General features: G+C 40.7%; 2 protein-coding genes and 1 long non-coding RNA gene across 6 annotated transcripts; all 3 read left to right on the top strand.

The window, feature by feature from the left end:
* The first annotated feature begins 11,201 nt into the window (after nucleotides 1–11,201).
* On the top strand, nucleotides 11,202–15,809 carry LOC137096391 (uncharacterized). The gene is made up of 3 exons (XR_010909428.1): nucleotides 11,202–11,234; nucleotides 13,761–13,896; nucleotides 15,053–15,809. It is a non-coding gene; the product is annotated as an uncharacterized lncRNA (long non-coding RNA).
* Nucleotides 15,810–23,247: 7,438 nt separating this feature from the next.
* IP6K2 (inositol hexakisphosphate kinase 2) lies at nucleotides 23,248–49,103 on the top strand. The gene is made up of 6 exons (XM_060766155.2): nucleotides 23,248–23,353; nucleotides 40,424–40,721; nucleotides 42,796–43,021; nucleotides 43,581–43,756; nucleotides 45,699–45,874; nucleotides 48,311–49,103. The coding sequence occupies exons 2-6, from the start codon at nucleotides 40,520–40,522 to the stop codon at nucleotides 48,806–48,808; spliced, it is 1,278 nt and encodes a 425-aa protein (XP_060622138.1). The 5' UTR covers nucleotides 23,248–23,353; nucleotides 40,424–40,519; the 3' UTR covers nucleotides 48,809–49,103.
* Nucleotides 49,104–149,928: 100,825 nt separating this feature from the next.
* On the top strand, nucleotides 149,929–270,246 carry NCKIPSD (NCK interacting protein with SH3 domain). Of its 4 annotated transcripts, none has more exons than XM_060766157.2 (13): nucleotides 149,929–150,256; nucleotides 207,552–207,664; nucleotides 209,697–209,892; nucleotides 214,217–214,304; nucleotides 218,339–218,940; nucleotides 243,117–243,287; nucleotides 244,774–244,860; nucleotides 248,876–249,014; nucleotides 255,582–255,662; nucleotides 259,780–259,908; nucleotides 263,705–263,797; nucleotides 267,020–267,192; nucleotides 268,566–270,246. In XM_060766157.2, exons 1-13 carry the CDS (start codon nucleotides 150,086–150,088, stop codon nucleotides 268,767–268,769), a joined length of 2,247 nt encoding a protein of 748 aa, XP_060622140.2. In that variant the 5' UTR covers nucleotides 149,929–150,085; the 3' UTR covers nucleotides 268,770–270,246. The 4 variants fall into 4 exon arrangements, with proteins under 4 accessions (XP_060622140.2, XP_060622141.2, XP_060622139.2 ...); XM_060766158.2 differs by having other exon boundaries at nucleotides 209,697–209,895; nucleotides 267,020–267,138; XM_060766156.2 differs by having other exon boundaries at nucleotides 209,697–209,895.
* Nucleotides 270,247–288,358: the final 18,112 nt, after the last annotated feature.

Here is a 288,358-nt window from a genome sequence, read left to right as displayed (position 1 = left end):
CGACTTCATCTTAAAAACCTTTTTTAAAAGCCTGCCTGAATATAATGTGTGTGAAATGTGTATGAAAAGAAGCTGTACCCAAAAGAAACAAGAAGATCCAGGTTGGATCTAACCAAGGACCCATCTTGTTCAGTATTTTATTACCATCATAGTTAATCAGATCACAAGGAAGTTCACAAAGGAAGACAGTGTCAACAGAGTTGGAAGTATGTTCTCTTTGCTGTTCTTCCTGTGTTCCACTGCTTTCAAATTAAATTCAAATCCATGGCAAATAAATCCTGGCAAGAAAACTCTATGATAAGATTGCTATACCTAATAGTGGACTTGAAGGCTCACAATAACAAAACAAAGTGAATATGTCTTTAAGTATTTTCATCATTTTGCATCCAGGTCTCTTTGACTCAATTTGATTGACCACCTTGCCCGTGTAACCCATTTTTCCTTCTCCTTTTGTGCTATCCTTCAAATCCTTCAAATATTTCCCATGTTTAAAAAACTGCCAACTCATCATGCTTTCTCTATGGTGTTAACATGAGTCTTGTCTGAGCACTGGAAATTAACCAATAAAAGTCAGGATATCAAAGTTTTATTATTCAATTTCCAGTGGGCAAAAGTTAGTTTATATTTCCCCCTTTTTTCTGTTATGGCTAATCTGTGCAGTGTACACATACTTTATTTGCATAGCCATAAATCATGAGCATAACAACAACAACAACAATAATAACACCAATTGTATTTCTTATCTGCTTCTTCTTGTGGCTCGAGGTGGGTAACAACATCGCTAAAACACATAAACATATAAGGCATTATATAAAATACACATGTTAAAACATATTTCGGTAAAAGTATGATAGCTGGGACCCTGTCCTGGTAGAGCTACACTGGTTGCGTAACACTGCTCTGAATTAGAGAAGGGAACACATGCGCGAGACAGCATACTGAGTGAGAGACACAGCCGTGGCAAGATACCAGTGAAGTAATGTAATGCAAGTGGGACAGGGTTACAGTGAAGTAATGTTTCAGTTACTGGGTTTGATTCATTTTTCACCACTGCTCATATTCCCCCCTCCTTTTTATCCTACCTTCCAATGCAACTATGTTTTTTGAATGTGTTTGCATAGGATCTCCGGATGGGCTACAGGAGTATGCTTGGCTGTTTCCCCTCCCCCTTTCTCTCTCACTCTTTGCGGTCTCTCGCACATGTGTTTCCTTCTCTAATTCAGAGTGGCGTTACACAACCAGCATAGCGCTACCAGCACAGGGGCCCAGCTATCACACTTTTAACCATATTTCTACATATTAAAATACACAGAACAAAGATGAAAGACAAGGTGTAAGTTTAAAATTCATGATTAAAATTGTCTGGGTATGGTGCTCTAGTGTTACATCCACATACAGTACAGTTTCCAAGAGCAGAAAACTGTATCAGGATTCAAGGCAGAACATAATGTTTCAACAAAAAGGAATTCTAATATACTGGCTATTCCAAATAGTGTGAATTTTTTACATTTTGAAAAGAATAGTCTGTTCTACTGATTGTACTTGATGCAATAGTTGCCGCTGTGTTTTACTGTGTCTGTGTGTTTTATTGGGCTCTGCAATTTATGACAGAAAGAAAACAGAAATAATTGAAAAAGAGCTCCATCACAGACAAACATCTCAATCCCTATCGACTCTGGCTTCCACTTAAGTTTGCAACTCAAACAACAGGTGTAATCACTCTGTGATGTTGAGGTGAAATTTTAGAGTAGCGTACTTCATCGTGAGGTACTCCATTAGAAACTTCCCCTCAAATGTTTTCCCAGTTTTTAATCTTTATCAACATAGCAAAGGACTCCACCAAGTCTTTTTAAGAGAATGGAGCTTGCTCACTCAATAGTAAGACAAGGATAGCTCATAACAGTGCATTGTTGTTGGGCTCCAGGGAGATCTGTACCAGATCTTTGACATCGTGAACCCTGGCTCCACCATTCTGCAGGCCAGACATGTGAACATAGCCTAGTCCTTATCCCTGAAAAGGCTAGCATTCCAACCCACCCACCACTGTAGCTCTGAATACTGCATCATGTTGTGACTGTTATAATGGGATTTTTTGCTTGGGGATATAGGTGGGATGATAGTAGTCATGGTTAGTGGCCAGCCAGTGCTAGGCACAGCCAACGTCATCTGCAAACCATCACAATCATTCTGCACACCATCACAATCATTTTCTCAGATCTCAATTCTGAAAAAGAGCTTTCTTTTTGAAATGAACACTTGAATTGTTCCAATTGGCCCCAATCCTTTGAAAATGTCACATGTGCCATCATCTTTAATTCTATAAGAATGTAGTATTCTGTTGCTAGGAAGGAAGTAATTTATGCATATAAATTATTTTTGTCTGTGACTGGATGCTTTAACATGTTTATTGGTTTTTATTTGAATTGGTAATTTGAGATCTTTGTTGATTTCAGTAAAAGGGCATTTTAAGATGCTATTTTCATGGTTATTGTTATGTAAAACAATATTGTTATTATTATTTATATAAGTATTTAAAAAAACTTTTTAATGGATTTTGTAAGCTTGCTATAAGAATCTGCATTTTAGAAATAAAGACATTAAACTGTAAAAATGTCCGGATTAATAACGAAGGAGATTTGAGTTTGGCAATAGTTCAAAGACATTGGTGATATCTGCATTAATCCGATGCATAGCAGCCTGAAGTTGTGTATGAGTTTTGGGACAAAATATCACACTGGCACAGATTACTCAGAAAATAGACTATAAAATTCACATCATTATGTGCTTTGCAATTTACATAATTACATAATTTATCCTCTAATTTGGATTATACGAATATTTCAGGGGACAACCACAGGTTTGTCTTTTTAAAAAATCAGTAAAAAGAAATTGTTTTCCAAGTTGGGCTGAGTCAGAAGAACTGATGTTCCAGATATACCAAACTGCACTGCATCTCACCAGTCTGCTAAGGCAACCAATCATTGTGTCAATGACATCACCCAGAACATGCATTTCAAGCCTCTCTGCCTTTTTCTGGATTACAATTTACAAAATAAATGCCTCTTAAATTGCAAATTATAGATTAATTAGGGTTTTGCTGGATCTGATCAGCCAATTAAAAGGCGCTTAGGCTCAAGAAATGATTATCCATTAATGACAGCCTTAGGCAAGAAAAGTACAAATTCAACATTTGTGACTCATCCATCTCTGGTTCATTGGGAATGACTGCTGCCCTCTGCCCATCAACCCATTCAATCCACCTGAAGCTTTTGGGGGAGTCTCTATGCAGCCTTCCAGCTTTTGTAAATAACGATGCGGCACATCCAGACTTCAAAATCTCTACTTTTGGAGATTGCCTCAGGCATCAGCTGCTTTGAGTCTCATTATGAGAGGATATAAATAAATGTCGTCATTGGGATCACTATCATCTTTTGGATGTCATGTAAGGGCAGCAAATTGTCATTTTGTTATTCTTGTATTTTTTATGAAAAAAGAGAGAAGGCACCTGCAGTATGTTCTGAAATTATTGTCATCCTTGCATCCTATGGTAATCATAATTAACATGGTATGAAAGTAATATATTTATGTAATGGAGATTTAATATACATTGGGATTTGATACAGCGTAGTTTCAGTGTTGGACTACGATTTTGGAGCTCAGAGTTCAAATCCCTGCTTAGCCATGGAAAGATCTTGTGCACGTCATACTCTCTCAGCCTCAGAGGAAGTCAAAGGCAAACATCTTCTGAACAAATCTTGCCAGGAAAACCACATGATACAACCTCAGAGTCACCGTAAGTCAGAAATGTGTTGAAGGCACAGAACAAATTATTATTATTATTATTATTATTGTTGTTGTTGTTATTGTTATTATAAATTAATCTCAACAAAGGATTCCCTTAGGCAGTAACAAGCAACCCCTAAAAACTGTCAGGCCATCAAATGATAATCAAGGTGGCCAACTGAAACATTCACACCTAGCTCCAACAGACAAGAGTTCTTTCTCCCACCCTGGACTTTCCACAGATATATAAACTCAATTTCCCTAGTTTCCAACAGACCTCACAACCTCTAAGGATGCCTGCCATGGATGCAGGCGAAACATCAGGAGAGAATGCTTCTAGAACATGGCCATACAGCCCAAAAAACCTACAACAACCCAATAATAATAATATTTCTTACCCGCCTCTTCTCACAGTAAATGTACTGGAAGGTGTGGTCAATGGCAGTTAATAGTTCCTATATCAGTGGCACAGTGAAACTACTGCAGAATGTAGTCTGACTTGGAAGAAAGTTGTCAAAATGCAGAATCTATTCTAAGGGTAGCATTCAGAACCTTGGCTAGTTCCAAGTTCAGGCTAAAAGCAGGAATGGACGTCCCACTTCACTGACATTGGAGCCATGGGCTGCCACTGGGTTAAGGGCATTTGCCTCAGGCAACATAATATCTCGTGTTGGCCTACACATCGCAGTAAAGATGTTTGGCTGGCAACTGACCCTCCAAAGTGGCACATCACAGGGATACTGAAATGGCCAATAGTTCAACAGTCTTTCAGAAACTCTTGCTTTTCAAGTGCTTTCATAATAATTCTTATTTCATGTGTTTTTGATGGAAAGCGAAATGATATTATGGTGCATTTTTGCTACTATTCAATCCCAAAGTATCCTTTTCAGCAGATTCCTGTTGCCGGCACCTAGTATCCCTGAAATACATTAAATGAAGGCCACTTAACTCTTTTCTCACTCTAGTAAGCATTTTGAAAAGAAACACTACCATCAGTTCAAATTCTCTCCTAGAACCACAGCCTATTATGCACTTTGCATTGACTGGGAAAAAAAAGAATTATAAAGAACTTATATTACCACAGGGTATTAAGTGACAGAGCAGTGTAGGTTGGCATGTGAGCACTTTAAAAAAGAATTAGAGCTTGTGTTCAATGTCATTTCAAAGGCAAACATCATTGTAACTCCATGGTGACAAAAGATGACCTTAAAATAGCAAACCTAATCCACTGCGGGATGCACAAGGTGTGTTTTGAGATTAACTATGCCAGTACTTTGTGATCATGCCAAAGGGAGAATTTTGCAAGTGCCCTGTCTTCCATCACTTCACTACATCAGCTGAAATTATTCCTTTGGCATAGCTATGAAAAGCACAGGAGCCACAAGTGAACAAGAACCGCCAGTGCCTCGAGGCCTTGATGTCAGATCCTGGTTCAGTTATGAACTGGCTTAGGAAAGCCCCTCTGTATAACACAGAAAATATAGGCTCACTCTGAGGGCCCTTCCACACAGCCCTATATCCCAGAATATCAAGGCAGGAAATCCCACATTATCTGAGTGTGGACTCAGATAACCCAGTTCAAAGCGGATATTGTGGGATTTTCTGCCTTGATATTCTGGGTTATAGGGTTGGGTGCAAGGGTCCTCAGGATCCTTCTTAAGAACCATAACTCGGGAAAGGGATTACTTTAGGGGCTATAATACCCCTGATTTAAGATACAAGATACACCTCCCGACCAGTAGCTTTGATAAACCTTAAGTTTACTTGGTTGTCCATGGTGAAAAAGATTTCCACACAGTTGATGGAAATGGCCTGACAAAAAAGGGTGGATAGTTCTGTCATTCTATTAGTCTGCTGCTATAGGAAGGGAAAGCTTTTCCCGTCTAGGCAGCCATCTGGTAAAAGACCAAAAATAAATAAATAAATAAATGCTCCCAAAAGCTAGTCTGCTAGGAGGCATGTTGTTTGTTTCTCCATGCTAGTTGCAGAAAGGTGCCATGATCCTTTATTTGGGAGACAAAGTGTATGTCTATACCAGGGGTCCACAAACTTTTTAAACAGAGGGCCAGGTCACAGTCCCTCAAACTGTTGGAGGGCCGGATTATAATTTGAAAAAAAATGAATGAATTCCTACGCACATTGCACATATCTTATTTGTAGTGCAAAAATCACTTAAAAACAATACAATAATTAAAATGAAGAACAATTTTAACAAATATAAACTTATTAGTATTTCAATGGGAAGTGTGGGCCTGCTTTTGGCTGATGAGGCAGGATGGTTGTTTTTGTGTGCTTTCAAGTCGTTTCAGACTTAGGTTGACCCTGAGTGAGGGCCGGGTAAATGACCTTGGGGGGCCATATCCGGCCCCTGGGCCTTAGTTTGAGGACCCCTGGTCTATACTGTTGAATTAATGATGTTTGAGACCAGTTTAACTGCCGTGGCTCAATGTTATGGAATTATGGGAATTGTAGTTTTACAAGGTCTTTAACCCTTCTTTGCCAATGAGTGCTTGTGCTTCATCAAACCACAAATCCCAAGGTTTGTGACATAGAGTCATGGCAGTTAAAGTGGTGTCAAACTGAATTACTTCTGCTTTGTTGATGCACCCTTAGTCATTTGATGCCCTTCCTCAGGCAGCTTGATACAAGATACAATTGTGACAATCTTCGGTTCAAACTTCTCTCCCCAAAGATCCCCTGGAGATTCCTACGGATGTCTGCCATTGTATGCCCCGCTTCACAAAAAAAATAGTTAGAGGCCTCTCTGCTGCTCTTTCCGCGGGAGGTGAATTTGTCTGCTGATCCCCCTAAGAATTGAGATTTTGGTCACTGAACAATTCATTGTGAATTCCAACCTCTGCAAGGATCAAAAAACTGACTTGCAATGGTGTTGCACTGACTGAAGTCATCAACATTTACCAATAGAGTGCCAGTATGGGTTTAAAAAAAGATTTGCTGCCTGCAGGAATGCTCCATCAGACTTCACCCCTGGTCAAAAGTGACTGTATCAATAAGTCTTATCTTCTTTACAGAGATTATTTATTTATTTACTATATTTCTCACCCCAAAGGGGACTCAAAGCGGTCTTACAATAGGCAAAATTTGATGCCTTATCAAACAAACAATAATAAAATAAACATACCAGTATACATAATTCATTAATTGCCCTTTCAGTAACAAATTTATCTATTTATTCTTCCTGTCTCAACAAACTTAAGTGCCACAATGGCACCTCCCACCCCCGGTATGTCCTGGTGTAGTTTGTCAAACTATTTGTAAGAAAAAGCTACAGAGCTTGTACAGCTACAGCTCCCACAATTCCATAGCATTGAGCCATGGCAGTTAAAGTGGTGTCAAACTGCATTCATTCTTCAGTGTAGGAGCATGCTTAGATGCAGCATGCTATGCCAATTCCAGAAACAAAATAACATATATCCTCATATTCATAAATAAAGTCATATGTGCAAGACCATCTCTAAAATATACTTTCTGGACTACAACTCCCAGAATCTTCCAGACAGTATGATCACTGGTCAAGTTTGCTGGGTAACAATGGAAGATATATCAATGATATAACTAAAAAATAACATTACCACATTGTGTGTGTGTGTCTATGGTGAACAAACATTTTGCTTGCTTTAATACTTTTCCTTGGGGAGAAAAATCTGGCTCCCCAGTTTCCGTATTTTTGGCAGAGCTAATGTACCTCACATTCATTGACAAACTGAAGTGAGGAAAAGGGCTAAAACTGAGGGCGCACTCACACTGTAAAATAAATACAGTTTGACACCACTGTCATGGTTCAATGCTATGGAGTCGTGGGAGTTATAATTGGATCAGGCACCCAGAGTCCTTGGCAGAGAAGACTTGTAAAAATACACCCTCTATGATTTCATAGTATTGAGCCATGGCAGTCAAACTGGTGTCAAACTTCAATTTTTCTACAATGTAGATGCACTTTGGAGAGGGAGGGAGGGAGCTGTGTGACCAAGGTATCAGCCTACAGTCTTGGTCTCAGATGAAATCAGACATTGAGTATTGAGTCATAGCAGTTAAACTGGTGTAAAACTACAATTATTCTACAATGTAGATGCACTTTGGAGAGGGAAGAAGGGGGAGGGAGAGCATGTGAGCTTTGTGTCCAAGGTATCAGCCTACAATCTTGATCTCAGATGAAATCAGACATCGAATATTGAGTCATAGCAGTTAAACTGGTGTAAAACCACAATTATTCTACAATGTAGATGCACTTTGGAGAGGGAGGGGGGAGGGAAAGCATGTGAGCTTTGTGTCCAAGGTATCAGCCTACAATCTTGGTCTCCGATGAAATCAGACATAGAATTGCTAAGTAATGACAGAGTCATGGATCCTTGGGGAAAAAGAGCAATTGTTCAGAAAGAGAGATGTCTGTGAGGTCAGAAGGGTGAGTGCTGAGAGCTAAGAGATGAAAACAGAGAGGTGAGCCAGAACAGCACACCTGGCACACAGGCCTGATCTCAGCCTCTCATTATAGTCCTCAGGTTGAGCCGCTGTAAGCTGATCATCTGTAAGCTTGGGAGGTCAAACCATCGAAATGGCCTGCATGAGCTGGAACTGAACCCCACCTCACTAATTAGGAAAGGGACGGAGCGGGAAGCTCTGAAGAAACCTGATACAGCTGTAATGATGGGATCATTATCCCAAACCATATGGGAGTGTAAGACGATCCCACATCTTTCAATAATGGCTTCAGAGTGCTGTACTGTTCAGCACTCGCCCCTCCACTAATTGTGGAACACAAGCAAAATGAGAAGGTTGAGAGCAATTACATAATTTATAGTTTCTGAAGAAAGCTTTATAGATTGGGACGGAGGTCTGATCCTGCTCATCATTTGAATTAATGTTTTCCGAGGTTTCAGCTTTTGCACACTCATCTCACTACTCCAAATTCAAAAAGGACTGAAGTAGAGCAGCAAATGCAGCCCTAACCCACTTACGGAAATTAAAGTGCATTGTAACCAAAGTCAGCTTGGCACATGAGGCAAGAAACCCTGCAAGTATCTCACTCAGACTCTGGAAGAAATAATACAGTAAGAATTTAAAATAAAACCATTACTAGAATATGATAAATTCTTAGCATCATAATATTCTAAGTTCCATTAAACTCAAATTGACACACGGATCGGAATTGCCCACTGTTTACTATCATTATCGTTATCACCACTATCATTACCATTTTCATAATCTTCCTTTCCACTAATTATATGGTAATTATTAGCACTGGTATTATTTTGAGAATGAGAGAGGACTCCACAACCTAAAACTGCAAAAGAACAACTAAGTCGCTGATAAGACCCACTCGTTAAAATCATCATTTGACAAACTTTCTTTTTTGCTCGCTAGTTTCTTTAGTTGGACAACAACTCTGGTTGTATTTACAGTTTGATACCACTTTAACGGCCATGACTCAATACTAAGGAATCATGGGATTTGCAGGTTTGGTGAGGCACCGGCACTCTTTGGCAGAGTAGGCTATAGACCATGAAAAACTACTACTGCCATGATTCTGTAGCATTGAGTCATGGAAATTAAACTGGTGTCAAACTGCATGACTTCTACAGTGTTGATTCACCCCATGGTAGCTTATTAACAGCAACACTTTTTGCAGTGATATTTTCCAGCTTTAGACTTTTCTCTTATCAGTCTTAAAGTTCTTCCCATCCTTCCAAAAGTAAAAGAAAGCAATTACGGCAACAAATAACAAAATGAGTTTTATATTTAAGAATTCTAATGAGTAACTTCATATAATTTCGAAGACTTTCATGGCTGGAATCACTGGATTGTTATAGGTTTTTTGGGCTATATGACCAGGTTCTAGAAGCATTCTCTCCTGACATTTCACCTGCTTCTATGGCAGGCATCCTCAAAGGTTGTGACAACCTCTGCAGATGCCTGCCATAGATGTAGGTGAAATGTCAGGAGAGAATGCTTCTAGAACATGGCCGTATCACCTGAAAAATCTACAACCCAGTAACTTCATATACATGTGTTATGTTATAAAAACTGAAATGAGTAATGGAATGTACTTTTGAAAAGTCATTTTCCAAACTCTGCTCCCAGTCCTGCCACACAGCGTGGCTCACTTTTATGCAACAAACCCTGTATTCTTCCACATTATAATGTACTATGTTTTAAAGTCTTCATTCTTCCAGAGCTGAAATATGAAATAAATGTTGGGTTTTTCATCTATCTTGTTTTTTAAGCCAAGCCTATATGTGAAATAAACATTCCAGGTTGAGCTCCCAAGATAATGATAAGCTTCATTTTGTAAAATCATATGGTAGCTGAGTAGCCTCATGAAACAGCCAGATGGTGACAATCTAACAAGGTTTTTCTAGGCTTATGTCCCATTGGGAGGAGATAAATGGATGGAGAAAAGGGCAAGGGTTAAAGAAAAATGTAAGTGCCATGTTTCAAGGGGAAGGATAAATTGTATGCACAGCAACATGACACAACGTTCGCAACAAAAGTGCCACCTGAGAGAAGCTCTCTCCCTACATACACACACACATACAGACTACTAGTAACTCACTATTTGTTATGCAAAAGAAAAACATGTAGGCAATGTTCACTGAAGAACAGTAGCCAACATTACAAATTAGCAGTCTCATGCTGAGCTATGTTTGTCTCTCACACCACAAGATCTATGCTAAAAGAACACAAAGATCTTAAAAGCTTTTTTGAACTGTGATGGATTATGAGTAAAGGACAGATGGAGAGATGGGGGAGGAGGCTATGAATACCAGAGTCTCTTGTGGAAAATAATCTGATTGGCAAACAGATTCATCTGAGAATCTGGGAGAACAAGACTCTGGTTTGTCTTACTGTAACAAGTGGGGAAAATAAAATGCTTGGCTCAATTCCTGCATGTTACCATTTCAAACTGATACAATTGCAAATAGTTTCAGAACCATACTTATGCAGGTTAAGGGCATATCCAGACAGCACCTAACATGCGAGCCTCTCGCGTTTTTCCCTGGGGTATCCAAATGAAGCCTCGGGTAAAACGAATTCATTCAAGAAAAAGCAGGAAAACCCTGCTTTGTCCCAAAGTAATTTGACAGCTGGAAAGACCCTGGTCTTTCAGAAGACTCGAGTCTTTCCAGCTGTGGGCGATGTGTGGATGGGGACAGGGGATTCCACCATTATCTCGGGTTTCTTTGGCTCCTGGATCCCAAGAAACCCAAGACACTCCCCACACCCTCCCAAAACCCCTTTAAAAGCAATTATAAAATAAAATAACTTACCTGGCTGCCATTATTCTGCTGCTGGCCCTCTCCTGGCATGTAGAAATGACATGCCAGGATATGGGGGGGAGGGGGGGGGAGAGAAAATTGCTCCTGGCCCTCCTTCTCCTGGCATGTTATTTCTATGCGCCAGGAGAGCTCCAGCAGCACAGTAATGGCAGCTGTGTAAGTTCTTTTATTTTTAAAATGCTTTTCTGGGGGGTTTAGTTTTGTGTCCAGGTGCACAATTGCATTTAAGAAACCTGATTGCGTCCGAGTTAAAGCCCTGTGTGGAACTGGCCTAAGAATTCCATATGCAAAATGCTGAGGACCAGATGTGTTTTGCATTGTAGAATACTGGTATTTGCACATACACACATAATGAGATATCTTGGAGAGTAAACATGAAATTCATTTATTGTTTCATGCAGACAGCCTTGTCTCATCTTTTTGACATCCCTTTAAAATATCTGAAAACTGTCCACCTTTCTAATCTCTCCCATTCCATTTATTCCTGCTCTTTTTAAAGTAAACATATCCCTGCTGTTCCCTTGACAACCTTCGGAGTCTTTTAAAGCCTCTTTCTCCTGCTGTTTTTCTATGAATCATTTCCAATTTATTAGTAACATTCTTAAGTGTGGTTTCTAGTATTTATGGCTGCTGCTAAGCCAATACAGGCAGTCCTCAAGTTATGAACAAGATAGGTTCTCTAGGTTTGTTCTTAAGTAGAATTTGTTTGTGTTGGAACAGCTACATTTTTCAGTGTAACAGCAGCCAAAATATACATATATTAGCTTTACATAGCAAACAGAAGGGTCAACATGTCTGTGGTGTGTGTTTTGCTGTCTATGCCCCTTTTCAGAAAGATTTGCCTCACTTTCCATCTCTGTGATAATTGGATCTTGGCATGTTGTGGAAACAGGGATTGGTAATAAAGCTTCAGTGCCCCATTGCCCCATTATAACTCTTCTGAGTGGTAGATTTCCCTCCTGAGGGGTAGATTTCCCTCAATTCCTGTTGCCTCACCCCCGTTTTTAACTATGAGTTGTTTTTAAAGTTGGATGTTTGTAACTCGGATACTGGCTGTATTAATAATATACAGTAGGCCTGTGCTATCTGTCAAGGTTTGGTTCCAGTACTCCATGTGGATACCAGAATTTGTGGGTGCTCAAGTTCCATTACATTCAATTGTGTAGTAAAATGGCGTTGATTATATAAAAAAGGAAAATCAATGCTCATTTTCTAGATCTTTAAAAAACATTTTCAAGACATGGATGGTGGAATCTATGTATAGGGAGGACCTTTTCTGGTCTTGAGTCTTGCTATTAAAGTAACTGAAATGTGCTAAAGCAGAATCTCTTTGGACGCATCTACACTGTAGAGCTAATGCAGATTGATACCACTTGAATGGCCATGGTCCAATGCTATGGAATCCTGATGTTTGTAGTTTGGTGAGGTGCCAGCAGTCTTTGGCAGAAAAGGCTAAAGACTTTGTAAAACTACAACTCCCATGATTCCATAGCATTGAGCCATGGCAGCTAATGTGATGTCAAACTGCATTCATTTTACAGCAGCATTTCTCAACCTGGGGGTCGGGACCCCTGGAGGGGTCGCGAGGGGGTGTCAGAGGGGTCACCAAAGACCATCAGAAAATACTGTATTTTCTGTTGGTCATGGGGGTTCTGTGTGGGAAGTTTGGCCCAATTCTATAGTTGTTGGGGTTCAGAATGTTCTTTGATTGTAGGTGAACTATGAATCCCTGCAACTACAACTCCCAAATGTCAAGTCTATTTTTCCCAAACTCAACCAGTGTGGGCATATTGAGTATTCAAACCAAGTTTGGTCCAAATCCATCACTGTATGAATCTGCAGTGCTCTCTAGATGTAGGTGAACTACAGCTCTAAAACTCAAGGTCAATGCCCACCAAACGCTTCCAGTATTTTCTGTTGGTCATGAGGGTTCTGTGTGCCAAGTTTGATTCAATTTCATTGTTGGTGGAGTTCAGAATGCTCTTTGATTGTGGGTGAACTATAAATCATAGAATCATAGAATCAAAGAGTTGGAAGAGACCTCATGGGCCATCCAGTCCAACCCCCTGCCAAGAAGCAGGAATATTGCATTCAAATCACCCCTGACAGATGGCCATCCAGCCTCTGTTTAAAAGCTTCTAAAGAAGGAGCCTCCACCACACTCCAGGGCAGTGAGTTCCACTGCTGAACAGCTCTCAGAGTCAGGAAATCCCAGCAACTACAACTCCCAAATGACAAAATCAATCCCCTCCAATGCCACCAGTATTCAAATTTGGGCAAATTTGCTTGTGCCAAATTTGGTCCAGTGAATGAAAATATATCCTGCATATCGGATATTTATATTACAATTCACAACAGTAGTAAAATTACAGTTATGAAATAGCAACGAAAATAATGTTATGGATGGGGGTCATCACAACATGAGGAACTGTATTAAGGGGTCTCGGCATTAGGAAGGTTGAGAAACACTTTTTTACAGTGTAGATGCACCTGTAGTTTATTCTCACTTTTCTCTAAGGAATGCACAAAATAGTCTGAGTACTGCTGTGCAGTATGCATCTTTCTTTATTGTATATGTGATACAGGAGAAATATCTTTGCTTTGTCCTTATTGACCTTTAAGATGTTTAATATTAGCACAAAAATGTTAGCAATTCAAGCCTTAGCAACTTTTTCATTCCAGGACTGTGATTAATTGACTGGCAGAGCCTGACTACGTTAATTGTCTCATCTTTTGGGGAACACACCAGCAACAATTCTACAGCTGTTATTCTTTGCAGCTGCCATTTGTCTTTCAGGAATTATAGTGGCAACTTCAGGTAAGTTCAATGCAGGCATTGTTTTTAACACTTTCATAAAGAGCACTCATGGGCCAAAGTATTGGTTGCAATATAAATTCAGCTACAATACTTTATAACAAAAGATAAAGTATATAACATTTTTAAAAAGATAAATGATTGTACAAGTTAGTGAATGTGAGTGCTAGGGGAGGAGGGAATGCTCTCATCACAGTTAATTCCAATATAAACAGAGAGAGTAAAGAGTGTATGACACTTTAATATATTTAGGGTCTGAGAGGATACAGGACAAGAACAGCCATTACAAGGCATGAAATCCAACAATAGAATATCTCAGCATTTATGATGGACTCAGCTGGAGCAGATCAATGCTCCTCTTGTCCTGATTATATTTCTCATCACTAAATACAGCTTTTTACTCCTTACCTAAATACTACACTATTTCTTGTCCAGATATACTGTGAAACCATTTGCATTCTAAATCAATGTCTCAATTTCTGTGGTATTCATTTATTTGGGGATTTTTATTTATGTGCAGTGATATGTACTGTGGATGTTAATTGTTCTTGCTTTTACACTCCATGTGAGAATGTGTTGTTTCCTGACTTCTAAAACCAGTTTCCCCATTTTCTCAGTTTTTCTCCCTGTGCTGTTAGCCCTGTGCACAAAATTGCTGGGCTTAGCGCAGCAGGCTAAACCACTGTGCTGCAGAAAAATCCTGCCGATCAGAAGGTCAGCAGCTTGAGTCCGGATCGGGATGAGCACTCACCGTTAGCCCCAGCTCACCTGCCCAGCTAGCAGGTTGAAAGCATAAATGTGACTAGATAAAATAGGCGTCGTTTTTAGCTGAGAGACATCTATCAGAGGAGAATTCCTCGGCATGGAAGATAGAGTGACAGCACTCCCCCCTTGTGGCCGGAGTCGAGCACAGCCTCTAAGATGCTGGAAATAAGATGGGAAAATGGCCTTTACCTCTGTTTGTGTTGTCTGTCCTTGTGAATTGTATAATCGGCACTGAATGTTTGTTGTATGTATGTTCTGTAAGTCACTCTGAGTCTCCTTTGGGGTGAGAAGGGCAGGGTATAAATACTGTAAATAAATAAATGTTTTAAAAATGGATTCATCTTGTGCTAAAGCATCCAAACTTTATATATATAAAAAATCTTCATATTTGCAGATACGGAGTTTGGAAGCAAAGGACATCAGAAGAGGTCAAGAAGGAAAAATTCTGGTCTTGGCTCTCTAAAACAAAGGCTACATCTAGCAAGTATTTGATAAGCTCTTGGAAGAAGATGCCAGAACAATTGCAAAAGCCCATCAAAAGCAGAGGGAAAGTAGCTCATAGCCTCACAGAACAACAACAAAATAATCCCAATGAACCATGAAGCAAAAGCTTTCTTAGTTACTTAATGCATTCACACAACAAATGGCTTATGACTATAAGACAGTCCCTGCCCATAGGCTCATAAACTAAAAGACATGAAACAGAACAACGTGATATCTAAGTGACGCAGACTGGGAAGAAGCACTGACATTATTATGTTTGAATGAAAACAAATGGAGATAATTGGATGCATTTACAGGACAAAGGAGAAAGCAAACAAGAATACTTTCCAACCAAGACAGTTTGGATAAGCTGAATAAAAACAATAATTGTCAGGGCAAATGCTTTTTCCTATGTGAAATGAACACCTTCCTGAAATAAACATTATGGGTAAAAAAGGATTGTCTTACAGATGGGCTTATGCAAGCCATATGAAAGTCAAGAGTAATGGAAAATTAATTATCAATGCACCGTCTTAAATGACAGAGGTATTTTTGTGAGATAAGAATGAAGGGTGGAATAAGTAAGTAATCAATTACCCTGCAAGATCACTAGCACTCTCCAGTTAATTTTTTTTAAAAAACAATCTTTTAACCAGTCAGTTATGCTTTGGAACAATAATACTTTTTTATATCGTAATAAAAAAAACCTATTTCCTATTACTTAAAAAAAGATATTTCAGAGTTAAAGGTATTTTAATGGTTTTGTGCATTGAATTATCTGGTGATTATAAATTCTAAGTGGATTCTCTAACCAGACACAACATAAAGGCAATTGTTATTGTATGAATTGTCCACAAACTGATTTTGACTTATGGTGACCCTGTGAATGAGAGGGCTCCAGGTCACTCTATTCTCATTAGTTCTGCTCAGATTTTGCAGATTCAGGGCAATTCCTTCCCTGTATTGTCGAAGGTTTCCATGGCTGGAATCACTGACATGGTGGTTGTTGGTGTGGTCCAAACACGAATCAAGGAACATGAAAGGCACTGCAGACTACTTCAACCAGAGAAGTCAGCCATAGCAGAGCACCTGATGAACCAGCCTGGACACAGCATATTATCTGAGAACACAGAAATGCTGGACCACACCAACAACCACCATGTCAGACTACACAGAGAAGCCATTGAAATCCACAAGCATGTGGACAATTTCAACAGAAAGGAAGAGACCATGAAAATGAACAAAATCTGGCTACCAGTATTTAAAAAACTCTAAAATTACAACAGCAAAACAGCAGAGAGGAAACAACCAGGCACATCTTAACACCTCTCAACAAAACATTTTCCCAGGCTCAGCCAGGCCTTCAAATGCTAATGAAGGTGGTCAGTTGAAACATTCACACCTAGCTCCAGCAGAGAAGATCTCTTCGCCCCACCCCAGCCATTCCACAGATATATAAACCCATTGTCCTAATTCCAATAGACCTCACTACCTCTGAGGATGCTTGCCATAGATGCAGGCGAAACGTCAGGAAAAAATGCCTCTAGAACATGGCCCTATAGCCCGAAAAAACCCCACAAGAACCTAATTCCTTCCCTGATTGAGTGTACTGATTAATGATTGAACCAAGGTAGGGAAAATATTGAAATATTTCACTGTATTCATCATCTACTTTAAAATAATGTAAGTTGCCTATGGGCATTATATGTGTTTTCATAATGTTCAGCTGTAAACCTGCCTACGCATTTTCTGCCCTGACTTTCTTCAATCATTGTTCCAAGTCTTGCTATTTTGTGCTAGTAGTATGGGGTCATCTGCACATCTTAGATAGCCAATATTCCTTCCTCCAATTTTCATGTCTCTCTCTTCTGAGTCTAATCCTGCTTTATATATGATCTGTTTAGTGCATAAATTAAACAGATAGGGGTGCATTTACACTAGAATTAATGCAGTTTAAGTGTCATGGCTCAATGCTATGGAAGACCTTTTAACAAGGTCTTTAGTCTTCCAGAGTTGAGTGCTGGTACCTCAACAAACAAAATTCCCAGGGCTCCATAGCACTGTGCCATGGCAGTTAACATGATGTCAAACTGCATTAGTTCTGCAGTGTAGATGCACCCAGATAAAGTGTATCTTTGCCTGACCCCTGTGCCAATTAGGAACCGTGCTGTTTCTCCATATCCTTTCCTAATAGTAGTGTTCTGGTCCTGAGAGTAGGTTCCATATCAGGATAAACAAATATTCTGGCACTAAGAGTGATCTATGATTTTTCATGATCTATGTAATCAAAGCCTTGCTGTTGTACCGACTGAATTTCTTTCTAAATTGTTTGGTGCACTTCCAATATTCAGTGTATGTTTGTGATATGATCCCCAGTGTCTCTTCCTTTTCTGAGCCAAGCTTGGACATCTTGCATCTCTCTCTCCATGTATGGTGAAATACTTGTTATAAAATTTTAACCATCACTTCACTTGCGTAGGAAGTCAATGGTCCTGTGATTTCTAAAATTCCAGGTCTCCCCTTTCTTGGAAATTGGAATTTAAATTGAGCATTTCTAATATGTGGGCCACATCATGAGAAGAAAGGAAAGCTTAGAGAGGACAATTATGATGGGGAAAATGGAAGGAAAAAGGAAGAGGGGCTGACCAAGGGCAAGATGGATGGGATCATTGAAGTGACTGGAATGACCTTGAAGGAGCTAGGGATGGTGACGGCCAACAGGGTGCTCTGGCGTGGGCTGGTCCATGAGGTCATGAAGAATCGGAAACGACTGAACGAATGAACAACAACAACAATCTGTGGGCAATTTTTTGTTTTCTATATTTGTTGACAGATTTTACTTAGAACTAGAAGCTGCACTCAGAGTACTTTAGAGAAGAGGGTGGAACATAAAAAACCTAGATTCTGTCTCTGTAGATTAAAGCAACTGTATTGATATGCCATCTGTTCCTGGTTACTTATTCCTCTCATTTCCTCTGAGTGCAGCTTCTATTTAACCTTTAAAAATCGGAGGTTTGTCTTTGTATGGTGACTCTGACATCCTTTCATCTTTTTTATATAGTTCTTCCATGTATTATTTCCATCTTCTTTTTTTCCTACTTGTACATGTAATGAAGGGACTGGGGCCTGGAGATGGAAAAATACCAGCTAAGACTAAGGGGGCTTGGAGTGGAAATTTACTAGCAAATTCAAAACCCCTCTTTTTTTAAGATGGCAGGAAATATTTTTAGCCTCTTGGGATCGAAGGGACCTGGCAGTGCATGCCAACAGTAATGCATTTTCCTACTGGTTGTAGAACATCTCCACTTTTGTCTATTTTTTTTCTTTGATGTTTTGGATCTTTTTGGAGAGATCTGTTTTTTTTTTCCCCCTTTCATTCTCTTTCCTTTCCTTTCCTTTCCTTTCCCTTTCCCTTTCCCTTTCCTCTCTCTCTCTGCTGTCATCTGCTATTTCCCCCGCATTTATTACACCAGTTTTCCTTATCTCTGTGAACAAATCAGTGAACAGTTGCATTGAGGGTTCTGGTTGCATTTCTGTCATTCACTTTTGCTTCTGTTCTCTTCTTGATTGTTTGAAAAGTTTAATCCAGGGGCCCTCAAACTAAGGCTTGGGGGTCGGATACGGCCCTCCAAAGTCATTTACCTGCCCCTCGCTCAGACTCAACCTAAGTCTGAAATGACTTTAAAGCACACAACAACAACAACAACAACAACAACAATCCTATCTCATCAACCAAAATGGGAAGCGTGGGCCTCCACACTTATATGGCAGTATAGATCCCAAGACATATTAGTTACATACATGCAAAACCAGATTTTTCAATATCCCCAAAACTCCAAAATATCAAAACTTCTGCTCCCAAGAATTTTGGATAAAGGCTACTCAGACTGTAGTACCAGCCCTGAACAGGAACACATGCAAATAAATATAAAGCATTTTGGATCAAGGATACTGAATTTATAATACGATCCAGAAACAGAACACACAGCTGGAGCCAGAAGCTGCTTCCTGGTGCAGCCGGCCTAATGCAATCCCAGCCGCAAGAAGAAACTGTTCCCAGATGAGTGAATGTTGTTTTTGTTGATGGCGATCATGCTGCTGGAGAAGAGATCCCCCCAGGCGCACATCACGCTTGCCACACACATCCTTTCCACATTAACATTAAGGACAACTACTGCCTGGGGCTGCGATTGTCAGATCAACATTTCCACAAACCCAGGGCAGAGCTGGGATGTTTTGAAGTGAGACATTCTGCATGCTAATACTCTACTATTATCGATGCATGTTTTATAAGAGGCAGTAAACAGTGGCATGCACTGCCTACATAAACACAGTCATATTCCCATACAGGTTATCCTATGGATCAGGCCCGTAGCCAGGATTTTGTTTCGGGGGGGGGGGGGCTGAGTTTGGTTCGGGGGGGCAGAGTCTGAGTGAAAGAGGGTCTGCCCTAGCAAACCTTTTGTATCGTTACCCCAATACCCCCATGCATATGGGATATATTGAGCATGGTCATCAGATCATGATATGAATAAACATAACAGTTTAAATAATGTACCAGTAAGGCCTTCTCGCGGACCACCATGAGAATTTCGGGGTGGGGGGCTGAAGCCCCCCGAGCCCCCTCCCTAGCTACATGCCTGATACGGATACCAACAAAAAGCAGTTTCTGCCACATCAAATTCAGTGGGCAATTCACCATCCATCTAATCCAACCCCCTGCCATGCAGGAAAAGCACAATCAAAGTACCCCTGGCAGATGGCCATCCAGCCTCTATTTAAAAGTTTCCAAGGAAGTAGCTTTCATCACACTCTGAGGCAGAGAATTCCACTGCTGAACAGCTCTGTCTTAATGTTTAAGTGGAATCTCCTTTCCTGTAATTTGAACCCATCACTACAAGTCCTAGTTTCCAGGGCAGCAGAAAACAAGCTTAATCACTCTTCCTTATGACATTCTTTCACATATTTATACATAGCTATCATGTCTCCTCTCAACCTTCTCTTTTGCAGGGTAAACATATCTAGTTCTTTAAGACGATCCTCATAGGGCATGGTCTTCAGACCTTTGATCATTTTAGTTGCCCTCCTCTGAATAGTGAAGAGTAGAGACATCACACTGGCAACGAAGATCCGCATAGTTAAAGCAATGGTATTCCCCATAGTCAACTATGGATATGAGAGCTGGATCATAGGGAAGGCTGAGTGAAGGAAGAAAGATGCTTTTGAACTGTGGTGCTGGAGGAAAGTTCTGAGAGTGCCTTGGACAGAGAGAAAATCCAACCAGTCCATACCTCAGCCCGACTGCTCATTGGAGGGAAGGATAGTAGAGACAAAGTTGAAGTACTTTGGCCACACCATGAGGAGACAGGAAAGCTTAGAGAAGACAATTATGCTGGGGAAAATGGAAGGAAAAAAGAAGAGGGGCCGACCAAAGGCAAAATGGATGGATGGCATCCTTGAAGTGGCTTGACTCTGAAGGAGCTGGGGGAGGTGACGGCTGACAGGGAGCTCTGGCGTGGGCTGGTCCATGAGGTCACGAAGAATCAGAAACGACTGAATGAATGAACAACAACCTCTGGACACCTTGCAGCTTGTCAACATCTCTTTTGAACTGTGCCCAGATTTATCAGATAAATTAATGCAACACATTCCTTTGAATTCCTGACATCCCGATTATGCCTAGGGATGCTCTTACACTGGCAAATTAATACAGTTTGACACTACTTTCACTACATGCCTCAATGCTATGGAATCATAGCAGTTGCAGTTTGGTGAAACAGCACTCTTTGGCAGAGAAGACTAAAGACCTTGAACACCTACAGCTCCCAGGATTCTATAGCATTGAGTCAGAGCATTAAAGTGCTCTCAAACTGCATTCATTCAACAGTGTAGATGCACCCTTGGTAGCAGATAAGTCTATAGGTGCCTAATTCTCTAAAGGGGCCTAGAGCATGGTTTCAGCAGGGTTTTCCTCTCATTTACCATCTCACATTTACCAGGTTTCTAACTGGAGCTAATCAAAGGGAGCACACAACACCCCTTTTTAAAGCAGCTCCACTAAATTTGGAATTGACACTAAATTTGAACACAAGATACCTAACAACCCAATGTATATCCTCCACTATATAATTTTGATTTTGTCATTTTGGAGTTGTAGTTGCTGGGATTTATAGTTCACATATAATCAAACAGCATTCTGAACTCCACCAATGATGGACTTGTACCAACCTTGGCACACAGTTCTCCCATGACCAACAGAAAATACTGGAAGGGTTTGGTGGGCAGTGTCCTTTGGTTTTGGAGTTGTAGTTCACCTACATCCAGAGATCACTGTGGACTCAAACAATGATGGATGGGACGGCGCGAGTGGCATCACTTATGTATAGAACTGTTAGTTGTAAGATTTAAACTGTTGTATCATGCTTAATCCTGCCTCTTTTTACCCTGCTTATGTATAGTTGTATGGATTGGTTGCTTGTAGCTGTCAATCAGTAGTGTTTGGCTCCACCTCTTCCTGCAAGAGGGGAGAACTTCCTTTTTCTTCTTCATTCGGCCATCACAGTTCATACCAAATGGATGTGAGTAAGGGACTTGATTCTAAAGGGCCCTGATTTAAGTTACCTCTTAGCACCAGTTCTGAGGTTTTTTTTTTACCCCTGGGACTCATGCTTTATGTCCAGATCGTCCTGGACAATTATTGAGGAGACCCAGGCGCCTTCAAGCCGGTTCTTTTGGCACCAAAGGAAGATCCTGAGTCTTCAAAACATAGGCCATCTGAACTGGGGTTGTGGTTTGCTCCGGCATTCACAGCCATTGAGGAAAGAGGAAACTCGGTGAGGCTTCTCAGCTTCAAACCCCTTGGACCCAGGACTAATTGAGACTGTAAAGTATGTTTTCCTTCACCCCTCTAAAGTTTTCCAGCTCATTGCTTTGAAGAAATGACTTTGTGATAAATAAAACTTATTTTGAGCTATTTACAGCGTTTTGGGTTTTTGGGAGTTCCAGTTTCTTATAGGAGGGCAAGAAGCAATCCCCTGGGGGAAAGGTGCCACGTCCATCCCTCCTTTATTGAGAATAATAGCCCCCAGGCGTGACGGCACAATGGATTTGGACCAAACTCTACACAAATACTCAATATGCCCAAATGTGAACATTGGTGGAGTTTGGGAAAAATAGAATCTTGACATTTGGGAGTTGTAGTTGCTGGGATTTATAGTTCACCTACAATCACAGAGCATTCTGAACCCCACCAATGATAGAATTGGGCCAAATCTCCCACACAGAACCCCCATGAGGACCACAGCAAGGCGTGGCAGGGGACGGCTAGTATTTTATAAATGCTAAGGAGCCCCCCGGTAGCGCAGTGGGTTAAAGCACTGAGCTTCTGAGCTTGTTGATCGAAAGGTCGCAGGTTCGATTCTGGGGAGCGGTGTGAGCTTCCGCTGTCAGCCCTAGCTTCTGCCAACCTAGCAGTTCGAAAACATGCAAATGTGAGTAGATCAATAGGTACCGCTCCAGCGGGAAGGTAACGGCGCTCCATGCAGTCATGCCGGCCACATGACCTTGGAGGTGTCTACGGACAACGCTGGCTCTTCGGCTTAGAAATGGAGATGAGCACCACACCCCAGAGTCAGACATGACTGGACTTAATGTCAGGGGATTACCTTTACCTTTACCTTTAAGATTTATTTTTCCTATTTTTACATTATACACACACACACACATATAATTATTGATTCTATATTTTGTATATTTTTTTTCATATTTCATATACAGTATTATATTGTGTCCATCTGTCTGTCTGTCTGTCTGTCTGTCTGTCTGTCTGTCTGTCTGTCTATCTATCTATCTATCTATCTATCTATCTATCTATCTATCTATCTATCTATCTATCTATCTATCTCTTGGTATTTTTCACCCTCTATTGTGTCCCCTCCCTCCTTCCATCCCCCCTCCCTGTGTTCTTCCCTTCCCAGCCCCCTCCCTCACGTGGCGCACGAAGCCTCTCCGCCGGCCGCGGCTCCCTTAGCAACAGACCCTCGCTGCTTTATCACCCAATCAGGAGAAACATGCTCCGTCAGAACCAATGGAGGCGCAGGGGGCGGGGCCAACGCGCTACCCGCGGGGGAAGGAAGGCGGTCCAAGCTTGGGCCGCCATTTTGCCTGGTGAGAAACAAAAGAGTCGAAGGCGCTTCTGAGTCGGACGCGGTTGGTAGGTGAACTTATGCCGCTTCTTTCTTCCCGCGAGGGGTTCAGGTGTATGGTGGGATTACCAGGGGGAAGGGGGTGGCCTTAGCCTGCCCCGAGGGTGCTGAGGGCTCAAAGCACAGGAGTGTCCGACGGGGAGGCGCTGAAGTAGCTTTTTGCGGCCTCACCGTGAGGCCATTATTACCCTTATGCTACTGTCCTTTGCGGGAGGGTGGTGGTTCCTCAGGGAAGGCCTGTTCTCTCCCTATTTGTCCCCATCATGTCTTGGTATCTATGTGGGCCCAAATCCCTGCTTTTTGGATAAGCTATTCTCTATCTACCCGTCTCGTTTGTGCCTCTCACCCTTCAGTCAGAATTAAAATAGCCGAGAGCATTGTTCTTTGTGGTAAGAAAACTCAGGGTTTAGGCCTAGCACGTCACAAAAGGGCGAGATAATTAAAACATCTTTCTGTGTGTGAGTGTGTTCCCTTTCAGAGCTTTTATTGTGATGGGAAATACATGAGTCATTGGGTCTTTCCAGACAGGATCTGATCCCGTGTTTTCTATTTATCCCAGATTATCTGGCAGGTCCCTTCCACACAGCTGAATAAAACCCCACATTGTCTGCTTTGAACTGGAATATATGGCAGTATGGACTCAGATAACCCAGTCCAAAGCTAATACTGTGAGATTTTCTGCCTTGATATTCTGGGTTATATGTCTGTGAGGAAGGGCCCTCATCCAGGGTCCTTCCACACAGCCCTATATCCCAGAATATCAAGGCAGAAATCTCCACAATATCTGTTTTGAATTGGGTTATCTGAGTCCATACTCAGATATTGTGGGATTTTCTGCCTTGATATTCTGGGATATAGGGCTGTGTGAAAGGGCCCCCAGTTTAAAGCAGTAAACCTGGGATATAGGGCCTGTCTAGAAGAATCCATGGTTATTTGACAGTTTTGACACTGCACTGGCTGGCTTTTCAATGTCTTTCTTCACTACCTCCCCCCCCCCCCCACACACTACCACTATGTTTATGTGAGATTTATATCACAAATTCTGGGATATAGGGCTTGTCTAGAAGGACCCATTGTTATTTGACAGTTCTGACACTGCATTGGTTGGCTTTTCAATGTCTTTCTTCACTACCCCCCCCCCCCCCCACCACCACCACTGTTTATGTGAGATTTATACCACAAATTCTGGAACATCTTGATCTTTCTTTCTGAGAGCTATTATTTCTTGAGCTGGACTTCCAAATAGCAAATTCCTAGGTTGCATTCTGTCTTCATGAAGTACTCTGATCTCATGAAACAAACAGAAATAAGTACTTTGGATCCTTTTCATGGATTCCCAAATTGTGACCCTCCAGATGTTTTGGACTTCCCCTCCCAGAAGCTTCATGATCCTTGACCAGTGATCAGGGATTTTGGGAGTTGGAGTTAAAAACACCTGGAAGACCAGTGTTTGGGAAATTCTGCCCAAGATGCAATAGCTGTCAACAGTGTTGCATATTTCTGCTGTAATTTTTATTAACAGTATTTTTTTATTTTATAGACCATTCTCCCCCTACAGATTTGCTGTGGATAATGCACCACTAATATAGCAGAAAACAAGTAATCACTGTGAATCACATCCCCAGCATATTAATAAGAACTGGATTTTTGGGGGATGGGGTATACATTCTGATAATAATCACAATTCTTAAGACATACTCTTAACAGGCACCCAGTGAAATACAAAACTCTATGGAGTAGCACTGGAACTCTTTCCTATGTGACATATTTGCATAAAATGTTGATAGCAGGACCAACATCTTGACTCTATTTAGGTATAGTGCTTATCTACTGTGTTTTCAGAGCAAGTTGTTCAGTGCAATGAATGAAAGTATACAATGTAAGTACAATAAAATGAATAATAATAAAAATCATGTACTGACCACACAACGAGATGAGTGGCTGCACTGAAAGTCAGGTAAAAGCTTTGGTAAATAAAGCTTGTAAAAAGAAAGTGGAGAGTAAACAGTGAAATGACCAAACAGGAGATTGCAGCAGATTCTGCAATGTTGGTAAATATTCTTCTGATCTTTCACCACTCTGAACGGTTGATGTGAACTTTACTGCACCATCTCCATTAAAATAGGTTTTAATGACATCACATTCTGCAGTACATTCCTGCTGAAATATGACAGAGGCATGAAGATGACTACCAAGGTGCAATGAGCAAGATATCAAATCCCTTTCACCAGATCGAGGTAGTTAAAATCACTATTGCAACCTGATGCTACAGGAAAACGACAAGGTTCTATTACAATGAGCAGGGCTGACTTTGCTACTAAAAACGAGCCACTCCTATCAGTCTCTAGACTGCAGGTTTATATCCTGTGACTTTTACGTCTTTTTTATCGTCCACTGGTACTCTCTGTGACAAACTGTAACATAAAAACACATTGGTCTGAATGATTCATTTATCCAGGGCTTACAAATTAAATTGAAATACAGATACATCATTTAAACCTGAGTATTTACATCAATGATGTTAATTGTGCATTCTCCAAATGTTGAATTACAGTACAAAACATTCTTCATAAGTGACTATGCTGGTTGGGATTTTTGAGAGTTGCAGTTCATCAAATTGTTGGATATGCATAATTCTCACCCCAATTTTACACCATATCTATTAAGTTATATTTTGTTGCTGCTTGGTGAACTGCTCATGTCAGGGATGGGTGTCATGGAGTCTGATGGCCATAAACACATTTTTGAGACTTCTTTCGTTTTAAAAAAATAGGGGATGGGAATGGAGACATCCCATTTGAAGCTGCTGGAAGGGGTGTGATTCTGTCCTAAGTCAAAATGTATTTCCCTTGTGGCTTTTGTTTTACTAGATACCTGATTTTGGAGGTAAAAGACAGAAGCAACCTGGTTTCCCTAGTATAGGCAAGAGCAGTGCTCTTGGGGGGGGGGGGGGGGGGGTCAAAGGTCTAGCAGTAAATCCTATTTCATTCTGAATTTTCAGCATCAGTTTATAGCTGAATAAGGCCCTTTCCACACAGCTGTATAAAATCCACATTGAACTGGATTATATGACAGTGTGGACTCAGATAATCCAGGTCAAAGCAGACTGTGAATCATCTGCCTTGATATTATGGGTTATATGGCTGTGTGGAAGGGCCCTAAGAGATGTAGTGATGCCCATGAACTGGGAAACAACCAGAAGTAGAATGTTGGGGAAGGAGAGGGAAAATACTGGGCCCTTCCACACAGCCCTATATCCCAGAATTTCAAAGCACAAAATCCCACAATATCTGCTTTGAACTGGATTATCTGAGTCCACACTCGGATAATGTGGGATTTTCTGCCTTGATATTCTGGGATATAGGGCTTTGTGGAAGGGCTTTTTGACTGAAGGAATCCAGACAATAAATCTGGCCTATGCCCATAAAACAGGATTTTTGTGTTAAATAAAAAGTTCTTGTATCTTTTTTTTGTATCTTTTGACTTGAATATCATAGTGATATCTAAATTGCAAGCACAGTAGATTTCATCATTTATTGTTATATCTGAACTGGGATGATACATATAGCAGCTGGATAATATAAATTGTGAAGTGGGTTATAATGTCAGCAGTATTCTAAATATATTCAACTTGTCTGTTCATTGTTAACAGTTCTAGATTTATTTTATTCCAATCCAAGCCATTTAGAGAGGTTCATAGAGCCTCCAGAAGAGCTGAGAAACTGATTTAAATGCTTAGTGTAGGTCTATTCCTTTTTTGCTTCATGCTGAAGGATGATGTTAGGATATTATTGCCACATTCCACAGCCATGTTCTTGTGTTTTGTCTTGTATAATAGCCTATATCAGATGTAAAAATACTTGAGTGTGGTAGGTATCTCAAATTCACAGCAAAATACATCTTTCAAGACCTCTGTTCTCAAAAACGCACCATGGTTTGCCCCTAGATACGGAAGATGATTTTAAGGGCCCTTCCACACAACCCTATATCCCTGAATATCAAGGCAGAAAATCCCACAATATCTTATTTGAACTGGGTTATCTGAGTCCACACTTCCATATATCCAGTTCAAAGCAGATAATGTGGGATTTTCTGCCTTGATATTCTGGGATATAGGGCTCCGTGGAAGGGCCCCCAATGTCTTCTCTTATAACACTGGAGCTCCTCCTGCCTGATATATGTAACAGCTCACATCATTTATTGTTATATCTGAACTGGGATGATACATATAGCAGCTGGATAATATAAATTGTGAAGTGGGTTATAATGTCAGCAGTATTCTAAATATATTCAACTTCATTAATGTCTTGTATAAAACTGTATATTCAGATGCATGTCCCAAAAATTCAGTGGCTCTGACTACCAGGTACATACATTTGCAGCTTAGAGTCACCAAAACAGATTTTAAAGCTTGGGAAGGTTCATATGGGTGAACGTTTCTCAGATTGTTGTTGGATTTAAGGGTTAATAATACTGAATTAATGCCAGATATACATAGGTAAAAATTCAGCGAATACAGCAGATATTGATTGAACTTGTAATTTTAGAGGCCCTGGATGGTCCTGAAATAATATTTCATCATCATGAATGGGACAGTAGTTTCTTTAACACAGCTGGTACAGATTATGAGATGACTCCTGAGTTCAGCCTGACCTCTGGATGTTCAGATACACGAGTTGCCTTTTTATCGTGTAATAAGTTATACACCACCTACAACCTATTTTGGAGGTCAAAGTCGTTATGATTACCACCTATGCTTTGATAGTAGGAATGGGGAACTGATTTCTTTTGCGTCATACTATTTATTACTTTAGCCCAGTACTGTTTCCTTGCAGTGGTTCTGCAGGGTATAGGGCAGAAGTCTTCTGCATCTTGCGGTAAACATGTTTTGTAGTTGTTGTTAAAACTATGAATGCCAGGGATTGGTTCAGATCTGTAGTCACAATATGGGCTTTACAGCTCCCATTGCCCAACAAAGATTGTTTGCTGTAATGGGCTGCCTTTGAAGACTGCTTGCAGAAAACAGTTTAAAGTATTTACATTGTTTAACAATACTTTGTCAGCAGTCTTTATAACAGATCTGTAAAGTGGATTAGCTTTATTAGCTCAGTGTTGTAGATGAATGAGGTTGAGAGTAATTTGTTTAAGGCTCTCTAGTAAGTTCAAACTGGCACAATTTGAACTTGAAAGCAATTCATTACAGCAGAATCTCCACTGAACACAGCTATTGTGGAATGCTATTGCTTCATCTAAACACAACTGACTTATTTTCTCCACTGAATTCACTACGTTTCTGTAATTGCTAAACATGGCTCTAGGTACTTGTGAATATATTCCTTGCAAGCTAGGCCTATATATCTCCTTTCTAAAATTCCCTTCATGTTGAGATAAGCAGGTGATGGGGTTGCTTTGCATCTCATCTAGCTCAAAGCTAAACTGGAATAATGTATTATAATACAATTAAAAGTCATGGAGGTGGTTGAGGGGAGGCAGAACATACTAGACCAGAGGTTCACAAAATTTGTTGCTCCAGCTGTTTTGAACTTCAATTCCCAGAAACCCCAGCCAGCTTTGCCAATGGCCAGGAATTATGGTAGCTTTGTAGAAGTCTACCTTAATCCATCATGTTCTCCCTAATGGTTTTCTCCTAGCATTGATAGAGGATGATGTCCCCCTAATGTGGTGCCATCCAGCCAGCCAACATTACCTTTCCCTTCCATCTTTGTTCTGCTCTTCAGAATGAAAAGAATACTTCAACTGGACTATAAGCTCTCCTGTGTCATTGAATTAGGCATTGTTTTTAGTCTGGATACAAAGGAAGTTTGGCCAGTTGTTTTGTCTATATTGATAAATCTTTATGTAAGTCATTTGTATGTTACTTTGATAGTAGGTTGGGAATTCAATAATAGGAAGCCACGTTGGAATAAGGGTATATGCGTCTTACTAATATGTGGTCATTTTGTTCTCTGAGGTTAAAAGTAGTGATGAGGGTAGGGATAATCTGTTAGTAACTGAGGTGTGGGTGAAATGTGTCTGGCTCCTCTGTGAATGATATTCTACCAAATGTCATTAAAAACACGAAAGTCCTATAGTTTCATATTTGAAATAGATTGTGCTTCTCATTTTTGGTGGCATAATTTTAGATGCTATTTTCATCAGGGCAAAGATAACAGTAAAAAGAGTGGATGGATGGTATGGATGAAATTGACTGGCTACCCCTTGTGTGCCTGTTTTCAAAAATAATTGTGTATGGCCTAATCTATACCATATCTTTCCCCCCCCCCCCCCAAACCCCTATATACTCCAAAAACATCTTGGAATAAGCTCTGATCAAGTGGTGGATTGGTATAAGAGGGAAAACAGATGTTGGCAGTGGGAGCCTATTTTATTTAAGTAGACACCTTTTTGTGCATTTGTTGTTTTAATAAATCTGGAATTTTAGATAACACAGGGGATAGCATATTTTAAACATGTTTCTACTAAAATTTCGATTCCTCATAGTTCATTTGTTTCCATCTACTGTTTGCCATCATTACTGGTAATTACTAAAAAAATGTCTTTTGGTTGTTGGTGCAAGATACAAAGAAGTATATATGCAGCACTCATGTTTGAAAGTTCAGTATCCCTCCTTAGATCAGAGTTCTGTGCACCTGCTGAACAGATGGCTGACCATCCGCTTTGACAGCTCTCATCACCTGTTAGAAGCACTGAATCCAGCACCCTTATCTCCCCCCTTACCATGCCACAGAAATAATTGGCAGTAATACAATGTTGGCCATCTGTTCTCCTGGGAGTTCCATGCCTGTAGCAGTATGTGAATGGTCCACTACTGCGGGTAGGGATTTGTGATCTTTCAAACTGATTGTGAGGGTGGGTGAGCTGCTGTTGTCCTACAGAGGACAGAGCTTGCACTCAATGTTTAATATGTGTAATAATATGAAATAATAGGACAAACAAGAATGCTAACTGGATCTGTTTAGCTATTGCTTGATATCACAATAGTTAAAAGCTATTGTAACCTTGGTATAGATGTACAGATGATAACAGCAAGGGACCAGGAAATGGCAAACAAAGGGTTTCGATGTTTCATTTGTGTGGTCTTACTTGTGAAGACAGCTCATAGCAAGTACCTTGCTGGAATCTTTTAAAGGAAGAGTTTTATGTTGCTGGAATAATTCTGCAAAAACCTTAATCCTCTTTTAGTATCTCCAATCCAGGCTGGGTATGTTAGAATCAGAGATCTGGAAGAGACCACAGGGGCCCTACAATCCTACCCCCTCCCATGAAGAATTCTTAGAACTTTGACTATTGGTATTGAATATATATGTGAATAATAGGGAAACAAATTTTTGAAGATGATACTTTTCGTGTACAAATAAATTCTAAAACTGTCAAAATGTTTCTAAATAGAATTTAGTATTGCATATTTTAATGTGCATTATTTATTCAAAATCAAAGAGGTCTCATAAACTATACTTTTTGAGAATTCAAAATAAGAACCTTTTGAAAAAAACAAAAGTCAAAGCAAATTTGGAAACAGTGGAAAAACCCTCACTCTGTAATGGAAAATTTTGATCTCTTTAAGCAAGTTTCAGAGATGGTAAACTGGATCCGAAGCAGCTAAATACAATATTGTGGGGCTGACCAAAAAGAAGTATTAGAATGAAAAGCAATTAAGAAATTGGCTAAATCTTAGAAGGGTCATTACTTTGTTTTTTCTTGATTCTGAACAGGCAATTTAATCACTACAGCACACAGATATGTATGCAATTTAGATAAATTTGTGACATAGCGCTGTGAAATTCAATGGAGTTATGGAAACTTGCTGCATTTACAATTTTAAAAGCCATAGGAACAGAACTGAGGATTCCTATCTCCCCCCCCCCCCCCGATCCCCCTGAGTCCTCCTTCTCTGGTAAGGGCAATGAGGAAAGGCAATTCAGATACATCAGAAGATGCCACCTCAAAGTGCTGCACATTAAAAGCAAAGGCTCTGTTCATCCCTTAGTTTTCTCAGTGGAAAAGGCTAGAGGTCCGTTGAAGCCATTTCTGTTGCCTGGAACATGTTGCCAGGGAGTCCTTGAGGCTACTCTTGTAGATGAGAGATGAAGGTACAGATGTAGAGGGAGGTGGCCATGTTCCATGATTAATATCCAGCTCTGACATATTTCCTGTATGCTAGTGTGACCCTTTGGACAAAGAGAATTCCTCCTGCTGCTCTAGAATACACTGTAGTTTAGGATTGGCTTTTGTTGTAGTAGTATTATTTTCCTGATAGCTTTGTAGATTCAGGTCTAATAATTCTTGACATATTCACCTCTTAGCAATATAGATAGTTGCTTAGCAGTATAGCTTAGCTGTCTACCTTATTACCTTTGGTAATACTAGAGCATGAGGATCAGCTGTTCTTCTGTGGTAGCTCACAAAGGTAATGGAAATGTTGCCAATGCTGTAAGGCTACAAATGTTTTACTGTGGCTGAACAGTAAGCTAGAATTTTAGCAAAAATTCACTGAGTGTGTATTGTTAAATTGCACATCATTGTTGAATTGGATTGTATTTATTTAAATTAATGTCTCAAATAATCCTGACTTTGAAATGTATTTTCTTACTTTGTCTGGAAAACTTAGTATGTAGGGCAGGCATCTCCAAACTGTGGCCCTCCAGCTGTTTGGGCCTTCAACTCCCAGAATTCCTGACACTTGAACAAGCTTGTTAGGGTGTCTGGGAGTTGGAGGCCCAAACAGCTGCAGGGCCACAGTTTGAGGTTGCCCGATGTAGGGTGTAACCAACTGCCAATCAATTTTGGTAGAATTGCATTAATGTAAAAATTATTAGCCATATAGGTTGCTGCTTGGCTGGTGTTCTTTGTCACCATTAGGCAAGCAATCATATGTAGGCTCATTTGAATTTAGCTTGAACTAAACCTCTATGTAGAAGTGCCGCCTCATAAAACAAATATTTTAGAGCAAGGGTTCTCAAAACTTTTAAAGCCGAAGAACCCTTTTTGAAGGAAAAGTTTCTCGTGGAGCCCCAAGAAACTTTTGGATACAGGGGCCACTTTGCATTTTAAAATTTGACAGATGGCCAGACCAGTGGCAGATGGATGGAGAATGTTTGCGTGAACTAAGTAAAAACAAAATGAACGAATTCCTATGCACACCTCACATGTCTTGATAATGTAGTGCAAAAGAAAGAAAAGGGTGGAAGAGAGAAAAGAAGGAGTGGAAGAGGGAAGCAAGGAAGTTTGGAAAGAAGGAAGGGAAGAAAGAGGGAAGGAAGGAAGGGAGGAAGAAAAAAGTGGGAAGAAAGAAAAAGTGAAGGAAAGAGAAATCCCCCCTCCACTGAGCCCCTGACTGTGCTTTGCTGAGCTCCGCGGAACACAATTTGACTGCTTTAGAGATTGGCAACCTGGCTACTTAATCTATTCAGCCAATCTGTATAAACTTGGAAGTGACCAAAATGTCATTCCCAATTTATAGGGGGGTGTTCAGTGGACAATGGACTTATCAGTTACTTTTTGTGCTTGTAGGAACATAGGATTGCTCACCTTATTATGACATATTCATGTGAATGGTTATATACATGTTCTAGTGAAGAATAACTACTTTTGAGTGTTTACAAGTACAAGAGTTTTCACTTTTGAGCAAAAACAGTTGGGGTGGGGAGTTATCCTGAGGGTTTGATGGTTCATATGCAGTCTTTATAGGCTTTGTGGTCCCCACATTGATCTGCTTCATGATCACTTTAGAAGATTGGTTCCTCAAGAAAATAAATACATGCAAATTAGTTTTCGTGTGAATATTGCATAAATTTGTTTTCAATTTTAATAAAATTAATCTATAAAATTAATCAAAGTGATTGTTGACATCTATTTAAATTGGAAAAATATATGTAGTATTTAAATGTGGCTTCAGCTAATAGATATTAGAAGGACAATGCCCCTTTATACCCGTTGTGAGATCTATGTTGTTTGTTGCCCTTTGCTGACTGAAGCCCTCCCATTAGTGCACAATGGAAATATGAGCTCAGCTACGTAATCATGATATAGTCATAGATCTTCTGAAAATACTTTTAGAGTTCCATTGTGGAAAATATGTGGCTGCTTTTGTTAGTATTCTTCTTAAATAATTCATTTATCTTGCTTTATACAATAGGGAATAGCTTTACAGTTAAAAGCATGTATATTGCCATCAGAGGTTAGAGGAAGCATGAAGAAGAAATTCCTTTTTTTTTTTCTGTCTCCTGTTCACCCCCGCGCCCCCAAATTCCTTTCCCTCATTACTTGGTGACAGTACACATGCAGACTTTATTAATCTTGCTTAAAATGAGCCTGTTACTGCCATATTTATGTATACTTCACCTCTCTGCTTTTTTTGCTTCTGATTTGAATGATGTTGTATTACCATATTGTTTTGATTGATATAAATCTTAAATAGGTTAGTTAAATGGGCATTGCTGACTAGTTTGGTTGATGAAGCAATTCCATTTTTGAGGAAATTAAGTCAGGTGTAAATTACATAATTGAAATAAAAAGCTCTTTCACACATTAAATTAGACAGTGATTAATTTGTTTAACAATTAGGTTGATTAAGAATAGAATCCAGATTTTTCTCTTTATTTAGAAATATTTATAGAAATGTGTAAGTCTGAAACCTTTCCTCAATTTTCAATAAATTGAAGTGCATTTATGTTTGAGAAATATATATAGTGTTTCCTATACTACAGATAATGGGCATCCTTGCTTGAGATTCTTTGAAACCACAGTAACATGTAGATAATTAATAACATTATTTAAAAAGGGGGAGATGTGAAACAAAATGAAGGAACGTGATATGCCATGGACCTTAATGGTTGAAACTACAGGAGTGGCAAGAATGAGATAATGGAAACGTTAGGGATAGTAGTCAGAAGAATATGGTAAAGAAAGAAATGGACAAAAGTACTAATGATCGCAATACCTGCATTCCCAAACATCTCTATGTAATTATTTGTTGGTGCCTTGGGACCTGGCTTAGCTGTCTTGGTTAAGAAAGGCCTGGGCATAGAGTGATTTTTGTTCAGGCTTACAATATGAGCACAGCACCTCTGAAGGCACTCTGTAATAAATACTAAAATAAAAGGTATTTCCACTCATTATCTCATAAGTAATATGGTTACAGTCTTCACTTGATCAGAAGCATTGTCATGTTTACTTCAAAGATTCCTGACACTGAAAATAAGGTCTCAGGTTGTTTTCCAGAAAGCCTTGATTCAAATTTGAATCTTGGCATGATATGGCAAGAATAAGTAGAAGTAGCACTTTAGGAAAAAATGTATCAGCAGTTTATACTGTGTAGTACTTCAAAAATCAATACAGTAAGCAACATTAAAAAAAAATCCTAATATTCTGAATGTGTTGCAAACTCCATGTAATTTTCAATGCTGTTATATTATTTTATTCAATTTATATATTAATTGATCAACTGTAAAATGTCATTTGTTTGCACCAGTAAAGTCTAGGTAGGTATAAAGAGGCAGCTTAGTGGTTTGAGCATTTCAATACAACTCTTGAGACCAGTAATCAGATTCCCAATTTATCATGGTAACCCACTGGGTGAGGGTCTCGACCTCAGAAGAAGGCAAACACCCTCAGAACAAATCTTGGCAAGAAAGCACAGTGATAGATTCGCCTTAGGATTTCCCATTTGTCAGAAACTACTTGAAGGCACAAAACAACAATAGGGTTTTAAATTTACCTTTGTCAAGAGAATTTAACCATTTGTTTTGCAACTGTTGAAGCAATATGTTTACTTCCTGCAAGTAAAACAAGCTTTAAATATACTGTGTTTTCTGATCACTGCCCTCTTTTGTCCACTATTCCATGTTGTTCTTGTGCTCTCCTTTTACATGCTTGGATTTCGTAGAATCATAGGAAGGAACTACATTAGTCCTCTAGTCCAACTCCCTGCTGAAGAAGAAAAGTCCATTTGGCTCCTCTCTCCCCAAAAGTCAGACGTAGTCTTGGTTCTATTATTGACATTGCTGCTGTGAAATCTTATAAGACATTCTCTGTATTAACCCGGAAAATTTCAATTTATAGCTACTGCTTTTCTATTGCTGACATATTGGCTTTAGTCATTTTTGCAACTATAACTTTGAAGTAGGGTTCTCATCCAGTTTTCAAAGCCAGCATTGGCATTCTGTTTACACATAGCAGGCACTGTGATTTCAATTACTGACATTTTTGAAGAGCTAAAATTGCTGAAACAACCTAGACCTAGACTGTTTGGCCCCATATTGTCTGATGGATTTTGTAAAGTTTGAAATGGAGAGACTGTGATGTCTTCCATTAATTGATATCTTGTTGCACATGTCTAGAGATATGTTATCTGGACTAAGGCTGAGATTATCTGCTTTTATCCTGTGGAATAAACATCCCCCTATAGTAAGTGAAATGATAATTCTGTTTGTTTTGAGGCTAGTCAGAGGTTTTTATATCAAGTAGGAAGATATTTGGTGAATGACTCCATCTTCAACATAGATTCCTAGTGTAGAGATTAATCCAGAATATGCTAGGCTAATAAAGCGAACTAAATAGATATATAAATAGGTAATCATTAGTGTGTTGTCAAAGGCTTTCGTGGCCGGAATCACTGGGTTGCTGTGAGTTTTCAAGAATGTATGGCATTTGACAACTGATTGAATTCTTTGTCCACATGAAAGGAGGATGATGAATGGGATTGTGATGGTGTTGGACAATTTGGCTCTTTTAACTGTGATGATTATGTTTTAATGTGTATGGTGCTGATATTTTAATCGTGTAATAAAGTGGCATTGTGTTGTTATTGTATATTCTTTGTATGTTAACACATGTTGTGAACCGGTCCGAATCCCTCTTTGAAGGTGAGAGGGTCGGTATATAAAACCTCGAAATAAATAAATAAATAAATAAATAAATAAATAAATTCTCTCCTGGCATTTCGCCCACATCTATGGCATGAAATAACTACAGGATGTATATACCTAAGGGAATTGAATGGCCTTTGAAGCCAATAAAAGTGTTGACGCTCAAAGTTGCATATTCATCTACTTTGGAACTTTTTGAAGAAAGCTTGGATTTGTATAGAAATGAGGTAGGAGAGAGTGGAACATAAGTAGAAGAGCCAATCACTGAAAAATGTAGTCTTTAAAAAAGATTATTAGCAGTACAAAAGCACTTCCTGTAATTTACTAGTTAAACTCTTTGTTTCCAGACATGTGGATCATTTTTATACATTTACTTGATATTTAAGAAGGATATTCTGTTCTTGGGAAAGTTTGTTAATAATCAAAACGCTTTTCTTTTTATACTCAGGAGATTTAGTAGGAGTTAAAACTCTTTCTTTTAGAGTTACATAAATGGTCTTACGAGGAAGATAGAAGACCTTGTATGGGGCGGAACTAGGAAGAATAAAGACACCATTGTTATTAAGAGCTATAGCACCAAAGGGTCAAGTGTTGTTTTAAAAGCTGTACCGAACAAAAAACCGCAACAAAACTTTTTCTAGGGAAATCTCGTGGCTTAGAGTGACCTGTGCCGCTTCTGGGCAGGCTTTCAGGATGTCATGTATACAGGCACCTGCACAGCACACGGGGACTGTGACGATACCCATGCTGATCCATCTTAATCCAAACAACAAACTGGCAGGATAATGTACAAACGAGTACAACTTAAGAAGAAACCTACAGAACCTATCTTGCCCCATAAGTTAGGGACTACCTTAGTACAGTTGGATTTTCAAAATCCAACTCTCACAAGGACAGAAAGTGAGGCAACATCTTATGAACAGGGGCACATACATCTAAACAGGCACCACAGGGGTATTAACCCTTCCCTTTGTCCAAAACTAAAAGATCATATTTGTCTGGAGTTTCACATAAAATGTGCCTGTTCCAACTTACAAATTCAACATAAGAACAAACCTACAGAACCTGTCTTTTTCATAACTTGGGGACTGCCTGTAATACGTTGTCCATTTACCTCTTAATATTAAAGCTATACGAAAGGACAAATAAATTTCATGCAGTTGTACAATGATTTGCACCATCTTAAAGTTGAATACAATTTTAGACTTGACTACTTGTAGTAATTCTCTTTTAGCATTTTGTATATCCTAAACACTCAACAATTGGAAGTGCATGCATTGACAAAATCAAGAAAAAATTCTTTGATTGTATTTTCCTACATGACAACAGATTAGACTAGATGTTCCCTGTGGTTACTTCCATCTCTAGGGATTTATAATAAGCAAGTGTAAAATAGCACTTAATATCAAGCATATTAATCCATTCTTTACTATCACTAAGTTGTCCCCCATTTATTTGACAGGTTAGTGTCAAGAGCACTTAGGTTTTGGATTTCTATGATTTACACTATTTGAGAGTGCCTTGAGCCTTAACTTGTCGAATAAGCTGGAGCAGCAATTTACTGGGAAGCCTGTAAATTAATGCACCCTCTACAATATTGATACAAATGTTTTTATATGAGCAATCTGCAATCCTAAACACTTATAATGAAATGTAATTTCCTGAGCAAGAAATCAGATGAGAAGTTAGCAAGTATATATACAGTATATAAGAAAATTGGTGTTCTTTAGTGCATTCAGAATTGAAAAATAAAACCAGAGATGGTACTGTGAATTGGGCTTTGAAGTTAAGAGGCAACTCAAGGCAATCATTTTGGTCTTTGAGTAATGTAATTGTTTTAATAGACTCCTGCCAATGGGTATCTTCAGCAGTCTGAGTAAATGGAAATTTTCAAACCTTTTCCAAGTTTGAATGTTCCAAACCATTTTCAGACAAAGTGTTAATATGAGTAAGTTCTTCACGAATAAGGAACAAAATGGAATATTCTTTTTATTAATTTAAAAATACGTTTTTACCCTGATACAGAGTACAGTTTTAATTCTTTGTGTATGTGGGGGTGAGGGCTTGTTGGTTCATGTTTTTTCATAATACCCAGGGGGCTTTGGTTATGTAAATACATAAGGTTCAAAATTCCCTGTGGTCTGCTTTGAACATGTATGAAAGTAAACAAGTTGTGAAAGTGCTAGAAAAAAATTAATGAGGTCACTGGGGATGATAGAGTGGGAAGCTGTGTGCTTTTGTGTAGATTGTGAAATCTGTTTTGTTGCAGATCCTCATTTCTGTAAGGACTAGAAAATAAAAGAGTGATTTTGACAGAACTCTTGGTTTACATGTTGTTTTTTGTTTTTGTTTTAGAGATTGATCAAAATAGTTTGAATGTTTTCATGGTATGGTTTAAATTAAAATCCTATGCAGATTTGTTTACTTTGAATCACGGTATTTTTAGCTTGTCCAACCCAAAATTATATTTGTACCCTTATGTGTGAGAATAACTTGGAAAATAGTAAGGATGCCCTCTTCTGGATAAAATGATGTTACAGAAATGAATTGAATGCAGTACTATTATGAAGCTGGAATGTGGTTTGCAAAGTAACCCATTAAGATACTAAACATTCCAGGTTCTTGTTTATCTTTGCAATGAGTGTTTTTGAGGGACTGAATCTAAAGGTCTTGAGCTCCCAATATTTCTGTAACTTGAATAGTATTGTACTTGGCATTAGGTACTATTTAGGATCTTGTAATCAGACTAAAATACTTGGTTAGCTTTATCTAACGTCTTTACCCCAGTCATACTTCTGTAAACTTGCCAGTTCTGATATTTAAAAAACCTTTTGTTTCTATAATCCCTGGAATTTAGTTTGAAGATAAAGGGCTGTATTTTTGTACTCACTAGTAAAAGTAAGCATCATTTAACTCTGTAGCATTTAATGCTGACTCAACCTGTTTTGGACAACTTTAAGCTGTTACCCTATACTTGAGTATACCTAAAAATAGATGTGTGACCTAGAACTCTTTGGTTCCCAGAATTAGGTGCATTATTATTAATTTAATACTCTTTAAAGGAAAGGTAGGTGTCATGCTATATTTAGATATAAAAGCTGAAGCTCAGATTGTATCAGACTTTGCATTTGCTAATAAGATTTTGGCCATCTTATCATCTGCTTTACTGTTCCAGTAGGCTCTTTTGAATAGTATAATGGGTCATTCAGCTACTAAATTTACTAAATGTAATTCTAGTTAATGTTTGTCCTATGTAGAGAAAATAGTTATAGAATAAATGTTTAAGTTTATTCTCCTGTATATGTTTTCAGGTGGTTCTGTTGGTAGTAGAACAAGAAAAGTAAACCACATTCCGAAAATATGCAAAGCAATTTTTGAGAAATTTTTAAAATGTCAGAAATTTGTTTTTTGTATCTTACTGTGATATGTGGCCACACAATAGTGTGGGTATTTTTTCCCATTTTTGTCTCAGAAACTGCTCCCACAGAAGTTCACAAAACATAGTCCAAAATCAGGTTGATATTGGGAGTTTAAAATGAGAGTATTTAGAAATATAAATGCCTATGAATGTTGAATACTGTCTACTGGCATCCTTATTTTAAAAGATCAAGAGACTAAACTGCTAAACATAGGGAGGGATACAGCTAAAGCATTTTTAAAAGACAAGTTTTCTGCATCTAAAAGGAAGCTAAAATACATATGCTAAAAGAAAGAGCATCAAATGGAAATGCTGCTTTCTTTTATAGGTTAAATGTTATGTATGCTAGCCTAGTTCAGTATCTTGCAATGAGTGATAATGCATAATTTATCCAGTTGTTCCCTATGGTCTGTTGTGTTGATAAAAAATACTGCAAGGGTTAGCAAATATCCAGAGCTGGGAAAAGCAGTGTTAGTGCTTTGCCCTCTCGTCCACTTTCTGCATTGCCAGCCTTCCTCCTCCTTCTTAATAGAGATATCTTCTGCTAATTCCCATTGGCTAAGACAGGAATAGGCGGGGCCTGCAGACTTTTTTGCATGACCTCACTCCTGTTTGTCTCAGCACTGTGAGCTGGTCGGCTCTTTTCAGTTTCAGCTTCTGTGAGGAGAGTTTCGCTTCTGCTTGTCGTGCTGGAGCTTACAAAGGAATCTGTTAGTGTTGCTGTTTCTGATCCACTTTGGTAAATGAAAAGGGATTTTCTTCTCTTTCCATAGACGTTCTGAACTGGACTAAAGATCTTCTGGGGGAACAAAGCTCTGGAAGAGCTGATTTCACAACTGCCACATTGGTGTGTCTAATGTGCTACAAGGATGAGCCCGGCATTTGGAGCTATGGAAGTGGAGCATTATTCCAAAGGCGTCCTGCTGGAGCCTTTTGTTCACCAGGTTGGGGGTCACTCCTGTGTCCTCCGGTTTAATGACAAGACCATCTGTAAGCCCCTTATCCAGCGTGAACACCAGTTCTATGAAACTCTTCCTGCAGAAATGCATAAATTCACTCCTCAGTATGAAGGTATGTTACCAACTTTAGAAGAGGGCTGGGCATTTTATTTCCGTCATCAATTCAAATGTGCTCTTCTGTTTTGTCTCTAAAATCTCTTACACTGAAAAGATTTTAGGGAGCTTCTTTTCATGTATTTTGATGTTGTCTGAGCCAGGCTGTGCAGATGCAGGGTGGAGATGCTTGCCAGTGGGTCTTTGGGCTGACTAACAGCATTAGAGTAGAACAACTCTGCTGATGATAGCCTGTAGATCAACTTTAGGCACAGGTAGGTAAGTATATTGATAACAGCTTGTAAATGTTTTCAGTAATACTGTGCTCTTCACTCTGATCTTTTTTGTTGTGTGCACTTTTAAAATTATTACTTTTGAACAGTGTAAGATTTGCTTCTCTTGTGGAATTTCAGTGTGGATTTTTAGATTGTTTTTATCTTTTACATTTTGATCACACTGGATATTTCAATCAAATGTCATTATAGCAGTGAAAACAGCAGTGCTTGTACTTTCCCTTAAGGAAATGGAAAAAAACTACGGCTGTTAGTTAGGCAAAAGGTGAATTACACTTGAAAAAACTATTTCAGATGGTATGTAGAAGTGGATATTCCAGTTCTCAGCATTGCACTAGACAACACAAAGTACACTTAAGGGATTTAATTAATGATAATCCAATTTTTTAAAATTCTGATTAAATCATTAAAAATTTTCACTAATAATACAACAACTTGTTTCCCAGTTGTATATATGAATTGAAGGACAGGCTGAGGGGAAATGTCTCTTAGCTATATTGCTGTTTGATGTGCACACTTACTGAAACATTTGAAAATTTCTCCTTACAAGCTCTTAGCATGAAATGTTTTTAAAAAATATTTAACATAATGTAACAAATTGTATTAGCATATGTGGTTTTTCTCTTTGGTGTATGTGGGAGGGACTGAGGGGTGGGGGGCTGATTTGGTCCGTTTCTGTTGTTTTTTCCAGGAGAAAGCCAAAGGCCACTTTCTAGCTGGCTTCCCCCTATCCTGTAGCTCTTTCCTGTGTGGACAGCAGGACTGTCAGTCAGAGCTTCCGCACTCCCCGCCCTTGCTACTGTAGGTCCCAGAGCCGCCTGCCCTGCTCAGAAGTGCCAGTCTCCCGCCAAGAACTCTAGTGATGAGCGGCAAGAATGTGCAGATTGGTTGATTTCAGGATAAAGAGAGAGGACTGAGAAAAAAACCATTCAGCCAGTTGTTACAACTTCTGCCGTAACATTTCTATATGGCACAGGGAAGCACCCCTGTCAGAACTTTCCTCTAAGACTCTCAAACCATTACACAGTGCTCTAGAGACTTTTGAGATGAGGAGGCAAAATGCTTTCAAGGTTCACCATGTTTTGATGTATCTCAGTCAAATTTGTTTTGTACTTCATTTTGTTATTTCTTTTTTACATAACTGAAACCAATAAAATATATTCCCCAAAATAAAATAATAATAAAAAAAGAATTGTGAACTTAAACGTGGTGATTCTATATGGAAGCCTTCAAATTAGTTGTCTGTTGTAATGTGTTTTGTTGTTCTTGTTTTGCTCTGCTCTTGAAAGCCTTTCCTTTCCCTGGATTCTCTTAACCCTCCTTTGTTTGGATAAATGCTTTTTGCTTTGCTGTTGAGCAAAACTTAAAGCTTGTGGTGTTTCTGTGCAGGGCATATTCCATTGCAAGATGTAAATATTCAATGTTTTACATCATTCTTAGGGACAGATAAGTCAGATTTTTAAAAAATAATAAAAATTTTCAATAATGGAAAACGTCTCCTGTTATTATTTGATTCTTATGTGATTCTGCTCAGGAAAAAGGGAAGAATCTCCTGTATCATTAATGTGTTGTCTTCATGATAACTTGTCTTCTCTGTGAGGTGTCACTTTGTCTAGATGTTTTGATATTTGTTAGGTTGACAGATGAGTTTTGGCCTGTGGCAAGATAAAAAACTAAGGACTGGGGTAAGAGAAAAACCAAAGTTGCTATATTCTTAGTGTAAAATTATGTTGTGTTCTAAGATTTATTAGCATCTTATTTCTCTGGTTCTTAACTGGATGTGTCATTTCTCCTTTCAAGGTGTGGTATCTGTAAGTTTTGAAGAGGATGAAGATGGAAACCTCTGCCTAATAGCATATCCGCTAAATGGGGACCATGATAATTTAGAAAGCCTAGATAATTCTGACTGTGAACCTAAAAGTAAATTGCTACGATGGACTAATAAAAAGACTGTATTGCTAGAAAATGAAAAGCTAACGAAGGAATGGGTCCGACAACACCGAAAAGAAGAAAAAATGATGAAAAGGTAACTTGGAGGAAAAGTAAACAAAGCACATATACATTCAAGTCTAATGGATTACAAAACAACATCCTAAGAACATTAACTCAGGAGTCTGAATTTCAGTGCTCTTTTACCAAATAATTAAGTTTCCTGTTTCATGACTAATTTGCAGCATATTTGACATGAGAAGGAATCTCTGGAAGATTTTCTGATTTGCAGATGACTAATCTTGAAAGATACTTTAGTGCTAGTTACCCTATGTCAGTCTGTAGGTGCAAAATACAAAGGGGATTGTGGCCTCTTTACTGTTAGGCCACAATAAGTGCTACAGATACCTTAGGCTAGAATCTATTCCATGAAATGCAAACCCTTTAAAATGGGGTAGAAGGTTTGTGAGGAAGTTGCACAGATTCCTCAGATTATAATAAAATAGCTAGTGAATGCCTCCTATTAGTTGTAACATGTTTGAAAGCAGTGCACAGGTAAACCTTATCAGAACACAACTCAATTTTTCATACTGTTTTTAAAAGTGTATCATACTGCTGTTTGGTCACAGATATTAATGCTTTTTCTTATTTTTCAGTCATAAATTAGAAGAAGAATTTGAATTGCTGAAGAAATCTGAAGTGTCGTATTACAGTGTTGAGAAAAAGGGGAATGTCAGTTCACAGTTTAAACATCATAATCCTTGGAGTATGAAATGCCATCAACAACAGCTACAGCGAATGAAGGAAAATGCAAAACATCGAAATCAGTACAGTATCCTTTGTCCAAATGTATCATGTTTGCAAATAGAACAAGGTCCGTACTGTCTTAGGAGCACTGCAAGATTAAATACCATCATACAAATTTAAATACTGGGTGACTATTGATGCTGATTCAGGGTTTCTTGTCAATCATTGTGACTATAAAGGATTATTTTCTGTTGCTGAAATTGAGGTTCTGATATAGTGCTTAGCTGTTTCTGTGCTGGCATAAATCTGTAGGTCAGTTGTCTGCAGCAGCTTGCAATTTCTATGCACTCTCTACAGCTGATAAATCCTATTGGTTGTAACGTGTTTGTAATGGGAATGGAGCTATGTTACCCATATCGCAGTCCTAGGCCAAACCTCTCTTTAAACCAGTGTTGTGAGATTCTATTTAGCAATTGTGCTACAATTGCAAACATCTTTAAACCAAGAATATATTTTCGTATGATGCTAAGACTGCTTACATCATAATTAGTGAATTCTTGCAAGCAAAATTAAGTTCTGCGTCTTTGTATGGCTCTTAAAGTTGTTACCCCTTTCAAAGACATCAGAATGGCTTGATTTCTAGCTTGCATCCTTTCAAGATCCTTTAAAAAAAACTACGAGGTACCTTGCTTTTTGTCTGGAGGTGGAGAAAAACATCTATTTCTAAAGTGATAGTAATTTGTCACCAATTTTTCCACTGTTCTGCATTTCCAAAGAAATGTCTGCTACGTTCATTTCACACTTACCACCCATTTTTATTTATATTAAATAAATAAACACCACCTTTCTCTCATAACCTGTAAGTGCAAACACTGTCCCGTCCCCCCCCCCCCCCCGATACATAAAGTGTGACTTGAAGCCTTTATAGTCTATTAGTGCTAGATGTACATTGTTAAGTGAGTTTGGATTAATGTAGTTCTAATTGAGTTAAAGTAGTTTTTTCCCAAAAGATGAAAAGTCTATTGTACAACTACAGTAATTGCTTAATTACTGGACTAGTTACCAGATTCCACTGATTGCCATTTGAATTAGACATTTGTGAGAAAATAAAGGTAGAAATGACTGTAGCCATGATACTGATATATTGGCTCCATGTATCAGAGGTCTCGCAGCAAGAATTGTTGGGGATCATGAGTGTTGATGTGCTTTTGAATTTAAATATTGCTTCTGAATTTCTCATAAGCATCGATTTGGCCACTGTGGGAACAGAATGCACAGTTTTGGTCTGAACCAGCAGAACTGCTTTTAGGTTCTTAATGAGACATGAGGTGAATGTTTAGTTGTATTTTGTTGATTAATAGGCTATTTGCTATATGCTTGTACAAATGGACCTCCTGCATACTAAACGCTAATGGTTTTCAGATGAGTGTTAAGCCTTCACAGCACTGAAGAAATTACATACAATGGGCATTTGTTATCTGTTGGAGTTGAGTTCCAGGGCCCCTTGCGGATACCAGTGATATAGTAAAATGGTGCTCCTTTTGTAAAGTGCGAAAATCAAAGTTTGCCTTGTCAAATTTTGTTTAAATACTTTTAAGTCCTGGATGATTGAATCTATGGATACACAGTGCTGGCTGTAGTTGTTAAATGAACTTCATATAAACAAATTTACTCATGAATTTGTGTTAATGTGGAATATCTTTATTAATTTGAGAAGGACAGTTGACAAAAGGCATACCAGAAATATGTGACGTATTATAAGACTGAATCCAAATTGCTGACTCTTAAATGCCTGCCATCTTACAGGACTGTGTGTCACTGATGTCTTTGGAAACAAGGCATTTTGCAGATGGCTCAAGTGCAGCCAATAAAAGTTGAAAATAACTATTCTTTTCTTAAATCAGTTCACACGAGTTCTAATTCATCTGGAGCAGGAGCATCCTTAGGAATTCTTACAATTGGGTAGAACATTGCAAGTAAAATAAGAATATAGTCACAGTTCTTTCAGAGTTTCCTTAACTAAACAGAATTTATCTTACTGGAAAATCTAACCTCACGATACGAGGTGCCTTGTGTGTTGGATCTCAAGATGGGAACCCGACAGCACGGAGATGATGCCTCTGAAGAAAAGAAGGCCAATCAGATCCGGAAGTGTCAGCAAAGTACTTCAGCTGTGATTGGTGTCCGGGTGTGTGGAATGCAGGTGAGTCTAAAAATGCCTAGGAGGGTTCCTGCTAAAAAAAAGACTATGTGTGAAACCAATTTCTACTTTCATTCTGTTGCAGTAGGAAAACTCCAGCTTTCTCCTGAATCAAAACTGGAACTGTTTTGAATAAAAGAAAATACTAGGTTCTCATTACAGTTGTCACTGAATTATAGTCCTAGATGTGCTGGGGTGGGGTGTAATTGAGCATTGCCAGGTAGTTTAAAATGACATGCCTGGTAAGTTTCCTCAGTGCAAAGTAATTCGGTATTGTCATTAACTTTCAACAATTCTGTAACTCTACTACTTCATACTTTTCTAGCTGAGAGATTTTACATTTTATTCACCAACTTGCTGAAGAAAGCTCCAGAACGTGGCAGTATCACTGTAATCAGGCGGACGGGCCACTTCAGAGCAATTGCTCTTATCAGGAGCGGAGAAAGTGAGCCACTGTGCCCATCTCTAACTATGCATGGAATTCGCTATTTAACCATCAGGCTGCCCTTAATTTGATTAGCAAGTTCTTCATAGGAGATAGAGGAAGTTTGTTTCCACATGCATGTGCATGGAGTGAAGCATGGAAACACAAGTCTTTGATATTAAAGGATTGAAACCAACTGCAAAACGTGCAAAATCTTCTACAGATTCTGCCATGGACCATTGATAGGTTATATTTGGATGTAAGAGTTTGATTTATCATTAAAATACCTGATCGGCTATACCTACTCACATTCAATTTCGCATCTGAAATCATTTGGCACTGGGACCTCTGATAAGCGGTGTGCTGGCTCATTTCAGTTGGAGTGAGAAAAGGGTTTTGTAAAGTCAGAAAAAGAATTTCATTTATATTTTGTTAGAATTGAGACTAGAATAGTATTTTCCCCATTATAGTGTTCCTATACCTGTAGAGTGGTCATATCCTAGAGCAACCAAGGCAATGCCCCTTCCACAAAGAATGTGATCTTAATTCAAAGGCAAGCCACAATTTCTTGATATGATATCTGTCATGCCCTTCATTGTGGAAGGATTCCCAGGGCAGCTTAACTTTTAAAGATCAAACAGTTACTATTATTTTGGGACTGCTTCTAGGCATTCTCTGGACGCAGTACGTCCATCTCCAAAACCCAGTTCTCATTTGGTCATTGTGATCAGCTTTCATTCCATCATGTATTTTTCTGAGTGCTGAAAGCTTGGCTGTGTGTTCTCTAATCTGCTTCATTCAGAACTTGAAGTGAGGGTTGGGAGCTTTCATTGCCCAAAAGACAGAGGGAGAAGCACCAAGGGCCGCAGTTGTGTGCTGCTGATGTAATGTTTCATTGTTTGGGTATGTGGTCCCAACTCCCTGTAAGTGAGGGAAACCTCACTTCACAAGCTTTCTTTTTAATATAATCTGAATGCAGAGCTTCAAAGATGATTTTAAATGCCTGTCACAGAGTAGCTCTTTTTCATAGTTTTTCTGCACTGCTATTAGATGAAATATGTTTGCCCTACTGCAAGATTTAAAAAAAAAAGAAACTTCTCTCTCCTTCCATGTCCATAGTAACACTTCATAGCAAGTAGCACCTGTTAAGAAGCATACTGTTCATAACAGCTTGTCTTATTTCAAATGACAGTTTTTTTCCTGAGGTGATTGTCAATTCATGGTTTGTGATTATGGAAAGTAGTTTTTACCGGCATGCTTTATAGTAGAAACATGTGAAATGTTCCTTTTTAAGTATCAGGTGGCTACGGTCATTTTAGTTTGATTTTCATTATACTTCTAGCAGATACCTACATGCTCTGTAAGAGAATGCTAGAGAATAGTTTCACAAATGTATTAATTTGCTTCAAACAATATAGACCAGTGGTTCTCAACCTGTGGGTCCGCAGATGTTTTGGCCTTCAACTCCCAGAAATCCTAACAGCTGGTAGACTGGCTGGGATTTCTGGGAGTTGTAGGTCAAAACACCTGGGGACCCACAGGTTGAGAACTACTGATATAGACCAACACAGTAGCTCCTTTTTTAAAAAAGTATTTTTTCATCATGACCAGATCACGGGATACCACAGGCAGCCACTTCAATTGGCATTAGTTTTTCACATAGAGTTAACAAGTGTAAGCATGATACTGGAGTTAATGAGCTGAATTAGAGACTAGTGCAGCTATGCATGTCATAACCTGACCATGGAAATGGTGGCCAAATAATTTTAATCCTAAATTCTTCAATCTTACTTCCTAAATGGAAGAAAACAATGTAAATTTGAACAGTTTTCTTGGAAACTAAAATGCATTCATTGCAGAATTATAATTGCAAAAAAAAAAAAAAAATGCCATCCCTCCTTTACGCCAGAGGAGCTTTTCCAAGATTTTCTTTCCTGAATCAGTTCATTTCCTCAGTTTTGATTGTGATATATTGTTGCATCTGGCACTAATCATTTTTTATTGTTTTTCTATAGGTTTACCAGCCAGGTTCTGGCCAGTTAATGTTCATGAATAAATACCATGGAAGAAAGCTATCTGTCCAAGGATTTAAAGAAGCACTTTACCAGTTCTTTCATAATGGCAAATATTTGCGAAGAGAACTCTTTGAACCTGTACTCAAAAAACTGACTGAATTAAAATCAGTCTTAGAGAAACAGGAATCATACCGTTTCTACTCCAGCTCTTTGCTCATTCTTTATGACGGAAAGGAATTACAAGATGTACCTGTGGACTCTGACCCAGAAGACCTTGAAGGTCTTTCAGAGGAGTCATCTGATGAATCTGCAGGGGCATATGCCTACAAGCCCACTGCTAGTTCTGTTGATGTTCGAATGATAGACTTTGCCCACACAACCTGCAGGTATTATGGAGAAGATAGCGTGGTACATGAGGGCCAAGATACGGGTTATGTTTTTGGACTCCAAAACCTAATAGCTATTATTAAAGAAATAAGGGACGAAAACAGCGAATAAACATTTAGAATGCAAAATCGTAGAAATCACTATAGTGACTCTTTGTATTCCAGAAATATTGACCACTTTCTGGTGGTAGCAGACTGTACAGACTGTGTTGTGGCAGCTCTGTCAGTGATGGACCTGTTCAAAAGAGGGCATTTCCTTTTAGTGGTGCTAGAGGTAGCACTGATGCATCTGGGTATCTTTATTATTTATTTTAACTCTCTCGTAAACATTCCATTTTTGATTATTCGAATACCTCTGTTATTCCTGTGTGTATATGTATCAATAAAATTCTTTTTGTTCATTATAAGTGATAATGTCTTTCTCATACCAGTCATTTCTTTCTGCATGAGTATAGTGGTTACCAAATTTTGGTCCTCTGGGTGTTTTGAAGTCCATCTCCTAAAACTAGCCAGCTTGGCTGATATTCGGGGATTCTGGGAATCTTCAGGTTTTATTCCTCATAAAATCAATGTTTATTAACAAGAAGCTATTATAGCATATTTTTGGTATTCTGCTTGTCCAAAAACAGTATGATAAGAACGAGTGTGTGCGTTCCTCTTTTTAATAATATGTTGGAGGAAAGCTTATGATCAATGAGCCAAAAAAATTGCATTGTTCATTCCAAAAGTGGCGTAGGACCTTTTAAGGAGAGCCATTAAGCAGCTCTCCAAGGAGTCTAAACAGGCCAGTGGACAGATCCTAGAGAGATCATCCCACCAATCATAAGCTGTGTGGGGTGTCTCCCTCCCTTTTACAATGCCTAAGGAACAGTATGCCTCTTTCTGACTATGGCTACTGCTTTACCATCTTATCTTGCAAGACAGATTTTAAGGTGCCTGTATCTATATTGGGCTTTCCAGTCACCTCTTGCTGGGCAGCACATTTGGTATTTTGAGGCAACCTTGTTTTGTTTTGTTTTGTCACTGGATTTAGATCTTAGACAAACAACACTCAACTCTCAATATTATATTTCCCTACCTTGGAATATCATACAGCAGGGGTCCTCAAACACAGCCCTCGAAGGTCATTTACCCGGCCCTCTCTCAGAGTCAACCTAAGTCTGAAACGACTTGAAAACAACAACAACAATCCTATTTCATCAGCCAAAAGCAGACCCACACTCCCATTGAAATACTAATACGTTTATATTTGTTAACGTTGCTCTTCATTTTAATTATTGTATAGTTTATAAGATATGTGCAGTGTGCATAGGAATTCATTCATTTTTTTTTTCAAATCATAATCCAGCCCTCCAACAGTTTGAGGGACTGTGACCTGGCCCTCTGTTTAAAAAGTTTGCGGACCCCTGGCATACAGAATTTTCAGTGGGCCTGCTCAAAATTTACACATCTTGTCCTGAGTGGGATCTTTTGTCATCTTGAGTATGTGTTTTTTCCACCTGCATGTTTTTTGATGATAAAGTTTTGTATAAGGCCCTAATGAAGTCAGTGTGACTGCTGCTTTGATGAATATGCATATACAAATTACCATGCCTATAAGTAGAAGAGAACTAATGTTTAGTTTTAAACTTAACTCCAAAAGACTGTCTAGATAATCGAATACTAAGAAAGGTGAACACTGTATTGTATGCACTCAGTATTTGTCTATGTGGACAACATCACCAAATATTTGTTTCTGCATAATGGATGAGTGCTTAGTCCAATCACAATAACTAAAATTAGGAAAATATCAAAGAGGCTCTGTAGGCAAATGTATGGAGCCTGTGGTGTGTATTAAAGGAAACCTACATGGTGATCACCCAGGTCCTCTCCCATTTTTATGTCCTACTGATTTTCTTCAAAGTGTTTTGTCCCGCTATAGTGATGCTACTGAGATTTCCCCTTCTTTCTATGATTATTTTTTGGGTGCTTGCCTTTACAATGGTTTTCATAATTCTTTCTTCACTTCTTGCTAGATTGTATTTTAAGTACTAAATGCTAAGTACTAAATGCTCTAATATGAATCACTGGTCCATAAGCAGTACAACAAGGTGTTTTCTCCAATTCAGCAATTCCCAAATGTTGGTCCTCCAGGTGTTTTCAACTTCCAAATCCCTGAATGTCAGCCAAGTTGGCTAGGACTACTGGGAGCTGAACTTCAAAACACCTGGAGGACCAATATTAACCATTGCTCTAGTGCTCTTAGAATAAACACACAAGATAAAAAATGGATGACAACCAGGGTCCTTTCCATAGACAGACCAGTTTATATATTAGTTGCTTCCATTTCACCCATCCATTTATTCAGTGTTAATGTCAACTCTGGATTCCTGGGATGAGTGTATTTCCCACCAAAGAGTTTTTTTATCAGTACTTAGGCCAAGTACTTATATCTCTACCTTGTCTTTAAGACATGCTTAAAATAATATGTTTTGACTATAATAGATTGAGTAACTCAGGATTCTTTTGAGAAGGATTTTGAGCAGAATTATGTTGTCCGAGGCTGCTGAAATGTCTAGTAAAACTAAGAAGGCAGTGCTTATCTACACATGAAGTTTGTCAAACAAGGGTAGTAAAACCATCTTGAGCAAAAGCCCAATCTGCCCACTTTACTCCAAAGCTTAAGATTGGAAAGACCAGGAAATTAAACTTGAAATTTTAAATGGGATATACCTTGTTCTTTCTCGATTCACTGGAGCAAATAGTTCCAGTTAAATTAACTGTGGGAACCATGCAAATAAATACTGTGGGCCATTTTACACCTCCATCTATTCATCATTTGATCTTAATGTCCAATTGTTCAACATTTGAGGTAGCTGGCTGCATCGAAATGCTTCTATTGAGAATGCATGCATTTCTTAAAGGGATACATGAAAACGGGGCCTAAGGTGTCTGATACCTGATGACTCTGAGTTTCACACAACTGATTATTCTCTTAATGCATGTATCAGATGGAAAGAGGGCTTGAAAGCAAAGCGCTATTGGGCATCTTGCAAAGCACCACTGTATTTTAAAAACACAGCTCTGTACATTTAGGAATGTTGATGTATTGATGGCTCTCAAATGGAGATAATCCTTTTCTCCACCTGGGTGGTGTTGCTTTTTTGTTTGTTTTTACTGAAGAGTATGCAAGTTTTCTTCTGGAATCTTTTGGATATGCCTAACTCTATATCTGATCTTACTGTGATATACGCTATATCTCTCATTTGTCACTGATCAGGTGGAAAGATAGAAACATAACATTACCATGTAGAATGCTGAGTTAGTCTTGAAGACCACAGTTTATTATCATGGCTAATAGTCCTTGATAGGACTGCCATTTTAGAACCAACTCCACGAACATGCTTCAAAAAGTTATCTAAAGTCAGATAAACTCACAATTGGTGACAAAGTTCTGTAGGCAAATTTCATATCAGATCAGTTCATATCAGATCAGTCATCTATGGCTGTATGACTTGGAAACAACAGCTTGAACCTAAATGAAATTTGTTGAACATAGGCCAAGGGAACAGTTTGGCATGACTTAAATTTCAATTATTTCAATGGGTAGAAAGCTGCCAAGGTAGTATCTGTGGAGGTCTTCCACCTCACCGCTAGTTTCATTGGCTCACCTTTTTCTTGTGCCCTTGAGATGGAAGACAAAAGGGAAGCCCTGTTTACAAGGAAATCCCATAACATCTACACAAAAGTCAGCCTTGTGGAGTTTGATGAGATTACACCAAAGTGAGTATAAAATGGCACCCTTACTTCAGAAACATGCTGAGTAAGAGCATCATGTAGTATTAGTCAACACTAAGTTTATCTTTCCGACACAGTGTAGAAAGGGCCAAGAAGAAAGAAGGGATCAGGTGCAATGCGTGATCTGGGGCAATCAGGAGAGCTTAATTTAATATTCATGCAGATACCTGCACCAAAGGTTCTCACAAGTTGTTTTGGACCTCAGGACTCAGAATCCATGGCTGTTGGCTATGTTGGCTATGGCTTCTGGCCATTGAAATCCATAACCAAGGATTAAGAACTACTGTTCTATGCTAAAGATTCTAATGTAACTGTCATGGCTACATTTTACAGAATTCTGGAATTTGTAGTTTGATTACGTAGTTAGGATGCTCTCCTAGAAAGCTCTTCCCCCCCTCCCCTGAACTATGACAGCAGGGCTCTGTTCTTAATTCCCCTTCACCAGGTATGTTACAGCCAATTAACTTCTGTGTGCTGAAAAGATAATACAGCCTGGTCTTCTAGGTCTTAGTCCTATTATGCTGCATTGTCTCTTCATCACGGAGATGAGTGCCGCTGTGGGCAGAGAGAGGTTACAATAACTTTTGAGCTTGATGAAACTCCAGTTGCACTCTTAACATGTCAGATAGAGTAAGACTTCTATATCTGCAGGAGATAGGTTCCAAGACACACACAAACATCTATGTGTATTTGAAAACAGAGATAATAGCAAACCCTGTTATTTTCTGCTATACCTGGGCTGGAAGCATACCATAAAATCACACTGAAGGATCCAGAGAGGCCCACAAACACTTCAAGGAGGAGGGAATAGTTTTTGGAATTAGAAGATGAGACTATGGATATCAAATCCATGGATAAAGGGGGTCATACTGTTTGCACAACATAACAAAAAGGATGCAGTGAATCTTTTTCTTAATATACAAAGCCAGTTGGTGGGGGTGGAGAACGGCTTTCTTTGTTTAATACCTGCACATAATCACTCAAGAATTTAAAATGGGGAGGCAGGATTCAAAGCACTCGAATAGGTCTTGGAGAGCGTTGAATGACATGACGGAATGGCTATTGTGAGAGCAAACCTTGTTTTCCCTTCTCCACTCCTTGTCCTGCCCTTCTTTCTGGGAGCTCTTCTGTTTGGAGAATGCCAGTTACATAACGGCTTCTTCTGAGTCTGCCAGTGTTAAGTCTGTGGGTGGAAGTACAGAGTGTAATTGTTTAAGCAAAGTCTGGCTCAGATTGCACAAGGACCCAGGTGGTGCAGATTGTCTCTAGGACCGGCACTTGTTATTGGAAAAGCTTGGCAGGAGGTTGGCATGAACCATAAAAGCCAGCTTCCCACTAGCTCCCAGTGTGGTTGTGGTACTGGGAAGCAAAGAGAACAGGATGATATCTTTGGGATTCTGGAAATAACTCCGTGATTTGGCAAGCATTCTGCCTTCAAGCCCCCCCCCCCCCCCCCCAATGCTTTGTAGTACATGGATGTCAAGCAGAAGATGGAAATACTTATACAAGAGAAACATTGAACTCAGTGTGCAGCATCCCAGGGAGGGTTTAGTTCAAGATAGGAGAAACACCTTTACCTTGCAAATCAGGACACACCTTTGTTTTCTTTTGAGCTTTATTATTCCCAGTTCTAGCCCAGTGGCCTGAGGTGGCAAGAACGCCTCTCCAGCAGATGCCTGGGTCACGTTTTGCGCCAGCGAGACACACTATGTTTTGAGAACATCAGGGGATGAGGTCATAGCAGCTCATGAAGCAGCCGCCCAGAGCCTTGTTTGCCCAGGCAGCAATCAAAGCTAGAAAGGAGGGGGGATGATGGTGGGAAACCTAACACACAAAGAAGCCCTTGGGCCCTAGTGTCCTTTGGGGTGAGAGACTCTCTCTGGAAATCCGTTGACACCCCCCTCCCCCTCATAGCAACATCAAATGCAGGTTTCAATTTCCATTTTCCCTTTGATAATTCATGAGACAGTTGAGTCTGCAGTGAGTGAGGATCAGCTGTCAGCACGTGGGTGGCTGAGAACAGGATGGGAAATTCCACTTCGGGGAGCAGCTCATGTATAAGCAGCGGCTGCAAAGGTGGGGGAGGGGATCAGAGGAAGGCTATAAACAAAGTAAGTTGAGGCTGGAGCTGTAGCCTGGAAGGTGGGTCAGCATTGTTATTTTCTTGCATCTATCCCCAGCCAGGGAGAGATCAAGGCTGGCAGGGCTTCAATGAGAGATGGAGTCCACTCCATTTGAAAGCCACAAGGTTGGTAGAGTCTGCCGATGATGCAAAGTGGGTGAGAAGCAAGAACATTCTGTTTCCAAATACTTCCCCAGGCTTAAAGGACTTGTATTTCTGGGGTCCTCTTTCTGCTGAACTCTTTTTCTGCAAGAAGTCCGAGGGACTGGGAGGAACATTAAGGAGAAACTGCCATGTAAGGGACAGGGGTGAAATCAGGCAACTACCTCAACAACAGCCTGCAAACCTGCTGCCCATTGATAAGGCTGTCTAGGAGCCGAGGGATTGCTGAGGGACTTTGGAATGCAAAGAAACAGAAAAGGCGAAGGCTCTGTTTCTGATGCCCACTGGAACTGTTTAGCTTGGGGGCCTTTCATATTACATCAGGCATCCTCAAACTGTGGCCCTCCAGCTGCTTTGGCCTCCAACTCCCAAAAGCCCAAGCCAGCTTGTTCAATGATCAGGAATTCTGGGAGTTTAAGGCCCAAAGAGCTGGAGGATCACAGTTTGAGAATGCCTGTATCACACAATTATAGCACTATGGTTCCATTTTAAAACCTCACAATCTCTGAGGATGCTTGCCACAGACGCAGGTGAAAAGTCAGGAGAGAATGCTTCTAGAACATGGCCATACAGCCCGAAAAACCTACAATAACCCAGTGATTCCAGCCATGAAAGCCTTCAACAATACATTGATTCTATTTTAATTGCCATGGCTTTAGAATCCAAGGGCTTGAAATTTTGGAGTAGTGGTTCTCAACCTTTATTATTTCAGAGATTTGGAGTTTCATTCCCAGAATCCCCAGCCAAGAAGATCAATAGTTGGGCATTTTTTGATTGGAGGTTGAAAACAAAGGTGGAGAACCACAACATTTGAACTGATTTGGAATTCAAAATGCTCTCCAAAACAGAAACGCCAAAGATTCCACAGGATGGAATCATGGCAACTAAAGCAGAATTATAGTGATATAACTCCAATGTGAACAGGCTCTTGGAGTTCTCTTCTTGATTCCATCACTGTTCATTCTTTCATTCTTCTATTGATAATATTTGGACTGCAATTTAGTTCCTTCATGGGTTCGTGTGGCCTTCTAGACACTGTTGGACTGCAACTCCTAGCAGTGTCAGTCAGCAAAGGCAGTGGTGAAGGATGCTGGGAGATGTGTTCTAACAATATCTGAAGAGCTAGATAATTTCCATCCCTGCTTTAGGCAAAGCATTGAGCCTGCTGTAAATATTCTGACTAATTGGATAAAGTCCTACCTATCCAACCTGATCTGCATTGGTATTATTACAAAGGTGAGTTATCTAAATGTTGTTGGATTGCAGCTCTCATCAGCCTTAGTCAGCAAAGCAAGTGCTGTGACATAAATGCAGTTAACATAATCTAGACAGACACTACTACTACTACTACTATTACTACTACTACTACTATTATTATTATTATTATTATTATTATTATTATTATTATTATTTGATACACAACAAAATTAATACACAGCAAACAAGATCACTATGCTAGCTTTTGTATTTGAACACACGTCGGACACTTATTATTATTATTACTTTACTGACACAAAAACACAGTATGTCACAACAAACGAGATCTATATGCTGGATTTCGTATCACAAAATCACAAGTCAAACACTTCCCAAGTGTCTAGGACTGTGTGATGAATTTTCGAATGATGCATGCAGATCTACTAAGGTGGCCTTTTGCAGTTGACAGATCGTGATTTTGTCAATGTTTATTATTTCCAAATGCCGGCTGAGATCTTTTGGCACGGCACCCAGTGTGCCAATGACCACTGGGACCACCTGGACTGGTTTGTGCCAGAGCCTTTGCAGTTTAAATTTTGAGGTCTTGATAGTGGCTGAGTTTTTCCTGTTGTTTTTCCTCAATGCAACTGTCACCTGGTATGGCGACATCAATAATCCAGACTTTTTTCTTTTCCACAATTGTGATGTCTGGTGTATTGTGTTCCAAAACTTTGTCGGTCTGGATTCAAAAGTCCCACACTATTTTTGCATGTTCATTTTCCATGATCTTTGCGGGTTTATGATCCCACCAATTCCTTACTCCTGGCAGGTAGTACTTGTGACATAAGTTCTAGTGAATCATTTGGACCACAGAGTTGTGCCTTTGTTTGTAGTCCGTCTGTGCGATTTTCTTGCAACAACTGAGGATATGGTCCATGGTTTCATCATCTTCCTTGCACAGTCTGCATTATTATTATTATTATTATTATTATTATTATTATATACATAATAAGATTAGTACACAATAAACAAGATCACTATGCTGGCTTTTGTATTTGATCACATGTTAGACTCTTCCCAAGTATTAATAATAATAATAATAATAATAAGTTTTTTTCTCCACAAGGAGACTCAAAGTGGCTTGCATTAAAAGTGTTTCAAAATAATTTAAACTCTACAAATATTCAAACATTAAAATAGAATTAAACATCAGTAGTATTAAAAGATTAACATTTAAAATCCATAAAAACATATCCAAAGCTTAAAAACTGTCCACAAGCTGCCTACTCTTAGTGGATCAATCCACATGTGGTGGTGGTGGGAACTATTGGTAAGTTCCAACTAGAGTAAATCCACTGAACAGTAAGGCAACAGGCAGGTTAACTCAATAAATAGGAATGCTCGAGCTGGGACTACCAATAGGATCGGGATTATTTTTTTCTTTAGCATGATGGCTCCTGACTCCCAGCCAGATTTCCTTTTCCACCCAATTTTCTATTAAATACCACACCCCCTCCAAAGGAAAAGAAATAAAGAGAAAGAATTGTAATTAAACAAATAAGGGTGGTCTGCCACAAAAAAGTGGGCCTGTTTTTTAAGTTGCTGGCTAGGGATAAAGTCACATGTCTGAAAAGGTTAAAAATAACTACACTTACAACTTTTTCTTGTACATATTGTTAGGGTGATAGAAAACATCATCAACGAAGCCAAATGGAAGAAATTTCCTCACAAACGAAAGCTCTGCCCTCGTGTTGTTCACCTGGCAATTGTTAGATGGTGGTGCCAGGACTTTTCAGCCTTTGGTTCCTTGTACTACAAAGCAATTACTCATAACCTTTGCTCTTAGCATAAGTTGGCATCAGCCTCAGCAGTTTTAAGTCCAGAGCTGATGGGAATATGAGTTGTCTCTTTTGTGTGCAGGAGCTATTTTGCGTTGTTGTCTGCCAGATGCTTGTCCATTTAAAATATTTAACAGCTCCATCAGTGTTTGGGATGTTGGCATCTGAATGTTTGTTTCTCTCAGTGTGGGGCCCAAGGAGGCTTTCTTTATGCTCGCTAACTGTCCGACCTCACAAGCTTGTTGTGATCATAAAGCGTGGAAGAAAAGAGCCATGAATGCCATCTTGACCCCATTGGAGGAAATGCAGGAACAAAATGGGACAAAACAACTAGTAACAGTAATGAAACTAATACCATGCAGAAGATTTTGCTTCCTGCATAAAGGGCTATCCTGTGAATTTCAAATCCTTTGCAGAACTGTTGGCAATATTGTTGAAGCCTATTAACCTGCTAGTAGTGCTTCATTGGAACAATCTATTCATGAGAGCAGTGTGATTCTGAAAGGGATTAAGGAGTCCAAATTATGCCTCATCTTTTGTGAGCAAGGCAATCATTTTGTGATTCTGTCACCATGGTGTATACAAACAAGCAAATAATTTGCTGTTCCAGTTTCTGGTGTGGCTTTCACATACACTTCTCTTGCAAATAGTGTTATGAATTCCAGAGTATGGCATAAATACTTATGGTCCAGTTAAATGACCTTCATGATGTATAGGGGTGGGTTTATCTGCTTGCTTACCTAAAACCAAAAATCTGTGAAAAGATAAAGAAATAATACTTGAAGGTCTACTCATTTTATCCTTATAAAAATCTTGGTGTTTAGTTTAGGTATTGAAAGAACTGCCAGTTTCTAGTAACCTATCTCACCAACTTTGTAGATACTGGACCATTGGGTACCAAGTCTTTCTGGTCTAAGTTCATTGATTACATCACATGGCCTTTGAGGGCTTAGAAGTGTTATTTAAACCTTTTGGAGGAAATGAATCCAGGGAGCAGCATGAGCTTCTGCTGTCAGCCCCAGCTTCTGCCAACCTAGCAGTTCGAAAACATTCAAATGTGAGTAGATCAATAGGTACCGCTCCGGTGGGAAGTTAACGACACTCCATGTAGTCATGATGGCCACATGCCCTTGGAGGTGTCTACAGACAACATCGGCTCTTCGGCTTAGAAATTGAGATGAGCACCAAACCCTGTAGTCAGACACAATTGGACTTAATGGCAGGGAGGGGAAAAACCTTTACCTTTACTTACTCTTGCCACTAAAGAATCTTCATAGCAAGGGTGGGGAATCCTGGCTCACCAGATGTTTTGGATGACAACTTCCCTAATTCCTTACCATGATAAGACCGGAGGGGGGGGGGATCCATTTCTGTGGAGGCAGCTGATGTGATAATATACCCTGAATATAGATATCCAGGGTAGCTTTCTCCAATTGGCCCGTATCCAGAGGACTGTGACTAGATCAAGGCTTTGGAAAGCATGCCCTATGAGGAGCAAACTTAAAGAGTTCAGTATGTTTGGTCTGCAGAAGAGAAGATTGAGAGGAGACATGATAACCATGCAGACGCGTAGCCAGGATTTCGTTTTGGGGGGGGGCTGAATTTTTTTTCAGGGGGGGTTTCGGGGGGGGGGCTGAGTCTGAGTGAAAGAGGGTCTAGCCTAGCAAACCTTTTGTATCATTACCCCAATACCCCCATGCATATGGGATATAATGAGTATGGTGATCAGATCATGATATGAATAAACATAACAGTTTAAGTAATGCACCAATAAGGCCTTTTCGCGAACCACCATGAAAATTTCGGGGGGGGGGGGGGGCTGAAGCCCCCCGAGGCCCCCCCCCCCCCGGCTACATGCCTGTAACCATGTTTATATATTTTAAAGGATATCATAAGGAAGAGGGAACAGGCTTATTTTCTGCTATCCTGGAGACTAGAACTTGGAGCGATGGGTTTCAAATTACAGGAAAGGAGATTCCACTTGAACAGAGAACTTCCTGACTGTAAGAGTTCTTCTGGTCGCTTCTGGAGTGAGAGAATCAGCCCACAGAAAATTGGGTGACTTGGAAGGCGCTGAACAGACTGCACTCTGGCACCATGAGATGCAGAGCCAACCTTAAGAAATGGGGCTGAAAAGTTGAGTCCACGACATGCAAGTGTGGAGAAGAGCTCACCACAGACTAACTATTACAATGCAACCTGAGCCCTGCCACATGCACAATGGCGAACCTTCTTACAGTGACACCAGAGGCACTCCAAGTGGCCAGCTACTATCAAAGGACATTTAATAGAATGCCAAGTTTGCAAACTTTGTAGGTTTTTGTTTTGTTTTTAGTTTTTAAATATAATGCAACTGTTTGGTTTAAATTAATTAGAGCTCTTCAACAGTGGAACTGTTTGCTGCTGAGTGTGGTGAAGGCTCCTTCTTTGGAGGTTTTTAAGGAGAGGCTGGATGGCCATCTGTTGGGGGTGCTTTGATTGTCCTTTTCCTGCATGGCAATTAGTTATAACTTTTACTCTTAGCATAAGTTGGCATCACCAGGGGGTGGGACTGGATGGCCCGTGTGGTCTCTCCAACTCTATGATTCTAGCTCAGGCATGGACAAATGTCAGTCCTCCTGGTGTTTTGGACATCCACAATTCCTAACAGATGATAATCTGGCTTGGATTTCTGGGAGTTGAAGTCCAAAACATCTGGAGGGCCGAAGCTTGCCTATGCCTCTTCTAGCTAGGCCCTTAAAATGTTTGGGACTACAACCTCCACTGTCCTTGGATAACCCATGCTGGCTAGAGTTCCCGGGAGTTAAATACTTCTATAATACTAACAATACTTTCATTGACAAGAGTAGTGATTACTACCAGCATAACCTGCTGCACCGTACTGTAGTTGACCTGTGAGACACTTCATTATTTTACTTGTTTAGCCCAATGCCACACTCAGTAAACTTCAAGCTAAGTTTCTGTCCTTGGTTTTGTATGTTTGGTTTTTCCTGTGTTTGAGTAGGGAAAAATAGACGAAATGTTTGGCTACAACATTTAAAAAAATAGACAGATATGACCCCTCTGACTAGGCTGTGTTGGAAACCTGTTTCTGTGATAAGAAGTGCTAGTCATAAGGCAATGTTAATATTTGCAAATAAAGCTGCCCTTGCCTTTTGTGATCTTCATGATAGTATACTAAACTGAAAGCCTGTGTTTGTATATATACAAAATTGGTCTTGGTTCTTTTATATCTTAGTATTGCTTAAAATTATCAATTTCTGTTTCCTACATATGCTAAATATTGCATAAGTTTAGGTGTCAATGTGCTGGAAGCTTCAGACAATCCTAATTTGGAAGGAGGGCGAGAGGGAAACCTGAGAATGAATAAAATAGAAATGCTTTATCTTCTGGCTTTGAGTAATAGTTTTCCTGCCTCCCAGAAAATAGATGACCAAATGCCACATTTCGTTTCCTTTCTGTGTTGATATACACTCTGCAAAGCTATGTTTACATTGTGAGTTTTCTTAGGAGAGGATGACATGAAAGACAAGGCTGCCGCTAATCCTGCTCTGTGTGGCGCGACAGTTCTTTCTAAAAGAAACATGTTTCAGAGAGGACACATGCCCACATCAGCCACAGTGCAAAACAGAAGGGGCAGGGATGATAGGGCTGTCTGTCGCTGTGATGAGAGACACTGAAATAATTGGAACCTCCCCATTCTTGACTTTCACTCCCTGCATTTAGACCAGTGGTTCCCAACCTTTGGGCCTCCAAGTGTTTTGGATTTTAACTCCCACCATTCCTAACAGCTGGTAAAATGGCTGGGATTTCTGGGAGTCCAAAACACCTAGAGGCCCCAAAGGTTGGGAATCACTGATTTAGAGCAAGAAACTCTGACTCTCCTTCAGTTTATGCCTCATTTTGTTTGCTTGTTTATTTATATTGAACTAAGTGACTTGGGTGAGATTTCCAAACATGGTTCCAACTATCTTATTCTTTCCATTCCCATGTGTGGCACCAGAAGATCAGGGAAGAGAGCGCTTGAGAGATACTAACCAGCCATGGGAATTTGATCCCACCAATGTCCCAATAGATATGGCCAAGGATAGAGCATTAGTGGCAACAGTCCCCTTTGCTTCATTTGCTATTGGGGAACAGGACATGGGTGGGTGGTAAATGTTACCAACCAATTTGGGGAGAGAAGGCCTTTGCTCCTTGACAGAATTACTGAATAAGGCGGCTGTGCATTTATGTAGTCTGGGTGTTGGACTAGAATTCCAAAAGACAAAGGTTCAAATCTCTGATCACCCATAGAAAACCATTACATAGTCTTGGGCATGTCATACTTTCTCACCCTGAGATGAAGGCAATGACAAATCTTTTATGAAGAAATCTTGCAAATAAAATCTTAGGATAGGGTGAACATAAGATTAAACTGAATTGATGTGTACTGCACGAGCAGGATAAAAGTCCCAGCTCCTGAAGGCCCTGGGATATATGTTCCAATTGCAGCACTGATAATTCAGCCTTGCAAATACTCATGTTGTTAGGCTATTTGGATTGGTTGTGACTGGCTTGGCAGTTTTCATTCCTGTGTATGATGTAAATATAAGGTATGCTGATTTAGCACACTTGCAGCATCTTTTTTCTAGAAATGTCCTTTGTGACATTCTTGCTGAACCAGATCAAATACCTATCGTTCAAGTATTCTGTTTCCTCAATGGCCAACCAGAGGCCTAGGAGACCTACAAGCAGGGCATGTCATGAACTTAGACCGGTGTGAAAATCCAAACCATAGATATGAAGCTAGTGCAACAAAAATCCTTTCTCTATTGATGACATCCATCCTGTACTCAATGGAGCAACGTGTTCTATGCATTCAAAAATTCCCAGTTTCACTCCCTTACAATTCCAAGGAGTGCTAGAAAAGAATCTTGCCTGTAAACATGGATACCTGCTGCCGGTCAGTGTGGTTGTTGCCAATACCAAGCTGGGCTAGATGGACCAATGTTCTGACTCTGTAAACACAGCCTTCCTCCCGACTTCTGAATTCTAACTTTAGCATATTGTGAAATAGGGTAGTATACATTAGAATCACTTCTTCTAGAGCAGGGATGAGAATCAGAGAGCCTTCCAGATGTTATATGACAAATCCTGTCTGCTGTGGCCAGCATACCAACAACATCTGGAGAGCCCCATGATTCTCACCCCTTTTCTACATCATAGCTATTGCAGTGGTTATCACATCTTAACAAACATTTGAGCCAAGCTATCTCTCACACAAACCAAGATACTTTCCATTGTTCCATCCTACCTGATTTCAGATCAGGGTGAATATGTCTAATACTGAGCTGCTTTTAAGGCTATCAAGAGTAACAGTTACAGAGTAAGGGTTATAGATCAAAAGAAACAAAATAATACCAAATATTCTGTTAAAATGGAGAGTCATTAATAAGTGCAAATGGGTTTACCTTCAAAATAATTTCATGGGTAGTGTAGCTTGTTCCTGACCCTACCGCTTTCTCCTAATGTGTTTTTCCTTCTAGATGTGTAATTAGTGTGTGTGACAAGTTCCTTAGGACTATTGACCAAGCTAGATTAAGATGTAGAATAATATGAGTATTAGACTAGAATTGGGCTTGAATCCCCACTTGCTCAAAGAAGCCCATTGGGGCCCCTTCTACACTGCCACATAAAATCCAAATCCTCTGCTTTGAATTGGATTAGATGGCAGTATAGACTCATATAATCTAGTTCAAAGCAGATAATGTGTTGACAATCTGGATTATATGGCAGGATAGAGGGGGCCTAAGTGACCAAGCAAGTCACGCTTTGTCATCCTCGGAGGAAGACAAGGGCAAACCTCTTCTGAACACATCTTGTCAAGAAAATCTTGTGATAGGGTTGCCTTAAGGTCTCTATAAGCCAGAAATGACTTAAAGGAGCACAAAATCATGAGATTTTACTTATAGTTTCGGTACATTAGTGTTAGGATTACAAATCCCAGACTCTCCCATATAGCATAGCAGTTCAGGGAGATATAGTCCCTCCAAAATCAACTTTCTTTAAACTATGACTTCATCCCTTTATCCAGACACCCATGATTAAATCTGTGTATGTGTGTGTGAGAGAGAGAGCTAATCATAGGCATTAGTTTGGCAAATGCTGCTTGTTTTAAGCTTTGAGCTCTTGAGACTGTGTGGACTGGCAAGGAGCCACAATCTCTCATCTGCCATGGTTACTTACCTTTCTGGGGACAGAAGCAGCAGAAATTTCCTCTTGGCTCGTACAGTCTGCCTTTTCATGTGAAGCTGGCAAGCCTCTCTTTCTGGTAGGGTAGCTTTTTCTTATCTGACATTGGTAATGGCAGCCACCTGTGTTTTCCCAGTAGAAATGGTTGGGGTCTTGAGACCCCATCTGGGTCATAATTAGCATTAAGTTAATTGATCATCGTCTCAGCCCCACAGGAGGGTGATTATATACCAGCGTGCACATTCCGGGCTTATATCGGTTGAGATACAGCACTTTATGATGAGAGCACTTTAAGGCGCCTGCCTGTGCCGCCAACCGCATTAGCACTTTCGCCCCTTCCTAGCCCTCCGTGCCGCACCTTAGCTACTGCACTTTAGCTACTGCACTTTAGCTACTATAGCGATTGCACTTTAGATCTAGCTCTTTATTGTGCACTTTATGAACTATTCTAGTGGTGTGGCGAGAACATCCAACACCGCCTTGTGTCGCTGTTATCTATGTGGTCCCCCATCCCCCTCTGTGTGTTATCCTTGTTACTATTGTATAGTGTGAGGGACAGGGGAGGAGGTGGGTTGGACCCTATAAATAAAAATGAGGTGGGGAGGGGGGTAGTGGGGAAGAAAGTCGATTGGCTAAGACCGGAAAGTCAAACAACGAATAAAGCTGGAAGTAAGACCTTGGCGTTAGACTGCGGCATGGAGGGGGGGAGGTGTTCCATGAGCCGAGGGGCCCCCATAGAGGTCGTGGTGGGAAGGAGGAGATGCGGGAAAAGGAGACCTCGAATTCGGCCTAATTCGGACCGCTTATCCATATTAACAACCCCCAACCGGTCTCCTAAGGTAAATTGGTGTAACCAGGTGAGCGGTCCCTCTGGTTTGAAGGTGGTGTTGTTGAACGCCAGATCTGTCAACGGAAAAACAACTTGGATCCAGGATTTAATCCTGGAGGAGCGGGCAGATCTGGCGTGCATCACGGAGACCTGGCTGGATGAAGCGGGGGGCGTAAACCTCTCCCAGCTTTGTCCTCCAGGCTTCTCCGTGCAACACCAACCAAGAGCCGGAGGACGGGGAGGCGGGGTCGCAGTGGTCTATAGAGATTCCATCCATCTGACCAGGAGCCCCATCCCGCAGACCACAAATTTCGAATGCGTCCACCTGAGGGTGGGTGACCGGGACAGAATAGGGATTCTTGTAGTGTACCGTCCACCTCGCTGCACTACAGTCTCCCTGCCTGAGCTAGCGGGGGTGGTCTCGAGCCTGGTGGTGGAGTCCCAACGGCTCCTTGTGCTGGGGGACTTCAACATCCATGCCGAGGCGACCCTCACAGGAGCGGCTCAGGACTTCATGTCTGCCATGGCAACCATGGGGCTGTCCCAACAAATAACTGGCCCCACCCACTGTGCTGGACACACATTGGACTTGGTTTTCTGCCAGGGATGGGAGCAAGGTGGCGGTGTGGAGGAGTTGTCCATCTCTCCGTTGCCATGGACCGACCACTTCCTGATCAGATTTAGGCTCACTGCGCCCCCTAACCTCCGCAAAGGTGGAGGACCCATTAAGATGGTCCGCCCCAGGAGGCTTATGGATCCGAACGGATTCCTGATGGCTCTTGGGGATTTTCCCGCCACCTCGGTAGGTGACCATGTCGAGGCCTTGGTCGCTCTCTGGAATGGGGAGATGACCAGGGCAATTGACAGGATCGCTCCGGAACGTCCCCTCTCAAGTAACCGAGCTAAACCAGTTCCTTGGTTCACTGAGGAGCTGGCAGCGATGAAGCGAAGGAAGAGGGAACTAGAGAGCGTGTGGCGCTCGGACCCAAGCGAGCCAAATCGAGCACGGTTTGTGTCCTTTTTAAGGGCATATGCCGCGGCAATAAAAGCCGCAAAGAAAACTTTCTTTGCGGCCACTATTGCGTCTGCAAAAAACCGTCCGGCGGAGTTGTTTCGGATTGTCAGAGGTCTTTTAACTCCCCCTACCTCAGGTGGGAGCCCTGACAACTCGGACACGCGCTGTGAAGCATTTGCTCGGTTCTTTGCAGACAAAGTCGCTTTGATCCGTTCTGGGCTGGACGCCACATTAAATGCAGTCTCTGTGGATGTGACACAAGCACCTGCTTGTCCTATTTTGATGGATTCTTTTCAGTTTGTGAAACCCGAGGATGTGGACAAGATACTTGGAGGAATGAGGCCTACCACGTCCATCCTAGACCCCTGCCCATCCTGGCTTCTGAAGGAGGCCAGAGGGGGATTGGCTGAGTGGGTAACGGTGGTGGTTAATGCCTCCCTTCGGGAAGGCACGATTCCAGCGAGCCTAAAACAGGCTATTATAAAGCCGCTGTTGAAGAAACCATCACTGGACCCCACTAAATTTGACAACTTTCGGCCTGTTTCCAATCTTCCCTTCTTGGGCAAAGTCATGGAAAGCGTGGTGGCCTCACAACTCCAGGTATTCTTGAGAGACACGGATTATCTGGATCCGGCACAGTCTGGCTTCAGACCGGGACATGGTACCGAGACGGTCTTGGTCGCCTTAGTGGATGATCTCCGCCGGGAGCTAGACAGGGGGAGTGTGTCCCTGTTGGTGCTTCTGGACCTCTCAGCGGCCTTCGATACCGTCGACCACGGTATCCTTCTGGGGCGCCTTGCAGAGATGGGTCTTGGGGGCACTGCTTTGCAGTGGCTCCGGTCATTTCTGGAGGGTCGCACTCAGAAGGTGTTATTGGGGGACTCCTGTTCAACACCACAGCCTTTGACCTGTGGGGTTCCTCAGGGCTCCATACTGTCCCCCATGCTGTTTAACATCTACATGAAGCCGCTGGGTGAGATCATCCGGAGTTTCGGGGTGCGGTGTCACCTGTACGCAGATGATGTCCAACTCTGTCACTCCTTCCCACCTGCTACTAAGGAGGCTGTCGAAGTCCTGAACCGGTGCCTGGCCGCTGTGACGGTCTGGATGAGGGCGAACAAACTGAAATTAAATCCAGACAAGACAGAGGTACTCCTGGTCAGTCGCAAGGCCGAACAGGGTATAGGGTTACAGCCTGTGCTGGACGGGGTCGCACTCCCCTTGAAGGCGCAGGTTCGCAGCTTGGGTGTGACCCTGGACTCATCGCTGAGCCTGGATCCCCAGGTTTCGGCGGTGACCAGGGGAGCATTTGCACAGCTTCGGCTCGTGCGCCAGCTGCGCCCGTATCTTGGGAAGTCTGACTTGGCCACGGTGGTACACGCTTTGGTCACATCCCGCCTCGACTACTGCAACGCTCTCTACGTGGGGCTGCCCTTGAAGACGGCCCGGAAGCTCCAGCTAGTCCAGCGCGCGGCAGCCATGTTGTTAACCGGAGCGGGACGCAGGGAGCGCACAACGCCCTTGCTGTCCCAGCTCCACTGGCTGCCGATCAGCTACCGGGCCCAATTCAAGGTGCTGGTGCTAACCTACAAAGCCCTAAACGGTTCCGGCCCAAAATACCTTGAGTACCGCATCTCGGCCTATCAGCCCACGGGGACCTTGAGATCATCCGGTGAGGCCCTTCTCTCGGTCCCGCCTGCCTCACAGGCACGCTTGGCGGGGACTAGAGAGCGGGCCTTCTCGGTGGTGGCCCCCCGGCTGTGGAACTCCCTCCCTGCTGAAATTAGACAGGCGCCCTCCCTCATGGCCTTCCGTAAGGGCCTGAAAACCTGGCTCTTCGAAAAGGCCTTCAATTAAGTGCTATGTTTTGGAATGACCACCGGAATGGACTATGACGACGAGACTGATTATGACCCAAACAAGACGAAGCGGATTTTTAGTTTAATTAGCTGTGTGTTAGTAAGATGTGTGTTATGATCCTGATTTACTGTAACTGTTGTCTTTATGTTCTATGTTCTGTACACCGCCACGAGTCGCCTTCGGGCTGAGAGTGGCGGTTAACAAATGCAAATAATAAATAAATAATAAATAAATAAATTGAACTTGCTGGGTGCGGGGAGAGCATGGAAGACAGCATGGTTCCTCACAACAGCCATTCTGCTACAAGCCAATGGACTGCCAAAGATTTCAGAGTGGACTGAGAAGATCCTTTGAAACCTCCCATTGTGGACTCTATTGCCCAGTTGCCTGGTGATTTTTTGGAGTTTGACTCCCGAAAAGGAACTATGCAAAGCTTGGCTCGTTGCATTTGCACTGGGTTTTCTTCAAATGCTGCTGATATATTTCCAATATGCTTCTATTTTATTTATTTCCTTATTCCTCCTATCCCAAATTACCTGGAGCACTTACTATATGGTTTCAAGGGGTTTTTCTATCCCACCAGAATGGCAACTGTCCAAATCTAGCCACCTGAGTCCAATGTGGATTCTGCCAGAGCTGCTGACGCAGAGACTCAACATTTCCCCTTCATATTCACTTTCCCTCTGTGTTGCGGATGGGGCTTTTGCTAATGAGACATAATTCGATTTGAATTTTCTAGGCCCAGCTGTAAGGAGGACATTGGGTAAGGAACATCCATTCCCCATGGGAAAGAACTGAAGCAGAGCTAATGCAAACAGGATGCAGAGAATGAACAAGCAAAGTGCTCACGAAGGTCAGGGCTGGCTGCAAGGGTTATTGCTCACCATTCTGCAGTGCTCATTGCAAACTCCCCTCTGGCTTTGAGGCTGGGGAAGAGGCTGCTTCTCCCCATATTTTAAATCTGGACAACTGAAAAACATCTCTCTGCTCCCATCTGGAGGTCAACAGCCACCAGAACAAATCACATCGTGCCCCATGACCCTTGAGTTTTTTCACATCTAAATGTGAACAGATTTATTTGCTTTTTGGGGTGATACATAAGACACTGCCTCATCCAAGGTGAGACCTACCTCACTCCTTAAAGTCACTATTGCCTACCCAATACTCTCTTTGACCTCAGGCAGAGTGAGCTGTTCCCCAACTCCAGAGTTTTCCCAAGATCAGAGCTTTTTTCAGATCATGGTTATTTAATGTGGGGGCCAGCAAGAAACCCCTCCAAGTCTGCCAGGGACCGGGCCCATAGTTGTGCCCACAGACTACAACTCTTTCTTTCTTTCCTAGCAACCCCTTCAAGTAGCACTGTTTTTGATATCACTGTCCAAAATCCCTCAACTTCAAACTTGTTCCAAAGAGGAACTCTTCCAAGATCTGCTCCAGATGTATGTGGAGTCAAACTCCCAGTTATACTAACCATCATAACACATGGTGAAGGATCATGAGAGTTGCAGTTCAAAATCAGGAGGGATCACACTTTCCACAAGCTTTTTAAACAAGAGGAGCAGGGATTTGGCATCAGATAGAGCCTCACTATTTATGGGACTGTAAACTGGATTTACCATTAGTTGGGATTTGTGTTTACAATTGTTAATGACCAAAATGATCCTCAAAAGTCAAATGGTTTCTGAGGCACTACAGATTGAGGCAGTGGGAAATGATGCACCTACTTCTAGTTGCAGGGTGCATTGAAACAAGCAATTGTGATTTGTCTCAACACATCTTAAGGGGCATCTCATGCCCTGTGGCAAGGAGAGCACTCCAGTCATAATGCCCCCAGCACACTGATTTGAAACACCCCAGAAACCTTTTTGATGGGGCATTGCCTGGCTCATGGGGTATTGCCCTAGCTCCATCTGCCAATGCAGGATCTTGGCCACTGTGACTCATTCTGCTACATGTATTTTCCACAAAGCAGTGTCCCCCATCCCTCCACTTTCCCTTTAAGGAGTATTGCTCAGTAGGTATAATAAACACAGACATAATACCTTTTCATATTTGTTTATATATGGGAAAAGACTGTTGGGCATAAAGAGGAGATCCTGTGAATATCAAATGGTACAATGAGTGAAGATGCCACTACCCTAACAGTAGTGCTTGTTATTCAGGTTTATTTAGATGTGCTCTGAAAGAACATCTCTGATCAGAAAAATAATCATAATCATGAACCATTTAGCTTTGATGAAGGGAAGAGACATCTTGCTTATGTCTCCAGGTGGACCCATACTAGTCATTTATCAGAGGCCCTTTCTACACTGCCATACCATCCAGATTATCAAATCACATAATCCACATTATCTTTTTTGAACTGGATCATATGAGTCTACACTTTGATATGATCCAGTTCAAAGCAGGTAATCTGGATTTGTCCAGGGTCCCTGCTTCCTTTTATTAGCAGGTTTGGGTCAAATAAATACTTTAGCAGAGAAAACTGAAAGTAGCACTATCCCAACAAAATCTTCCTGGTGCCTTTTAGAAATGAATTCATAGAGTGATGCTATGTAAGATCACTCAAAGACTTCTTTAGGACTATGAGAAATGTCTCTCATTTCATGTAACCTTTTTTTCCATATGGCAGGAAGAAAGGTAGTAGGGGGAAATAACAGTTGCATTGGATTATTATAATCCATTAGAATGTGTTCATTGATACTGAGAATGCAGCTGCTGGTTTGTTCACTATAGCCAGACTTTTGGAGCATTTCCATGATTGTACCAATTTTACAATTGCTGCATTGGTCTTAAAGAATCCAAACAGCATTTTCCCCAGCTAGCATTCTCCAGATTATTTAGACTACTGTTTCCACCATTAGCCATACTGACTTAGAATGATCAGCTTTGTTCTTCAGAATATTAGGAAGGCTTCAGTTGCGGGGAAGATTATCTTAAATGACAGATAAATGCATGCTTTCAATTTAAGTCTATACAGGTGAGATTAAAATACCCCTTGAAGTTTCTGCTTTTCTCCCCCACACATAAGGATGGAGACATCTCTGTAGTGACACCAATGTTGTCAAACTCCTCCTTGTTCCCCAAGCATCTTGCTTCTTCCCTGTTGTCTTCTAGGCAACTGAGTAGATAGTTTTGTTTTAGTGGGATAAAAAATGAGTTGGATCTATTTGCTGCTAGTAATTTTTATTTTGGGGAGGGGTAGTTTGATATAGGTAATTTTAATATTTTTATTGTACTGATGCATGGGTAATATTTGGATCAATGATTGTCTTAAGAAGCTGAGTCAGAGACAAGCTGAACTTCTGTACAGTTTATTGCCCTACAGTTTCTACACATGAATAAATTTCTGCATAGTGCTGGGGGGATAACCTGACTGCAAACCCATTGGCAATTCCATATTAATGACCTGACATTTTATGCTGTTGTCTGATCAAGAATTGGCAGCCTCTACAAAGGACATTTTCTCATGTCTTCTTTGTAGAATCCTAGAATCTAAGAGTTGGAAGAGGCTATAAGAACCATGTAATTCATTCTCTTACAGAAATACACAATGAAATCACTCCCAAAAGATTCTTATCCAACTTCTATTTAAAGACCACAAAAGAAAGGAAGTTCATAATCCTCCAAGGCAGTCCATCCAACTCTCAAATAGCTTTTATCATCAAAAAGTTTTTCTTAAGTTTAGATGAATGGCTATCATATCACTTTTCAGTCATCTCTCCTCCAAGCTAAACTTATCTATAGCCAACCTAAGCCATTCCTCATAGGGCTTGTTTTCAGATCTTTAACCATCTTATTTCCCCTCCTCTGAATACATTCCAGCTTATCAACATCCTTTCTGAATGGTGATGCCAAAATTGGACACAGTATTCCAGGTGAGGGCTGACCAATTCAGAATAAAGTGGATCTATTATTTTCATCAATCTGGACACTATACTTCTATTCATACACTGAAATGCTAAGGGGCTGGAACCAGACAGATGGGTTGACATAGCATTTAGTGTAATGGCACATGTCTGTCAGTTTCTGAAATCTGAAGAATGATCTCATTGTTTGTTATGGGAAGTCAGGAGTGGATGTACAGTTTGGGTAGGAAAGGCATCATTCATCTCATTCCGATGTGCCTATCATTCACTGAAGGTAGGACAAGTTATATGTAGTGCTTGCTGATCCTTCCTTCTGTTCCATAAATCCTGGTGGACATCCACTGTCACTGGAAGAAGGCATAGCATATCTTCAAAAGATTTAGGCGGGTAGTGGAACAGCATGAGCTAAAACTTGAAACTGTATCAAACTTTTCTCACTCAATCATTTCTACAGCCAGTATAATGAGTAGTATGATTGTATTTCCCCCCAGAAATGAATCCTGACATGTCCTATAAACAATGAAATGACGTTGAGTTTCTTTTCTCTTCTTATTTACTGAATGAGTAATCATTTTCTACATGCTGTTCCTTTTAGGTGGGGTGAGGGAAAAGTTCCTTATTAGCATATATATGAGGTGGCCAAAGGCTTTTCGTCCCTAGGGCTCTGCAATTAATTTGGTCAAGTTCCAAATAACAAAGCCTGATTCAGACCAATCTGTATGAGACCTGGGTCTGAATAGATTGGACCAATTTCCTTCCAGAGTGCAAGCAATACAGTGCAAAGTGCTTCTGAATAATCTGGATATATGACCATCAGAAGTAAAAAGGAAAAAAAATCTGGGCAAGGTGTCTCCGGTATGACTATATAAGGAACTCCAAGGTGGTGTGATATAGCGGGGTAGATTGTAACAGGACTTGACTCACCGACAGCTCTGTTGTGCAATCTGAGTGCAAATCTTTCTTGAAAACAGTGTGCAGCAGTTTGTATGGCTTCTTGCCATCACTTCCTGTAAGTGACTAAAGAGATATATTGTGTCACAACTTTGGGATATACTGGGAGCAGCCCTACGTTTTGTACCACGTCATTCTTGATAAGAGGTATCACTCCATTACTTATTCTTCCAATTTAAGTGGTTCTGAGTAATTTGGAAATTACTCAGAAGCACATAACATACCAGCAACAAATCATACATGAGCTGTTTAATAAAAGTATTCTAAAGAAACACGAATACTAACATTAAAAAATGACAGTTCAACTCTAGATTCAACCTAATGGCTATAGCCCAAACTCTGATAGCCATGGTTTAGAGCAATCTGAGGGCCCTTCCATACAGTCATATAATCCAGAATATCAAGGCAGAAAATCCCACAATATCTGACCACAAGATACCTATCTGACCGCATCTCGGCCTATGAGCCCACGAGGACTTTGAGATCGTCCAGGGAGGCCCTGCTCTCGATCCCGCCTGCCTCACAGGCATGCCTGGCGGGGACGAGAGACAGGGCCTTCTCGGTGGTGGCGCCTCAGCTGTGGAACACCCTTCCCGTGGACATCAGACTGGCTCCTTCCCTGATGATATTCCGCAGGAAATTAAAGACGTGGCTGTTCAAGAAGGCATTTGAACAAGAAGTGCAATAATTGGTAATGACGACAGGAATGGAACAACGGAAAATGATACTGGATTGTGGTTTAACGATGAGACAATGCGAATGGCTTTTTGTATTATTGATATTGATATTGTTGATGTTGTTGATGACGATGCTTTTGTTATTGCTAGAGTGATTTTAGATTGTGTCTTGTAATTTGCACCCTGTCCTCTCTATGTTGTACACTGCTGTGAGTCGCCCCCGGGCTGAGAACAGCGGTATATAAGCACAGTAAATAAACAAATAAATAAATAAATCTGCTTTGAACTAGGTTATCTGAGTCCACACTGCCATATATTACAGTTCAAAGTGGAAAATTTGGGATTTTTTTTCAGCTGTGTGGCCTGAGTTTTAAAGACATAAAGTGCATTAAAGTAATTATGTTCCCTTCTGAAATATGTTAGTTAATGAGTAATGAAGACAAGTTACCAACCATCCTTTAAAAAAGGACAACCTGTTAAGTTATGGGATCATCATCAGAATTTTTATTTGTATCCTGCCTTTCTCCCAAAACTTTATCACCCGCCCCCCACCAAAACCCTAGAATTTATTCTTTCCCAATGAAATTTCCTTCTGTCCCCAAATTTTATCTTTGTAGAGAATGAGACATTAGAAAATAATTCATGGTTAGAACTCTTCAAAGGAATCTTATTACTCTTTAGAGACAGAGAGCCCTTCCACACAGCCATATAACCCAGAATATCAAGGCAGAAAATCCCATAGTATCTGGTTTGAAATGGAATATATGGCAGTGTAACCTCAGATAACCCTGTTCAAAGCAGATAATGTGGGATTTCCTGCCTTGATATTTTGGGTTATATGGCTGTGTGGATGAGCTCTTAGAGAACCAAGCTGGTATCATAAAATATGGCTATATCCACAATGCAGAATTATAACAATTCAATACAACTTTAACTTCCATGTCTCAGTATTGATATTTGTAGTTTTGTGAGATATTTATCCATATCTGTCAGAGAGTTATGGTTCCACAACAAACTACAAATCCCAGGATTTAATAGGAAGAAGCTATGGCAGCTAAAATAGTGACAAAAGCTATAGTTTAACAGTGTGGACAAGTGGTCTACTTATGTATGCTACCAACTGCTTTCTCTCAGTTTATAAGATGTTACAAGATCCTTTTGCACACTGATATTCTAGGCTAGCATGACTATATTTTTCAATTATATTTGTTTTGTTTGCATTTTCTTGGTAACTTTAACTTTGCCTAAGCTATATTTCTAAATGATCAACTAAAGTTTTAGATTATTACAATAATAGGAATGTAGGGATAGGAGGAAAATCTTATTGGAGGGGCAGATTTCTTATTTGAGATCAATGCCTTTAACACCGCTCCCTCCCACTGCCTCATATCTGTATCATAAAACATGTTTGATGAAGTGTTGATCTGAGGAAGTCTTGTCCTTAAATCACTGCATTCACTTCTCATCACACAATTGCTTCTTTATGCACGACTTGCATCTTGAAATATAATCACAAAAGCAATTTCCAAGCTGCTGACGCGCTGACTTAATATGAAGGGAGCTATCCCATCAGAACTTGCTTTAGGGAAATTGGCCATGACTTGAAACCTTATGCACTAGGATTTCTTCAGAACAGCAGTCATTGTCTGAGTCATGGAGTTGTGACTCCAATGAGAATGCGAATGTATTGAGGGGCATAACAATGTTGCATGTGTAAAGAGCTGGAATCCTGCTAATGAAATATGTCTGTTTGAGGTTTATATTTTATGCTAGATATAATTTATTTGATAGGTTTGTTTTATTTAACTTTAGATGTTATGTTATAACTTGCTTTTATATGTTGGGTTATCTTGCGTTATTGTGTTTGTATTTGTTGTTATATTGAGGCATTGAATGTTTGCCTTTTTTGTTTCTTGGAATCCACCCTGAGTCCCCTTGGGGAGATAGGTAGGAAAATAAATAATAATAATAATAATAATAATAATAATTATTACTATTATTATTATTATTACTATTACTATTATTTGCATGTATATCCTGTTTTGACCATTTTCTCTGGCTCCTTGTGCCCTACCCCAAATTGGGAAAAGTGTTGGACTAGGACTCTGGGAGACATGTTTTGGGTGCATTTTATTAAGGACAGAGACCAAAGAATAAGGTTTGTCTTCTTCCTTCTCTCACTCTAGCAAACTGCAGCTGGAGCAGTTGTGATGTTAAGGAATGTTCATAAATACCCTATACACTCATGTTTCGAAATTTTAGAACAACGTCAGTTGTAAAAGTCAGTTGGTGAGTGTGTTAACTGAAAAACACAAAGCTGATTGGTTGGGCTACACCCGGGATGCTAGCGGAGCCTGGGAGTATTGGCAACAGAGACCAGAAGAAAACTTAGGTAGAGACAGGAGTGGGATGATGAGATCTAAGGAACAGAAACAAGTCTGTTATATTAAATGAAGCTATCTTGAATATTACTTCTGCATATGTCCAAAGGTTGAAGCTCACAGGCTATGGTGTCCTTTATTCGTGAATACAAGTTTAAATTATTTTCATCTTTCCTTTGCTCTCTTTGAACTCATGTCACAAACCGTTGGTATAGTAATCACACTCACTCTGTAATTAGGAGCCAGTTAACAAAATATTCAAAATAAGGTTATTGAACAGCCTTTGAGCACTTTCAGAAAGGGTTTGGAAATAATTAAATCTCACAATGTGTTGTCATGCCATTTTACCTTTGAAAATAATTTCCCATGCATCATGCAGAATTAGTACAGAATAGAGTGATCTTAATGCCCTGGTGTCATTAGACGCCTCCGTCATTGATAAGCTCTGCCAAACAAGCAAATTGTGAAGAGTAAAGTGTTTTAGTAACCTATGATTCAGTCACCTTTGAAGAGAAAAGATCAAATTCTTGTTAATCAGCCAGAGTCAATTAAACCTGCAATTACATTTCTTTTGAAATGTCCAAAGCTTGCCTGAAAACTGGTTCCTGATTCCCCCAGGATTGTTCACAGCTTGTGCCACCCACAAAGCTTTTGCTACTAGAGACAAATGATGGTACGTAAGATAGAAAGGTTAAAAGGGTGTCAACAGCAAGCCAATCCAACCTGTAAGGTTCACCTGTCTTAGGTATTGAATGGATTTGCTTTTGTTTTCAAAATGGAAGTTATTTTCAAGTGTGAGATATGAAACAATATTCTGCTTATTGGTAAAAGTTGTTCGGTGTCAAGTACTTACCCTCACTAAAGTGCTCACTGTGTATGTGCACAAAATTATTCAGGACTAAATCCTTTACTGCTGCATGCTTTCCTGCTATGTCCATCTCATGGCAGCCCTAAGATTTACTTGGCAAGATTTGTTTGGTGGGGTTTTCCCCCTTGCCTTCGTCTGAGATTGAGATCATGCAACTTGCTCAAGTTACCCCAGTGGGTTTCTATGGCTGAACAGGGATTCAAACCCTGGTCTGCAGAGTTATAGTCCAGTACTCAAACTACTACACCACATTGGCTATCTTCATCAAAACACTTAGGGACCTTCCACACAGCCCTGTATCCTAGGATATCAGGGCAGAAAATCCCACAGTGTGGACTCAGATAACCCAGTTCAAAGCAGATATTGTGTGATTTTCTGTGTGGAAGGGCCCCCAGTGAGAAGGAAGGGATTTTTCATTTTAAGACCTTGTCACTTATCTGACCACTCAACTCAATGGCCTCTGTTTGTGAATTTCTTCTCTGTTTAGTACAAGCATCTCAATTTGCTTCTTCTAAATATTTTAAGATGAGCCAGTGTGGGGTTGTGGTTTGAGCATTGGACTATGGGCCCTTCCACACTGCCCTATATCCCAGAATATCAAGGCAGAAAATCCCACATTATCTGAATGTGGACTCTGATAACGCAACTCAAAGCAGATATTGCGGGATTTTTAGTCTTGATATTCTGGAATATAAGGCTGTGTGGAAAGGCCCCTAGTTTCTGTAAACCAGGGTCTGAAAACCAGCCCTAGAAATTTATTGGTTGACCTTCAGCATGTCACACTCTCTCAGCCCCAGAGAAAGGTGAAGACTGCTCTACTCTGAACAAATTTTGCCAAGATAGGTTTGCCTAATTAGGACTTCATCACATGATGAAGCATCGATCCACTTCATATTAAGTTTCTGCCTCCTGCAGAATTCTGGGGCTTGTACTTTAGGGAGGAGCCTTTCAACTGCTTAGCCAGAGAGGTCCTGGGCCTCACTAAACAACAAACCCCAGGATTCTTCAGGAGGCAGAAACTGGATTTAAAGTGGATCCACGCTCTACTGTGATGAGGTTGTTATTAGTGTCACTATATGTTCAAAAAATGTGAAGGTACACAATAACAACAAAATGTTTTAAAAGGTGGTTGTTCCTATCCTAATGTTATTTCCTAATGGTCTAATTGTGAGGATGGCACTGATGCATCTCAAAAATTTCAAATTGGGCTCTAGATTGTTAGCCCACCACTGAGTTTGTTAAGGCAATTTGCCCATCATCAGTGGGCAGAGACTTGTTTCTTTAGTTAGTGTAGTGATGGTCAATACGTTGAGCCCCGCAGCTCACATCCAAATGTTGAGATACTACAAGTTACACAGTACAGCACTAATGCCTTGGAATGATTGTTTTCCTATGGAACAGTGGAAGAAGTGGCCACATGTTGAGATAGGGCAGGATGGGGAAAACCTGAGCTGGGGCTACATTCAGATCTCCAAGTCTTCCTACCCCTAAAATATACCACCCCCCCCCCCCAATCACCATCACTATTTCCTGAGATTTCTAGTAAACATGGGGGAAAATTTCCTGTTGCTGTTTTTTCTAAAGCCCTGTGAAAACCAGAAGTTTTCTATTTTGGAAAAAAAGTCCCCAGCCAAAATTGAAATGAAATTACTCCCATATCTCATAGAATGCACAAAGGGCATGTTGAAATATTGTTGTGTGGGTCCCCAGGGCACAAAGGGTTGCCATTTTTTGACATCTGGGATGAAGTGACCCTGAATCAGTGTGTTGATGAATTTGCTCCAAGCTTTGTATGGTTTTCATAGAGCTATCCAAGGTACTGAATGTCTTTGGGGGCTAGAATTCAGCACTTTAATTCAATAAAGCCCGGATTAAATCTTGGAGTGGATTCTCTGTCCTACTGACACGAGCACCACCAGTCATCACTGTGTGGATTTTCACTATGTAGGAATCATAAAAAGTATGTGAGGACAGGCAGAGATGCAGTGAAGTGGGGAAGGTGGAAGGAAGAGACAATATGTGTGAGGGGGAATAATTTCACATAATCTATATATATAAATTTGTTAGGGGCATCCAACGAGGAAACAAAACTCAAAAACCCCCCAACGAAACTTAACCAAAATTCCCATGCCCATAACACAACCCACAAGGTACAAACATATCTACTCAAAATGAAAAACAACACAACAACACACTCACAAAACGGCAAAACAACAAAACTCAAAAAAACCCAACAAAACTTAACCAAAATTGCCATGCCCATAACACAACCCACAAGGTACAAACGTATCTACTCAAAATGAAAAACAACACAACAACACACTCACAAAACGGCAAAACAACAAAACTCAAAAAAAACCAACGAAACTTAACCAAAATTGCCATGCCCATAACACAACCCACAAGGTACAAACATATCTACTCAAAATGAAAAACAACACAACAACACACTTACAAAACGGCAAAACAACAAAACTCAAAAAAACCCAACAAAACTTAACCAAAATTGCCATGCCCATAACACAACCTACAAGGTACAAACATATCTACTCAAAATGAAAAACAACACAACAACACACTCACAAAACGGCAAAACAACAAAACTCAAAAAAACCCAACGAAACTTAACCAAAATTGCCATGTCCATAACACAACCCACAAGGTACAAACATATCTACTCAAAATGAAAAACAACACAACAACACACTCACAAAACGGCAAAACAACAAAACTCAAAAATCCCCCAACGAAACTTAACCAAAATCCCCATGCCCATAACACAACCCACAAGGTACAAACATACCTACTCAAAATGAAAAACAACACAACAACACACTCACAAAACGGCAAAACAACAAAACTCAGAAATACCCCAACGAAACTTAACCAAAATCCCCGTGCCCATACCACAACCCACAAGGTACAAACATATCTACTCAAAATGAAAAACAACACAGCAACACACTCACAAAACGGCAAAAGAACAAAACTCAAAAAAACCCCAACGAAACTTAACCAAAATTCCCATGCCCATAACACAACCCACAAGGTACAAACATATCTACTCAAAATGAAAAACAACACAACAACACACTCACAAAACGGCAAAACAACTGAGCATGCGCATTGGCGCCCAGCCGCAAGTTCCCTGGCGCGCGCACATGGCCTTCCGGCCAACGTTCCCTCTGCGGAAACCATGCCCACTCCAAGCCCCGCCGCGCCGCTTCCCGCACACACACACACCCTGCCGCACACACACACGCAACCCCACGCTCCATCACTCCCCCCGCTGCCGCATATACACACGCAACCCCACTCCCCCCGCCGCCACACACACACACACAACCCCACGCTCCATCACTCCCCCCACCGCTGCACACACACGCAACCCCACTCCCCCCGCCGCCGCACACACACACGCAACCCCACGCTCCATCACTCCCCCGCCCCAATCTTACCTCCTTTTACTTCACGCCACCTCCAAACCCCACCCCGCCCCTTCCCGCCCTGTCAAAATCTAGGAAAGACAGGAAGGAAGGAAAGAAGGAAGAAAGAGAAAGGGAGGTAAAGAAAAAGGGGGAAGGAAGGAAAGTTACAGGAAGAAGAAAATGAAAGAAAAGGAAAGATGGAAGGAAAGAAAAGAGAGACAGCAGAAGAGAAAGAAAAAGGGGGAAGGAAGGAAAGAGATAGAGAAAGAAGAGGAGAAGGAAAGATGGGAAGGAAGGAAGGAAGGAAGGAAGGAAGGAAGGAAGGAAGGAAGGAGGGAGGGAGGGAGGGAGGGAGGGAGGGAGGGAGGGAGGGAGGGAAAGAAGGAGAGAAAGAGGGAAGATTGGCCACAGCAACACGTGGCGGGTAAAGGTTGTTATTTCTATGATTATTATGATGCTATTATTATTCCTCTGAGACCCTTTTAGGGGGAATGGGAGAGGTGTCAGGTCCCAGAGGCAATGCACTGCATTATTGTTATTGTTATGATGGTGGTAAAATAAAAGGAAATAAAAAGTGAAAGAAGGAAGCAAACAGGGAGGGAAGAAAGGCAAAGGAAGAAAGGGAGAGGGAGTGAAGGAAAGAGAGAAGGATGAAACCAAGTAGTGAAAGAAGGAAAGAAAGAAAGAGGTAGAGAAGGAAGAAAGGAGAGAAAGGGGGAGGAAAAGGGGGAAGGAATAGGTAGGTACCTCTCTTTCATAATAGTCCAGATATCTACCTCAACTTTGATAAGTTTTACTATAGGCCACAGCAACGCGTGGCAGGGCACAGCTAGTTTTGTATAAAAGGCCATATTTAGGATTGCTGGTCTTTAAAACAACGTCTGAAAGCACATTGCTTTCATGAATGGATGAGATCAATGCCCTTGTGATCATTTGTATACTTCTTGCCTCCCATTACTCTCTCAGACCTTTCACCTGAAAAATATCAAGCAAAATGAAAAATAGTTGCTTTTGGAATTACAGTTTCTGCCAGAAATCTCAATTCTACAGTTGTGCCCACATCTTGCTAATTCCATGGGTATTGTTATTTTTGTCTGCCTCACATCAGTTTTGGGAGACTGATACATTTCTTAATGGATGAGAAGAAGTAATTGGCTCTCAGACCAGCAGAATTTGCAAACTCCTGCCCTAAGGACATAATTACTATTTAGTGGAGAATTCTTTATTGTTACAGGCTCCAGGTGCACACATATTCATACATACCCACATGTGTCTGCCTTCATGATTACATCTGGTAATAGAAAGACACATCATGACATCATCTACATGCTCAGAACACCTATAAGCAGAACTCCATAAAGGAGACTGAATATGCCAGATGCTTCTGCATTAATAGATAAATGAGCTTTACAAATAGCTAACCTTGCTTGAGGACTTCCCCAGAGATTGCAGTTGATAGAGTGGTTAGCCTCTGACCACAGTGATGTCATTCCCATTATGGTCACATGTTTTTTATATGCGTCAGTAACCATGATGGCTATTGATTCTGCTAAAATTTTGTGCAACATAACCTTCATTTGTATATCACTGCAGAAAATTGCCCAAACCCCCACAACTATCTTTTTTGGAGGTCGGGATTTTTTTCCTGTAAGATTGTGATATCAAAATATCAATTCTATGTTGGAGATCACTTGCAACCTCATCACATGATATCTTGGCTCAGTCCTAGAATGCTTCATGAACAGAGCCAGGATGGAGCTCATCACATGATGCAGGGCTACTTCCAGCAAGGCTCCATCCTGGTTCCACTCAGAAAGCATCCTAGGATGGAGCACAGAGAACACGGGAAGCTTCCTGTTTTGTAATTGCTTAGAATGGGACCAGCATGGAGATAAACTGGGTGGTGACGCTTTCCTCCATTGGATGGGGAAAATGGCAATGCAGGCAATGTGGGGCATGGGACGACAGTTTCCCTCACTGTCCGCCGGATTCGCACACTGCCTGGCAAATCCCCCGCTGTCGCCCTCTTTGTGATGAGACTCTAAATGCAGTAAAAGGAATTTTCTAGGTCATTGCTAGCTTGTGGCTGAGATCACAAATAAGAAAGCCAGCCTTCATTAATTGTGTAGGTTTTTAATCTGCACATTCCAAAGCATATTGGCATATTCCCTCCTTCTCCCATTTCCCTCTTTGTGCTTACTTGGTTGAGTTGCTACAAACTCAGAGGGAATCAAAATGGAGCTTGCACTCCGTTAGCTCAGCTGTGGAGAGAAGAAAGGAGAGAGGTGTTGAAAAAGGAGGGAATGGGGTTTTCCCTCTTCCTAGATGGCTTAGGACAGTGGTTCTTAACCTGTGTTTTGGCCTACAACTTCCAGAAATTCCAGCCATTTAACCAGCTGGTAGGATTTCTGGATGTTGAAGGCCACAACATCTGAGGACCCATGGGTTGAGAACCACTGGCTGAGGGAAAGGCAAACTGCTGCAGCTTCTCCTAACTTGTCTATTCTTTTTCATTAACATTTGTCCTTTTGACTACAATCTAAGGCTGCTTGCCACACATGTCCCAGTTTACCTTAGTAAAAGGTTGGAGGGCTGCCAATGCACTGAATTGCATCTCCTGTTATCTCCATGTTCTCTATGGACTACCTTCCCTATCAGGTGTGTTGGATTACAGCTCCCACCATCTCCAGCTAGTGTGAAATTGACTGAGGCCGCACTACAGGGACTAGATTTTCAGTGGGGTTTTTTAAAGGATTTTTTTTTTTTTAGAAAAACTAGGATTCTACTGCTAGGTTACGTTACGCAGTTTGAGTTATGCAGGCTGAGTAATGGGATCTTAGTGAGATCACCCAATGAGCACCAGGAGTGATGTGGTACTAAATGCACATTATGTGCAATGGCTCTGCACATGTAGTAACATAACAGCAGCCATCTATTGGATACAGATACTCCACAACTACACAATTCTAATTCTTGCAGTCACAAGTCCAATGACAAAGACAGGATTCTGGACACCATGTTTCTAAACCAGAGGAATGTTCCAGCTGGTCTTTTTTTTTTTTTTTTTGTAAAGCAGACAAATATAGCCTTTTCTTTTTATAGATTATATGGTAAGAATGTTCACCATTTGCTTTCCTTTTGTACTACATCACTTGGAATGTATAGTCTAGGCCAGGCATCCTCAAACTGTGGCCCCCAGCTGTTTGGGCCTTCAACTCCCAGAATTCCTGACAATTGAACAAGCTTGTTAGGGCATCTGGGAGTTGGAGGCCCAAACAGCTGGAGGGCCGCAGTTTGAGGATGCCTGGTCTAGGCCCTTCAAATATGTCCAGTTACTGGAGCTTGTCGTGGTTAGTGTTTGAGGAATTCTCCCTATTGGTTTTCACTTCCAGTTCTTTCTTGCGTACAAGAGTAATAGAAACCTGGCTAATCTTCCCCAGAAACCAAGAAGACCATCCCTGTCCCTGCTTCTGAGGCCCAGCGAGAGGACAGTGTCCCCTCATCATGCCTGCAGATGCCTTTTTGGTCTTTACCCTGAGACAGTGGAAACTGCTGGATTCAGCAGGAACGTGTAGTCCTTATTGTTTTAGAATTTAAGGCTTTCTCTTATTATGCCAAGCCCCCGTGAAACATTAACCTGTTTGTCTGGCACAAGCTACTTTTACACCTTTGCAAGGGGAAAACATGTTTATTCAGGCAGCTTCTCAAAGGGAACCTAAGGTGACCCCTGACTCGCTATTTGCAAGCTTACCCTTAAGAACCACAACCATTTCACAATAGGTCACTGCTTTATGACTGGGTATAACTGGATAGGGAATTGTCAGTTGTACACTTGCATGCATTCCAACATGAAAACCATATATTTGGTGACAGTGGATAAACTGTCTGAGGGACACATCCCCTAGCAGGACACACCACTTTTTTTTTACCAGCTGTGACACTGTTGTAGTTACCAACCACACCTTAGCTAATTGGATGCAATGGATGAGTGGCTGCCCAGCTACAAGACTTGCTGCCATTGCTGGGTAAGATCATCTGACAGAGGCTCGCTATCCCTTAGCTGCTGATTAGCCCGGACGAGAAGAAGCATACACATGTTACCAGAGACCCCAAATAGAAGTGATAATTCCTGGGCAAATGATATTGAGGGCCCCTTCTGGCATGTATAGGTCTTGGCAGATGCCCTACTGTGGTAGTTGTTTGTCTCAGGCCTAGTTCTTGTTCTGCTTATGCAATAAATACACAGTGCATTACTAAGTAACTTTGTTGCAGTTTATTGCTGTCAAAACTTCAATGTGTGTGGACCTGATGAATTGTGTCCAATTCTGGGCACTGCAATTCAAGAAGGATATCGACAAGCTGGAATTTGTCCAGAGAAGGGTGACCAAAATGGTCAAAGGTTTGAAAGCCAAGAATCCCTGTGAAAAATGGTTGAAGGAGCTGGGTACATTTAGCCTAGAGCAGTGGTTCTCAACCTGTAGGTCCCCAGATGTTTTGGCCTTCAACTCCCAAAAATTCTAACAACTAGTAAACTGGCTGGGATTTCTGGGAGTTGTAGGCCAAAACATCTGGGAACCCACAGGTTGAAAATCACTGGCTTAAAGGAAAGAAGGATGAGAGGGGATACGAGAGCCATGTTTACATATGTGAAAGGATGTCACATTGAGGAGGAAGCAATAGATTCAAATGACAGGAAAGGAGATTCCACTTGAACATTAGGAAGAACTTCCTGAGCTGTTCAACAGTGGAACTCATTGCCTCAGAGTGTGGTGGAGGCTTCTTCTCTGGAAATTTTTAAGCAGAGGTTGGGTGGCCACTTGTTACAGGTGGATTAATTGTGTTCCTACATGACAGGGGATTGTATTGGATGGCCCGGGGGGGGGGGGTCTCTTCCCAAATCTATGATTTTATGAGAGACCTCCAGGTTATCAACAACTCTGCTCAGATCTTTCAAACGCAGGACTGTGGCTTTCTTGATTGAATCTATCGACCTGGAATGCAGTCTTCCTCTTTTCCAAGTATTACTGTTATATTTTCTCATGATATGGCTAAAGTACGACATTCTCAGTTTATTTTCTCCTAAGGAGGAAATACCTCTAGAACATGGCCATATAGCCCGGAAAAACCTACAACAACCCAGTGATTCCGGCCATGAAAGCCTTCGACAATATATTCTCAGTTTAGTCATACTCAGAAGAAAATCCTGCTGGGTTTAACGGCCCTGTCTAATATATAATATATATATATGCACAGGACTACGGTCTGCATTTTTATAGACATTCTACTAATGCTGAGATATTTTATTGAAATATACTAGAAAAAAATAAGGTGACATGCTATTCATGTCTTGCACACACCTAGTTCTTTCACATATGCAATTGATAATGACACTCTTCAGCTGAAGGTTAGGGCTCTACAGTCACCTATGGATCCACTGCCAAGACACTACACTTGCAAAGCCATCATACTTGGATAACGAAGGATCACCTAAGTAAGTAAATAAGCATTGCAAGTTGTGCCCCATGGCACTCTATACACAGATTGCATGATTGCACATTGTACTTTGTGTACATTTGGTTTGCAACATTACAATTCTGTAATGAGATAATATAGTGAAACGTCATGACCATAAAGTTATAATATAATATTTTGATGCAGGATCTCAGTCAAAATTGTCATTCATGATAAATTTCAATAAGCATTAGAAGCTGAACTTTATGGAATGAGATTAAACACAAAAACAAGTAATTAAGTTATCAATGGCTACTATATCTCGATATTAACTTCAGGATAATTGGGAAATACCAGTGGAAGGAGGAAAGGAAAATATAATATAGAGATTATAATTGTTTTTAATGAATTAAGGCAACATCTTCTACACATGAGAGATAATTCTTATCTAACTCAGTGGGACTGCCTGTTGGATAAACATGGTTGGATTATGATGTAGATCTCCAAATGGTTCCTAGGCAAGCAAATGATGCAATAGGTAATGCTATTATGGAAAACTGTCAGTGTAAATAACTAAGTTGTTTTACAATTTTCAGTGCCAAGTGTCTTCTCCAAACTATTGGGATTTTTATCTCTCCTCACTTTCCTTGAAAGGAATTGTTCTGATCTGGGGAAAGAGGTAGATACTTTTTAGTAAGCAGGAACATGTAACCTTTCAGATGCACTGCAGCTCCCATCAGCTGTTGAAAGTATGGCCAATGATGAGAAAGGATGGGAAATGCAATCCAACAATATATGGAAATGCACACATTCCCCGGGTTGCTGCTTCCAACTGGTTGGTGAAAGTTGGCAAGAAAATTATAGCAGGCTGGAGTGACTTGGTTTAGAAACAAGTACAACCAGTCTCCATGCATGCTTTATTATCATGTGCTCATAAGCTGATATTTTGGAAACATCATGTGTCGCCAGTACTCTGATTCTCTCTTTCCTCAGAAGGAAACAAATTCTATAATGCTACAAAATAATCGACTTGCTTTTGTTGTTGTTGTTGTTGTTGTTGTTGTTGTTGTTGTTGTTGAGTGACTTCGTTTCTGCCCTATGGCAATCCTAAAGTGAACCAGCCACAGGGTTTTCTTGGCAAGATTGGTTCAGAAGAAATTTGCCACTGACTTCCTCTGAGGCTAAGAGTATGAGACTTGCCCAAGTTCACCCAGTGGGTCTCCGCAACTGAGCAGGGATTCAAACCCTGGTTCTCGAGTCATAGTCTAATGCTCAAACCACTACACCATGCTGCTTCTCCCCAGAATCTACTATCCCTTGACAGTAGAGGTACTTGATATATAAAACAAAACATTCAGTATGCACACACCACCAGCTATTAAAAAATGGTTATTACATTGTCATATAATACACTGAACTATTTTAGTTTAGTTTTTGGAAATACAGGAACAAATTCCAATAGAAAATGAAATGCAGTTTGACAAGTTGTGCAAGTCTGAGCTAGTTTGCAAAGGTTAAAGGAAGTTCCAATACCAATGAGAGCAGATAACCGCGACTGGAAATAGATGAGGATAGCATAACAGATACATCCTTTGCTGAGATGTCCTACTTGTTTCTTTCAACCTAATGTTGTCTTCTCAAAGAGATTTTGCACTTTTTGAAGCATGCTATAAGCCAAGAGCAGTCAAAGGAAATACTAAAGGTGACCTTGTACACCCCATAATCCCTACTATAAGGGACACGGTGTGAGGTTAGGATTTTAGAGGCCTTTGCCACTAGCCATGCTGGGAAGGAAATGTGAGGCCTACCGTCCAAAAAGTAATCTTTTACAAGCTCTGCGTCTTATCTGCTGATCTATATAAGCAATAAGACTTTTCAGATTTCTCCATTCTTGAATCCAGAATTATTTTAAGCACAAAAAGGTATTGCTAAAAGCCACTTCCTGTGTAGATGAGCCCACTCCTTACAACCGACATTATATCAGCTGAGAGACAGTATGGTGAAATAATTCTTTTGATTGTGACTTGGGAAATCCAGGTTCAATTTCCAATTGAGATGTGAATCTCAGGCTGGATGTACACCACCATATAATCCAGATTATCAAAGTAGATAATCCAGATTATCTGCTTTGAATTGGATTATATGAGTCTCCACTGCCATAAAATCCAGTTAAAAGCAAATCTGGATTTTATATGGCAGTGAAGATCCATTCTTACTGAATGGCACAGCATCAGCACCAGCACTCAGCCTAACCATTGGTTGCCTCCTTGGAGGAAAACTGAGATGTATGTGAGATGAACATTATTGTTTTCCAAAGTGTTGTCACTTTGACAAGTGCTGGTGGTGGTCCATGGATCAGCGTGATATATATCTTTGACTGGCACCACCACTACAATTTCTTTGACCTACTTTCCCCCCTCTGCCATAACATGACAGATGGTAGAGTAATAAATAGGACATCAAGAAAAACAGCATGCTGTATATCATTTAAAACAGATGAATGGATTCAGTTGAGTATCAAAAAGTGGCGAGGCTGAGTGGTCTGAGCAACAGGTGTTCAAGAGGCACAGGAATAGGTAGCTCAAATAGAAGCACGGGACTGTGTAGCTCAGGAAATAGATAGGAAGCTATGAAAGGCTGTTAATTATTTTTAATGTGCTTCCCTTGTGAACCTTGCCAACTGGTGGTAAGCCAAGGCAGTGGGAACATGACCCAAGAACAAGGAGATAGCCAGACACAGCAAAAGAGATTTCTGAGGAATCTAGAGAGCAACTGGTCAGTCAAGCAAAGCAGAACCTTGTATGTAGTTGATTATACTGAATCCATGGGGACAGACAAAATGAACAACTAAATAAGTCTGTAATAGCATCACTTTATGGTTTTTATGCATAGTGCATCACTCCACAAAAGTCACATCCTGGCATTCTAATGCAGTTGAGGCTGACAGTGTTATTTTGCTTATGGTTTTATTTATTTATCATATCAGAAATGAACCAAGGGTACAGTTGTAATGTATTTAAAAAACACAAAGTTTAGAAAGTTGGCATTAGATTAAATGTCCTTTGACCAGTAGTTGGCCACTTGGAGTGCCTCTGGTGTTGGCCCTCCATTGTGCATGGGGCAGGGCTCAGACTGCAGGTCCTCCATTGAAGACAGCTGGTCCTCCATTAAAAAGATCCTCCATTGTGCATGTGGCAGGGCTCAGGCTGCATTGTAATAGGTGGTTTGTGGTTTGCTCTTCTCCAAACTCGTATGTTGTGGACTCTACTTTGTGGTCCCATTTCTTAAGGTTGGCTCTACATCTCGTGGTGCCATGAGAGAAGCATCTCTGCATGATTGCAAAAACATCCAGGAGTCCCCTGGGCAACGACTTTGTAGATGATTGATTCTCTCACACCAGAAGCAACCAGATTTGCTTATGGTAATAATCTGTATCCAAATCCTGTATAGTCTGCATATCTCCTCTGTTTTCAGAATAAGTTTCTAGGGGACTCAATAATACTAATTTTCCTGCAGCAATTGTTATAATCCTTTGAGGTGGAAGGAAGGAGGGTGGAATATAATTCTACACATCTGTAATTCTGAAATATTGTGATTGCGGCAAAATTGTAAATTTGCATGGTGTCTAGCAAACTTATGCATCCCTTTAAAAACAGCTCACCAAATGCCTGAATACAGGTGGTTCATCTCATCCAATGGGAAGGACATGTGAGTGAAGAATTGGGCGCTGAAGGTCAGGGAGAGTTATGGCAATCTAAAGACTCTCTGTTTGTGTGAGACAGTGCTGGTTTCATGTTACCCAGAAAGCATTGCAAACTATGCAATTATAGCACCATGATACCACTTTTAGTGTCATGGCAACATCCTATGGGATTCTGTGTTTTGCAGTTTGGTGGGGTTCTAGAGTTCTGTGGAGTAGGACCCAGAGCTACATAATAATACATTTTTCTTCATTTCCAGAGGTGTCCATAGAAATTAATAGAGAAATCAAGGATAGCCTGTAATTAGGAAGCAGTATTTCCAGCCAGACACCTTACGATAGGAGACTGGGTTTTAAAAGTTCTTCTATACTGTACAAAAAACAAAACAAAATCATCTGTGAAAGAAAACATCCTGTTTAGATTGACTCATGAGTAGAGTCATAATGCAGTATAAATACCTGTAAAATTTTGAAAAGATGCAGGGTAAACTGCAACATAAGAGACCCATCTGGAAGCACCCTCATTGTCACCCAGCCACGAGATACTACTTCTTCTTCTTCTCTCTCTCTCTCTCTCTCTCTCTCCTCCCCCCCCCCCCCCCTTCTCTTGTGTCTCCTTCCAGGCTGTTCATGAGACAAGGTCATTGAAGCAAAGAGGGATGGGTGCTGTGCTGGGATCATGTGGAGATGCATGCTCTTTCTTATCCCAGAGATTAGTTGAGGCTGTTATGGATTGCGAGATACGGTGCTGCCCGCAAGCTCCCTTGCCTTCTTATTCGCTGGCGCCCACAAATCAGCTTTATATTTTGCTGGGCTGCAAGCCATCTGACTTCAGCTGGTTCAAAAGCATCAGGGCATTTTAATTAATAAAAAGGGATCAAGATTTTTCCAGTGAAAAGTACTTAATTAGTTTCCTCCAGTGACATGCTGGTGACATGAAAGCACATAACGTGCTGTGGATTATACAACGGTACCTCTAGGAAGTCGGCGTGGAAAATTCCTCTTAGCTTTGCTGTTTTCTCTCCCACTTTGGTTACTGAGGCATTGCTTGCCCATGAAAACTGTAAGGTGACACTAGTGTCCAAATGTGGGCTGGTGAAGATGTGAGTTTCTGTCACTCAGGAACATACACCAACATACACACTCATGGCTCCAACTTGTGTGTAGTATGTAAAGCTGCCTATTAGTTTTGAGTAATTTTGTTTTGCTAATTTCAGTTTGCCATTGGCCTAATTGGGACATTTGTCATTAAAAAATAAAATAAATATAGATGTAAATAAAACCAAGTGGATTATTTGGTTAAGGAGATGCTCTACCTGCAGTTGCAACTTTCAGGATCACATTTCCTTCAAAAACAAAAAAAACCCCTTAAAAACAGTGTGCTTGTTGAGCAGCAGGCAAAGCTGTACTGTGGCTCTTGAGGTTGGAATATCCTGGCAGTTGTGTGGTTTACAGTGGATTTTTGAACTTTTTGAATTGTTAAAATTAATTTTGTCCAATGCCCTGGTTAGAGAGTGGCCTGGGACTCTGAAGATTCAGGTTTGTTTCCCTCAGATCTGTGAAATTCCCTGGGTGATCTTTATCTGTCCCGCACTCTACCTTACAGGGTTGTTGTGAGGATAAAATGGAGAGTAGGACAGCCACGAATGCAACGTTGAGCCCATAGGAGAAAAGTCAGAAGAGATATTTCACTAATAAATAAATACATTTAAAGCCAACCCATATATGGTATTAAACACACCGTATGGCATATGTTGTTTTTTAAAATGATAGGCACACTGGAAAGGACACAATCAGAACCATGGTACACGAGGAGAGCATTTTACTCCAGTGCTATGCTCCTGATGAAAATCCTATTCCTCTTAAAGCCTAAGTGAAGTCTAAGTGGAGATCATAATTCTGATGCTGCTAGAGAGGGAGGAAATTTTCAAAGGAGAGATTTATGATGGGAGATTTTGGCTGGAATTTCCCTTTGGCTTTATGCTAGCATAACCAGTATTGATCAAGGAGGTATCCAGTACCTCCTTCCATAGCAGTTTTTCCAGGTTGCATAATGGCTACTGTGTGGCTGCCAAGTACAGCTTCACCCTTCTCCATCCAGATGGCCACTGCTTAGTCAAGAGTGTGCCAGGAAAACTTATCCATGTGCTGCCTGGATGGTGCTATTAAGCTCTCAGGTAAGTACATGAGTTGGCCTAAATACCCAAAAGGAATCGGATTGGTGAGGTCCTGGAAACGAAACAGGGTCAACCCCAGTCAGTATGTGAATGAGAGAAAACCAGGCTCTATTTCAGAGAAAACAACCGACAAATCCACCTCAGAAGCATTTCTCTTTTTGGACTTCAATGCTCCCAGTCCCCTAACTAGCATGGATTCTAGCAACAGTAATCCAAAAGCGATTTTGAAAAAAGTCTGATGAGATCAAACTGCAGTTTTGAACATGATGTGTGTAGGAGGTCCTGATTCGTTTGCAGAGTACATACAAACGGCTGAAGGCTGTATTTGTCTTGAAGTCTTTGGAAGCCAGGCAAAGTTGTTGCAGAGGTCAAAGAGCCTGTCAAAGCCAGAACAGTTGCATAATACAGACAAGAGAAAGAGAAGTCCCTGCAACCTAACCAATTTCTAATACACACTTGATGAACAGAAACAGTAAAGGCCAGCAAGCATATCCTGATCCTTGGCTGCTAAGAGATTTCCTGGCTCCTCTTTAGTCCTGGATTTAACAAACAAAGTCATAACAAAAGGCAGTTGTGATGAGGTCAGCTTTGGAAGTACCCAGGGACTCATTGTTGAGATGGAGGAGATATTCATGTTTCAGACAGGAAGAGGGCCAGGGAGGGTGGGCATCAGGATTATTTGAAGTCTGCACAACAAAGAGTCTTGCGGCACTAACCTATTTTGTTTGGCAGCAGCTTCCATGGATGGCAGCCCATTTCATCGGCTGTGGGCCTGCGAAAGCGTATGCCTAATAAAACTTGTTGGTCTTTAAGGTGCCATGAGGGTCTTTGTTGTTTTTTTGGCTGCAGCTCATTTACATGGTTACCCCATCTCCCTGGCCCTAGAAATATTTGCTATCCTTGTTGAGTGCCAGTTGGCTAGGCCGGCATAGTTAGTCCTGGGCTGATGTTTGTGTGTGTGTGTTGAACATGCACACATAGACTCATAGAGTTGGAAGAAATCACAAGGGCCATCCAGTCCAATCCCCTGCCACACAGGAATACACAATCAATGTGAACTATCTGCCAATAATTTGTTTATTGTAATGTGCAACTGGAAATACTGATAATGTGCAATTGGAAAAATGAGTAGGAAACTAGACTAAATTCTTTTGTAGACCCAACATGTTAATTGGATTTACCCACATTCAAAAAATCAATTCAATATGTCTACACTGATTGGGACAAAGCTATAGGTTTCTAGTTCACATGTTCACTGAGCACTTAAATGACAGTGTTAATTAGGCAATTCTGGTGGAAGCATAAGAAAGCCAATTTTGGGAAAGTTCTGGCTATAGAAATCTGCCAAGGCTTCAGAAGGGGCTCGTGCACTCCTGTGCCCATTTTTAAAATGTGTACTGTGATTATGTTTTTCTGTTGTTGTTGTAGATTTTATTTTGTTTCATTTCATTTTATTGTGTGTGTGTTTAATCTGTATTTTCAGGCTTGTTGTAAGCTGCCCTGAGTCCCTTTGGGGAGATGGTGGTAGGGTATAAAATATTATTATTATTATTATTATTATTATTATTATTATTATTTACACATGGGCCATTAACCAATTGGGGTATCAAATGCATTAAAGCAGGTTCATAAACGAATTGTTGATTTCTGTAATACAGAAAAGATCCTGATTCCTGTGGAGGGATTTCCACTTATGCAGGGAGTAAACAAGAAGCGAAGAATTATTTGTGTTTGTAAAAATAGGTTTGCCTTACAGTTGCCTTACATCAGAAATGTCTTGAAGGTATAATAACAACAATTTTAATATGTGTGAGAATTTGTGCAGCTGAAGTATCTGCTTTATAACCTCCCAATTACTTGTTTCTCTTTTGACAAATTTTATTTCATTTGAATAAGTATAACATGCAACTGCCCATTAAATGGATTCTCAATATGTGAAGACATAGCACTGAAGAATTTAAGAAGGCATGAAACAAAACAGGTATTTGGAAAACTCTGTGTAACAATCATTATTATTTGATTCATTTACATCTTGCTCTTCTTTGCTCCTCTTATATGTAATACTCAGTTGTCCTTAACAAAATCTCAAATGCAACCACTGAATGTCTACCTGTCAGGCTGCAATTCAGATATTGTGTCTCCACTATACATAAGACTGCCCTCTAGTTGAAAGCATACTCTGCTCTAAGGACTACCAGGTATGATGTCAGTTTAAGATAAAGAGCCATAAAGAAGGAAAGCAAAGGCCTGGTTGCTCTTCAGAAGGCAGCAGCACATGGACTGCCACCTGAGCACATATACAGGCTGTATTCTTTCCTGTTATGGTGTGATGAACTGCATTTTTATTCAGTCAGAGTAATAAAGTTTAAGTTTGGAGGTATATGAACTAGCACATGTTCCCTAATGATGATGGATCACTTTAATTCACTTATTTTCCTTCCTGGTGGAGCTCTGCCTAGAACAGTGGTTCTCAACCTGTGGGTCACCAGGTGTTTTGGCCTACAAGTCCCAGAAATCCCAGCCAGTTTACCAGCTGTTACAATTTCTGGGAGTTGAATGCCAAAACATCTGGTGACCCACAGGTTGAGAACCACTGGCCTAGAAGATCAAACAAGAAAAGACAACAGTGGGAGACTAGGGTGCTGCCTTAGCCCCCGAGGGAATCTTTGAGAACATATCCCCCTTCAACACACTCACAAAGCGAAAGGAAAAAATGACATTGCACAAAATTGACCCCCAACCCCCCTCAAGGTTTTTCTTTTGCCAGATTTTTTTTGCCATACATGATTTTACATCCAAGCCAGCTTCTCCTCCTGATTTAAAGGAGGGTGGAACTTTTTTTCCCAACCCTTGAGTACTCTAGAGATCACAAAACAGTTCTGTGGTGCTCCATGTGGCCAGTGGGCAACACTTGGCCCATTTCTGAATTACAGGATGTTTCAAAACGATAAACCCAATTTCAAAGCCTTGTGCTCTTCCGCTTACATAAGCAGCCTGGTTCCGCAAATTGTTGGTACCAACAAAAATGTTATTTGTCACTGGCAGATCAATGCCAAAATGCCACTGAAACACACACTGTACCACAATTCCTGCTGATCTGCAGAACACAAAACACCTTATGTTGGGGGGCTACCACCTTGCGAATGACTGAGGCTAAGGGCTGTTTGTGCAATGAGAGAAGCATAAAGGCAGTAATCATTTGTTATCGAAGACCTCTGACACTACCACTAATAAATGATACACATGGATTGAACTGGGTGATTTATAGTTTTACCAAGGATGGAGGGCCTGATGTGCTGGAAATGCCTTCTGCCCTCATGGCCCCCTCTAGCCCTCCCCAGGCCAGCAGCAGCCCACCCACAGGACCCACAGACCCTCACGTAAATCCCTTTGTCAGTCTTTTCATCTTCAGAATAATTACTTAGATGTGTGTGTGGGGGGTCTATGCATGTCCACATGTTGCCAGTTAGGATCTGTCCTCCTTGGCAGATGGTAGTATTCTATTTGAAATACTGACAGATATCAGTCCTCTACAAGGTGATTGGTATCTGGCAACTTTTCTCTTTTTTTCACATGGAATCATTGTTATTTTGTAAGCTAACTCTTTTGTCCAACTTTTCCATATCCTAGTAGGCACAGAGCTATAATTGAAACTCTGAATCAATCTGAAAAGAAACAACACATATAAACACATATTGAACAGAAGGCCAAATCCCCCCTCAGGCTACATAGTTTCCGAATTAGTGAAACATGTTTTTTGGTGTCACACAGACTTTACTTAACCATCGTAAACAAGACGTTAGAATATTCCATAGTCAGCTATTGTGTCCAAAACCTACATAACAAGACTTAGTGCACATTTCCTAACTGATCCTTATGACTGGTTACTTCAGGACCCAGCCAAAGCCAGTTCGGGCAGACTTTGTGACTACGTGCTTGACTTAACTAACAGTTCAGAAAACAGCCACAAACAGCATGAAATGATAACAAAATAAAGGCACTTTGGTTCTTCACAAACAACATTTTGAGACCAGCACTTCCTGGGGAATAATCTACTTTTGTGAGCTGCTGGATGAGGCTGCAAGACAGCCACCCCCTTCCAAGGCCCTTTCCCCCCTGGGCTGGCTAATTTGCAGAACCATGGATCTGACACTTGGCCTGCAAATCATTTCTTGTTTCTTAGCTCCTTCTTCACTCGCACGCTCATGTAAATAGGTCAGTTCTTGGTAAATCTGGAACAGGAAGAGAGGCCCCTGAAAGCCATCACCAGTTGCCCTACAGGAGCTGGCCAAACATAAGACACATTCCTGAGAGGTTATGGTGCCATTTCCCCATGAACTTAGCCCAGCTTTGATCACAGCTTACATGCTGGTTGCCCGTGGTCTCTTGCAAAACACCTCACAACAAAGCATGTGGGAGCTCAATGAGTTGTAATGGTAATGTCCTTGTTTCAGGAGGGAAGGTGGGTGAATGTGTGTGATTTGTTCTGTTATGCACCACTGGTAGCTGTCCCAGGTTGTACTCCATATCGTGTTGCAATTTGTGCTTTACCTCCATGTTTATTTGCATGTAACTTGTGCCTAAAAATAGCAAACAGTCTTACCACATTGTCCCTTGGCACATAATCTGGACAAATATTTCACAAGTTGTTTCTTCTCAACTATTGCCCTGTTCTTGTCCCCCTCCCTCCTTTTCCTGACTTTATCATAAAAATCAGTTTTATGACTTACCTAAAATAGCTCAAACCATAACAGCAGATATTTTCATCCACAGTGCTCAGCTAGATGCTGTTAAACCAATCCTAGCACATCTGTGTTCACTAGTTGCTAATTTGCATGTCTGACTAAATCAGTGGTTCCCAACCAGTGGTCCGTGGACCACCAGTGGTCCACAAGAATGAAAATATGGTCCACAGCCTCACTATTATTACACCATTGCCTCGAAACCACACAGCAATGAGAGTGACTGGTCTCATGAAACCCTCTTATAGTGCCGAGGCAACCTGGATGTTGGGAGGGGAGAGACTGACTACCCACAACAGATTACTACTGTCACATCAGCTCTGGATTATTAAATAAGCTTTTCTGAAGTCAAGCAGATGGCAACTACTGAATGGCATATGTTCTGTATCAGAAACTAGAACTGATGTGGTCTATCCAATGCAATTTTCTGAATCAGCACCACAAAAAACCAAATCAAATCTAAAGTTGACCAAAAATTGATTCGTAACCCTTTTGGTACTAATGTTGGAGAGTGGTCCTCGGTCAAAGTGGTTTTTGGTCAAGTGATCCCTGGTCATAAAAACGTTGGGAACCACTGGTCTAAATGTTTAAGCATCACATGTATCAATGTAATTTTCTGTCTTAAGACCACATTCTGATTCCTTTCATCTGTAAGTTTGCAGTTAGTTTGAATCTATCCAGAGGCCATTTTGTGTACATCTTTCTTTTCTCCATATTTGAAGAGCTTATTTTTGCAGTATTTCTTGGTATGAAATGATATATAACCATTTATGCCAAGTTACCAAAATTAGTTTGTTATGTTTTTATTAAGAAGACTAATGTCTTGTCTACATGGAACTAAAATTCAGTCCCTTTCTAGCAGGCCAGACACTGGATTGGGCCCAACTGGAGTCTGCACAGGGACTCCCTCAGTCACATGGAGATATTTTGTGCATCCTGATATCCCTTGGAAAGGCTTTAATGATGATGATGATGATGATGATGATGATGATGATGATGATGATGTCTGGTGGTTTCCTCGTTAAGGTGCTCTTCCCTGGGTTACCCCGATTATCACACTGCAGCATTTAGCTGCCATGTAGCTAATCTAAATCTATACCAACCTAAGTGCTCAGTGTAGATGTGTCTTAAGCCTGTGTTATTTTTCTACTAGACCCTATGCAGAGTGGCAGTGATATGGGACCGGTTTTTGTTTACATTCTGCTTGCAAATACAAATTATCTTACAGCCCCTAACAGATATTATTTGTTAAATTGGTTTAGATGAATGAAGAAAAATGAATTAACAGGAGAGAAACATCTTACAAAAGATAGGCATGGGTTTGCCTTTACAACTTGCCACAAAATAACATGGTGCAATAAGACACCTTTTCCCTTTTCTTCCAGATAATGTCTTGCATTATGCTTTCTTGTCTATTGGGATCACAAGTAAGACAGACAGAGGTTGAAATCAGGAATGGATTTTTTTCAGATGATATTTTTATGAGAACTTCATTAATTTCTAAAACATTATACAAAATGAAACAGAAAATAAGCATCCTTTCTTATTTTCACTTTCTGAATTTTTGATGCTATTATTCAGTTTAGAAATATGTACAGAAATCCATAGCAGGTAAAACCACCAGCTGCAGTAAATCTTGTCAGTCAAAAGGCTGCCAGTTCAAAGGGTCAGGGTGAGCTCTTGGCCTTTAGCTCAGCTTCTGTCTACCTAGCAGTTCGAAAGCAAATATGAGTAGATAAATAGGCATTGCATAAAAGCAGGGAGGTATTCTGAGGTACCCATAAGAAATGCCAGCAATTCGATCAAAAGGAGGAAGTTATGAACAAAGCCCTTCAGCAAGGAGATGGAGCGACAGCAGTCCCCATAGCCAGAATCGAGCGCAAAGCTTCCAAGATGCTGAAGATGGGAAAGCCGATATATACCTCTGTCTATGTATAATTGTCTTGTTTGTGTATAAAATGGCATTGAATGTTTGCTGCATATATATGTTCTGTGATCCGTCCTGAATCCCCTTCAGGGTTGAGAAGTGCGGAATATAAATCTGACTTGGCCACGGTGGTCCATGCTCTGGTTACATCCCGACTAGACTACTGCAACGCTCTCTATGTGGGGTTGCCTTTGAGGATGGCTCGGAAGCTCCAATTGGTCCAACAATCAGCAGCCATGATTCTAACAGGAGCGGAGCACAGGGAGCATACAACCCCCCTGTTGCGCCAGCTCCACTGGCTACCAATTTGCTACCGGGCTCAATTCAAAGTGCTGGCGTTGGCCTTTAAAGCCCTAAACGGTTCCGGCCCAACTTACCTATTTGATCGCATCTCTGCCTATAAACCCACTAGGGCTTTGAGATCATCCGGGGAGGCCCTGCTCTCAATCCCACCTGTTTCACAAGCATGGCTGGCGGGGACGAGAGATAGGGCCTTCTCGGTGGTGGCCCCTCAGCTGTGGAACGCCCTTCCCACAGACATTAGATTGGCTCCATCATTAATGGTATTTCGGAAAAAGTTGAAAACCTGGTTATTTGAACAGGCGTTTGAATAGACAGTGCAATGATTGTAATGAACATAGGAATGGAACAATGGATGATGAATCTGGATCATGTTTTTAGTTATGAGACATCAGTGGATGGTTATTGTTGTTAACTGTTAATGTGTTTATGATGTTAATTGCTTTTTATATACCGTGTTGTTGTAGTATTGCTGTTCTTGTTGTTAACCGCTGTGAGTCACCTAAGGGCTGAGAACAGCGGTATACAAATAAAGTAAATAATAAATAAATAAATAAATAAATAAATACTGTAAATAAATAAATAATAGTCCCATGGTATCCACTGGGATTTGGTTCCCAAACCTTCTGTCTGTACCAAAACCCATGGATGCTTAAGTCCCATGATACACAATGGTGTAGTAAAATGATGTTTATATGAAATGACAAAATTAAAATTTGCCTCTTTGCTTTTTCAATATATATATATATACTAGCTTGGGGACCCGGCGTTGCCCGGGTTATTAGAGAAAGTGGGTAATGGCGGTTTTGTATGCTAAGTTTGGTCTTTATTGGTCTTTGGATAATGGCTGCATTATTTTCAGGAAGTGAGTGAAGGTACTTGAAGTCCCATCATCCATGGGCCATCCTCCTACAAACAGCAGCAGGATATTGTGTGGGTCATGGGGGCTCTGTGTGCCAAGTTTGGTCTTTATCAGTCATTAGATGAGGGTGGCAATGGTGTCAGTAAGTGAGTGAAGGTACTGCAAGTCTCATCATCCAAAGTCCATCCCCTTTCAAACTGCAGCAGGATGTAGAATGGATCATGGGGGCTCTGTGTGCCAAGTGTGGTCTTGATTGGTCATTAAAAGAGGGTTGCAGCAATCTTCGGAAGGGAGTGGAGGTACTTGAAGTCCCATCATCCATGGTCTGTCCTCCTCCAAACTGCACCAGGATGTAGAGTGGGTCATTGGATCTCCATGTGCCAAGTGTAGTCTTGATTAGTCATTGGCGAGGGTCTCAGTGGTCTCAGGAAGTGAGCAAAGGTACTGAAGGTCCCATCATCCATCTCCAAAGTTTTCCAAACAACACCAGGACGTAACGTGGGTCATGAGAGGTCTATGTGCCAAGTTTGGTGTTGATCTGTCATTGGATGAGGTTTGCAGAGGTCTCAGAATGTGAGTGAAGGTACTGGAAGTTCCATCATCCATGTTCCACCCTTCTCCAAAACTGCAGCAGGATGTAGAGTGGGTCATGGGGGCTCTGTGTGCCAACTTTGGTCTTGATTGGTCATTAGATGAGTTTTGCAGCAGTCTTGGGTAGTGGAGGTACTTGAAGTCCCATCATCCATGGTCTGTCATCCTCCAAACTGCTCCAGGATGTAGAGTGGGTCATTGAAGCTCCATGTGCCAAGTTTAGTCTTGATGAGTCATTGGCAAGGGTCTCAGTGGTCTCAGGAAGTGAGTGAAGTGACTGCAAGTCCCATCATCCATTGTTAAATTCTTCCAAACTGCACCAGGATGTAGAGTGGGTCATGCTGGGTCTCTGTGTTAATTGTGTTCCTGATCCATCATCGTTGGCAGTTGTAATGGTCTTAGGAAGGGAGTGCAGGTATTGCAAGTCCCATCGTCCATGGTGCATCCTCCTTCAAACTGCACCTGGATGTAGAGTGCGTCATGGAGACTCAGTGTGCCAAGTTTGGTATTTATTGGTAATTGGATGAGGGTTGCAGTGGTCTGAAGAATTGAGCAATCGTACTGCAAGTCCCATAATCCACGGTCCATCCCCGGCCAAACCACACCAGGACGTAAAGTGGGTCATGAGAGGTCTATGTGCGAAGTTTGGTCCTGATCAGTCATTGGATAAGGTTAACAGCGGTCTCAGAATGTGAGTGGTGGTACTGCAAGTCCCATCATCCATGGTTCATCCTCCTCCAAACTGCAGTAGGATGTAGAGTGGGTGATGGGGGCTCTGTGTGCCTATTTCGGTCTGTATTGGTAGTGTTCTGACCCAGCCCCCGGCCTTTCCTTTCCTCTCTTTCTCATCTCGGAATCTTGGATTTGAGGCTGGCCAATCATAGACCATATGCAAATTTCCCTCTCTCATGTCTCCGTTTCTGTCATGAACCCTTTTCTCCACCAGGGGCTCCTATTGAAGCTGGCCAATCAGAGACCATATGCAAATAGCAGCATAGTGGCAGCCAATCAGAAAGCTAGCACAAACTCTTCTGCCCTACGTCCTCCCTACGTCCTCCCTCCATCCTACCTCCGTCCTCCCTCTGTCCTCCCACACATACAAACTTTGACTTTTATTATATACTAGCTTGGGGACCCGGCGCTGCCCGGGTTATTAGAAAAGGAATTGTGTATCAAGGTTGGTCTTTATCAGTTATTTATATGGCTCGCAGTGGTCTCAGGAAGTTAGTGAAGGTACTGCGAATCCCATCATCTGTGGTCCATCCTCCTCCAAATTGCATCAGAATGGAGAGTGGGTCGTGGGGGCTCTGTGTGCCAAGTTTTGTTCTTGATCAATCATTGGATGAGGGTCACAGTGGTCTCAGAAAGTGAGTTTAGGTACTGCAAGTCCCATCATCCATAGTCTGTTCTCCCCCAAACCTCAGTCATTGGATGAGGTTAACAGCGGTCTCAGAATGTGAGTGATGGTACTGCAAGTCCCATCATCCATGGTTCATCCTCCTCCAAACGACAGTAGGATGTAGAGTGGGTCATGGGGGCACTGTGTGCCAAGTGTGGTCTGTATTGGTAATTTTCTGACGCAGCTCCTGGCCTTTTCCTTTCCTCTCTTTGTCATCTCGGAATCTTGGAATTGTGGTGGGCCAATCAGAGACCATATGCAAATTTCCTCTCATGTCTCCGTTTCTGTTATGAACCCTTTTCTCCACCAGGGGCTCCTCTTGAAGCTGGCCAATCAGAGACCATATGCAAATAGCACCACAGTGGCAGCCAATCAGAAAGCTGCCACATATCCCTCCGCCCTACGTCCGCCGCACTTCCAACGCATACAAACTTTGACTTTTATTATATACTAGCTTGGGGACCCGGCGTTGCCCGGGTTATTAGAGAAAGTGGGTAATGGCGGTTCTGTATGGCAAGTTTGGTCTTTATTGGTCTTTGGATAACGGCTGCATTATTTTCAGGAAGTGAGTGAAGGTACTTGAAGTCCCATCATCCATGGCCCATCCTCCTACAAACAGCAGCAGGATATAGAGTGGGTCATGGGGGCTCTGTGTGCCAAGTTTGGTATGTATCAGTCATTAGATGAGGGTGGCAGTGGTGTCAGTAAGTGAGTGAAGGTACTGCAAGTCCCATCATCCAAAGTCCATCCTCTTTCAAAGAGCAGCAGAATGTAGAGTGGATCATGGGGGCTCTATGTGCCAAGTTTGGTCTTGATTGGTCATTAGAAGAGGGTTGCAGCAATCTTTGGAAGGGAATGGAGGTACTTGAAGTCCCATCATCCATGGTCTGTCCTCCTCCAAACTGCACCAGGATGTAGAGTGGGTCATTGGAGCTCCATGTGCCAAGTTTAGTCTTGATTAGTCATTGGCGAGGGTCTCAGTCGTCTCAGGAAGTGAGTGAAGTGACTGCAAGTCCCATCATCCATTGTCAAATTCTTCCAAACTGCACCAGGATGTAGAGTGGGTCATGCCGGGTCTCTGTGTAAATTGTGTTCCTGATCCGTCATTGTTGGCAGTTGTAATGGTCTTAGGAAGGGAGTGCAGGTATTGCAAGTCCCATCGTCCATGGTGCATCCTCCTTCAAACTGCACCTGGATGTAGAGTGCGTCATGGAGACTCAGTGTGCCAAGTTTGGTCTTTATCGGTAACTGGATGAGTGTTGCTGTGGTCTCAGGAATTGCGCAAAAGTACTGCAAGTCCCATAATCCATGGTCTATCCCCAGCCAAACACACACCAGGATGTTAAGTGGGTCATGAGAGGTCTATGTGCCAAGTTTGGTCCTGATCAGACATTGGATGAGGTTAACAGCGGTCTCAGAATGTGAGTGATGGTACTGCAAGTCCCATCATCCAAAGTCGATCCTCCTTCAAACTGCAGCAGGATGCAGAGTGGGTCATGGGGGCTCTGTGTGCCAAGTTTGATCTTGATCAGACATTAGATGAGGGTTGCAGCCGTCTTGGGAAGAGAGTGGAGGTACTTCAAGTCCCATCATCCATGGTCTGTCCTCCTCAAAAGTGCACCAGGATGTAGAGTGGGTCATGGGGACTCTGTGTGCCAAGTTTGGTCATGATCAGTCATTGGATGAGGTTATCAGCGGTCTCAGAATGTGAGTGATGGTACTGCAAGTCCCATCATCCATGGTTCATCCTCCTCCAAACTGCAGTAGGATGTCAAGTGGGTCATGGGGGCTCTGTATGCCAAGTCTGGTATGTATTGGTAATGTTCTGACTCAGCCCCCTCTGGCCTTTTCCTTTCCTCTCTTTGTCATCTCGGAATCATGGAATTGAGGCTGGTCAATCAGAGACCATATGCAAATTTCCTTCTCATGTCCCCGTTTCTTCCATTCACTGTTTTCTCCACCAGGGGCTCCTATTGAAGCTGGCCAATCAGAGACCATATGCAAATTTCCTTCTCATGTCCCCGTTTCTGCCATGAACTGTTTTCTCCACCAGGGGCTCCTATTGAAGCTGGCCAATCAGAGACCATATGCAAATAGCACCACTGCGGCAGCCAATCCGAATGTTGGAACTTTCAGGCTGGCCAATCAGAATGCTGGCACATACACCGCCCTTCCGCCCTCCACAATTCCTTTGTCCGATACAAACACTCTTCTTTATTATATACTAGCTTGGGGACCCGGCGTTGCCTGGGTTATTAGAGAAAGTGGGTAATGGCGGTTCTGTATGGCAAGTTTGGTCTTTATTGGTCTTTGGATAACGGCTGCATTATTTTCAGGAAGTGAGTGAAGGTACTTGAAGTCCCATCATCCATGGCCCATCCTCCTACAAACAGCAGCAGGATATAGAGTGGGTCATGGGGGCTCTGTGTGCCAAGTTTGGTATGTATCAGTCATTAGATGAGGGTGGCAGTGGTGTCAGTAAGTGAGTGAAGGTACTGCAAGTCCCATCATCCAAAGTCCATCCTCTTTCAAAGAGCAGCAGAATGTAGAGTGGATCATGGGGGCTCTATGTGCCAAGTTTGGTCTTGATTGGTCATTAGAAGAGGGTTGCAGCAATCTTTGGAAGGGAATGGAGGTACTTGAAGTCCCATCATCCATGGTCTGTCCTCCTCCAAACTGCACCAGGATGTAGAGTGGGTCATTGGAGCTCCATGTGCCAAGTTTAGTCTTGATTAGTCATTGGCGAGGGTCTCAGTCGTCTCAGGAAGTGAGTGAAGTGACTGCAAGTCCCATCATCCATTGTCAAATTCTTCCAAACTGCACCAGGATGTAGAGTGGGTCATGCCGGGTCTCTGTGTAAATTGTGTTCCTGATCCGTCATTGTTGGCAGTTGTAATGGTCTTAGGAAGGGAGTGCAGGTATTGCAAGTCCCATCGTCCATGGTGCATCCTCCTTCAAACTGCACCTGGATGTAGAGTGCGTCATGGAGACTCAGTGTGCCAAGTTTGGTCTTTATCGGTAACTGGATGAGTGTTGCTGTGGTCTCAGGAATTGCGCAAAAGTACTGCAAGTCCCATAATCCATGGTCTATCCCCAGCCAAACACACACCAGGATGTTAAGTGGGTCATGAGAGGTCTATGTGCCAAGTTTGGTCCTGATCAGACATTGGATGAGGTTAACAGCGGTCTCAGAATGTGAGTGATGGTACTGCAAGTCCCATCATCCAAAGTCGATCCTCCTTCAAACTGCAGCAGGATGCAGAGTGGGTCATGGGGGCTCTGTGTGCCAAGTTTGATCTTGATCAGACATTAGATGAGGGTTGCAGCCGTCTTGGGAAGAGAGTGGAGGTACTTCAAGTCCCATCATCCATGGTCTGTCCTCCTCAAAAGTGCACCAGGATGTAGAGTGGGTCATGGGGACTCTGTGTGCCAAGTTTGGTCATGATCAGTCATTGGATGAGGTTATCAGCGGTCTCAGAATGTGAGTGATGGTACTGCAAGTCCCATCATCCATGGTTCATCCTCCTCCAAACTGCAGTAGGATGTCAAGTGGGTCATGGGGGCTCTGTATGCCAAGTCTGGTATGTATTGGTAATGTTCTGACTCAGCCCCCTCTGGCCTTTTCCTTTCCTCTCTTTGTCATCTCGGAATCATGGAATTGAGGCTGGTCAATCAGAGACCATATGCAAATTTCCTTCTCATGTCCCCGTTTCTTCCATTCACTGTTTTCTCCACCAGGGGCTCCTATTGAAGCTGGCCAATCAGAGACCATATGCAAATTTCCTTCTCATGTCCCCGTTTCTGCCATGAACTGTTTTCTCCACCAGGGGCTCCTATTGAAGCTGGCCAATCAGAGACCATATGCAAATAGCACCACTGCGGCAGCCAATCCGAATGTTGGAACTTTCAGGCTGGCCAATCAGAATGCTGGCACATACACCGCCCTTCCGCCCTCCACAATTCCTTTGTCCGATACAAACACTCTTCTTTATTATATATATAGATATAGACTAGCTTGGGGACCCGGCGTTGCCCGGGTTATTAGAGAAAGTGGGTAATGGCGGTTCTGTATGCCAAGTTTGGTCTTTATTGGTCTTTGGATAATGGCAGCATTATTTTCAGGAAGTGAGTGAAGGTACTTGAAGTCCCATCATCCATGGGCCATCCTCCTACAAACAGCAGCAGGATATAGAGTGGGTCATGGGGGCTCTGTGTGCCAAGTTTGGTCTTTATCAGTCATTAGATGAGGGTGGCAGTGGTGTCAGTAAGTGAGTGAAGGTACTGCAAGTCCCATCATCCAAAGTCCATCCCCTGTCAAACTGCAGCAGGATGTAGAGTGGATCATGGGGACTCTGTGTGCCAAGTGTCGTCTTGATTGGTCATTAGAAGAGGGTTGCAGCAATCTTTGGAAGGGAGTGGAGGTACTTGAAGTCCCATCATCCATGGTCTGTCCTCCTCCAAACTGCAGCAGGATGTAGAGTGGGTCATTGGAGCTCTATGTGGCAAGTTTAATCTTGATTAGTCATTGGCGAGGGTCTCAGTGGTCTCAGGAAGTGAGCAAAGGTACTGCAAGTCCCATCATCCATCTCCAAATTTTTCTAAACAACACCAGGATGTAAAGTGGGTCATGAGAGGTCTGTGTGCCAAGTTTGGTCTTGATCCGTCATTGGATGAGGTTTGCAGAGGTCTCAGAATGTGAGTGAAGGTACTGGAAGTTCCATCATCCATGGTCCACCCTTCTCCAAAACTGCAGCAGGATGTAGAGTGGGTCATGGGGGCTCTGTGTGCCAATGTTGGTCTTGATTGGTCACTGGATGTAGAGTGTGTCATGGAGACTCAGTGTGCCAAGTTTGGTATTTATTGGTAATTGGATGAGGGTTGCAGCGGTATGAAGAATTGAGCAATGGTACTGCAAGTCCCATAATCCACGGTCCATTCCCAGCCAAACCACACCAGGATGTAAAGTGGGTCATGAGAGGTCTATGTGTGAAGTTTGGTCCTGATCAGTCATTGGATGAGGTTAACAGCAGTCTCAGAATGTGAGTGATGGTACCACAAGTCCCATCATCCATGGTTCATACTCCTCCAAACTGCAGTAGGATGTAGAGTGGGTGATGGGGGCTCTGTGTGCCTATTTCGGTCTGTATTGGGAGTGTTCTGACTCAGCCCCCGGCCTTTCCTTTCCTCTCTTTGTCATCTCGAAATGTTGGATTTGAGGCTGGCCAATCAGAGTCAACATGCAAATTTCCTTCTGTCATGCCCCGTTTCTGCCATGAACCCTCTTCTCCACCAGGGGCTCCTACTGAAGCTGGCCAATCAGAGACCTTATGCAAATAGCACCACAGCGGCAGCCAATCAGAACGCTGGCACATACACCTTCCGCCCTCCGCACCTCTGTCCTTCCCATACAAACACTCTTCTTTATTATAGTTATAGATAGATATAGATATAGATATAGATATAGATATAGATATAGATATATATATATATATATATATATATATATATATAGAGAGAGAGAGAGAGAGAGAGAGAGAGAGAAAACCATGAATGGTTGAATTCAGGGATATGGAATCCATGGATATGGAAGGGCAACTGTATAGGGAAAGAATCTGTAAAAAAAACCTTATTTCTTAATAGAAATAATATACAAAATACATTTACTGAAATCCTGTTGGCACTCATGTATTTTATCCTACATATGTAGTTGTACTTTTTAAATAGACATAAACAGAATTCCACAAGTGTAACCATTTCAAATAAGCCTCAACCCTGCTCCTATTATCAACTAGTTATTGGGTGCCTTGGATTTATTTACCTATTAGTCAATTTATTGATCAGCTTTCCATTGATCAGTCAATGATTCTGCTCTAAGACTAATCAAGAGAATTCCTGTCACATGTTTGCAAATTCTTAGATAGTTCTTAACTACAGTATTTGTCAATGGTTTCAGTGTACAAATGAAACAAATGCTAACATTTTAGGTATGAGCAATTTTCAGGGTCTTACTCTCTGCAATGCTATAAAGTTGGAGACTGGAAGATAATGTCATAGGAGGAGGCAATATTTGGGGGGGGGGGCAATGCTCTAATTCCCCTTTTGCTTAGATAACTTAAAGTACTTTATTTTAAGTAATGCAGAAACAAGATAATCACAGTCTGAAGCTGAATAGGAACAAAATATTTCCTATTTTACCATATGGAGATGTCACAGTGGAAAGTGGGTGTTCTAACCCCATCTGGTTTGGTGCTTCCTGATATCCCTTGGAGAACAAGAGAAAGGCTTGCAGAAATACCAGCACAAAAACAGTTTAAATGGATGAGAACAGAAATGGGATGTCACAACAATCTCTGATGGGCCTAATCTATCTTTGGCCACCTGCCTCTCACCAATATCGAAGATAAGGACTTTGGCTCCTTGCCACCTAGGAGAAGGGTGTGCTGTGGTTGCAACTTTTCAGCCAGAACGATTGGATAACATGCAAAGCAGTCTGTGCTGTTCAGGCTCTGGGTGGGGTGCCCTGTCCTTCGTGCCCTGACATGAACTGTTTCTCAGTACTTTATATATGTTTACTCAATCTCTCTCTCTCTCTCTCTCTCTCTCTCTCTCTCTCTCTCTCTCTCTCTGTGTGACTATTACTAATAGTCCTGAAAAAGCAACTTTCCCAAGCCCCGTTTCCTTCCCTACATGCTCAACATTAATACATTCACCCCTTCCATGAGTCACTCTTTTTGCTCCATGCTTCTGCCTCTACAGAAAAGGCTGATTTTGAGGGGAAACTCTGAACATAATATGCTCCATGATTTCATTTGCTTGGGGATATTCATTCATTCAGGTATGTGCAGATTAAAAATGTCCCTTTACGCAGCATGGATAAATTGTGCATAAATCACTGGAGTGTGTCATATTTTATTATATAATTTAACTAAACAGCAAGAAACATGGAAATCAATCCACCACAACCACAAAACTAAGACTAGGGCTGGCTTTGGTCCCAACCATAGTTACTTCATAATAAATCCCCTTCAAGTTAATTAAGCTTCCTCATGAGTAAGTGTGCTCACTGGATAAAACTTTGAAGAGATCTTCACTGGTATCATGGTTGCCAACTGCCCTATAATGGAACAAGGCTGAGGCCATCCAGTGAAAGCCTCAGAGGACATCTTCAGGCTTTCTGCTGCAGGACAGTTCTAAAGCTATGATATAACATACTTATGTCCACGTCACACCACAGATTTATAGCAGTATGATTCTACTTTAATTGCATCCGATGGAATCAAGGAACTCTTAGTTTGGAGAGACTCTATAGCAGTGTTTTTTGAACTTTAGTCCCCCGGGTGTTTTGGCATTCAACCTTCAAAGGCCTCGGCCATCTTGGCTAAAGATCATAGATTCTGGAGCTAAAGTCCAAAAGAAGTGGAGAATGTAAGCCTGAGAACCACTGCAGTAGAGCTCTCTGGTAGAAAATCCTAAATATCCCTTTCTTAATGGCAAATCTCAGGATTCCATCATATGTTGCTATGGTAGTTAAAGAGAAGCCTCCCACAAGGATGGTAAAAATATATATTTTTAAAACCATCCAGGTGTCCCCTGGGCGAAGTCGTCGTCATCATCATCATCATCATCATCATCATCATCATCATCATCATCATTTAATTACTTATTAATCGCCCTCCATCCGAGAATGCTCTAGGCGATTTACAGCTAAATTGTAAAAGATAAAATACATACATACAAAAATGCTCTAGTAAAAAGCCAGTTCACTCACACCAGAAGCGACTTGCAATTTCTCAAGTTGCTCCTGACACAAAAAAAGATAGTTAAAGGAGATTCCAATGCTATAATTACAAATCATCACTTTGTGTTTCTTTTAAGAGAGAAAAAGTGGCATATAAATACATAAAATAATAACACAAATAAATATAATGATGCATTGTTGAAGGTTTTCATGGCCGGAATCACTGGGTTGTTGTAAGTTTTTTCGGGCTATATGGCCATGTTCTAGAGGCATTCCCTCCTGACGTTTCGCCTGCATCTATGGCAAGCATCCTCAGAGGTAGTGAGGTCCTCTGGAGGATGCTTGCCATAGATGCAGGTGAAGCATCAGGAGAGAATGCCTCTAGAACATGGCCATATAGCCTGAAAAAACCTACAACAACCCAAATATAATGATAATGTAATAGGACCACAGGTGTTTTCACCATTGTGGAGCTTTATCTCTATGGGTTGGGTAGTGGCTGCCTTGTTTTTGTTTTTGTTTTTTGGAGTCCTAATCCATCACATTCTGGAGGCAAACCTAGGGCAGGAAGAAGCCTTGGCTTATTCATGCCTGCGGTTCAATGGCTTCAAATATGACAAGCCTCCAGTGAGCTGAGGCTTTATTTGTTCCTCCTTTGTTGCTCTCTTCTTTCCTCTTGGCCAGATGCCATTTGCTCTGGCTTCCTGGCTGCTGTGGTGTCCTTTGCTGGCTCAGCAGAATAGCCCAACTGGCCACTGACTCTACAGGCAAAGACAAAAAAAGTGGCCTTTGAGCAGGAAAGAGGGAAGGCTGTGCTGCCCAGAATCGCAGGACACCTCCCGGTCTCCACGGACTAAGTGCCCAGCTAATGACGCAGGCTGAGTTGAGCTACAATACTGGGATTTGTAAGGCACATAATAGGAAGGGGAAACAGCCAAGGCAAGAAGGGCTTTGTGGAACAAAGCAAGGCAGGGAAAACTGACCCACCAGAAGAGATCAAGGGGCTGCTGCTTGGAAGGTTACGGTTCAGGCCTTGCTTCTTCCTTGGCATGTTACCTGTTTTCTGATTGGAATCATTCTTTTTGGATTGTCGCTCTCAGCAGATCATCACAAAACATTGTGTTTTCTGTGATCCTTAGTCTGGAAAAGAATCTTGAAACACTCCATTTTACTGTATTTCTTAAACTTTTTCCTATATAAACATCTCTAAAAATGGTGTGTGTGTTAGAATCGCACGAGTATCTTACGTGGTGGTGCTATTGAAACTAGGGTCCATCTTACAATAAATGATGTCTTACAATGTAAGAAATACAATATATCAAGCAACATCTTCGCAGATTCCACTCAGCAATCTTCTTCCAGCCTATGCCCATGAGTGGCATTCAGTTCCGATTTGGACTGTTAGCCAGAATTTATTCAATGTTATGTATTCACTTTCTTGAACAGAGGAAATGGCATTTCCTGCCTGGGGGTATTTTCATAGTTAAAACACATGGAGGAAAATGGAAGTATTGTATCCCTAAGTCATGTCCATACTGACAGGGTGCTTTGGGAGTTGTAACCTCCTCCCACCCCCTACAAGCAATTTCCCTATAACCTGGTCTAAAACCTGGGGTTGCTTCAAAAGGGGTGGGGGCAGGAGTGAACATTGGTCCACATAGCTTCCACGTTTGCCCATCCCTAATACAGAGTTTCAATTACAGCTGTCTCTGTCATTCAAATGGGAGGTATGGCCCCTCTTGTCCCCCCTCTCCCACCACAGCAGGAAGCATAATAGGAAGGGGCCATATAGCCCCTCCCATTCTACATTTCTCATCTGTTTCAGGGGACTCACATGGTGAGATAAACTTTAATCATAAATAATAAACTTTATTTATATCCTGCCCCCTCTCCCCAAAGGGACTTGGGGTGGCTCACAAGACAAACACAATATATATAATATCAAAGAAAAGGCGAGAAATAAAAAACAAACACAATAAATTAAGGAGGGGGACCATACACTTAAAAGCTGAACGATGCCATTGAAGTCAAGTATTATTTCAGCTTGATGTCAAAGCTTGGGAATGTTCCTTTTTAAACATCAATTTTCAGCATTCATCAACCAGTATGGCCATTCTGTTGTGAAGAGGTGTGTGCAAATAGTATATAATAATAATAATAATAATAATAATAATAATAATAATAATAATTTTCAAGCTCATCTTACAACAGTAACGTTCTGTCTTCTTGCCTATTGCTCTGTCAGAACTTTAATTCTGCTACAGTAAGAAATGGTCCAAATTGGCCAAAACCTTGGGATTTGTTTGAACCTATGCAGATCAGGATTTTGAAAAATACACCATATTTTCTGAACCTGTCGACATTTCTACGTTCTCCAGTTGAACTCTACTGTTAACTTTTGCTGAATGTTGATCAGAGTCACACTGGAGATTCTTATAGATTCTTATAGATTCTTATAGAGAATATAAGATTTTTAGAGAGGTGTTCTCTTATGTAATTTTTTTTTGCAATTTTTCACTTTTATTTTAACCCTGATCCAGCAAATGTGGAAGCTGAGTATATTTCATGTGGATGACAGAGATGATAGTAAAGCCAACCCACATCTCAAGTAAGAAAAAATGGACTTAATCCCAGTATATTTAGGGCATGACTAGATACAGAATGGGGAACAGCTATTAAGAAGTAGTAAAAGGCGTGAAATTTACTGGAATCGTTGCCCAGCCTGAATGTCTGACTGAGCCCCAGACTGGTGTGCTTCAAAGCTGCTGCCTTGCCTTCAGTACCAATCAAGTGCTTAGTTTTGGGGGAAGTTTGTGAGCATCACGGCCCATTTAGCAGGCATGAGTTTAAAAATGTGACTCCCAAGCAAGTTTGTACTTTGTTTTCAGAAACTAAGGGAGAGCCCAGGGAGCTGAGCCACTAGGGCTGCAAAGAGGAAATAAATCACCAGCTCTCTGTTTTTGTGTATGTTCTCTCCTGCCAAGCCATTTCTCTTCATGTTGTTTCCTCTGTCATTGGACCTTTCTTTTGCCTGAGACATCTGCCATTTAGTCATATTGTTGTTATAGAAGTCTGGCATTTTTCATTATCAGAAGGAACAAGGCAAAGAAGTACTAGGTGTCAAGCACCTACCTCTCGATCCTTTGGCTATGCATAGAATTGCCCTGTGCTATCCTATGATGTAATTTGATCATTTTCCCAGATTTTTTTCCTCAGTTGTGCTGTACAATCCACATGCTTAATCCCACATAGTCATCAAACTTGGGTCAGCAAGTAACATATGCCAGCATGATTCACCTTACACTTGCATATGTATTTTTAATTATTTCAGAAGTTGGTATTCCCTTTCTTTTTCTGCAATGTTCAAATCACTTCTCTTCCCCCAGACCCATTGAGTTGTTAATATAGCTGCTTCCTATGGCCCTGCCATTGCTGGGTGGGAACAGAGGAGATGGCTATGTCCCATGCAAATTGATGATATAATCCTCTGAGACCTCTGGAGAACTTGGTGGATGATGTCTTTAGTTTGTCTCTGGTTATGAGCACATAGCAGATGATTTTGCAGCCCGCCTGCTCTCTACTAGCAATAAAATGAACAGATTGAGGGAGGCCATCACAATGACATGAGGAGTGCTGAGGTGGTCACTATATCACACTACATAAGGTCTTGGTCTTTGCGTGTTATTTAATGGTTGTCCAAGTTAAAGAAACTCCACGGGTCAACTACTGTGGGTGTTTCTTACACAAACACATCAGATTTATTTGTCATTTTGCTCTAGAATGCACATTTATAAACCAGTTTGTGTCATACTGGATGTTAAGACTGAGGCTGACATCCTTAATATATTTTTTTTGCAAGTTCAGATCCTATGGGCAAACTGCAGCCTTTTGCTAAAAGTTGTTGGTGTTTGATCCATTTTATATGGAACTCAATGTAAAATTAGTTTTATAAATTCTAATCAACTCTGCATATTTCGTGCTTAAGAAAACAATATAAAAGTTGGAAAATTACCATAAGTTGCCAAGTGACTTGTAGGCATACACACACCACACAAATGGGCACTGCCACTCAACCTTTTGTTTCAATCTGCTCTTTAAAAAGTCATCAACCTGCAGAATATTAGGTACATTACCTAGCAAAGATATAAAAGAATATAAGCTGTGTGAGTTTCAAATAAAAATTCTACACTTTGTGGTCAGGAAACTTTTTAATGAGGAACACCCAACTATATGCAAAGTTGTGAGCAATTTCATGTGGCTCCCTAAAGAGGTGACTCATACAACAGGGAGGGCACAGAAGAGAGATACAGAGAGGCAACACGGCAATTTACATAGTTTTAAAGGAGGAAGGGAGGGGGTAAAAGGGAATGTGGTGGCGTCATTAAGTTTTACTAGTTTTTATTTCAGCATGAGCTTTTGAAGAAAAAACCCAATTTCTTCAGATGCAGGACAAGGTGACAGAGTGACAGAGTTTTAGCCTGAGCTTATCAGGCATATTATAGGAAGTCTCACTGCTTTTAAAGTATGTTTATTCATTTTGCAGTTCATTTGACATAGACATATTTAGATGACAACATGTATTTCCTCATTTACTTAAAAAACATCCTATGTCAACTGTGCTTCATTGAGAGATGCAGTAGGAAACTCTGGGCATCTGCCTCTCAGTCTGGCCCTGACTGCAACATGCTGCACAGAGGATATGTCTGTGCTGTGCACTGACTTCTTGATCGTCATGTTATTTGCCAGCAAGAGCCTAAATGCTGCTATCACAAAAGATTTATTGAGATGGTTTACTTGCTTGAATGCCTACAGAGGCTGTGTGCTCAGTTATATGTGATATAAAGATAAAGTCTGGGGAGGGGAGCTGTATCCTTCAGCCTACAGGGTCACGGGAAACTAAAGCTGTATTGTGAAACTTTCAGAGGGAAAAATAGTGAGTATCTGTCTTTGTCCCGGTCACAATGAGGGGTGCAAATTGTACATTATTGTTATTGCTGTGTGCTTCAAGTCAACTTCAACTTATGGTGACCTTAAGGTGATTTTTTTTTCTGGGAATGAGAGATTTTGACTTGCCCATGGTCATCCAGTGGATTCCATGGCCAACCAGGAAATTGAGCTCCGGTCTCCAGAATCATAGTTCAATGCTCAAACCATTATACCCTGCTGACTCCCTAAATTATAAATAGCAGGGGAAAACTACAATTCATCCCAAGGATCAGAATGGAGATCACCTAGCCATTTCCTCCGAAAGCCTCAACTTTACGACTGTGTTCCATAGCTACCCATCTCACCCTAGATCTCTCAGTGTAGCCAAGGGGCTGGGAAGCAATTTTGTGCCCTAGGACTCTGATGCTTACTTCCAATTCTCAAAAATGTATTTGCTGATGTTAAGTAGTACAGGGAGACTTTGAAACCTGTTTAAAAGTAAATTGCTATTCCCCGAGGCTGTATCCGGAAGCAGCAACTCGTTCTTCTTTTAGTAGACCAGAAAAAGGGCAGTCTGGGAAGACTGGAAGTATTAAGGGCCACAAAAACTTCACAGGGAACATAGTTTGTAGCAGATAAAAACAGACATGTGTCTAAGCAGCATCCAAATGTGGTCAGGAGGGTGAAAGGTTTTAATGATGAATAACACACGAGCTAAGAGAAGCTGCAGCAGTTTGCTTTTACCTGAGCTTTCTGAGAAGAGTAAAACTCTACTCCCCCACTCTGATGAGTTAAAGGATTGCAAACTACTTTTGCACCTTGAACAAAGTTTGCAGCATAGAGTCACAGAGTAGGAAAGGACCTAGTGGGCCATCAAGTCCAATCCCCTGCTCAATGCAGAATCTCCAGAAGGGCCCTTCCCAGCCTCTTTTTGAAGACACTCAGAAAAGGAAGCCCTACCACTTCTCTAGGCAATTGATTCCATTATCAAACTGCTCTCACTATCAAGTATTTGCTTCTAATGTTCAGTGGAAATCACCCTCAACTAAATTCAAACTCTTCAAACAAGCAATTGAAGGAAGCTGAGAATAAAGGGGGAAAGAGGGAATAGGAGAAAACCTAGGTCATTTTCAAAGCAGCTGAAAGAAGAGGAGCAACAATGGACTAATAAGGACAATCCCTACCAAACCGGGCAGTTGAAGAGTATAATGACATGTAACCCGACACAGGGTTTTTAGTACTCCACATGAGGCTCAAGCAGATGCCCATGGCTTCCAAAGCAATGACATCACTCTCCCTACCTGGTTCAAACAGACAATAGGGAGTCTAATTTTTTCCTTTCCCCTCTTCCACTCATTCAGAAACAAAATGAATAGATGGCAGGCTGACATTGTCAGGAAAGCAGTGGTGGGGACTTATTTTTAAACTAAGTAAACATGCAGTGGATGTTGTAGTTGGAGCAAAGGTCTTAAGGATGGCATGAAGATGGCAAGAGAGCATAACAAGGCAGAGATCTTGGCTAATAATAAGTAGCTGGCTGAAGCCAACTTTCCTGGATGTGGGGGGTAATGAGCTTTTCTTTAATCTGCCTCTGTGTTGGGATCTGCCCTGGACAGTTTGTGATGCTCAGGAAACTATTCCTGAGACGTTTATAAGTGTCCAGAAAAACTGTTCCAGATAATCAGACCCTAATGGCCAGCCAGGTGACAGAGGCAAGCTTCTGTTATGCAATCACAAGGATAATCCCAGGAGCTGGTGTCTGTGTGAGAATGTGACTTAACACACTGGGTGGCATGGCACTTTCTTATCCAGCATTATTCTAATACGGCCACATCAACCCTGATCTCTCAACCCTGATCTCTCAGAAGGAACAGGTGTACTCATCTTGTTGGTAGATGATAAACTTGAGTGCTCTTGTCCTCATAGCATTTCAACCACTTTAAACATTCAGACCTCATACATGTTTACAGGATCATTCCACCAATCATTGAGCAAGGAAGCTATAGCAGTGATGTGGGGATAGTAATAACCATACAAAAAAGAAGAAATGTTTCTTGTTTAGAAGATTCCATGATGTTTCCTTACAATGGTGCAATGCCATTTAAACAGCCTCGTGTGTTGCCTGTTGAGTTATGGTGACTCTATTAATTTCATAAAGACTTCATAGTCAAGGAATTATCTGAAGTGGTTTTGTTGGTTTCTTTCTCTGAAATCTAGCCTGGAATTAGTTGGCGGCCTCCCATCCAAGTACTGTTGCAGCTTAGTATCCAAGATCAGATGGGATCTTGTATGTAAATATGTGCAAGTGTGCTTACTTAAGACCAGTCTAGGTATCGATGAAAAGAATAAATTGCCCCAAATAAGAATTCTGATTCCCCCACCCCATCAGACCAATTTCTAGCTTTGCAATAACCTAAAACTTAAATGGAGTGTTTCGAAATGGAGAGTGTTTTGGGCAGGCACAGTTAGCAAGGAATGAGAACACAGTAAATATGACTTCTATGTATGAATAGTTTTCAGTGTTTCATTATGTGTAGTATTTGAAATTTGGGGACTGAGGAAGAATTTCACTGGGGACAACAGAATTCCCATTTGGAGGGCAATAACCTCATTTTGGCCTCCTATAGTTACTCTGGAGCCATTATATAATCTGGAATTTCTTGATAGAAAACTGACAGCTAGCCATCCTCCACTATCTCTGAGGATGCTTGCCATAGATGCAGGCGAAACGTCAGGAGAGAACGCCTCTAGAGCATGGCCATATAGCCCGAAAAAACCTACAACAACCCAGCTAGCCTTTGACTGAGAGAGCACACAAGACCGTTTCTGTATACAGAAAGTGATTAAGAGGGTAGACAAATTGCTGAGCAGTTTTTGAGAACAGAGAACAGAGATCAGTGTAGGAGAAAAAGGACAAGATGGGAGTGTTGTTCTAACATTGACAGGAAAATGAGAGGAGTGGAGAAAAAGCACAGATCTCCAAGCGCTCGTGCCTCTCCTGGTTTCGGCACGTGAGGCAAGAGCTGCTCCAGTTGTAGAAAACAGAAACAGCAGAATCTGCAGCTGCCCTTTTCGTTGTGTTAGTCATTCATTCTCTCTCATTCTTCCATGCAGAAGAATCTGTCCATGGTAGCTCAGAGGAAATTCACAAGCCTTTTTCTTACTGTGATGCTGAAAAAAAACTTTTAGTGCCATTGTGTTTTTCATCCACCCCTTACTCTCATTTTATGTAATACATTTACTTATATAATTAATGTAAGAGGGATTCAGAGAAGATACCTGACCATTAAAACCTATGATGCCGCAGGTTAAATTTATGTTCCCTGACTCCCTTCTGCCAAATGCATGCTTCATGCTGATCTTTACAGACCATATTTCTTGATTGAAAGTCAGAAAGCAGAAAAGATGTTCAGTGAATCTCAGAATTGCGAATTAATAATGATCTCACTGTCTTCTAACTGAAATGATGTAATCCTGATTAACTCTTAACAAACAGAGTACTTGTAGAATTAGTGAAATGTACGTGTCAGTGGATGTGCAAGACAATTACAGAGAAATGAAAGATGAAGAGTCAACTCAGTTGAAGAGTTTGTTAGATGAACTCTCAGGCTCTGAGACAATAATTGTTAACCTAACAGTTCCCAAATGTGCTGGATTTCCCCCATTAAGATCTTCTGGGGAGCCCTGCTCTCAGTTCCAACTCCTTCTTAAGTGTGGTTGGTTAATGGGGATGAGAGATAGGGCCTTCTCAGTGGTGTCCCCGCAGCTGTGGAACTCCCTCCCTAGTGACATCAGATTAGCCCCCTCACTTCTGACCCTTAGGGGGGGAAATGAAAACTTGGATGTGGGACCAAGCATTTGGATAATTGGGTAGTGCAATATGTGAACATGGGGTGGTGGAATGATAACTGGAATGGCATGGAACATTATATTGGATGATGTGATTTTAATAATTTTAATGTTGATATGTTTTTAGTGAATGTTTTAATGTACATGTTTATTTTCTGGATATGTTTTGTATGTAATGTATGGCATAGAATTGTGCCTCTATATGTGCCGTTCTGAGTCCCCTTTGGGGTTGAGAAGGGCAGGATATAAATATGGCAACATAAATAAACAATAAACTATGCTATAGGCTATGACCTTTGACTGTGTGGATCATAATAAATTGTGGCAAGTTCTTGGTGGGATGGGCATACCAAGCCACCTTGTCTCTCTCCTGAGGAATCTGTACAAGGACCAAGTCGCAACAGTAAGGACTGACCACGGAACAACAGACTGGTTCAAGATTGGGAAAGGCGTACGGCAAGGCTGCATACTCTCACCCAACCTTTTTAACTTGTATGCAGAACACATCATGCGATGTGTGGGGCTTGATGAATGCAAAGCTGGGGTGAAAATTGCTGGAAGAAACATTAACAACCTCAGATATGCAGATGACACCACTCTGATGGCCGAAAGCGAGGAGGAGCTGAGGAGCCTTCTAATCAAGGTGAAAGAAGAAAGCGCAAAAGCCGGGTTGCAGCTGAACGTCAAAAAAACCAAGATTATGGCAACAAGAATGATTGACAACTGGAAAATAGAGGGAGAAAATGTGGAGGCCGTGACAGACTTTGTATTTCTAGGCGCAAAGATTACTGCAGATGCAGACTGTGGCCAGGAAATCAGAAGACGCTTACTTCTTGGGAGGAGAGCAATGTCCAGTCTCGATAAAATAGTAAAGAGTAGAGACATCAGACTGGCAACAAAGATCCGCCTAGTCCAAGCCATGGTATTCCCTGTAGTAACCTACGGATGTGAGAGCTGGACCATAGGGAAGGCTGAGCGAAGGAAGATCGATGCTTTTGAGCTGTGGTGCTGGAGGAAAGTGCTGAGAGTGCCTTGGACTGCGAGAAGATCCAACCAGTCCATCCTCCAGGAAATAAAGCCCGGCTGCTCACTGGAAGGAAGGATACTAGAGACAAAGTTGAAGTACTTTGGCCACATCATGAGGAGACAGCAAAGCCTAGAGAAGACAATTATGCTGGGGAAAGTGGAAGGCAAAAGGAAGAGGGGCCGACCTAGGGCAAGATGGATGGATGGCATCCTTGAAGTGACTGGACTGACCTTGAAGGAGCTGGGGGTGGTGACGGCCGACAGGGAGCTCTGGCGTGGGCTGGTCCACGAGGTCACGAAGAGTCGGAGACGACTGAACGAATGAACAACAACAACATAGGCTATGAGCTTTGTGATCCATAATGTCAAGAAATTCTCTCTAATGTTAAACTGAAAAGTATTCTCCTGTAATTAATTAGCTTAATTAGGTCTGTCCCTCTCCCCGGAGGCAGCAGGGAACAGGCCTGACCTCTTTGGCCTCTTCTTTTTGTGCCAGCCCTCGAGGTATTTAAAGGTGCAATTGTCTTCTGGTCTTCACAGGTATTTCTACAATGTATGGTGTTAAGATTGTTTGAGAATCTAAATATTAAATAACTCCACATTGCACCTCACACAAAGAAAGAAGGAAAGTAGAAAACATTTTGAGTTTCTGAAATGGAGCTAGAGTAGGGCAGTAAAACAATGTCAGTTTTGCCTTGGTGTTCAAGCTCTTGGAATAAGGAATAAGCCAGGAACAAGGAGGTAAAAGGCGTATGAGCTCCAGGCTGACATAAAGTGGTGATTTGAACATGCTCAAATGCATGTATTTTGTACAGTATAATTTCAGCCTCTTAATTTGGTTCAAAGCAATCTGGCCGGCTACCTTTTCGACAGTTAGGGGTTTGGTTTGCCCCTCATGCCTGCTGGCGTAATTCAGGCCAACTTTGCTATTTTGCTTATAAGCCTGTCTTACCATGTATGCGAGGGAAGATCTTTACTGTTGCGCTAGATCTTTACTCTGACGTGTTTGAGGCTAGGTGGAGCCATTTCTGTCGTAGCCTCTGGCTTTGTGGTGGCCATTAAACCTTTTCTCTCTCTTTTGGGAAGCTTGACCAACATCACAAATCCCTAAACTGAGGGCTCCCACCAAATTACATAGTAAGAACCAGCAGCTGGAGGTGCCTGGGCCTGCTTAATGGAAATGTGGTAACAAGCGTGATCTGACTTTTTTCCTTTGGAACTTTCCTGTTATGAAACTGGAGTCATTATGCTTCACTTGAGAGGCCATTCTAGCCAGGGAAAGATCCCGGCAGTTGCCTTAGAACAAAGAGCAGCCCCAAAACCCCTATCTGCCCCAGAAGATTAATTATACAGGCTGAGGCACACAGGGGCAAAGAAAATGAACACTTGGCTTCTATAGTGCTGTATAAAATCCAGAATATCTTCTTTGAACTGGATTATATGGCAGTGGGACTCAGTCCTCTTCTACATTGCCATATAATCCAGATTATCAAAGCAAATAATCAACATTAGCTGATATTAACTGGATTATGAGTCTACATCACCATATAATCCAGTTCAAAGCAGATATCTGTATTTTATATGGCAGTGTAGAAGGGACCTCATACAATTCAGTTCCAAACAGATAATTTGGATTATCTGCTTTAATAGTCTGGATTATATGGCAGTGTAGAAGGGGCCTCAGCTAGAAAAGAATCCTGATATTTCCTGCCCAAACTTTATTGTATTTTGCACCACAGATATGCTGATGTAACAAAACATTAAAAGTTTATGTTTTTCCAATTTTCTGTCACTGTCCTCCTAATGTAAATCTATATAAATAAAAATGTAATGTTCATTTGTGGGATTAACATAACTCAAAAACCACTGGACGAATTGACACCAAATTTGGCAGCAAAACACATACTAATCCAATCTGTCTTTCAAACAATAAAAACTTAAAAAATGAAGGGGAAATAACTTAAAACTCCCCAAATAGAAAAATGCCTTACAGAGCACGCACAAAAGCCCCCTCCCCCAGTGCGCGAGAAGAATGAAGCACCAACTGTTGTGAGGGAAGAGAAGCCTGGCTATGGAGTCCCTTTCCATGCATGAAGGCAGAGTCCTCTTTGTTTTGGGGAGGGGAGGGTTAGGATTAGGGTCAGTGCTGCTATAAAAACCCACTTCAACCTACACATATGGCACGGTACAAAATTTGGGTTAGGGCACATGTTAAAAGCTTCTTTATCTGATTTCTAAAAACTGTATTACCTCATCCAGATATGCTCATTGGCCAGAATTCTCTTGGTGACTAACACTGGTAGAAACCAAGGGCTATGCCAAAATAGATAATTTTTCAGATATTCCAGAAGAAGATCCCAAATACTTCCTATGCAGTGCTATCCCCCCATATGCATGATGGCAGTTACCTGCCATCATGGCACAGCTCTGCCCCTAATCCAAATGTGTATCTAGGTGCCATGGGAAAGTCAGAGGAAAAGGTGCTTCATTTCCCTGAACTTCAACTTAAGAACCCTGGTGATTTTTTTTTTTTGCTCCACCAATATCTAATAGGATCTCAGGTAGGTATCCCAGTATAGGCCCCTACCTGCAATATTATATATATATATATATCCAACAAAACAAAACAAAACAAGAAAAACCCCATGCATATCCTTATCCAAGGATTATAGACAGAGTCATTTATTCTAGTGGACAATATTACTTTAATTTTATTACTGGGGATATAAATCAAATTACAAGAGCATAACAATGATTGAAACATAGAGCTGCCTTCCTGATCTCCGAGCCTATCTTTCACATACAGAGCTCTGAACAGCTCTCACAGTCAAGAAGTTCTTCCTAGTGTTCAGGTAGAATCTCCTTTCCTGCAGTTTGAAGCCATTGTTCCACACCCTAGTCTCCAGAGCAGCAGAAAACAAGTTGCTACCTTCCACCTATGACTTTTCCTCACATATTTATACATGACCTCTCATGTCTCCTCTCAGCCTTCTCTTCTGCAGGTTAAACATGCCCAGCTCTTTAAGCCGCTCCTCATAGGGCTTGTTCTCCAGACCCTTGATCATTTTAGTCACCCTCCCAGGTACTTCACACAGCTTTTTTTTTATTTCCTTGCAAAGAAAGTCATGACAGTTTAACCATTTTATAACACTTGGATACATGTAGACTGGATCTTTTGGGGAAATGTGTCGATCACTTTACTTGAACTGTGTGATGAAGTCTGTGAGTGAAGGCCATCCCACACCTCCACAGGGAAAAGAAATCCCTTGCATTCTGGCCATCCCAAGAGTTGAATGAGATTATTCAGGGTCAGATCATGTCTGCAGAGCTCCGTTGTACAAAAACTTGGAAGATACAAGTTCTATTTTCTATTGAGTCATAAAACAACTGGATTAGTCACTTGGCCTCAGCCCAGCCTACCTTGCAGGAATTTTGTGAAGATTGAGTGGGAAGAAGCATCTGCATGTATGCTGGCTTGGGCTCATTAAAATATGAGAAATGTCAGGCTTGCTAATTCTCTCAAAGTGGTGAGGTTCACAAAGGCTGTTTGTTCAATAAAAAGGCTCTGAAATGGCATAGATTAGTTTATTTGTTCATTCATTTATTTTTAGAAGAGAACCATCCTACTGCAAGCATAAGTAAAAGCTTTTCTCCTTGCTATATGATCAGTCACACGGCTTGATCAACAATTACCCACATTGCCATGAATTTCACCCGTCAATGCACAATGGCACGTGAATCACTTTTCTCATGCTGATGTTGAGGTAGCAGATCTCATTATTTAGTTTTTGATATTATTTAAAGCATGTGAAAAAATCTTCAACACTTTCTGTTTTAATGATTAACCCACTGTTTATGACTCTCTGCTGTTCTCAAAGGTTGTTGACATACTGCTTTATTCCCAGGCTAAGCAATTAAAAGTAACTTTTATTGCCACAAAAGGCTATGTTTGTTTTATGGGCTTGGCCAATGACGTGCGAAGGAACGGAAATGCTTAAAGCCTTGTGTGCCTGATTTCAATTTATCACCTTTAGATAGTCATATTCCAAACATTCACATTGATAGTCCCCTGCTCTTGGTATCAAAGTAGAAAGCAACACGTTCTTTCCTACTTGCACATGACTTGGGTGCCTCCTAGTCACTTGAGGTTGTAGCTTCTGCTACTTTGCGATTCTGCACAAGGATTATTTTCAAGAGCGGTTTTCAAGGTGAGCAGTACACAGAGCAGGGGTCCCAAAATTAAGGCCCATGGGCCGGATGTGGCCCCCCACCCTGAACTTTAGATTTAGGGTTGCCCTAAGTCTGAAATGACTTGAAGACACACAATAACAATAACCCCAATTAACTGATTATCTCATCAGCCAAAAGCAGGCCCACACTTCCCATTGAAATACTGGTAAGCTTATGTTGGTTAAAATTGTTCCTTCATTTTCAATATTGGGAACATGAGAGAAGCCTCCCACAGGATGGTAAAACATCAAAACATTCGGGCATCCCCTGGGTGACGTCCTTGCAGACAGCCAATTCTCTCACGCCAGAAATGACTTGCAGTTTCTCAAGTTGCTTCTGACACAAGAATTTTCCCCCAATATTGTATTGTTGTATTTTTGCAGTACAAATAAGATATGTGCACTGTGCATAGGAATTCATCCATGCTCTTTTCAAACAATAGTCTGGCCCCTCAACAGTCTGAGGAACTGTGAACTGGCCCTCAGCCTAAAAGGTTTGAGGACCCATGGCCTGGAGACACCAGAATGGATCATCATGATTTTTGGGTTTCAAAAATAGGCAAAGAACTCACAGTTTTTCCCCTTTTACACAAATAAGCACATATACATCATTTATTTAAGTTGCAGAATCTGGATTTTTCATAGCACGGAAGTGTGGTCTACTGTCAAGCATTTTGACTGTAGGAAATATAGACCAGACGTGAGCAAACTTCAGCCCTCCAGGTGTTTTAGACTTCAATTCCCAGGAATTGTGGGAGTTGAAGTCCAAAACACCTGGAAGGCGGAAGTTTGCCCATGCCTGGTTAGACAGTAGGGTTCAAGTTTTTTACACATACAAATATAGTTTTGATCATGCCTTGGCCTCTGTAACTCCTTTCCTAGAGAAGTTTCTCAGGTCAGGCTAATCCTTTTTTGTTTTGAGAAACCTTTGGGAACCCACTGCTCATAGGGAAAGGACTTTTAATAATCTGTATTATCTGGATGTGTTGATTTTAAAGAGTATGCTTTAAATTGATTTAATTCTATTTTAACTTTTGTATGTTTCATTATGTAGACTTTTCATTTTGCAATCTCCATTGAGTCCCATAAAATAAATATGGTGGTGATGAAGCTTTGGAGTGGATATTTCGCTCTCAGAAACATCAATGCTATCAGAGCCAAAACTGCAGGGAAACCCCAACAGCAGCAGGAAAACAATAAGCTTTTTTGTAATCTTGCTGTTAAGACAACAAATATTGGATCGATTCCCCAACAGTGTTTTCAGAAAAAGGAGGAGACCTAGGGGAATGACTACACAGGCTAAATTAGTTTCTTTTCTGAACAAATTTTTCAACCTAACCCTGTGTCACTTACTGAGAACCTGAGGAACACTACCCAGTTTGAAGAAAATCATAAGAGATCTGTGTCTCTGGCATGCTGAGCCCAGAATACAAGATCCTGATGTCATCTTCAGAAACATCATTGTCTTGGCCGAGTCCCTTGTTTATGCTCATCTGGAGCTTGTTAAGTCCTTCTGGCTTAGTATATGTGGATGCTGTTGTCTTATCGACTGCTGTTACTAGCACAACAGCCTTCCATTCCCTGTTATGTAACTTGTCCAATTTTGTTACAATTGTAATAAAATTGTTTGGATCATTTCGTCCTTGTTTTGCTCAAAAACGTGACAGCATTTTTGAGCAAACAACAACTGCGTGGTTAGATCCGTACCCATCTTTCCTTGTTGAGGCTAGTTAAGTAGCTCTTGGAGGTCTGAGGTCTGAAAAAAAATCTCTTTAAGCTGGGGAAAGAAAGGGAGTGCTCAGTCTATATTATTCAAAAATATTTGCTTCTGAAGGAACCCTTTTCACATACAGATGATTCAGCCATCCACCCACACTCACCCCAGGTCTTCCCTTTATAAGGAAGAAAAACAAGGATTTGAACATTCATCTAAAGAATTATACTGTTATTTTCCCACAGTATTATTCCACTGCTGTTCCATTTTATGTGGTCCTGGGATTTGCAATGTAGAATGAGGCCTTTAGGATTCTCAGTCAAAGAGCTCTAGTTCCTCACCAAACCACAAATGCTAGGATTCCATAGGATGGAATCATGGCAGTTAAAATGGGAAAATAGTGCCGTAATTCTGCAGTGTGAATGGGCCCCAGTACCTGACCTCTTTACGTGTCCCTCCCACCTGTGCCGTTTTGCCGTCAGTTGCGCGAAACCCCACATGACCTCCCTTCTTCCTCATCACTTTGGGGGAATGGGACAAGGCACATTAGTGCCTTTCCCCCCATCTGATGAGGAAAAGGATTGGAAAATGCTGGTATCTCAGTTGGAACTATCCAAAAAACACCTTACCTTTCATCGTTGAGCATCAATGGGACAGGGCCTGTCAAGCATCATGTGATGGTGCTTGGCACACCCAACCCCCAGTGTGTTGACAAGAGGAAGTTTGCCTCAGTGAGGTGGTAGGAGAAAGATGCATGTTTCTCTGATCCATTTCATTTGGAAGTAAGAGCCCCCACAGTTTGAAGTAAGTCTGTGGGCTTCAAAAAGAGCATTTTAGTTCTGTAGAATCAATATTCCCTAAAGATATACAGTCCCCCTCCACATTTGTAGTTTTGACTTTTGCAAATTTGATTATTTGTGAATTCAATTTTAAAATGTTCTCTCTTGGAATCCCTTGGTCTTCTAGTGTAACTCTATGGTCAATTTCTACCAGAAGCTTACCATAGAGTCATGCTTGCAGGCTTAAAGATTCCTAGAGAAGTGTTCTCCCAGGTTAAAACAAATATTTGCAGGTTTTCACTTTTGTGGGGTCTTGTTCCCCTAACACCCAGCAAATGTGTGGGGCTGACTATCTGACCAGTGCAAAATGGGTTTACTTCCTTACCAGTCACCTTTTTTGTATCAGCATACCTTAGTGTAGAGGTAAGGAAATGATGGAAGAGGCCAAACACTGCTTTGGTTGGTAATGACTTTAGGGTATAGTGTAGAGGACGAAAACGAGAGATTCCGTTAAGTTCTTTACTGAAACACTTTAAAAATAAATGTCTATATATTATTTGAAAGATAAGAATACAGGCTCTTTGGCCCTGTGTTTACACAGCTTTCTCCAGTGCTCTCCAATTATCTCTTGTGCATTGCTGCATAATTTATATCTCAGGAGCGAAATGTTTTCATGTGGGAGGCCAGGTCTTGTGAGCTCTGAGCGCATAGCTTTCAAATTACCCCTTGGGTCCTTTGCAGTATCATTACAGAGCCCTCAGAATAGACTGCAAAGTCTTGGCTCAACCTTCAATTTATTTCATTTTACTTTATTTTTGAACAGAATCCCCCAACTTGTCTCCTGGACTAGTGTGTTTTGCCTCTTAAACAACGGGCGGTCAGAAAAGAATCCCTGGAGAGAGCTGTGGCGAAGGGCCTTTGGCTTGTGGCATGATGGTATTTTTACAGTGCAGCGGAACACTAGGGTATAATTCTCCCTGTATTTTTATTCTCTTTGGCAGTTTTACACTTTTTATATAATATTCTTATTGAGAATTTTTCTGAGTACAGGAAAAGTTACAAATATTTAAAGAAAGGAAAAAGAAAGAAAGAGGAAAAGACTGTAGAAAGAAATATACACAAATCCCAAAAGTAGCTTTTTCATACTTCTCTCTATAAAACTACATCACTCACCTCTTCCAACAACCAAATCTTACTAATCTGATTATTGGAAGAATTTTAGTAATTGTCAATAACAAAAACCCCTCAATGCAAAATGCAGGAGATTCCAATCTTTTAGAAAGGCCACTAATGATTTTTCTCTCATCAAACCAGGTAATTTTTTAATTTCTGCTAAATTTGCCAATTTAAACAACCATTCCTCCATAGTACAAAATACTGAATTCCTCCCATCTGTGTGTGTAGAACAGCTTTGCTGCCCTGGTCCCAATCTTACATTGGGGGGGGGGGGGGGGCATCAGAAACAAAAATTTTGGTACAATATGAAATAGAGGGAGGTGGCAAGAATAAGTCAGGTGAGAAGAGGTAAAGACTGGAAATAGGAAAATAAAGGCCACACTAGAATACTATCTAAGAGCAATTCTTTTTTCTTTTTTTAAAAACAAACCCTGGAGTCTTCTATGCCCCCATCAAAATTGGGCAGCAGAGTCTCTTTCCCTGGCTCTCACTGCGTTATCTGGAGTCACGGGTTTATTCCCGGTGTACCAGCTATGATGGTTCACAATCAAGACATGAAGAGATGAGGTCGGAATCAGAAATTGCTTTTATTGCTTCAGTATTCAGAGAAAGATGCCAGGAGAGAGTCCCAGATCTGACATGCCCTCCATTTCCAGACTCCAGTGTTTTATGGACATTCAAGATAATAGACATGATTCTGATTGGTACAATTGGTACAAAGTTATGATACGTTCTGTCATTGATTTGATGTACATTCATTGTTGTCATGTTTTATCGCTATGATTGGTTGTGAATGGCGGGAACCTTAATAAATCTGTTGCTGTGCTGATGCTCGTCCCCTTTGCAGGAAGAGGGAGCAGGAGCAGAAGAAGAAGAGGGAACATCTTGTTTTCTGTTGCCCTGGAAATTAGGTGCAATGGGCTCAAATGACAGGAAAGGACATTCCACCTGAATATTAGGAATAACTTCCAGACTGTAAGAGCTGTTCAGCAGTGGAACTCTCTGCCTCTGAGTGTGGTGGAGGTTCCTTCCTTGGAGGTTTTGAAATAGAGGCTGGATAGCCATCTGTTGGGGGTGTTTTGTGCTTTTCCTGCATGGCAGGGGGTTAGACTAGGTGGCTCATGTGGTCTCTTCCAACTCTATTATTCTATGAGTCTATTATTCTATGGGCTTTCTGGACAACAGAAATAAGAGCAGATTGAGCACAATGGTGAAAATAGTCGCTACTATGCCCTTGGGTGATGACAGTGCAGGTGATGGGCTATGCTGATGGCTTTTGGCCACTCTTAGGTGGTGTTTATTATATTTCTGCATGATTGGCTGCTGGCTGATTGATTATCAGCATTCCAATCTATTGTTTTAGCCTGGCAGCTTGGCTGACCTGAGTGGCCTTTTGGTGACCTGAGTTCATGTAAGTTTCTTGGCAGGAAACAGGAAAGCTAGACAAGATTTCCCAGCAGGAGATCACTTACCCAGGCCCCATTTTCAACTTTTTGGGTCTGGGTATTGGTCAACACCTGGATGACTGATATCTCTTCCACTGTCACTCCTGCTAGCTTATGAAGCTTAAATATTGGACTGATGACTTGAAGGCACATACATATACAGAATTCCACCACTGAGTAGAGACTGAAGAATGCTAAACTAAGAGTGCTGACCTTCTAGTACTACTTTCTAGGGGTACCTCCACACAGGGTAGAAAATGCGTGCCTTCTTGGATTTTTACATGGGGTATCCAAACAAGCTCCTCAGGTAAAAAGCAATTTTACAGCTAGAAGACCCAGGTCTTTCCAGCTGAGGGTGCTGTGTGGATTGGGCCCAGGGATTGTGTTGTGCTACTTTCACTCCCAATCCACACAGCTGTCTCAGGATTTTTTGGGCTCCTGGAGCCGAAAAAAACCAAGACAGCCCTACCCCCTTCCTAAAGCCTTAAAAAGTAAAAATTACTTACCTGGCTGGCATTTCCCTGTTGCTGACCCTCTCCTGGAGCATAGAAATAATGCACCAGGAGAAGAAGGGGAGGAGGAAAAATTGCTGGCACATCATTTCTATGCTCCAGGAGAGGGCCAGCAGCAGGGTAAGTAATTTTTACTTTTTAAGGCTTTTTTTTGGGGGGGGGGGTGGGTCTGCGTGCCCTTCTGGAAGGTCCGGCAGGGCATTTGGACCCTGCCCCCCCCCAGGAAAGCACAGAGTTTTTTTTACCGGTGTGGGGACAGAAGTCCAGCCTGTCCCAGGTTTTTTAAACCCAAATCAGACCAGATTTTTCCCCTGTCTGGAACTGCCTTAGGTGAGGTGAACTTGCTTTCAATTGAATTCCACAATCATGTTGCGAGCAAGCTTTCTGTATCACTACTGAATGTATAAAACCTGCTTACAATGCATCCAGGTGAACGAAAATGACATGCAGATATTACTGAGGCTGTCTACAGATGGGAAAACGTGACACTGAATGCTTCAGTAACAATTCAGGACCGCCACTAAACCATTTTCTCTGGAGTTGGAAAATATACTTTTCTGTACTGAAAACCCTGATTCACTCAGCTGACATAGAATTAATCGACACTGTAGTATTAATGCAGTTTGACTCCCCCTTTAAATGTCATGGGTCAATGCTATGGAATAATGGGAGATGTAGTTCACCAACGTTTCAGCCAAGGTGTGCTGGTGCCTCACCAAATCACAACTCCCAGGATTTCATAGTGTTGAGCCATGGTAGTTAAAGTGGTATCAAACTGCATTCATTCTATAGAGTAGATGCAGCTATGGTCTTTGTCCAGGGTGGTTATGGGATCTGATGAGCTGTTCTCCCTCCTGCCCCCTCCCCAAAGATCCCCCACCTTTCCCAAACTCTGATCTGGCCATGTTAATGTCTTACGGCACTTTGACTTAATGCCCTCCATGTGCAGATAGAGAATGCCTTCACACTTGTCTCCCCATCGTTTGTTGGAGAGTTGGCTCCTTGCCTCTCTCTTGTTCCTTGGGCCTTGTATGACCTTCTCTCTCTCTGTGCCTTTCTTTTCTCCCACTTCTAGGAATTCCAGCTGTTGACAGCAGCTGAATGTTCTTTCTTGGCAGCCTCACGGGAGGGGCCCTGGGACTTTGCCAGGAGACTATAGATTCTCTGTAGCACAACAGGTTATGTAACTGTGCCTCTGGAGAGTGGGGGGAAGGAAAAGAGACATAAAAGCAATAACAAAACATTGCTGTTTCTGCACAGGCAAACGACTGCCAGCACGCCACCCAGATGCTGATGGCCCTTTGCCTTGGGGTTTTGTTTACTTCTCGCTCACCATAAGCCAGGCTTGATAGAAACTGCACGGGTGTTTTCAATCAGGGCCTTTTGGCATCCCTCTTCCCTGCACGCCTTCTTGGCAGAGGCTGGCCTTAGGATTGCAGCCGCTCTCTTCCTGGAGCCAGAGGCAGTGGAGTTGATTTATTCTCACTGTGCCGGGGTTGTCTTCCTCCTTGTTTCTGGCTGGAGACATTTGTTTTTCGTGTTTACCTCTCAGTACAGACAAATGGAGAACAGCTTGCCAGTTGAATTCCAAGAGGGAAAAGGAAGCACAACAGCGAAGGGCGTAAGGGGGACGTTGGGGATTTGGACTGTGTAAAAAGAGAAAAGGAAGGGAGAGCTGTCAGAAAAAAAGAAAAATAAAGAGGAAGATAGGGAAGGAACTAACAGTTTTAACACAGTCTTCTTCAGAGTCTGGACACTTTCTTTTTTGAACGATACCTCCTAAAATTACATTCTCATTCTCAAATATAGTTCTTTTAAAAAGCTACCATAGAGTGCATCTACACTGCAGAATTAATACAGTGTGATATCACTTTAACTGCCATGGCTCAATGTGATGAATCATGGGAATTGATTCCCGCCCCCCGCCCCCCAAAATCTTTGAGCCTTCTCTGATAAAATAATTCAGGTGCTTCACCAAATAGCAACTCCCAGGATTCAATAGCATTAATCCATGGTGGTAAATGTGATGTCAAACTGCATTCATCCTGCAATATAGATGCACCCTGAATTAGTGGCTATCATAATATCTTGAAGCTGCGAATTCTGTATGTTAAATAGGTGTTGTGAGGTGGTGGTGGAGGAGGACTTTTTTTTATCTAGCTGGAGATTTCAGTGCCTATGTATTTTACTAGGTGACTCGTGAGTTCTGTTGATAGGAGAATGAAAGCAAAAAGTCTCCCTCCATCCAGTTTCTACATGATTTCCACAAACCTCTGTTATATTTACCTCATTTTATAAAGCTCCATACACCATTTTCCAAACTCAGTTCCCTTCAAGATGTATTGTATTACAACTCCCATTTGGTCCATTTTTCCAGTTATGTAATATCAATTTGTAGTTGGAGTGTGTAGATCTGGACCTAGTTTTGTTCTAAAAGTACTTTCCCTAAGAGCAGATTATATAAAAATACTGCAATATGACAGTTTTTCAGACTGTTCCTAATACTGTAGTTCCTATTGTGTCAAGGACTCATATTTAAATCTATTCAAGCTCATAAGCTTGGAGGTTCATTCCATTCTTCTATTATAACTAAAATTGCTGATAAGCCTGTCTCCAACAAATCTATCTATGTGGAGATGTGACCATTGTAACAACTTATGGTTTAAAGCCATACAAAATGAGAATGGGGATGGAGTGGCATTCTTCTTTCGGATTGCCAGAATAGCAATAGTTTTGTTGTTGTTGTTGTTGTTGTTTGCCTTCAAGTTTAAATGCAAATCTCCTGCTTTTTGGCAGGGGGTTGGACTAGATGGCCCATGAGGTCTCTTCCAACTCTATGATTCTATGTATTTCAAATTATTGTCCTTTCAGCCAGTTTGGAGATATGCCTTTGGATCTCTTCATAGACTGCACGAGTTGCTATTTCCCTGCATAACTTGGTACCAGTTAAACCTGCCTACCTCACTAGTAGCAGCAAACAAAGTCAAAGTAAATAGTATCCAAAGCTAGACATGTTATCTTGACATTAGAGATAGACAATTTGACAAGCACTTGCTAAGAATGACAGGGGATTCTTAGCAAAACAAATAGCTACCAAGTAGCTACCCTTTCATAACACCCCAAATCAGCTGTTTGGGGTAGCTGTTTCATTCTGAACTTTACCCATTGAGCTCACATCTGACTCAGCCAATTCTTTTTTCTTCTTACATATGTGATGAACCAGAATGCTTATGAAGAAAAGAACAAAACAGGCCAAAGAAGATGGTGTTCGCACTATGCATTGCATATGATAAATTAATGTGTGTGTGCTTGAGAGCTCTTGATACTGAATTAAATGCAATGTCTTGTTTCAAATAAATGTTACATGTATAGCAATAAAGCTAGATTTGGTCTCCCTGTTTTTCTTTACTCATATCATATGGAATTCTCCTCTTTTCTCGCTCTGGATAAAAAGAACATCAGGTTTATACATGTGAAGCTTTATGTTTTCTAAATGTGGCCATGTATCTAGCCACACATAGCTGGATATTCTGATGGATAAAAGACAAGTAGCAACACAGATCTGCTTTGGATTCTGACGTTGAAGTTGGCAAGCACATGGTTTGAAATCCAAAACAAAACAAAGGCAAACCCCAGTACAAAAAATGTGGGTTGGCGTTCTTCATCCACAAGTACAAATGCCAAATGCTATTTCACAATGTGGTGATGTTTCTCAAGGAAAGAACGTGCTAACACTATCCTACTGTTTTATAAACTAACCCAGCACGTGTGCTCTGCTTGCTAGGAAGGATCTTTTCTCTGGATGACTTCCTGTCCACAGCATGTGATGTCATGGGGTGCCACATTGTGCAAACATGATTTGTGTGTAATCAGGACAGGGGTAAATATACTGCCTGTCTTGAGAAGAGCAATGAACCACTGGGTTCCTGAGAGGACAACAGTTGTCAGTTAATTGTTTCCTCATGTTCCTGAGGAGTGGGGTTACCGTGCTTTGTGTTACCAAAATAAACATTGGTAAGACATATTCCAGTTAGTTCCTCCCCTTTTTCCAGAATGTCCTAAAACAGACACGGTTTAGAACCAATACAACTTCAAAGTTTTAAAAGGGGAAATAAGAAAATAAAAATTCAGTCTAGGAGTGAAAAGAGGATTTCTATTTTTTTTATTATTCATGAAAGACGTATATTCCCATCAGAGTCATTGAATCATGGAGTTGGACCATAATAGCCATCTAGTCAAAGGACTCCTAAGAAATATTCATCCAACCTCTGTTTAAACACCTTGAAAGAAGGAGACATCATCATCCTCTGAAGCAGTCTATTTCATTCTGGAACAGTTCATACAATGAGGAAGGTTTTCCAGATGTTTATGTGAAATCTTCTTCCTTGTAATTTAAATCCATTGAGTCATGTTCTAATCTCCAGAGCAGCTGAAAATAATCTTGCTCCATCTCAAAAATAGCATCCCTTCCCTTCAAATATTTCTAAATGGCTTTCATATCATCTCTCATTCTTCTCTTCACCAAGCTAAACATTCTCAGTTTCCTAAGTTGCTATAAGATGTGGTTTCCAAACCTTTTACTGTCCTGATCACACTTCTGAACACATTCCAGCTTTCACTATTCCCAATAGCAGTGTACCTCTTTATATCAGTTGTGTGTGTGTGTGTGTGTGTGTGTGTGTGTAGAGTGTTCTGCTGTTGGACTCATCCCCTGGCGATCTTCCCATAAGCATCTGGTTGGCCATTGTATGAACAGAACACTGGACTAGGAAGGCCTTTGGTCTTAACCAGCATGATTACTGTTGTCTTAGTATGGCTATACAAACCAAAAACATACTCAAGAAGATCCAACCAGTCCATACTTCAGGAAATAAAGCCCGACTGCTCATTGGAGGGAAGGATAATAGAGGCAAAGATGAAGTACTTTGGCCACATCATGAGAAGAAAGGAAAGTTTAGAGAAGACAATGATGCTGGGGAAAATGGAAGGAAAAAGGAAGAGAGGTCGACCAACGGCAAGATGGATATATGGTATCCTTGAAGTGACTGGCTTGACCTTGAAGAAGCTGGGGGTGGTGATAGCCGACAGGGAGCTCTGGCGTGGGCTGGTCCATGAGGTCACAAAGAGTCGGAAGCGACTGAATGAATGAACAACAATAATGTGGCAAATTTTGAACACAACTCAGCACCTGTATTGTAGATGAACTATTGAGCCTAAGCATGTTTTCTTTGTTCTGAGTGAAAATAGAGGAGAAAGTACATTGTGTCTGCTTTCTGTGCAGCCTTCAAGCCGCCCTGGGGCCACTAGATGCTATCAGTATTCTGTGTACCTTGGCTCAGTGAAGGTGGAGCAGAATCTGAAACAATGTATAATTGAAGAATGATTTATTGATGTGTTTTTTGGTTATGCAACCACTCTACAGATTAAATAAAGGGAAAGGTGAACATGGAAGTCTATGTTTACGATATTATGAAATATATAGGGCATTTCAGGGAACGTGACTCTCTCTTGTAAGAAATGCCTGTTTTTGTTTACACCATGCACAGTTTTGCACATTATCTCATCTGGCTTCATTGGCAAGAATGTATTCAAAAGGGGCTACCAATTTAGTCTCCATGTAGCAGGTTTATAAAGCAGGATGACTAGTGGCAACTGGGAGTTGCTGTGTCAGTTGAGGTAGGACATACAAGCTCTCTATGGGATAGATCTAGCACTTTGAATTTCTCCTTTCAGGTGTACACTAAGTCCTATAGCAGATTTATTACTCCATTGACATGAAAGGTACCACTGGGGCAGGACTTTACAGACAAGCCTGCAGCAAGATTTTCCAAGTCCAAAGGAAGAACAGAGGTAGAGTGATCAGGCGTGAATTGTTCCAAAACAGACGGGACACAGCAAGTTGCTTCTGCCTCAATACAACATGTGGTCATTGTATCATTCACCTCTACATTATTTAAATTTATACTTAAAACAAGAGCTAGCATGGTATAGTAGTTTGAACACTGGACTATAACTTTTTTTTTGCTTTCACTTTGGTTAAAGAGGCTGTGGCATTGGCATGCATACGTTTCTTGCTTTGCTTATGTTGTCCTTATCATGCCATCCGGCCTACTCTTGGCACAACCCTTGGGTTGCCAAGTGAGCCCGCTATTGTTGTCTCCTTTGCAGTAGCCCTGATAGTGGTGGGCACCTTGCAAAAGCCCTATGGAAAAGGAATTGCACCTCCTCTGTGCATTGCCTTTGAGAATATTCTGAAGTGTGCTAGGCTGAATGAAGATATTATCACATAATATTTGGTGATCCCAAATGGAAAGGAGTGTGTTGTCTTCACCTGGTAGTACCTACCACATTACTGACTTCATTGCACACTTATCTAAAAGGTAAACAGCAGCTGAGTGCATTCCAGGGAACAAAGGGAGTTGCCTGTGCAAGTGGTACTGGCAAGCATTTGTTTTTGCCATTCTGTATACAGAATGGAGACCGAGCTAATGTCAGAAGGCAGAGCAAAGAAGTGCAGCAGATTGCAGGATTACATGGGACTGGGAAAGGACTGATAGAAGTCCACTCATATCTTATTCCAGAAACCCTGCTGAGTCCTGTTGCTGCCTTGGGCACATAAGCACATAATGCGAGTCAGAACTGGCATGAAAAATGCCAGTTCCAGACCACATTATGGCTAGAGAGGGGTGCCCTGAGCTGCCTCAGTGGTGGAACATTGGCCTGACAGTCCACAACTGAGCATGGGCTCGATCCCCCCTCCCCCCCACCAGCCCTGATCTTTCCCCTTCTCACTTCCTGGATCCTTGCCATGTGATTGGCAAGAAAGTTTGGGAGGAGTGAGTCCCTTCCTGATGTTTCCAAGCTCCCTTGCTAGTGACATGACAATGGACCACAAGGAAGGAGGGCTGCAGGAAGCGACAGCTATGCTGTGTCCCCAAGTTGCCTGAGCCCAGGGAGCATGGGATAGCTCTTGAAACACCCATCTCCTATTCCTCATAGGAATCTGGGGTGGGTGTCTGCACTACCGAAGCACAGGGGGAAGCCCAAATCCTGCTGCATTAAGTAGCTGCCCCCAGGCTAAATAGTATCTCCAGGCTGATGCAACCCCACACTGAATTAAATGGCCAATGTAGAAGAACCTGTGTGAGCTAGCATGAGCTAGCATGAGCGAAAAATAGGAATTTGAATCAAGGTGGCCATACTTACCTTCTCCATTCAATGCTGTCCAGATGTTTGCCTTGGCAGGTCCCATTGCCATCTGACTACTGGGCAGCTGCCTGCTGCTAGCAGGGATTCTAGTCCTAACTACCTGCAGGGTGCTGCATTGGGAAAACCAGACAAGATGAACTGAAAGTCTGACTCATTGTGAGGCGCCTTGGTATGTTCAGAAGGAGAGATGGGGTTGACTTCTAGAAAAATCTATCACAGCTAACGTTAGGCCACATATATCTAGATTATGTGCATGCGCACACATGTACGTTACACTGAACATTGGGCCCAAATCTTGTTGCATTATGCTTGTGACTGCTGTTTTTCTAAGGCCATGCAGTGATGGCAAGGGAAAGTGGACAAAAGCTATTAGTTCTGAGAAGACTGCTTCTTCCATGCCTCCCTTCCTTCATAACCACTCTGTTTTCTCTACATCCTTCATGTCTTTTTCCTCTTGCCTCCCAACCTTTGGCATAGTTGTCCAAGCATACACCAAGCAGATCCCAACCTGTGTGTTAATACAATTGTTAAGCATTTTCCTTATTTCTCAGGCATGTGTTATATTCAGAGAGGAGGAGTTGTGTTTTGGGTGGAATGTATCCATATCTTACCTGCTACCTGCCAAAAAAATCTGTCTGGTGAGTCATTTGTGTAGCTTTTAGGAGGTTGAAACTTTGCCTGAAGAACAGAACATGCTTTGGCAGATGGATGGGTATACTTCAGCACCCTGCTCTTTGGACTTCTCCTTTCCTTTATTTACAGTGTGTCTTATATTTAGCTTTGACTTGTTGACAGAGCTGAACTTTTCCTCATCCTGGGAGGAGTGTGTTGGCCTCAGTTCGCATGACTTTTTGGCCTCTCCCTTCTGAAACATAAGTGTTCCTTTGGAAGCCATATACCCTTATGCTGAAGTGAGGCCTCTACTCCTTCACGACAGGAATACAACCCTTGGTGCAAGTTTACCTCTTCTGAGAGACAGCCAGGTAACCGAAACACCTTGCCATTGTATTATGAAGCCACTGCTGATTTTCCAATCCATGCATGTCACATGGTGACCTACCAAAGCTCTGCTGACAGGAGCCTTCTGGTTTGGGTTCAAAAGGGCACATGGCCTTTGAGAAGAGTGAGGAGTCACAGAGGAAGGCAAATCATCTCTAGGGATACCTGCTCACTTTCAGAATGTTATAGAGACACTGAAAAGGAGCTTGATGCCCCAAAGGCACCACAATTCATCTGGTCTTGGAAGCTAAGCAGGGTCAGCCATGGTTAGCACTTAAATAGGAGACTGCCAATGAATACCAGGTACTGGAGGCTATATTTCAGAGAAAGGGATTGACACCTCTGAGTTTACTTTGCCTAAGAAGCTCCTGTGAAATGCATGAGATTGCTATAAATTGACAGGTGACTTGAAGGCACACATGTAAATGCATACTATATTGACACACAAAACTGAATTCCAGTTGCTATGGGACAGGAGAAGGAGAGCATGTTGTACTCATATCCTGCTTGTGGCCTTCCCATGAACATTTGGTTGGCCTCTGTGGTCACAAATGCGGGAGCAGGTAGGCCTCTCGTCTGATCCTTGAGGAGGTTTTTCTTATATTTCTATGGCAGAGCATCTTATGCTGCTGATATTGTAGCTGAATAAGAGGTAGAAAGAGACCCACGGGGCCATCCAGGGCAAGCCCTGGCATGCAAGAGTATAAAATCAGAGCATGCCCAATAGATGGCCATCCAGACTCTTTTTGAAAACCTCCAGATAAAGGAATTCCACCATTTTCAAAGGCAATGTATTCCATGGCTGAACAGCTATTACCATCAGGAAGTTCTTCCTAATGTTTCGGTGGAATTTCTTTTCCTGTAGCTTCTGTTCCTTGCTTTATGTCTTTGTCTCTAGAGCAGCGAAATAAGCTGGCTCCATTTTCAATATGATATTCTTTCTAATATTTAAACATGGATAGCATGTCCCCTCTCAACCTTCTCTTTTCCAGTTTAAACATACCCAACTCCTCACAGAGCTTGGCTTTCAGAGTTTTTACACTTGGTTACCTTTCTCTGTACTTTTTACAGCTTGTCAATATTCTTCTTCTATTGACAGAGTATTCCAGGTCAGGTCCAACCAATGCAGAACAGGACTTGAAAAGCTGTACTTGTATGGAAAAAGCCTATTCTATGTTGCGTCGCTCACTGTCTTCATATCATTGTTCTCTCTGGTAGGGCTAACATTGGACAATTGCCCAGAAATATCAATGCTATGCCACAGCACTGTCCCACAGGGCTGTTTTTAAATTGATTTAATATTTTGAATTGATCATTTCTATTTTAATATTGGCCTTGCAATATCCATGCAATATCCATGGTTTTACCTACACTACTAGAAGTATTTGACCTCTCCAGGTCCTCCAGTGCAATTCTATGGTATGCTCCAGCTGAGGTATGGTCAAAATATAGGGTTCATTACTATCCACAGTTTCAGGTATTCACAGGGGGTACCTGAGTGCAACTGGCTAGTTTAAGGGGTGCAGAGCAACTGGTAGGCCACCTTGAATCAAAAAGTTTGGGAAAACGTAAACCAGAAATAAAGATGATGATGATGAGGAAGATGATGAAATGATCATATGTTGCAAATGCAGGGTTGTTCCAGACACTTCCTATCAGTAGCATGCTTCTCTAGGGTTAATCTAAACCAGGCATGGGCAAACTTCAGCCCTTCAAGTGTTTTGGATTCCAACTCTCACAATTCCTAACAGCGAGTAGGCTGTTAGGAATTGTGGGAGTTGGAGTCCAAAATGCTTAGAGGGCCAAAATTTGCCTGTGCCTGATCTAAACCACAGCAGTTTTCACTCATGGCTTTAATCTTGCTGTCTATAGTGCCAGGTAACAAGGTAACATCTGCTGTGTGACAGCTCTTTGGGTATTTGAAAATGAGCCAGTTGCACTCAAGTCAGGGGAAGATAATAGTGAAGACTGATGATGATGTCTTACCTGCCTCTCCTCATGGAGCTAAACAGGGAGCAGAAATAATATTAAAATACAACATGTTGCTCCTTTCTCAAAGCTGAAATAGAGACTCAATTTGCAATCCATTAAATTATGTAACTGGAATGGGAGACATTCTGACCTAGAATGTCACCGAGAAAGCTCCACTCCTTGATGGTCGCTTGCTTTGTTTAGATGGAGAGAGGGACCTATATGGAGTCTTCAATAGGGAAGAACTCTAGCATGAATTTTCCTGGTGTCAGTTTTGGAAACTAGGACAGGTGTGCTTTCAGGCCAAGCAGAGTCCTTAATGGAGGAGGAAGAAAGTTTATTCCTTTATAGAAAAAAACAAGTTGGAAAGTTGAAAACCATGACTATGCCCTGAATTTGATATACAATACGTTCAACTGCTAGGCCTGCAAAGCCCTCGTTTTTCACAAAACTTCCTCATACTTGGATATTAGCAGAAGATTAACCCAGTTAAGCACCCTTTAAAGGAGAACTTGGGAACTGTAATTTAAGCAGAGAAATGAGCTCACTGAGAATTCATCCGAGAATTCTCTTCTGCTCCTGGCAGCTAAGATACCTGCTCTTTACAGTGTTTAATCCTCCCCATGGGGCAAAGTGAGTGAATGGCGTATGCCCTTTAGGCTATTAGCCTTGTAGGAGCTCCTAGGAGAAATCAGCAGAAAAACCTGAGTGTCAGATAAGGTTTTTAAGATCTTGGCTGTTAGTAAAACAGACTAAAATATGAGAATTGTACATTGTAATATAGTGGTTAGAGTCTTGGACTGGAATTCAGGTCCTTGTTCCTAAATGAATCATCACATTCACTTGGTTGCCTTGGACCAGTCATTGTCTTACAGCCTGACCCACTTCTCGGGGTTATTGTTCTGAGGATAAAATGGGAAAGAGGAAAGCCACACTTGTTGCCTTGATCTCTTTGAAGAATAGAGGGATAATGTATGAGCGTGTTTGTGTCCTTATATGTGCAGGTACCAAATATTCCATATATGAAATTATTAATACTATGTATTGTCAAAGTCTTTCACAGCTGTAATCACGGGTGTTGTGTGGTTTCCTGATTGTATGGCCATGTTCTAGCAGCATTTTCTCCTGACATTTCATCTGCATCTGTGACTGGCATCTTCAGAGATGAAGGGATATGAGTTTTAAAAAGAAATAATAATAAAACTTTATTTATATTTCACCCACTCTCCCTGAGGGGATGCTCACTAATGAAAAATGATCCACATAGTGAGATTCTCTGGATGATTATATCTCAATTTCACACCGTGTTTTCACATCCCTGCTTGTTCTGAAACTGTCATTATTTCCTGCCTGTCCATTTGTGGATTAACAAGTGGATCAGACTTCTCCTTGCCACAAAAACTCAGGCACTTGATTTTTAAAATGCCAGCTACTGCCATCTCCCCTTCTTCTACTCAAAGATCAACCTTTTAGAGAATGGAGAAGATGGCAGTGGGTACTCAAGGTAATCAAGCACAATTTGCCCATAGAGATGGGATTTGTGGCAAGGACATGGCCCTTGGAAGGTCTCAACCATAACTCTAGGGAGGGATAGGACAAGGATGTTCTGGGCATTGGCCATTAGCTGTCAGTGGCACCTGCTTCACAGAACATAGACATAATAAGTTTGGGTAATGTAGTTACTGCAGTCATGCTGGCCACATGACCTTGGAGGTGTCTATGGACAACGCCGTCTCTTCGGCTTTGAAATGGAGATGAGCACCACACCCCAGAGACATGACTGGACTTAATGTCAGGGAACAACCTTTACCTTTTTTAAATGTAGTTACAGAATTTTGAAAAAAGGAATTTTTTGGAAATAGAAAGTTTGGAGGTTTCTGGGTTTGTAGTTTTAAAAAGGCAATCTTTCCAAGCTCTGTATAGGTATTTATAAGAAGTTGGGAAGGATGACCCCTCTTACCCACAATTTCACCCACCTGCAACCAGCAAAATATATCCTCCCTTAGAATTTTCTAGGTCCTCTGGATGATTCTAGGGTATGCTTCTGCCATAAGTTAATAAAGAGGACCTAGGAAATTCCTAGAAAGGTTCTCCGGGATGACTGGTAATTTCCAGCAGAAGCAATAACTATGGATAGCCTGTGGATATGGGGTTGTGCTGTAATGTAACAAGGGCAGGTTTGGATGAAATGAGAAATGGGTTGTTGTGTGTTTTCTGGGCTGTATGGCCATGTTCCAGAAGCATTATCTCCTGACGTTTCACCTGCATCTGTGGCAGACATCCTCAGAGGTTATGAGGCCCTCACAATTTCTGTTGTGAGGCCCTCACAACAACCCAGTGATTCCGGCCATGAAAGCCTTTGACAATACATTGAAATGAGAAATGTTTTGTAATATGTTACTTTTAAGGATACTTTTAGTCATTTTGTGTGGAATTCATGCTTTAGGCCAAATTATAAGAATTTCTTTGAAGAAATGGTTAATAAAAAATATCAGAAATACAATGAGTTACGTTTTTTGCAATATTAGTGACCAACAAATTATTTGACGTTGTGTAAATAACTCACAGAGTGTAACTCTTTAACCTTAGCTGTATCTCCAGAACAAAATAGGAGGGTCGGTTTGATTTTGCAGTCCTGAAACTGCTGCAACGCAACAACGTCACTTAGAAAAGCTCTGAGCAATGAGGAATCCTAGTACTTGCAGAGATGAGTTCTTCTGAGCAAAAAAGTTGGTGTCAGCTATTTGGTCTTCCCAGGAAATGCCTGTTTCTGGAAAGGCCTTGAGGGGAATTCTAGGAAACACTGCTTCATTCAAACCTAGATATATTTAGTGTTTGTGTAAATATTGTGAAATCCCAGGAGGAAATGAACATTGTATTCTCAGAAAACAGAACATCATAATTCATTAATTTATTTTCATTCTTTGCTTGATTCTCTTGCTATTATTTGGATAACAAATCTGTATCTAATATGCACCTGTGTACATTTTAAGATGTGCATCAGATCTGTCTCTTTATCATCAACCATGGCCTGAGCTGTTTGTTATTGCTGCAAATTAAGTGTGTCCCTGTCATTTTAGCATGAAGACTGCAATCCTATACACATTAAGGCTGTATGTAATCCTGATACCTGGCATTATATCTGTGAATTGAATTGTTAGTTCATTGGAATAAGACCCAGAAGTATTTCTGCTATTAGAGAGCGATTTCCAAGAGAAGCAGAAAGAAAACAAAATCTATCTCTCTGTGTCTGTCTATCTATCTATCTATCTATCTATCTATCTATCTATCTATAAATATCTAGAGAAAATGTCTCAGGGTGCCCATACACAGATTTCCAAGCTACCAGGGCTTCCTACAAAGGCCTAGGAACATTTTGTATGCACACATGCAGTTCTCCTGCTTTCCGGGCAACAGCAAAGCCTTGTTTGTCACATCTCATTGATTCAGTCTTGGCTCAAGGCTCAGTAAACTTGACCCAGTACTGAGATGGAATCAATGGGAATTATCCAACATGTCTTCTGATTCCTAGAGGTCAGCCCTGTGGTTGGATGCTATTGGCAGGTACTTGTTGTATAAAATAGACTGGGAATATTGATATATTAAAAGTTGCATAGTGAGTATATACGAAACTAGACGTTTCTGGAGATGCCATGACACCATTAGTTTCCCTGGGAAAACTTACTGAGACCATGTAGCAGAGAGGACAGCAACAATTTGACAGAGTCTCACTTGTGTTATACTGAGCCAGTAAAGCACACCTACTTCTGTAACTTTCTTAAATCACAGATATATTGGCTTCCAAGTAAGATTGGACAGAACACTACAACTCTACACACTAGGCACATTGGAGGTCTATAAAGAGATAAGGTGGCCATCTTTTGGGCATGCTTTAGTTGTGTACTACTCCATGAGAATGGCCTGGAATACATGGTTATTATAGACTCTTCTAGCTCTAAAATTCTATTATTCTAATCTCCTGTTCTTTTACTTCTCTAGGTCTAGATTTCCTCTGACTTAATTTTGGGTGCAAATTCCCTGCAGAGCTAATACAGCGAAATCACTAATAATAAAAGCTCACTTTTCAGTACTTCAGAGGTTTTTAGATTTCTCTATGTGTTCATTTTATTTTTAGCTAGGAGTGAGTAATACAAAACCCTTGCAAACACACATACACAGCAACAAGCAATAAATAAAAATAGTCAGTTCAAGATAAACAGTGGACAAAGCTAAAGCCTGGATTTCTCTATATTTGGTCATTTGTGAAGGGATCTGATAGCTAAAATTTTATTTTGTGAATCTTGACCGCCCTCTGCTGAGCATTCACTGAACTATCACACTGAACTATCACAATCCTCATTACCTCTGAGGATGCTTGCCATAGATGCAGGCGAAACGTCAGGAGAAAAATTGCCTCCAGAACATGGCCATATAGCCCGGAAAAACCTACAACAACCCTATCACACTGGTACTATTGTCTACTTGTCCATCATTGCTACGTTTTGAAAAATGAATTTATTCTTTTTGTTTCCTGATAGAATCAAAGAGTTGGAAGGAACCACAAGTGACATCCAGTCCAATTTTCTGCCACGCAGGAACACACAACTAAACCCATCTAATTTCTTTTGAAGGTTTTTGAAGCATCTTTTGCTTTTTTTGGCTTTTTAAGTCCCTTATGCTATGTTTTCCAATGTTTTTATGAATGATGTCACTCGTTGGTAAGATAGGTGTCGTGTGTCCAAATTTGGTGTCAATTCGTCCAGTAGTTTTTTGAGTTATGTTAATCCCACAAACAAACATTACATTTTTATTTATATAGATGTTACATGTTTTTAATTATATTTTATGTTGTTGGGGGCATGAAATTGTGCCAACTGTAAACCGTCTTGAGTCACCTTTGGGCTGAGAAAGGCGGTATGTAAATATGGTAAATAAAGGGGAAGGGATGGTTTACACATATGTGGTGGGAATGTGAGGAAGTACAGAGATTCTGGAAGAGGGTATTAGAACAAATAAATGGGCTATTCAAGGTAAATTTGTATATTGGGCCGGGACTGTTGGAAATTGAAACGTTGGACCTACAAACGCTGAAGAAAGAAGACCAACAAACTTTGATGGCAATGATTAAAGCTGCCCATGTTGTAATAGCATTGGGATGGAAGGATAAGAAAAAAATGGACAATGGACAGATGGAACGAATATACTTATGAACAAGTACAATCGGATATTATGGGAATAATACAACAAGATATATCATGGTCTATAAAAATACAAATAATTAAAGAGAACTGGTTAAGATATGTGAAATGGGTTGAAGAAGGGAAAGCAAATGATCAGATAAAGGAAAAAATGGACAGAATCCTGGACTGGCTGCAGTTAAAAAATGCTTTGTTGTAAAGTTGGAGGGAAAAAGAGGGGGCAAAAATGTAATGGTTTATAGATGTCTATAAAATAAGTTTATTTTGATGGATTAGATTGATATCATTACAATAAAAAAACATTTAAAAATACGGCAGATAAATAAATAAATAAATAAATAAAGGAGAGCTAGCAAAGCATTCTAGCCATTCACCAAACTACGAATCCCAGAATTATGTAGGCATTAAAGTAACATCATGCTGATGTAATAAATATGCTCTGGGGCTACAATATCAGGGGAAGATTAGAGAGATCAGTTATAATACCGACTGAATTCTGAAGTGGAGTGGATGGTCTTGGGCTAGTAATTATCTTTCAATCTGCCCCAGAAGATTATTTATTTTATTTATTTATTACTTTACTTGTATACCGCAGTTTCTCAGCCTGGCTGGCGACTCAACGCGGTTTACAACAAGAATAAAATCAACCACAATATACAATATACAATTATTATGAGGGCAAAATGTGTGCCTGCATGTGGGAAACAGAACTGTGAAGTCCACCATGAGCTGCTTAAAATAAAGATGGGACGTAAGTGAAATAAACAAATATAAGCGTTTTTCATAACTTGACAAGGATCAAAAGACTTTGTGCAGGATATTAGTTCATCATCCTCTCTCTGATAAATTTGTTTTAGACAGAAGAACAAGATAAAGCGATCCCTTGTCTCCCGAACATTATATATAGATCAAGGATTGAGATATTAGCTGTCACTTTATGAACTACAGCTCAATTTAAGAAAGGAAGCAAAGGCTCAGAGAAAGGAAAGAGCTATGTACACAGGAAATATTGCTTCTCTAGTTTAAAGAAAATCACTTGGACTTGAGAGATGTTGGCAGAACTGCTCTAGGATGTCTCACTAAGCCACAAACACGAGATAGACATGGCTCTGTTGGCAAGACCAGACACTCATTCCTTTGGCACTGTTGGTCCAAAATGTGTATCTTTGCCTTGGAGGATCATATCCTGATTACATAAAGCATAGTAAATGCTCACATCACACCACATAATTCTACTGCAACTCTTCCAATTAAAGCAAACCTTGATTTTGCCATTTTATACAAGGAACACCACTTTAAAACACCTATCTTGTCCAAACGTATTTCCCCCTATGAACCATCTCGGAGATTAAAATTGTTTGGGGATGCCCTGCTTCTTTGCAAATGTGGTTGGTGGGGACGAGAGATAGGGCCTTCTCAGTGGTGGCCCTTGGTATGTGGAACTCCCTCCTTAGTGATATCAGGCAGCCCCCTCCCTCCTAGTGTTTAGAAAGAGAGTCAAAACCTGGCTCTGGGAGCAGGCATTTGAAAAATAGAATAGTGCAGGAATGTTAGAATGGAATATGTGCAATGTGACTACGGATTGGCCTTTGGACTATGTCTCTGGATGACATGATTCATTGAAATGTATTTTTATTATGCTTATTATGTTTTCATTTTTAACTTAAGTTTTAACTGATGTGGTATGTTTTAAGGCACCATGGATGTGTGATTGTAAGCTGCCTTGAGTCCCCTTGTGGTAGAGAAAGGCGGGATATAAAAAAGGTAAATACAATAAATAAATTGTATATAATGGGACTTGTGCATCCAAAGATTTTAGAATCCACAGGGGGCTCTGGAACCAAACTGCAGCAGATACCAAGGGTCCACTGTACTCTAATCAGCTTTTTTTTTTTTTTAAGATAAACCAGTTATGGGATACTATCTTGTCTTTTGCCTTAGACAAAAAAGGGTGTGTGCTTGTCCTTGAGGTAAGGGCTGTTTCAGTCATTGCAGTCTCTTTCTCCCACGCCATGGAACAGGACTGTGTGATTCAAGCACTGTCACCGCACTCAAGTGTCATCACCCACTTGTCTCTGTGACTTCTTTCCAGCACTGACTGTGCATCCAAATCAAGGGACTGTATGTTCTGGCTGCTTATGATTCCTTATGATACACTCACCTTTTACTCCTTGTCCTCTGTCTAGTTGGGAAGTTTTTAGTAGAATTAGTATTGGGAGGATAGTGTGGGAGGGCTGGAAAAGAACAGACTTTTGTTGACACGTTGCAGTATGTCTTTAGTAAACAATGTAATAAAGCTAGAAAAGAATGAGGTTTTCCAACTGATCCTACTGTAGCTACAATATGCCTTCCTATAATAAAAGGTAAACAGCACCTGCTTCAAGAATTTCTTAAGGCATTGTGAGCAGCAAAAGGAGAAAGAAGATTAGCTGGTCTTATCAGTTATCTTCAGTATGTTAAAAAAATCAGAGATCTGTAGACCATATTTCTGTTTCTTTCCATGTTATTCAACCCTGGTGCCAAATTTTCCATTGACGAAGTAATGCCTTAGAATTATCTTTAGCTACTGAGGTATACCTGTAGTTGAATTCCCCACTTCCTCAATTTACTAGCAACTTCCTCCGTTTACTAAGGGAACTGGATGAATTCTTTAATGAAGGAAAAATATCTATTCAGGGCTACTAGTTGTCACTGTGTCTTGTTGTTGTGTGCAAGCAAGTTGTGTCCTAAAACTCTATGGCAAATCTATCACAGGGTTTGCTTGGTAAGGTTTGTGCAGAAAGGGTTTCCCTTCATCTGAGGCTGAGAGAGTGTGACTTGCCCAAGTGGATTCCATGGCTGAGTGATGGATTGAACCTTGGTCCCCAAAGTCATAATCCAATGATCAAACCTCTACTCCATCCTGGCTCCACAGAGATGGCTAATTTGGACACAAGACACTTCACAACCCAATGTATGTCCTTCACTCAAAAAAATTGATTTTGTCATTTGGAAGTTGTAGTTACTGGGATTTATAGTTCACCTACAATCAATGAGCATTCTGAACCCCACCAACGATGGAACTGAAGCACCAACTGATGGCACACAGTTCTCCCATGACCAACAGAAAATTCTGGAAGGGTTTGGTGGGCCGTGTCCTTTGGCTTTGGGGTTGTAGTTCACCTACATCCAGAGATCACTGTGGACTCAAACAATGATGGATCTGGACCAAACTCTACACAAATACTCAATATGCCCAAATATGAACACTGGTGGAGTTTGGGGAAAATAGAATCTTGACATTTGGGAGTTGTAGTTGCTGAGATTTATAGTTCACCTACAATCACAGAGCATTCTGAACCCTGCCAATGATAGAATTGGGCCAAACCTCCCACACAGAACCCCCATGATGGCCACAGCAATGTGTGGCAGGGGACGGCTAGTATATATATATTTATTAGGGCTGGGCGGTTTGGTTTCGTTAATTCGTAATTCGTTAATAATTCGTTATTTTTTTAAATTACAAAACGATAACGAACCATTCTGGAGCAATTTAAAAAAAAACGAATTTTTAAACACGTTTTGTAAATGCTTCGTATTTCGTTATTGTATTCGTTTCGTTATTGTTCTGAGGTCGTTTCGTTATTATTTCCGCATGTCTGGGGCAAGTTTTTTGTTTAATTAGTGAAAAAAAATTATAATATCACACCAACAGTCAACAACAGAGGGAGAGGGAAGCTTCAGAAGTTTTTGGAGATTTTTTAGCGTATTTCGCGGTCGCATCCGCCATTAACAAATCGATTCGTTATTGTTTCAGAAATCGATTCATTACTGTTTTGTAATTTTTTTCACATTTACGAAATTTCGTAAATATTGAACTTTTTAAAAGGAAAATTTTGTAATTATTTTAAATAACGAAACGCAAAACCCCCCAAAAAACGAATCGATTTTAGAAACAATTTTTTCCGTTGTTACCCAGGCCTATTTATATATATCTTGGAAACCGCTCTGAGTTCCCTTCGGGGTGAGAAGGGTGGCATATAAATGTCGTAAATACATAATTAAATATAACCCAGGATATCAAATAAGAAAATCCCGCAATATCTCCTTTGAACTGTGTTACCTGAGTCCACACTGCCATACATTGCAGTTCAAAGCAGACAATGTGAGATTGTATTCAGCTGTGTGGAAGGGGCCTGGATTATATGGCTGTGTGGAAGGGCCTCCAGTTCAAAGCAGATTGAGTGGATTTTCTGCCTTGAAATTCTGGGTTATATGGCTGTGTGGAAGGGCTCTATGTCATTCCATAGCATTGAGCCATAAAGTGGTGTCATATTGCATTCATTTCAGGGCCCTTCCACAGAGCCATATAACTGGCAAAAAATCCCACAATATCTCCTTTAAACTGGGTTATCCGAGTCCCCACAGCCATATATTCCAGTTCTAAGCAGATATTGTGGGCTTTTATTCAGCTGTGCGGAATCTTACTTACTTACTTACTTACTTACTTGGGCGATCCCTCGCTTTCCGAGGATGATTGTCTTCCAGTGTTCTTGTGAGTCCGTATGTGGCTGTGGAGCCCTATTCTTGCTCTGCATCTTATTCCGCAGTGAGGGCATTGGTTTTCAGGTGGAAGGCGGTCTCGGTCGGGGTTGGCTTGACGTGCCTTCCTCTTGGCACGCTTCTCCCTTTCGCCCTCCATTCGTGCCTCTTCAAATTCTGCAGCACTGCTGGTCACAGCTGACCTCCAGCAGAAGCGGTCAAGGGCCAGGGCTTCCCAGTTCTCAATGTCTATGCCAGAGTTTTTAAGGTTGGCTTTGAGCCCATCTTTAAATCTCTTTTCCTATCCACCAACATTCTGTTTTCCGTTCTTAAATTTGGAGTAGAGCAACTGCTTTGGGAGACGGTGGTCGGGCATCCAGACAACATGGCCGGTCCAGCAGAGTTGATGGCGGAGGACCATCGCTTCAATGCTGGTAGTCTTTGCTTCTTCCAGCACGCTGACGTTTGTCCGCCTGTCTTCCCAAGAGATTTGCAGGATTTTCCGGAGGCAGCGCTGATGGAATCGTTCCAGGAGTTGCATGTGACGTCTGTAGACAGTCCACGTTTTGCAGGCATAGAGCAGGGTTGGGAGAACAATAGCTCTATAAACAAGCACCTTGGTATCCCTACGGATATCCCGGTCCTCAAACACTCTCTGCTTCTAGGTTCTTGTGGGTTTTTTCGGGCTATATGGCCATGTTCTAGAGGCATTTTTCCTGACGTTTCGCCTGCATCTATGGCAAGCATCCTCAGAGGTGGTGAGGTCTGTTGGAAGTAGGAAAATGGGTTTATATATCTGTGGGTGGGGCAAAGAGCTCTTCTCTGCTGGGGCTAGGTGGCTGGGGCTCTGCTGGGGCTAGGTGGGAATGTTTCAACTGACCACCTTCATTAGCATTTGAAGGCCTGGCTGAGCCTGGGGGAATGTTTTGTTGAGAGGTGTTAAGATGTGCCTGGTTGTTTCCTCTCTGCTGTTTTGCTGTTGTAATTTTAGAGTTTTCTAAATACTGGTAGCCAGATTTTGTTCATTTTCATGGTCTCTTCCTTTCTGTTGAAATTGTCCACATGCTTGTGTATTTCAATGGCTTCTCTGTGTAGTCTGACATGGTGGTTGTTGGTGTGGTCCAGCATTTCTGTGTCCTCAAATAATATGCTGTGTCCAGGTTGGTTCATCAGGTGCTCTGCTATGGCTGACTTCTCTGGTTGAAGTAGTCTGCTGTGCCTTTCATGTTCCTTGATTCGTGTTTGGACAATGCTGCGTTTGGTGGTCCCTATGTAGACTTGTCCACAGCTGCATGGTATACGGCAGACTCCTGCAGAAGTGAGAGGATCCCTCTTGTCCTTTTCTGAACGTAGCATTTGTTGGATTTTCTTGGTGGGTTTGTAGATTGTTTGTATGTTGTGTTTCCTCATCAGCTTCCCTATGCGGTCAGTGGTTCCCTTGATGTATGGCAGAGGCCACATGATTGACAGTTGCTATGATTTCCTTTTCGGCGAAGCTCAGCCCAGCAGGTGGCGCCGCAGGACCGCAGAAGGCGAGGGGGCGTGGCTGCGCGATGACGTCCCCTCCGCCGCCGCGTGGGCGACGCACGCTCGAGGCAGGGGCGGGGCGTCCCGAGCGAGCAGTGTTTACCTCAGAAGCCGGCGGCATTCTTAAGCTGAGGGGCGCCTTCAACCCCGGAAGGGCGCCGGGCGTGGAGTTTGTTGCTCGTTGCTGCCCCCGCCGCTGCCGCTGCCGCTGCCATGTACCGGGCCCTGTACGGCTTCCGCTCGGCCGAGCCCAGCTCCCTGGCCTTCGCTGCCGGGGAGACCTTCCTGCTGCTGGAGCGGAGCAACCAGCACTGGTGGCTGGTGACGCGGGCGGGCTCCGGGGAGACGGGCTACGCGCCGGCCTCGTACCTCCAGCGCCTTCAGGTCAGGCGGGGCTGGGGCTCGGGATGTGGAAAGCAAGGCCCCGGCTACACTGGCTTCAAACCCGTGTGGAAGAAGGGGGGCTAGGCCTGGACAAACTTCGGCCCTCCCTCCAGGTGTTTTGGACTTCAACTCCCACCATTCCTAACAGCCTCAGGCCCTTTCCTTTTGCCCCTCAGCCGCTTAAGCGGCTGAGGGGCAAAAGGAAGGGGCCTGAGGCTGTTAGGAATGGTGGGAGTTGAAGTCCAAAACACCTGGAGGGAGGGCCGAAGTTTGTCCAGGCCTGGTGTAGATGCACCATACCTCGAAGCGGGTTACAAAACCATTAAAATACAGCAAAAAACACTGCAACGTACCTCCATAAAAGTTACAGACCAAAACGTATCTCTGTGAAATACATATTAAAACAGAAATGGAACAAAAGACACGCTTTAAAATTCATGTTTATGTTTAAAGACTGTCTGGGTAGGACTGGCGGAAGAGACAGGTAACTCTTCACTTGTGTCTTAAATTCTGACGAGCTGTCATCGTTCCATGATGATGAAAAGGTCATCGGTGCTATTATTGAAACATAGCCAACTTGCACATGGATTGTCATATAATTTCTTTTGGGTGTCATGTGTCAAGTGGGGCAATGGGCCACTTAAACTTTATTGGGAAGCTTTACAGCAGTGGTCTCAACCTGTGGGTCCCCAGGTGTTTTGGCCTACAGCTCCCAGAAATCCCAGCCAGTCCACCAGCTGTTAGGCTTTCTGGGAGTTGAAGGCCAAACCATCTGGGGACCCACAGGTTGAGAACCACTGCTTTACAGGAAACTGTGGACTGTGATGGTGGGGTTGAGGGGATGCTTCCTTACAGATATTTCCTTACTAAGAGCAGCTTTTATTTACAGTCCATTATACATTTCATTAACTCTGTGTTGATGCTTCAGAGTTTGGCCCTTAAGAATTACTTTGAGGAGTTTTTTTTTCTTGGCTCTCCATGAAAGTGTTTTGCATTTTGGAAACACTTTCCAAAATACGTTTTTGTTGGGCTGTGGTTAGAAATTTAAACATGGAATTAAATTTTTTGTAAAAAATAAGATTTGCCCACTTGCATCATTAACTTCACTAGTTTTCAAAAATAAGTTTACCTGTCAGAATGTATCTCCTGGCGAACCATCATGAAGTCTAAGATCATCTGGAGAGGCCCTGCTCTTGTTCCCACCACCATCGCAAACGCAATTGGTGGGGACGAGAGACAGGGCCTTCTCAGGAGTGGCCCCCTGTCTGTGGAATTTCCTCACCAAGGGACATCAGATTGGCCACCTGCCTCCTGTCTTTTAGAAGGAAACTCAAGATTTGACTATGGGACTAAGCATTCGCCCATTGAATAGCAGCAATGTGAGAAGAAGATTTAAGCAACTCACAATAATTAATTGACCCGGATTTGGATTTTAATTGGCGTGTTTTAATATATTGTTTTAGTTAACTGTTCTTAATTAACTCTTTTTAACTAACTCTTTTAATTAATTGTTTAATGTTTTTAATTATATTGTTGAATGTTTATAATTGTGACAGCACTGGATGGTGCTTGCCGTGAGGCTGCCCTGAGTCCCCCCTCAGGGGTGAGAAAGACTGGTTACAAATTCAGGAAATAAATAAATAAATAAATAATAAGGATTGAGGAAAGAAGAATGCTGTTGTGTGGCAGTTGTTGTTATTATTGTTATGGTTATTTATACCCTGCTTTTTCTCTATACAAATGAGACTCAATGCGGCTTACAATACAAACCATTCAGTACAATTTAAAACCCAAAACTATTCAAACATTACAATAGAATTAAGTAGAAGGTGAAGAGCATCCAAGACTTCTTGACTACAGGGGCATCTGATTGCATAGTGGTTCTCAACCTGTGAGTCCCCAAGTGTTTTGGCCTACAACTCCCAGAAATCCCAGCCAGTTTACCAGCTGTTAGGATTTCTGGGAGTTGAAGGCCAAAACATCTGGGCACCCACAGGTTGAGAACCACTGGAAGGGACAGTATATACATTAGCTAATACCTCAAGGAGCGGAATTCAAAATGATCATAACGGATTGGAGAGCTGGGCCAAAACTACCATAATAAATTTCAGCAAGAAGAAATGTGATTTTTTACACTTAGAAAACCTAAGACACAGAAGTATAGTATGAGTGGCATCTGGCTTGACAATAGTACATGTCTAGTTCTGGATATCATAATTCAGGGAGAGTAGTGGCGTCCTCAAATGTGTCCAGAGAAGGACTACCAAAATGGTGACAGGTCTGGAAACTGACCTATGAAGAGTGGCTTGGTAAGGAGAGAATGTCTAGCCTGGAACATGATGGTTATGTTTAAATATTTGAAAAAAATGTCATATTGAAGATGGAGCCATTTTTTCTGCTGCTCTGGAGACTGAGATATGGAACAATGAATTCAAACTCAGGAATAGAGGTTTCACCTAAACATTCAGAGAAACTTCTTGGAGGTAAAAGCTGATTGATAGTGGAATTATGCTGCCTCAGAATGTGGTGGAGTCTCCTTTTCTGGAGGTTTCTAAGCAAAGGCCATGTGTCAAGAGTGCTTTGATTATGTATTTCTGTATGGCAGAGGGTTGGACTGGTCGGCCTTGTGGACTCTTTCAGCTCTTATCATTCTAGATGGAAGTTTTCATATTTGAGAGAGGTGCTTTAACATGGATAGGGTCATGGATGAAGTACATATTCCTCTCACTAGTTGTGCTATTGTTTCTATTTGCTGTCAAGGTAGTTTTGACTTATGTAAGCCCTATGAATAAGAGTTCTCCAAATACCATGTTATTACCATGTTATTAACTGCCCAACTCAGTTCTTGGAACACAGAACTGTGGCGTCTTTTAACTGAATCAGCCTTTCTGTAGTGCTGTCTTCCCCTTTTCTGAACATTGTCGTCTTTTCCATACACAAACCATTAAAAAAACTAGCCTGTCATCTCTAGTTATTGTGACTTCAGTGGCATATCCTGCACACCTGTTTCTCATATGTAGAAAATTTGGCTTATTGGAGCTGAAGATTCTTGATGCAGATGAAAAGTGAAGGCATTTGTAATACTGAGAAGCAAAAGAAAAGACGTTATGTGACAGTTATTCCCAGAGAATGTTTGAGTTGGATGATTGCAGTGACAAAAGGCATAAAGCTTGACTGTTGCCTGCATTACTTGATTACACACACACACACACACACACACACACATATCCCTGTGTGTGTTTTATATATATATACACACACAAGGCAGTTTTGGGAATATGACTTCTTGTATCTAGGGAGAATGCTATCACATGGTGAATATCAAGGAGAGTTGCAAGTCTTCTATAATGTGGAATGTTACAGAGAGCGAGAACAGGGGCTAATAACAGGCCTGTCCAACTACTGATGAGTGGGCCAGACAGTTAAGCTTGAACAAATGTTGTAACCATAGTGGCAGTAATTATAGTCAAGTCAGACATGTTAGCAATTATGGAAAGTGAAAGAATAGATTGCTTCAGCCCAAATAGCAACTAGAGTGATGAGAGATTACACCCTCCTTTTCATTGTAAGTGTATTTATTGGAGAATTCCTAAGGAAAGCATAAACATTGAAACAAGAATTAGCTTTAGAATGGATGCAGTTTGGACCAAAGTGTTTTGTTCTAGAAATTTGGAGTTGTGCCTGTAATTGCTGCTTAAAAGAAATCACAGTTTGTAGTGTAATTATTATAATCTATACATTAAATACTAAGCTAGATGCAACATTTGTCACATAGTTTGCCTTTGTTTTCCCTGGTCCTGTGATCCTGATCTGAATCTCCCCATCCTGCAGCAGCTGTTACTCACAATGGAACTGAGGGTGGTTTTTTTTTTTTTTTTTGAAGGAATGAAAGCTTTGTAAATAGTTGGCATGGGGGCAGGCAATTCCAGGTGGGCCATAGTGCAAGGAGCAATTGGTTATCCATCCCCGTTTCCAGTTATCTTCCACCCCTCACTCTTTATGAAAGAAGTATCAACAATATAAGGCAAGCCACATTTAGGACTCTTCCGTTATCTGCGGACTTAGTATTCACGGTTTTCTTTACCCACACTCCAGAATATACCTTCTCTCCAGATGTGTTTGTGGGCCTCTCAAGGTCATCAAGTGCAATTTTATGATACATCTGATCCAAATGTAGTCAAAATAAATATTTCACTATTATCCATGGTTTAAATATCTCTGTGTGTGTTGGAACACATCCTCCATAGATATGGGGCCATACCATATTTAATTATTGAATGTATGTCTTCCTTTCTCCTAGTATTGAGCTCAAGATGGCTTAAAACAAACTAAACCATGATGAAGCCAACATTGTATTAATTTAAGAATGTATAAAAATAAGTCAACAATACTATTAAAAGCACAAAATCCAAGCAATTTAAAACATATTTAACAACAAATGTTACATAACAAATGCCGCATCTCATTTATCCTTGAAAAATGCAAGCATTTATATTTGTCTTTTAGCGATAATATATTTATAGGAACAGCTGTTAATTCACTGTGTTGAAATCTATTCTAAATCATGTTTCAAGTCCCTCTTACAAGGTTTGTAATGGTTTCTCCTTTTCAGGTTCCCATTCTATCATTAGTCCAAAGAGACTAGATTTTTCACACTATTTGGACTAGTATTTGATCATTTCTCTGTTCTCTCACTTCCCTGGCCCATCAGAGCTCTGAAGCGCCACATGTGATAATGGACTACACAGATGTCTTTCACCACTATGATTGCTTTGAGAGCTTTCCATCAGAAGTCTTGTTATGTTGTACTATGGAAAAGTCAGCTTCTATATCTGAAGAGTCTCTCTTCCTGATGTTTGCATTCATCCTCAAGCCCCAAATCAGGCTTACATGTACTCCTGGGCTGAATTGCCAATTGAGCATCCAGTAACAAAGATCACATCCTTTAAGCAGTTTGGGAGAATCTTGGCCCTAGCCCTGTTGAATGTTCAGTTGACAATTTACGTTCATTTTCAGTGTAAATATGCCCCAGGTTCCCACTGTACCAAGAAAGGGTGCAGCAAAGGCTAGAGAACATGTGATAGTTGTGACCAGTAATGCTATTGTCCAGTTAAAACTAGTGCCTTTGCTGCAGTGGGTACAGTGGGAACCTGGGGCATATCTCACAGACCTGTTTTCCTGAAGAAAAAATAGAGAGAGGCTTCACTAAACCATGTAATGCAAACCACTCTACTCTCTCTCTCATTGATTGTTTCCCTCTGCTCTGAATTTTAGCTTCATGGCAGCTAAATGATGCATGCATGGATTTGTTTCAGGTTAATGTGGGCAGTACTCTGAATTCTCCCTGAGAATCTGGAGCCAACTAACTTTGGGTCTGCATAAGCAATTGAGCTGGTTCTGAGATGGAACCTGCCATAACTTTTTAGAAGGCCATGCCATATTCCCCAGGCTTATACTGACTGGGAACACAAAATGGCACTTATGATCCTTCCCATTCTTGTCGTTGAAGTGGCCAGTGGACATGGCATGACTAATGTTGATCGCTTGTCACCTGGAGCAATACTTACTGGAATGATGAGGCACTTGGAGAAGGGAGGGGCAAGAGGAAGGGGCATTTTGCTATTATCAATAGTACCATCATTTATTATACCCCTTTTTCTCAGGATTGAAACTCAGTGTGGCTCATGCTTAAAAAGTAATACAATAGCAATATAATATTTTAGTCTACAGACAGAAGACAGCCACACAGTGGCCCATCTGCATTACTTTTCTTTTGGATGAGATGCTCTGTATTGGATTTTGACAGGGTTTTCCTTCTTAGAAGCCAACTGGAAATTATCTCTATGGATTAAATGTGCTTTTAATTACTACTAGTTCCTCTCCAGATCTGAAGGAATTGGAAAATGAGTATAGCATATTGTCTCAAATATTGGCTCTTTTGTTATTCTATTATCTGAGTATATTCCAGCTCCAGAATTCCAGCTCTTCGGGGACACTTTCTATGTCTGGTTTGATTCTATAGCAACACTCTGTTAATTGACTTGCTTCTCTACTTGGTTAATTTAAAAGTGACTCTTTTCCTTACCAGCCTGAAGGCATTCTGGTAAGTACTTACAGTGGAATTTAGTTGGCCTAATCATAACATCCGGTATTGCAGGATAATTAGCCAGTGACTTCAAGGATATTCTGGCTTCATTTATTATTTTGTAGCAAAACAGGATGCCTTTTGTTAAAATGTACTGTAGCACAATGCGATATATCAGTTGATAAGAAGTCTCCAGTCTGTTGAAAACTGATTCTACCTTCTTTATTTGGTTTCCCTACTTCTCTGCATTATTTTGTTTCATCTGCTCAGTTGTCCAGCTGCTGTGAACATGTGTACATATTAATTAAAAATAGTAAATATGGTGATTGGAAAGTACATTGAGTCTGGCTTTTTGGGGCTCTGTGCATATTTTTAATTTTTTTAAAAAGGTAAAAGTGCAGTTTTCTGAATGGACTTTTTGGTAGGACAGATTATACTAACTATATTTCAGTGATATTCAAGCAGTGCCACTCAGAGTTGTGGTCTCTGGACTGGTGTCATTCTCTGGGCCATTAGCTGGTGGTACGTGGTGTGTTTCTTTCATAGAAATAGTTACAAGCAATGGTCAAAAATTCAGTGCTGGTTTCTGGCAAATTGGGGAAAAGATAATTGTAACCCCCCCCCCCCCCACACACACACACATGCCTTAGAAGTATTGGTGTAAGCAGTATAGGAACTTTATAATTTCTTGATTGTAGAAGTGTGTACTATAAAGCTATACTGAGTAAAAGACTGTATGACTATGCAATAGAAGTCTTTCTGTTCACATATCAAGTGGTTCCTCCAGTAGAGGTCTTCTTTAGTCTGAATTATATCCAGTGACTCTCTGGGAGAAGGCTTTTTTGGCTGTATTGTTTCTCTCTTCTAACATGAGAATCCTTTCTCTAGGAAACACTCTTGGCCCATACATTGTTTCCTTTCATATCTCCTGCAAAACATTTTTTCTATGTTCTAATTTGTAATATACTACTAATGTAATTGAAGTATTATTGCCCATTTTGGTTATTTTGTTTATTACATATCTTAAATTAGCATTTCCCAACCCGGAGGTTGAGACCCCTGGGGGGGTTGTGAGGGGGTGTCAGAGGGGTCGCCAAAGATCCTAAGAAAATGCAGTATTTTCTGTTGGTCATGGGGGTTCTGTATGGGAAGTTTGGCCCAATTCTATCGTTGGTGGGATTCAGAATGCTCTTTGATTGTAGGTGAATAATAAATCCCATCATCTACCCACAAATGTCAAGTACTATTTTCTCCAAATTCCACCACTGTTCAAATTTGGGCATATTGAGTATTTGTGCCAAGTTTGGTCCAGATACATCATTGTTTGAGTCCACAGTGCTCTCTGGATATAGGTGAACTACAACTCCAAAACTCATGGTCAGTGCCCACCAAACGCTTCTAGTATTTTCTGTTGGTCATGTGAGTTCTGGGTGCCAAGTTTGGAACAGTTCTATTGTTGGTGGAATTCAGACTGCTCTTTGATTGTAGGTGAACTGTAAATCCCAGCAACTACAACTTCCAAATGACAAAATCAATCCCCCACCAATATTCAAATTTGGGCATATCGGGTATTTGTGCCAAATTTGGTTTAGTGAATGAAAATACACCCTGCATATCAGATATTTAACATTACGATTCATAACAGTAGCAAAATTATAGTTATGAAGGAGCAATGAAAATAATGTTATGGCTGGGAGTAACACAACATGAGGAATTGTATTAAGGGGTTGCGGCATTAGGAAGGTTGAGAACCACTGCCTTAAGTGATAGTAGTGGTGGTGGTGGTGGTAGTAGTAGTAGTAGTAGTAGTAGTGAGTGTCTGTGTTTATTTGTACTTTTCCCTTAAATCAATTTTGAAGAAATGTAGAATAAAAACAAAATAGAAATGTCTAATATAGTAAAAATTGAAGTATATCTTCATTGCTAACTTAGTTGCCTAGGTAACCATAAATGGGAACTATGTATTGACAATTGGCCAAGCTTTAATTTCCTGGTCAGTTCTTCCAATTTTTCTTGTGTCAAAAAAGGATTTTGTCATTTCAGGAAATGTATTAGAATATAGCCACATAAAAATGATGTGTGAGGTGACTTGAAATACACGAGGAACATATCAAGTGTGCTTCTTTTGGGACAGGAGAATAATGTGTAGAATTCCTTTGAGTGACTTTGTAACTTAGTAAGCATCTATTGCCTTCAGTGTGGTGATGCTGAAGTGTCAGTATCTCAGAGTATGCCAATAATAACATCTGGAAATGAACCAGATCTTTCTCAGACAGCCCGTGTTTGTTTGACCATGGAGTGGCTTAAGGGATCAAGAGCTGTCTGTTCTTACAGCTCTTCGTTTAATAAGAATATTGATACTAATTAGTGGCAAGGTGCTAAGAGATCATTTTTGTTGCCATGCTCACTGCAAGAACATTGTTTTTAATGATAAATGACAGTCTGCTGAGATGAAAGAATGTGTGTTTCCAGTGAGAATCACCTTTGCAAAAAATAACCCGGCAGCCATCTTCATTAATAATGCAGTCATGTTCCAGGTAAACTCCACATGCTGTAAATGCCGTAATCAAAGAAAGAAAACCTCCTCACTGATAGAACTTCCCAGTAGGAATGATGAACTGAGATTGCAGCAGGCCAGCTGAAATTATGCCATTTAAGTAGGGTCTTTATTTTAAAGTATTCATCGTGCTAGTGACACACACACCATTTCCAGTTCTCCTTCACATCTTAAAAAAAAAGGAAAATGCACAGCAGTGTGTATTAGCAAATATTTTTTCATAAGTATCTTTTTCAAGAAAATGATCATGTTCACATGTCCTTTTAATATTGTGTGTGTCTGTGCCTTCAAATCACTTTTCAACTTATGGCAAACCCCATTAAATTCATAGGGTTTTTATAGGAAACAAAATTTCCTAATTCATTCCTCAGAAGTATAGCCTACAACACATGGTATTTGTTAGTTGTCTTCCATTAAAGTACAATATGACCCCCAAGTCACCTATCTACATCTGGTAAAATTTGTCCTCTCTGGGAATTTTTTAGGTCTTCCAGGTGATTTTATGGTATACTTCTGGCAAAAGTTACAATAGAATCATGTTGGCAAATTCCTAGAAAAGATATCTCTAGGCATTTTCTAGATTTTGCAATGTGAGAATTTGTAAGCCATAATGGACAGTGGGATATGTGTTGGTAGGTATCTTGCTTTGAAATAGGGCTAGGGATAGAGCTCAAATCAGATGACATGGATATGTGAGAATTTGTGTTTAGGAAAATATTTAAGAATAAAGAAAATATGTTTGAAAGTGTTATTTCCTGTTTAATTGTGTAGTCCTTACTTTGAAAGTAGTGGTTCTACTCCAGGAACTTTGTTTTTGCACTAAAAACTTTGTTAAATGGGTGGATGATGATAGTAAATTGGTGGACTGGATACTAAAGCAAAAATCTATAACACGATGTCCCTTGTGCAAAGGCAACGTTTTTCATCATGTTATATGATAGAACCAATTAGGAAATGACATTTATAACCCAGGAACAAAAACTACAGTGTGGAATATTACATTTATTGGAATCTGGCTGGCTACAGAGGGGCAAATCTCTTTGATGCTGAGCACTGCATTCTGGGAAATGTAGTTTAGGGCAGGGCCTTCTGAATTCTCTGGCATAATAATAATAATAATAATAATAATAATAATAAACTTTATTTGTACTCCGCCACCATTTCCCTCAACAGGGACTTGGGGTGGCTCACATGAGGCCAAGCCCAAACAACAATTACAGTAAAATACAATACAAATTACAATAAAATAAAATAAACAACATTGCAATAAAGTACAAAACAGATAAATACAATAAGCAATATACACAAAGCATAAGAAAGCAATAAACAACATGATAGTGAACAGGCCGCATGTACAATAAAATGGTTAAAAAACTCAGGGTGAGATAAAAGGAGCAGATTATTTGCATGGGGGAACTGATAGAGAAACAGTGTAATAAACATACCTTTGTACAAGGGGGGGGGGGGTTCTCCTAGGTCAAAATGTTGAGGGGGGCAATAACTAAAGCTTGTGTGGCTACTCTTCAAAAGTCGCAGTGGCAGAGTCAGGTCTTGAGATTCTTTTTAATGGTTTCTAAGGTAGGGGCTTTCCTAATCTCACCAGGCAATGAGTTCCAGAGTCGGGGAGCCACAGAGGAGAAGGCTGTCTCCCTTGTACCCACAAAACGAGCCTGAGAAACCGGCAAGGGTGAAAGGAGGGCCTCTCCCAAAGTTCAAAGAGCTCAGGCTCGTTCATGGAGAGAGATACAGTCACGAAGGTAGGCGGGTCCCAAACTGTTTAGGGCTTTATAGGTAAGAACCTGTACCTTGAATTGGGACTGGAAAATGAATGGCAGCCAATGAAGCTCCTTAAACAGGGGGGTTAACTGCTCCCTGTAAATTGCCCCAGTTAATAATCTGGCTGCCAAGTGTTGGACAAGTTGTAATTTCCGGGCCGTCTTCAAGGGTAGCCCCACATAGAGTGCATTGCAGTAATCCAGTCTAGAGGTAACTAAGGCATGGGCCACCATGGTCAAGTTAAACTTCACAAGGTATGGTCACAGTTGGCGCACGAGTTTTAATTGCGCGAAGACTCTCCCAGCCACCACCAACACCTGTGCTTCAAGCATCAGCACTGAGTCCAGGAGGATCCCCAAACTGCGGACCTGTGACTTCAGGGGGTCATGAGAAAGCCTGACGTCCAGCACAGGTTGCCACCCAATACCCCGGTCAGATGGGCGACAGACCTGGAGGACCTCTGTCTTGTCAGGATTGATCCTCAGCTTGTTTGTCCTCATCCAGTTCATCACAGTGGCCAGGCACTGGTCCAGTATCCTCGGGCTTCCTTGGAATCTGGTGGAAATTAATAGTGGAGTTGGGTGTCATCTGCATAGCACCGTACTCCAAAACTCCGGATGACCTTTCCCAGTGGTTTCATGTAGATGTTAAAAAGCATGGGGGACAGCATGGATCCTTGCGGGACCCCACAGGTCAATGGCCAGGGGTCTGAGCAGGAGTCCCCCAGCTTCACCGACCAGGAACGACCGGGAAAAATTTGGCATGGTCTATGTCCACATATCAGATATTGCCTCATAACTACAAATGTAATGAATTTGATACGATTTTTGAGGACAAACGAAAAAATGCACACCTCTAGTGGTTATCCATACAGGCACTTTCAAGGCTGCTTTGTGACCCCTGCCCTCATCGTCTGCTCTATTGGGTAGAAATACTTTTAAAATATGCTACTTATAGAAGCCTCCAGAAACACTGATTCTTTTATATTAGCTGGAGCTTCTATGACACCTTTTAGTTTTGTTTTGTTTTTTAACTGGAAATTGACTTTGGGTCATTTCTGGGATTTATTTGCTTCAGAGGTTTACAACATTGGGTCCTGGCAGGTGGAAATAGGCCCACAGCTTCCTGCTAGTTACTAATGGTCACCAGAATGTGCTGATCTCAAGGAAGGGTTCTTAAATCTAGGTGACAACTGGCTGCATTTCTCCAAAGTAGTATATATGATAATATATACTCATTTATAAGTTGACTTCACATATAAGTTCAGCACAGGTTTTGGGACCTAAATTATGGATTTTTGATATAAACTTTGGATAGATTGAGAGTAAAATTTAGGAACTCAGCAAGAAGCTTCTTGGACCCATTCATCCACAGAGAGGTGAAAGTGCCAGCACCATTTCAAGGGAGCCAACTGCTTTTGGCAAATGCTGCCATTTTCTTAGGCAGGCATTTTAAAAGGTCTTTATCACTCCAAAGTAACGGTGATCTCTTACTCTATCCTGCATCTGTTTGCAGTGTCTAGGTGAAAAATGGCAATGATGGCAGCTCTTTGGTACAGAGAAGCAACTTCTGTCAGCTGTGGTGTGGAAGTACCAAAAGAGTCACCTTCAGGCTCTCCAAGCACGGAATAAGCTATTGGACTTCTATAACTTAGTTCACAATGAGAAAACCTGACAGTAGCCCCCACCCCCAGCTCTCAGCCACAGCAAGAAATCCCCAAAATAGCTGCCAGAGAGAGAGCAGAGAACATGTTACTTCTTTCAGAGTGTCCCAGCATGAACTAAGCTCTCAGACACTCAGGTTATCCCATGCAAAATCACCCTGACAAAAACACATTGCGCTCTCTCTCACCAACAGGTAGCCCCACCAGACCCACCATCATCAGGCATTACAAATGAGTATTGCAGACAGAGGTACTTCAATGACCCACATATTAGTTGAACCAGGGATTTTTGGTCAATTTTTAAAACATTTTTCCAGAGGATATATAGCATATGTTGCGCCCCATGGAGACCCTCACTTTATTCTTTGTTAAGCCCTTTTTCGTTAGAGAGATTAATATTTTGTGTGCAGTTTTGTGGGGGGAGGGGAATCAGTCTAGACGGCCTCTTTGCATATGAAGTCTCCTTCGCCCTGCCCGTTTAAAAATCCCCTCAGGGATGGAGCCTCAGGCAAGGCACTTCTGGTTCTTGGAAGAGTCAGCCTTTGTTTGACTGGAAGGTGAAGAGAGAGGGGGGCCGAATGGTCTACAAAATAGTGTGTCCAGTCGTTGTCGTACTCAAGTCCAATTGGAGCTATACTCAAGTCCAGTCAGAGCTGTATGAGCTGTGTTCAAGTCCAGTCAGAATTAAATATTGAGACCATTTAGAGACAGTTGACAGCATACAAGAAAGAGACAATAAGAAGAAACAAAGATTCAAGAGCCTCAGTTCGGCCAGAACTGTGTCTCGCTCTCAAAGAGATTACCTCTCCTCATAAAGACTTTGTAGTGAGACTGAGGAGAGAAAGTCTAAAATTCTTGTCAGTTAATAAATTTTCATTTGATTCAACTATATAGTCTCTGATCTGTTCCTTGCACAGCTGGTTCACCTACCAAACAGTATATGTAGCTACCGAACAGCTACTGAAAGGTAATGGCAGAATTGGTTAGTTTCTTAAGATGGCATTGATCAGAGCTCAGAAAAGCTTTTTCAAGATCCCACTCCCAGAATCCCCCAGCAAGCAGGAGTAATGGCTGCCCAAGACATGTTTTCAGACTAGAATCATAATACTGTAATCATTATCTCTTAAGGAACAGGCACTTTCTGTTGATAGCCCCACACCCCATGTTTGAAAATGGAAGGGAGAAGCCGATAGTTAAACACCATATTATGGTTTAGATGCTCTGATATACCATGTTTACTTGAATTTAATGCTCATCTTTTTGGCTAAACAACATAGCCAAAATTGAAGTATGCATTAGATTCGATGGTGCATTAGAATGACCCACATAAACATGTTTGTGTCTCTCTGTTAGGCTGAGGTTGGCAAACTCGCCAGTTCCAGCCTGATGGAAGGGCATGACTTCCCAATTGGAATCTTTCATGAGGCCTTTAAAACCTCCCTTGGTTTTGAAGGCCTCATGAATGAGGTCTTAGTTGGGAAGTGCTGCCTGTTCATTAGGCCTGATGGAGAAACATGGCTTCCCCTTGTGTGACGGCGCGTGTGGCGCCTCATATATTCAGAACTGTTAGTTGCAGGATTTTAAACTGCCATTTTATTTCTGTCTACCTTGTACATGTATAGTTAAATTTCATTGGTTACTATAGCTGTCAATTTATTGTTGTTGTGCACCAATTGGTTTGTTTCCCCAGTTCAGTTGTTTAGGCTCTGCCCCTTCCAAGGGAGAAAGGGAAGGTTTCTCCCTCACCTTTTTTACCTCAGTAAAAGACTCATTGGATGGACGTGTCCAAAAGCTTGGCCCAAAAGCCCCTGGTCAAGGCATTTTTTACTACCAACTCTTAGGTTTTTACTCCTGAATCTTATACTTTATGTTCAAACCCCCTGAACGACATTGTGAAGATCTCAGGCGCCTTCACACCGGTTCTTTGGCACCATAGGAAGGTCTTGTCCTTCAGCTTAGGCCACTGAACTGGGGTTGTGGTTTGCTCCGGCATCCACAACCATTGAGAGAGAGGGAACAGGAAAAGCTTCTCAGCTTATTACTCCTAGGACCCTGGACTTTAGAGTTTGTAAAGCATTTTTCCCTGTTGAAACATCACGTTTGTGTCAAAGAAAGAACTAATTGTCAACAAATAAACACCATTTCGAGTCACTTGTTGTGTTCTGGTCCTTGGGAGTTCCAGTTTCCCTAAAGGAGGGCAAGAAGCAATCCCCTGGGGAAAGAAGTCACGTCCATACCTCTTCCTCTATAGCCCCAGGCGCGACGGCACACCTTGCCTGTCAGCTATTCCAAGGCAGGTAACAGAACGGCTGACAGGCAAGAGGAATCCATGCATTACATTTGATAACAATTTTTTTTTTAGTGTGTAGCTTCAAAATTGAGGTGTGTACTACAATCGATGGAAGGTTATACTCAAGTAAATATGGGTATTTCATGGGGAACTGTGTTAGTGGCAGGTATCCCATTTCCTATTAGTTATGTATTGTAACAAAGTTAAGGATATGTTGCCTTTACTTGGCATGTCACAATAAAATTAACTCTCTAGATGTGTCAATATTGTAGTTGCCTTCCTGCCACATCTTTCCCCCATTGAGAAATTAGCTTCATGTGCCACCCATCTTTCCTAATGTTAACATTGCATCAGGGAAATGAATACATCTGCCATAATGTTTCTGCATTTCTCCTGTTGAGAAGATTAAGCTTCAGTTGACAAATCTGTGAGCTCTGCCAGTATAGCATTAGGCTGATTGTTCCTGTTCACAGATGTGTGGAGAAGTGCTATGGTATTAAGAGGGTGGAGATACAACTCCACAGGCAGCTGAAAATCAAGGGGAAAATGCTGCTTGCCACAAACAAGTGGTAAACAACATGGCTGGCAATCGCTTACAGAATTTCTATAACTGGTGGTATGAGAGAGAACTTGTTCTTTGAGAATTCCCCATGTTCCATAGGACTCGCGATGCACTGTGATGATTTGTTCACATGAAGATCAAGCTAGACTATACAATGAATGCCTAGTAAAGTGTGTGTCCCCCCCACATGAATGTCTGCAAAGGGCTTAACACTGTACTAGTTTCCTGATGAAATGTTCCTGTGAAACTGTTATTTGTCTGGGAATATCAGCTTATTCCTAGAATTATATAATTATAATGCTTCCTTCTTGGGGCATTAGGTAACACAGAGGGCCATTTTTATAAGCACTAAAGAAAGTATGCGTGCTTAGGGCTAAATCTCTTTAATACACATGGTACATTTCTTGATTCTCATCAAGATTCCTACTGCTACTATGTACATAAGAGTTGCTGAGAGTGCCCCGATGGTATTGACAGCATTCCAGTATTTACCATGTATGAAAATCCCTAAAATAGTTGTGTAAACACCATAAAGAGCTAGTGGGTTACTAGTTCTACAGCTGTGGAGATACTGGTAATATTTAATGTAAGCAAACATTTAACATCTGGAGTATTATCTAGGTTACTGGAGATGAGATTTTAGGTCAGTGTTGCAAAAGGGAACAATGAAGCTAACAGGTGCTGCAGCTGAGAAGTAAAATGTGGATACCTGGCAGCTGCATTGAACTAATTGCCTGGAGTTATATCAAGAGTGTACCAAAATGCTGCCAATAGCTTTAGTGCAAAGCAGATGTTGCGGTAGCAAAAGCAGCTGAAGAACTTCACAGCTTCAGATTAAATGGGAGGATGCCAGTTGCTGGAATAACTCAGTGAGCAAGAGTGATATTTAAATAGGCTGTGAATAGAAGAAAAGTATGGTGACTACAATGGAGGCTTTTCATCGACAGTAGAGAATAATTTATTGGAGAAGACAGAGATTTTATACGAAGTAATAAAAATCAATTTAAAAGCTTTCTCGGGAGAAAGGAATTTATTCTTTATGTCAAGAAAGTGGATAGTTGCTGAATAGGAAGAAAAGCTCAATATAACAAATGAGGGTCTTATCGGTAGGTTAAAGAGTCCATACATTATCTAAATAGTGAAACATGTAATTGTCTAATGGGTATCTGGATCCCTTCCAAATATCAGCTTTCAGGCTATGATTTGGATGGTGTCATATCTATGCAACATTTCTGTATGCAGAGATAGCAGTTAGGTAAATGTTGGCTACTGTTGAGACCATGGAAAGAAATGGCATCCTGTTTGTAGAATTGTTGTCGACTCCCTTAAAGAATGAGTTGAGAAAGGCTGTTTCAGCTGGCATTGCCTAGTTTCTCTATTCATTCAAGCTAAATAACCAGTGAATTTTTAAAATATATTTTGAAGTTCTGAAATTCATGGCATATAGGCAAGTAGCCATATTTGTAGCCTATGCAGAGTTCTACTTGAAAAAAAAAGAATTTGCATTGATCAGGTTAATCCATCAGAAGTCTGTGGAGAGATTCTCTGGCAAATGGTTCACTCTACCATTCATATTAGATAGACCAAATGCTTTAGGAATGACCAGTCATGTGGTTGACCTTAAGTGGATGGATAAAGTCTGTCCTTTGATCATTGGATTTTCTTTGCAGGCATTAAAATCTTGCCTTCATGTTACACTCTTATAGTCTTTCACAGACCTGATTGTAGAAAGAGCCTTTGACATACTCTTACCATATAATGTGGTTTTCACTGGAGGGTCAACATAGTGGAGAACTTTAAATTTGACAAATAATTTAAGGTTGAATTAGAGTGGAGGATGCTGTGCTTTATGCACGAAAAGGAATGGCAAAATAAGAGGGATGAGGAAGTTAGAATTAGGATTTAATTTTAGGATGGAGGAATTGTCATGAGAAAGAGTTCCAGAGCTTCAAAAAAGGGGATACTGAATCAGAGTAAGAGTGATGAGAAATAGTCAGATGTGCTGGGAAGGCAGGTATGGGTAATGGATAACAATCAGAGGGAAGTAACCTGTGTTCTTCCAGATGTCGCTGGATCTCAAGTCTCATCAGTCAAGGCTGGCATAGTTTTTGAACATGCCAGCTGTGATCAATCTGTATCCACTTTTCCCCTACATTTCTAAATTTATGGAATATAAGTTTTGACAGATTGAAGTTACTAAGTTCTAAGATAGAATGAGAAGTTCATATTCTTATTATCTAAGTAGAGCTCAACACCATTTTTGAGTTTTGTCTCTGCTTAAAATGTTCAAACATAAGCCCTATTGGTTGGTGTGGATCCTCTCTGTTTTTCTCATATTTGTTTCCAATCTACCAAGTTTTTGAGGAATGGGAAAAAGTAGAGATGGAGCTGAAGCTGATGGAGGTTTTTATGCTGTTTTTGTAAAAATAGGTGGGAACAAGGATGGGAATTGATACCAAAGGTAGACTTATGGTACTGTTAATCACAATTTATTCTTAGATTGACTCAATGGAAAGAAAGAAGGAGGCTTTGTTTCATAGTTATTCCACTCCTGTCTCCAGGGCCAGTTCCAGAGAATAGCACTAGAGAATTTCTACTCAGTCGCCAAGGCTGTGGGGTCCACAGGGTTCCATCTTATCCCCCATGGTCATCAATATCTACATGAAGCTACTGAGTGAGGTCATTAAGTGTGCTAGGGTTGGATGCTATCAGTATGCTAATGGCAGCCAACTGTATTTCTTCTTGCTATTATTCAGCTGAAGCTGTACACATGCTGTTCTTTTCTTTGATGGTGTAATGACCTGGGTGTGGGCCAGTAAACTAGCTGAATCGCAATATGAAGAAGGTTATGTGACTTGAGTTCATGAATAAACAGCCTGTTCTTGATGGGGCTATACTGCCTCTGAAGGATTCAAATGCTGTAGACACAGGATGTGACTTTAAAATTTATAGTTAAAAATTGACTGTGTCGATCTGCTGGAGGAGAAATGTCTTCAGTTGTGTCTTAAATTCTGACAGCTGATGTAGGTGTTCAAGCTCTTCCAGCAAGTCATTCCACAGTCTTGGGGCAGCTGATGAAAAGGTTTTCTGGGTCACGGGTGCCAGTTGGGTTCTGGCTGTTTAGAGTAAATCAGGGGTCCTCAAACTTTTTAAACAGAGGGCCAGGTCACAGTCCCTCAAACTGTTGGAGGGCTGGATTATAATTTTTTTAAAATGAATTAATTCCTATGCACGCAGCACAAAAATTACTTGTAGTGCAAAAACACTTAAAAACAATACAAGAATTAAAATGAAGAACAATTTTAACAAATATAAACTTAGTATTTCAATGGAAAGTGTGGGCCTGCTTTTGGCTGATGAGGTAGGATTTTGTTGTTGTGTGCTTTCAAGTTGTTTCAGATTTAGGTTGATCCTGAGTGAGGGCCAGGTTGGGCCCTGGGCCTTAGTTTGAGGACCCCTGGAGTAAATGTTCCCCAGAGGACCTAAGTGTCCAGGGTGGGTTGAACAGGAGTTTGCTGATTTTTGCCTTCTATGTTTATTCACTGTATCTCCAACAGTGATCTGTAGGATGCAGTGGGGAGAAGAACATGCTGTATTTCATTGCATAAACCACTTTGAGTCGCCTGAGGGCTGAGAAAAGCGGTATATAAATAAAGTAAATAAATAAAGTAAATAATAAATAATAGTTTCATCGCATAATAGTTGCAATCACATAATAGTTGCATCCTCCCCCCCACTTTTAGGTCTCAGTTTTGGTATTTTAAAATTATTACCATAATAACCACACCCCCTGCTCACGTGGCTCCCCCTTGGAGCAGCCCCAATAATTCCAAGGGGCAGGTATAGGGGCAGGTGAAAGTGAGCAGCTGCCGTCTGCTGAGAGAAGCCTCCTAGCTCAGTCTGCAGGCTTGCCAGAGAGGAAGCCGGAGAAGGCTGCACAGACCTCCCTTCCCCTCTATGTCTGCCGATGGAGGAGGCCTAGGGGGGCTCCCTTGGCTGTCAGCCAGGGAAGGCCCCATAGGCCTCCAATTTCTTCACTGTACAGTTCATCCCCCCTTTTTTTGAAGGGGAAAAAAAGGGGGAAAGGTGTGGCTATTATGCAATGAAATATGGTAAATCCTTTTTAAAAAACACTGTTTTTTGGTGTTTCCTGTTGTCACAAAATGTATGTTTCCTTTTCCTGTCTAACAGTTGGAGTTAATCTGCTTCTGTTAGTCTGATGCTGGCACAATTACTCCTTCGTTGAGAGAGCAGGATTGTATATTTCCATCTCATGTGAATTCTCTTTGTTCATCCCCCAGAAGACCTTAAACTTCATTTAGGATTAAGTTAGTTAATACTAGCTGGCATGCCCATTGTAGTAGCTGTCATTGTTTCTTAATATTCTTATATCCTACCCTGTGTCACAAAATCTCAAGTTGTAACATTTATAAAAATTAAAGCATTTAAAAAATTGTAGTTGATCCTTGAAACTGGCCCATAAATCCTTGTTAATGAACCAAATTGACATATGGCATAGCAAAAAGAAATGCAGATGTGCATTGGACTGGAGTCCTTTGACCACTTACCTGTGAGTACTTTCTCCTTAACAGCATGGATTTCGAAAGAGTTTCATACTTGATTACTCTATTAAAAGATGAAAATATTTAGAAATAGGGTTGGAAAGAGGAAGCATACAGTTTTCCATTTTTATTTTAGTATCTTAATCTTATTCATGGTTTGAGGTACACAGTGTTGGATTTTCAGTAAGCGAAATTGAGGAGTTTCCGTTGTTCTTTTGACAGAACACTTTTTCAGTCTGGGAATTTGATGTCTAATTGCCTAGTTTCAGACTCTAGTGTGATTAATAATGGGTTATTTTAATCCCATGTACAATGGAGTTAATACACATTCCCTTGGTAGACTGGAGGATTTTTGTGACAAAGGCGGTACTACTGCAATGTCCATTCTAAAACAGATCTTTCCCCTCTAGTTTATTAGTTTAATTTCCAGTAGTCTCTTTAGAGAAAATGAAGTCATTGCCCATGGATTATTACTGTTTTTGTAGTTTCTGTGTTGCTCTGATCTCCCTGTCTTAATCAACGTCTCTGAGGATCAAGCTCAGTTCTGACAGCTCTATTATACTTTCGGTTAAAACCTTTGTTGTTTCTTTCCTGTGCTAAAGAGGGCAAAAATAAAAATCTTAGTGGAAGTATCTACACTTGGGAAGGCAGTCAATTAACGCTCTTTGATCAGATGAAGCTGAAAGAGACCCTTTTCTAATCAGGAATATGTGTGCTTGTCTTTCCCCCCTTTGATCCTGTTGGTCTCACAAAATATATGGAGAAAGCTGGACCCAGTGTCTTACAGCAATATCCTGCTCATGGTTACTCACATGTAAGTTCCACTCTTCTCAGTAGGCTTGATCTCAAGTGTTGATCAGTTTATAATTCAATGTACGGTAGAGTTTCGCTTATCCAACATGAATGGGCCGGCAGATTGTTGGATAAGCGAAAATATTGGATAATAAGGAGGGATTAAGGAAAAGCCTATTAAATGTCAAATTACATTATGATTTTACAAATTAAGCACCAAAACATCGTGTTTTACAATAAATCAACAGAAAAAGCAGTTCAGTACATGGTAACATTATGTAGTAATTACTGTATTTATGAATTTAGCACCCAAACATCACAATGTATTGAAACAGCTGTGGATCTGGGTGGGAGGTTGACTGCGCTGGATGAACGAAAGTTGGATAAGCAAGACTCTACTGTAGAAGTAAAAGTATTTTAGATAATTTCTTCTGTGAATTTCTCTTTTGTTTCTTCACTGTTTATGAAATTCCAGAGCTCATGATTTACCACTGAATTTTAGTACTATATTTTATGCATTGTTTCTTATGGAACTATTACAGCAGAGCTATTCTTACAACTTGTTTTCACAGCATTTTATGTTTTATAAAGGTTGAGCATTCTGTCTGGCAAAATATTAGATGGGATGTCTATTACTAAAATATTTGCCATTGAAAATTTATTCAACAAAGTGTATATATAATCTGGATAATTTTCAAGGAGGGAACAGTGTTAGCCTGTTGACAACACATAAACAGTCTTGTAGTACCCAAAAACTGATAAGGTTTATTTGGCAAAAGCTTTGCCAAATCTGTTGGGTGCCAAATCCCATTGGTATTTTTATTTTCTTCTAATAATAGTTATACTCTTGATTTGTTACACCCAAAGTACCCAGCTTCATTTGCTTACCTCTCTAGCAATCGGCCCCCTTCCAGCTCCTGAGCTTCATTTGCCCACTTTTCGACTCATCTGAGTGAAGTGCTTTAGCAGGAATTTTTTACCATAGTTTTTTGTTCACACCCCCGAATGTGTGGCATGTCTTCTTTAGACGTACCACACATTCAGGTATGTTACAGAGTTTTCTCTTTATTGGTTTGGTGAATATTCATTGTGTACCTCAACATTTTTAATAAATACAGCTTACTGGGGAGGGCAGTGTGAGGGAAGATCTACTGCTCCTGGTGGAACTTATTTTACAAAGGTAGCATTCAGCCAGTTTTCAGCTGTTGTCTACATTGCTACAATTACTGCTATTTTGCGTGGTTAATGACATCCAAGATCCAACACCACTAGCCTTGAAGCCATGGTGTTTGAGGAGTTAGGGCAGTATATGCTGGCAAAAGATGGGTAAAGCTGCAACAGTGCCAGTCAGGTGTCCTATAGAGCCCCTGCTGGCACAATGGGTTAGACCCTTGTGCTGGCAGAGCTGCTGACTAAAAGGTTGGTGGTTTGAATCCGGGGAACGGGGTGAGCTCCTGTCTGTCAGCTCCCACAAGATGGTAAAACATCCAGGGGTCCCCTGGGCAACGTCTTTGCAGACAGCCAATTCTCTCACGCCAGAAGCAACTTGCAGTTTCTCAAGTTGCTCCTGACATGAAAAAAGTATAATATGTCTTTGTACATACATGTGAGTTCATAAAAAAGGTGGCGGGGAAGGGGAGGGGGAGTGCTGCTCATTTCTTTTATGTGAAAGTGTTACCTGTACTTTATAGTTGTAGCAGCTTGATATCACTTTAACTGCCATGACTTCATCTTAAGGAATCATATAATGCTTTGTTTAGGGAGGTGGTAAGAATGATCTGCTGGAGCACTACAGTGTAACCCTCTGGATTATAGCAGTAAAGCTCCCTGGCCAAACATTCTACATCAAATGAAAAAACCCTGGGTTCCATAACGTGGAACATTGACAGTTATAGTGAAATAGTGTGTTATATCTGTGCAGTGTTGATGAATTCTAAGAGAGATTGAGAAAGGAAAGGAGATTATGCTAAATGTTAATGGGGGCATCTGTGTAAGAGCAAGACAGACGTTTTGGTGCTACATTTGTATGAGAGAATACACATAAGTCAAGTACTCTGTGCTTCTTCTCTGTGTACCTCTAACACCTAATTTTTGACTATATCCGGTTTTTTTTCTTCCAAATAGGAGTCTCTGACTTGGCTCTTCCCTTGAACTTTGGACTCACTTGATCAGCAGTGATAACAGTAGGCTACATTCCAGAGTACTTAGAAGTCTCTCTGTCTCATCTTTATTCCCCTTCCTTGTTTAACCAGTAACTTATAACATTATCAAAATCTACAGCTATTTTGCTTCTTGAACTAATGACAAATGAGTATAATAAAAGCAGGGAAATGTAAGGACTTTAAAAATGGCCCACCATATCAAAGTCCCACTAACCATAATAGAGCTACAGTCACATAAAATTTTGTGTTTATATAATTCTAAAAGAGAAATTCTAAGATTTATTTTTAATGTTGTAACAAATTCATTTATGCCCCAGAAATCATGGGTATTGCATATTAAGGCACTTCCCTTAATTTATACACCATGGAAGCAGCAAACGTTTGCTGTTCTACAAATGTATAAATATGTGAGAGGAAGCCATAGGGAGGAGGGAGCAAGCTTGTTTTCTGCTTCCTTGGAGACTAGGACGCGGAACAATGGCTTCAAACTACAAGAGAGGAGATTCCATCTGAACATGAGGAAGAACTTCCTGACTGTGAGAGCCGTTCAGCAGTGAAACTCTCTGCCCTGGAGTGTGGTGGAGGCTCCTTCTTTGGAAGCTTTTAAACAGGCTGGATGGCCATCTGTCAGGGGTGATTTGAATGCAATATTCCTGCTTCTTGGCAGGGGGTTGGACTGGATGGCCCATGAGGTCTCTTCCAACTCTTTGATTCTATGATTCTACACCCTTCCATATTGTGTTTGCTTACAACTTAGCCTCTCTTCATCTCTATCTTCTCTTTGCCCTCTCCCATTACAGGTTTGAAAAAAAAAACTTTCTCAGTGCTGTAGTTTCAACCCAGGTAGCTAAATTTTAACAGATGCAGAATCTGATTGTGGATTGTAAAAGTCTTGTTTACTTAGCCCTGGTCTGGCATTTCTGTATTTGTTAAACATTCTTAAAAATAATGTTTAGTATAACTAGTAATAATAAAACCCAGATTAAAACATAAAAACAAATCAGTTGATAATGTATCAGTAAAAATGCTCTTTTCTGTCAGTTTAAATCTATTTCAGTATAAGAACCTAAAGCCCATCTGAATCAAAATCTTTGCTTAGATGTCCTTGCTGGTAGTTCTGCACAGCTGCGTCTGAATCTGCTCCATCCTTGAATAGATTGCATATTAATACCATATTATATGTAGCTAGATAGATAGCCATAGCATTGGTTTCTTGTTACTATAAGGATAAAAGCAGCAGATTGGAGATGCTTTTTCTGAAAACAACAGCCATTTATCATACTTTGTGTTTTACAAATAAATAGCTTACTTGAGAAGAATAAACAATTGTGACAAACAGGTACAGACAATGTAATGACCTGGTTTATCAGTAGCAATGTAAAATACAGCAACCAATGTAGAAAAGATGTTGGCAGAATCTCTTAACAGTTGGAACAGCATAGCTATTGAAGCTATGGACAGAGAAGCTAAAATATTCTAGGCCAGAATAGCTGAGGCTCCTCTTCTTCCCTGCTTGTTCATACAAGAATAACCTGGCATGCAGTGAATTGAGAGTAAATAATCTGCCAACAAGCAATCTGTGAAATTCACACCCACGACATACTGTTGTAGATATATATAGGTATAACAGAATGGCTGTAATAAACTTGCAAAGAGAAGCAATCATTTTTGAATTTAGAAGTGCCTCCCTGTTATAAGATTTTCTTAGCAAAATATTTATATAACTGTATTTTTCTTGGTTGCCCTTGAATGTCAGAGTTGGACCTTGCTTGTACTTAAGGATATGGAAGATATGCATATGGCACCTATGCTGGATCATCCCAAAGGTTTGTTGTGACAAATACTCTGTTTCCAACATGCCATCTCAAAGTTTGCTTTGGAACTTATATGCAGGGCATGAGAACCCCCTCCTCTAATTGTTTCTGCCCCATCCCATTTACTGGTATCGGTGGCATTCTGAACCAGAACCAGGTAGCTCATTTACTCTTCTTGGCTAATAGTTGCTTATAAATCACAATATCTCTGTATTTACCAAAGAGCTTTTTTGGATCTACACCAATAGCGATTGCCATCTATTGTGTGGTATTGGATTTTAAAACAGTTTGTTGAGTCCTTGTTTTCATATTGTTTTAGCCAGATGTGTCAAAGGTGTCTAGAACAGAAGGGGTCTAAAGAGATCAAACCTCTTTTGTAAATGACTCGTATTTAAATCTATTCAAGCTCATAAACTGGAGGTTCGTTCCATTCAGCTGTTACAACTAAACATTGCTGATAAGCCTGTCTCCGACAAATCTGTCCAGCCATTTTTAATGTGGAGATCTGACCATTATAACAACTTATGGCACATATTTCAATACATAAGCTTAAATCTATACAAAATTAGAATGAGAGGTAGAGTAGCATTCTTCTTCTGGATTGCCAGAATAGCAAAAAATGTTGTGGTTGTTGTTGTGGTGGTGTGCCTTCAACTTGTTTCTGACGTATGATAAGCCTAATGTGATCCTCTCAGGGATTGTCTTGACAAAATTTATCCAGTTGCATGTACCTTCCTCTGGGGCTGAAAGAGTTTGACCTTGCCTAAAGCCGCCCACTGAGTCTCCATGACTGAATGGGGATTCAAACCCTGATCATCTTAGCCCTGGTGTAACTCATCATGTTACAACCCCACTGTCTCTCCTTGATGGCAAAATGCTGCACCTGAAAATTGTATCTAATCTATATATATAAATTTGTTAGGGGCATCCAATGAGGAAACAAAACTCAAAAACCCCCCAACGAAACTTAACCAAAATTCCCATGCCCATAACACAACCCACAAGGTACAAACATATCTACTCAAAATGAAAAACAACACAACAACACACTCACAAAACGGCAAAACAACAAAACTCAAAAAAACCCCAACGAAACTTAACCAAAATCCCTGTGCCCATAACACAACCCACAAGGTACAAACATATCTACTCAAAATGAAAAACAACACAACAACACACTCACAAAACGGCAAAACAACAAAACTCAAAAAAACCCCAACGAAACTTAACCAAAATCCCCGTGCCCATAACACAACCCACAAGGTACAAACATATCTACTCAAAATGAAAAACAACACAACAACACACTCACAAAACGGCAAAACAACAAAACTCAAAAATCCCCCAACGAAACTTAACCAAAATCCCTGTGCCCATAACACAACCCACAAGGTACAAACATACCTACTCAAAATGAAAAACAACACAACAACACACTCACAAAACGGCAAAACAAAAAAACTCAAAAATCCCCCAACGAAACTTAACTAAAATCCCCGTGCCCATAACACAACCCACAAGGTACAAACATATCTACTCAAAATGAAAAACAACACAACAACACACTCACAAAACGGCAAAACAACAAAACTCAAAAATCCCCCAACGAAACTTAACTAAAATCCCCGTGCCCATAACACAACCCACAAGGTACAAACATATCTACTCAAAATGAAAAACAACACAGCAACACACTCACAAAACAGCAAAAGAACAAAACTCAAAAAAACCCCAACGAAACTTAACCAAAATTCCCATGCCCATAACACAGCCCACAAGGTACAAACATATCTACTCAAAATGAAAAACAACACAACAACACACTCACAAAACGGCAAAACAACTGAGCATGTGCATTGGCGCCCAGCCACAAGTTCCCTGGCGCGCGCACATGGCCTTCCAGCCAACGTTCCCTCTGCGGAAACCATGCCCACTCCAAGCCCCGCCGCGCCACTTCCCGCACACACACACCCCCTGCCACACACACACACGCAACCCCACGCTCCATCACTCCCCCCGCCGCCGCATACACACACGCAACCCCACTCCCCCCGCCGCCACACACACACACGCAACCCCACGCTCCATCACTCCCCCCACCGCCGCACACACACACGCAACCCCACGCTCCATCACTCCCCCCGCTGCCGCACACACACACGCAACCCCACGCTCCATCACTCCCCTGCCCCAATCTTACCTCCTTTTACTTCACGCCACCTCCAAACCCCACCCCGCCCCTTCCCGCCCTGTCAAAATCTAGGAAAGACAGGAAGGAAGGAAAGAAGGAAGAAAGAGAAAGGGAGGTAAAGAAAAAGGGGGAAGGAAGGAAAGTTAGAGGAAGAAGAAAAGGAAAGAAAAGGAAAGATGGAAGGAAAGAAAAGAGAGACAGCAGAAAAGAAAGAAAAAGGGGGAAGGAAGGAAAGAGATAGAGAAAGAAGAGGAGAAGGAAAGATGGGAAGGAAGGAAGGAAGGAGGGAGGGAGGGAGGGAAAGAAGGAGAGAAAGAGGGAAGATTGGCCACAGCAACACGTGGCGGGTAAAGGTTGTTATTTCTATTATTATTATGATGCTATTGTTCTTATGAGACCCTTTTAGGGGGAATGGGAGAGGTGTCAGGTCCCGGAGGCAATGCATTGCATTATTGATATTGTTATGATGGTGGTGAAATAAAAGGAAATAAAAAGTGAAAGAAGGAAGCAAACAGGGAGGGAAGAAAGGCAAAGGAAGAAAGGGGGAGGGAATGAAGGAAAGAGAGAAGGATGAAACCAAGTAGTGAAAGAAGGAAAGAAAGAAAGAGGTAGAGAAGGAAGAAAGGAGAGAAAGGGGGAGGAAAAGGGGGAAGGAATAGGTAGGGACCTCTCTTTCATAATAGTCCAGATATCTACCTCAACTTTGATAAGTTTTACTATAGGCCACAGCAACGCGTGGCAGGGCACAGCTAGTATACTATAAATTAACATTGACGATTCAGACTGGCCCTGGATTATGACCTGGATTATGTGGTTTTAAATTGTTGTTTAATATGATGTTTTAACTGGTTGGTTTTAATCTTTTAATGCATTTGTTTATTTATCAATGATATGTGTACACTCGGCATCTAAGTGTTGCATTTGTAAGGCTGCCCAGAGTTGGGGTTGAGAAAGGTGGGATATAAGCGCGCTAAATAAATAAATAATCTGAAAGATAATAGCTCTGCTGCTGTAGTTGACACTCTGTAATTACTGTACCTAAACGGCCAGTCAAGTAAAAATCCTAGAGTTTCATTATTTATGATAATTAATGTTTATAATCTCTTAAATGATTTTCAGTTTATTCCTTCAAATTGAATCCAGATAAGCTGTATATTCTTATTACACTGTAAACAGGAGTATTTTTTGTACTTGACAATGGAAAAAAGTATTTCCAAATTAGAATTTTCTGTTGTAAGTTTGAGGAAAATGCTTATGGAATACTTTCTTTCTATATATTGAATAATATATATGTCAAGGTTTTCATATATTTGTACAACCCATTCTCTTTCTACAGGCTATATACCAGAGAATGTTTTATAAGGATGTGAATTTTATGTCTGCTTGTCATAATGGTACGTTAGAGAAGACAAAATAATTCATGACTTCTTCAGGATATTTTAGCTCCACACAAACAAAGTAAAAAACTAAACAATTGTAATTATTTTCTGGGCAAAAAGTACTTTCAATATATGAACATGTTTTTTTTTTGTTACCATATTTATTTTGCATAAGACATTTCATGTTTCTAGAATAACAAAGTAAATTTCAAACTAGAAAAGATACAAGTATTTATTTTTTTATTCTGAACATTTCATTTTTTCAGATTTCTTTTCCTTCAGAATCTCCCCCCTTGCCTTAAAAATTTATGGGAATTTTACATTTCTGCAGAAGTTAAAAAAAAACATTTGCATTTCAATCCACTTTTCATTTGCATAGTAGGAATGCAAACATGCCCACTTTTCCTTTTTCTACCTTTAAAAGAAAAAAAACCCTCTTAAGTAATTATTTCTAGATATAAACGTATAGTTACTTTCCACCCAAACAACTTTTAACTGTCATACCAGTTTTAAGCTGTCAGCTCTAACATAACTTTCCTTGCAAAAGTTCATATTCACAACTGTTCTACAGTCAAAAGCAAAAGTGAATGGATAAATAGAGGTTCAGTGTTGCTGCTGGTGGGATGAAATAGGCAAACTTCATGAAACATGTGGAAAAAGGCAAATACTTCACCTGTCTTAGCTGAAATACTAAATGATTTGCTGATATGTAAGCTTTATTACATTCGTAAATATAGGAGAAAGGTTAGTAACAACACGGTATGTCAGGATCATTCGTGGCTTGAGAACATGCTAGGTTGTAGAAGTAACAGACTATACACACATGAATATCTGTCTCTTTAAACAGATTAGACAAATATTGCTTATGAATTTTGGAATGCTACTCATCTTTTCAAGGAGGGGAACTTACTGCGGTCTTTCATATTTGTGCAGACAAAAATGGACAAATACTAACACTCTTACAAGTCGTTTTTTGGCTGAATTATTGTTTTTAGTGACTGTATCTCATAGACTGACACTTCTCAGAAGCAGTTAAATATTCAGTTATCATAAGAAGCTCTAGCATTTGTTTGAAGGGGTTTATTGACGGTAAGAGTGGTTTAACAATGAAATCAATTGCCTTGAGAGGTGGTGGGGTCCGCTTCTCTGGATGTCTGCAAAGCAAGGCTAGGTAGCTATGTGATGGGGATGTTCCAGCTGGGTTTCATGCATTGAGTGAGTGAATTGGACTTGATGACCCATGGATGTAAAATCTTTGTGATTTGCTATGATTCAAGCATTCTTAGAAATCAGTAAAGAAACCCTCTATATTTGTGGTTTTGACTTTTAAAGATCTGATTATTCACAGACTTGATTTAAAATATTTGCTATAAGAATTCTTAGTCCTCCAGTGTCACTCTATGGTCAACTTCCTCCAGTTAAGCCGGAGGACCTAGAGAGCACTAGAGAAAACATCTCTCTAGGAATCTCTACATCATCTAATGCAATTCTCTGGCCACCTTCAAGAAAATGTTGGCCATAGAGTTGTGCTGGAATACCTAGAAACTCTCAGAGGAAGGTCGTCTTAGGTTGAAAAAACAGCAATTTCTCTGTTCATGGTTTTTCACTTTCACAGTGGTCTTGTAACCCCATTGATTGGCACAATTAAATGTTTATGGTCCTGAGAGTAACTATACTTTCTGGGCATGTCTCCCATCCCTTTTAATAAAAAGCTAGGAAGCAGCAAGAACTCCTATCATGTTACACAGTGCAGGCAAATTTGGCACAAGTGCTGCTTTCTTTGAAATATTATTGATAAAGGGCATCAAGATAATTTAATCCACATTGCAAAGACAGTTCACATATTTGAAAAAAAGTAATGCATAAATTAGTCCCCAGATATTTAATAAGGTGTGTACAAATATATCTAATTTTAATTTCTGGTTCTCCTGAAAGTTTTGATTTCCAAGTCATTATATGCATACACACTTTTAGCTTCATTTTTTAAAAGTTAAAACATTGTATGTGTCCTCTCTTTTGTAAGTTTGAGAATTAATATCTGTAAAATCAGTTGATGTGCTCAGTTGAAATGGAAAGCACCAAAAATAAGTGTAGTTTCCATTGGTGCTAATTGAAATTATTAGCATTTATTGATGCGTGGTTTAACAATGAAGATAATTAAGCTGTACTAGAAAGACATTCCTGTGATGTGAGACATGGAGTATGCTGAAGGAAATGCTGAATTTTGAGCACAGAATCTATAGCACAGCACCAGATTGAACATTCAAGAATAGTTGTTATTCTGCCCCTTGAAGTACCCAACAAAATTAAATGGAATGATGGGACCGTCTTCTTGTATTTTGCATGTCTGGTTTTGAGTAGATGTGGAATCCAGCTTGGAAGGTGTAGAGTGAGCCCCTTCTTCTACAGGAGGATGCCTGCATGCTGTATCCAACCTTAAGGGTCCTTGTCCAGAGCACTTGTAAAGAAGCTGGTTCACAGGAGCTGGCCTTATCATCACTTTCAAAATAGGGCTTGGCCATTCCACTGCCTGGGAAGAGGACTTTGTGCCTTAAATCCAGTTGTGATTACATTGTGTGGCAATGCTGTAAGATAGCAATCCCTGTAATGGTCTGTTGACAACAGTGTCCTTTTGCATGATTTCTTTTGAGACCTGATACTGCATATCTTTTTAAATGTAATCTGTAATTATTTTAAGAGCTTCTTAATAAGCAACTACATTTAGTGAGAAATATCCTGCTTGTCTTGAGAGTCCTCTTTGTTGTATTGAGTGGCTCATTTCTTGTCTCATGAGAGGGCCAATGGTTTATGGATTGCTCGATGGAAGGTCTGTGGTGGCAGAATGAGGCAGGGGAAGGGGGAGCAGGCAGAACCCTATCTGTGGCTTTGAAGAGCTTGGGCCAAATGGATCAAACATTACTTGACAATATACACTTTGTTACTGAAAGGCTTAGCTAGAAGGCTTGTATGCATTTGGAAGCACCCTAGCTGCTCGGGAGCTAGTACTTTTCTGGCATGACTTTTGTTCTTCCTAAGACTCATGAGAAAATCAGTGGCAGTTTGGCTATTTAAAAAAATACCTTGGTGCTCAAATGTTAGGTAATATGTTAGTTTGTTCTCAGTCTAACTGAAGATCATAATCCTTATGGGTTATGATCTCTATCTTCACACCTGTAAAATGTAAACAGTATTGGGAATTCTATATAAATGATCTTCAAGTTACCTCCCTAGTCAGATAAGCCACATGGGTAACTTAAATAGACTATCCTTGACCTTGAATAAAAACACGACCATTAAGGTTACAGTATCTATCTGGGTATCCACTGGTGACCTCTTTTTTCCTAAGAACCTCTATGTACCTGAAGTCTTCTAGAAGTGTAACTTCTGTAATTCCTATTCAGACATCATTAGAATGCCAGGTATCCAAAGGCAAGCATATTCCTTTTTTTGACTGTTTTTTGTTTAACCTAATTCTTATTATGGTATACCCAAATTAATTGTTTGTGTGTTCTCCATCTGTTCTTTTGAAATGCTTGACTCCTGTCTGTATATAATGATGCTCATGTAAATGGAAGACTCCTAGTTTTTCACTTTCTTACTCAGAGGGCAAGCTTGTATTGCTGGAACTTTCTCTCTTTGCTTGTATTATTAGATATAGTGACTTGCAGTGACCAAATGAGAAATATATTTAGAAGTGTTACTGCCCATTTAGGCTGCAACTTTTTCAGCGGAGTTGTCCTCAAAAATCAGTTTCATATCATAAAGGGTGCACAAAGATACTTCTATTCTGTGTTGGTGTATATGTGTGCACACACACACAAGCATGTGTGTTCATAGGGATCTTAGTACAGAACACTAAAGGAATATCCAGGTATTCCAAATACATTGTACATTGTGCATGGTTACAATAAAGATAAACTGTTCCCAGAAGATTATGCATATTGGTGTGTGTGCACGCTTCCAAGTCGCCTGTCTATTCATGGAGATCCAATGAAATTTTCATAGAGCTTTTTAAGGCAGGGAGTACTCTGAGGTGATTTTGCCTGCTCCTTCCTCTGAAATATAGCTCAGAAGATCAGTAGCTAATAAAATGATCATAATGAATTGTCCTTTTGAAGTTGAGAAAAGGTCTCGTCAATACTTGGTGGTGGACGCAACCACTAAATCTACAGCCTGCACATAGAAAATTACATGTAGGTTATAACAATGAAAGTTTGGTTCGAAAGTTTGCACTGAAAAAAAATGAAAGCATTGATCAATAGAAAACAGTTTCGTAAGTGCAGAATGGGCTGTGATCCTGAGATCTTTTCTTGCAGGATGCCTCACACCCAGGGAACCAGTTGGTTCTGATGGTTAACATTTTTATTCCTGTTACAGAAGTCATTCTTTTCTTTTTTATTATTCTGGTGGAGTTTCGGAGTAAATAAAAAATAAACAGAATTTCTAATAATGCCTTGGCTCAGTTCCCAGTGAAGGATTTAAACTTCATTCTGTCCTTAGCTAAGATTATGTATGCGGCATCTGAGCTGTCAGTCTGGGCATTTGTGGAAGGATAAATTCCTGAAGGGGTTTTGAAAATGAAGTACAAAACAGGCCCAGTGCACAACCATCACATCACACAGTCTTTCTGTAAAACCCTCAGTCTCTGTGGACATCAGAGACACTAAAATATTGTGTGGTCAGCAGTAACTGAAATTTCATACTCATCAGGTTGTTTAAGTTTCACAGTGTGTAAGATATTAAAAATGTAAATACATGTTTTATGCCACCGTTCCAGAGAGACTTAAATCACATTTCTTTCCTCGTTACTGGAGCTATTTCAGTTGTGTGATTTGTTTTGCCAGTGGATACGCTTTGGATGCAACTATTGCAAATGCCAAGCAACCAGTTTAGAGCTTTATTGATCCTAACAAACTCCTCCAAATCCATTGGTTTCCCTTTCTCGTATCTTATTAGGGCGTATACTTGTGAAATGTGCTCTTTGGCTCTGGCTTATTATTTTTGCTACCTGTTGTATGTCATGTTTAACATCAGTGGAGTTGCTTTCCATACTCAGTGACTCATCTCATGGATAAATACAGCAAAGCTTCTTGTATTGTCAAGGGGAAATGAATTTGGTTTGATGGGTGATAATTTAGATTCCTTTCTAAAGCGTTAATAATCAGTACTATATTGTATTCTCTTATAATCCATTACATTGTTGCAAGACTGAAACGTAGATTTGGTGTTTCTTTTAAAAGAAACACCAAATCAACGTATGTTATTTATTTATTTTGACTTTCTCTTCCCATCCCCCTTAGATACTGTTGCCAAGTGCCTCTTTTTGTTGTGGCTTTTGTTCCATCTGTGAGTGAATTAAGTCAGGAGATATTTAATTAAGTCAGGAGAGGGTTTTTAGGAACAGAAAGTAGTATAACACCGTCACTGGCCATTACCTTCACAATACCTTTTGCAAAAACAGGTGTTTTCAGGTTTCTGGAGCAGTTTAAAGCTAGTTACCTGAGTAAACACAGGAGGGTAAGGACGCACAAGGAACTATGATTCACATTTGATATTATACTCAGACTTTAAGTAGTGTTGTCACTCGTCATAAATTGGATACATTTATTTCCCACTTGGAAGTTATATCCTTATTCTACATAAAACATTTCCCTTTCTGTATGGATTAGTACAAGCCTGAACATGTGGCCTGTGCAGCACACCAAGCACCTCCCAGCAGCTCCACATCTGCTTTCCTTCCTCTGGCTGCCCACCTGTTTGCTTGATGCTCCTCCCCACCCCCCATTACTGCTGCTTCTGCCTCTTCCTCGCCCTCCCTCCCTCTTGACAAGAAATCTCTGTGATAGGGTAACCCTTAGTCCGAAACTATTTAAAGGCACACAACAAAAAAAACCCCCTACTGAATCATTAAATATACCTTACTTGGAAAGTGAGGTGCTACATACCTTTTTGCAGTCCCAAAAGGTTTAGCCTATCTAATTTTGGCCCCTTACTACTCTCAAGTTGTGCAGGCCTGAATTGGTGCATTTTTCCTGCCTTTCAGGCAAACCAACATTGTTATCTTATGAGTTTGCTTGAAATGATGAAAGCTCTGTTTTTCTCCCTGTGTTTGATTGTGTACCCTGTGTATAGCCTCCCCCTTCTACGTGACTCCTAATGGTGAGTTTTATGGAAGGTACAACTAGGAATTAGTCTTGCCCTAAGCAGTGTATCTTGAGTCTCTGATAATTTAAACTGTGCTGCTTCACCTTACAGAATAGTAAATAACAGGAATGTGTTGATAATTAGTGGGATTGCTTACCTATGGCAGATTTTTGGAAAAAGAGGTTAAACGAAAGAAAGAAAGAGTATAAAGTGAGATGGATATATAGGAACTATAACAAGCACTTGTAAATATAATTCTGTGAGCCCATAGTATCTGCGGTGGTTTTGTTCCAGAATCCTCGATGGATACCCAAATTCATGGATACTCAAGTCCCATTATATGTACAGTAGCATACAAAAATAGTATCCCTTATATAAAATAGCAAAATCCAGGCTTGTTTTTTTTGAAATTATTGTTGTTGGAATATTTTAAAAGTTAAGGATGAATGAATCTGTGGATACAAAATCTGTGGCTATAGAAGGCTGACTATACATGTAGAATCTAGTCATAATATAATGACATTATTCATGGTTGAATTTCTTTACCTGAAGTTTATTATATATATTAGTAACTCTGATGCACTTCATTTTGCATAGTTCTTCATCAGATGAAAGTCTTACCTTCTGGTGTTGACTCTCCTTCCATATAGTGATTCTGACTGTTGGCAAGACAACATGGGGTACCCTTTTCCCAAGAAATTCTGAAATGCTTGCAAAATTGATCTGATTATTATTTATTTGCTCTTGCTATAGCGATTTTGTTATAAATAAATATAATATTTAAAATTTTCAAAATAATAAAATATTTGTGTCAAGAAAAGTATTCATAATTATTTCATTCTGTGGTTTTCTACATAATTGGAAATCTAGTCTTTTCTCAACTGGTTGATATCCTTGTCTCCTTTCTTTCTCTTCTATTGCCCTACTAATAGCATTTGGCTGTTGGCATAAATGCATAACTCAGTAGTCTGGGAGATTATATATTTTGTTAGGGATTTATTTTTTAAAGTGGATCTAAGCAGTAAGTGAATCCTGCTTACACATCTGGCGTCTACATTTCTAATGCACTGCCTAATGTGTGCAAGTACAGGGGAGAAGCAAATGTTCATTTCTTATCTTAGAAGCATGGCATATTGGAAGACCTTCAGTGGACAAATGTATCATAAATGATATAAGGAACAGCACTCAAGTCTCCATCTGTCAAATACCCTTAATCACTTGTTTTGTGTATTCTGAAGCCCTATTCAAAAATGTTACATCTGCACAAGAGGATGGAAACTCTACTCTTTGATCATATGAAAAGTAATAGTTCTGAAGAAGAGAGTCTTTTCTATGTGTGTAGAGTCTTCATGTGAGCCAGAAGGGAATCTGGTTAATGCTGAGATCCTCCTTGAATCAAAGAAGCTCTTCTCTTCAAAACATTTCTGACATTCTCAAAATGAAAAAGGAAGAAGCTGGTTCTAAGACAGGGTTTACATACCATGCTTGTACAACAACCTGTAATTTAGGCCCTAGTCAGGCATTCATAGAAGAGTGAAGCGAACATGTGAAGCATGCTACCCTCAGGTCCTTTCATTACTCTAAAATTACTCTAAATAAGAATATGTTATATATGAAGGAATATGGATGGGTTTTCTTACATATATATATACTGTTCAACTGCCTGGTGACTTGTTATCATCTTCCTGGTTCTCTTATAAAATTGAACAAACTAAGGAGCCCATACTGCAATTATTTGTATTTTTAAAAGCATTTCTTAGAGAGATTGATATCAAAGCTGCACAGTTCATTCAGTCATTTTTCAGCAATAGCTTGAATACTCTGAAAATAATTCATACTGACCAATTCTGCATGATGAAAGTATTTCTTCTTGAAAAATGCATGAGGTGAACAGTACAGAAGAAAAAGTATTAAGCAGATATTGTTCATTTGGAGTTTCATTGTTCATTTGGAGTTTATTTCTGTTCTGTCTTTTGGGTAGGAGTGAACAGCCATTATCTGTAAAAAAAAAATATTACAGTTTCTTGGAGTCCAAGGCTTATTAAATAGTGGTAATTGTCGAGGCCTGTGAGGATGAGGATGGTGATTTCTGTTGGAGCCGGGTGTTTCTGTAGGGAAAAGGGAAAGTGTATTTTTGAGACAATGGGAATGTTTTGGGTGGATCTGTTGTCGGGGAAACAGGTAGTGATTCTCATGAGAATCGGCCAGAGATTGACTCTGAAAGGAATATGGAGGAGAAAGGAGGGTTACCAATAACCCAGTGTTTACAAATAAAAATATATACTGCAAAACAGAGACAAATTGTTCTCAGAGGCTGAAAGATAAACAAAGGAAACCAGGTGTGAGAAAGAATGATGTCAACTGGTAAGAAGGAGTATTCTTAAGGAATTGGAGTCAATGTTTGGTGGGGAGATCAACGTTAGGTTTCCATTTGTAAAGTTGCCTGTCTTGGGAGTTAGGATTACAAATCTTGTTTCAAGTTTCATGCCTCTGAGATTATAGTCAAATTTCAGTATCAAGCATTTGGATTATGATCATGTTCATGTTTTCAAGCTTTTAGATATAATTCTAGTTTAAGTGCAACAAACCTTGGAATACAGTTTCTTGCATTTGCCTCCTGTGATGTTTGGAATTCCTATTCAGAGTTGGTCATTGCTTTTTGTCAAGCTTCTGGAAATCTAGCTCCTGGATGCAACTTTGAAATTGTTTTTGCATGCTGGGTTTTGCTGGCACTTTATTGAATGCTTAATCTGCTTATTTTGAACACTATTTTGAAACTCTTTTTACACTAGATACTCTTTACTTAATAAACTTCTTCTTATTGATCTGTGTGGTGTTTGGGTGAGAAATGGATCAAGCAGGCGGCTGGGCTGCAACAGTGATGAAGGTTTTAGAATGGTAGCATTGTCTTCCTACAAAATGAAATCCTAGTAGTCTGGGTAATAGTTGCTTTTACACAAATCAAACAGCAATGCTAGGTTTAACATAAAGTATCTTGTTAGAATATCTCACAAAATTACGGTTTCCAAAATTCCATTGGATAGAGTATAGTGATTAAAGTAGGATTGTTGTGGTATATTTCTGATAATTTGGAAGGGCCCTCCATTTAACTATTCATGGCACCTTACATGGAAATGATGACACAAATGTGTCTTCTGGAGCAGGGAAGCTATGGCTGACAGACTGCATGTGTTTACAAAGGGACTGAAGCTTTGGGCCTAATTGATTATATTTAGGTTGTACGTGTGTTATTATTGGTGCAACTTTGCATTGGTGTAACTGGTTTTAAATTGTCTGGTTTTTAATATAAAGTTGTTGTTTTAAACACATTTTATTGCAAGCCGCCATGAGATATTTGGATACAGGCCAGCAAACAAACAAAAAAATTCTGTGTATTTTTTTGTCAGTCAAGCATTTGGATGATAGCAATAAGCACGTGTTTCCTCAGTTCTTGAAAGAGAAGATCTATTCTTTGGTTTAGTGAATATAAAGCTTCACAAGCAACTAAATGGATAAGGTGCAAAAAACTTTTTCCTGAGCTGTGCAGAATCAACAATATTGGAAGAGGTAGTCTCTACAGCTTTCATCAAGAAAGCACTGCCAGTGCTCAAAAGTGTGTTGGTTCAAGTAATAAACTTTATCCCTCCCCAAGTTTCACCTATATTGATTTTTTTTTCAAAATTGGAGACTTCTAATTTATGTCAGAATTGATTCCCAGCTTTCACTGCCATTACTTTTATGAGCAGAGATGACAATTTTATAAACAGCCATACTGTTGTTAGCAAGATAATCCATGTGAAGTGAAGGGTGTTTCATGTAGGGAAATATCTGTGTGTAGTATACTCCAGTAGGCACCTGCCAGTGTCCTTCTCCCACAGAGTATTTTCTGGTGGTATGTGATCTGTGGTGATGAACACATTATTCTCACAGGATACACACTGAAGAGCTCCACCATATGGAACAAACAGCATTGGAAGATAGGAACAGGATCCAAAAAGATCCAGATAAATTAGAACACTGGACAGAAATTAATAAAAATGAGATTTGATAGTGATAAATGCAGAATTCTACATCTAGGCCACAAAAACCAAATGCTCAGGTTTAGGATGGAGATACATGTCTCAGCAGTATTGCATGTGAAAACGACCTTTAGGTTATTGTTGCTTACAAGTTAAAAATGAGCAGGAAAGAAGGAAAATGGGTTTTTTTAGCCTTCATTAATAGACGTGTAGTTTCCAAGCTGAATGAATAATAATTCTAGTATACTCTATTCTGTGCTGGTCAGGCCTCATCTGGAATTTAGTTCTGGTTTCCTGCATTTTAGAAAGGATATAGGCATGTTGAAACAGGTTCTTAGGGCAATGAGATATGGAGAAAAAATATTTATCAGGAACTATTTTTAAAGAGCTGTACATGTTCAGCTTGGTGAAGAGAAGACTGAGATATAAGTGCACTCTTTAAATACCCCAAGGACTAACACAGAGAAGGGATCAGGCCTGTTTTCTGCTTCCCTAGAAGGTAGAACCAGGTGTGATGGTCTGAAGTTACAAAAGAGTAGATTGTAGTTGAACATTTGAAGTAAGAATAAGAGTAGTTCGACAGCCAAATCCATCTCTGGACATTGTCAAAAGAGGCAAGATAGCAGTTGGGGATGATTTGTCTGAAGATCCCACATTGAGCTCTCAATGTCCCATGAGCCCCCTTCCAACTCTCTGGTTTTACGATTCCATGCCTCAACCAGGTTTGCCTTCAAGCAGCTGCTAGTTTTTGTCCATTAGCCTCTGGAAGATAGAGAACAATTTAAGCCAGTACACACCATTTTAAATTGAGTAAAAGTTATTCATTATACAAGTAGTTGAATATTTTGTATCACTAATGGATGTATGTGAATCGATTGGTACAAGTGACCTATCACATTTTGTCTTGACAATAATAATAATATTTGTTTATTTATTTATTTGACCAGTCCTATAACCATATCAAAATATAACATAAGTAAAAGACAAGGCAAAAAGAAGAAGACAGCAGCTGACCTTCTATTTACAATTAGAATCTTATTTTCCTGGTTCTTCTTTCAGCAAATGTGTCTTGATTACTTACACTTTTGACTAATTGAGAAGCAAGTCATTTTGTGAAAGAGAAACTATCTTCGATTTTAAATATCCATTTTTGAATGGATTCTACTGGATTCTCCATAATACAGACCACATCATCCACAAATGCTAAGATTTTATATTCTTCTGATCTGATTTTGAGGCCTTTTAGTTCTTTATCAGTTCTTAGATCTTCTAACAAAACTTCTAATACCAGTATAAATAATAGAGGGGATAGGGGACATCCCTGTCTCACCCCTCTTTGTATTTTGACTTCTTCTGTGTGCAGACCATTAACTAGTAGGTTCTTGTGGGTTTTTTCGGGCTATAGAGCCATGTTCTAGAGGCATTTCTCCTGACGTTTCGCCTGCATCTATGGCAAGCATCCTCAGAGGTAGAGGTCTGTTGGAATTAGGACAATGGGTTTATATATATGTGTGGAATGGCTGGGGTGGGGCAAGGAGCTCTTCCCTGCTGCAGTTAGGTGTGAATGTTCAGCTGATCACCTTCATTAGCATTTGAAGGCCTGCCTGCGCCTGGGAAAATCTGCTGCTGGGAGGTGTTAATCTGTGCCTGGTTTTTTCCTCTCTGTTGTTTAGCTGTTATAATTTTAGAGTTTTTTAATACTGGTAGCCAGATTTTGTTCATTTTCATGGTCTCTTCCTTTCTGTTGAAATTGTCCACATGCTTGTGGATTTCAATGGCTTCTCTGTGTAGTCTGACATGGTGGTTGTTGGTGTGGTCCAGCATTTCTGTGTTCTCAAATAATATGCTGTGTCCAGGCTGGTTCATCAGGTGCTCTGCTATGGCTGACTTCTCTGGTTGAAGGAGTCTGCAGTGCCTTTCATGTTCCTTGATGCGTGTCTGGGCGCTGCGTTTGGTGGTCCCTATGTAGACTTGTCCACAGCTGCATGGTATGCGGCAGACTCCTGCAGAGGTGAGAGGATCCCTCTTGTCCTTTGCTGAACGTAGCAAAGGACAAGAAAGATGGAGTAGCTATGGGGAGCCCTCTCAGCCCAGTCATAGCTAACTTCTACATGGAACACTTTGAAAAACAAGCCCTGGAGACAGCAACCAAAAAGCCCACGATATGGTTCAGATATGTGGATGACACCTTCACCATTTGGAGCCATGGAGAAGAAGAACTCAACAGGTTCCTGGACCATCTTAACAGCATCCACCCAAACATCCAGTTCACCATGGAAAAAGAAAATGAAGGAAGACTGCCTTTTCTAGATGTCCTAGTCATCCGCAAACCAGATCAACAATTGGGTCACACCGTTTACAGAAAACCCACACACACAGATAGATATCTACATGAAAACTCCAACCATCACCCAAGTCAAAAAAGAAGCACCATTAAAGCCTTGGCAGACCGTGCAAAAAGAATCTGCAAACCCCACCTCCTCCAAGATGAACTGAACCACCTCAACTGGGCTCTCCAGGCCAATGGATACTCCACCTCAGACATCAGAAGGGCTGCAAGACCAAGAACAAGCCACGAGAGTAAAGACGAAGATCCACCCAGAGGAAAAGTGTTTCTGCCATACATCAAGGGAACCACTGACCGCATAGGGAAGCTGATGAGGAAACACAACATACAAACAATCTACAAACCCACCAAGAAAATCCAACAAATGCTACGTTCAGCAAAGGACAAGAGGGATCCTCTCACCTCTGCAGGAGTCTACCGCATACCATGCAGCTGTGGACAAGTCTACATAGGGACCACCAAACGCAGCGCCCAGACACGCATCAAGGAACATGAAAGGCACTGCAGACTCCTTCAACCAGAGAAGTCAGCCATAGCAGAGCACCTGATGAACCAGCCTGGACACAGCATATTATTTGAGAACACAGAAATGCTGGACCACACCAACAACCACCATGTCAGACTACACAGAGAAGCCACTGAAATCCACAAGCATGTGGACAATTTCAACAGAAAGGAAGAGACCATGAAAATGAACAAAATCTGGCTACCAGTATTAAAAAACTCTAAAATTATAACAGCTAAACAACAGAGAGGAAAAAACCAGGCACAGATTAACACCTCCCAGCAGCAGATTTTCCCAGGCGCAGGCAGGCCTTCAAATGCTAATGAAGGTGATCAGCTGAACATTCACACCTAACTGCAGCAGGGAAGAGCTCCTTGCCCCACCCCAGCCATTCCACACATATATATAAACCCATTGTCCTAATTCCAACAGACCTCTACCTCTGAGGATGCTTGCCATAGATGCAGGCGAAACGTCAGGAGAAATGCCTCTAGAACATGGCTCTATAGCCCGAAAAAACCCACAAGAACCTAGTGATTCCAGCCATGAAAGCCTTCGACAATACATTAACTAGTACTTTTGCTGTTTGTCTAGAGTACATTGTCTTTACGGCATTTAATATAGGGTAACCAATATTCATTTTCGTGAAAGAGTAACTATCTTAACAGTGCTTTCATTGGCTGGTCTGTTCCATTAAACAATAGGATTTGTTAAGGCTTGAACTTCATATCCTGTAGTCCATTTAAGGGCACATACAAAACGACTGAGAAATCCCGTATTTGGTTCCTTCTGATTTTGGACTGATTTAAATTAAACTAAATGCATAGCTGCTTTAAAAAGCATCTGATTACAGAAAACATTCTGGGATAAACTATGTATGGATCTCCAAAATAAAATTGGAAAGAACACAGAGTTTGAGATTTTCTGGTCTTTTTTTATCATTCTGGATGTGCCCTAACATGACTGATTGTAGGAGAACAGCCAGAAACTATGGATAAACACATACGTAAACACGTAGTGCAGAAAATTTTACATATAAAAATATAGCTTTATTCCAGAAAATTTCCCACCCCACATCTTGGGTCACTACATATGGCTCAGAACAGCACCAGAATTTGACATTGGGCTTTGTTGTATTCCTTTGTCTCTCATCCCCCCCAACATAGCTGAAAATTAGCCTACATAGAAACCAGAAATAATGTGCAACTGTGAGTCTCAGGGTGCATAGAGACAAAATTAGTTACTGCCCAGGTGCATTTGTCTACTCATGTCCTAGATAAGAATTCCTTCCCAGTGCTGCTACTGTAAATGTTGCTTCTTCAGGGTCTCAATGAATCATACTTCACTTGTGCAGGCTCTTATGGAATGTTTACTAAACTCTTTAGTTTTCAATTTTGGCAGGAGCCCCACCTTTCTCCTTTCAGCTATAAATTGCCCCCGTTCCAGCAGGCTCCTCAATTCCATGTCTGTATGGAGGCTGAGTAAGGAGCGAGGTGTCACTGTTGGAGGAAGGAGCAGAAGTAGGAATTAGCTGTGGAAGGTCTGTATGGAACATTGAGGATGATCCAAACAATGTCTGGAAGAAGGGTCACATCCCAATCCTTCTGAGTATCAGGTGCAGGGATGAAGGATCCTCCCTTGAGCCTGAGACAGGAAGTAAGGGGATTCAGGAAGCTCATGTAACTCAGTTGTTGTCTGGTCAGCTCTAGTAATGAGGACAAGTGGTTGGAGCTGCAGAACAGCAGCCAGCACAGCATAATGTAGTAGCTGCAGAAGGCCACCATGTCCCAGCAGGAGAAGGAAGCAGAAGGAGCAAACAACACTTCAGGGCAGGGTGCTGAAGGGTTAACCACTCCTTCTCATATGCAATTTTGCAGTCTTGCAGCAGCCAATGAAAAAAAATCATCTGGGTGACTGTTGCCAGTTGGGTTCTGGCAGACTGCAGTAGATGCACCACAGAGGACCTCAGTGTGCAGGGCGGATTGTACAGGAGAAGGCCAGTGTTGCTCCTTCAGATGTTTTGGACTTTGGCTCCCACAATTCCTAACAGCTGGTAAGGTGGCTGGGGTTTCTGGGTGTTGAAGTCCAAAGCACCCGAAGGAGCAGAATTTGAGAAACGTAGGTAACCTGGACCAAACCATGCAGAAACACAGTTACAGTGTGCAACATGTCCTTTCTTCTCTAAGAGCATCTCTAAACACGCATATCCTTCTTGACCTATCCAGGGGCAAATTCTTGGATGACCTATCAGGATAACTGCCTTTTATTTAACTTCAACCATCTGCCCAGAGGGCCCACCTCAAGCATTTTTGAGTGCCCAGAAGGCAGTTTTCATAGCTACAATGTAATTAAGTTTCGGGTTTGTCCTTAAAAAGACAGTACGGTCATGTGATGTATTTAGTATTTTTAAAGGGTATGACATAATAGCTGAGGGGGTGTATGTCGCCGTCTAGAACCATGGAACTCAGAAAGACATGACTACAAAAATCAATATTGTAATAAGAAAAATGGACAGGAAGGAAGCTACTTTTCAAGGTATTTTTTTTAAAAAAACCAGATGAGCCAGCTTGGTACAGTTAATGAAGGAAGCACTTACAGTCTAAATTAGATTACTTGAATTAGATAAATATCTAATCCCTCTGTAGAAGATGTATTTTCCCGATTTCCTCATTACTTCTTTAAATGTGAGGCTCCTGTATATAAAAAAAAATCAAAATGGAGATGAGGATTTATCCAGCATTGAAAAATAATTTCAGATCTAGATTTTATACTTTCCCCATTAATTTCTTAAGATCTTTTCACTGGTGTGAATCTCAGAAAATCTTTTCAAACCTTAGCTGCTTAACTTAACTGCTTAACACTGACTCTTAAGGATTTTGATGTTGATTATGTCTAATTGTGAATATATCGCTGCTGTAAAGTTATTGCATCATTGATTGTGCACTTTAAAAAAATATAGGGCCATTGTTCCATCATGCACAGGCCTCAAACTTGTACTAAATTTTTTAATCCTAGGATTATTCTCAATTTATGGAAGCTCATTGACCAAATAGGGAATCTCCTTGCAAGATAAAAGGAGAATGGAAACTGGGATCTTCTGCATGAAAAGTATCTGATCTTTTATTATGTTTTATCCTTCTTTCCTGCATGTGTTATTTAGGCCAAATATTTATTTGCATATTCATGGAGGTGCTGTCAAAGATTACTGATTATGTTAGCTGTACAATATCTCCATCGTATGAAATGCTATGAGAATGTGGGTGGTATTACCCTTGTATCTTTCTTTTTTGCAATCTCAGATTGGCCACTATAGAAAAAGAATGCAAGGCTAGATAGGTCTTTGGTGTGGTCCAATACAGTAATTCTTATACTAACTCATGAATCACATGTATGATTCCACAAGAGTAGTATAAAATGTAAATATTACATTCTGCATATTACGTGCATCAGAAGGAATTCTATTCCACCCAGTCAATTTAAGAATCAGACAGTATAGAAATGTAAAAAAATTAATGATTGGCTAGTCTACAAGAGATGCTTGTGGTGTCAAACTGATATCAGATACCAAAACACTGTGTCTGGGTTTTTTTACCACAAGGAAGTGCATTTACTGTAGTTCCCTTGTGATCTGAGATTCACATAATAATGAGCCAAGAATAATTCTGAATTCATTTGAAAGAAAAAAAGTGTGCACATAATTTTTGTGATAAGGTGATGGCCCAAAAGTAATTTCACTGTAGCAAAAAAGCCATATGAGTGGTCTTATTTAATATAAGCATGTCCCATAGCACCAAGCCGAGCCTTGTCCTTTATATCAGAATAATACATCTCAAGGTCTCTTTAAAGTTTTTGCTGATGTCTTTAAATTTCACAATGACAGCTTTGTAGGAAGACGCGCCGGCTACTCTGCCAAGCCCCTGAGTTCTCTTCCGATTGCTGTTAAAAAGATCCTTGGGATTTCTGTCTCTAGTTTACTGTTTCCTTTGTACAATTTTTCTCACATCTGTCCAGGAAGAGAAATGTAACTAGTGGTGCTTTCTTCTAAGTCAGTCCCCTGAGTGAGGGAGGTGTGCCTTTTCCTCATTTGTAGCTTTATTAAAATACACATGGCTTTGCTTATGTAGCTGATACCCGAAAGGTATATCTTGTGGTTTTCTTCCCTTCTTCAAAGGGGAGGCATAGATTTTTCTCTTTTGCATAGGTTTGAATCCATGCTTCCTTGCTGCCTGCATTGATCTGTTTCTCTCCCCCAGCTCCCTGCTTTTTCTTCCCCTTTGCAGCTGGCCAACTCAGCTGTTCACAGTAGAGCTATGTGACCATGGGCAGCTTCTCTTTTAATAACCACTTGCTGATGTTGGCTATTGATCAAGCAAACAGAGAGATGAGCTACAGCTCAAAGAAGGAAGGCCAGTTTATTATTCCTCACTTTTCCCCTTTCCTGTCAAGTCAATATAGGAATTTCCTTTTGGGCTGTGAGTGCTCTGATCCTGACTCTGGAAAGTAGCATTGCCTTCCCAGAGGACTTAGTCTTATCTCATCATCAACACCTTCACTTCCAGAAAAGGAAAAAGAAAGAACAGCAGTCTGTATGACAACTGGAAGAGACCTCAGAGGACATCTAGTCCAGTCTCATACATCATAGAACATGCACATAGAATGAGGGAATTGTTTTCCTAGTTCATCTCTGTGCAGGCATGATAACATGCTGAACTCTTGCTTGCTTTTTCTACTAACCTTTTTGTAAATAAAGATTCCTAATTTTTATAAGTCCCAGTAGAGACTTTCAATAATTTGAAGTGGAAGGCTTACAAATTGAAACTCAGTCTTTGAAAAGCTTTTGCTTTAGTAACTTCTCTCAGGTTAGTGAACCAGTCCAAATAAGATATACAGTGTTCCCTCACTTATCATGGGTATTACGTTCCAGGACCACATTCGAAAAGTGAAAATCTGCAAAGTAGGGACGCTATATATTTATATAGCGTTCCGAGGGTGAGGCAGAAGCGAGGAGAGATTTAAAGATATCTTGCACTTTTTTTTGCTAGCTAATCTCTCTTGATTAGCTAGCCTTTCTCCCAAGGGGGAGAGTGAAACCCCCTTCCACACTTCATCGTTGCCAGGAGGCGGAATTAGAACACCGATTTGGGCAACAGCAACCATTCATAAACTGGGAGGTAAAAACCCGCAAAACAGCGAGTCCGCGAAAAGCGAACCGCGAAGTAGCGAGGGAACACTGTACACAAACTACTACAAAGCAGATCCACAAATAAATCTGATTTTACTGTCTTCTAAACTTGTTGTTGGCAGACTATTTTTCACTGTTTTTGTTAGGAAAAAACAACACACTAAAAATTAGGATGTGCCCATGAGCATATTGATCATTTATTTAATTGTGTTTGGTAAACAGGCCTTTCTTAAACACTTATCTGAATTTATTTTTCTTTATATCAAATGATTTGAAGGCATAGAACAAGTGGTAGTTAGCAAGAGTATAAAATGTACGTCCAGTGCTTGGAAAATTGCCTTTTAAAATCAGCTTTCTCTAGCTAACTATTATATGGAAGGCTGATATTAGCAGTAGGATATTACCTTTTTTGGTTTCATTTAATATGCTTTTTTTCAAAAATGATCTTACAAAATGACCTCCAAGTTAAATGTTATCCACTGTATGAAAATTAAGGATGCCACCGGTCATTGTATTTCCTGCACAAAGCAGTAGGATTGTTGGCATTATTATTTCAAAAGTAACATGTTGAGTGCTTCTTGCTATTTCCATGCTACCTCACTCCACCAAGGTGTTGTGAATCAACAGCTCCAATAACTGCCAGCTTTATGTATGGTTAGCACCAAGAGGACATCAAAAATGTATTTTAGGCTTATGTAACACAGTTTACTACTAGAAAATGTGCATACTTGCTTATTAGCTAACACTATGTATTATATATCTTCAGGTTGTATGTCAGTGATTTATGGTGGCTTTCTTTCCATTTCACCATAATGTTATTACAATGAGTGTTGTTATGTCCTTTTTCCAGTCATTTTTATGGTGCATAAAATTTTTTATACTAAGCCTGTACCCTCCCATGCATTGGCTTTGTAATTAATCAGAGTGGAGACTTCAGTCAAGAAATCAGAAAAAGCCTGGGACTTGGAAGTGCAGCTATGAAAGTACTGGCCAAGATCCTGAAATGTGAAGATATGCTATTGAATGCTGAAGTTAGAATTGTCCATGCATTGTATCTCTCATTTCTATGGATGGTCATACAAGGTGGTTAGTGAAGATACTGATAGGAAGAAAAATAATTCATTTGAAAGTGGTGTTAGACAAGAGTTCTGTAGATATCACGGACTGTTAATAAGACAAATAAATAGGTGCTAGAGCAAACCACGTCTGACTTCTCCATAAATGTCATACTTTGGACACATCATGAGAATAGATGGCTTCACTAGAAAAAACAGCTATGCTTGGTAAGGTAGAAGGCAATAGGAAAAGGAGAAGAGCGCATTGCAGATGGGTAGACTCAACTGAGGAAGTCACAGTCTTGAATCTGCAACACTTGAGCAGGGCTGTTGATTTTTAGGGTGACTTGGAGATCTTAATAATAATTATTATTAATTGCAATCTGCAATCTGCAATTAAACTTTATTTGTACCCCGCTAGCATCTCCCGAAGGACTCGATGCAGCTTACAAATAATTCGAAGTTAACATGACAATTAGCTAACAATAAGATGATGACTAAGGACACCCATTAATTTCCATGATCCACTTTAGTTGGGACTAGCCTTGGATTTAGATTGAACACTCATGTGTCACTAGACTGTTTATTGAAGAAACTGCCCTTAAGAATCCAAATGTATTCTGGTATCAACTAAAAATCATTAGATCTATCTAAATTTCTCAGTCAATTTATTTCAGTATTAATTTGTTTTCTTTTTTAAATAATATTTATTTAATTCAGTAAAGAGACAAAATAAAAAGTTGTTTTCCAAATACTCTTTTGTAACTCAAAGCTGGTGCAATTTTATACATATAATACATGTAAAATGTCTATCCATAGGTACTTTACTACATGCATCTCATGAAATAAACTTATGCTTTAACTGTCTTTCTCTCAAGCTAGTCTCAAAAGTACTACAATATCCTTTTGCATACTAATCCAGATTATTATTGCTATGACTTGGAATCATATTAACATTTATACCATCACACCTAGCTAATGATATGTGTCTATTGGTTGAGGTTTCCTTTGGCTCCAGTGAGTTTGCTCTTCTTAGTTGAGAGAGATTAATGTTATAGTAGCTATTACTTTGAGTTAAAACCTTACTGGGTTTTTGCTTCAAAAGCTACCTAAGGTTAGATATGACCAAAACCAAATAGATATTGAAAGAAATGTTGCAGGACTCAGAATGACAACAAAATTGGTCTATATAGTGACAAAATAAGGGACTTGGTTGGACTATAATTAATTTGGTTCTTTTAATTCCAGACTTTCCTATTTATATATTTGACTGTACCCAAAATATAGAAGAACTTTCTTGAACATGTATTTGAATATGTTCCCCTCTGTAGTACTTGAAATCCTGTTACAGAATTTGGAAAGAGAAAAACAGGAACCATACCTTGTGTTTTATTACTTCGTTTCTTGTACTTATGCAAGTATTTAATTGTTCTGTTATTGCTGCCTTAGGATGCTCCATTGATTTTTAAGGGATTTTCTTCTTGAGGACTCTGATGGGCTGCTCACAGTGAAAAGCTTTCTTCGGTGACTGCTCTCAAAATTTGGGAATATTTTTTTTCAAATATAAAATACAGCCATATTAATCCTTCTAGAGCTAAATTTCTGCCTGCTTCTTTTTAAAACTATAATGTTTAATGTTGTTACTGATGCTCAGTATTCAGATTTGAATGGGGGAAAGGTGGGGGGGGGTTCTAGTGGAGAAAAAAGGTTTCTTTAAAAAATACTGTTCTGCAACTCTTCAGTTTAAACAATGGGGAGTTGGGGGAGGGGTAGAGACACCTGGCTATGTATATTATTTGCTTCTCTTATTAATGATGATATGTTGTGGTTCGCCTTCTCCATATTTAAAGGATGATTCATAAACACAATAAATGTAATGAGTGATTAATAAAGTACAGTAGAGACTGCTTCCCACCCGGATCCACTGCTGTTTCAGTACATTGTGATGTTTTGGTGCTAAATTTGTAAAATCATAACATATTTTGACGCTTAATAGGCTTTTCCTTAATCCCTCCTAACTATACAACATTTTTGCTCATCCAACATTCTGCTGGCTCATTTATGTTGGATAAGCGAGATTCTACTGTTTATACATGACGAGCAAACTTATCTTTTGCGTTACCTAACAAGAATTATATTTGCATCAAGCAGACTGTGATTGAGGCAACTTCCTCACGTGATAAACACTCTCTTGTGTTGTCCCCATTCTGTTTCCCTTGGATTGGAAACAGTAAAGAAAATCCTAACCAGTAGTAATGGCAAGCACAATTTTTCTTTCTGGCAGGGCCATATGCTCTGGAGGCAGCAGCATGTTTTTTTTGTTTTTTTTTTAACAAAGTGAGTAGGTGTAGTTTTGTGTAAACTTTGCAGTCCTAATATCGAAGCCAGCTTTAGTTTTAACCAAAATAAACCATGGATAGCTGAAGGGATGATAAAGCTTCAATGTTTGCACAGGGTTACAGGGTAGAAAGCAAATGAACAGCTTCTTTCTGTGTTTTGTGTTGCTTATTAGCTAGCGAGGAGGTATTCAAGCTGTTATTGATGCTTGCTTGAATATGGTATATTAGATAGAGTAGGTAAGCCAAATCCCTAGCCCACATGTTGAGATTGTCTTGCTTCTAATTTGGCACACAGCGTTTGGAATAAAACTATTGCAAGTCTCTCTTGCTTTCCCTTAAATTGAGAGAGACAAGGAAGAGGCAGAGTATTATTTGTGCTTAATCTAACTTCCCCAAAGGAAAGAAAACGGCTTGGTTGAAAAGCACATTTTTCAGGGGCTTGTCATATCTGTACCAGGCCCATTGCCTTAAATATGTAAATTGCATGCACAGCACATGCCTGCAGTCCGTCTTTGGATCTGTCAGCACACCCTATAAGATCCCATTTGTCTATAAGAATGCTTTTCTGAAAGGTATGATTATTCTAGACTGCTGAACAAGTTCTCCTATGTGACTGGCATTTAAACAACCATGGTGTTTTGTAGAATGGCACTTAGAGAAGTACTCTGCAGGAGTGATTCCCCCCCCCCCACCGTTGAAGGGGGGGAGTGGAAAAGTGGTTGGGGGATGGAGAATAGTGAGGATCACACTACCATCACATAGCTTTTGAAGCAGTACAAAAGCCTGAATCAGCCATAGTCACAAGATTCCCAGCAGTGTCTACAAAAATGAAGGTAATTTTATGAGGAATGCACAGAGTTACTTTGAAGGATAGGTATGGAGGACCTTTGGAGCAATAATAATTACAGTTCATTTTTATCCATTTTATCATTGGAGAAATCACAAATATCAATGTCTTGTTTTACTTCTGTAGTCATGCCTCTGCAAAGTGATATCAAAGGTGTATCCATTGCACAGTTTGGGACTATTCTGGAGTCATTCTACACATTTTTGTCAACTGTTGACAGTGGCAATGCCATGGAAATACCGTATTATGTGGGGCAAATCACTTCTACTCACTATACTCACCATGGGGGAAAACATTAGTTGCTACAGAAGAGCTGTTCTAGCCAGTCTTTATTTTGCTCATAAAAATACAGGTGCATGGTCTTCCTTCAGTAGTGACATTTTCAGTTTCTTGTCCCTTCAAACTTGCATGCTAATTACAACCTTTCTTGTTGCCATTGAAGGACACTGGTTTTTTGTGAAAGACCTCAGTGCTTTATCTCCTAGTGTTTTTGATGACTGATACAGGGAACGGAGGGTTGATATATTAGAACTCTATTCTAATATAACAACTAATGTCTAGAACAGCTTGTCTGGAATGTTTGTTGTTTTTCTTGGAGATAGATACTGTAAAATTCCCTGGATTTGGTATAGTTTATGTATGGTGCAATCACTTCCATGCATATATACCTTAGGAGGGGCAGCCTTCTTGTATCAGACATAAGAATTCGTGAAGAATTCAAGCATAATTAATTCTGCCATCCTTCAATATCAGGCTAAAGCAGAGGGAGACATAGAAAACCCCTTCTTTTATTGGATTTGCTGAGGACTCTTCTGCTCTTTGAAGTCTTTCCATTCCAGTTCATCTTTATTTTACTTTTAGAAATTTGTGCTTGACTTTCCATTTAGTTCCCTATCATCTTTTCATTTTGAGTTGCATCGTTTTTAAATTGTTACCTTGTTTTTGTTGACTTCGTGTACTTTTTTCTTGGGTCCCCTTTTGGCGGAAATGGAAGATAAGCATGCTTCAGATAAATAAAATAGATAACTATTTCAAAAGCTTTGAATTAAACGAGTGCACGATTTAAAACCTCTGGTCATGCCTTCAGAACTGTAAGAATTGACAAAGGAGTAGGAATGATGAAATAAGAGATTTCTGTCTGGTTTTTGGTAATAAGCAAGGGCAATACGCAAGGTAATTTCTGCTTAAAGATGATTATAATCCAAAGGGGTGGGGTTCCAGGATTGTAAATTTACATTTCCAGTTGCAATAAACCAGTAATTGATGGATAAAGCAGTGTTTTTCCATGAGATAAAAATAAATTACTGTGTATTAGTTATAAATACTAATTATTTTATGTATTAATTGTATATATAGGCTGGACTCTATTTCTTGTTTAGATTAGAATATGCCTAAATCCATCAGAAACAATTGGCTTAACCATATTTTGTGTTCTATTTATATTTATAATGCTTGACTTCACAGTCCATATTTCTTCTCATAACAGGAAGCAAAACAAAGTGAATTGACAAACATAAAACATGCTCATTATATTTAAATTTAACTTCACACTTTTTGTTTATAGGTCAATCACCTATAGAGTAGCGTCCGGGGTTTTTAGTTTTTGTTTTTTGTTTTGGGTTTTGTTTTAAATCCAGTCTTCCTCCTGCAGAGTTCTGAGGTTTGTAGTTTAGTGAGGCTGCTAAAGGCTCCTCCCTAAACTACAAACCTCAGAATTCTGCAGGAGGCAGCAACCAGATTTAAAGTGGATTCATTCTCTAGTGTAATGAAGTCTAGAGTTTGACAAAATTATTCTTGTGGATCATAGATCTGTTAGTCAGTATGGCTCAGAACAAAGCTCTTTAGTGTGTATGCTTAGACATACGCAGACAGCCCCTCCACTGGGCTGCTTTGACCACAGCCTCAAATTTAGAGGAAGCTTGATTAACTGTGGAGGACAATGTAACCTTTTCTTCTATAGCACTAAGACAATAAAGTAGTCCATTATGCAAAGGTTCAAAATGTTTATCTGTCGTGAAACTTACAAATTAATTAATCTATATAAATAAAAATGTAATGTTCGTTTGTGATACCATCAGAACTCAAAAACCACTGGGGGAATTGACACCAAATTTAGACACTATGTCCCTAACAACCCAATGTATGTTCTCCACTAAAAAAAACCCAACAAAAACAAAAAGCAGAAAGGACTTCTAAACTACATGTCCGCAAAGGGGAAACTGCATGTCTACAGAGACCCATAGTCACGCCCCCTCCGCGCGGGGAAACAGCCGGCCGTTAAAGCCAGGCGCACGTGCACGGCCACACACACACACACACACACACACAAGCGAGTGGAGTGGAGGTGGAGGCGTGCCGCATGCAGCCCCTTCTCTTCCCCTCCTATGTCAGGAGAGCAGTCTCCTCCTCCTCCTTTCCCTGTTGGGAAAGCAGCAGCAACGGCAGCAGCAACGGAGCATCCACGCAAGGAAGAAGGGGAGGAGGGGGGGAGGAGGAGGGGGGAGGGGTAGGAGGCGAGGAAGGTCCACGGTGCTTGAATTAAGGACCTTCCTTCTCTCCCTCCCTTCCCTTCTTTCCTCCCTTTTCTTCCTTCCTTTCCTTCTTCCTTTCCTTCTTTTCCTCCCTCCCTCCCTTTCCTCCTTCTTTCCCTTGCTTCATTTCCTTCCCCTTCATTTCCTTCCCTCCTTCCTTTCTTCATCCCCCTCCTTTCTTTCTTTCCCTCCTTCCTTCCTTCCCTTCCCTTTCCTCCCTCCCTCCCTTCCTGTCCCTCCTTCTTTTTTCCCCTTCCTTCCCTTCTTTCCCTCCCTCCCTTCCTTTTTCCTTCCTTCCTGTCCCTCCTTCCTTCTTCCTTTCCTTCTTTTCCTCCCTCCCTCTCTTTCCTCCTTCTTTCCCTTTCTTCATTTCCTTCCCCTTCATTTCCTTCCCTCCCTCCTTTCTTCACCCCCCTCCTTTCTTTCCCTCCTTCCTTCCTCCTTCCTTCCTTCTCCTTCCTCCCTCCCTTCCTGTCCCTCCTTCCTTCCTTCCTTCCTTCTTCCTTTCCTTCTTTCTAAGATATAAATACAATATTAAATGGAAGGGACAGTCAAGCAGTAACGAGACAAGGAGGGAAAAAGGGAAGGAAGGAAGGAGAGAAGCAGGGAGGGAAAGAAGGAAAGAAAGAAAGATAGAGAAGCAAGGAAGGAGAGAAGGAAATTAAAAAGTGAAAGGAAAAAGAGAGGGAAGGAAGGAGAGAAGGAACAAAAGATAGGGAAGGAAGGAAAGAAGTAACCAAAGACCAAAGAAAAGGAGGAAAGAAACAGGTAGAGATGGAAGAAAGATGAGAGATAGGGAAAGAAAAAGAGGAAAGGAAGGAAAGAGAGAAGGAAGGAGAGAAAGAGGGAGGGAAGGTTAGCCACAGCAACGCATGGTGGGTACAGCTAGTTCTTAGTAAAAACAAGAATCCTGTGGCCCTCTGGGTCTTGTAGAGCTGCAGTTTCCAACATTCCTCACCATTAGCTGTACAGGCAGTATCCAAGTTACAACAATCTGATTTACAAATGACTCAAAGTTAAGAACAGGTGTGAAACAAAAAAGGGAGAGAAATCTACACCTAGGAAGGGAAATTCACTCCTGAAAGAGTTATCATGGGGAAAAGGTGTCTCCACTGAAGCTTTCTCACCAATTGTTATTTCCACAAGAAGCCATTTTTTTTCAAAATCCCATTATCACAGGAACAGAGAGGTGAAATCTTCTCAGCAGAGGCACAAACAGCAAAACAGACATCACAAGGGTGTTTTATATTTATATTTGGCTGGAGTTACACTTTAAAAAATTACCTGTTTCAACTTAACAACAAACCTACAGAACCTACCTTATTTGTAACTTTGGGACTGCCAATAATGGCTAGGGCTGTTGGGATTCATAGTCCCACAACACCTAAAGGCTTCATAGTTCTCAGTCCTGTTTTAGAGCCTGGTGCTTATAACTGTTAAAGGGATACTGTTGGTATTTCTGTAGATACTCATATGGTGTGCTGTAGGCAAGGATTTAAGAAATATATTCTTGGATAGGATCTAAAAGATTATTCTTGAAGATTTTTTAAAAAAGATTTTTCTAATTTTTCATTACCTTCTACATAATTTATTGTATTCAGCTTCTTGATCATTCCTAAATGTTAGAGCTTTCTCCCGTACAGTATGATCCCTGTATTCATGGAGTATATGTTCCTGAACTTCATGTGGATATGCAAATACAGGGGTAATACTGTATTCCAGATGGGTTGGGAACTTAATAGAATATGTCAGAATAGCATGAAGCTTCTCGCTACTGTCCTAGGTTGCCCCTTCCATTATCCTGGCTTTGTTTTCCACAACACACACCCCACCGCCCTCCTTGCTGTGGCTCTTTTTCTGTTCTCCATCCTCTTCTGTAGCAACTTTGCCCTTTTCTGCTTCCTTCCAGTGGTTCTTTACTTGGGAGTCGTGTGGAGTCCACATACCTATTTTGGAAACTGGTCCAAAAATTAGAATAGCCGATGAATCCTATTGTGCAGTGGATTACACTGATTTAATCCAATCAATCAGAAATAATTGTGGTTCCTGAGTGTTTCAGAGATAAAACAATCATGTTGAGAGGCTACTTTCTATTTACCACACAAGGAGAATAGAGGTACTATAATGAAAGAGTAGGGAGGGAAGAGAAAGGAAGTGTTTCATTTTCATTTTAACAGTTGGAAATATTCATGATGTTTAAGTTGTATTGGGAAAAAAACCACAATAAGAAATAGCAAATTACATTAATAATAGGATATATTATAATTTAAATAATTTACAATTCATATTTGCAACTTTCAAGTTTTGCATAATGTTCTTGACTTTGAAACAATAGAGAATGCTTTTTGAAAAAATGCATTCAGTGTTAATGTGATAATTGTTCTTTTGGAAGTACTGTGTGCATGTTTCACAGGATTGCATTGTTAACACAATAAAGAACACAGCTGATGTGCAGGGAATCTTTTGCTATGAGTTGAAATAAAAATTATGTAGTGACTGACTCATAGGGGAAAGGGAGGGTAAGGACAAAGCCAGGTGGGATATTGGCTGAGACACATACTCTGAATGTCTCAATTGTTCAGTTTTAGCTGACATCATTGAGTTGATGTCACAAGTATAAATTTCACAAACTCTTTCATTTCTCTTTTCTATTCTATGGAGAAGTCTGCTTAGTTTGATACTAGAATTTTGGAAGCAAAAGTAACATCACAATAAAAAGTGATGGGTAGCTCAGTGCAGCATAAGAAGCTTTGTATTGTCAAAGGCTTTCATGGCCGGAATCACTGGGTTGTTGTAGGTTTTTTCGGGCTATATGGCCATGTTCTAGAGGCATTCTATTCTGATGTTTCGCTTGCATCTATGGCAAGCATCCTCAGAGGTAGTGAGGTCTAAGAAGCTTTGTCTCTGGTCAAATATATTGTACCTTCTTATCCAGAGATTTGATATTCATGGTTTCACCTACCTGTGCTCCAAGAAATGGCCCTCTGCCTTGGAAGTGATTATGTACCTCTCTAGCTTTTCAGTTCAATTTTATTGTGTGGTTAAAATATAGGGTTTGCTGTTTTCCATGATTTGAGGTATATTGGGATGGGGAATCTTAGAATATATCCCCCATAGATACAGGAGTCAGACTATATTATAATTTTAGGTGGGAGTTTTTTTTTGTAGGGAACAGCTTTTAGAACATAGAGTGTTCTTATGATCACTTCCATATGTATTGACCACTATTAGTATAGAGCAGAGCTTCTTAAACATTTCCACTTCCACTTTATTTTGGCCTAACATTTTTTTATGTGACCCCGCGGATATATAGGTATATAAAATAGGTATGTAAACCAAACATTTACTGATAAGAAATCAGCATTCACAAGGCTTGCTAAATAGGCTCCCCCCCCCCCTTTTTTCATGAAGTACAGCTGAAGCATCTTCTACAAAGTCCACTGTAAACCCTGCACAACAGATTTGTGTAAATGTCTAAAACCACCACTAAGTGACAGTTTAAGAAGGAGTGGTATAGCGAATAAGCAAGTCTTTAGACCTAAGAGATTATGCTCTTAAAACTCAGATCATTGATGAAGAAAACATAACTTCATTTCCTGATTTGATTATTAAATTTGAGATCTTTCAGCAGACCTACCCTGTCAATTTTAAAGTGTGAATTTTAAATTTATGTTCCATTAGTATTTTGCTTTTATCTTTGTACTATGTGTTTTAATATATGTATTTTATGGTATTGTGTTCAGCCAGTTACGTTATTCACAGGCATGCATGAAAAATTATTAGTAAACTGGAATAAGATAACAAGTCAAAATTCTGGAATGCCTTCAACAATAAAATAATGGTACCCAAGGTAAAAATAATCTAAATGAGTAAACAGGTGGTTTGAATCATGGGAGGTTTGTTTCTGTTATCTGGTTCATTTAATGTGTATATTTAGTGTTATCACTTGAATTTCTTTGAGGTGTGCCATTCCCTTTTCTTAGAAACAAGCAGAAGCAGCAGAAGGAAGTAAACTTAAAATGGTTGCAATTTGTAGTGAAGGGTAGAAGAGTCAGTGTGGCAATTTGAATGTGAAATTGATCTGAAGAACTGCTTTGTGCCTCTGAAGTTTTGCCATTGATCTTTATGTAATGGATTACTGGGACTCCAGGGCCCAGGATAACTGAGTGGAGCTGTGATGTATCCTCCATTGCTTTCAAACAAATGTTTTTCTACTCTCCCAATAAATCTTTCACAGACAGAATCCATTTTGTGTATTTCAAAAAAATACCTTGAGTTTTTTGTGTTAGTTGTTAAAGAAACTTTTAGTAAATTATAAGAATAAAATAGGAGGATTGATTTCTCTTGGAGTACTGAACATAATGCAGAGTTCGAAGAGCATCTCTAAAATGGACTTAAGATTTCTACATTTGTCAATTTCATATTGTCATTGTGAACTTTGGTGGGAAGATTAGATGGAAAGTGCTGAACAGAAGTATATTGTGTTCCTTTAGGTGCTGGAACAAGATGTGGTTCTTCAATCCATTGACAGAGCTATTGAGGCCATTCATAATGTGGCAATGAAGAATGGGGGGAAATACAATTTGGAACAAAGAGATGTCCTTCAGTAAGTATAGCAACCAAGAAATAATAAAAACACATAATCTGAATGCAAATTTAATTGAAGGCATGCACTTACCATTCAAAGCCAAACACTGTGCTATGAGAGGCAATGAGCCAGTCCCACTCTGCTGCTTTCCTTTCTTCCCTCATCCTCACACCAAACAATTTATGAAGTGATGTCACTAAGTTTTGCATTTCTTGTCTTGCTCCACTTTGTATTTTTGGCTAGTATTAATAGGGAGAGTCAGATACACAGCACAATATCTTGCAGTGTTTTCTGTTAATATGTTCCATGGAGGAACCTTCCAGACAGGACTAAAATCCAATCTGTAGAAGCTTTTTAAAAACCACTGGCCCCCAAAAGCCTTAGGGCAGCCAGGTACATTTTCTTTAACTTTTAGGGTGAAATTTGGGGCTTGGGGAGAGGAGTTGGGTGCCATCCTGCACCTTTGGACTCCAGGAGGTTAAAAGGTGAGAGATGGCAATGGGGACTCACCCCTGGATAGTCCCAGGACTACCTGGTAGTGAGTCCTCACAGGCCCAATATCCCATTAAACCCGGTCTTTCAGGAAGGCCCAGACCTAATGGGGTATCTAATTAATTCGGAACAAACCAGGGAAACCTTGGTTTGTTCTGAATTCATTTTTACAGGAGGAACCAAGATAGGTCTCAGGATATGGGCCTGTCTGGATGGGCCAGGAGATGAATAAAGAGGCCTGAATTGGTTGTACCTCTATGTTAACTTTTATAACATATGATTTGGCTCATAGAGTTCCACCATGTCCAACAGACCAACTTACTCTAGGAATGGTGTTAGGTTTCAGAATTGATCAAACAGTGCTTCCAGACCGAAGTATGAAAGTTTTAGGGGGAAAGATGCTGTTAAAATAACCCACATTAGGAATTGAGTGGTACTACCAAGATATAAAAGGCTTTTGTGATATTGGAATATTGAGGTGGGCATGGGCATTTTATCATAAATGTGGCACCTAATGATTAGGCCAAGGAGTAATGAGCCTCTTCCCTCTGGATGTTACTAATAATATTACAGTATAATTGATATAGTGCAATATAGCAATATTTAAAACTGATATTGTACTATGTTAATAATATATTGTATGTATATATACCTTGTAAGCCGCTCTGAGTCCCCTTCGGGGTGAGAAGGGCGGCGTATAAATGTCGTAAATAAATAAATAAATAGATAAATGTTGGCCTACCACAATAACTGGAAAATGACAGGTTTCTCATCCTTGGTTTGCGCTACTGAATTCATGTTTTCCTTCTGAGTTTCGTTGATGAGGGCAATAAGAAGTTTTATGAAGTTTCTACCTGCACATTGTGCTTTTGGATTTTTCAGATTAAAATTCCCTGATGCTTGAAAACAGATTTCTGTAGAAATTTGTCTTTAACAGTGATATGTCTTCCAATGCTGGTATTTCAATTTCATTTGAAGCATGCCCTTTCTGCCACAAATGCTTTTGCAGTAAACTCTTATCAGGAGTCATGAGCACTAAGTGATAAACATTGTCCATTCCTTAACTCTGTGAATCAGAGCTGGATGAATTTGTTTGTTTTTATGTCAACTCTTTCCAAACTTGAAATTCCTTGTTAGTTTGGTTGTGTTAGATTAACTTAGTGGTTGCTGTATGCCTTCACTTCATTTTTTTTTAATCTATGGTGATCCCAAGGTCACTATATCACAGTATTTTCTTGGCATCATTTATTCAGAGAGATTTGCTATTGCCTTTCCCTAATGCCAAGAGAGAGTGACTTGCTTAGAGTTAACCAGTGGGTTTCATGGTAAAGCAGGAATTTGAACCCTGGTCTCCAAAGTACTACTCCAATGTTCAAGCCAATACAACACCTCACTGGCTCTGGTTGGCTTTACAATTAGATAGTTGGATTTGTAACCTCATTGGTATGAGATTCTCATTATTAATGCAGCAATAAGTTCACTGTGTCTGCCCTGGTGAAACCCTGGATCAGTCCCTGAAGTCTTGTCCTCTCAGTCTGTCTGCTACTTTGTATTGCAGGAAACTGATCCATCATAGGAAGGAAACTGTTTCTCGCAAAGGTCACTCAACATCCACTCAGGCGATGACTCCTTCCACCAGTGATCACCATCTGGATCTAGCCAGGCAGCCCAATGGTGTCTGCAGGACTGGATATGAGCGGCATCACAGCCTGCCTAACACAGATAATCAAGAGGATGAAGATGGCTTTTACCAGGTAGTAGTGTTGGTATATTGGTATCTTTTCTCATGTGGTCTTGACTGCATGTGTTAGTTGTGCGGTGGTTTTTTTCTTACATAGGAAGGTTTTTATTCCTTTTTAATCTAGAATGTTCTATTTTCTGTATGTGCTGATTCTGAAGAATGAATATAAAGGGAGAATGACAAGTAAAGGGGCTTGTTTTTTAAATCGGCCAACAAGCTATTTAGAAGGTGTGCAAACTTGTAGATTCATAGTCATAGATAATCTAAAGGAAGAAAATGATACCTATCACCTGCTTCTGTTCATTTCTGTTCTGAGAAAAAAGCAGGTAAGTATAGATGATAGTAATGGGTTGGCAGGTGACAGCTTGTTCTTTTGGTACATTTACTGCAGCTGATATGACATGTAGAATAGACCTGGCTGCAGAGTTTCATTCATTTGCAAAGCTTTTTTGATATCCCCAAGAGGAAGCGGCCATAAGAGAGTTTGTGGGAGGAATATTAGGATATTCAGCAATCTAACGACAAGCTTTTAAAGATTTGAAAATTCTTTGGGGAAGAGATTGGGAAAATTATGATAGAACTGCCTAATGTTTTGCCTATCTCCTTTCAGCCTCCAAACTAATTTTAAATATGGAAGTTTATATCTACTTTTTATTGGGATAACTGGGGAAGCTTATTATTCCCTTGCTCAAAATAAATATACCTTACATGGTTTTCTTTGCTAATTACCAAAAAGGTACCAGAAACATGACTTGTAAAGAAATTTTTGCTTATGCTTATGTCAAGGATTCAGCGGCTTTCACTATGCAAAGGAATCTTGTAGCAACTTGGAGACTAACTGAGAGAATGAAATTGGCAGCGTGAGCTTTCGTAGACCAAGACTATTTCCCCAGGTCCATCTTAGTATACAAAACCTTAGGCTTTCTCTCTTTAGTGTTACAAGAGTCCTTTGCATATTGATATTCCAGACTAATATGGCTGTGGTTTCTAGGTACATCTTAAAATTTCTAGACTAAAACAGGAAGTTTATAACCCTAACCCTAACCCTATTCATCCCCCAAAGTATGAATTTAGGAAGAGATTTATTCCCCAAGAGAGGTAAGAATATGTATTGCTTGAAAAGAAGACAAGATAATTGTTGTAATGATTATGGGGATATCGATATCGATAATAATGCAAGAACTATCTTGAATGGAATGGTGCCTGTTGCCTGCTATAACAACTACTTTCTTGATCTGTTAGCATCTGCACTCAAGGCCAGTAACTTATCAAACTTATTTTGGGAAAAGTGGGAGAAACTACTAATGCTTCTGTACAGACAGAAAGATGAGCAATGGAATTCTCTCCCCATCTGTATTTCTAATATGTAAGTGAAACTCAAGGAAGTCATGTACTTTGACTAACAGGAAGGAAGATTCCTACACCCAGTCTTGGGGATAATTAATCGATTGTAATCTCTTTTGAGTGGGTTCTGATACATGTTTTGTGCATTATGCCAGGTGATCACCAATAAGGGAAAATATTTTTGTATTTGTTGACTATCCAGATAAAAGAATAAACATCTGGAAGCTTGAAGGATTCTCTTCCTTCTACTTAGAAAATGAATTTCCTGGCTTTAACCTTGACCTTCTTATAATGTCAATATCAGTGTTCCTTTCTAAGCAGTGTGTGAGCAGTTAACATGTTCTTGAAACAAAATTGTGAGGATCAACAGACTCCTAATGGCACCAGTGTGTTTTGGAAAAGGGAGTATTAGGGTTTGGTAGAATCACAGGACACATGTTCTGAAGTTAGGAATCTTCTCAACATCACAGTGATGCTTCTTTCTTTTATCTAACTGATATTTGATGAGCTAGCCTTGAAAAAGTACATGCTTTGTTGGAGTTTGAAATCATATTAACTTGGGACATTTCTGGATTTCTTGGCAAGTATGGTTGTATCTTTGTTTCTGCATAGGTATCTCTGGAAAACGCAAGTGTGATAAACCTGAAATAATTGATTTTTGGAACTAATATAAAGCTGGAGATATGTTCCCATACATGAATGCTTGTTGGGTTGGCAAAAGGTGAAGGAGGATTGGGTGAGGGGAGTTCTTTTGCTGCTTCTCTCTTACGTTCTCTTTTTTTGGTCAGTGCTTCTTTTTGCAAGTATTAGGAGCATGAAATTGACCTGATATTTTTCAATTTCACAGGTTCTCGTTTCTAGTCAGCATCCAGTTAATTAGCAAACAGCAGGAAGAAAAATGTTTTAAAACTAGGCTATATTTTTGTCCATCTTGAAAGGAAGAAAGTTGAAATTTACTAAAATTTGAAAACAAAATTGTATATTAGTGATAAGTGTGGGGACAAACCTATGTTTGTCTCAGAAACCTAATTCTAGATGGGTGCTTTTATTTATAGGAAGGTATGTATAATCCTTCTTCCAGCAAGCAGGTTAAGCCACCAGTACTTCTCGTCCAAGCAATTTCAAAATCTGACACCCCCCCCCCCCCCCCTGATACAATCTGAAGGGGTTCGTAGGAGAATCAAGAGGAAAGGTGATGCCCTTCCACACCCCCAAGCTTATTGATGCTAACTACCGTAGTAGTTTTTTTTTTTTTTGAGAAATGTGTGATTGCTGATCCAAGGCATAGTTCTGTACCCAATATGAGATTCCACCCTTCACTGCAGTTGTAAAGGTGTCGACTCACAATATGGAGAGCTTCAAATGTGAGTTATAAATAACCTATGTTTTATACAAATCATAAATTCAATTTAAAATGGATTTCCTGAGTGTCACGTAGGATGTCAGTACAGCTTTCAGTCTCTTTAGAAATGAAGGACAAATAGAGGCCAAACTGAGAAGTTCCATGGAAACTATTGAAGTCCTTTTGTTGCAGCTTTCCCTGAAGTTAGTTGAATGAAATGGAAGGTTAAATCCTGCTGCTCCTGGTTATATCTAACATTTTGCAGAACATGTAACTTTTATAATATGGCAAGTAATTAAAGTTGGCCTTAATGGAGGTGTGTTTTCAGAAGTGTCCAGGGCGGTGCAGAACATTTTCTGTCTTCAGCAGTGATAAATTTGAACTGAAGACAGGCAGTTTCTAAATGAAGAAATAGTTCATTGTAATCTCATTCCAATGTGGATTTTAAACCAATGTTGCTATTTTCTATGGGGTCATTTAAATATTTAAACTAGGTCCATTCTAGTATCGAATTTTATTCTCTGAAAGTGTATCCTTTTAGTGCAGTCATCTGGTCATACTGGGCTTGGCATAAGGAATAATGGCAAAAGACAGCAAGGGGTTATAAAGAGAAGGGCATGGGCCTCAAGTTTAATTGAACTGTGGAATAGAATTCACTAAAATCTTATGTTTTCTTTAAGAAATAAAGCTTTTCATCCAAACAATTGGAAAGGTGACCTGGAGGAAACATTTCAAAGAGCCTAGGGTGGCATTAACTATTATCATAAAATATAGTATTTGGTGGACAAATTTTGGATTCTAGGATGCTGCTGGATTGCACCTGCCATCATCCCTGTGTCATAGTCCAGTATCGGAAAGGCTGCAAGTTGCCTACCTCAACACTTCTGATACAATGTATGCCAGTTATTGCTTTTCTTCCCTGTTCTCCCACAAGTCAAAGCATGGAGTCTTACGATACATGGCTAATAGTCCTATCCAGTCTAGATGTTACAAAACAACACCCAGCAGCAGCCCTACTTTTCTCCTGCCCTCCACACTCTCCAATCAATATTTCAACATTATCCACTCAGAAAAGAAGTGTGTGACTTTGGAAATGTACTTGCAGCTATAGGGAGCTTAGGCACTGCACACTAGTTGAAGCTTTTTCCTGTCATGAGCCTCTGCTGGGAATGAATGGCATTGTAAATGGCCTTGTCTAGCCTGAGACTTTTTTGCAGTCTGAGTTTTTAAAATGCTCTTTATGCATTAAAATGAGGCAAACCTACATGCGTTTCATTTTTGTCTATCCCTTTGTGAGCATAATTTGTTGCATGGATCACTCTGAGTATATATCTAATATGCACACGGCTTACTACCTCTGTGGAGGGTTGAGAGCAACAGAAAGTCTACATGTTTGACAGTTCTGTGCAGCACAAGTGCAGAAAGCTGCTGAACATAGCAATTAAGCATGCTGCTTTTTTGTCATCAGGAGGGAGGGAAATGATGTGTTCAGAGTTTCTGGTTTACTCCTGAAGGAAGCTGAAGATCGTTAACATTTCTATTCTCCATGGGCATCTTTAACAATTGAATTAGCAATGCTGGGACGCCTACGAAACAATATTTTCTGTCACGCGTGGCTACCTTTGATTTTGTCTAAAATGTTTCATTCTAGATCCCACCACAAGCACACCGTGCTGCTCCTGTTACTCCACCACCACCAGAGAAACACAAGAACCTACAGACAGCTACCTCCATTAAAAGTAAGGAGAAAGCTTTTGTAGATGTGTGATGTCATTGATTAGCAACATCACTTTCTCCTTGTGTTCTGTAATATGGGAAGAAGAAGATCACAAGAGATGAGTAAATGCCAAATATTTCCTTTGGGACTGTTACTATGAGAAAGAGATGTATGCTTGCAGTCTTAGACTAAAGTATTTTTAATAATTCTAAGACCTTTAAGGCTGTCTATATGGGAAGGCTTGTGTGTCTTATCACGCGATAGACATGACAGATGATTCCTTATTTTAGGAACCTCTATGGATAGGAATGGGTATTGCTGGATTCTCTTCAGTTTTTTCATCCTAGTTCTCGCCTTAGGGATTTTAGTTAGAGAAATAATTTGGAGAGAGCACTCTGAGGAATCAACATGGGAACAGTCTCAGGTGAGTGGTTGCTAATCATTTCCAAAAGAACAGAACCTTGAAAAAAGCAATAGCAAGTCTTTCCCAAATGGTCTGTAAGACCTGTCAATATTGAGGAGCATAATATTTCTCTGCTGGTCAAGAAGCATAGCAGGTTATTTCTTGGGATATTGCAAACCAAGCAGAATGTGAATTGGAGTATTCTTCTGACAGGATGTGATATCTCCATGGATCACCAGGGGGAGCCCACTAATAATGCAATGATGGAGGGCTCAATTAAGCCAACTCTTCCTGGAAACAGCCTATCCTTCTCTTTCTTCAGGTCAGGCCGTCATAGAAGTAGTACTCTTGGGAATAATTTCCCCCTTTTTCCACCACGAAGGTGTGTCAGTGAACATGAGTGCTGGCCACTGTTTGCCATGTTGGTAAAATCTGAATACCATGTGCTGTTGGTTAAAAAAAAAGAATTATCAAATGCCACAATCTCTTGAATTGATTATATGAATAAAGAATGGGAAGTCTCTGTCAGCAAACTTAACCCTCTCATCTCTTACCATTGGCCAGATTGTCTAAAAACATCTGGAGGGTCACTAAATTTCCAATCCTGCAGTAGAGCTTTGAGGCTGAGGATGGACTTTCTGATGTATGTGCCCAACTTGGTAAACACAGTCACAAAATTCATTTTCATGAATCATAGCCAGCCTTGGTACATCTAGAAGCAAGAATATAGAGCTGCATCAACAAAAGTATTGCCCTGTTTGTCCTTCATAAGTAAGCAAACGAATCTGAAGAATGAAGCAAGGACTATTAACCTTTCAGGTTCCACATGACATGGTCTGGGTGCACTGAGGAGAATAATAAACAGAACATAAGCCAAGGATGCTAAACTAACATAGGTAATGAAGCAGATTCAGACATTTATAGGATTTGAAGTATGAAAAATGAAACAAAATGTAGTGGTTGGTTAGCGTGAAACTCAAAATACTGGATTACATTTGTATCACTTAGCACTAGGTCATGTATGCGTAATGAATTTCAATTTTTGAACGTGAGGTTCACACTGGGAATGAACTGCAGAATAAAGATGCTTGACCAGTCCTGGTCATCCAGGAGAAATTTATAGCTTTTAAAAGTATGTGTTGATATTTGAAAAGCTTGGTTTAAGGAATATGAACCTGTCTAAGTATTGTGTCTTTGGGCCAAAGAAAAGAAAATAGAATCATTGCAAAGAGCATTTCACCAGAAGCAGTTCATTAAATCAGTCTTTCTGTGAATACAGAAAGATATGTAAACAAAAGTATTTCCAGTGCTACAGTCAACCATTCATTAACAATTAGGAAAACTTCTTAGGAAAGAAGGAATACATAATCTCCCATTGACTCCTAAGAGATGTGTGGGTGACGTGAGTTTGATAAAGCTAATCAAGTTTTAGAATCAGCATTGTTGCCATTTGAATGTGCTGCCTCTTTCCTCCTTCAGATAAGCTTCTCTAGTTATTTATCTGTGTCACTATTTGCCATATGTAATCTTTCTTGGCTTAACTATGGAAATAATGTCTGAGAGGGATCTGTAGTGTCAAGGTTTTATTGTTGTTGTTTTCTAAGATAAGGAATAAAGTTCAATAAAGAGAACAAAGGAGGAATTTAAAGTAAGAGAGCCCCGCTAACTGGAATCCATTATTGCAAATAAATTCTGCTTACCTTAAGTTCTGTACTTGGTTTGGTCAACTGGTACACATTACAGGAAAGATCAAAAGCTTTATCACTTGTTATTCACTCCAGTTTCTTTAACACATGAAATGCCAGGTACCACACACACCCCTCTATCATCTGCTTATTTCACATGGAAAGTGGTTATGCGGGCAAAAAAGGTTTGCTTTTTTTGCATGAAGCTTGTCCAGGGTTTGTTGGTTGTATAAAGCCACCACCACTCCAATGTAGGATTCTTGCTCTCCATGAGAATAAAGTATTGTTGCTCTTCATGGAGAATTGGTGCTCCTCTCATTTTTTAAAAATCTGGGTGAGTAACAAATGAACACATCTGAAGAGGTCCCATTATTTACAAAAGTTGAAGTAGATTGATACCATAGCTGTGCCAAATTTAGTTTTTAGAGCTAATAGCAATGTAATATGCTGGACTGTATAAAATAATGAAATTTGTGAGATGCTGTCAAGTACCAGAAAAAGCACAAGGACATTTAACAGACTTTACTATTTTGTTTGAAAGCATATTCTTGTCTCCATAAGAACCAGGAACTTGTTATTATTTAAGGATGCACTGGCCACCAAATCAGTCTCTTTGGTGTAATCACAATAATACAGTGTTGTGATCTGGTTATGAGCCAAATAAGCTGAAAAGAAATCTCATTTAGGAAAGAGACTCTTTGTTTATGAATACTCAAACTATGGATGAACATGTCTACCTACCTTTCAGTTCTGAGTTGCCATTAGGTAGCAATAAAATAACAGAATGTAAAGATTAATTTTGAGTCATTCCAGTGTTTTGGGCCCATCACATTTCTGGTGATGTAATTTTGAGGAACAGAAAGGACACAGCCACATTAGCTCCAACATCATCTCCCCCCCCCCCCCCACACACACAAACAACCAGGTACCCCCCTATTTTCTCTTCCCTTGACACTCACCTGTAATGTTGCTACCAGGGGAGGAATTTGTCACATGAAGGCACTGGAACATTTGGCATTCTTGAGAACAGTGTCACAACAACCCCACAAGCATCATGAGGAAAGTACCCTCCAATGTTTTCTGGGACCTTTGTTGATAAATTGATGCTCTTCTGCCTACCCTCAGCTTCATCATAGTTTCCATTGTCAAACAAGATTAATGGGGAAAGAGGTGGGGGCTAAGTATTTGGTTTGAGCAGCTATAACTTTACTGGTACACATAACATGACATAAAGGTGGAAAGCCTTATCACTTGCTATTACAGTGTTAGAAGCAATCTCTTATTGTAAACCAGACTTATTTTAGAGAAGGGATTAGATTTTAATAGCTCCAAGGATTCCAAATGAGAGGAGTTTTTAAAACCCCCATAAGAAGGTTAAATTCAGTTCCTTCCTTATTCAAAGTTAAACAGCATCAAATAATTTTGTGCAGCAGAAAAACTTCGGATAAACTATAGAGCTAAAATCCCATTACCAGAAAGTAGCCAACAGGTGGACAAGGATCAGTTTCTTTCTGCCTTATATGATCTCTGAATCTTGATGACTTCAACCGTGTGCTCTCTTTGGAAAATAATTACAGAAACAAAAAAGGGGGTGTTTAAGAAAGTCTGGCTTTTACTTTCAAGACAGAATGACACACTATTGAAAAGAAAAGCTGTCTGCCTACAATGAAAAATATTGCCTAATCCTGTGAGGAAAATACTTCCTCCGCTACATTTCAGTAAGGCCTTTGAAGAAAAGTCATCTCTGTTGAACAGCCTTTTCTTCCTTGCTGTTAGGAGGTTGGCAATCAGGAATACTCAAGAGACAGTTAATACAATTTTGCTTTGAGATAAGTGAAACCTGGAAGGGTAGTTAAACTACTACTGGAACACGCACAGTGAGCCTTTTAACATACTCTGCTTCTGCAATTGGTTTTTCTTCATTTCCTTTGATATTGTTGCTAAGACATTTTAATTGTTCCCTTTCAGATGAAGTTGAAATCACCTCTGGGTCAGTGTCAAGTGCCTCTTCAGTAAGCACAACCTCGCTGGATACCTTGTACACTGGCTCAACAGAATCAGGCCTCCCAACAGCTACCCCCAGCCCCAGCAACACCCCTCCCCCTGTTCCCAGCAGAAGTGCCCACACAATGGAATCACATAACTTAGAGGTTAGTCCGGTAGTGCAAAGGAAGCATAGGAGTGCAAGCAAATCCCCCCAAATCAAAAGAGCTGCTCCACGGCCTCCTCTGCAAATGGACATGTCACATGCAAATAATAAAAAGATCATGCAAGCCAAAGATACTGTGCCAGTTGCTGCTGCTGCAGGCTTGGAAGTCTTTGAATCACTCTGCCTGGAAGAGAAGAAGTCAGATGGTTTGGAGGATGTGGAACGGGAATCATCTGGCATCATAGTGTCTGTGCCAAAGACAATAGGTGCTGAATTGATTGAACTAGTACGCAGAAACACAAATCTGAGCTATGAGCTCTCTCGAGTTGCCATAGGTGTGGTAATTGGCCATATTCAATCTTCTGTTCCAGCCACCAGCAGCGTCATGGAGCAGATTCTCATCTCACTTGTGGAAAGCAAGGTAGGTGTGAGTGCTTGATTTTTGTTTCTGTTGTATATATGCTACAGTTTACTTTAATTGGAATGCTTAAGAAACTGCTTGATAATGTTTAAGAAATGTATTCTTCATGTGAGAATCATGCTTATATAATGTAATACTTCTGCAGTCCTTCTTCCATGGGTTTCAGAAATAATTCAAAGAAAAGTAAATCAAAACTTCTTAGGTAGGGAATATAAACCTACTAGCACAGATAATAATGTTCAAATGACTACCTGGCAGCACTGTGCGTGTGTCTTTCACAATAGATGTTGGGGGAGGTTTCTGGCTTTTTTTTTTTTGCAGTGGACTGAAACAATTTTCCAAGGCTTATTGGCTGCTGAGCTTGGTTTTTGGAAAGCATGTTTGAAAAGAGAAGTGAATGAGAGGTGAAATGCTTTAAGTGACACTAGAAGCATAGGTCATTGCCTGTTTTGCATAAAATAATTGTATGAGGACTTCTATACCAGTAGTGTCTGGAGCTCATTCAGGTGGGTAGGGAGCAAGCCAAGGAATCAACAGTGATGGAACCAACTTCTTTCAGTATTTAGCTTACTACAAGGAAGTAAAATGTAGAATAGTCTTGATTCAGAAGGGCAATGAAGTTGGGTTTGTCATGATAGAAAAGATGTATGGGAACCAGTCTTTACAGCCACCCCCTTGCCCACTTGGCACATCGCTATTTGAAGAAGGAGGTACTGGGTAATAATGTTTTCAGAAGCATGACCTATCTTGTGAAGTTCCTCACCAAAGTTTAAAGAGCGTTTGAGGGATGGTGAGAAGAACAACTAAAGCTGCACGCCATTGCGGTTTGATCGTTCAGAGAACAGGGCCACCATCAACAGAGCATTCTTCTGAGTGTACAGCAGCTAGCAACCCATATTACAGAAAGGGAAAATTCCCAGACTTTTAAAACTACGACTATAAATTTGGATAGCGGGGCCGGGCCGGGCTTAGCACAGCAGGCTAAACTACTGTGCTGCAGAAAAATCCTGTGCTGCAGAAAAAGCCCAGGTCAGGGTGAACACCTGCCATTAGCCCCAGCTCACCTGCCCACCTAACATGTCGAAAACAGAAAATGCAAGTAGATAAAATAGGTACCGCTTTGAGTGGGGAGGTAATAAAAGGCAATCTTAAGGACATTGATCAGAGGAAAGCTCCTCGGCATGGAAGATGAAGCAACACACACACACACACCATAGCTGGAGCCTAGCATAGCCTCCAAAATGCCAGAAATAAGATGGAGAAACTGCTTTTACCTTTGTTTGTGTTGTTTGTCCTTGTTAATTGTATAATCAGCATTGAATGTTTGCTGTAAGTGTGTTCTGTAAGCCGCTCTGATTCCCCTTCGGGGTGAGAAGGGCGGGATATAAATACTGTAAATAAATAAATAATGGCTAATTCACACAGCAGTTTATGGAATCCCTACCAGTAAAGAGATGAACTTGCATGAACTTGAAGACTATGTCTTTAAAGTAAAGTATGAATTGACAAAGGCTACAAAGATAAGTTGTCTCTTGAATTCATAGCAACCAGAAGTGTGCAGTGAAGAAACAGCATATTGGTAAGAATTGTAAGGCTGTTTCTACAAAGCATTGGTGCATGGTTGGAGGTAGGGGTGGAAATACAAATAGCAACACAAAATTATCTGTTTGAGCTTTTTTTCTGTTCTGGAAAAAAAAAACTACTGCACAGACTAAAAAAAAGTGACTTGAAAATCTTGAGTGCAAATGTAAAAGGAAGGAAATTCAGACAGCAACAAGAGGTTGTTGATCCCTCACTTTTCTGCCCCTTCTATAGAGTGACAATACAGCTAATACAGATTTTGCATCCATGGATTCTATCATCCACAGCTTGATATTTATATAACTGGGAGGGGGGGGGGGAATCTTGATTTTGCTGTTTTATATAAGGGTCACCATTTTGCTATACCATTGAATGTAATGAGACTTCAGCATTTATAGATTTTGGTATCCTTCATGGAGGTGTCTTGGAACCAAATCCCAGCAAGTACCAAGGACCCGGTGTAAGGGTAATGTTCTCCATATTACAGTTCTATGGTCTTGAGCTTGTACAATCACCACTCATGATTAACAGCAACCAGCAAGTTCACAGTGGCAAGTTTCCACTGGATGGGAAGGATGGAGGGCTGAAACTTCTACTGATCAGATCCTCTTCACCTCCACACTAACAGCATAAACTACCTCTTTTATTTCTCTGGCAAGTATATTATGTACATTCAATTTCCTCATTTAGTATGCTCAATAATTTATTAACTAAAACTTTAAATACAATAGAGCTTAAAGTGTCATGTGTTCAAGGGAGGAAGAACTGAGGTGGATTGGTTTGTCCAGCCAGCTTTCCTTTTCTCATTCTTCTGAAATATGCTGAGATGGCCTTAACGTCTACAGCAGGTACCAGGGCCCTAAGGTTGTTAGAATGCAGCAAACAACCCAAATTGTTGAAGGACTGGGAATATTGTTAAAACAGGGAAAAAAACCCTGCTCATATCCATTTATGGGACAGTCTGGTTGACATGAATTTGGAATGGCAAAATATTACTGATTTCTTTAGGAAGACGGAATAAGTCTCTCTCTTGCAATATTCAATTGCATTCTCCCTGGATCAGAAGAGCTATTTTCATTTTCCATCTAAATGTTACAAATAGTGAAATAATGGTTTTGAAAATGCATGAAAGTAGCATAAAGGGAGGCATTATCATTTCTGTATTTTTTTCATAAAGAAATAGCTGAACTGTTGAACAGCTTACAGGCCATGCCACTAAATAAGTAGAAAGCAGGAAAAGGTCATAAGACCTTTTTAATGACCTTATGATAATAAGCAACTGATACAGCATTAGGCATCTAGGGAAAGAACTGCTAGGCATGGAAATTTCAATGTGAAAGCGATGAAGCAGGAGTGTTAATAACCTGATATTTTCCCCACCTGGTTTGGTATTCCATTCTGCTGTGTAAAATTTGCAGTTGTTTACTAAAAATAAATAAATATTTTAATGGAATAAGCAAGATAATTATAAACATCTGTTTACCAGGAGCTCCTATTATGTCTACCCTAAGCTACATTTTTATTTTAAATTACAGTACATGTTTTAGAGGCAATGTTACAGTATGTGGAACTACTCTGTTAAACCATCTAGTCTTTATCAAGCTAAGACAACATCTTATTTATAAAAGGTTTTGGTTTTGTTTATAAAATCATAAACATGTCTCCCATTCTTAGGATGGCTTTTAGTGAAAATAATCCTTGATACAGATTTAACATCTCTTATTAAGAATTCCAAATTCTGAAATTCTCCAAAACCTGAAATTGTCCACAAGGATGGCTGAGATAGTGACACACATTTTTTCATACACAAAACTATTGAAATATTGTGTAAAATATCTCATTAATATCAGTCTCTTAATATGAAAGCTTCTTGCTACTGGCAGAATTACACAGAGGTGTTCACAGAGGCATTCAGATGCAGAAAACTTGTTTATTCCAGAGTTCATATTAAATCATAACCCTATACGTAGTTAATAAAATCACTGTAAGCAAAAGTGGATCTTTCTATTTCTAGGGCCATGTGACATGGGGGGTCATTGCATTTTAAAACTGGATAAAGCTGCTGTATCAACATTTGGTTTGGGTTTCAACGAAAACCTTTACCAGTTTTTGCTACAGCTTTTTAATCCTTCCTTCTCCCAGTCTACCGACTGTCCATAATTTGATTCTGTCTGTATCTAATGGCTTGGGCCTAAAGGCAAGCACCTTTTTTGCTGACCATAGTCTAGCAAAACAAATTTCTACTACCAAAGCTAATCTTTAATTTGACAACTAGGATGTGTGAAGTCTCTGCTGACTTCTCAAGTGATAGTAATATTTAAGTTTCTCAACTGTTCTTGCCATTCTGACTTTGTTTACAAAAAGGAGTGTGGCTTTTACCTAAATTTAAATTATGGAGAAAACCAAAGGCATCACAGAGGTTAGAGTAATAGAACAGATCAGCAGGTCAGTGGGGCCTTTTTGGCCCAGTTGTGCAATGTCCTGTCTTGAATGCCCAGCTGACACCAAAATCAGCCTAATCTCAGCACCAATTTAAAACTGGGCTATACAGTCAAGAACCAAATGCTTAGAACCCAACCTTTAGTGAGGTTGAATCCAGAGGGCAGGCTTCATAGAGATTATTCTGTGCAAAGATAGGTACAGAATAAATACCTTCAAGTGAACAAGCAAATTCCTTTCTACAGTTGAACAGTAATTCATCTCATCAGCACTTTCAGCAGTAAAGCCTATATCTTCTCTTGTCTCCTATTGCCAGTTCAGTGTGGTGTAAACTGAGCTGGCAGCTGATGTACTGTTTGTGATTGGGTTGGCAGGGTGCAAAGTACTTTTCTGCAAGATAAAACAGCTGCTGTTTCAGGGTGTGAAGAAACCCCTTGTCATGGTCTGCTATATTCAGGGGAAGTCAAGTAATATCTTATTATATTTATTTGTGGAAACAGAACAAGTATCTTCATCATAGTAAAGAGAGGCAAATGTTTGTGTTGATTACCTGCATCTTTCTACCAATTTAAAAATAGTGTGTATTGACAACACTTCCCGAGAAGCCAGAATTGGTTGCCATTCCCTGGTATCACTTTGGTCATTGCATATATTCAAGATATAACCACTATCGATTGCTTGGGCATTGATGTCTTCTAGATTTACTCCTAGTAGTGTGGGTGTCACTTTTCCATGAGAGAATGTCACTCATGTTGACCCATCTACAGACACATAATTATTTTTGCTGGTGTAAGAGAGATGTTGACAAGCTGGAATGTGTCCAGAGGAGGGCAACTAAAATAATCAAGGGTCTAGAGAACAAGCCCTATGAGGAGCGGCTTAAGGAGCTGGGCATGTTTAGCCTGAAGAAGAGAAGGCTGAGAGGAGATATGATAGCCATGTATAAATATGTGAGAGGAAGCCACAGGGAGGAGGGAGCAAGCTTGTTTTCTGCTTCGCTGGAGACTAGGACGCAGAACAATGGCTTCAAACTACAAGAAAGGAGATTCCATCTGAACATGAGGAAGAACTTCCTGACTGTGAGAGCCATTCAGCAGTGGAACTCTCTGCCCTGGAGTGTGGTGGAGGCTCCTTCTTTGGAGGTTTTTAAACAGAGGCTAGATGGCCATCTGTCAAGGCTGCTTTGAATGCAATATTCCTGCTTCTTGGCAGGGGGTTGGACTGGATGGCCCATGAGGTCTCTTCCAACTATATGATTCTATTATTCTAAGTCACACATTGAGTGTATATTTAAAAAATAGCCTTGTGGCATGTTAGTAGGGATGTCAGGAATGTTCATTGGTATTTCCTTAAAGGAAATTTAAAAAATGCACCTATTGCTCCAGGCACCCACAATGGAGAAAAAAAAGAGTTTCAAGATTTGTTGTAATTCAGTGCTAGTGTCGTAAAATATGTTTTAACCTAATTTATTTTTTATTAATGTGTTTCTTCAGCACATGTTAAAATGCTAATAAAGTTTCCCATTAATAAAAATATGTTTTCTTTATATAAAGCCTTTGTCTCACATTTTGTTCATGTTAATTCAGTTATTGGAAGTTATCTGCTCAAAATGATTAGTTCTCTGAAATGTTAAAAACATTGCTTCTCTTTCATGGTCTCTCTGAATGCTCACAAATGTAGTTTACTGCACCTGTGCAGGCTCTAAAAGAAGCTTCCCAAGCTGTGCTCTTTCGAATTTTGACAGTAACCCCACTCACTCCTCCCCAGAGCATAAAGGGTGCTCTGGCTCCACGCCCCCCAGTTCCTTTTCTTCCGCCTCTGTAACAGGTCTTTTTAGAACTTCGCTCAAAGAATGTCGACGATTTGCTTCAAGCGCTGTTTCCAGTGTGCACCGAAGATACCGAACTCAGATGGCCATGTCAAGTGCTTCCTCTGCCTGGGAGAGAGCAATGTGATTGGCTCGTGGAGCCATTGCCAAGCCTTCACTTCCCAGGCAAGAAAAAATAGAGCATCCAGGCTAAAAGCCTTTCTCTATGAGTAGGCCTTGGCCCCTTCCACTTCCACAGTGCTTCCAACCTTGGCAGCTTCAGTGGCCCCCTCAAGATCTTCAGCCACTCCAAAGACTTCGAAAACGACTCAAGCATCAAAGGCATGGAGACAGGCACGCTTTGCCACTGACCCACCCTACCACCCTGCTCCAACCAGGCCTCCCTCTGCATCAAGCTCAATTTGGTATATTTGACTCAGTTGATCACGGCCACACCACCATCCACTTCATCGATAAAGATTGCCTCTATGTGGGCTCATGAAGAGAACAGGAGGGTGCACATAGAAGAGACTACACAGTCCCCTTCCCTCCAAATTCTCCCAACACCAGGGAAGTCAGTAGAGGCGCAACTTCTGACACAAAAGCTAAAGGGTGCAAAGAGGAGAAAGATCAAGCAGACCCCATCTTCTTTCTTTTCCAAAAGAGAGCAGGCAACCTCATCTGTGACCTTGTCTCGTCGCTCCTCCCCCTCCCTTCAACTGGCTCAGCCACTCTGGTCATCACTCAAGTCTATCACAGACCCTTCTCAGAAGGCAAGGTTCAAGATTCTCCATCTCGAACAACACACACATTGATATGGGCCCCATCCAGCCTCAGCCAGTCCCAAGTCCTTTAACCTGAGCCCAACAGAAACTTTTCCCATTACCAGAGACAACACTGGAAAGAGGTTGCCAGACATGCTGCCTAGCCAGAGCTGCCCTCGGCTAGAGACTTGGAGACACCAGCAGCACCTTCAAAGAGGCCAGTCCCAACAGCGGCCCCTCCAATGTTCTGCCAGCTGTTCAGAAGACAATGACCCCGACCAAGACAACACGGAATCAGTCCATACCTAATCAGTACTTTCCTTGGGACTGGGCCTCTCTCCAAACCCTGAGGCCTACTATGTGGACCCAGTCACCCACGAATAACATCAGGGCTTTCTCCAACCAGATGGTTCTTATGGCAGAGGCTCTTTAAAGAACCTCCCCCAACTGGAAAGGTACTCACCACTTGGACATCGCAGACCATTATTGACAAGGTGTGCTTCCTTTTGGCCAAGAGAGCAGTGCAACCAGTTCATTTGGAGGAATATGCAAGAGCCTTCTTTTCCAAGTACTATACCATCCCAAAAAAGGATGAGGGCCTCCACCTGATCCTAGACTTTTGAGACCTAAACACTTCTTGGTCCTGAAGAGGTCCCGAATAGTGACAGTGTCGCCCATCCTACCCTTGCTAGAAGAGGGAGATTGGCTCACCACCATCAATCTCTGCAATGCCTACTTCCACATCCTTGTGCATCCAGTGCATCGGTGATTCCTGTCCTTCAGGATCCTCTGGCAAACTTATCCGTTTGCAGTTCTCCCCTTTGTTGCTGGCCACAGTCCCTCGAGTCTTCACAAAGTGCATGTCGGTAGTAGCGGTGTATTTCCAAAAACACCTTATCGTTGTATTGCTGTACCTGTGGAAGACTGGCCTACTAATGGCCAGTCACCAACCGCCTCACAAGATCATGTCAGCTTCACTTTATCCCTTTTGGACTCCCTCAGCCTTATGGAATTGGTGCATCGAGCACGAGATACCATTGACAGCCCTCCATCCACCTGGTGTACAGAACAACCTAGCAGATGAACTCAGCACATCTTCGAAAGACCACTAGTGAGTGAATGCTCGACCCCAGTGAGCTGCATTGCCTCTTCAACTGCTGGGGATAGCTAAACATAGACCTCTTCACCTCCAAGATGAAGACCCAGCTCCCTCACTATGAAGTTGAAAGGTCAAATCAGCATTGTGTAGCCGCCATGTTTAAATGGTTCTGGACATGTGAGTCCAAAAGCATTGTATGTTTTTTCTCTCTATCAGTTCTTATACTGTTTTGGCTCCACCTACTGGGTATGCATGTCTGGAGTTTTTTCTGGCCCCTTGGTGAAGGAAATGGGCCATGGGCCCAATACTAATTTTTCTTTCTGTGTTGTCAGAATGATCTTGATATATGTTTCACTTTCACACTCTTGCCTTGGCCAAGCAAGAAGTGTAATGTTACATTTGCATCTTGGTCGTTTTCATGCATGAAAAGCCTGTGAACATTTTATAGGCTTCAGGGGTGGTGGCAAGTCAGCAGCTGGTGTGGGCAGGACTGCCTCTTTGCTACATCTGGGGATTGCAACCTCCTCTCAGGTCTAACAGAGGGTTATTATTCAGATCTCATTCAGATCTTCCAGCATGAAGGTTTCAGTTATCCTGTATATCTACATTGTATCAATCAATCAATCATACACATTTGCTTAATGGATGTTGCTGAATAACTGATTGCGTTCTTTGTTGCAACTGGGTGACATGTGTGGAGGTAGAAGGAAAAGAAAAGGAGAGTAGGTAAAAAGGATGTTTATAGGCAAACCCAGGTGTTCCAAAATCTGAAAAGGTTCAGGCCCCAAGCATTTTTGATAAGGGAGGTTCAACAAGTACGTGCCTTAAACTTAACCTGACATTGAATTTAATAGAGTTTTCATAGACAGTACTCAGTTGGCTCCTCTCAATACGGGTTATTGCACCTGGTATCATTTGGCAGTCCCCCATTCCAGTACTACCCAGTCTTGACTCTGCTTAGCATGAAAATCAGATGTGATCTGGTGTTTTAAGGATATTTTATTCTTAGCTTTTATAGTTTTTTTGTGAAGGGGAGCATATGTATGAGTGAATACATATTTGTCACATTAAGATATTAACCATGTGAAGACTGGGAGAGGATATGCATGTAGGGTGCATATTCAACACAGGTAGCTTAGTGTGCTACACATGTGAACCAGCCTTTAGCTCTCTATCATGATAAAACTATGTCCTCCTTTTGATCCGTTATTAGACAGTGTGTTAAAGGGAAATTTAGAAAAAAGATAGAAGCCCAAAACTTGTGGGAAAGCTAAATTCAAAATGGTCTTTGAGTGTATCCTCCATCTTTATCATAGTTAAAGAAGTATGCAACTTAGATACACATTCCTTCTTTCCTAAACCTTTTCTGCTGCAGAATGTGTACTTAGACATATTGCCGATTAAATGTGGTATCCGAGTTATCCATACATTTATTTTGCCTCGTGCTGGATGAGCCGCAACGAAGACCCGAATAAAAAAATACAAGAATAAATTCATCCTTCAAAAGAGCACACTGGGAATAACTCTGTGGTAATGGATTCTAAAATTGATTTAGTAAAGTAGTGCTTTGACTTTTAATTTAAAGCAGGTGGACAGAAGAAAGGATACAACTAATTAAAGAATGTAATATGAAAGGGAGGGGGCGAGATTTAGTATGAAACAATGTAAAACTTTAATCAATGATGATATCTTATTCTACTTAAGGAGAAAAGAAAAAAAACTTTCAGCTCCTTTCTGCTTTCCCAGAGAGGGCAGTATTAAAGCTGAATTCTAGAACTACACACACATCTCGAGAAGTTGGTTGGTTAGTTGGCTGTTATTTGTTTGTTTGTTTTTTAAGATCTTGATTACTCTCATAAATTTTGTTTTACCACTTACCCTTAAAGCATTCAAAACATTATTTAAAAGAAAAATATTGAAGACAAGAAATAATAGTTTTCCACCAAACTGTCCTTGCAGAACCCTTTTAGAATCTTGTATCTTCCTGACTCTCAAGAGTGCTTGCTCACTCTTCTACCCATACTGGCATAAATAGTATGACAAGACAATGAGCCCCAATGATGTGACTTGAGTTCTTGGGAAGTCAGTTGCTTCAAACATTTTACTTAAGCTCCAGATGAATTCTTACGAAAGTTTCACTAAATATTTTAAGAGATGAGGTTGAGGTTTAATTTTGTTCTTAAATATATTTTAAGCACTTTTGTGCTTTGCTTTTAGACTTAGTTATGCTTTGAACTCGGTGTTATGAAAGGATTTACTTTTCTTGTAGGTGACATTGGAAAAACCATATAGGAGATCGACACAACCACTAGACATAAATTGAATGGTACTAGGTGTTAATTAAGCGGGTTATTTCCTCAAGAGAATAAAGTGTTCCTTCTGAAACAGCAGAATGGGATTGATTAAATATATTTTCATGGATATCCTAATACCTAAAATTGTCTCTTCTATGCAAGTAAAGTAACTTCACTGCTAGACCATCTGCCCATCACTTACAGCCAGGAATAAAAGATACACAACATTTATTCCGTTTCCTGCCCTTCTTGTTTCCTCTGGTTTCTCTTTCGAGGACTGCTTATTGAGGTTTTGTTTGGTCAGAGATGAGAGCTCATGGTCCTGAATTCTCTTTCTGCAAAACTTCATTATAACCTCAGAGAACAGAGTCATGTTCTTCTCATCCGTGAGCTCCAAGGACCACATCTTCCAAATGAGTTTTCTCAGGCTTTTTGCTTTCCCAGCCTTAAGTACACTCTTCAACCACTAGCTTTATTTTTCAGCTCTTTTCTTTCACTGCTTTTTTTTCAGCCATCAGCCACAAACTCTTTCCTACGATCTCTAACTTCTGAAATTTTCTTGACACAACCAGAATATCAAGAAACCAATCGAGTTCCTTCTGGAAGTTCTGATTGCTAGTTCCAACTAACTACCAGTTGGAGAATAGTTGAAGTACCAAAGGACTAGAAAAGGCAAACATTTTCCCTCTCTTTTAAAAAGGCAACAAGAAAAGATCCAGGAAAGTACAGACCAATCAACATGACCTCAATTCCAGAAAAAAAAATATTATAGTGGATTATTCAAGATTTGCAGTATCTTGATAGCATGCTGTGGATGTCATTTATCTGGATTTGAGTAAAACATTTGATAAGGTCTCCATGTCATTTTGATTAGCAAACTCATTAAATGCAGGCTAGATGAGAACACTATCTGATGGATCCATTATAGGTTGGAAAACCAGGCACAAGTAATTGTCCTCAATGCCTACATTTCAAACCGGGTTGAATGGTATTTGAGATTCCTTTTCCTAAAAATGGTAGTGGGAGACTTACAACTGAAACAAGATCACATGAGAGTCACCTTTTTCAAGGATTTAGACTATTCGCACTGCATACTGCACATCTTTAAAATGCTGGCTTTCCTTACTGATCACTTATCTGTGTTTGGAGATAGAGACATGCAGTGGAGGTGATAGGCGAGGCGCACCTAAAATATCCCCTAATTTGCATCTATCATGCTAGGAGTATTGATCCCAAAGACACAAGCAAATTGAGATACCGGTATGCTTCAAGACCTTAATGGTGGGACTGTAATCCACCAAGATCTTAATGGAGGATGTTTGCCGATCAGTTGATCTGTAGAAGGAGTTATGACTGAATGGGCTGAAGATGGCAAGAATACATCATAGGTAAAGTCAGAGAAGTGCTCTGAATATCATGTTAGAAACAAAGAACGTTGATTTCTTTCTAACACAGCTACATGTATGGAAATAGCATTCATGTTTCCATGGCTTTGTAGAACAAACTTGGATTATAACTCCAGAAAAAAAGAAGAAAGGTCCAGCAATTACTGCACACTTAGCCAGGGAGCTGAGCTTGCTTCTCTACAAAACACTAAAGACTGGCTCGATAAATTGAATTAAGTGTGTGTCATGCAGCACTGTTAATTTGGGCTAGAGTCTCCTGGGGTGTATTGGAGAGATGAGAACCCCTACTTTTGTATAAACCATGAGCAATACACAGGTTTAAAACAGTTGCCAACAGAGAGTTATGTACAGTGACATCTTTTTGAAAGGTTGGGTCTTGGAGGTGGTGGCTGCATGCATCTACTCAAGGTAGAACTAAAAGGCCAACTGTTGTTTTTATAGGCTGCTTTGGTTATCTGAAGCAGCTTGGAAAGATTTAGCAGGAAAGGCACTGTGCAGCTTTTGTCGGAACACAGCCAAGTTTGCACACCAGAATCTGTATTGCATCTGTTTTCAGAGGAGGTGATAGGCGAGAAGTACCTCAAATAATCATTTCTCCTTCATAGAAGAGATATGATTGGATGTTTTCCTCATATAATTTTGGCATCCAAATGCAGAATGACAAACACAAATGAGCCCAAGGCAAATCTTTCAAATATTGTTGAATCTGTTCATTAAGTTGTCTGTTGTTGTCCTGAGACATAGTGTGGTTTCTTGAAACAACTGTGATGGGTAGCTGTATAGCCGTAATAGCTGCCAGTTGCTTAATAAGAGGAAATCTGACCTTGACAGTGTGAGTGAAAGAAATAGTTAGTGCTGAAATTGCATTAAAACAGCATATGATATGTCAAGAAGTTAGTCATACTGGAAAATGTTGCTAATAGAATGCTAATGTTCAAGTACATTAGCAGCTTGGTGCATGTGAAATGGAGGGAAGATAAGGAAATAAATTTATATGTCTAAAGGTGAAGGAACTGCTATAGAGAAATTGCGAAAAAAGAAAGAAAGAAAGGCTTTGTTGCCTTAAAATTTTATCATCAGAATTTCATTTTGTTTGTTTTAAATTCTATGCAGGGCTCAATAATCTTTATGCATCTTGCATCTTCTGGACAAACACACAGGCTCCTTCTTGTACAATTTCATGCTTCTAAGGTTTAATTTTATGTTATTATAATAAAAGCTAGGTTTGTGCACCTGTATTCTATTAATTGGGGCTTTTAATACATAAAATTCAGAGTGTCATGGGATTTATCTTGAGATAGAGCATGAAATAGGTTTCCAGGAATGTTGCATAATCCTTAAGATTTTTATACTGGTTTATTGCTTCTCCGCCTGCACCCTTTGCTTTCTCTTAACAGCCATGTTCATTGTCTCAACATGAATCTGTTGCTGCATAAAGAAGCCATGGTAACTTATCTCATCACCACTGAAAGCTTTGCTCAGTGTCATTACACCATTGTGACAGTACATTTTTGGGAGGTCTGTACAAAAGGATCTTGTTTTTGTTTCGTCATTGTTTGATGGTTTAAGGATCTGGTCTTACATTAAATGTACTGATTCATATTCTTGCATATCTAATTATTTATTCAGTCTATCTATCATGAATAGTGGTTATACCCAGCTTTGTTATTCTCCAGCTAAAAATATTTGAATAAAATGTGTTTGAAACTGATAGGTACAGATATGAAATGGCAACAGTTCAATCAGCAAGACAGCATGGGGCAGAAATATTGGAGGAGAAATGAATGCCAGTTGCTACAGGCTATATTTTAGATGAAGAAACCCTCAAAACCACCTCTGAATATTCCTTGCCTAAGAAAACCCTATGTGATTCATAGGGCCGCTATAAGCCAACAGGCAAATCAAGCACAGGCACGCACACACACACACGGTATACCATTTTAAGTAGATACAAGGTTTTGTGAAAAACCTCAAATTTGGGATACAGCCAAAAAATATCCATAGGACATCACCATTCTTTTATATTAATAGTAACAGCAGAATAATGTCCAGTCTAGGAAGCATGCTGGTAGGGGAATCCTCTGAGTGGATAAATTATGTGAATAGCAGAGAGATAATGTAAAGTACTCCTTCATTTTTTTCCAATTGTCTTCAAGGCTTTTATGACAGTTTTAGAAACTGTAGGCAACATTAGCTCTAAAGTGAAGTGAAAATTATTATTTATTAATAAAGCCCAACACTTTATCTTCCTTTTAAGGTTCTTGTTTTGTATCCCCTTTTTAGTAAAAGGCTATTTTATTGTTGTTCCAGATTCTGGATACCTTTCAGCTAATTTATTTATTTATTTATTTATTTCTTGCATTTATTAACCGCCGCTCTCAGCCCTAGGGCGACTCGTGGCGGTGTACAATACAAAAAGACACTTTACAAAGCAATCAGGACAACAAACTAACATCACTAATACACAACATTTAAATTACACTAAAAATCCGCTGCGTCATATTATGGAATCATAATCAATCTCGTAGTCGTAAATTCATTCCGGTTGTCATTTCCAGTAACATAGCACTCAGTTGAAAGCCTGTTCGAAGAGCCACGTCTTCAGGCCCCTACGAAAGGCCATGAGGGAGGGCACCTGCCTGATGTCAGCAGGGAGGGCGTTCCACAGCCGGGGGGCCACCACCGAGAAGGCCCTCTCTCTCGTCCCCGCCAGACGTGCCTGTGAGGCAGGCGGGATCGAGAGAAGGGCCTCCCCAGATGATCTCAAGGTCCTCGTGGGCTCGTAGGCCGAGATGCGGTCCGTAAGGTATTTTGGGCCGGAACCGTTTAGGGCTTTGTAGGATAATACCAGCACCTTAAATTGGGCCCGGTAGCAAATCGGCAGCCAGTGGAGCTGGAACAACAAGGGCGTTGTATGCTCCCTGCGTCCTGCTCCTGTTAACAACATGGCTGCCGCGCGCTGGACTAGCTGAAGCTTCCGGGCCGTCTTTAAGGGCAGCCCCACGTAGAGAGCGTTGCAGTAGTCAAGACGGGATGTGACCAGAGCGTGTACCACCGTGGCCAAGTCAGACTTCCCAAGGTACGGGCGCAGCTGGCGCACAAGCCGAAGCTGTGCAAATGCTCCCCTGGTCACCGCTGAAACCTGGGGATCCAGGCTCAACGATGAATCCAGGGTCACACCCAAGCTGCGAACCTGCGCCTTCAAGGGGAGTGCGACCCCATCCAGCACAGGGTGTAACCCTATACGCTGCTCGGCCTTGCGACTGACCAGGAGTACCTCTGTCTTGTCTGGATTTAATTTCAGTTTGTTCGCCCTCATCCAGACCATTACAGCGGCCAGGCACCGGTTCAGGACTTCGACAGCCTCCTTAGTAGCAGGTGGAAAGGAGTGACAGAGCTGGACATCATCTGCGTACAGATGACACCGCACCCCGAAACTCCGGATGATCTCGCCCAGCGGCTTCATGTAGATATTAAACAGCATGGGGGACAGTATAGAGCCCTGTGGAACCCCACAGGTCAAAGCTAACCTCTCAAATTTTTTATTCTTCAAATTATTTGTATGAATATGTATGATTTCATCTTTTATAGTTATCCTATGGAATAGCAGCCTTGAGATACATTGGGCTTAATTAATAAATTATACTTTTGGAGTGCATTGTGAAGATCACATCTCTTTCTTCTGTTCTGATGGTTGCATTCTTTAAATGCATAACATCCAGAAATGACATGGAAAGAAACCTGGAAAAATGGTTTCTCCAGAAATATTTTGATGATGGCAGTTACTGATCTTCTACACAGTTTTCTGCCATTACTATCCATCCTTCTCTAATAGCTGTGTGAAGGGTGGACACATGAAGTGATTTTGCAGGTCCCTTTTTGACAATTTTGAGAAAGTCTTCTTCATTGAGAGGAAAACTGCAGCAAAATAATGGCAAAGGAAAAGAGATTTGTAAAGAAGTAGCTCTGAATGAATGTTAGATTACAGTGTGAACAGGGGGAATTCTGTAATAAACCAAAGTATATTTATGTTGTTACAGGCGTCCAGATCGTGAATTTTTCTACTTAAGATTTTTACTAAGACCCCAAGATCAAACCTGAATTTTTCACTTATAAACTTATGAAATTCTGAGGCTGAAAACATTTGTTTTGAGTATCAGAGCTGCACAGAGCTCAGCATCCACCCACCCATGGTTACCCCAAGCTTTCAGCATTTCAGCAGTAGAATCTGCTTGGGTAGGAGAATAATAATTCTAATATATAAAATTTATTTGTTATCCATATTTCCTCATGGCTCAAGGCGGGGCACAACAAAGTCAAAACACATCAACATAAAATACATAGAGTAACATACATATATTAAAACATTACTATGAAATACATATATTAAAACACATGGTACAGATATTAAAATGCAGTAGTAATGGAGTGTAAATGTAAAATTGATGGTTTAAAATTGACTAGATAGGCCAGCCAGAAGAGAGTGGGTCTTTAGTGATGTTTCAAATTTTGACAGCTCATTTAGCTTGTTGTATGCTTGCTGCTGCTAGGTAATTGGGAGTAGAAATCTTTCCAGGTTCACTGCAGATCACCCAGCTTCCTAGCTGCCCCTATATTACACAAAGCCATTTAAAACCTACTTCTTATGGTATCTTTGTAATATATTAAACTCTATGATGTCTATCTCCTACAAAAGTCTTTCAAAGAATGGGATTAAAATCAGCATACTTTCTCCCTTATTATCACAATTTACAAAAACTAGTAGCCAATGACACCTTTTGATTTCATTGCCTCAGTTGTGTAGTTTAAAAATCACTAACTGGCTCACACCTCAGCTTGTCAGTTAAAAAATTGTGAACAGGTTAATCTACAAGATGCTTTCTTGAATGTCTTTGGAATCTATTTCTATTCAGATTGGGGAATAGGGATGTCCCAGAGGTAAAGCATGTGCATCACTAGGACATTACTATTCCCCAACCTGTATAGCTTTAGTCTTTCACTCTTCCAGGTAGGGCTAAAAATGTACCCTGTTGGAAACCCTGGAGCAATGTTGGCAGACAATGTAGACAATAGTGCATTAGACACATCAGTGGTTAGCCTCTATACAGGGCAGCACCTTCCATTCCTGTAGCAAATAGCTTAGGAACTGATAAACAACATGTCAAAGGAATTATGGTAGACTTTAGGGCATGCCCAGCAGATAAATTTTCTTTATTGAAATGCAGTCCCTGTAATCCTTTTCTTATATGAACTATTTCCCAATGATTTCTATTTTCTATAGTACCAATTAAGCATACTAAGTAACTGCTTTGCTAGATCCTTTTTGCATAATAAATGAGATATCCCCAAGAGCATTTTTTCCTTCAGAAGATGTTAATGCCATCCCCAATCTAGTACCAGAAGTGTAATATCTCACTTTAAACTGATTGATAAGTGAATGGTGAAGAATAAAGCAGAAACTGAAGTCAGAGATAACAGTACAACTACCGTATATTCCGGCATATAAGACGACTGGGCGTATAAGACGACCCCCAATTTTTCCAGTTAAAATATAGAGTTTGGGATATACTCGCCGTATAAGACCACCCCTCTTCCAATGCACACCAAATAAATTTTTAAAAAAATCAGATTTGAATTCAATATGGTAATTTGAATTCAAATGCTTCTGACATGCAGGTTCCTATGAAAGGGACATTGTACCTTACATTGGACATTATAGTTGCTCTTCCTCCCTTGAATTTCATTTACGCTCTGGGTCGTTTCCATCATGCTGGCAAGTATGAAAGCAGGCTTTAAATGGTTCAGATTACATGTATGTTGGCATAGAAGCTTGCATGCAAATAGAAGTCAGGCTTTGTACGATGAGTACTGAGGTGAAGGCAAAGCATTTGTAGAATTTTTATCTATAAGCAGTCTTTATAAATCAGGACCTCCTATCAGAAGAGAGGGGCAGATTGGACCTCATCCTTCAGAAATGTAGCATTTGGCATGGCACATGTTTACTGGGTCACATCTTGACATGTCTTCATCCTCAAATCACCGTGACAGTTTGAATTGTTTTAGAGTTTCTCAAGAACATAGCCAGGTGATGTTTAATTGTTAGAAGGGGAAAAGAGATCAGAAAAGAGGAAAGGGGACCCTGGGTCAATAAGAGCTTTCCAGTTTGACTTCTGTCAAAAATGAAATGCAAAGATACAGGATGGGGGACGCGTGGCTCGAGAGCGGTATGTGTGAAAAAGATCTTGGGGTCCTCGTGGACAACAAGTTAAACATGAGCCAACAATGTCATGCGGTGGCAAAACAAAACAAAACAAAAAAAACCAATAGGATTTTGGCCTGCATCAATAGGAGCATAGTGTCTAGATCCAGGGAAGTCATGCTCCCCATGCTCTATTCTGCTGTGGTTAGACCAAACCTGGAATTACATTGTGTCCAATTCTGGGCACCACAACTGAAGGGAGATGTTGATAAGCTGGAATGTGTCCAGAGGAAGAGGGTGACTAAAATGATCAAGGGTCTGGAGAACAAGCCCTATGAGGAGTGGCTTAAAGAGCTGGGTATGTTTAGTCTGAAGAAGAGAAGGCTGAGAGGAGACATGATGAGAGCCATGTATAAATATGTGAGAAGATGTCATTGGGAGGAGAGAGCAGGTCAAGGGTCTGGAGATCAAGCCCTATGAGGAGTGGCTTAAAGAGCTGAGTATGTTTAGCCTGAAGAAGAGAAGGCTGAGAGGATACATGATAAGAGCCATGTATAAATATGTGAGAAGAAGTCATAGGGAGGAGAGAGCAGGTCAAGGGTCTGGAGATCAAGCCCTATGAGGAGTGGCTTAAAGAGCTGAATATGTTTAGCCTGAAGAAGAGAAGGCTGAGAGGATACATGATGAGAGCCATGTATAAATATGTGAGAAGAAGTCATAGGGAGGAGAGAGCAGGCCAAGGGTCTGGAGATCAAGCCCTATGAGGAGTGGCTTAAAGAGCTGAGTATGTTTAGCCTGAAGAAGAGAAGGCTGAGAGGATACATGATGAGACCCTATGTAAATATGTGAGAGGAAGTCATAGGGGGGGGGGGGGCACAGGGAGGGAGGGGGCGAGGAGGAGCAGCGGCAGGCTTCGCTACCAAGCTGGCAGCATGGTAGCCTACTGGGCTGTCTTCACCTTCGCAGGCATTGAGTTGGGTCCGCCTCTGCCCTCCATCTCAGTGTAGCTGCTGCAGGAGGGAGCCAAAGCCATAGGGGCGGGGCCTCTCGCTGCTCCGCCCCGCCCCCGCAGATGGCCCCGCCCCCGGTTCCGCCCCTCCGCTCCGTCTTCAACTCCTGCTGCTTTACCAGGCCGGCGAGGGTGTTTGCATGCAAAGCTAGCAGCAGACCAGTGGCGGAGGGGACAGCACAGCATGCAAACACCCTCGCCAGTCTGGTAAAGCAGCAGGAGTTGAAGCCGGAGCGAGGGGGGCGGGGCGGAACCGGGGGCGGGGCCATCTGCGGGGGCGGGGCGGAGCAGCGAGAGGCCCCGCCCCTATGGCTTTGGCTCCCTCCTGCAGCAGCTACACTGAGATGGACGGCAGAGGCGGACCCAGCTCAATGCCGGCGAGGGTGAAGACAGCCCAGTAGGCTCCCATGCTGCCAGCTTGGTAGCGAAGCCTGCCGCTGCTCCTCCTCGCCCCCTCCCCCCTCCCTCCCTCCGCCCTCCTCCTCCTCCTCAGGCTCCACCACGCGGGGACGCCAAGGGCGAGGGACACGAGGGAAAAATGATCCAAAAAAATTTATGCCGGGGTACAAGACGACTCCCCATTTTTGAGATGATTTTTCAGGCTTAGAAAGTCGTCTTGTACCCCGGAATATACGGTATTCACAACGTGCCATTGAGAAGACATTGGATGAGTACAGTGCTAACTGGGGAGCATGTTTTAGAGTCTTCAACAAAAAGAGTGGGAGGAACTTCCATTCCTTTTTAGTTGAGGTGTGAGGGCTTGCAGTCTCACTCCAGTGTTGCTTGTCTCAGTATTACTTGACTTTTATCAGAGATATTTTAACACACATTGCACACATAAGGGAAAGCCATCCAGGATGTGCTAATTGAAGAAGAGAATTACAGTGACTTTTATAACCCTTGTACAAATATGAATGTGTGTCTTTAATTGGTTTAATGACATAGCTGACAGGTGCAAAAACCCAGCAGTTTAAAGATTTGTTACAGGTGTGATTGTACCAATGAGCTATGCTGTGTTGACATTTCAGCTCCCCAGAAAATACACATCTTTGAGGAATATGTTTTTCTGTGTACTGATTGAATTAACTAATTGTTAGAGCTGTTTGTCTTCAGTTTCCCAAGGCACTGAACAGAATAAGCATTTTAGTTTTATGATACTAATTGATGGTTATGATGGTGCTCTCATATCTGACATGAACTCCATTCAGCTTCTAATGGCATTTCCAAATGAATTTACATAATGTGTGAAAAATGTTCAAAAGCCCAACTTGGAAAGTGGATTCATCTTAGCTATTTAAAGTCTGTTAACCTTTTGGACTTGTGACACAGTCTTGAACTGGCTAGTTAGAATCATAGAGTCATAGAATCATAGAATCATAGAGTTGGAAGAGACCTCATGGGCCATCCAGTCCAACCCCCTGCCAAGAAGCAGGAATATTGCATTCAAATCACCCCTGACAAATGGCCATCCAGCCTCTGCTTAAAAGCTTCCAAAGAAGGAGCCTCCACCACACTCCGGGGCAGAGAGTTCCACTGCTGAACGGCTCTCACAGTCAGGAAGTTCTTCCTAATGTTCAGATGGAATCTCCTCTCTTGTAGTTTGAAGCCATTGTTCCGCGTCCTGGTCTCCAAGGAAGCAGAAAACAAGCTTGCTCCCTCCTCCCTGTGGCTTCCTCTCACATATTTATACATGGCTATCATATCTCCTCTCAGCCTTCTCTTCTTCAGGCTAAACATGCCCAGTTCCCTAAGCCGCTCCTCATAGGGCTTGTTCTCCAGACCCTTGATCATTTTAGTCGCCCTCCTCTGGACACTTTCCAGCTTGTCAACATCTCTCTTGAATTGTGGTGCCCAGAATTGGACACAATATTCCAGATGTGGTCTAACCAAAGCAGAATAGAGGGGCAGCATTACTTCCTTAGATCTAGACACTATGCTTCGATTGATGCAGGCCAAAATCCCATTGGCTTTTTTTGCCGCCACATCACATTGTTGGCTCATGTTTAACTTGTTGTCCACGAGGACTCCAAGATCTTTTTCACACGTACTGCTCTCGAGCCAGGCGTCCCCCATTCTGTATCTTTGCATTTCATTTTTTCTGCCAAAGTGGAGTATCTTGCATTTGTCACTGTTGAACTTCATTTTGTTAGTTTTGGCCCATCTCTCTAATCTGTCAAGATCGTTTTGAATTCTGCTCCTGTCCTCTGGACTATTGGCTATCCCTCCCAATTTGGTGTCGTCTGCAAACTTGATGATCATGCCTTCTAGCCCTTCATCTAAGTCATTAATAAAGATCTTGAACAGGACCGGGCCCAGGACGGAGCCCTGCGGCACTCCGCTCGTCACTTCTTTCCAAGATGAAGAGGAAGCATTAGTGAGCACTCTCTGTGTTCGTCCACTTAACCAATTACAGATCCACCTCACCGTAGTTTTGCCTAGCCCACATTGGACTAGTTTCCTTGCCAGAAGGTCATGGGGGACCTTGTCGAAGGCCTTACTGAAATCCAGGTACGCTACATCCACGGCATTCCCCGCATCTACCCAGCTTGTAGCTCTATCGAAGAAAGAGATCAGATTAGTCTGGCATGACTTGTTTTTGATAAATCCATGTTGACTATTAGCGATGACTGCATTTGTTTCTAAGTGTTTGCAGACCACTTCCTTAACAATCTTTTCCAGAATCTTGCCCGGTATCGACGTGAGGCTGACCGGACGGTAGTTGTTTGGGTCGTCCTTTTTTCCCTTCTTGAAGATTGGGACCACATTGGCCCTCCTCCAATCTGCTGGAACTTCTCCCGTTCTCCAAGAACTCTCAAAGATGGTTGCCAATGGTTCCGAAATGACTTCCGCTAGTTCCTTCAATACTCTGGGGTGTAGTTGATCTGGCCCTGGGGACTTGAACTCATTAAGAGCGGCCAGGTATTCCTGGACGACTTCTTTCCCAATTTGGGGTTGGATGTCCTCCAATCCCTCATCCACTCCATCTTGCTGAGGTTGAAGACTCTCTTTTTGTGAGAAGACCGAGGCAAAGAAGGCATTAAGTAGTTCTGCCTTTTCCCTATCCCCTGTCAGCATTGCCCCATCTTCTCCTCGAAGAGGTCCTATCGCCTCCTTGTTTTTCCTTTTTCTACTGACATAAGAATAGAAGCCCTTTTTATTGTTTTTAATGTCCCTGGCAAGTCTGAGCTCGTTTTTTGCTTTAGCCTTGCGGACCTTTTCCCTACAGGTGTTGGCTATTTGTTTGAATTCTTCTTTGGTGATTTCTCCCTTTTTCCACTTCTTGTGCATGTCTCTTTTGTGTCTCAGCACAGTTAGAAGTTCTTTGGACATCCATTCTGGCTTCTTTGCACTTGTCCTATTTTTTCTCTTTGTTGGCACGGTTTGCAATTGCGCCTTGAGTATTTCACTCTTGAGAAATTCCCATCCATCCGTAGCTCCCTTGTCTTTTAGTATCTGTGTCCACGGAATGCTGTTCAGCGTTTCCTTCATTTTTTGGAAATCAGCTCTCCTAAAGTCCAAAATGCGGGTTTGACTTGTCTTAGTTTCGGCCTTCCTTTGTACCTCAAATTGCAGGAGCACATGGTCACTTGCCCCTAAGGATCCTACCACTTCGACCGCATCGATCAGGTCCTCCGCATTTGTTAGGATGAGATCAAGAGTAGCCAATCCCCTTGTTGCCTCTTCTACCTTCTGGACCATGAAATTGTCTGCAAGGCAAGCGAGGAATTTGTTGGACCTTGTACTCTTGGCCGAGTTTGTTTTCCAGCAAATATCGGGATAGTTGAAATCGCCCATGACTACTACATCTCTTTTCTGTGCCTGCTTGGTCAACTGTTGGCAGAAGACTTCATCACGATCTTCCTCCTGGCTTGGGGGTCTGTAGTAGACGCCTACAACGACATCTTTTTGAGTCCCAGTTCCCTTGATTCTTATCCAGATGATTTCAAGCTGGTTTCCCAGATTGCTGTCTTGAATTTCTTGTGCAGCATAAGAGTTTTTGACATATAAGGCTACTCCGCCTCCTCTCCCCTTTGTTCGGTTTCTGTGAAAGAGGTTATACCCCTCGATATCTACATTCCAGCGATAGGAGTCATCCCACCAGGTTTCAGTGATGGCTATGATATCATATTTGTGGTGTTGTGCTAGAAGTTGGAGTTCGTCTTGTTTATTTCTCATGCTCTGTGCATTAGTGTAAAGACATGTGAGCCCCTGGGATCTTCCCTTGAGCTGTTTAATTGGTATTATTGTGTTTTTGGTACGTGGTCCTTGTTGTGTTTGTGCAGCCCTCCGTTTAGCCTTCTGGCGATTCCCAGACATTATGGGTAAAGTAGTGTTCGCAAGGCTGTTGTCCCCCTCCCCCGGTGGACCTAGTTTAAAGTGCGTTTGCAGATTGTTCCGTCTACACTCAAAAAGGGAGGTCAGGATCTCTCTCTGGCATGAGATCTCCCTCTGCCATGAAGAGCTATTCAATTTGTCAGAGATCAGTTTTAGACAAATAGTGTTCCTGTGATACAATGCTAAAAGGATATCCTCCTTAGTTTTCCTTATTTCTGAGGGCATGTGCATGTAAAAAATCTGTGCAGTGGATTAGATTACTTTACTGTTTACCCAGGCCAGTAGGTATATTTTACAAGGTCAAATAAGCTGTTGTAGTTAAACTTCACACAGGAAGATGGCAGTTACCATCTGCTCCTGTTAATTAGAATTATGAAGGTCTAAGTCGTCTAGTGTCAGAGCCAGTAGGGTATTGTAATCTGAGTACAGGGTGCAGTCCTTTAAATCTTGCTCAGCCATACAAGTCCACTGGGTCGCCTTGGGAGAATCACACAGTTTTGGCCTCTGAAGAGGATAATGGGAAACCCACCAAAAAATCCTAGAATAACATCCCCACACACCATGATAGAATTACTGATAGGTTCACCAGTTGCAGATGACTTGAAGGCACCACCTTCCATCTAGATATATGTGTGTGATGACCCACCTAAGGAAACCTTTTCTCAGTGGAAACCTTGGAGATACGAAGCTCTTTATAGAGTCTTGTCTTGCCCCTTCTATGTTGATTCTTAGATATCAGATAAACATAGTTTTACTTCAGAGAGAATAAATTTGGGGTTCATTCATGGATGTATAGCTCCTTGTACTTTTCTTGAATTTCTTGGTCTCTATTATTTCTGAAGATACTGTTAATTCTATTTCTTATAAGTGGTTTTGAAGGCCCATTTGGGTTGAATAACAGAATAGTGTTTTTAAAGCAAATGCAAGCTAAACATTTCTTGCTACCATGAGTAATAAACGTAGTCACCATAAACTTTCAAAAACATTTAGGCTGAAGTTATAGGAAAAGTCCTACAGCCTCAATGAACTAAATAGATCTTATGTCTGAGTAGATATGTATGTGGATTGCATTCTGAGACTTGCTTCTTTTTGCAACCAATTTGAGGTTTCTGAATCCCAGTAATGAGAAATCTCTATTTTCCATAAAAGAGATTCTCCATAGATTTGCATGCAGAGACTCACACTAACTTTTCATTGTTAAAATACTGTATTCTTTTTTTTTTTTTCTTTTTTGCTCTTGTAGGATCTTTGCTCAGGGCTGCCATCTGGACAGATCTGCCATGATGAACAGCGACTAAAGGTGATATTTGCTGATCTAGCCCAGCATAAAGATGATGCCCAGCAACGCAGTTGGGCTCTTTATGAAGATGAAAATGTCATCTGCTGTTATTTGGAAGAACTGCTTCGTATTCTGGTAATTAGCTTCTTGGTTTGGCAGAGCTGGACCCATTTTTGGGGGGGGGGGGGGGGTATGTGTTGAAGCTATTAACAGAATTTAGTATATATATAGTGATTAACTGTATTCTTTTGGAACCCAGGACAAACCTAAAAGAACTGCTGTCAGTTTGCTTTTTAATCACCTTCCCTCCCCACCTCCCCATGTATGTACATATGTATGTATATTATTAATAGAAGTATAAAATCAACAGCAGGATAGCTTATTTTATTAGTTGTGAAATACAAGGTATAAATTAAATGAAGAACATAGATATATTTCTGCTATGTATATGTAGTAATAACCAAATTCCAATCCATATCGCTCCAGAGAAGGCTGCTCTTTTAATATGTAAGAAGATGTTGCTTGTGGGAAGACTGAACTTTATAAGACTTTAGAAAGAATTACATTTTTAAAAAAGCATCTTCAAAAGATGCAGCCATTAGTAAACTGAAGGGGGAGGAACCATCAAAACACAGTGTAAATGTGTTGTATTATTTGAAAGGACAGTTTTCAACACACGCAGACATGGATGCCTAGCCTGAAATGAAATTTAAAGGGAAATTAGAAGAAAGTATATGAACTATTTTTACTGATGTATGATATACTTCTTAAAGTGCATATTTAAATAATGCTGTTGAAAGGCTGCTACCACCGCTGCAAGTATTTTATTTGAAATTCAAAAGTAATGATGCTAGTGATGATAGCACTTAACTAAGCTTCCTAAAGAAGCAGCACTTGACGTGGGCGTTGTAGTTATTAGGTATTCAGCTCAGTCTGAGACTCACTGCTACTCCCTCCCACACTGTAAGGTTTTAAAATACAGAGGGATTCCACCTTTTAAAAATATCTTAGGAGGTTAATGTTTTTGTGTGCTAATACTGAGATCTACAAAGAGACACCCAAAGAGTTACGTTAGCAGTACCCAGATATCCCCAGCAGATTTTTAGCTTTTGAACAGCAGAAACTGAATCACATCGCAGACTACAAAGAAGGTTGTCTCTAAGGCAAAGGGAGCTTCAAAAAACTATCCTAATGTTTTACTTGAAGATGTAGACCTATTGATGCAGCTCTTTAGAGGAGTTATGTTTTGGGGCAATTATTTGGGGGCACTTTCAGTAGTATTGGTAATGTTTTTAAAAATAGAAAATAACAGGGGTTGGAATAAGCCCATAATGTTGTATTCCCTAATTGATATCATAGAACCATCAAATTGGAAGGAGCCTTATGCAATGTTCTGCTCGCTGTAGGATCTCCTTCAAATCTAGCTCGTCCCCAACTGGTAACTGTGCAGCCCCTCTTTGGAAGCATCCAGAGAGGGAGAACCCATCACTCTCTAAGCAGTTGGTTGCATTGGTGAACTCTCACTATCAAGATATTCCTTCTAATGCTCAATGGATATTTACCCTTCTGCAACTTAAAATACTTCTGTATGAGAAAGAGTCTATTCTCTCCATATTTCCAGACAGATGCAGATCCTGAAGTTTGCAAGAAAATGTGCAAGAAGAATGAATTTGAATCGGTTTTGTCCCTTGTTGCATATTATCAGATGGTATGAACCTGCATTCTGTTGTTTTTGTATCAGAATAATTGAGTATTGGGATACACAACTTTTATTAATATCCTAAATTGTTATTGCACAAGTATTGTTCAGATATTGTCAAAGGCTTTCATGGCCAGAATCACTGGGTGGTTGTAAGATTTTCAGGCTGTATGGTCATGTCTCAGAAGCATTATTTTCCAACATTTCACTTCCATCTATGGCAGGCATCCTCCGAGGACCTCACAACCTCTGAGGATGACGTTTTGCCTACATCATTTTGCCATAGATGTAGGCAAAATGTCAGGAGAGAATGCTTCTGGGACATGGCCATACAGGCCGGAAAACTTACAACAATCTATTATTCATATATGTAATCTATTCATAGAAAATATTTTTAGACAAAGTTAAGCACATTTGAACATGAGGATGAGGTAGTCCCTAACTCTAGCCTCCTCCCACCTGTCCTTCAAAAAGATGGTAAAATCTTGGCTGTGGGACCAAGTTTTGGGGAGAGTGCAATAAGGCAACAATAGAAAACTCAATCCTGCTGACCAGATTCGGTATGGCTGACTTGAGATGGTTTTTAACAATTGATTTTAAGTGGAGATAACTGATTTTAGTGTCTGTGTATATTTATAATTTATTTTATGTTCTGGCATTGAATGTTTGCCCCATATAGATAGACAGATAGAGAGAGAGAGAGCTCCGCCCTGAGTCCCCCTTGGGGTGAGCAGGGCGGAATATAAATGTTTTAAATAAATAAACAATAAATAATTACCTGTTTTGAGAGTATTTCCAGTTGACCTGTTTATCCCAAGATATTAGCAAAGAGCCATGAAGGCGGGACTATTCTGTAGTATAATCAGATAGCCAGAAGGTTGCCATTAAGGAGGAACCATGGAATCAGATCAGTGCACCAATACAAGGGAGAGTACAGTCCTGGATTTGGACTTGCTCCTACAGGAAAAGTTTGGAAGAAAGCAAATCTTGTATCTGGGTCACAGACTCTTTCTTAAGTGATATAAATAAGAAGTACTAGACTCCCTCTTACACTGAGGAATAGAGGTACCAGCTTTGCTGTCAATGGGAGGAAGGATTTCCAAAAATGCCTTGGGAACATAGGCAGGCTGTTCCTGCTCTTCTCTTAATTGAAGAACATCTGTGCATTGGTAAACAGCTCTGTGTTGGAAATTAGGTTATGAAGATACTTCCCTGGGACAAAGGAAGGAAATCAAGTATGCAGAGTAACATGTGAAAGTTCGCCTTTGGTGCCTGCAAAAAACACTTCCCCTGCTCAATTTCTTACTGAAGCTTTATTACTATTGCTATCTGGCCTAGATAAGCTACTTTCTTTAGTCTCTCGCCACCCCCCAGGTTTGGCACCATAGCTTCCATAATTGTTTTTTTTTTTAACGTAAAAAAATCTAGAGGATGGAGTACAGCTATTCCTCTACATCAGTGGGTTATGCGTCCATGGATTCAACCATCCAAGGCTTGAAAATATTCCAAAACATTTTTAAAAAACTTTATTTTGTCATTTTATATGAGGGACACCATTTTACCTTTGTATATTTATAATTAGACTTGAGCATCCATAGATTTTGGTATTCATTGAGAGTCCTGGAACCAGATCCTAGAGGATCCAAGGTTTTACTATACCAGTGGTTCCCGACATATGGTCCACGGACCACCAGTTATCCGCAAGAACCAAAATATGGTCTGTGGCCTCACCATTACTACACCATTGCCTCGAAATCACATGGCAATGAGAGCAACTGGTCTCACAAAACCTTCTTATAGTGCCAAGGCAACAGGGATGTCAGGAGGGGAGAGGCTGACTACCAACAAAAGATTACTACTACCACATCAGTTCTAGATTATTAAATATGGTTTTCTGTAGATGGGCAAATGGCAACTACTGGATGACATATGTTCTGTATCAGAAACTAGAGCTGATGTGGTCTATCCAATGCAATTTTATGAATCAGCACCCCAAATAACCAAACTGAATCTAAAGTTGACCAAAAACCGATTCGTAACCCTTTTGGTACTAATATTGGAGAGTGGTCCCTGTTCTATATAATGCAAGTTTGTAGTGTGACTGGTAGCCTATATAGCCTTAGATTAGTGGGTTTCCCACATATAGCGTTGCTTTGTATGGCTATCTGAAATGATTTCGAACCATCAAGACCACTAAGATCGTCTGGAGGGGCCCTGCTCTTGGTCCCTCCGCCTGCACAAGCACGGCTGGTGGGGACAAGGGACAGGGCCTTCTCGATGGTGGCCCCTCGACTTTGGAACTCCCTGCCATTAGAGATCAGAACTGCCCCCCTCCCTCATGACGTTCAGGAAACTAACAAAGACCTGGTTGTGGAACGCGGCATTTGACAACTGATTTAATTCTTTGCCCACATGAAAGGAGGATGATGAATAGGATTGTGATGGTGTTGGTCGAGTTGGCTCTTTTAACTGTGATGATAATGTTTTAACGTGTATAGTGCTGATATTTTAACCATGTAATGAAGTGGCATTGTGTTGTTATTGTATATTTTTTGTATGTTAACACATGTTGTGAACCGGTCCGAATCCCTCTTTGAAGGTGAGAGGGTCGGTATATAAAACCTCGAAATAAATAAATAAATAAATAAATAAATTTCTGTAGAAATTCGGCATTATGAGGGTAAGATTACTCAGAAAGACTAGAAAGACCACAAATGTCTTACCAGAATGCTGATGAAAAGCATAAACAATGACTTTCATAATAATATTTCACCTAATTTGTCAATACATCTATCTCAGGAATACTTGTTTCCTGTTTGTATCTCTTGGGATGAAGAAGACTCTCTTGTGATGGATAATACTGTTTTCCTCTCAATCCGAGGAAAATGCAATTGGTGCTCTTGTTTTGATATCATCCTCTTCTGATATAATCTGTGATGTTACAAATTGACTTAGATGATCATTGGAGGGTGGTGATAAATGGGTTTGCATACAAATAGGGAAAACGTATCCAGCACTGTGTTTTAGAGGTCCACAGTGGTTTCAGTGTTGTTTTCATTAATGATTTGGATGCTGCAATGGAGAGCGTCCATGTCAGATCTGCAGCTGATAAAAGCCAGGGGACTGCTAGCAGGATAGCTGTAATTTTGGGATGATCTTAGGCTCTGTGATGACAGCAAATAAAAAACATCTGTTTAGGAAGGAAGAAGCACATGTGGGAAAGAACACTGGGAGTGATCTGGGACTGTGGTAGGTACAAGCTAAGATATGGGGGTCATATATAAACAGCCAGTAAGTGGAAGGTTATTCTCCCCAAATTGATGAAATTCCTGGTGTTTTTCAGTTTGATTGTGGCATGACTTGTTTTACATCAAGTCAATGATTTCAAGAACAATACTAAATTCAAACAATTGAAACAGTGCTTTGATGAAAGAGCCTAAGAGATGGGTTGCAGATAAGGGATGCGGGAACTTACATGTCTCCATAAAATGCCTCTTATTACTGCCTTGCAGTTAAGCAGCAAAAAGGTAGTTTAATAGTAATAGAATGAAAACAGAAAATAATGTTACCTTACTACTAGTGAATAAATAATATTAGTATCTGGTTTACACGTATCTTGTCATTTCTTTTTAAAATTTAATAAATTATTTTATAAGATAATGCAGTCGTAAAAGGAATACATTACATTAAAAAATCTAATACCGGCCATAACAAAAACCTTGAAGAATGCATCTAAATTAAAAAGAAAATACAAATAATCTATCCATTAATTTAATCTGTTTTTAATAATATTCCTTAATATTCTTCAATAATTTTTCTTACTCAATCTGTATCACTAACATTTGATATTCTGAGAGGCTGATTGATGTGTAGGTTTGCTCACAGTTATTAGTCAACACAATTGTTTGTGCTTTACTGAACTCAGTTCTTAAACTGATTATTTATTGGGTTTTTTAAAACAATATTCTCTGTTACAAGAGAAAAGAAAATTATTATCTCATGAAAGATTTATTCCTATTTTTAGGAACACAGAGTCGCACTGCGGTTGCTGCTTCTGAAGTGTTTTGGAGCAATGTGCAACTTGGATGCTGCAATTATCTCTGCTTTGGTGAATTCTGTCCTGCCAATGGAGCTGGCCAGAGACATGCAGACACATACACAAGGTGAAACACCTTCATCGAATGGATCTTGTTGTAGTTCTTAATGATACTAGGCTTTCATGGCTGGAATCACTGGATTGCTGTGAGTTTTCCGGTCTGTATGGCCATGTTCCAGAAGCATTCTGGAACATAGATATGGGCTAAATGTCAGGAGAGAATGTTTCTGAAACATGACCATACAGCCCAGAAAACTTACAGCAACTCATGGTTTCTGTCTGTTACCTGACTTTGATGGGCAAATCATCACTTGGAGGAAAAGATCTATGGTGTCTTTTTAGTAGCTATATTTTCAGTGCTTGTATTCTGATGCTGAACAAGCAATATTTTAGCAATTAAGGAAGAAATATGATGTCTGGTAAATATCGCTTCCTTCTTACCATTTCCTGTTCTTGCTGTTTACTCATAAGCAAAAAGCCTTCATAAAAACTTTAAATCAAAATTTGGATTTTTAAAAAAGTTAATCAGATTTTATTTTTGTTTTATTCAAGCAAGTACCTTGAGAAATGAAAGCTGGATTTAAACAAACATGTTGAAGTCTATATTCCAGACCTGTTAAACTAGATCCATACCCTTCTGTCAAAGAAGTATTCCAGAATCCATCCTTTGCTAATGCCATATACCTTTTTACTTCCTTCTCCCTCCTGCATCACTGTATGTTACTAAAACATCTGCCTCAGTGGGTTTCCCAGTATTCAGAGCAGATATTAAGCAGATGTGGATATCATTTCACTCCTAGGTCCACTAATAGATCTGCCTTCCATGAACAAAATAAAACCATTGGATTCTGGCCACAGAGGTATAGCCTATTTTTCTAGGCTCATTACTTTTCAGTAAGAAGCAGAACCTGCATATCTCTTCTTCCAAGCATCATGATTAAAGATGAGAGTAGGTCCAGAACTTAGTGCTTGCTTTAGCCTATAAAGCCCTAAACGGTTCCGACCCAGCTTACGTGTCTCCCTCTATGAACCATCTCAGATATTAAGATAATCTGGGGAGGTCCTGCTGTCAGTCCCACTTATTTCGTAGGCGAGACTGATGGGGACAAGAGACAGGGCCTTTTCAGTGGTGACCCCTCATCTGTGGAACTTCCTTCCCAACAAAATCAGATCAGCCCCTTCTCTCCTGACCTTCAGGGGAAAAAAAAACTTAAGACCAAGCTTTTGACAAGTAATTGGAGTAGTACAATAAATAAATACGAATCAATGTGATTGAGAAATGGAACGGCCCTGGATTATGTTTTGAATGGCATGATTTTAATTGATGTTTTAATAATTCATGTTTCGTTTAATTTTAATTGTGATTGTTTATTTGATATATGTATGAATGTATGTATGTCATTGAATTGCTGCCTATTGTAAGGCTGTCTTGAGTCCCCTCCAGGGTGAGAAAGGCAGAATACAAATATGGTAAATAAAGAGACAACTTTTATTTTGGTTTAGGTTTAAATAAGAGAATGAGGGCCCTTCCAGACAGATAAAAATGCAGGAAAAATTGGGATTTTGAATTCCTCTTCCTCTTGGGATGGTGGCCACACAGCTGGCCTAAACCCTGTTCAGATACTCACCCCTGCTGATCCAAGATCAGCAGGGGTGGATATTGGCACTGCCAGCCTCCCTCTCTTTGCCCTCCATTTTCCCCTGCACTTACATGGAGAAGACTGGACAAGGCCCAAAGACTTTCTCAGAGGTTGCAGTAGAGTGGTACTCGGGGTTTCTCAAGCTTGTGGTTGCCAAAGTGAACTATTGAGCAAGCAGTTAAACTTGTCTGTTCCATTAGTGCATTTCTTAGTTTGGGATTTGGATGGACTGTCACACCACAGGAGAGTGTGTGGCCACACTAACTATTGCAAAACCAACTGTTTGCAGCCTACCATATATCAAGTGTTCCAAGACCATTCTTTTTCTTTTGAGAAAGGTTGAATTGCTTTTCCCTGAAGTTTCCGGAAAGTGCCCATTTGTATTTTAAATAGGTTGCACCCCCCCCCCTCCCACACACACACATAGTCTACTATGAATAAAAGTTTTTCAAAAGAAGTTTATTTCTATTTGCATTTTGTTTTCGCAAATGTTGGCCATCAGGGGTGGAAAATTTGCCACAGACTTGCTGCAGTTGCCATCCCTGTTGCTGGGACCATAATACGCCTTTCAAGAAGATCCATTGGTTTAGGCATGCCCATAAGCGACAGGACTAGAGTTGGTTTAGCATTAACATAGCCTTTCCCCAAGCAACAAAGTATGACATACAGAAAGAGAGACTGGGGAGATTAATTTAAACCAAAGTTGAAACTATGCTACAGAACAAGAATATTTTGCACTTGTTCTATACTGAGCTGTTAAAAAATGCATTGTCAAGCAGTAGCCATCTGAATGCAAAATGACAAGGTTTTACCAGAAGTTTTTTTTAAAAATAAGCTAGCAGGCATATTTAACACAAATGAAATGAGTGGAGTGTCTGGTGGCACAACTAGAGTGGGTAACCTGGTGATGTGGGGGATGGTAGTAGGTTTCTTACACGGCCGAGAGGCTGGTGCTCCGTCCTCTAGTCTTTCCCTGTGCCGCTTGCAGTACAAATACAATATTTTATTCATGCACTTTGAGATTTGTTATGCTTATGAACATATCATTTTCTCTTTATCACAGTACCTTATTGATTGTCTGCAGTGTCTGACGTGTTTTTGCTTTTTATCTTGGCATGCCAAAGTCTCTGTGGGCTTCATTTTCCCCTGCTAGTTAAGATGGCAATGCATGAAGCTGGAGCTTTGGCTCTTCACTTTAGCAAGAGGCAGGCCTGTGATCTAAAAGTGAACTTTCACTTGCATCCCTCACTAAAAGTGAACTGTCTTGCTGTGATCTAAAAGTGAACTTTCACTTGCATCCCCCACTAATTTATAGTAGTAGTCTTAAAGTGGATGGTCTTATGCTCAAGTGTCTGTGCTTCTTGCAAGGGGGTTAATTGAATATTCTGTCTTTTTAAACCTGTCTAGTAGAGTATCTGTTGGGCAACCAGTTAAAGGTGTGAATTCTTTGTTTCCCTGAATTTATTTCTCATGTAAGGCATTCTCATAAGAAGAGCGCAGTGATAGCTCCACAGTACAGGATAGTTTGTTTTCCTCGTGCTTGTGTTAGGCTTCATGTTCTCCCTGTATATAATCCTCCATCCCTTCAGAGGTGCTGCATCTTTTTGTGGTTGGTAGTTGCTTCCTAGATGTCTTTGAAATAGCTATTGTTTAATTATTCACATTATTATAATTTCTTTTATATAACCACCACCCTGTTTTCATGGTCATTCAAATACAGTCCACGAAGCTGTTAAAAGTGCAGCATACAAGGATGCATTATGAAAGCAACTCACATAGTTTTACCAAATGGATCTGCTTCAGAAAAAGCCTCTCTGTCCCATTGGACCATGACATATTTATTTTCAGTTTGAGCCCCTCTGCAAATTTTATTATTATTTACCATTCATACTATTCAGGAGCTAGCAGTGGCAGTCCCTGATGGTCAGAGGATTTCTTGAAGCCTCAAAAATACCTGGTATGCAGCACCTTTCTATTTGTATTAGTCAGCAGTTCATGTGAAATAATAACTCACAGGGAAATGGGACTTGAGATCATTGCAGCAATGAATAAGTGGCAAAGGGTAGCAAAGAATTTGCCACCACATTGCATTTCCATCTTTTTCTATTTTTAAGGGTCATTTTGTAACATAGTGCTTGGATTAATTTTTTTCTCTTGTCACTGAACTATACACAGAATCTCTCATGAAAAATGACCTTGAGTGTTGAAGTGATAGAAGCTTATTTTGGTGCTACGAACTTGGGAATTGAGGCTGATCCATCTTCTGATAGACTGCAGAGAATCTAATCCTTTTTGGGGAAGGCAAGGACCAGAGGAATCTGTGCCAACTCTCAGGCAATTGGGGATTGTTGTCAAGCCAGGATCATGATTTCCACGGGGTCCTGCCTTGATGTTAAAGAGGAATGCTCAAGGCTAAAATTCTCTATGTGGATTCTGGGTATTTTTGATGAAATAATGCTTTTCTCCTTGTTTCAGTACAAACACCTTGGCTGCTGTCCAACTTTATTGCTAGATGTGCTTGCCCCCAGACAGTTCCTTCCCTGTTATGCTTCTAGCCTGCAAATCTTTTTTCAGCATGGTATTTTTCAAGGAAGCTTATTGTAAGACAAAGCAAGACAGAATTAACTTGAACAATTCTGCTATAATCCACTCTGTAATCAACAATCCCAAGTTGATATCAAATATACACATAACACTGCTGTCAGTTCTGCTTTCTTGAGCGATGCGTTTCCTGTTCTTTCAAACCCCTAATCTTCTTTTGCTGCATTTCTCTTCCAGAGGATTGCTCTTATAGTGAAGTTCAGCAAATGTTAAAGGTAACTCAGAACAGTGGGAGATACATGTCTAGCCCTCTCGTTTGAGAAGCATAAAATCATAGAAGAGACCTCAAGGGCTGTTTAGTCCATCCCCTTGCCATGCAGGAACACACAATCAAAGCACCCCCCACAGATGGCCTCATGGTCTCTGTTTAAAAACCTCAAAATATGGAGGCTCCACCACACTTTGAGACAACATATTCTTCTGTTGAACTGCTCCTACCATAAGTAACTTGTGCTTTGAATCAATTGCCTCGTGTCCTAGTCTCTGAACCAGTGGAGAACAAGCCTACCTCATCCTCAATGTGATATTCTTTCCATTATTTAAATATGGCTATTTTCTTAACCTTCTGTTCTCTAAGCCAAACACCCAGCTCCCTAAGCCACTTTTCATAGGGCTTAGCTTCTATTTCCACAAGCTGGACATGTTCCAGCTTGTTTATATCCTACTTGAATTGTCATATCCAAACCTGGACACCTCACCTGGAGGTCTGACCAAAGCACCTAATGTAGCACAGCTAACCAGTGGAGGGTACAAGAGAAAACGAAGCTTTGTGTCTCATTCAGGTAATCCTATGTCCCACCCAACTAAGAACTGTAGCATTCATCTTGCGCAGGCATCCTCAAATGGCGCCCCTCCAGCTGTTTTTGCCTTCAACTCCCAGAAGTCCTGACAATTGAACAAGCTCATTAGGACTTCTGGGAGTTGGAGGCTCAAACAACTGGAGGGCCATGGTTTGAGGATGCCTGATCTTGCCTGTCTGGCAGTAATAACCAGTGAAGCAAAAGATTATTGGCAAGATTTGTTCCAAAGAGGTTTGCCATTGCCTTCCTCTGAGGCTGAGAAAATGTGTCTTGCCCAATATCACCCAGTGGGTTTCATGGCCAAGTGAAGATTTGGATCCTGGTGTACAGACTCATAGTCCAGTGCTCAAACTATTATGCCATGCTGACTCTCACAGAAGTAGTCCAATGTTCATATGATGATTTATTGCTGTATATGGTACCTGAGCTCTGTGCTTTAATGATATCTTGCAAACACTACAGAGTGGGGTTCATCATGACCATATGCCTCATCACGTGGTACTGCTTATACAAACCCCTCTTGGAACTTCCCAAGTAATTAAGATTCAGGGAAAGCAGTGTCTGTAATTCTGCAGAGCATTCATGTATAGGGAATGCCAGTGAAAATTGTGCTTACTAGCAGACTGTGGGACAGATTGATGCATGAGGTATAACTGTACACAGGAAAGGATGTAAAATGCACACTTGGAATGTTTTCAAATCTCAGCTGGCTTATAACCAAACTTTCCCATGCTGAACTATGGGATGGGATGGTTTTTGCAAGAAGTGCAATGCTGTAATTGTGTCTGTGTGTCTGTGTGTGTGTGTGTGTGTGTGTGTGTGTGTGTGTGTGAGAGAGAGAGAGAGAGAGAGAGAGAGAGAGAGAAAATATATATAAAATAGGAAAGCTATTTTTAAACTAGATTTATTTTCTTTAAGTCTGTCAGAAAGAACCTGAAAGGAATAAGCAAGTATTCACACACACACACACACAAGAAGAAAATGCAACTGTAATACAGTGAGCCATGAAAAAAATTAGAAGGACTTTATTGCACACCATAGCAGCAGTAAAAAACTGACACCTGAGTTTTCTAGGGGAGAGCAGTCCAAAGTATCACCATCATGACAAAGAAGCCTTGTTACTTACACTCTGTCACAGCTCACTCACTAAAGAGGACAATACACAGGGCCTTGGATACTAAACAAAATGTCCAGGGAGTAACACGAGGAAGGGAGCTGTACTACAAGTACCTCTCTCCATACTGTTTTAGGGAACTGGTATCTTTCACAATATGAGCTGCCATTTTTCCATAAACCTCAGTATGCCTGTTTACCTGGTCATCCAGCCTACTTCATATATACCTCTTCAAGTGCTGTCACACACAGGAAGTAAAGGTTTGTATGACATGTATACTATACCTAACATGTAAAGCCAGATCTATTGTATTCATAATATAGTCTGCTTTTCAGCCTTTCCCTTCTTGGTGGACTTTTAATGTCATAGAAATTTGGTCAAAGAAAGATGACAAGATCCTGAACAAAAGATAACTTCTTTTCTTAGCTGGTAAGACACTGTGGAATACTGTAAACATACTAGTGGATTTCTCTTTCCAGATCATCAGAAGATGTGTTACTCTGCTTTGGTTCTAGCTATGATATTTTGTATGGGAGAACCACTGCCATATCATCACTATGGTAAGAATGAGATCTGCTAGAAATATAAATCCTCAACTATTTAATCCTTGCATGTGGGAATGAATAATTGCAGTAGTTTTCTCCCCAGGGAGGGAGAAAATAAATATTCCTCTGCAGCATTTGCTCAGTATTTGAACATCCCAAAGTCTTGTGGAAGAATTACTCTGTGTAAACAAACACATTGGCTGGCATCCTGTTCAGTATTTACATAAACTGGATATGCAATTCCATAATGTTTGGCATGAATGAATTTAACTACAAAAACTTACCTATAAACTAAGCAGTGCCCCAACCAAAGAGCTCTTGAAGTGCAGCAGATCCGAGGACTGAGAAATGACTACTGTAGTTCTCCCCCAATAGCAGTGTCCATTGGGATTAGTTGTGCAGGAACTGGGGCCCCATGCCCCAAGGGAGTGCTATGGATATTTCCCAGCTCCCTGATCTGCAATGCCATAGACTTTCTTCAGTTGGTGTGCTGCATGACCTAAGAAATAGCTATCCATTAAAATATTTTTCTTTAAAAGCACATGTTTTTTCTGCAAAGAATAATTCCTCCACAACAATTCAGGGTAGCTAAATAATGGGAGAAAAATATGCAAATTTTTTGTTTGTCTGGTATTTTTTTCCAACAGGGTTCACCACTGTCAGGAACACAATCTCTGTCCTGGGGAAGAAAAGTATAATATATACTCATGTATAAGTCTAGAAATTTTAGTTTAAAATTTGACCCAAAATCAACTTATCCATAGGCCTATGTAAGTATTGTACCTTAACTCTTATGAAAAAAAGACACCATCTGTTTTTCTGAGCAGTGTGGAGAAAGACAAGAGCTTAGTCTGTCCCAGAAGCACTGACCCCCCCCCCCCTTTACTCTCTCCACCATGGTGCCACTTCTGGCCTTTTTTACTGTCAGGGTAGGAAAATGTTGGCAGTGGCAACCAGGGGTGGCTGGACTCCTGGGGTGATGCTGGACTTTCCCCTCTTCATGGAATCCCCACCTCCCAGAATTATCCATGAATCAGATCAAAATTAGGTTTTTGGCCCCCAAACCTGCTCTTGACTTATACGCAGGGTTGACTTGTACACAAGTAAATACAGTAAATAACAATATGCCATTAGAAGGAAACTGTGGCTGTGGATAAACATCTATTCACCTATAATTAAAGTGAGACAGCTTGATCTGAGGCTGGTCTCTACAGTCTGAGAAATGGCTAACCAAAACACTTATGGGAAATGAGTAGAACTGGATGGAGTCCAAGCAAGTGAAATCTGCCCTGTTCTTCTCATCTGAACAGACTGTTCAATTCATCTTCCTTCCAACAAGTTGGGCCATCTGCTGGAGTACTGCCAAATCTCTTCAGCTGGCTAGGAAAGTGCCCCTAGATCTTCCTTTAATTATCTCTTTGACCTACCAGAGTTAAAACTAAAAAGGGGATGACTCCACTGAATTCCATGTATAACACCACTTTAAAAGTCTGCAGCAAAATATTTCCGAGTCCGAGGTTTATACTGGCACAATATAATTCTATTAATAGGAATTTGGAAACTCTTGATTACCCAACTGATTCTTAGTTATGCATTTGTATGAAAAACAGCTGCATCATTACTGTGTTGTGTAAATACCTAAAGAACACAAACTACCATTTGAACAACGTAGAAAACAGGCTTGTAATAAAGCAGAGGGCAAAAGTCCAGACAGAAATATGTGATCACTATAAAAGATGTGGGAAACTTCTGGTTCTTTACCTTGTTATGAATTCAAGCTCTCAGAGACCCTAAGCAGAAAGTTCAATAGTAGAGAACTATGGAAGTTGTAGTGTTCTTTAGGATGAAGCTAAATGCAATGCAACAAGAGTTGTATGGAATCTTGTGTGATTCTCCCCCCCCCCCCCCCCTCCAAAACTTGAAAGTAATAATGGCGTCATGGGACTGAAAGGAAAAGAGATTGCACATCACCTTCCTCATCTCCTTCCAGCACTGTTTGTCCAGCCCAATTTGCTGTTGTTTGTTTCAAGGCAAATAAATAGACCCTGAGATGGTTTTTTGCAATGGAGAAAGGCACTAACCTAAATTATCTCCAGATAGTTATTTTTAGTTTGTGAGGGGTAAAAGGTAAAACAGACTTGTTTAAAACAATTAAGAAAATGTCATTCATACCTGAGCATCGTAACAGGTGTGACTACAAAGTCATACAAAGGCAAAATACAGTAAAATGACAAACCTTTGCCATCAGAACAAGGAACAAGTAGCCTGTATTCTTAAGACAAACTTCCCAGCTGAAAATAGTCAAGCAAACAATAGTTTTGACCTGGTGCTGGAAGAATTGCATTGTTAGCACCAAACAAACTTATAAGGTGAAATCCATATATCATGGATTTCCTTCTTGACCCTCAGTTTAACAATGCAAAGAATTAATCTAGGATCTTGCACTCATTTGTGTAAATATAATGTGAGCCATTTATCACATAGCAGTTATGGATCTGTCTATAGTGAGTGGGTTATATTTTAGCTTTCAGAGACTAGTTTCCTATCTGTGACTTAAGAGCCCTATGGCTGCCCTAGGTTTCATGCTTGGAAAGAGGTGAAATATAAATAAAATGAAATATACACAGGAACCTAAAAATATGCTTTATACTAAATCCAACCACTGCTCCAGTATTGTCAATAGCTCTCAAAGGGCCCTTCCACACAGCCATATAACCCAGAACATCAAGATGGATAATCCACAATATCTGTTTTGAACTGGATTATCTGAGTCCACATGGCATATAATCCAGTTCAATGTGCATTTTATACAGCTGTGTGTAAGGGCCCTAAGGCAGAGGTTCTCAAACGTTTTTCAGCTGTGGAGCCCTTTTTGAAGCAAAATTTTCTATGGGGCCCCATGAAATGTTTACATTTTATATATTATATTACGTATAATGTGTGTGTAAGTGTGTTATACACGCACGCACGCACACACACACATATATATATATCAATCAGGCATGGGCTGGGCCAGAGGCAGATGGATGGAGAGTGTTTGTGTGAACTAATTCACACAGTACCAAAAAAAAAGGAAAGAAAGAAAAAAAGAACAATACAGTATTTAAAATGAAGAACAATTTTAACCAACATAAACTTAACAGTATTTCAGTGGAAAACCACTGGGGCCATCCAGTCCAACCCCCTTCTGCCATAGAGGAAAAACACAATCAAAATTTCCCCAACAGATGGCGATCCAGCAATAATAATAATAATAATAATAATACCCAGAGGCCATCCAGCCCAACCCCCTTCTGCCATGCAGAAAAAACACAATCAAAGCACCCTGAGTGCTGGGAGGGAAAATTTTAGAAGTAAAGAAAGTGGAGGGAGCAAAAGTTTGGACTGTGGGGAAAAGAGTCTGGGCAGTAAGGGAGGTGGGGGGGGGGGAGGGTCTGGGTGGCAAGGAAGATATTCTGGGCAAGAGAGGGAGGGAGAAAGGCCTGTGCCCTGGAACACTTCTGCTGTTGTTGTTTCCTGCAGCTCAAAACTTTGGTTTCCCTGTATTTCTCAGGAGGAAGGAAGAGGAGTATGCGGGAAGCAGCATGGTGCTGTGGGGCCCCTCACTATCACCCACAGAGCCCCAAGGGTGCCACAGAACACAATTTGAAAACCTCTGCTCTAAGGTTTCAGAGCATTTCTTTTTTCCTAGTCCTAAATGGAGATGCCAGTTATGCCCTGATGATTGGATACAGTAACTCATACAGACAGTATAATGTTTTATGGAAAAGCCCATAACTTTATTGTTTACCTCTATAAAGCCTTGGCCATTCATGGGTCCAGATCACAACATTTGGCAAGCCCACCTGTTCAATAATGATCACGCATAAGCTCCCAACCTTCTAGAAAGTGGCAGAAATGGACAAAAGCCACTGTATTGATTTCTTGCCAACTGGGAGCGAGTATAGAGCACCCATTCCCAAGTTGGATGCAACCCTAGTTGCCCACAATCCCAGGATCCCATGGAAGACCTCCAACTGGATATAGCAGATCTGCAGGCTCTGCCTGCCCACAAATTGGATCTAAGTCATACAAATCTGCCCTAATGTTGAGATAAAATATTACATTTCTAAACTCTTTATCTTTTGCACAGAACATCTAAACTCTCAGTTTGTCCAGTTCCTTTTGGATGTAATTGAAGATGGACTGCCGTCTGATACTACAGAGCAGTTGCCTGACCTGTTCATAAATGTTCTTCTGGCATTTAATCTTCACATTCCAGGTTAGTAGTGCCATTTTCCAAACTCAGAAGAGATGGTCAAGTCTTGCAGTGAGGTGTGGAACTTTCAAAACTGTTCAGCTGCAAAAACTCTTGTTTTGGGCATGTTTTGGGATGGGCCAGGTGTTCACTTGGCTGTATTCTGCAGTTTGAAGTAGGAGAAATTCTATGGAAAAGATTCCCTTTTCTGAACATGTGACATTGGGACCTGTTAAAGAATGCTTAAGGAATCCAAATGTTTTTGCCTCAGATTTCTCCAGTCAAGGGCATATTCCGTTACAGCGTGTGCAACAGTGTTCCCCTTGAGGTTTGGTTGGATTTTTCTGAAATTAATCTTCAAAATCCTTCCCCATTTTTTTTTCAGAAGAGCCTTTCTTGCTTAGAAAAAGACCCATTTGGCCCAGCATGTTTCCCACATTAGCCTGCTAGGCTTAAAGGGAACTTGCAAGCAGAATTTGAAAGCTGACATTGTTACCCAGTGGCTATTATTTTAGTATATACAGCTTCTTATCCTGGAGTTGTGATCACAGTGCAACAAAAAACAATTCTTTGTGTCTTTGTTTTTAGGCCTGTTCGTGGGGTTATTTGGGGGCACTGATTCGGAAAATTGCATTAGATGGACCACATCAGCTTTAGTTTCTTAGATACGCTTATCTTATAGGTGAGCAATAGTGACTTGTATATGGCATATGTCCTATATCTAAAAACCTAGAGCTAATAGGGGAAAACTGGTTCCATATTTTTGAATCAGCAGGTCAGATATGCCCAGAACCAGATATACCATTTGAGGCACCAAAAGGTGTGTAGGCCAGTGTAACTACTGACAACCTTTTCTCCTATGATTTTTTTTTTCTTTTTAAAAATAATTTGAATTGGGAACCATCAACCTTCTGCGTATTAACAATATATATTTGTATAAAATTTCATTTTATTTGTCATGAATCTTTGGTCATTCACCTTCATTGCATTCTAGTATTTAGAGTATTATCCATAGTGTAGAAATTTATGCAGTTCTGTCACCACTGGTCTCTTTTTCAGTCGTTGTTATGCTTGTTGCCTAGTTCTTATCCCATTTGTATAAGCAGACACCTTTCCACCCTCATGCCCTAGAGTTCATTAATCCTAAATGTATACTCCTTAGTTGATGTTGAGTTTCTCCATGGGCTAAAGAGTTTTTGTGAGTACTTGGAAATGCATAATCGTTCCAGCCCTTCTTTTTAAAAGCTAGAGTGGTGTTCCTTGTAGGACTGCATTCTGACACCACCAAGTATTTGGTAATAAAAATCCCTCAATTTTTTTCATTAGACTACTGAATACTAGTGATGTGTAAAAGATTTCTGGATTGCTTAGGTTAAAATCTTCAGGAAACCCCCACTTTGAGAGAGTGGGCACGCTGTTGGGCTCTTATCAGCATCATTCTGCAGTTAACCAGACATCTTCTTTCTTCAATGATTGGCAGAACTTCGGCTTATCCGTTCTTGTGGCTTTTGAATCTCATTAAGTGTGAAAGCATTGGAGGTCATGTCTTACAAAAGTATTCTGCTGTGGAGCACTTTCTCCTGCAATGCTTGATCTTTTCTCATTCCAGTTTACCTTATCCTTCCTGGTGGTAGTTGGTTGCAAATATTTTTCCTTTTTCGATTGGGGTGTCATAAGCAGGTCAAAACACACTGTGGTATCAGCATGCCTCTTGTTAATCCTGAATATTTGGCAAGTTCTTGGGCTACTGTGCTTTAAAATGACTTGTCTTAATTGGCTGATGCTTTTGCATTTGATGTCAGTTCACTTTCCCCTATTACATGAGAGAAGATGGATGTGTGGGTGGGTGTGCCTTCAAATGCAGATAAAGCAGCAATAAATATGTCCAGTTACTTGCCAGACAGTAAGAAAGAACAGTAATTAATATTTGGGCTGTAATTTAAAAAAAAAAACACCTACACAGAATTAATCACACAGGGGCTAAGTCCCCCCCCCCCCTGCATTTTCATTCATTTTCCCACTTCTTACTCCTTGTGCTGGTTAGCTGCAGTAATTACACAGTTGAATTTGACAGTCAGAGCAGTTTCTGGGAAATTCTTCTTTCATAGTAGGAATACAGTAAGATACTACAACTTCTTCTAGTCAAGAACTCATTAAATGATGCTGAGTCTTTATTGGTCTGCATCTTTTACTTTAAAAAAATCTACATCTTTCAGGCACTGTCAGAATCTATGCATATAGGCCAAGAATCGGCCTGCTTATTCATAGATGCATATAGGCCATAGATCGGCCTGCTTATTTAACCTGTTTCCATTGGCTTCTTCAGTGTAAGCCTTTCGAAAACGCTTTTCAGATTTCCCAACATGGGGAGCGACACCTGCAGAGATGGCCCAAGTATAACCTTCATCCATTTTACAGGCCCCCACCCCTTACAGCAGTGGTTCTCAACCTGGGGTCCCCAGATGTTTTTGTCCTACAACTCCCAGAAATCCCAGCCAATTTACCAGCTGTTGAAGGCCAAAAACATCTGGGGACCCCAGGTTGAGAACCACTGCCTTACAGTGTAACAAATGTCTCATTCCCCCAGCCTTTTAAAGGTGAAAAAGATTTTTTAAACCAAGATATTGACTCACCGCTATTTCCATAGCCTACAGGATCCCATGAATGCAAAATTGTCTTTTAGTCCCTCCCAGGTTTCTCACCTCTTGTTCATGAGGTTCTTAGAATTATAGAGTTGGAAGCTACTACAAGGGTTGTTCAGTCCAACCCCATTCTGCTATGCTGGAACACATAATCAAAGAACTTCTGACAGATGACCATCCAGCCTCTGTTGAAAAACCTGCAGAAAAGGAGACTCCGTCACACCCCAAGGCAGCATAGTTTACTGCCGAACAGCTCTTCCTGTCAGGAAGTTCTTCCTAAGGTTTAAGTGACATTTCTTCATAAATATATTATTTCTCACACCCTCAACAGCCACCCAGGATCTTATCTGTCTGTCTGTCTTTTTCATATGTAAACACACATATATACACACACACACTCCTAGGACATCCAAGCCAGATTACAGTTTAAAAGCAAAAATATAATAAAAACATTTAAAAACAACATTACAACCTTATGCAGACAGAAGCTCCAACATTAAGAAGAAGACATTAAAAATCTTCCTCTTTTCCTCATAAATAGTAATGAGGAAATTGCAATCTGTGAGACAGGGAAAAGGCTGGGTCCAAATCAGGTGTCCCTGACAACCATTGTAGCCCTCACCAGACAAAGGCAATGACATCTGGTTTGTTTTGATTATCATGTGCATTATTCATTTGCTGCCTTCTACCAAGTTGATGAGAGTTGAGAGCAAAATAAGGAAAGGCAAACTCCAACAGCAGTATTTCGGCACAGAAGGTTTCGGCACAGTTACTTGCTCTTGTCATTGATATGCCTTTGTATCTCTTGTATGGGAATCATGCCTATACTATGTGTGACACAGTCATACTGAATACAGTACCACGGATTAGGCCACCACTTTGTGGCACTGGCCGAGCTGACCCCCCCCCCCCCCCCAATTCTCTCTGGCTTCTTCCTATTTACTACTGTAATGTTAATGAGCTCAATTTTTTGTATTCTGAATCATCGCTCCCTAGCAAAGTGAACATTGTATACTACATCCTGTGGGAGTCTGAGATTAGGAGTTTGGTTGGACACTGGAGCTCTCTGGCTGCAAATTCCAAGTAAACCCCACTAAACAGCAAACCCTTAAATTTTGTGGTAACAAATCCAGCTGTGGGAAACTTCAATTTGTAATAAAACTTGTTCTATTTTTTAGTTCCTGAGCACAATGTGATCATGGTTACTCTGAGCAAGCATCCCAATGTCAAAATCTTCACAGAAAAGCTGCTGCTGCTCCTGAACCGTGGAGGTGAGTGTCAGCAGTTTTTGTATTCTTTCATGGTATAGCAGAACTAATGACAGAGCAGATAATGCTGCAAAGAGGTAATAATCAAAAAATAGGTTCCAAGCTCTAGTGAAGGTTCCTTTAACATTCCTGAGTCAGGATAGTAATTTCTGCTTTGGTGGTACAGAGAGTGACCTATACCAATGCAGATAATTTCTCAGTTAATGGTACTCTGGCATAAGAACCCTATCTAAAAGGCCTGTATTATTTTGAGTATAGTTCCCTGGATGCAGTGCTAAGAGAATGATAACTTTAGATTGGTATCTGGGCAAAGGGAATTACTCATGCCATATACAAGGGCACTTAAATTGTAAAGAAGAATAAAAGTATCTTAAATATTTAGTGCAAAATTCTGAGTAACTGTTTGCAAGAAATTCAGAATTCCGTACTACCAGGATTAAGTAGCTGATGTTCAATTCCCCTCTGTCTTTTTTGAAAGCACACTTCTAGCTTTTGTATGTGTTGTAGCAATCTCAGTAACGTTATCCAGGATAGAAATGCGGGAAATAAAAATAAATAAATAAATAGTTTTCTTATGCCCTCATTCATATAAGAACTTAGGAGAAGCCTTGGTAATGTCTTTGAATCTAAATATTGATCCTGTTTGTGTCCAACCTGCAGCAAAATACTGAATTCCAAAATATAGATGGGGTTTAGTACATCAGTACTTGATTTCCTTCTTCAGTTCTTTATATTGCAAACCAGAGAACCCTATAGCCTAGCTGCTTGAGCAATTCTGGGAATTAAACTGAGGTTTAATTTTCCCAGCACATTATGTCTGTTATGTTTATACTGCCAGGTGTAAACTGTTTTGTTATACAAGCAGAGAACCCTGTTCCCAGGAAACCTAGTGCAGAGTATCCGTTTCCATTCCTAGTGAAGCCTGGCTGATATCATAATGAGCACACAGCCTCTTATCCTTATGTGTGTAGTGTGTACCTATACTGGGGATGGTGAGTACCTAGTTGATAGCCCCAAATGGCCCTTGAAACCCCTTTCTGCAGAGGCCACTGTTGTCACTAATTTGACTGTGTTGCTAATTCCTAAACCACCAAACAGGAAAACTATAAACAAAATGGAACCATATGAGTTGCACTTCTGTGGTTTCAGAGTATGCTATGCTAGCTCTGTCCATTATAGAACTCTTAAATTGCCCTCCAAGAGTTTGTGAGTAGAAGTTCCCAACACTGGCTTATATTCATATGTGCATGGGATGTTCCAAAGGATAGCCATATTAGTCTGTTCAAGCATCAAAAGGCATAAGAAATTCCAGTAGCATTTTTTCAGACTAACTGGTTCATTGTGAGACTAAGCTTACACAGACTTCACTTTATTAAACTCAACTTATTTGTGTCAAACCTGCTCTTGGATTCCTTTATTTCTTTTTATACATATAGGGAAACATTTCTGTGTGTATGCATGTTAGCTCCCCTATTCTCACTCTGTGATTTAGTCACTTGATTAGCTATTAAATCAATCTTTCTGCATTTCATGTTAATAGTTCTTTCTTACTGGCTCACAGTCTTTTCAGGTCAGAGGATTGCCTGCTTAGCACTATTCTTTAGATTTTGTACTATTCAACTTGGCCTCCTTCCAAAGCCTTTAACCCTTTCATTGCTGAAATGCCTACTGTTAATAGCTCTCTTCAAGTGACTTTTTCAAACAGAAGGTTTTAAGTAAGGATCTCCTACTAAGCTTTCCTCCTGCAGCCTTCCCCTTCATCTGTGGAAAGGAGTCTTCTAGAAAACCCCAGGGAGTATAAGAATTGCATTTCCTTAAGTGGAAAACAGGAGTAAAGCGACCTATTGAAAGAGGGGGCATTGTATATGAGTTCTTCCAAGGCCTGAGCAACACAGCTGAGGAGTATAGTTTGCCTTCCAGGTAAACAGAGTGTTGTGGCTGTGTTGGTTTTAAGTTATATTTGTTAGGGGTCAGCATCACAGAGGAGCAACAGAGATCATGAGGGGAAATTCAGGATGACCAGTTTGGAAGAAGTATGGAAGTGGAACATTATAAAACATCTATGGTGCCATAAGCCATGAAGAGAGGCAAAGAGAATGACCAACAGAGACTTTGGAACCAGTAGGAAGTTGAGGTGCTCTTCACCTTCCTTAGGGAAGCTTAGTGATAGGCTTCCCTAAGCTATCACTAAGCTATTCTGCTTTCACACAGCAGAATAGTAATGCTCAGCTGGTCGCCATAGGGCTTTATTCTGACCTGAATAAGACTTAGACCAGGTCTGTGGCCCTCCAGATGTTTGTGTATCTAGACTTTTTAACTACAATCAGCCTTCTTTGTTCATGGGATAAGAATTTGCAAATGTAATTATTCACTGGTTACTGTATTTGCTACTGCCTCCACAGGTGCCCTACATCATTTATAACAGGAACTTTTGATAATACGTGTGTCACGGAGAGGATGTCAAACTGGTAACATGACTGGGTCTTGCTGCATGCACTTTCCCTTGCACAGATGGGAGTGGGAGAAGGCCATGAGGCAGCAAGAGAAGGGGTACATATGCATTTGCTCTCTTGTTCATGTGAGCAAAGGGAATGGGATGAGACAGGAGGAGGGCACATGCATATGCATTCACTGACTCATTCAGGTGGGAAGAAGAGTGTCCCCTTTTCCCTCATCCAGCTCTCCCACTGCATCTCTTCCTGCCCATGCGCAAAGAGGCCCAGTCATTCGGCCAATACAAGTACTTTTTTGTTTGCCCCCATTTTCACATGTTTGGCCTGTGCAGCTTCTCCCATAATTGTTTTGAATGGCTGTATTTATGCTGGTTTCTCAAAATCAGAACTCAAGGGAGCTTGCAAGCTTTAAAAAGTGCAAACTAAAAATACTTGTAGATAGTATTCCAGTTGCAGAAGAGATACACCAGGCATCCTCAAACTGTGGCCCTCCAGCTGTTTGGGCCTCCAACTCCCAGAAGCCCTAATTAGCTTGTTCAGTTGTCAGGAATTCTGGGAGTTGAAGGCCCAAACAGCTGGAGAGCTGCAGTTTGAAGATGCTTGAGATACACCTTCTCTTTTCTCTGCAACCATTAATTTTGAATGTACAGTCTCTTAAAAGAATGACTCATTTGATTAAATTGAACATACAACATGGATATATCATGACTGTTGCATTCAGTAAGCTGTGGCCATGTGGAACATAATATCCTTCTCTCTGAACTCTGACCAGATGACCCAGTGTGTATCTTCAAACACCAGCCTCAGCCACCACATTCGGTGTTGAAATTCCTACAAGACATCTTTGCTAGCAAGGACACGGCTAACATCTTCTACCACACAGACATGATGGTAATGATCGACATAATTGTGAGACAGATTGCGGATCTCTCCCCTGGAGAAAAGGTACTGGCAGGATGAAAGAAGGCTCTTTCAAATATTGAAAGAGAGGGCAAATTTAACACTTGTGAAGAGGTGAAGTCTTCTTGGCAGGCATTGAAGAGACAAGCAGCTCCCCTGGCATCTTGGAAGTCTTGCCAGGCATTACCGGCACACTTGCAGATGACCTTTCACAATTATATGGCTTCCAAATGTGTTGAACAATTACTGTCACAGTTCTGTAGACATGTGAATGGAATTATGGGAGTTGTAGTTCAATAGATTTCAAAGGAAGGCTGCTTTTCATCATTTGTTTCATGGAGCATATAAATAAAATGTTAAATTAAAACTACATTTAAAAAACTACACAACCCTCACTCTAACCCCCCCCCCACACACACACACACACACGTTCCATTCACAGAATTCCCATCAGGCAAAATTATTCATTTTGTAATGTTTGGGTTTTTTTAGTATAAAAGTAGTGGGTTTTTTTTCAAAATAGAAGTGGCCTTTCAGATATCTCTTAGTTTATGTGGGGGTACTGCTGCCCCTTCCAGAAAAAGTAGTTTCTGGTCCCTGAGAACTGATTGCTCCTGCTATACTTATTTTCTAACAAAGATATATTCTCTGGTAGTGAAAGGGGTATCAAGGCATGCATATTATACCAGTGATCCCTAAAACATGTATTTCATCACTGGACTAATTCAAGTTGCTTTTATTGAGATCTGAATTCCTAGTTAATTTTAGATCCCAGTAGATTGGTGCTTGAGAGGACACAGAAGTGTGTTTGGTTCCAATCTCTCCATTACAAAATCATTTGTTCTAGTCACTTCCTCAGATGAAAGAAATGAAAATTTGCCATAATAGTTCATAATTAAAGTTACTGTGGATAGTTACAGAAAATATAGCTAGAGAAAATGTCTCTTCATACTCTTATTTAATCTCAAACTTGAATTTAGAACAGGCTAGACAGCTAATCTAACAAGGAGACATGACTCTGACCTTCCTTTGGGGAACACCTTTTGGTTCATTCAGTCATTGATCATATGCTAAATGATTTTGTTTCCCTTTACCATATTAAAAAAAGCCCTCCTTGCTGGCATCACCCCCCCCCCCCCCCCAAAAAAGGAGAGAAAACAAAGCAGTTTGGAAGGATGGAGATGATCTAAATGGGATATTGTTATTGTGTACAGAATGCAAGTGATAAGGAAATTCATTCAGGAAATTCAGTGGACTGTTATAATCCAATTTCCCTCCCACAAGTGTATTCTGGATATGTAATTACTTTTGATGGGATTTTGCTCTTCCAAAGCATCCGTTGTTTACCTGTATTTCCGAAAGGGAGGCCTTTATAAGTCTGCTTTCTAAAACCTTTTTAATGTGTTCTGATTCTACAGCTACGAATGGAGTACTTATCTCTGATGCATGCTATCATCCGGTCTACACCATACCTCCAGCATAAGCACCGCTTCACAGACTTGCAAGGCACCTTGCAACGCATTATGGTGGAAGAGGAAGAGAATCAGCAGTGCCAGATGGACAAAATGATCATCCAAGAGATCTATAAAGAGTTTCCGGAGATATCCCCTGGAGCCAGCTAACTGGTCTAGGGAGAGAATGATTGGGAATCCAAATGTCTCTTGTGGATGTGTCCTCTCCATCCCCTTCCAGTTTTGCTCATACCTTGTTATCCCTTCAGGTGAGCCTTAACGTTTAGTGGAGTGCTCTAAGGGCCTGTGAAAGAAGCTTCAGCAGTTCGCAAACTAGTGTGAAGAGTGTTAAAGACAGCCTCTGTTTGTCTCTTTGGGAGTCAAACAGGTGAGGGAACTGTTAACAAAAAGAAGAGTGGATTGGTACTCATACCTAGATGGCAGGGTTTGGCAAGAGTAGGAGGCTATTGATTGCCTCCTTGGATACCTTTGCACTGAAATGAGACAGGGAAGTCATCTGATTGTCTTTGTGCTTACCTAGGATCCCAAAGCTGTTGCCATAAACATCCATTTTTTCTCCTGCCACTGCCAAGTGGAGTAGGCCAGTGTTTGGAGCAAGCTACTGTAACTTCTTGTGTGGTGCATCTAGTGCAAAAATCCTTCAGAGCTTAGTAACTGGGGAGCTGCTTGCCTCTCTTAGTTGTGTGCCCAGCAAACCCTGTCAGTCCTTTCTAACCCAGCACTTGCTATGTGGGGGGTGGCCAAGCCCACTGCTTTCCCACTTAATCTTAGCAGACAGCTTGCTTTCCCTAACTGCTTGATGTTGTAGTGTTTACACTTGAATTTCTTGCACACTGCATCAGCAGAGAAATAGCAATTGCTCGGGCCACAGGGCTTCCTTCAGAAGACCTGCTACTTAGGCTGCTGCTAAGGTGTGTCCTTGTTAATAAGCTGTTGCTTGTTTCTTGCTATGTGCTGGCCCTCTTGCCTTTGGCACTGCGCATGCAAGGACTGTGTATCTCTAGATGGCAGTGCACTGTGCTTCTTTTCAGCCTGGGGAGTACTTCTTGCCTTGAGCTTAGTAGCAATTGGTTCTGCTTAGCTTTACCTTTTCATGTCCTCAAGGCTGCCTCAGCCTGATGTCTGATAGCTCTGCTTCTTAATATGCACAAGTTGGGAGAGCTCCTTTTTCTTTATCTTAATTCCACCAGGTCTTCAGCAAAATGGATTTGCTCGCTTTCCTATTTAGATCTTTCTGACAGGCACACATACCAGAGCAGGCCTGTAATATCTTAATAAACATGCACGCTACCGGAGCTCTTTGCAGCAGGTAAACAAGAGCTTTGCAATCTTTAATGTAGGAGTAGTTTGAATTTAAACTGGAAATATTTGGATAACCTCTCAACCTAATAGGAGCCAAATAAATTTGAAGTAATTCTTCAGGTCGAGGCATCCTTGTGGTGTCTAGGGAATCTCTGGCATTAGCTGTCAGTTCTGAGCAGATGAGCAAAGCATTAGTTGGGAGCCTCTGCCCAGGACTATGTCCAGCCATTTCTAAACAAAATGTTTAAATTCAGAGTGTTGTAAACAATGAAAGGAAATTGTTTTGTTTTGTTTTTCATAGAACTAAATAAACATTGTCAATGAATCAAAATGCCTCTTTATTTCAAAGCGACGGCTATTATTTTCATGTTCAGCATCTGTCAGGGGTTTTTATGAGTGTTCTTTACTAAGATTCCACCACAAAATGGCTTAAATGGTTCAAATATTTTAAATATTTCACTTTTATTTTTGTATTCTTGAGGTATGGGGGTTCTTATGTGAAAACTTTACGAAGCCCAGCAATATCAAAACATGCTTATTTTCTTTTGCCTGCTGCCCTTCACCTCACCAAAATCAGATGGAACACACATTTGGGAGCTGCCTACCTGAAAAGTCATCCAACCTGGCACGAAGTAGCACATGGAACTGAGATCTCACACTGTTTCTGACATAGTGAAAGCTCTCAGTTTGAACTGAGAGTCTGAGATGTAATTTTAGAGTTTGCGTAAGGTTTGCTCTACTCAGAGCACTAAAAATGGGCTAGAATCCTGTTGGTTAGTCCCTAGACCACTGAATCAATTAAGTGATGAGTTAACATGTAGATCAATCCCATTGATGTAATGACCTTATCTAGTCAGGAGAAACAACAGTATTTAGACCTGGAATGATATCCTCCTTCCTACTCCCACCTGCTCCAGGCAACTAAAGAAGGGTGCATAGAATGATGGAGAAATGGCTGTGTGTCGCCACCACCATCTACCCTCACTAGAATTTTAGGATTTGAAAGGAAACGAAGATTCAATCGAGACCATTGAAAGATTATTTTAAAAGCAAAGAAGAGGCTCACCCCCGCTCAGTCCGTTTGAAACAAGAGTAGGCAAGGGGATATTCATGCATCATTGTGACCATTTGTGACCATTTGTGACCTAGTGCCTGTTTCTGAGTCAGCCAGACCACACACACCTCTGTAAGCTTAAGTCAAATTCCATTTTACTTTCTGGTTTAACAAATGCATCTTGAGGAGGGGAGAAACATGATATTATAACGCCTCCTCTTTTTATTTCTCTAATACAACAATCCAGAAAGTGGATTCCCTACCCCACCCACAGGTGCAGATGACACAAGGGAGCATGGCCTGAGCTGTTAATTTGGTGTAGTTACTTATAATCTCCTTTCTATCTTCCCATTATTCCAAAAATATAGAACTCAAGGAAAACATTTCTGGAAGCAATTTAAAACATTAGCACTATTAAATGCACTGCAGTAAGCAAAGTGGGGAAGGAGGGGAGTGTGAGAATACCTTGACAGCAAAATGAATGGTGCAAACAATTTATCCATATACCACTAAATCATGTGTCTGAACATGCCTGGAAAGTCCATTTATTTAGTAAGACATACTCTTTTCCTACATGGAGTAGCCAATAAAGGGTGGGGATTTACACCAGGACATTGTTCCATTGTTGCCCTTTCAAATTGAACCTAAGTAGTACCTATGTAGTTTCTCTGTACCGCAGAGTTTTCCACCCACACAATAATCATGTAATTATTATAAACAGGAAGATATCAAACTAAGGACCCTTCTATAAATCCATTCAGTTGCTTCTTCTGCTGTTCCTGTGCCAAGCACAAATAACAGATTTTCATTACAGTTGACCATTGATATCGTACTGAGGTTTAGTTTCAGCCCCACTAACATCATAGATGTTCAAGTCCTCATTATATACCAGGGGTCCTCAAACTAAGGCACAGGGGCTGGATACGGTCCTCCAAGGTCATTTACCCAGACCTCACTCAGGGTCAACCTAAGTCAAACAACTTGAAAGCACGCAACAACAACAATCCTATCTCATCAGCCAAAAGCAGGTTCACACTTCCCATTGAAATACTAATAAGTTTATATAGGTTAAAATTGTTCTTCATTTTAATTATTGTATTGTTTTCAAGGTTGTTTTTCCCCCCACTACAAATCAGATATGTGCAGTATGCATAGGAATTCATGTTTTTTTCAAATTATAATCCGGCCCTCCAGCAGTTTGAGGGACTGTGACCTGGCCCTCTGTTTAAAAAGTGTGTGGATCCCTGTTATATACAGTGGCAAAATATAAATGGTGTCCTGTAAAAGCAATGGAAAAATCAAGGTTTGCCTTTTGGATTTTTAAATGCCATGGATGTTTGAAACTGTGTATGTCTGTATACATGTGTGGGCGTGTGTGTGAGTATATACATACTTATGCACACGCACGCATATCGTGGACCATTTTTAGATCTCTGTCTCTATCACTGTGGGCATTTCCTTCCTTTATTTTTGCTCAGCACAAAGTGGTATAGGCACTAATTAGTGCTGGTGTAGAAAATGATTCTCAAGTCTTTGCGGACCTGTGCATTAACTTGGTCATTCTAAAATGCAATAGCTACTGCTCCATGTCTTTTGGAGCCATAATTGTTTTTTCCTTCTCCAGCGAACAGGACAGTGAAGACAAGCAAACAATGGCCCTTGCAGCAATTAAGGGCAATAAAGTACAGTAAAATTACAAAATATTATACAAGTGGCATGTAATATAAACTCCATTGTCTCAGCATCGCAATTTTCATGGCAAAAAGCATTCAGAAGTAGTTTGGCAATGTCACCTGTTAGCATAAATTTGCTAAAGTGCCACTGCAGTTGTCTGAGAAATCCTCCAATATTTGTAACCCCCAATTACTGCTGCTACCCTATAGCTAGCTGTTTGGGCACATCTAGTTCTCAGCGAAAGCCTCTCCAAATTGAGAGATACTACCAGTTGTATAGTCGCATGCCTTACTGGAGTGCTCAACTGCAGCACAGCAAAAAAAGCTGCCTGCCTACAAGGAAAGTCTTTCTAGCAAAACTCAGAGACAGCTAATAACTTGGCGCAAAGTATTACAAAATAAAATGCTTTGAATTCTAGTATCACCTCCAACTGCCCTGGCCAATTATTATATGTGCTTGAAATAGTAATTCATCAGCATCTAGAGGGCTATAGGTATTGGGAAATAATGAGAAATTTTAGTAGATCTTTCTAGCAGAGCATCTCATGAGCTAAGCAGAAGTTTGGGCAGCCCACCTCACCCACCACACATCTAGTAGAGAAAGAAACAAGCTTAGTCTTCTTTAAAAGGTATGTAAAATCGTTCTTCACAAATACTTGTGCATAACCAGCACAACTGCTTGGCCATGTTCCAGAAGCATTCTCTCCTGACACAGGTTCATCTTAATGAAAGGTAAGAAAAAGCATGGAGTTATCAGGAAAGCATCTCATTTTGAAAAGGCTCCTATCAGACATGCATCATGGAGGGCCAGCACAGAGACAAACAAAAGCACATGCAACCCAAGAGACCAAAGGAAAGGCCTATGTGAGGCAGGAAGAGGGAGGACATGAAGAAACACAAACAAGACGTAACCATACAATACTTTGCCTAAACTCATACAGTGGACATGCAATCTACCAGTGAGTTCAGGCAAGCAAAGTTGTGAACGTCATGACTTGGTTCCCCACTTCTGGATTTAAAGCAACATTATCTCCTTTGCTTCTGGGAGAACCAATCACTGAAGTTAAAGATACTTTCTCCCTTTTCTGATCATAGAATCATAGAGTTGGAAGAGACCTCGTGGGCCATCCAGTCCAACCCCCTACCAAGAAGCAGGAATATTGCATTCAAAGCACCCCAACAGATGGCCATCCAGGCTCTGTTTAAAAGCTTCCAAAGAAGGAGCCTCCACCACACTCCAGGGCAGAGAGTTCCACTGCTGAATGGCTCTCACAATCAGGAAGTTCTTCCTAATGATCAGGGTATAATGTTCAAATTTGTTTACACCCTCTCACATTCTTAGCTTTTCATGTAGTAAAGAATATCAGCAGGCAGGTCTCTGTTTTTCCTTTGTCAATCTGCCTGAGCACCCTGAATAAGCTCCCCTTTCAGACCACACTGAATACATAAGGACGGAATGATTGATTCAAGCGTCTGTTGGTACTTGATACCAGTTGGTACCTTATTTGTGGTGTGCTGCCAATAACAAATTTAATGCCAGGGAAATAGGCTATGGTAATGAAGTACCAAAATAAATATTCCATGGAAAGCCAGGCAAGCATAACTTGACGGTCTTTGTATTTCTCCAAAGTATCAGGAAGAGGCAAGGCAGAAAAGTGGGCTCCTCATTGTTTGCTCCAAAGTGCCCTCCTCCAAAGTCCCATTATTAAGTTAAAAAGTAGAAACCATGCAGGAGTAAGGCTGTTTGTTTAGAGGACCCAATGGATGGAGAAAAGAAATCTTCTGACATTTTTCAGTTTGTCCTCTAATGATTTTCCACTTATTCTGGTTGTAGTATGCTGGAGACATATGGAACTCCAAGAAGAGGTGAATTTGGGGCCACTGGCACAAATTCTGGCACAAATTCTAGTGCTCTGGGCTTATTTTGTTGGGCCTTTGCATCTTCCTCACCCATGCTTTAAAATCTCCAAGTGGAACATCCCATATCCTGAAGCAGATCCCAGGCTAGGATCTTTGGTATCTCCCTCTGCTGATAAGGTCAAGGGCACCATGATGTTTACAACAAGGTTTCTCAAACTGCTCCTCCAGATGTTTTGGACTTCAGCTCCCACAATTCCTAACAGCTGGTAAGCTGGCTGGAGTTTGTGGGAGCTGAAGTTTGAGACACTGCTTTACAGGATCGACCTGGCTACTTTGCAAGAAATTACAGTTGCAATTTGTTAGAAATTAATAAAATTATTCTGTTACATGATTTAGAGTAAAACAAGATCCTAATAAATTTCCCCTCAGTATCATCCTACATTATATAGATGTGCACACACTGTACTGAACTCTAACTCATCATAATAAACTAGACCAAGTCTTGAAGAATATGTCTATTCCATATATTTTATACATGGCAAGTAAATGTGTTTTCAAAAGAAGCTGCTAGACACCTGTGTCACCATCTAAATAAATTGCATGCCCTCTGTAGAGAGTTCATGTTGCTTTGTCTACCTCTGCGAGTTTGTGCCGACAACATTCAAAGATACCTTTTGCCTGGAAATCGCTTTCTGTCATATGCCATTTATGTAATTGTGTTTGCAAATTTGAGCCTTAAATGAAAAAGCAATTGATTTTCTTTTTAAATGTATCAAAACACATATGTGTTGTTTATTGGCATAAATAAGAGTATGAATGGCGATAAGTCACAAAGGTGAACAAAAAGTTGATATGATGAGACAATTATTTAATGTGCCTAATAAAATAATTAATTTCAGTTGGATGGAAAAAACAAAAATCAGTATTTTATAAAGTCACTTTTTGTCTTCCGTTCATCTTGCTTAGATGAACAGAAGACTATAATAATGTAATGTTGCCTATTACAGGGAAAGCCAGCTGATCCAGACAAGCATCTCGAGCTCTAAGTGGGAAGGAATCCCACTGGAGCAATGTAGCACACCAAAATACTTGAGAGTTACGCTGGACCATTCTCTGACCTACAAGAAGTGCTGCCTGACTATCAAGCAAAAAGTGGGTGCTAGAAACAACATCATACGAAAACTGACTGGCACAACCTGGGGATCACAACCAGATACAGTGAAGACATCAGCTCTTGCACTTCGTTACTCTGCTGCTGAGTACGCATGCCCAGTGTGGAACACATCTCATCATGCTAAAACAATGGATGTGGCTCTCAATGAGATGTGCCACATTATCATAGGGTGTCTGTGCCCTACATCACTGGAGAAATTACACTGCTTAGCTGGTATTGCACCACCTGACATCCACCAGGAAGTAGCAGCCTATAGTGAAAGGACCAAGGTGGTGACATCTCTGGCCCATCCCCTGTTCGGATATCAGCCAGCACACCAACAACTTAAATCAAGACATAGTTTTCTAAGATCTACAGAGACACTCGCTGGAACACCTCAGCAAGCAAGAGTCCAAAAGTGGCAGGCTAAAACCCAGAACCTAAATCCATGGCTAATATAAAATGAGAGACTCCCTCCTGGACACACAGAAGACTGGGTGACTTGGAAGATGTTGAACAGACTGCACTCTGGCACCATGAGATGCAGAGCCAACCTTAAGAAATGGGGCTACAAAGTAGAGTCCATGACATGTGAGTGTGGAGAAGAGCAAAGCACAGACTTCCTATTACAATGCAGTCTGAGCCCTGCCACATGCACAATGGAGGACCTTCTTATACCAACACTAGAGATACTCCAAGTGGCCAGCTACTGGTCAGAGGACATTTAATAGAATCCCAAGTTTTCAAACTTTGTGTTTTGTTTTTGTTGTTGTTTGCTTTTAAAATACATTACAACTGTACCCTTGGTTCGCTCCTGATACAATAAATGTATAATATTGCTTAGAGAGAAAATAGTAATCAAACAGTGAATAATCAAATCCACAAAAGTCAAATTAGCAAATATGGATGGAATGATTGTATACAAGTATATGTGAAATCTAAGCTGTAAGCTTCTCTGTTTTCCCTGACCTTTGTCCAGACCCTATGTAACATTTTCGGCTTCACATGTTTTACTTGCCTAAGCTGTAAGCTTCTCTGTTTTCCCTAAAATGTTATCTAGACCATACGTAACATTTTAGGCTTCACATGTTTTCCTTGCCACTCCAGACCCTTCCATTCAGGGAAAGGGTGGTGCAGGGTGCTGCTACTGACTACTACCTCCCCCTTCATTTTCTTTGCCCTTCCCTTGGTCTCCAGCTCCCCGCTCTTTCAGACTTGACAATAGGGTTTTATGCCAATCTCTGCTATCCTTGTCTGCCAATCTCTACTTTCTGTGGCAGTGGAATAGCTCCAGTAAATTGAAGAGGAAGTAATATCTCACAAGGTGCTTGATAAGGCCTTTTCAGGATATTGTGCAAAAAAGATGAATGGTTTTTGCAAAGCCTTCCTTGTGTTGTGATAAGTACCTATTATGTAGTCGTGTTGTATAAACTGAAGGAGCCATCTTGTCAAAAGAGTTTGGAATAGGGCAGGCCTCACATTGAATGAGATGGCCTTCACCCCGGGGACTGCCTAAATGGTTTTCCAAAATCAGATTTAAGGAAATGGAATGCTTCAGGCAACACCCAAGTAAAGATCTCCCCACTTTTCTTTTTGTGCACGCATTGGTCCAATGTACATGAAACTGTTGTTCTTCTTTGTGGTCTTTGGGTTTTACAACTGTGCAGAACATTCATGACCTTCTAGAGTTTATTAATTCATTAATTATATTTACAACATTTGCAGTCTGCCTTTCTCAACCTTACGGCGACTCAAGGCGGCTCACAGAGTTGGCAGATTTGATGCCGTACATTCATAAAAATACAGTTAAGAACATTCAACCCACATTGTATAAAAGCATATATAGACCATCTAAAACATATGATCACTGGCGTCATCATGTTAAAATAATTATCTAGCAGCATAATCTAGCCATTCCGTATTCATTCTTCCTATGTCATAATTCCTATCCCGCTGCATTTCCAAACACGTGTTCAAAAGCCCAAGTTTTTACTCTTTTTCTGAAGTTTAGGAGGGAGGGGGCCAATCTAATATCCCTAAGGAGGGAGTTCCACAGCCGAGGGGCCACCACTGAGAAGGCCCTGTCTCTTGTCCCCACCAGGCCTGCTTGCAAGGAAGGCGGGATCGAAAGCAGGGCCTCCCCAGACGTTCTTAAGTTCCTAGATTCATAAGGAGAGATACATTCAGACAGGTAAGCTGGGCTGGAACTGTTGAGCAGCTTGGTGGCATAATTCATCCCCTCTTTTGTGCCCTGTATGTCCCAGCCTATCACGCTACTGTCCCCTTCCTTTCTCTTTTTTCCACTGCCAAAGTAACATTATTTGATCTCTCCTCACTAAGTAAACCCTTCCTTTATCTCTCTGTTATAGTTGTTATGTCTCATTCTTATTCCTCTCCTCATTTTATGTCTTTTGTCTCTCTAAAAAAAAATACTTAAGAACTCTCAGCTTTCTCCCTCTCACTCCCCTTTTCATCCTCCTTTTATCCTCCCTTCTTTTTCTATGGCCCCTCTCTCTCTCTCTCCAAACACTGCATTCCCTGCAGTTGGAAGGGTCTCTCCTTGAAGGGGAAGGGACTCTTCAATGCTACCTCAGGTGATATCATGGACCACAGAACCAAGGCTTGCATGACTGCTAAAAGCAGGGGATTTGGTCCTCAACAACGCCAATTTAGGCCATTCTGTTCCACTTCTTGAGGAGGGTCATCTCCCTCTTCCGTTAAAGTCATCTTCCAGGTCAGGAGGTTTGTCCTCTCAGTATTCACCTCAAAGCAGAGGCATCCGCTTAAATGCCAAAAATGTCAGTCAATGTCAAAGAAATACTCTCAACTTGGATTCCCGTATTGAGATGCCACTAGAGCCACTTTTTTATCTGTGTAGCCTAATCTCATCTCAGGCACTAAAGCTACATTGCTACTATGCCACCAAGCATGGCCTCACCACAAATTCTTGGGCAATCACCATTATCTAGCAGTGTTACACCACAGAGTTATCCACTATTCCACCTGTTTTGTCGTATCCCTCCATCCAAAATCTTGCAGCAGGAGATCACTTCTTTGCTGAAGAAGGATGCCATGGAGAAGATTCCAAAGGGGAATTCTTGTTCTGCAATTTCACAGTCTGAAAGAGAATAATCTGTACCATTGTCTCCCATTTAGGGTGAGAGATTATAACTTGTCCACTGGGTAACCCACTCCAGTTTTCAGTGAAAATTTGGTGAGAAAGGCTTTTCCCATTCGACTAGCTTCTATTGTCTGCATTTTAATCTACAAGCACCTTACCTTTTCTGAAATGGGCAATGCAAAGGAGCTGCACCAGTTTTTCTTTGTTTCAAAACGGAGGTGAGCGGGATTGAGTGGCTTAGCAACAAAACCTTCTGTCAGAAGTATTTCAGAGAAGGCACCTGAAAGTTGTTACCAGATTAACTTTAATTATATAAAATGCATTTTATCACTTGCTGTTAAGCAATGAAGGCACTTTGTTGCCTGGGGATAATTTGTGGTTTGATTTTTTTTAAACTAAAAGATATCTGAATTGCAAGTCTGATAAAAAATAAATTTTCTTTTGCATTATTTTTTAAAGGAACAATTAAATCAGATGTGATTTTTAAAATGTGTTCACTTATGGTAAACATACCTTTACACACACACACACACGGAATTGGTTTAAAATGTTAATTTAATGCAAAGACATTAAACTTGAAACGAAATCCATAAACTTGTACTTAACAAAAGGATAAAGTGGCTATTTTTTCTATTAAAAAGCAAAACAAAAATGTTTACAAAGAACATAATAAAAGAAGAAGTCTTGCAGTTGTAAAAGTTATCTGGATACCAAGTGGTAAAAAGAGTGAATGTTTAGGAATAAACTTTTTGAATAGAAATTCAACCCTATTTCAAGATAACTATGAAAATACATGGAGATAAATAAAACAAGTCTTACACAAATGGAAAAATCTTAAATCTCTCACTATTAAGAAGAGTTCTACCATAAAGATGAATGTTTTGGCAAAACACTATTTTCTCAGACAATTTCAATCCTGATAAATGTCTCCCTCTTTGATTTATATTGCTATGTGCATCACTTTAATCTACTGCTGTAAACTGCTCCGAGCCAAATTGGGAGTGGCGGTATACAAGTCAAATAAATAAATAAATAAACAGAAAGGAGAAACCATGAAAATGAACAAAATATGGCTACCAGTATTAAAAAAAAACCTCTAAAATTAGAACAGCATAACAACAGAGAGGAAACAAACAAGGACATCAAATTACCTCTCAACAAAAGATTGCTCCAGACACTGCCATGCCATCAAATGCTAATCAAGTTGAAACATTCACACCTAGCTCCAATAGACAAGATTCCTTTGTCCCACCCTGGTCATTCCACAGATATATAAACCCTTTTTCCTAGTTCCAACAGATCTCACTACCTCTGAGGATGCTTGCCATAGATGCAGGTGGAACGTCAGGAGAAAATGCCTCTAGAACATGGCCATATAGCCCAAAAAACCCTACAACAACCCAGTGCAAAGTTTATTTCAACCTTTCATTATTTATTTATTTATTTCCTATATTTATACCCTGCCCTTCTCCCCCCGAAGGAGACTCAGCACAGCCTTACAAAAGCATCATACGATGCTAGCATCATAAAAACAACCACAGTACAATCAAAATATTAAAAATTAAAACAATTAATTAAGACACATCCATCGAAATCAAAATCCAAAAACCACCCGGGCCAATTCATTGCCATAAGTTGTGTGATCTTCTTCTACTTGCTGCTCACTGATCATGATTATTTTGATGATTGCTTCTCAATGGGGTGGATGTGGAAACTAGTTTAAAGTGATGCACACAGCAATATAAATCAAAGAGGGAGACATTATTGTCTTTAGAAATTATATGATAATACTTATATTGCTAGAAAAAATAAACAAACATATAGGTTATTTATTTATTTATTTATTTATTTATTTATTTATATACTGTTTTTCTCACTCCTAGGGGGAGTCAAAGCGGTTTACACATAGATAATGGCAAAAATTCAATGCCTTACAATTACAATAGTAAAACCACACATTAGATATAAATCATATTAAAAACGGTTAAAAGGGAAAGGCAATGAAGGAGCTAGACAAGATCCTGAAACATAAAAATAAATTACTGAATACTTAAGTTAGGATGATCTATGGCATTGTATTACCTATTTCTATGTATGGTTGTAAAAGTTGCACAATAAAAAACTAGTATGAAGAAAATCAATTCATTTGAAATGTAGTGCTGGGAAAAGAGGAAGCTCACCTTGCAGGTGGCTAGACAGTCAGAGAAATAATGGCCCTGAGTCTGAAAAACCCGAACAAGACTGTTGACGATAGGATGACCCAAAAGTCTCTCAATTCATAGGGTTGCCATAAGCTAAATTCAACTCAACAGCAGTTAACAAAAAAACAAAACAGGGAAGCAAGACATCACAGACATTTGTATCCAACCCCCTGATGATTCCCACTGAGCCCATTTAGATGCACTTAAAATGTGTATTGCATGCCTTCTGTTCAGCTGAGATCTACAATTTCTCCAGTTTTCAAATTATGAATATTTCACTGTACAGAATAAATGCTTTACGTTTCATCTTACAGAAAAAACAGATTCCTCCGTGAATGCCAATCTTTGCTTTAAGAAATCACTGTGAACTTTCCCTTCAAGTAAATGTGTTTATTTATGCTTAACGCTTTCCTGTGCCAAGAACTGTAGCATTATGAACATATTCTGCTACCAATATAGTTTTGATAACCCTTCCAAACTCTTCAAAAAGCATTCATACTATAGCTGCATTTCAATAGTTTGCAGTCTCCTTAGGCACAAGAGCCCAAGGGGCAAAAGATTAGCCCATATTTGAGCACAAGGGGCAAAACATGTTATCCAACTAAAAAAGCCCAGCCCTTTTGTTGTTTTTTAATCCCTAATGGGCATCCTGAATTGGGTGGGGAGAGAGTATGCACATGCACCACTTGCTCTTCTCTCTCAAGCAAGAGAACATCTCAGGCCAGCCTTGAACCAATGAGGTGAACCTCTTTTTGTAATCTGCCTTTCCATTGGAGATCATGTGGCCCTCCAGATATTGTGTGCTCCCAGCATCCCTATATTAGCAAAGGCTGCTGAGACTTGCAATTTAGGAACATGTGGAGGGGCACATGGTTTCTTCCTTTTCCTTAAAGAGAAGATTGCTGCAAGGTTTCTGGTCTTGGTTTTGTGTGTATGATGGCCTTGTGGGGAGATAAAACAAAGGAGTGCAGCAACAAAGCTGATGGCAGGTTTGTAAATGGAATATAACTGAGGTTAGTAATGCCCTCTTGCTTCCATTTCCATGGGTGTTTGGTTAGGAACTGCCAGCTGGGATAATGACCCAAGAACTGATTGCTCTTCCCAATCCAGTCCTTTCACATTTGAGAAGGTGCTTTTCCCTCATAGCAGACAGGCAGTTACTTTGCCTGAAATGTCCTGCAAATGTTAGGTGATGATGTGCCGATAAATGCCTATTACTTCCAGATTGTGCATCAGTTCACTGGAAGAGCTAGAAAAAGCTTATAGAGGTTCTCACCAAAATTTATTTTAAAGATGTGAGTGTACCATTATCTTAACTGCCCAATCAGACTTATGCTCCACTTGGCTCCTGCTCTCTTTTGAAAGACAAACTAGCTTTCATGTGACTGTGCCTGCTGAAATGTTCACAGTTTTAAATATACTATGAATAGCTCACACAGAAACGGCCCGAGTCACAAAGGAAATTGCTTTTTCTGTTCCTAATGGAGTTTATATTTTATTCCCTGGATTTTACAATTCTTCATCTCCCTGAGCCAACATGGCCAAAGAGAGGAGTGTCCACCAGTATTCACATTTGGGCATTTGAGTATTTGTTCCAAGTTTGGTCCAGATCTATTATTGTTTGAGTCCGCAGTACTCTCTGGATGTCGGTGAACTACAACTCCAAAACTCAAGGTCAATACCCACCAAAGCCTTCCAGTATTTTCTGTTGGTCATGGGAGTTCTGTGTGCCAAGTTTGGTTCGATTTCATCGTTAGTGGAGTTCAGAATGCTCTTTGATTATAGGTGAACTATAAATTCCAGTGATTACAACTCCCAAATGACAAAATTAATCCCTTCCCCAACCCCACCAGCATTCAAATTTGGGTGTATTGGATATTTGTGCCAAATTTGGTCCAGTGAATGAAAATACATCCTGCATATCAGATATTTACAGTATGATTCATAAAAGTAGCAAAATTACAGTTATGAAATAGCAACAAAAATAATGTTATGGTTAGGGATCACCACAACATGAGAAACTGTATTAAGGGGTCGTGGCATTTGGCAGGTTGAAAACCACTGCCCTAACCCTTACCCTAACCCTGAACCATACAACAACAAAAGCAACATCTTGCAAAAATGTAAGCCTTTAAAAGCATTTCAAACTTAACAATGTGGCTAAAAGTACAGGACTCTCCTTTCCTTTAAAAGGCCTCTCTATAGCCACCAGTGAATAGCCAAAAGTGCATCAAAATAAGAAGGGTTTTGTTCTTTGCCAACAGGAGAGTCAGGGAATAGCCCAGTCTCCCATGTGAGTGGGGTCCAAAACACAGGAGCAGCTTTTTAAGCATCTTGCTTAAAAGTCTAGATGAGACCTTGTAAACTATACTGACAACCTTTTACTTGATATAAAGTTCTAGGTACTCCAATGAATTTTAACCACTCTATAGCTAACCATTTCATAATGGAACATAGCTCTACTGCTGTGAAGCTGGTAATGACAAGTGTAGTGTAGTGATTAAAGTGCTGGGTGAGACTTCAGAAGCCCATGAGAATCCTTTCTATTGTAGTAGTTTTCAAACAAGTAGCTGTGTTACGAAAAAGGGAGGTGGAGGAAGAAATGTGGCACAGCCTTTTTAAGACTAACTGGTGTCACAGAAGCATACAAGAAGTTCAGCCTCTCATTGAACATCGAGAAAACCAAAGTGTTCTTCCAGCAGTCACCAGCCAATCCCTCTCCAATGCCAGAAATACAGCTTAATGGTGTAAAATTAGAAAATGTTGATAATTTCTGCTACCTTGAGAGCCACCTCTCCACAAACGTCAACATTGACACTGAAATATAACACCACCTGAGCTCTACGAGTGCAGCATTTTTCCGAATGAAGCACAGAATGTTTGAGGACCGGGACATCCATAGGGATACCAAGGTGCTTGTTTATAAAGCTATTGTCCTCCCAACCCTGCTATACCCCTGCGAGACATGGACTGTCTACAGATGCACAGGCAACTCCTAGAATGATTCCATCAGCGTTGCCTCTGAAAAATCCTGCAGATCTCTTGGGAAGACAATTGTCAGCATGCTGGAAGAAGGAAAGACCTCCAACATTGAAGTGATGGTCCTCCACCATCAACTCTGCTGGACCTGCAATATTGTCCGGATGCCCGACCACTGTCTCCCAAAGCAGTTGCTCTACTACGAACTCAAGAACGGAAAATGGAATGTTGGTGGACAGGAAAAGAGATTTAAAGATGGGCTCAAAGCCAACCTTAAAAAACTCTGGCATAGACACTGAGAACTGGGAAGCCCTGGTCCTTGAGTTCTACAGCTGGAGGTCAGCTGTGACCAGCAGTACTGTAGAATTTGAAGAGGCATGAATGGGGGGCAAAAGGGAGAAATGTGCCAAGAGGAAGGCGCAACAAGCCAACCCCGACCAGGACCGCCTTCCACCTGGAAACCAATGCCCTCACTGCGGGAGAAGATGTAGATCAAGAATAGGGCTCCACAGTCACCTACGGACCCAACGCCAGTACACCGGTCTTGGAAGGGAATCCTACTCGGACAACGAGGGATCGCCTAAGTAAGTAAGTTTATTTTTGCATGAGCTTTCTGGGTAACTTGTGTCCCTCCAAACATTGTTGGAATATAACTCCCATCATCCTTCACCATTGGTTGTGTTGCCCAAAGGGAATCATTGAAGCTTCCACTCAGCAATCACTGGAGGGTCACCATCCCTCTCCAATAACCACCCAATCAAACAATTAACAAAATGCCAAAGTGCCAAGAAATACCCTTTTTATTTTCACGATATAAGAACTGGAGTTTCTGCACAAGACACCAGCCTTGACTTTAATCTCTTTTGTGCAGTTTAGCTGAAGAGCAAAGGGCCTACAGCATGATGAACTTTGCTCCACCCTGCCAACTTTTTTTTGGTACTCTTTAATGCTTTTCTTTCTTTTGATTTTAGGTACAATCAAACCATCCCCAAGCCTCTAACACTTGGGTCTTTCTTCATCAATTTCCCTCTTGCTTTCTCAGCAAATACATGGGCTGGAGCCATGACACACAAACACTTTTCTTTTATTAAACATTTCCCCGACATTCGTCTTTTCTGTTACTTAATGCTGAACATTAATATGGCAGTAAACCCCTGTTACTCCTAAGCCTATTAGAGGCTTCAGTGGATTACACTAGGATATTAGCTTTATCTCTATCAGCTGATGGCAAAAGTCATGAAAACAAGAAAGTCCTTATCCCCTTCCCCACTGCCAAAAAAACCTGCTTCTTTTCCACTCTTACCCAGTTAGGATCTGGGGAGAGGGGAATATTTTGCTGTGAGCCTTTTCTCTCTGTCAATAAATATTACTGTTCCTTTGCCAAGTGAAGCAGGGAAACAGAAACAGAGCATCAAGCTAAATTAGCCTGTACATGTAAACAAGACCCTGTACAGAGGGCAAGCTAAGCAGCTGTAGTTAAATTCTGAGCATTCTACTAATGTGCCACAGACAAATTTCTTCCTGTGTTGACTTCAGCTGGGCTTTATTGCTTTCTGTATCTTGGAAGACCCTACAGTGGCAATGGAGAGGGGGGATTTTTTTTCCTCAGCTGCAAGAGGCTAGCTCAGGAAAAAAGAGCATGGGGCCCTCCAGATGTTGGACTTCAGCTCCTATCAGTCAATATTTCTGCTGTTGTGTGCCTTCAAGTAGTCTTTGCTTTATGTTGACTCCATCCTAGAGATTTATTTGGTGGCGGGTTGCCTTTGCCTTCCTCTGTGACTTGGAGAGAGGGACTTGCCCTAAGTGACCCAGTGGGTTTTTAGGGATGAGAGGGATTGGAACTCTGGTTTCTTGGAGTCCTTGCCGAATGCTCTGATGCTACCCATGTTGGATCCCATCCAATGTCTTATTTGGAGCCCATCTGAGATAGCTGGCATGGACACCTTGAAGCCCATGGGGCTCACAAAGCATTTTGATTAGAAGAACTTACAGAGACTACCTGTGGCAATGAATCCACAACCTGTAGCCATCCCTTCCACATTTTGACTCTTGACAGAACTACCCAAGGTGCTGAAGCAGTTTTGAGGTTAAGCTCTGGTAATTTGGATAGTTCCTTTAGAGGCAGGACTAATGCCCAGAGCAGATTCACTGCCCCATTAACACAGAAGCTACTGTGGGCCACTGACCCCGTGGAGGACTTGCTTCAGCCTTGCATCATTTGCCTGGCAAAAGCACCACAAGCTGTCCCCACTCCCACATTCAGCTAGCTTTCTGTTTTTTCTCCAAAGAGCTTCAAAGATAAGAGGCCCCAGAGTGTAAGAAGTGAGATAGAAGGAAACCTTTTGAATGCAGAGTCATTGGAATGGCTGGTGTGCCGAGGCACATAAGCCTTAGACAGGGAGATGTTCTAAATTGGCCCTGCAGGAGACATTTCAGATGAGAGTGTCTCTTATCTAATCTCAGATTCTCTGCCCACAGCACACTCTGGCTCTCTTCTCCCTCAGCCCAGCTCAAAATGCTCGAAATAAAGTAATATCATTGCAGTGATACACTGAATAGGAACACATTTTCTTAACTAGTCTGCTCACTTTTACTAAAAGTTGCTTGATCTGCTCTTATATCTATTACTGGAATAGTATATTGCGGCTCAGGGCCCTGCTGCACCAACTAGGATTGAATAAATGTAGGGCAGCTGAGTTTCTGGAAGGAACCTGGCATTTTAATATTGATGAGCTGCTGAGAAGTGGCTGTTTGTGTCTCCATTTCTATCCATGTTGGCTAATTAACCTGGCTTCTGCATTTGTTGGATGGGGCTTACTCACACACAACAGAGTGTATAGGGCTCATTTCTACATGCTTCTCCCATAAATTACCAACCTTTCACAATGCTGCTGTTACCACTTGACACACCAGGAGACGGATCAATGGCTTCCTGGGAAAGGTCCTACATTTAGGAACTGCAGTCTGTCTTGCTCATTCAAACTGAGCCAGAGCAGCCTTACCTGAGAAGCTTTGTTTTCAATTAGTAGCCAAAGATGCAGCTTAGAGTCACCATGTAACCAGACTAGACATAGGTTTCTGCATCTATATTTCACATTTTCTTGGGCATTATGCCAGTGCATCTGCAGCAAAGAAATAATGAAAATTATATAGAACACCAATCAGTATAATCGACTGTCATGATGTGGTGGTAAACAGAGGGCTTAAATGGTCAAAAGGCATAGTTGCTGGGAGACAACTTTGGATTTTACAGATAAAGCCTAATGTTTTAAAGGCTGTTGGGGGAAAATAGCATCAGGAGCTCCGTATGTAACAGAGAAAATGTACAGGGGCTTGGTTACCAATGTGCAGTCCTTTGAATTAAAGAGGGGACAACAATCATGTGAACCTTCAAACTTTGCTGGACTGCACCAGCCAGCAGTCCTATCCAACATGGCAAGGAATGCTGGACATGTAGTCCAACAATATCTGAAAAGCGGCATGATTTCCATTCATGAATCAAAGTTAATTGGATCTAAGGATTGAGCAATAAGTGTATAGTGACTACAGTGAGGGAAGTAATAACACTACTGTATTCTGCATTGGTCAGGTCTCATGTGGGCACCACAATTTAAGGATATTGACAGGCTGGAGCCTGTCCAAAGAAGGGTGACCAAAACAATTAAAGGTCTGGAAGTCAAGCCCTACAAGGAGTATGTTAGGGAGCTGGGTATGTTTAGCTTGAGCAAAAGCTGGCTGAGAGGGAACATGACTGCCATGTTTAAATATTTGAAAGGACGTCACATAGAAAAGGGGGCAAGCATGTTATGTGCTGCTGTAGAGTGGGAGAAGGAACAATAGATTCAAACTACAGGAAAAGAGCTTCCATCTGAATATTACGAAGAACTTCTTGCCGGTGAGAGCTATTTAACAGTAGAATACGCTGCCCTGGGGTGCAGTGTAGTCTGGCTCTTTGGAGGTTTTTACAGAAAGGCTGAATGGTCATCTGTTAGTAATGTTTTGATTGTGTGTTCCTGCATAGGAGGGGGTTGAATTGAATGGCACTGGTGGGTCTCTTCCAAAATTATAATTATCTGATTCACAAGGTCCAAAATTAACAGGTCTGTACTCAAGGGGTGAGGATCGCTTTCTGAAGTCTTCAAACACATCCTGTACTATGAAATGTAAGGCAAGCAGAAAAGCTAGAAAAAAGAAGCTATTGTGCCTGCAGATGCAGATTGCCACCTGAAGCTGCAAAGAGCACCATTAATTTCCATAAAATCATAAAGCCATTTTTAAAGAACATATACAAAGCTCACCTCCACAAGCAGTTTTAGGGCCAGGCTTGAATACAGCTGGTTAATCACCAGCAGCAATAGTTCACACCAATTGAAAGGTTGGCAGTTCAAAGCCTGGG

The sequence above is a fragment of the Anolis sagrei genome, chromosome 2 (assembly GCF_037176765.1).
Source record: "Anolis sagrei isolate rAnoSag1 chromosome 2, rAnoSag1.mat, whole genome shotgun sequence".
In the NCBI taxonomy this organism is placed as follows: Eukaryota; Metazoa; Chordata; class Lepidosauria; order Squamata; family Dactyloidae; genus Anolis; species Anolis sagrei.
This window is presented reverse-complemented; position numbering and strand designations above follow the sequence as displayed.

Coding starts and splice junctions, on each gene's coding strand:
- NCKIPSD (XM_060766156.2), top strand. CDS start 150,086: ATGTACCGGGCCCTGTACGGCTTCCGCTCGGCCGAGCCCAGCTCCCTG. Junction 263,798..267,019: donor GCTGCTCCTGAACCGTGGAG/GTGAGTGTCAGC, acceptor AACTCTGACCAG/ATGACCCAGTGTGTATCTTC. Junction 267,193..268,565: donor ATCTCTCCCCTGGAGAAAAG/GTACTGGCAGGA, acceptor CTGATTCTACAG/CTACGAATGGAGTACTTATC.
- IP6K2 (XM_060766155.2), top strand. CDS start 40,520: ATGAGCCCGGCATTTGGAGCTATGGAAGTGGAGCATTATTCCAAAGGC. Junction 43,022..43,580: donor GAAGAAAAAATGATGAAAAG/GTAACTTGGAGG, acceptor CTTATTTTTCAG/TCATAAATTAGAAGAAGAAT. Junction 45,875..48,310: donor TCCGGGTGTGTGGAATGCAG/GTGAGTCTAAAA, acceptor GTTTTTCTATAG/GTTTACCAGCCAGGTTCTGG.